This window comes from Oryctolagus cuniculus, chromosome 2, assembly GCF_051225735.1.
Source record: "Oryctolagus cuniculus isolate XC-2025 breed Fujian yellow rabbit chromosome 2, ASM5122573v1, whole genome shotgun sequence".
NCBI lineage: Eukaryota > Metazoa > Chordata > Mammalia > Lagomorpha > Leporidae > Oryctolagus > Oryctolagus cuniculus.
In genome coordinates, this window is record NC_142868.1 from 114,477,510 (window position 1) to 114,763,993 (window position 286,484).

Here is a 286,484-nt window from a genome sequence, read left to right on the forward strand (position 1 = left end):
GCAACCGGGACAGAATCCGGTGCCCCGACCGGGACTAGAACCTGGTGTGCCGGCGCCGCAAGGCAGAGGATTAGCCTAGTGAGCCGCAGCGCCGGCCAAGTTTTCTATCTTTTTAAGTTGTAGTTCCCAGATCCTGGATATAAGCCCACTGTCAATAATATGTGTTGCCAATAACCTTCCATTGTGGCTTGCTTTTCATTACTCATTTAATGTCTTGTAATAAACATGTTAATAATTTTAATATACATTGATTAATAACTGTATTGATCTGTATTTTTAATATGTATTTATTTTGAAAGAGTTACAGAGAGAGAGGGAGAGACAGAGAGACAGGGAGAGATCCTCCATCTGTTGGCTCACTCCCCAGATGGCCACAATGGCCAGGGCTGAGGCAGGTGGAATCCAGGAGCCTGGAGCTTCATCTGGATCTCCTGAATGGGTACAGGGGTCCAAGCACTTGGGCCATCTTCCGATGCTTTTTGCGGGCCATTAGCAGGGAGCTGGATTGGAAATAGAGCAGCCAGGACATGAACTGGTGCCCATATGGGATGCTGGCATTGCAGGCGGCAGCTCTACCTGCTATGCCACAATGCCAGCCCCGGATATGTATTTTTTTCTGTTATAAGAAATATTTCCCAATCTTAAGGTCATAATCATTTTCCATATTATCTTCTATGGACTTTATTGTTTTGCTTGTCAATTTTAAGGCTGCAGTCCATTGAAAATTGATTTTTATGAATGGTATGGGGCCATTTGATAATTTTTAAAATTTTACATACACTTTGTATTAACTCAGCACCAGTTACTGAAAAAACTTTTTCCCACTGTCATGCATTGCCACTTTTATTCTATTCAGTTCCTGATCTTAGGGATCAGTCTGGCTATAGGTTTATCTTAGATGCCCTTTATCAAGTTGAAGCAATTTCCTCTTTATTTCTACTTTATTAAGTGCTTTTTTTTTTTTCAAAAAAAAAAGATTTATTTATTTGTTTGAAAGTCAGAGTTACACAGAGAGAGAAGGAGAGGCAGAGAGAGGGAGAGAGATCTTCCATCTGCTGGTTCACTCCCCAGTTGGCCGTGATAGCCAGAGCTGCACCGATCCGAAGCCAGGAGCTTCTTCCAGGTCTCCACGAAGGTGCAGGGGCCCAAGGACTTGGGCCATCTTCCACTGCTTTCCCAGGCCATAGCAGAGAGCTGGATTGGAAGTGGAGCAGTTGGGACTTGAACTGATGCCCATATGGGATGCCAGCACTGCAGGTGGCAGCCTTATCTGCTATGCCACAGTGCTGGCCCCATTAAGTGTTCTTGTCATGGGAAAATGTTGAGTTTTTGTTAAATGCTTTTTAGAATTTCTGCATCTAATGAGATGTTCATGTGGTATTTGCCTTTTATTCTGTTAATATGCTTTATTGCATTGATTGAATTTGGCTTGCATTTCTGGATAAATTCCACTTGGTAATAATGCATAATAATATCATAATGTAATACATAACCCTTTTTATATGTTTCTCAGTTAATTTTGCTAGTATTTTATTGGGAATTTTTATATTCTTACTCATAAGAAATATTGGTTGGTGGTTTTCTTGTGATGCCTTTCTTTGTTTAGATATAAAAGAAATACTAACCTTACAGCTTGAGCCTGGGAAGTGTCTCTCTAGGAACTTTCCATTTAATGTGGGCATTTGATTTGTTGCCATACAGTTTTCATGGTCTTATACTCTTTTTATTTCTGTGGGTTGATAATGATGCCCCTTTTTTCATTCCTGAATTTGATTATTTGATTTTACTTAGTTACTGTAAACTAGAGTTTTTTCAATTTTGTTGACATTTTGTAAGAAATGCCTTTTGGGTTATAATTCGCATCAAAGCTGCAAATTTTGCATCTATTATTCCTCCAGCTATTTCTCTTTTCTTTTCTTGTTCACTTTTCCCTTTACTCTCAGTCTGGGACTTTAATACCACCATGTTAGAACATTTGCTACGGGCCTGTAGGCCCCTGAAGCTCTAGCCCATTTTCACCTCTAATTTATTTATGCTTTATTTTGGATAAATTCTGTTGTTTTGTCTTCGACTTCACTCATTATTTTTCTTCTACAGTCTTTGTTCTGCTGTTAAGACCATCCAGTGAATTTTTAATTTTATAAATAGTTTTTCCACTTCTAGAAGTTCCAATATACACACATCCCCACATTTAACAAATGAGCAGGTGGGAAAGATAGAAAGCCAAACTTTGCTATGTTCATGTTTTTCTTTAAATGCTCGAGCGAGCTCAGTTACAGCAGTCGCTTTCCTTGCTTGTCTGTCGGTCCTGTAACCTCTGTAAAGTCTGCCTCTGTTTCTGTTGCCCAGGATTTTTCTTCTGGGCGCAGGTGACCGTTTCCTTGGAGTAATTCACCTTCTATTGGATGCTGCAGTGTGCACATGTTGGGTCATGGAGGGTCTTGATTTTGTTTGTCTTCCTTTTAACAGGGTTGCTCTTTGTTTTGAAAAGCAAAAGCAGGCTTTCAAAAGAACATGAGTTTATCTTTTCGTATGCATGGACCTTTTACATTTAGTATCTTCTCATTTAACTGACAAGGGAATGAAAGTTCAGGAAGCTTTTGAAACTTCCACCTAGGTGGGCAAGCCGCTCAGAGCTGAGGCAGCTCCAGGACCAGGGCACTTGTCACTCACATGAATGCCGCTGCTCTGACTGTGCCCCCAACAGTTCTGGCCACTCCTTCTCATGCTCCTTGATTTTGTTTCTTACACTCGTCCTAGGCGGCTGGCATCGCTCCCTGCTTTTGTTCGGGGGAGAGACTTGAACACTTGTTTCTCAGGATGCCCATCATGCCTTGTCACGCCACTGCTAACCGGGTCGGTGGTGGTTTTATTCTTCAGGGGGCATGGAGCTGGTAAAGGATCTCTTCACTGGGTATCACTTTGAGAAGGGAGGGCTCAGCAGGCTGTTTTTAAAGTGAGTCAGAGTATGAAGCATAAAACCGTTTCGCCTCTGAGATTTTTCTTTCCAATGACTTTCCTTTTGTAAAGATATTATGTGTAGGTAAGGACATTGGAAGTTCGAAAAGTTCATGGAAAATGGAGATGCCAGGTAAGTTTATTTTGGTGCAAAAAGTTTTAGAAATCCATGCATGGGCTGGTGCCGTGGCTCACTAGGCTAATCCTCCGCCTGTGGCGCTGGCACCCCAGGTTCTAGTCCTGGTCGGGGCGCCGGATTCTGTCCTGGTTGCCCCTTTTCCATGCCAGCTCTCTGCTGTGGCCCGGGAAGGCAGTGGAGGATGGCCCAGGTCCTTGGGCCCTGCACCTGCATGGGAGACCAGGAGGAAGCACCTGGCTCCTGGCTTGGGATCGGTGCAGCTTCAGCTGTAGCGGCCATTTTGGGGGTGAACCAATGGAAGGAAGACCTTCCTCTCTGTCTCTGTCTCTCACTGTCTAACTCTGCCTGCCAAAAAAAAAAAAAAAAAAAAAAATGAAGAAGAAGAAGGAGGAAGAAAGGGAAGAAAGAAATCCATTCATTGTTTTCCACAATGCATATTTTCCATGCGCTTTTTGAAGACTCATATATGCACAGATTAGGAAAGATAAGAGTGATCGTGTGAGGAGAGAACCAGCCAGAAATTCAGAACAACTCATTAGACATTAAAAATTAAAACTTTGGGATGGGATGGGATGGAAGATAATAAGTTCTTTTCACACAGCTGTTCCATACAGTGCAACTGTCTGCAAAAATAGGAATAGATCACACAGCAATTCAACTACAAGCTAAAGCCATAGTCTTGCTTGGGTTTATAACTTTTGAAGTCTTTAAAACTGGACTAATCATCAAAGACCTTTTCGTGAATAGGCCAAGGAAGAAAAGCCTAATTTGTTTTTAAGTGCTTTAAACTACTGTCTGGCCCGCAGGTGGCAGATAGGCTGTGTGGGAGTACACCCAGTTGTTTGCAGTCCATCTTAACAGGTGAGCCCACTGGAGAGAGAAGACACTAGATTTGCCTTGGTTTCCTGTTGCTCACATAGATTCCCAGGTCACTTAGTTTAACTGCTGGGTAAAGATGTGGTTAAAGCACCATTCCCGAAGGAGAAAGCATGGGAAGTTTGTCTGCAAGTCCCCTTTGAGACTTACAAAAAAGTTCAGCCTCTCCTCTGCCGCTCTTTCACAGGGGTCTCGTTCAGAGAGACCTGCTCTCCTAAAGTTTCTATTTTGCTCAAATTCTCAAGTGGGTATTTACATTCAGAGTCTAGTTGAGGCAGTGCAGGTACAACTGGTCTGGCCAGGCACAGCCTGTGGAGGCTTGCAGAGTGTCCCACCCCCTGCCTCCCCCACTGACCACACCCGCCCCGCCTCCTTCTGAGTCTTGTGTATTCATTTTCTAAGGATGTCATAACGAAGTACGACCACAAGCAAGTGTTTTCAAACCACAGAAACGTGCCGTCTCACGGTTCTGGAGGCTGCAGGTCCAAGGTCAAGGTGTTGGTAGGTCTGGCAGCTTCTGAGGGCCGTGAGGGGGATGTGTGGGTTTGCTGGCAATCTTCAGCATCCCCCGCCTCCTAGATCCATCACCCAGACCTCTGCCTTCACGCTCACAATGCATTCTCCCTCTGGGTGGGACTGTTCAAATATCCCCTTTTTACAAAGACACCAGTCACATGGGATTAGGGGCCTACTCTACTCCAGTATGACCTAATCCTAACTAATTGTATCTGCAGTAATCCCTCTTCAAATAAGGTCAACTTGGAGGAATTGGGGGTTAGGGCTTCCGCAAACAAACCTTGTAGGGGAGGGGGACAAATTCAACCGTGGCTACGGTGGGTGTAGAGGATGCGTAATCCAGGAAAAGCTTAGGCCCGCTGTGAAGGTGTGACCCTTCGTGGATCTTCCCTGAGCGAGCTGTGTGACCCCCACAAAACTCTCCCTTGGCCCAGAGCTTGAGTGGCCCCTATCAGGATGAGACCTGGGGTGGTTCAGCGTCCACGTCCTTGGTCATCCGTTGTTCGGCCTTGTGGACGGTCTTCCTGGGCGCGGCAGCCTCACACTCAGCAGAGCCTAGATTCCTGGAGTTCTTTCCCCCAGGACTCTCTCCTTTCCAGAACTCTGCCCTGCACATTCCAGCCCTTCAGCCTCCCTGAATTCCCATCTCCATTTCCTTAACTCAGCGAGACTCCAGACTCTGGATTCCTTCTGCCTGCCCACGCAGTCTAGAAATCACCCTCAGGCAGGAAGCCAAGGTGAGCTTGGGATCCAGCTTCAGCTGTTTCTTGTTTTCCTCAGGGCTCGCTGCCGGTAGCCCAAGGTCCCTAGTCATTGCATATCGTTTTCTCCAGTGTTCTAATTGTTCAGCCCTTCTTATACCATTGTACCCAGAGGCAGAAGTTCGGAAGACAGTATTAAAAATCTCTTCTGTTTTACTTAATTGACTTGAAAGGCAGGCCTACAGAGATACGATTTCGATATATCCATTTGTTCATTCTTCAAATGCCTACAATAGTCAGGGCTGGGCCAGATTAAAGCCAGGAGCTGAAACTCAAGCCCGGTCTCCCATGTGGGTAGCAGGGACCCATCACCTGCTGCCACCCAGGTGTGCATTGGCAGGAAGCTGGAATCTAAAGCAGAGGCAGGCTGGAGCCCAGGCACTCCAACATGTGATGCTGGCATCCCTAATGGCGACATAACCACTGCGCCAAATGCCCACCCTCTTCTATTTTTAAAACAGCTACACAGTCACCTGAGTTGGTATAAATTCTGCAGCTTTAACTGTCTTCAGCATGTCGAACGCTGAGTTGTGCTATGGGTGCACCAAGGCTTAGCTAAAAGGACTGCAGAGCCCTCTTCCCCACAGGCTCACAAGGGCTCCCTAATGACATTGATCACGGGCCTCATCCAGACAGCGCATTTGCGTACCAGCAAGCAGGAATACACTAGTTGGCTAAATCTGTTCTCAGGTCACATGGGGAATATAAGCTACAGGAGACAAGTGTGTGGCATCCCGAAGCTTCAGGCCATCCTAGAAAAAATGTGGGAGTTGGCTCTGCCGTTTGTAGCGCACGTTGCTCACTGGTTTTGCTGTTATGCCCCACAGGCTAAAAAGAAATATATTCCCATTTCTACCATACCTTTGAGTTCAGAACTATCAAACTATCTTACTTAACTCAAGGATCAGAGGAGAGGCAACTTCTGAGTGGCTGCGGGTGAGGCTTCCCAGGCGGGTCTCAGTCCTGGCTTCGCCGCTCAGCCCCTTGACCTTTGGCAAGTATGCTCTGAGGTTCCTAATTCCTGGAATGGAGATAATATTTATCTCATAGGTGCCTGTGGGTGTTACCCAGGAGCACATGTCTGCTTGCAGCTGGCTCATGCAAAGGCAGCTGGGCTTGCTTCAATAAGCAGTGTCAGGGAAACGCTAACAGCCCACCCGACAGCTCCTCCTCCAGTGCCCTGTCCTAGGCTTTTTCCCAACAGGCATGCATTATCAAGGGCCTTTTTTAAAAGGATTTTACAAGGTTTTACATATCTATCGAAGATAGAGTCTGGAGAACATCAAGCGGGAATATGCCATTTACCCTTTAGAAAAGGATTGGTTTACAAACATGGTGGCTGACTAGTGGATGGGCATATTTGAATGAAGACTAGGGCGCGGGCAAAAAATGGGGTCTTGCTTCCAAAAAGAGGGCCTAGCACATCTGCAATACCATCTTTGAGCTGCAAGTGCATTCAAGACAAACTTCACCCCCATCATAGTCACCACCCCCCGTGCAATTGAGCGTAGAATCAACACTAATCGGACCATAAGCAACCAGGGACAGATACACAGGTGTTGAACACTTCCACGCATACGGGAAGTAGGCCAAGACTCCTAGGCATTTAGAATGGGAGGCGATAACAGTGGCGAAATGATCACCAGTTGTCTTGAGGTCTGTCAGCGATGCCATCCCATTTCTTTTCAGCAAGTCTCCGAGTCTGCCTAAGGCCTCATAGGCACAGGCAGACAGCGCCTATGACATTGCTCCTATTTTTCCATGGAAACAATGAAGAAATTATTCCACATCCTACTTTCACTCCAAACCCTATTTTTAGTGCTACCATTTGCTATAGAAACATTTTCTGCCTTCTTTCACCTTCATGTCCTAGCATTTCACTGCCAGCGACGAGGAGCTGCTCCAGTGAGAGTGTGTGCGCTTTGGGTACACAAAACAACTGCTTTCTGTACCTGTTCATAACTCAGCCACAAATAAGGAGCTGCCCAAATATTGACCATTACAAAATCTTTGTGATAAAAAAAAAAGAATCCCTACATTTCTCTTTTAAATTTACAATCTGCTTCCCCTGCCAATGAATAAGACTGTCACTAGTGTGTCCTCCCAAGAAGATAAGTTGTCTGGCAAAATGTCGCTGGGGCTGCCAAGGCTCAGGGAGCTGTCCAGTCAGACTGAGGTGGGCGGCTGCGTGTGGGGGACTAGCGCCCCCTCCCCTGGGTGCAGCTGTAAGGTGCAGCTCGGCCATGGACCCGTAACCCTGGGCCAGTCGCTCTCCCGCCCTGAACATGAGACTGAAGAACAAGATCTCTTAGATCCTGGGCAGCTTCCAAGTCTGCATTCCAGTCACGTAGCACATCCTGCTGAGGAGGGCCCCATCTAAATGAAAATGAACGGCACTGGGTACCCCGGATCTCAGCGGAGCGCTCATTGGCAGAGATGATCACTCTTGTTCACTGCCTTACATTTCTACTCCCACATTTGTTCTCCTTGCTTCTAAATTAGTCAGTGTAAAGACTTTTACAAGATTAGCTGGTTTAAAGCCACATTTGCAAAAGGAGCTATGTGGGCCAGCACATAAATCAGATAACAGGCTGCTTCTCTCTCCCTGCCCGAAAGAAAAGCAGTGGTTTAGACTTTTTCTTTATAGCATAATTAAAGTCCTCATTCCTCTTATTTAAAATATTATGCCATATAAACTCAAAGTAGGCCCCTTAGGGCACTGTTCCAAAATAATCTTTCAGATTCATCCACAGTCCATGGTACTGACTACATCCTTGGACGAGCAAGTCACAAGTAGCATCAGAGGAAATGAAGGGTTATGCATGAAAGTGCAGAACGTTCTGGCAAATGATATTATTACTGTTAAAGACCAACAGAACTCTGATTTTTAGGTCACCTAACTTTTCTAACGTTTTTGTTTCTTTGTTTAATTGAAAGGCAAAGTGACAGAGAGAGAGATCTTGTATCTGTTAGTTTGCTCCCCAAATGGCTATTATAGCCCAGTCTGGGCCATTCTGAAGCCAAGAGCCAGAAACTCCATATGGGTCTCCTACCTGAGTGATGTGAACCCAAGTACTTGAATCATCACTGTTGCTACCCAGGTGCAGCAGCAAGAAGGTGGATCTGAAGCAGAGGTGGCAGGCTGGCGCCGTGGTTAATCCTCTGCCTGCGGCGCCCGCATCCCATATGGGCGCCAGGTTCTAGTCTCGGTTGCTCCCCTTCCAGTCCAGCTCTCTGTTGTGGCTAGGGAAGGCAGTGGAGGATGGCCCAAATGTTTGGGCTCCTGCACCCGCATGGGAGACCAGGAAGAAGCACCTGGCTCCTGGCTTTGGATCGGCATATCACCGGCCATAGCGGCCATTTGAGGAGTGAACCAGCAGAAGGAAGACCTTTCTCTCTCTCTCTCTCACTAACTCTGTCAAATAAAAAAAAAAAAAAAGAGAGAGAGAGAGAGAAGCAGAGGTGGGACTGGATCCTAGGCACTCCCATATGGGATGCAGGCATCCGAAGTGGCGGCTTAACCTGCTGCACCATATTGCCTATCCCAGAACACATTTTTTTAAAAATCAGGGAAAAATTAACTTAAAAAATCTTATAAAATATGGGCATGTTGAGACCGAAAATGTTTTTGTTTTAGCAAAGGATGTAATTGATTGACGTTATTGAAGGTTTTATAAACTGTGGGAAGATATTTAAATGACTGAACAAGGCCCCAAAGTCTCAGACTGTCAGTGTTTTCTTTTTATTAATAAAGGGCGATATCTCTATGAGCCTTAGGTGAGAGTCTGAACCCCTTTAGAGCAGTTTGAATTATAACCTCCATTTATTGGTGTGTGTGTGAATTTATTTTATTTGAGAGACAGAGACAGACCGAATCCCTGATTCAGTGATTCATCCACTGATTTGCTTTCCAAATGCCTGGAATAGCCAGGGTTGGGCCAGGCCGAAACCAGGAGCCCAGAATTCAATAGGGTCGCTCAGGTGGATTGGCATGGATCCAAGTACCTGACCATCACTGCTGCCTCCCAGGATGCACACGAGGACCAAGCTGGATCGAGAGTGGAGCAGGGACGTGTCGCCAGGCCCTCTGATACGGAACGCAGGCATCCCAATCAGCGTCTTCGTTGTTAAGCCAAATACCCACCCTGACGACCTCCATGGAAGACAGGAAGTTTTTTCATCCAGGCGTTGGCCACCCTGTGTCTGCTGGGCCTCTGCTTAGACTGTGCCCGTGCATAGCGCTGGGAAGTGGGTTTTCCAGCAATAGGATCAGGCTCACCTTTTAGAAATCTGCAAATGTTTCCTATCGCTGTGGTGACACACTACCACCAACAAACCACCACAAGCTTTGTCACCAGGTGACACAAATCCATCATCTCATGATTTTGTCCGTCAAAATCCTGGTCTGGGGCCCACAGGGTGGAAACAGAGGAGCCTGCAGGACTGCCGGGGAGGAGTCACTTCCTTGCGTCTCTGCGTTGTAGGGGCTGCCCCTTCCTTGGCTGTGCGCCCTCCTCCACCCCCAGTCGGCGGTACGGGGCAGACCCTTCTCTCACCCTCGGCTGGCTGGTCCTGCCACTCTCCCTCCCCCACTGGAAACACCTTGTGACCATTGGGGCATCACCGAGATCGTTCCAGAAACTCCCTGCCCCCAGTTGCCGGCAGCTGATTGGCGGGCTTATTTCTGCGCTGGTAACCTTAACTTTCTCTGCAGCAGGAAGTGAAGCCACGTGTTCAGAGAACGTCGTGGCCACCGGGAGTACACGCGAGACAGCGGTGAGGGCCGGTTCTGCTGGGAGGAATGGGAAAAGGAGCTGCCGGTGACAAGCGGAAGTGCGTGGAGTTGTGGCATTTGGGATCTAGAACCTTAGAAACCTTCATACTCTGTGTCTCAGAGCCTTAAACTCAGGAATTCCTCCCTGGGCTTTCCTAAGGAAATAAATACTGGCAAATAAATGCAGACAGATTGCGTACACAGATATTTGCAAAAGAACATGTATTGTAGGGCCGGCGCTGTGGCATAACAGGTAAAGCCACCGCTTGCAGTGCCGGTATCCCATATAGGTGCCGGTTCTAGTCCTGGCTGCTCCGCTTCCGATCCAGTTCTCTGCTATGGCCTGGGAAAGCAGTGGAAGATGGCCCAAGTCCTTGGGCCCCTGCATCCCAGGGAGTGAACCAGCGTAACTCTGCCTTTCAAATAAACTAAGTACATCTTAAAAAAAAATTATGCATTACCTTCAAATTGGAAACAGCACAGAAGGGTGAAAATACAAATCATGATATGCTCACATAATGGAATATTTGCCCATTATTAAAAATTTATGCCTATGAAGTCATTAATACAAGTATCACATGGGATGGTACTTGTATTAAAAAGTGGATGAAAAGTCAGGATACAAAATTATACATTTGGCTTAATTTCAACTATGTAGAAGACACTTGAACTTGTAGGCAAGCTCAAATGCCTCTTTATTTATTTATTTATTTATTTTTTGACAGGCAGAGTGGACAGTGAGAGAGAGAGAGACAGAGAGAAAGGTCTTCCTTTGCCGTTGGTTCACCCTCCAATGGCCGCTGCGGCCAGTGCACTGCGCTGATCCGATGGCAGGAGCCAGGTACTTCTCCTGGTCTCCCATGGGGTGCAGGGCCCAAGCACTTGGGCCATCCTCCACTGCACTCCCTGGCCACAGCAGAGAGCTGGCCTGGAAGAGGGGCAACCAGGACAGAATCCGGTGCCCTGACCGGGACTAGAACCTGGTGTGCCAGCGCCGCGAGGCAGAGGATTAGCCTAGTGAGCCGCGGCACCGGCCTCAAATGCCTCTTTTATAAAAAAGGAAAACTGGGAAAAACCAAAGTGGCAGTGGAGATTCCATTGGGGTTGGAATCATGCATGTTCTCTCTTATTTTATGTACCATCCTATTTGCCTTTTCAGAGCAGGGTTAAAAGTAGTAAGGCTCAAGTGAGGTTGAAGACTACATTTTCGTGGTTTTACTCTGCATGGTTTTGTGAGTTTTCCTGGCGGCATGAAAAGGCCTGGCTGTAGGGATGGAGGAGGCTGGGGCTGAAAAGGCGAGTCACAGACAGGGAGAAGTTTGTGCATTCTCTCTCTCTCTCTCCTTTCCTCCTCTCCATATGTATGTATGTGTATATGTATGCATGCACACACAGACCTAAATACATATATGCAAAAACATATTTCTGGCAAAGGAATCAGACCTAGAAGATATAAGAGCTCCTATCAATATATAAGAAAAAGTCCAGCACCTGTTGTGGTACAGCAGGTTAAACCATTGCTGGCAAAGCCAGCCTCCCCTACCAGAGTGCTGATTTGAGTTCCAGCTGCTCTGCTTCCGATTCAGCTCCCTGCTAGTGTTCCTGGGAAGGCAGCAGAAGATGACCCAAGTGCTTGGGTTCTTGTAGCCACATAAGAGACCCACATGGAGTTCCTGACTCCTGGCTTTAGCCTGGTCCAGATGTAGCTGTTGTGGCCATTTGGGGAATAAACCGGTGGATGGAAGATATCCCTCTGTCTCTCCCTTTCTCTCTGTTGCTCTTCCTTTCAAATCCATAAATAATTAAAATTTTTAATGTAAAATATCCAGTAAAAGAGGATATCACAGTAGCTAACGAAAAGATGCTCAGTAGTTATGAGATAAATGAAAAGTAAAACCATAGTCAGATACCGCTACAACACCTACTGGAAGCACTAAAAAACAGCAGTACATTTAAAAGTAAAACTTCTACATGAATGGTGGCAATTTAAATTAGTTCAACCACTCCAGGAAGATGTCAGTACTAAAGCTACACACACCTATGCACCGTGTCCCAGAATTCTGCTCTTGGGAATACTAGCAAAACTGAGGGCTTAGGCCTACCAGAAAAAATTCATGGGGAACAGTCATAGCAGATTTATCATAATTACCCAAACCTGGAACCAATGCAAACACTAAAGAAAACTAGCAGGGGTAAATTGTGGTACATCCATATGAGGGAATACTATACAGCATTGTGAGGGAATGAACTGCTACACACAACATGGATGAATCTCACAAGCATAATATTGAAGAACAGAAGTCAGATACAAAAGAAAACATACTGTATCAGTCCGTGTATGTCTATCTATTTACTGAACACCAAGCAAATTTAATCTGTGGTGATAGAGATTGGAAGAGTGGTTAGCCTGGGACTGTCAGTGACTGCAGAAGGCCACAGGAAAGCATCCTGTGTTGTGAGAAATGTCCTCGATGTTGATGTGGACAATAGTTGTCTGGGAATGATCATATGTAAAAATTGACACTAAGCATTTCAGCTGTGTGTTCTTTAGGTCAGGTATACCTCAGAAAACAAAAACCAAACCAACCCTTCCATTCAAACAGACCACAACAAATGCTGCCAAGATTTACCCAACCCTGAAATGGTAAGATTTTATGAAACTTATCATCCCTGATAAATTTCTAACAAAACTACAGCCTCCCAGCCAACATTAGGCCAGAACTACTGAGTATTCTTACCTCACTATGTTTTGGGGTGGCTAGGTCAAGATGTCATCAGCTGTTTGGGTCCAGGTTCTTGTCTCCAATGCAAGAAGGAATTCAAGAATGAGATATAGGTAAAGCAAGGGAAGATGTATTTGCAGGCAAAATGAAAGTACACACCCAGGAGCTACACCCAGTAAGGTTCAAGGCCATCCCTTCACATGATTTGCAGGCATGCAGGGTGGAGTTTGGGTAGCAAAGCTTTCCTTGCTCTCTTATGGAGATCCCGGAAGTGTCATGATGTCAGGTGCATTATGGGAGCAGGAGTGTCAGCCATGGTAATTTTATTGTAATGGCATTATAATTAGCTAAAAGTCATCATGGAGAAGTGGTTGGCATCCAGTTGGTTACTTTGGGCCAGTGCCAGCTATGAGCGGCAATTCCTTGGAAGCTGTGGTTTCCCACTGCACGGGAAGGTTTGGGTGGTGCTGGTGGGGCTGTAGGGCAGGAGGGACTGCGGAGCGGAGCTGGTGACCTCAACTCCTCCTTGCTAGCTGCCTCTTGCCTACATCAAGGAAGCCTGCAACTCTTTGCTAAATATCAGCAAACTGGCCATAGAATTTCCTAAACACCAGTAAACATAAAAATATACTGTTTAGGTTAAAAAATATAGAATGCTTTGAACTTGTTCTGACATAAAACCTACTTAGTTTTTAATCTGCCATCTGCCTTACAGAAATGTCATAGAGGTTTATGAGAAAACATTCAGGACCTCTGAAATAAAGATGTGATATAGACGCGAGGCCTCAGGGCTGTTACCGTTACCTTGAAAATAGTTCATCACTAGGTAGAGCCAACATGCATACTGCAACTTATTTGTGGGGGCAAAAAGGTACCTGCTTGGATTTCATGGTGACAGATGATGCCGTGTACATAACAGGCAAGCAAGTAGGAAACATAAAAGAAATAGGTGCGGAATGCCTAAGTGATAATAGAATTTCTTAGTCTCCGAACAAAGCATCGACATCAAATGATGAGGATAAAACTCAGGTGAAAAAATGAGATTATGATGTACCCCCTTTCAAATCTGGAACAATTAAGCCTAACATGCAGAAAATACTTAGAAATCCTACATGGAAGTTGAGAGCTTGAAGTCATAGGTGGGGTGTGACAGCCTCAGTGTGAGTGAGGAAACATTCCACCAATTCCTGAATTTCAGGGAGTTCCCTCCCAAAAGTTCAAACGGGAATCTCTGGAAGCAACTGCCATAATATCTTATGTACAGCAGTTCCTCAATGACTGGTAATTGATCCTAATTCTATCTGAGTATTAGAAAGACTCGCATCGTGGGTTGTAACCTTGGAGGAAGTGGGTGCAAGTCAGCCTTGTCTGAAATGTCAGAGGTGAGGAAATACCATCTCACATGAAGCGTCAGGAATCCTGTTGCAGGACTGGAGTGGGTGAGGGGTTTTGAGAGTCCATGGTTGGGAATGTTGGTTTTCTCTGCAGAATGAAGCAAATCCATGTGTTCGGAAGAGGATACAGTGGCCACCGGAGCACAGGAGCACGGTAGCAGGGAGGGTTGGTTTTGCTGTGGGGAACCGGAGGAAGAGCTACCTAGGGACGGATGAGAGTGTGTCCAGCTGTGTCATTCAGTCTTTGGAAGCTTCAATGCTTCGTACTCTGTGTCTTGGAGCCGGAGGTTCCTCCACACCCACCCCACTCATCAAATCTCCCCTAAAGAAACTCATGAAGGCAGACAAATTATGTGATAGACATTGTCAAAGAATTTTGTATAATATCCTCAAATGGGAGACAAGGCTGTGAAGAATTTTTTTTTAAATCCAAAGAACAGAATAGTAGCTATGTATCAAAAATGTTTACCTGTGAAAACTTTACTATCACATGGGAAGGTATTTGTGTTATAAAGTAGTTGTGGGGCAAAAGGGGGAACCAGGATTCAAAATTGTGATTTGGCTCAATCTCAACTCGAGAGAAGACATTTGAACGGGCTTACCAGATCAATCACCTGGAAGGAAAAACAATCCAATGGCATCGATTGCCTGTGATGAGATTCTGAGCGGTCTTGCGTCTTTCTTATGGCATGTGCCACCCCATTGTTTACCTGAGCATGATTAAAGCTAATAAGACCTGAGGAAGGTTGCAGACTACACTTTGTGGTTTCCATCTGCGGGCCTCTATGAGCTTCCTTGGCAGCATGGAAAGACCTGGTGGTAGGAACAGAGGAGGCCCATGTTGGGTGGAGTTTCCAGCAGGATTATGGCAGGAGACCAAGAATGGAGGGCACCAGGGGTACCGGTAAGAGAGCCCTGCGGTGATGACCATGAGGGTCAGTGCTAGGAAGAGCAAGGCTGAGGAAGGATGACTTCTGAGACAAGAGGAGATCCCTACAAGAGCAAATGGAACTTGTGGGGCCAGCATTTAGGTAGCAGATTAAGCTCTGCTTATGCTACTGGTATCCCATATGAGAGCACTGGTTCGTGTCCCTGCTGCTCTTCTTCTTTCTGCTAATGCATCTGGCAAGGCAGTGGAAGATGACCCAAGTGCTTGGGCCCCTGCCATTCATGTCGGAAGCTCTAAGATGCAATTCCTGGCTGCTGGCTTTGGTTTAGCCCAGCTCTCTGGGTTGCAGCTATTTGGAGAGTGAATCAGTAGATGGAAGTGCTCTCTCTCTCTCTCTCTCTGCCTTTCAAGTAACTAAATAAATAAACTCTTAAAACAGACACTGCTGTTTCACACATTGGAGGCAGAACAGCTCAGCATCGTGACAGGTCATGGTAGAAACTTATTGATTCATAGATATTTATCAAGCAGCTGCCATGCACCAGCACCGTGCTGGAGGCTGGATATACCACAGTAATGCAGGAAACCGATGCAGTCTGCTGGAGGCTGTGCCCTGGTGGAAGAATCCAGGAGAAATCCCAAAGATAGTATGTGTCCTAAGGAAAAGTAAAAGTGCTATGGGGAAATACAGGTCAGGACAAAAGATCAAAGGAAGTGACACGTGAGCTAAGACCTGAGAGATGAGAAGGCACTAGCTAGGGGCAAGGCAGTTTCAGATGAAGGGTGGTGGGAAAGCACTCCAGGGGAGGAGGCAAAGACCCCCCAAGGCCAGACAGGGCTCTAGGTGTTCCCGGAACAGGAAGCAGGCTAGTGGGGTAGGAGTGCGGTGAGCAGAGAGCATAGTGAGAGGGGGCCGAGAAAGGGGCAGGGAACAGAGGAATCTCTCAAAGGATCTGGCTTGTGTCCTCCTGCATGGTCCCCAGGGAAGGGTTTTCAAAGAGGGAGATGAGGGGATCCAATCCATATTGCTGGTGTAGGATCCAGGGAGGGAGGGATCCTATAGCACTGAGATCTGGGTACTGCTGGGTGGTCGGCACCTGGAGGGTCCCTCACAGGTAGGAGCCAGGTGACCATGGCAATGAGGCAGCTGAAGCCAACATGTGGGCAAAGGCCTGTCGTCATGGGAGGAGGGTATCTTTTCTTCCTGGTTGGTTCCTGGCAGGCCTGTAGCTCCAATCCTTTACCTCGGTAAGGATGCCTGGGCCTGTAGGGTTTGGATTTTCTGAACCCAAGTGAAGACAAGCAGGTTGAGTGCTATGAGGACCCCGGCTGAGTTCTGGGACGAACAGCATTCTGAGGAAGCCTGTTCTCACTGCCAGCCGGGTTAGGGAGCCTGGTGCCTTCATTCATGCGGAGCCTCTGGTGGGAGTTAATGAGGCGTCAGGAGGAGAGAGACGGATGTCTAGTTAGGTCTTGTGATGATGATGGTGGTGGTGCTGGGAATAATTGAGTGACGAAGGAAACATAAATATTTTAATGGGTTGTAAATATTGAAAGAGTAAGTAGCCCTGCTTTCTGGTGTCCCAGAGGGTACATCACCCTGAGTGCTGGAAGCGCTAATTCTTTTTCTTCTTTTTTTTTTTTTTTTTTCCCCCTAAGCTGAAAGCCAGCCTCATTTTTTTCAGAGGACTTCAATTTTCAGAAAGGCAGCCCTGCTCAGGATTAAGAGTGGAGATTGTGGGTTCAAACCCTGGCTCTGCCTCTTGTTACCTACACGACCTTAGGCATGGTCCTTGTTCTTTCTGTGCAGTCTCTTCGCCCACAGCATGGAGACAACATCAAGGTCTCACCTGTACACTGTGGTAATGGCAACTCTTCTCTCAGGGTTTACATGAGTGACCATTAAGTGGCTTAGAACACATGCCTGGTATTGATAAAAATGTGATCCCAGGTGAGATGTAGTATATTCAGATGTAGCATAGCCTTCTTCTGTTTGGCTTGTCACTGAGGTCCCCCTTCCATGGATGTAGGTTTTATTGAGGGCTAGCTGAGGGAGGCTTCCTGGAATCCCAGGGAAGCAGCCAGCCCTACGCTCCCAGCTTTGCGGTGGTCTGCGTCAGATGCCTTTGACCTCGCAGCAGAACCTTGCTTGAACAGCTTAGCCTTTTCTCAATGCAGCTTAGAGGATTGCTCCAAGAGGCTTTAGGAGAGAATAAGCTTCCTTGATTGCCACTTGGTAGAACCCTGGGAACCAGAATTCTTGGAAGGTGAGCGTCCCGGGGGTGGGGTGGGGGGGCATTTTTTTTCCTTTCCAGAGAGACTCAGAGACAGACAGCTCTCATCTGCTGGTTCATGGCCAGGGCCGGGAACCAGGTAGCCAATCCAGGTCTCCCAGTTGGGTGGCAGGGACCCAACTACTAGGATCACCACTACCGCCTCCCAGGTCTGCCTTAGCAGAAAGCTGGAATAAGGAGCTACAGCCGGGCATGCAAGCCAGACACCCCAATACGAGAGTCGGGCATCCTAGCTGGCATCTTACCCGCTGGCCCCAAACACCCACCCCCTTTCCCACATTTGAAAAGTGCGAAGGTGTTTGCTCTGCAGGCTCCAGATAACTTTCCATTTTCCTAACCTGTGCACAAAGTTCCCTGCCACTTTCTATTTTGGGTGTTGACACCATGTTCCCAGCCTTAGCTAATCATCAAGAACCTTGGTTTTTGTCCTCTGAAAACCTGCAGGAACTTCAAAGCCACCCACAGTACACACAAATAAAGCCAGGGGCTTAAGACATTCTGGAAACAAGGTTCTTTAGGTAGAAAGGCAATCCATGGAATCAATAAATATTCAGCAGTTACAACAACAACAAAAATACATGTGATTTTGAATAGCAGGGGACAGAGGCTCAAGGTGGGATATAAATTTGCCTGCAGTTGTTCAGTTTGGTTTGAAAATTTTGAAGCAAAGCACACACACACACACCCCTGACAAATTCATTGTCTCTGCTTGTCATGAGTCACTTGTCCATTGTGAATGCGGGTCGTTAATTTGGGGGCTGCCGAGACCCACAATTTATTTTTGTTCCGTTCATACAGGAAAAGGGGGCTACGGGTGTGGAGGCGGTGGGGGCTGAACAGTTTACACCAAAGGGTATCACAGCTCTACAAAGGAAACTTCCTTTTCTATGTCGCAAAGTGGGCTCTGCGTGCAACCTCTCCTCCGACTCCGCCGCGGAGGGCTGCGGGGACGCCGGGCTTTCCGGCTCGTGCCAGCCGTCAGACCCACCGCGCCACGGGGCGTGGGGTGCGAGCCCCCACGTCGCGGCGCTTGCTGGCCCGGCGGCTCCTTCCAGGGGCCCCGAGGTATCCCCGTCGGAGGTCCGCACCCTTGCAGCGGGGCGCCGGGGCTTGCGCGGGGGGGTTTCCCGCCGCGGCCGTGGTCCCCAGGGCTCCCTTGCAGCGGGGGCGGCGGGGCTGTGGGATCTGCAGACCACAGCTGCAGGGCAAGACCTGTACTGGTTTGCCCGCGACACCCACGTGTGCTAAGACGGTCTCCCGCCGCGGCCCGGCCCCGTGTTGAAGAAGGGAAGCTACAAAGCGGAGCGGGCGAGGCTGGGGAGCCATCGGCAGCCTTTCTTCCCACACTTGCCCGTGTCACAACAATGATTCACCTCACGACGGGGCGGCAGCTTCCCTAATTAGCCCGGAGACGTTGAGGACCCACACGGTTATAAAAAAAAAAGTATATATATAAAAAAACTTTTTTATTCAAATGCACCTTCCCCTCCCACGCGCCGGCCCCGGGGCCCGCGAGCCGCCAGCTCTGCGAGGCGGATCCCGAGCGCCTCAGGCCCCACTGGTGACCCGGAAGGTGGAAGCTGGAGCCGGCGTCCCAGCCTCCGTCCCCGAAGGTGCGTGCACAGGTGTCCCCCGAGCGCGGGTCCCCTCACCGCCCGCCCGTGGCGGGGCGGGGGTTCTCCCGGCTCAGGTAACGGCGGCCAGGCCCCGAGCCCCGACAGCGCCGCCGAGTGGGCGGCCCGCGCCGCCGCGGCCGTGTCCCCCGCGGGGCCGCCCAGGCCGCGAACGCCGTCCCTCACGCGGCCGCGGCCCGAGTCGGCCCGGCGGCGGCAGCGCGCCGCGGGGGAGGTGCGCGCGGCGTCCGGCGAGCGGAGCGGCGTCCGCCCCCGCCGAGCTGAGCGGAGCCGAGCGGAGCCGAGCGGAGCCGGCGCGCCGGGCTTGGAAGAGCTGCGAGCGCGCGCGCCGAGCGCAGAGCTGAGCGGAGCCGAGCCGGCCGCGGGAGGGTCGTGTCCACGCCGGCGTCCCGGACCCGCGCTGGGTGGAGGCCAAGCGGCCACCTGCTGCGTCGCGTCGCCGAGCGCTGGGGCTGCGGGCAGGGGTGGGTCAGACTCGCACCAAGGCCTGAGCAGCCCCCGGCCCGCCGCACCCCGCGGACGGCGCCCTTCCCTGCGAGTCCGGATCCCGCTCCTGTGCCAGGTACCCCCGGATGGCTGGAAATCGCGTGGCCCCAAGGCGTGAGTGGGTGAAAGACCGGGGCGGCGAGGGCAGAGCCCACGAGGCCAGGAGCCCTTGGTCCTCGAAGCGGCGCCACCCTCGCGGCCGTCGCCTCGGGCAGTCCGGGGCCGTGGGGCGGACGGGAGGCAGACGCGCGCGTGCAAGCGCCCAAAGTTTCCCTTTGCTCACTTTGCTGGACTTAACTTAGCGTTGCGAGGCGAAGCCCAGCCTTTTACGCGCTGATGAAACCGATCGGGGCCGGCGGTCTTGCTGGGCTTCGATGGTGAGCGTTTGTCCCTAAGAGCCATTGCAGGGGGAGATAGTGGACTGATTCGCTAAGTGCTTCGCTTATGCGTCAGGGAATGGTTTGTTGAACAGGTTTTTTTAGGCTTGGATGACAACCCACCATCGGAGATCCTGACTTGGATCTAAGAAATGGTCAAATTCCTATTCAACAAATATTTGTGGAATCTCCGCTTTCTAACAGGCTGGGCTCTAACAGTAACGCGTGATCAGAGCCTAAAGGAGTTACTCAAATGAGTGAGCTTTTGGCTTTGGGAATGCAAGTGAAAAAGGAATCCCACGGTATGGATGGGTCTCGCACCTGAGCACAGGCCGGCAGCTGGCACCCTGGCACTGCTGAACACTAAAGAAAAAAAAAAAATTTTTGTTTTTGAACGCTAAATTTTGAGCCAGAAAAAAATCCGAGCGGGAAGACAAGCAGATCCCTTCTTAGAGCCTGCACACCTCCTTGGGGTTACAGAAACACAGGACCACGTATGGGGTCAAGTCTGGCCCTGGGTGTTCTTCCTGGCGTTCGGCTGGGCAGGTGCGGGGTGATGAAGCGTTGTGGTCACCTTAGGAGCCACTGGAGACAGAGCCAAAGACAGCACCCTGGGGTGCCATTGGGGTCCCTGTGTCCTGGTGGACAGAGCTGAGCTGGGCTGGTTTCCAGGCCCTGCCCAGGTGCTGTGCTGAGCCACCTTGGAGCCTGAAGCCGGAGGGAGCATCAGGAATAGCAATTCTGTCTTCATTTCAGATCGTGGCATTTTGCACCACTCATGGAATTTTGTGTTAATTTTAACGTTTTAAAATGCTGCATGAAAACCTGTCCCTTAGTGAGTTTTTGAAATCCCCTTAAACCATGTGCCCTGGGCAAAGTGCCTCACTTGCCTTTCTCTAAGTCTGGATTTGCTCTGCGAGTTGAGTCTCTCAACCTCTGCAAGCATCCGTGTCCTTGTCTTTGAAATGAAGTGTGCCAGCCAGGGGATGTTGCCCGGCTTGCACACCGCCGTGGGCTGCTGCACGGGGCAGGCTCATGGGGCATGCTCGAGGCGGCTCCCCACTTGTATTGCTACTCAGCTTGGTCGTTCTGGGGGAGTTTCCAGATCTTGCTAAGCCTCAGTTTGCCGTGGTGCTATGGTCTCAGTGTTTGTGTCCTCTCATAGTTCATGTGTGGAAACGCTCCAGGTGACCGGATTTGGAGGTCGGGGCTTGGAGAATGGAATTAGTGCCCTATAAAAGAGGCCCAAGGGAGGTGGGTTGCCCCTCTCACTATGCAGGACAAAGGCACCACCAGCGTGGGTGATCTTCGTAACCTCCGGAGCCGTGGAAACAAGTTTGTATTGCTTAGCAACCACCTAGTCTGGGGCATTTTGTTATAGCAGCTTGCATGGGCAAAGACAGGTGTTCTCAGGCTTAAATGAGAGAGAGAATGTGTGTGAAGGTGGCTGGAGGGCAAATTGTCCACCATGGCCCAGTGGGCCTGGGTTGGCGTGGTGGTTGTAGCCCCAGGCTTTTCCTCTGTGCCACGTGGTGCCCACGTCTATACGTACTGCTCATGTTGCAAGTGGAGCCTGCAGAAGTGTTTCAGACAGGCTAGAGATGTTTTCTGACCAGGGTTGATTGTGGAGGGGTGCGAGGGCTGTGTAAGTGACCCTAATTTTGCCACCTCAAGCTGCTTCGGTTCCCTTTTTGGTGTAGCTCCGGTCCAGGCTCATGGGTGGCTCCTCTTGAGCCAGCCTTACATTACCGTTTTTCAGTCACTGCCTACTTAAAGCAGCTTGGCCCCGAGAATGGCTCTCAGCCCCTCCAGGGCACCCCCAGAGGCTCCTTCTCTCGTGGGTGGTCTGTGGGCACCAGGAGAAGGCTGCAGTTGCCTCCAGGCATGCATGGGTGGCGTCTTATTGATCCTCTGGTCTTCTCGCTGTCCTACAGTGATCCCTGGCTCACAACACACACACACACGCACACGCACACGCACACTGAGCTTCCTTCTCATGTGTCTGCTGCATAGTGTCCAGCTGGGTGTCCCTGGAGTGAGTCAGAGCTGGCAGCCTGTGGCCCTGCATTGGCCCCGAGGCATGTCCCATGGTTCTGAAGTTTCTGCCGGGCCGGGTCCCTGCTGGGCACCCGAGAACCTGTCCAGCTGGTGCTGAGTGAGCCGCGCTGGCCACCGTTTCTGCTCTGCTGAGCATCTCTCCCAGGCGTGGCCCACAGGAAGCAGGACAAGAACGCCCTCAGCCTCCCAGGGCCTTTTATTCTCTTATTGCTCCGCCTCCTCCAGGCAAGGGGCAAGAGGGGGATGGGGTCGATGGAGTTCCTCCAGGCTCGCTGCCTTGGGGGGGGGGGAGGCGAGCGGGAGTGGCCTCAGGTTGTAATTCTGCCCTCTGTGTTCAGTGTGGCTCAGGGTGGTGCTCCAGGCTCACACCCCAGGCTTTGCTGTCAGTGTGTGGACAAAACCTAAAAATGCTTTCATGTGAGAGGAACAAGTTCTGCAGCATAGTAGGTGGCTACAGTTAATACTAATTTATTGTTTTATTCGCTCACTTATTTTATATAGTTGAAAGGGCAACAGAGTGGGAGAGAGAGAGAGAGAGAGATCTTCCATCCCCCAGTTCACTCTCCAAATGCCCACCACAGGTGGGGCTGGGCCATGCTGAAGCCAGCAACCTGGAGCTCTATCTGGATCTCCCCTGTGGGTGACAGGGACCCAAGCACCTGAGCCATCAGCTGCTGCTTCCCACAGTTCACGTCGGCAGGAAGCTGGAAAGGAAGCAGAGAGCTAGAGCTCTAACCAGACACTACCGTATGTGACCAAGTGCACCGTGACCACTGCACCACACCCCACCCCAGGAATTTATTCAATAGCTCAAAATAGTTAGAAGATTTTAAGTGTTTCCAACACAAAGAAATGATAATTGTCTGATGTGATGGGTGTGGGAATTACCCTGATTGGATTCTGACACTCTGTATACATATATTGAGGCATCACATTGTACCCCTTAAATGTGTATGGTTATTATGTCAATTTAAAAAAGTGTATTAACCTCTCCCCTCCGCCAGCCCTGGAGAAACCACGTGAGGTGGAAGGAGGCAGGGAGGAACAAGCTGGTAAAATGGACAGGGGGCTCCCTCCTTTTCCTGGTCTGGCAGGCGGACCCCGATCTTGTGTGCTGGGCTTTTCATTCCCTGACAAAGGCTGGGAAGCTGTGGGGTCTGAGGGAGATGTCCACCAGGGGCTGGGGGAGGCAAGGGTGAGAGCAGCCCCCACGCCTCCAGGCTGGTGGTGAAGGGGGATAGAGCACTTTCCGCCTACACGTTACTGAGCCCGGCCCAGTAAGCCAGTTTATTCACTCATTATTATTTCCTATTTATTTGAGAGCCAGAGAGACAGACAAAGGCAGAGAGACCGCTCCTAATCCCTGATTCACTCCCCAGAGGTCCACAATGGCTGGGGCTGAGCCAGGAGCCAGGAGCTCAATCCAGGTCTCCCATGTGAATGGCAGGGACTCAGCCGCTGGAGTCATCTCTTTTGCCTCTGGGGTCTGCATTAGCAGGAAGCTGGAATGGGAAGCCAGAGCTGGGAGCTGAGCTCCCACACTCCGATGTGGGACACAGATATCCCAAGCAGTGTTCTGACTGCTGGGCCAAGTGCCTGCCCCCAGCCAGGGTTCTTAGTCCTTCTGTTTTCCCCAGACTGAATGGAAATCGGGTGAATTCTCTTGTAATCCTGTTATTCTCAGATCTCTGCACCTGGAAAATAATGTCAAACCTTTAGATCAGGTACAGGATCTCTGGGACGCATTTGTGATTCTGAGAAGCGAGCTGCAAGTGCTTTGTGTTGCTTTGAACGTTACCACCTGCACTTCTGAGCTCAGCGAGTCCTGACCATGAGATGCTGCGTGTGTGCTCTGTGCAGGTAGCCGCGAGCCGACGGGAAATGCGGCGGCAGGTGTGTGCCCCTCTCTCCGTGTCAGCCGCCAGCTTCCTGCAGACTCAGACACTGCTCCTGAGGAAGTTCCTGGTAGGAAGGGTTCTCAAATATTTTTCTTGTGATTACGGTATCTGTGAAAAGAAATTGCGAAAGATCCTTTTGGAAGCGAGGAGTTGAAGGTGATTTGTTTGTTCAGGCCTCCTCCTAGCTGTGGTGTGCAGAACTGGTTTTTAAATGTATGCAGTTGAAGAACTTCCAGAAGTAGTTGCTCTCACCTCCAAGGTCTGAACACCAGTCTCTCCATGGCTTCTGCCTTCACGTTCTCATGTCTGTGGGAGGCACCGGGACCGTGAGCTGTGGTGCAGGTGGTTCCTGTCTCAGAAAGACGTGCCCCCAATGTGGGATATGAAAATGTCAGAGGGGCTTCGCGTTCTTGGAGCAGGTGGTCCAGCTGATGGAGGAGCTGGGCTCTGGTCTCTGCTCTGTCACTTGGGGGCCCTGTAAACAAGGCGCCGTATATACTAGGAGTGGTTGTGTGTGCATACACTCACATGCACACACACACACACGCATTCAGTGAGGTGCAGGCATAGGAAAATGCCTCCTATGTGACTTGGGGATATGTCTTTCTTATAAGAAGGTCAAAGGGCTTTCATCATACTTCCCAATTAGGTCCCATGGTAGAGCACAGTGCTCTAGGGCAAAAAGGGTCCTTCCACAGCCAAGATCTGATGACCTTATTTAAGGAAATCCATTTCTAGATTGGGCATCTCCTGTACCCGATGTCCCTGAGCAGAGCCAGTGGTGGGAGATGCCCTGTTGGAAATGACCTGGATGCAATGTAAAATGTACAGTGAGGAGCTAGGCCAGAGTGCTGTGATAGGTGGCGCAGGGGGGAGAGGGTGCTGTGATCGGGAGGCCCACTACCCTTGCAGCCTGGGGTACAAAGCACGCATGTGGCCCATCTCTCTGCAGCACCAGCCTCCCCCACTAACAAGTGGTTACAGGCCTGGGCTTACAATGTCAGCAGTGGGGCCGCAGGTGAGAGGGGCCCTGGGCCAAGGACATGCACACTTGTGCTGTGGGAGGGACGCCGGGGCACTTCTGCTCTGTCACATCTGATGACAGTCTGGGGTTCAGAAGACCAGAGCAGATGGCACCAGTGAGTGACTGATGACTGAATATTGGACTCCCCTTGTATATTTATTTTTATTTTTTTTTTATTTTTTATTTTTGACAGGCAGAGTGGACAGTGAGAGAGACAGAGAGAAAGGTCTTCCTTTGCCGTTGGTTCACCCTCCAATGGCCGCCGCGGCCGGCACGCTGCGGCCGGCGCACCGCGCTGATCCGATGGCAGGAGCCAGGAGCCAGGTGCTTTTCCTGGTCTCCCATGGGGTACAGGGCCCAAGCACCTGGGCCATCCTCCACTGCACTCCCTGGCCACAGCAGAGAGCTGGCCTGGAAGAGGGGCAACCGGGACAGAATCCGGCGCCCCGACCGGGACTAGAACCCGGTGTGCCGGCGCCGCAAGGCAGAGGATTAGCCTAGTGAGTGCGGCGCCGGCCTCCCCTTGTATATTTAGTCTCATACATCTGCATGCATTATCATGAATATTGAGAACCTTTTCTGTATTTGATGCATCATGAATAGTTTTGCCCAGCTGCCTTGGGTACGTCTGGTGCCCAAGACGGGTTCCTGTTGGTCCTTCCAATTCTTCCCAGCGTTACAGTACATGTGTGCTGTACTCCCTGAGACTGTGCCCATACTTAGCATTTCTTATGTGATTCATCCATTGCACCGGTCGTATTTTCATCAGAATTGAATGTTCCCAAACAATGCAACAAGTGCACAGGAGAGGCCATTCGTCTCCTAAAGCTGATTTCCAGGTCGGGTGTGCTTCCTGTGTGGAGGGGAGCCCAAGGTGCTTGGGGACCCCCAGCTCCAGCGAGGGTCTGTGGGGGTTTGTGAAGCTTGCTCACGCCCCCTCCGGTTCACCCACAGTGCTGAAGTACGTGCTCAGGGCTGAAGTCTACCCTTGGCTCCTCAGTAAGGACAAGTGCCCCTGGGAGAACGCACGGATCCCTTGGTCCATGCCGCTTTCTGTCTTGTGCACCGTGGTCGGTCTCCGCTCCCAGCAGTTCTCGTCTGCTTGCAGCACCTGACAGGTGTTGGGCCAGTAGACATCAGGGCTACAGTTTGTCCCAGGGCTTACCCTGTGCCCGGAACTCTTGAATTCCTTTCATTTCTATGCAGCCGACGTCGTTGGGAACATGATGAGTAGCCCGGAAGCACCGTGTCTGGTCACTCCAGTACTCCAACCTGGCTTGGTACCCAGCCCCTAGTCCTGAGGGTCTCTGGTCTGGCTTTAATACCTGAATTATTCACCTTCCCCTCCCACCCCAAGAACTTGCTTGTGGGTCGTTTTGCACGGAAGTTTTGTGACTTCGATGCTGCAGCGCTGGCTGTGCCCGTGGAGACAAGGCGGGAGAGGAATGGGGTCTGTTGGAGGGTCAGACCCGGCTGCCGAGGTCTGAATCACAGGGCGTCCCTCCCCGTGGGGCTCGGTGATTCATTCTGAACTCTGATCGTTTCCACAGGAACCGGATTCCTCATATTTTAGGGTGGTTTCTGGGTGTCAGAGCCTTAAGTCATCACGTATTAGTGCTTCCAGGATGCTCTCTGGGTGAAAATAGGATCCTAATGTACAAGCACGAGCTTTGTGCAGCTTCGAGTCGCCCATTCTCCCAGGCTCGGCCCGAGTGACCGAGTTTTCTTTGTGGTCTTTGAGTGGAGGTGCCCTGGTAAGTGCAGCCCCTCTGGTACCACACTCTGGGACAGAATGACTAAGTGTGTTTCATGGTCCTGGGACATCCCCCGGGGCCACTTCTAGCAAGGCTAGCAAGCAGGGGAGGTCCCCTGTCTGCCTCAGGGACTGCACTCAGAATAGTGATCATCTGACCCTCCTCGGGGTGCTGGTGTGACAGACACGGTCTTCCCAGGCAAAGCCAGGAGCAGAACAGGTGCAGAGGTCTCCGTAACATCTGGGACAGGTCCTTCCACATGTGTGTCTGCGCTGTATTAAATACGCATCCACAAAAGTACGTACAGTCATCCTTCCAAGTCCCCGCATGCCACCTGTGACTTAGCCTTCTGTGGATGGAAAATATTGGGGGAAAAAATCGCATCTGTGCCGAACACGTCCAGACTTTTCTTCGTGTCATCATTCCTTAAACCGCACATGAGAATAACCACTCATGTGGCGTCTACAAGTAATCCAGAGGTGATTTACGGTGTGCCCGAGGGTGTGTGCAGGCTATGTGCAAATCATCGTTTTTACCTGGGAGACTTGGGCATCCGTGGATTTTCGTATCTGATGGGGGTCCTAGAACCAATTCCCCACGGACGCCGAGGGATGAGAACTGTATTTACTAGGAAGGTACTATCTGTGTGGGTGCTGTCTACATTGTTTAGTGGGCTACCTTTTCAAAATGGATTGTATGTGTTGAGTCTGTTCCTCCACGTTGTTAGATTCTTAGACACTCTTCCTACGTGTCAGTTCCTGTGGCTGTGAGGAATACCACTGCGGGCTAAGGCCCGGTTTCCTCGCCCGGGCCCTCTCTCAGATGGGTGTTTAATTAGGTCATTTTCAGCCTCTCACTACTTAGTAACAGCACGCTGTCTGTGCACATTTGTCTGACTGGTTCCTTCATACCATAATTTGCTAAGTAGATTTCGGGGTCTATAAGAGACTCCCCCTTGGATAAGTCCTGCCTGAAACGTGTCCCACCCGCCACACCAGGGCATTCTCCCATGACATGAAGTCTTACTAGGATTTCAGGCCTCTTGTTTGTAGCATCTGTGTTATTCGGGAGTCCCTCTAGTTAGTCTAAGCAGAAGAGGATTTAACGTAGGAAGTTCTGGGCTACCAGAACGGTTGGAAGCTTGGCTGTCTGGGAGGCATCCAGAGACGACCCCAGAGTGATACTGCAGAGCTGGCCTGCAAGGAGCCACTGCCACCTCTGTCACAGCCGGGGGATTGGTGGTGACTCCAGCCCACAGGCCTCCTGCCACCCACACCTGTCTCACGGAGGTTCCACCTGCTGCTAAGCATCCTTGGGGCTGTGGACAAGGCTCTGGGACACCCCCCCCCCGCCCCCAAGAAAGCCAGATGCTAAGGTGGTCTGTTGCTGCGAGCCCTGAAGCCCCCTCCCTGCTGTCTCACAGCAGTCAGACTGGAAGCTTCCGCAGCCCGACTTTTAAGATGAAGCCACACACGGGCACTTCCTGCAGACGCGCCTGGCGTACGACCCGAGTGTCCAGAGATCAGAGCCCCAGGGGCCTGCAGGCTCAGAGGGCGTGTGTGTTGCAGCGGCCTCTCCGGTTATTTTGTCGATGCCTGAGAACACTTGGATCCCTTGGCCCCTTTCTTGTCAGTGCTGCTCATATGGAGCCGCTCTCTGCTATCAGGCGTGGGTGGGAGGCAGGAGTTAACCTACTGCTAGGTTAATAGCCGATTTTTTTTTCATGAGTCATAATTGATCAGCAGTCCGTTTGTGAACAGTGTTTCTCTTGGCCTCTTCAAACAGGCTTTTGTGGATAATTACTGTGAACTCAGGTGTTTCTGTAGTTCTTAGCTACCCCTGTGAGTGGGTTATTGCATTTTCTGTTCAAGGAAAAGTACAACTGAGCAAAGAATTCAGGAAAGACAATGTCTTCAGCAGCCCGAGCACAGCCAGGGGCTGGGGGAGTGTTGCAAAAGGTGGGGGGCTGGGGAGGAACCACTGGGTGCACACTCTTGTGACCCCCAACAGTGAGTGTCAGTCCTTCAGGGGTGCATTGTTTAGAACGACCTGGTGCTCCCCACCCGCTGTGCGCCTAGGGGGGTCAGCCAGAGGAAGAAGGAGCCCAGGCCAGGCCTCCTGCTCCGAAGGTGGGGGGGTGGGGCGAGGGGGGTGTGGGAGGGTGGTCTGCTCCTGGAGGGGAAAGCAGGTTGGCAGGGTTCGTCCGGGAACCCATCATTTTGTAGGAGAGAAGGTGACAGCAATTGGACACAGAGCAAATGATTCCCCAGAGGTTTCTATGGCACCTTCTCTTTATGAAGGTGGAATAGGGCTTGACTTACATGCAGTAGCTGCTTTTCTGTGGGGAGGGGGTGCACTGGTCGTGTATTGTGAAGCTGTAATAATGATTTTACCAGCAATAGCTACTTTTCCCTTTCAGTTCTGTTCGCCATTATAGCATGAGGTTCTTAGGGGGCGTTTGGTGGCGTGCAAATGCTTTGGTAATTCTGGACGCCTGGGGTGCAGCCCCTACCCCCAACCTCTTATCTTGTGCTTTCAAATAATGAGTAAGGTGGGAGGGTGCGCACAGTCCAGAGAGAGCCTCGCGCCAGCTCCGAGGCTGACCTGGGGGAGTGCTGCCGCTCAGTCTGGGTATCCCCGTGCACTTTTCAAAGGTGGAGAACCACGGTCAGGAGATGGGAAGGAGCTGGGCTGGGGCTGCCTGGCTGGCAAGTGACAGAGCCCTGAGCCGCCCCGGGCCCTGACTTCCCTTCCAGCTCGGCCTGCGTTTGTCCTCACATGTGTGCAGGGTGCTTGTTTGTTGTCCTGGCGTGGTGATTCCTTACCCCTCACTGCTAAGTCCCCAGAGGGGCACCCTGAGCCGCTGAGCCGGCTCTGGCCTTGCCTAGGTGACCAGCACACTGTGGAGCAGGGATTTGAACCAGGTTCCTTTCCTGCACCCTGTTTTTCATCTGTTTGAACTGTGACCTTGGAAACGGCCGTCTGGGGCGTGTCCTCCTAATCCTCCCAGGGTTTCGCTTCCTGCGGGTGAGGTTAAGCCCCAGGGTGTGCAGAGCCCCGGGAGCTGGGCCTGGGGTGTGTGTGCTGGGGGTGGGGAGGGCTCTGTACTCCCCAGGCAGTTCCTCTCTCCTCCTGGGTCCAAGCCCAGACCCTCCCCTTCTCCTCCCACGACTCTGGGAGAGGATGATGCCTGCCGGAAGTGGCAGATAGGCTGGTGTCCACAAGTGAGTTGGAAGCATTTTTATTATAATTAGATCTCCTTAATCCCTCCCCTTCCTCCCATTAAAAGAGACTAAGCCTAGGTGAGGTGGAGGTGCTGGGCAGGGCCCCTGGGCCTGGTGTGGGGGGGGGGAGTAGAGATGAGGTGGCGGCAGGACTCTGCTGCTGTCCTTGCCCTGTGATGGAGGTGTCACCTCCTTGAGCCCAGCTCCCAGTACAGCTCTGGGTGCAAAGCCCGAGCCTCCCCGTGTGCAGGAGCGCTTCAGGAGCCCGTCCTCGGGGAGGGACAGTCACACGCTGGCTGCCGTCTGATCTGATGATAAAAGCCGAAGGGCGCGGATGGGAACGGAGTCACAGTTGGCTGAGCGGGTGCTGTGCTCCCAGCACCACTAGGCAGTGAAGGAACGTAGCATCCCCTCGTCCCTTGTCACTGTTCTGTGATTCAGCGTGCAAACGGTGCTCCTGTTTCGAGGTTAGGAAACTGAAGCCGAGGGAGATGAAAGAGGCTTGCCTGTCCCTAGCCTGGGAGGGGGATGGTCCCCTGCGGCGAGGGCTGGGGTCCGCAGCTGGGATGCAAGCCCAGGCGGGAGAAGGTGGCTGTGTCCCTAGACTCAGTAGCTCCTCAGGCCGCCCGGCTCCAGGATGAACTGCTCACCAGCGCCAGCATGAGTGACAGGAGAAGCAGATACTTCCCAAACGTCAGCTGTTCTTGTTTCTGCCCTAGAGAAACGCTTCCGCCGTGAGAGCACGTTGGCATCACAGCGGTTCTTTGCTCTTCTGACGGACGTGCAGTCCTCAGTGAAAAGTTGTGATGTAAGCTCCACGCCAGCAACCAAACTGGACGCCACGCGGAGTTCCCTTCCAGGGTCGGGATCCAGGGTGGCCTGCTGCGGCATCGGCTTTGGCGTTGGCTTTCTTAAAGGCTGTTTGCTCTCCCACAGAAGCCAAGCTCCCAGGTTTTTCTGGGCGCAAGGACCCCTTTGTAACATTGAGCAATTGGGGAAGCCCTTCACGTGGCAGTCACTGTATTTCTGCAGCCTCTCAACAGGAAGAATAGACATCCGCAAAAAGATGCTGAGCGTTTTGAGATCTGTTTCAGGGACTGACCCCATCAACATCCAACACATTGTTGAAAAGTAGTAACCTGTGTGTGTGTGTGTGTGTGTGCGTGTGAGGGAGGGAGAGAGAGAGAGAGAGAGAGAGAGAGAGAGAGAGAGTAGTGTTGATTCTGTTTCTAGATGCCACTTGTACACCAGGAAATCACCTGTGAAAAGCTAAGGATCCCTGTTTGGAGATCTCATGTATATAACCTTCCAAAGAGGGCAAACTGGCTGCCTTTTGGCAATTTGCATTTTTTTTTGCTTGCAATTCCAGTCGCTGCCATCAGGGGCTGCCTGGGATCATGGTGTGCCTGTGCTTGTGTGGGTTTTCTACTCCTCAATGTTTTCTTTTAGGACAAAAAATATTTTCTTCAAAAAACAAATAAACAAACCACACTAGGGGCTGGTGTTTGGCTTAGTGGGTAGAGCCACCTACAATGCCACCATCCTATTTGGGTGCCAGTTCGAGTCCCAGCTGTTCCACTTCCAATTGAACTCCTTGCTAATGGCCTGGGAAAAGCAGTGGAACATGGCCTAGGTACTTGGGCTGCTGCACCCACATGAAAGACCTGGAAGAAGCTCCTGGCTTCAGTCTGGCCCAGCCTGGCCGTTGCAGCCATATGGGGAGTGAACCAGCAGATGGAAGAACTCACTTTCTGTTTCTCCCCCCCCCCCCAACAACTGTGCCTTTCAAATAAATAAAAATAAATCCTAAAAAAAAATCATATGAATGAGCAGAATATAGTCTAACAGAAGTAACCAAACATGAACACTAATAACAGCAGGCTCAGATACCAACTAAAAGCCAGTGATTAGTTACTGCTCAGTTTTATCGCATTCTGTGTTTTCTTTCTTCTTAGCTTCCAGACAGTAAAAGAAATCCCAGGCATTGGCCTCTGGGTCAGTTCCAAAGGGATTGAAGTGCCATAGCCCAATACAGCTTTAGTGTTGGAAGTCTGCAGGCCAGGGTGGGCATTTGGCCTAGTGGTTAAGACACCAGTTGGGATGCATGCATCCCATATCATGATGTCTGGATTCAGGCCCCAGCTCTGCTCCTGATTCCAGCTTCCTGCTGATGCATACCCTAGGCTGCAGCAGGTGATGACTCAAGTAGTTGGGTTCCTGCCACCTCCATGGAAATCCTGGATTGAATTCCCTGTTCTCAGCTTTGGCTGCAGCTGGGACCATTGCAGGCAATTGGCGAGTGAACCAGCAGATGGGAGATCTCTCTGCCATCTCTCTACCTCTTAAATGAATAACTAAACATTTGAAAGTAAGAAACCTGCAGGTTGGCTTGGCCACTCAGGGAGTGGTGATGCCCTCAGGGTCCCTCCTTCTCTGGAACTCTTGCAAGTGTGTCCTTTTCTCTGTAGCCTGGTCCCACAGGGAACCTTGGCCTGCACTCATCTCTGTGTGTGTGTAAGAGAGAGCTGGGTTCAGTACTTATTTCAGGATGAAATACATAGTCACAAGGGAACTGGGTAGGTTTCCCAAGAAGACCTCTTGATTCCTCCAGCAGGCCCATAGGTGAAAGCCCACATTCTATTCGGTGTTCTAGCAGGACACATTTAAGAGGCCCTGGTGGGTGCACACGCTCTAGCTGTGTCCACTGAAGTGCAGCAAGGGCAGTGGGGAGGGCGGGGAGTCCCTGAGCAGGTGTGCCTGGGGCCCAGGTATAGAAGTAGTGCAAGCTTGTGTTGGGCCTTCCGTGGGAAGTGTCCAGGGGACCCTGAGGGGCTCATGGTGGGGTGCTAGGCCAGAGAGGCACAGTATTGAGGGCCTATTGTAGTTTTCAGGGCCCATAAAAGGGTTTTAATTTGGGTGATGAGAAGGAAGAGGTAGAGAGACAAAGACAGAAGCAGAGAAAGCTTCCATCCGTTAGTTCACTCCCCAAGTGCCTATATTAGTCAAGGCTGGACCAAGGCCTAAGCGAGGAGCCAGGAGCCAGGAGCCAGGAGCCAGGAACCAGGCAGGAATCCAATCACTTGAGCCATCACCTGCTGCCTCCTTGGGTGTGCATTGGGAGCTGAAGCCAGGACTCGAACCCAGGCCCTGCAGTATGGGATGTAAGCATCTCAGCTGGCATCTTAATGGCTAGGCTGAACGCTTGTCCCAGCTTAGCTCATTTAATACTGAAAACAGTCCTGCACACTGGGTTTTGCATATTAGCACCTTGGTCAAATGTCTGCCCATGCAGTCCTTCAAAATCAGAAGTAAACGTGAACTTCAGGTCAATGAAAATGTTTCAACATATGCATTTGTATGTCATCTTTATACCAATGCTATGGAAAATACACTTTTCTAAATTTTTTTTAACTGTGCATGAGAACAAAAGTGCACAGGGCCCAAGGAAGTCATCATGTGACCTTGCCTGGGAGCGAGACAGAGGGCCCTTGGTGACCTGGGTAGCAATGGCCCAGCTCATGGGCTGGCTCAGCGATTTGGCTTAGCGATGCAGAGTGTAGAATGGGGCGGGAGAGGCCTCAGGGACTTGGAGGGACCCCACTTCAGTCAGAGCTCGTTCCTTGTTTCTGCAGGTGCAGGACCCACTGCCTGCATGACTTAGGCTTGGGGTTCCCGAGAGCTGGATACCTGGGAGTTTCAGGACTTTGAGAGAATTTTAGCTAAAGCAGAAAAAGGACAGACTTCTCAGTTGGAGTCTTTCCTGGTGCGTGTCTCGGCCTGCTCCCTTGGGGATGAGACTGCCGTCTCTGACAGCATCTCCTCACCTGGACACGGGGGCAGCTATGCCGAGAGAACTCACAAGACCTGGCACCTGTCTTTCCGAGCCCAGGGTCTGGCTCTGGGCCACCCTGGAAGGTTGGTTTCCTTCTCCATTGCCTGTTGGCTCCATGGTGGTGCCACTTGCGGCTGCCGCAGCCTCACCCTGCAGGGCTGACTCAGGAGGGCTGGCTGGACTGTCCGGGTCTGACAAGCTTTGCAGGTGACTGTGCTGTGCAGCGGGGCTGAGGAGCCCAGCCTTTGCCCCAGCGTGTCTGGGCCCCGAGTAGACGGACTTGATTTCCAAGAACAGGACTCTCTCCTTCCCCGGGGGAAAGAGGAGCCTGAGACCTGGGGCTGGACTTGCACACACCCCTGTCAGCTCTGGGAGGCACAAACATGCTTTTGTCCTTAGCTCCTCTGGTGCGGTTCTTCCTTTTGGCTCAGGAGTGAGCAGGGAGGAGGGGCTTCTGCACGCCACGGTGCCCAGTGCAAGCCTCCTTGATGCCGTTAGTGAACAGGCGCTTGGTGCCACCGAGTGCGTGGCACCGTGATTTAAGGCAGGGTGGCTGAGGGGCAGGCCTGCCTGCACAGCCCCTCTGAAAGGGGCTGATTCTTACCGTACAATAGATGGAAGCGAGGGCTACTGCACAAGACGAAGACCCAGCAGGGATCTGTGGATCTGGAAGAAGATCAGTACCTTAAACATTTCAGTTGTTCCAAAATTAGTTTGTGAATTTAATGTAATTCCTGGCCAGAATCTGAGTGGATAACTACCAGATATTGCCCATTTATGAGAATTCAAGCATGTTGTTATTGGGATGAAAAAGCATGTCCATGGAACAGACTGAGAAGTCTGGACAATGGAAGTTAATAGATAATATTTATCCACTTGGGAAAACATCAGACACCTCACTCATATCAAATCCAATTTGGTCCATGTGGATGAAACATTTTCATGTGAAAATGGAATTATTAAAGCGCTAGAAGAAAGTTTAGGAAAGAAAGCAATTGCCAGCTATGGAACATCTTTCTACACGTGATACGAGACACAGAGCCATGAGCGCAGAATTGTGGCTGTTCATTGGAGTGAATTAAACCTTTCGTGTACAAAACCGAAATTCAGATGATAATCTGAGAAAAAACGCCTACAATGTATAAGACAAATACCCCATTACATGAGCAACAATTATTAGCATTGATCTGAATTAGTTCACAGGAGGAGAAATATAAGTGACAATAAACGTAAGAAAGAAAGGTTAATCAAGTCAGTGCACACTGGAATGAGATAGTGTTTCTTGGCATCAGATTCGCAAATGTTGGGTGTGTTTTGTTGGTGCTTGTTTTTGTGAATGCGGGTATGCAGTGCAGGTGAAAGGGTGTGGCGGGGACGCTCAGGTGCCTGTAAGAGTGGGAGCTACCAGCTTTTTGCCAAGCGCTTTTTCAGGAGCTCCCAAAACCTCTAGAAGAATTCCTCCCTTTGTCCTGGTGATTCCGTTTCTAGGAACGGCTCCCAAGGAGCCAATTCAGTCCACAGTCAGAGATTCCTCTGCAAGGGTGTTCGCCACTGCCTTATTTATAAAGGTGGAAATGTGGAAGGCATCCAGATATCTAGCGAGGGGCTCTTCATATGCTGAGTACAGTCGAGCCCTCAGGAACATTTCTGAAGGAGGCTTAGTCACAAGGGAGCTTCGTGATCTGAGGCTAAATGAGGAAGGCAGGGTGGATGATGGGCTGGCGCTGCAGGGAGCAGGAGCACCCGTGGGAAAGCGGCGGGTGGCGCCGTGCAGACCGGAGGCAGGAGGCGCAGCGTGTGCTGGAGCAGGGGCCTCCCGTCAGACTCTGCAGAGGATGCTAATCCGATAGGTGCTGGCAGCAAGGCGCTGTCATTTTGTCTCCATGGAGTGCTGGAGTGACAGGGAAGCGTGCTAATAGGGCGGGCTCAGCACTAGGGACTGATGCTCCCGCACTGTGTCCACGCCCGCACCCTAGCAGGCTTTGCCAGGGGACTCCGCCCCTCTCCTGGCCGCTTAGGCTCTCTCTCCCAGGGCGTGCATATGGGATTGGACTCCAAGACCAGGCCCAACAAAAACTCAGGATCTGTAACTTTTTAAATTAAATAAAAATTCAGGGTATGGAATTTCTTAAAAGAAAGACTACATTTTACTTAAAACCAAATTGATGCATTGTTTGTATGTGTGTGTAGGACAAAGACATACCAAATGTTATGTTTGGGTTAGCTTTGGTAGAATTGTGGGAGACTGCTTATTTTTCTTTCTTCAGCATGGATTACTTTGGGGGAAAAAAAGCTTTATTGAGTATAATTGACCTAAAGTACACAGTTCGATAAGTTTGCTGTTGCTGTCCACCCAGGTTTAGTCCATGGTTTTGGTGCAAAAGTGGCCTGTGTTGGCGAGCCCTTCATGAGTTGTGACTTAGGAAACCAGTGTTACAGCCAGGATACTAAACACACATACCTATCTGCAACTACTCCTCTCCCCCAACCAGGGAGTTCCCCAGGTCCCCATAGCCACTCCTTCCATCTTGAGACCCTCCAGAGGATGACCAGTGGTCACCTGTCACTATAATTTGCATTTTCTGGAATTTTCTATAAGTGAAATTGTACAGCGTGCACTCTTGGGGCAGCTTTCAGTCCATAGCTACTTTGTGATTCACCTGTGTAGTTGTATGTGTAGGTTGTTTGTCCCTTTTTTAATACCTTTTTTAATAGTTAGAAAAATCCCTACTTTCCTACAAGTACCCTGAGACTGCCCACGGTCCGGAGAGTTCGAGTCTGGGCTGTCCGCATGCGTGTGGAAGTTTGGGGCAGTTCTCCAGGCCCGGCTGCTGTGACCTTAAGGGCCAAGGACCCACGGGTTCTGCCAAACAGAAGGCTCAGCCTAGCCCAGGAACACTTGAGCCACGGGCAGAGTACATCTCCGTGGTCAGAGTTTGGAGTTGGGTACCCAGGAGGTTTCATGCTGGCCAGAGTTTTACGAAATGGTCCTTCTGCTTTACAACAGTGAGAGGCTTGGAGAAAGCTTTGTTGAAAGAGCTTGACCTCTTGTCACCAATTGGCATTGACTGTAACCTTGTCATATCACCCATGCTCTTTCCTGGAATCCACACATGGCAGCAGCTCTTCCCGCACCCCCACCCTCAGTGCAGAGGGGTTCTCGTCCACACTGCTCAGGGAGCTCTGCCCAGGTCACGCTGTAGCTTTCGGTAGAGCTGATGGCCCTCCGCCTTCTACTGCGCTTGGTGGTTTTGGTGAGGTCTCCTGGATTCACGGGTCTTTGGGACTCCAGACAGAGTCATATTTTCACCAATTCCCGGGCATCCCTTATGCTGTGGTCCCCATGATGTGCTCCGTGCCCCCTGCGTTGCCCCATGCATCTCTGGGGGGCTTCCAGGTGCTGCCACCTGCATGCTGAGGAGCAGGTCCACCGTGATACCATGCTCGGCCGCCTCTGGACCTAAAGGGAGGACTTAGCCATTGCTGGGTCTCTGCAGAATGTAGGGATGCAGAGGCCAGCAGCAGCCCCTGTCCAGGGCTCCATGCCTGCTGGCCCCTGTGCCAGAGGCTCCTGAGCTCTGGCACGTGACACCCTTCTCTGCCTTTCCTTATCACTCCAAGTACAGGTTAACCCAGTGAGGGCCAGGCCAGGAAGTGGATGTACTCACCTTGGCTGGCCTCCCTCCCGTGTTCTTTCTCTACCTGAACACTCCCTACCACCCCTTTGCCAAAACCACTCATGTTGGCTGAGACGTGTGACCCTGAACAGGGTGCTGATGCAGGGGTCTCCGTCTGCTGCCCCAGACTGCACCCTCGCCACTGGGCACCTGCAGACCGACGATACAGCCCCTCAGGGAGCTGCCTTCCCTCTCCTCTCTCTCTGAGGTCCCAGATTCCCGGGGTGATGTTGTGTCAGCGGGCACAGGAGGAAGGACCCTCTCCTTGGAGGGGCTGATGGCCCCTGTACCCAGCCCCTCTTGGGCCACCCTGCTTGGAACAGAAGCACTGAGGAAGAGGCCGGTGGCTGCCTGGGTCCTGGGCATGGGTGACAGCAAGCAGAGGAGGCTCTGTGAACTTGTGAACTGGCTCCACAGGAGGCAGGTGAGGGCTTGAGGGGGTGGGAAAGGGGGGAACTAGCACAGCGCTCTTCTCTGTTGGTGGGGCTCCTGTGTTTTGTAAAGTCTCCCTCGAAGAAGATGGAAACAAACAGTAAGCCGGCCTGGCCAGCATCCAGCTGTGTAACCTTAGAGCCGCCATGCGCAGCCACAGGCCCCAGCTTATGTAACCTGAGGTCCTGGTGGGGGTGAGCTGGGGAGCCTCCAGGACTGCAGACTGCCTGTGTAGGGCTCAGCTTGCATGGTCCCCACATGGCGGTGCCACCACCCAGCCTGCCCCCTTCCTGGCTGAGATCAGTGCAGGAAGTGGGCCCCGGGGGGATGGGTTCTGCTCCTTACCCTGCTGGGGACAGGAGAGGGGCTGGGGGCAGCAGGACCCTGCTCAGTTTTCCCATGGGGCCTGGCCTGTGTCTGAAGCTACCCAGGTATGCGATTACATGTTTATCCAGAGTGACGTCCACAGTACACATAGGTGTGCCATCCCCTTCCCCCTGGAAACCTGCTCCACGATGCTTCAGACCGGGGTGGGGGTGCAGAGGCTGCCTGGAGTGCATGTCCACGCTGCTGTGGGAAGAGGCAGGGCTGCTGCCTGGGGCTCGAGGGGGTGGAGGAGGAGACTGACTTCTGAGTGAGACATGGCCCCAGCGCCGTTACCTGGGGCTTCCGGCTCTGGGCTCGGATTCCCAGCTCCTGACAGCGAGCGGGGCACACAGAGGTGCAGAGATGGCTTCCGAGCCGTGAGCAGGCACATGGGATGCCCATTCCTGGTGGGAAGCAGGCCACAGCTCTGCAGCATCAAGCCCCCTGCCCAGGGCCGACTGCGGCTTCTAAAACGTGCAGTTGGGGTTTGATGCCAACCTCTTTTCTCCCCATCACCTCCTACTCTGTCAGATGGTCACGGTGAGCGAAAGGCACAGGAGACTCCACAGACCAAGGGCTTCCACATAGCTTATTATTTTTTATTTTATCTTATTAAAAGATTCTTTTTTTTTTATTTTTTTTTTTTGACAGGCAGAGTGGACAGTGAGAGAGAGAGACAGAGAGAAAGGTCTTCCTTTGCCGTTGGTTCACCCTCCAATGGCCGCCGCAGCCGGTGCACTGCGGCCGGCGCACCGCGCTGATCCGATGGCGGGAGCCAGGAGCCAGGTGCTTTTCCTGGTCTCCCATGGGGTGCAGGGCCCAAGCACCTGGGCCATCCTCCACTGCACTCCCTGGCCACAGCAGAGGGCTGGCCTGGAAGAGGGGCAACCGGGACAGAATCCGGCGCCCCAACCGGGACTAGAACCCGGTGTGCCGGCGCCACTATGTGGAGGATTAGCCTAGTGAGCCGCGGCGCCGGCCTTATTAAAAGATTCTTTTTAAGAATTTCTTTCTGTTTATTCTAGGGGAGTGCAGGGTTGGGAGACATACACAGAGTTCCCATCTTCTGGTTCACTCCCCAAATGCCTACAGCAGCCAGGACTGTGCCAGGCCAAAGCTGGGAGCCAGGAACTCAATCTGGGTGTCCCACATGGGTGACAGGGACCCAAGAACTTGAGTTGTGACCTGTTGCGTCTGAAGATGTACATTCGTAGGAAACTGGAATTGGGCACGGAGCTGGGACTCAAAGCCAGGCACTCCAACAGGGGATGTGGGTGTTCCTGCCAGTGTCCTAACCACTGTGTCACATGCCTGCCCAGCTTAGCTCGTTTGGTCCTGAAAACGGCCCTGCAAGGTAGCCACGGCCTGATTGTTTATTCTGATGATATGGAGGCTCAGGGTGCGAGTAACCAGCCTAACCACACACCTTTGTTACGGCTTTCTACTCCCAAGGTCCCTACTTCCCACCGCTCCTCAGACGCCCTGAGCCGCCCTTGAATGAGAGGCGTGGTCCTGGTGACTAAGGGACCATGTTTATCCAGGCTGGTCTCTCCGCCTTGCCACGTGACCTTCCATCTTCACCTTCCAGTCCTGTCTCCTCAACACTGCCCCCCCCCCCGCCCCTCCGCCAGGTTCCTTCACAGCCTGTGCACGCGCTGTGGGACACAGGTGTTTCTGTGTCCAGCCCCTGCTAGTACTGGCCCTCCCCGAACCCCACAGGGCCTGGCCTTGATTCTTCCTGTTCTGCAGACATCCGCATGCACCACAGGCCCCCACACCTGTGTCTTCTCAGCCCCAGCACCTGCCCACCTGACCCCCTGCCTACAGTCTCCTGGAGGCTGCCTTGCTGGGCTCTCCCCCCCACCCCCCCGGCCAGAAGGGATTGTCCTTGTCACTTTCCCTCTAATGCGCCCTACCTGTCACAGGTGGGCTACAGAAATGCTGTGTGCTTAGGCTTCTCGAGGGTGGGTACTGCACTTTAGGTTTTGGGGACCTATGAAAGACCACATTAATGGGGGTTCAGTCAATTTTGAATCCAGTTGGAATGGATTTTTAGATGCCCACCATCTCCCTTCTTGCCTGAACGAATGCTTTTATATGTTTGAGAACTTCAGCAAATTGTAAGACATTTCCACGAGCTGAGTCGGGTCGTGGTGATAAAGAGTGATACGGGTTTAATGTTTAACTCCCAATTCCGTCCTTGGGTACCATGAATATGTGGCTGGGGGAGGGAGGTGCCCACAAGAAATTCGTGGGAAGTAACATTTGGGTTCATCTGCCACTGTGTCCTTGCAAAGGCGGGCAGAGGCCTCAGGTCCACCTGAGGACTACACTGTCAGCCTGGGGATGGGGCCCCGGCTGCTGCCGGACGCCCAGCCAGGGCCTTGCAGCCCTCCTGCCGGGCCAGGCTTTGGGTGCCTTAGCATGAGTCAGAGCATGTGCAGCGTGGGCTTGTGCGGGAGGTGGGGAGCCCAGAATTAGCTCAGCTGCCTGTCAGCGAGGCTGTTGCGGGGAGGGGAGGTGGTGCCAGGCGGGGGCCTAGAGGCTCTGTAGCTTGAAGCTGCAGCTCTCAGGAACCATCATAGGCCTCAGGGCATGTTGGGAAAGCCTGCTTCTAGCCTGGTACATGCCCCATTGTAGGTGAGCAGTGGGTCAGGGGAGCAGACCGTGGCATGGCCCTGCACACCTGAAACAAATACGCATGCTAGATGGCCAGGTCACTCCCAGGGGTGAGTGGCAGACAGCTGTGGGCATCCCCAGTCTCACTGTCCCCATTATAGCAGGGACAGCTGGCTTCGTGCCTTTTCCTGCCTGTACACACCCACGTAGGCAGAGCCGAACCAAACCTAAGCCCACCTGACACCAGAACGTGTAGCCTGCTCCTCTGTCTGGCTGTTTACCTCTTTGCAAACTGCTTTTTTGCTAAACTGCAGAGAATTGTTAGCCATCGGTACCTAAATCAGTTGCAAAATATTTTGTTCTCCTTTCCACCTTCTCCTGCTTGCTCTGCTCTCTGGCACAGATGTGTTGCCCAGGACACCAGTGGTTGTCATCAGAGGAAACAGGGACTCAACTTGGCTTGTCACTGCGCCCAAACATAAGGGCCAGCTTCAGACCTCGCTGGGGTGGGAGAGCTGGGTACTTGTGTCAACACCAAATGAGTTGGCTAAATGGGACAGTGAAATTTTTCCTCTCTAGGCCAGCGCCACAGCTCACTAGGCTAATCCTCCGCCTAGCGGCGCCGGCACACCAGGTTCTAGTCCCGGTTGGGGTGCTGGATTCTGTCCCGGTTGCCCCTCTTCCAGGCCAGCTCTCTGCTGTGGCCAGGGAGTGCAGTGGAGGATGGCCCAGGTGCTTGGGCCTTGCACCACATGGGAGACCAGGAAAAGCACCTGGCTCCTGGCTCCTGCCATCGGATCAGCGCGGTGCGCCGGCCGCAGCACGCCGGCCGCGGCGGCCATTGGAGGGTGAGCCAACAGCAAAGGAAGACCTTTCTCTCTGTCTCTTTCTCTCACTGTCCACTCTGCCTGTAAAAAAAAAAAATTTTCCTCTCTAATGTGTCAGCATTGTTCTAGAATAAAAAAAAAAACCCACATTGATACAGGATTTGGTGCGCTGTCTGGGCACACAATGTTATTTTTGTGGTTTTCCCGTTGCCATGTGAGATGCACACAGGACAGAGCGATTGGTGTGTTTGGGGTTTCCATGGGGAATAGAACAGTATGGGGAAGGAAGCAAAACAGCTGACAGTCCTCAGGGTGGCCCAGCTTGGAGGCTCAGCTGGGTCATTCCCATCTTCCAGCCCCAGCCTGGCCTTGGCCACCAGTGTGTGGGATCAGGAGGCCACAGGGGATTGGCTCAGTTGTTGCCCGTGGGTCATCCACAGGGCACCTCCCCAGCAGAGCACCTAGCCAGGACCCTTCTGCAGGTGCCTTCTCCCTCTTGCCCTGGCACTGGCACCCCCAGTGCTGATCTAGTCCCCATTGCTCCATGGACACAGAAGGTTTCCAGAGGGGTGTGCTGGGCAGCACCTGGCCGCGGCATGTGCTACCGTGCACTTGCCCTTTGTGCCTGATGGATGATGCCTCACTGGGCATATCTGTGCCCAGGGCGCACAAGTCTGGAGAAACGGCCCCCTCCCTGCAGTCATCCGTTCTCCAGGCTCAGCGTGCATCCCGCTGTCTTCCGTGAGCTCCACCTGTGCGGCAGGGCAGGCGGGGCCCGAGTTCCCAGGCCCTTTTGGAAGCCCAGGTGCCTGAGGCCCAGGTGCAGAAGGGCTGTGCCTGCACTGGGAGCAGACTGAGTGTGGTGGGCCTCCAGTGTCTCAGCGCAGCAGCCTGCCCAGGTGCCTGCTGCTCGGCCGCTGTCCGGCGTCATCCCACCGCCTGCAACATTTCAGAAAATAAAAGGTTTCTTAGATCCTTCTGATTCTCTGTGCCCAGCAAGCTTGTTGGAGCCTGAGGTGGGTCCTGAACTGCCCCTCAGTGATTTAGGGGTGATTGCACACGACCTTGAGCTCAAAGCTGGACCCCAGCACCTCACTGAGTTCTCCTGCCACCTGGGAGAGCAGGGACAGTTACTGGCTCCCCATTACCGAAAGTGGGCGGGGCCTGCCCATTTGAGGCAGACCTTGGCTGAGCTCATCCACCAGGCCTGGCAGACTCCGAAATCCATGCTCTGGCAGCTGCGGGGCACGAAGGGAGGGGTCCCCTCAAGTCTGACTTTCATCAGCTTTGAGGCTGCTCCGTGTGTGTGTGTGTGTGTGTGTGTGTGCGCGCACGTGCATATGTGTGTGTGTAACGGTTGTAAACTGTGAGCAGAGCAGACACTGGTCCTCAGAACGGCCATTTGGGATGCAGGGAACCTCTCTGGATGCATGGGCAGAGCTGATGCTACAGTTTGCCTTTCTCTCTCTCTCTCTCTTTTGAAAGATTTTATTTATTTATTGAGAGGTAGAGTTACAGACAGTGAGAGGGAGAAACAGAGAGAAAGGTCTTCTGTCCGTTGGTTCACTCCCCAGATGGCCGCAATGGCGAGAGCTGCACCGATCCGAAGCCAGGAGTCAGGTGCCTCTTCCCAATCTCCCATGCAGGTGCAGGCGCCCAAGCACTTGGGCCATCCTCTACTGCTATCCCAGGCTACAGCAGAGAGCTGGATTAGAAGAGGAGCAGCTGGGACTAGAACCGGTGCCCATATGGGATGCCAGTGCCGCAGGCAGAGGATTAACCTGTGCCACGGCGCTGGCCCCCTTTCTCAAAGGGCACATGAGGTGTCCTGCCTGAGGGTGAGCATAGCCCACAGCCCCCTTGGCCAGCAGTGTCTCTGAAGGCTGCCTCCCACAAGTAGGAGCCACGGGAGGAGGGGTCAGAGCCCTAGTGGGGTGAGGGGAGACAGTGACCTGTGTTCCTGACGGCTCTGAGGTCCCCCAGTTAGAGACCCGAGGACCTGAGCGATAACGCACTGGCTTCCTCCTTCACAGGTAAATTACTCCTTTCCGGAAGCCCCTGCCCACACTTTCTGTGGCTGGCCCTTGTAGCCATGGGGCTGGCCCCTGGTCACACCAGCTGCCACGCTCTGTACCTCCAGACAGGCTCTGTGAGTTTACAGGAGCGACAGGTGGCCAGGTGGCCTGGGGTAGCTGGCAGAGGCAGCCTGTGGTGCCAGGGCTCCCCCCCAGGGAGGCATCGGGTTTCAGGGGGACTTGGAGCCTCTGGCAGGCAGGTTGCCAGCAGGAACGTGCTGGCGGGAGGAAGCGCCACTCACCACCCAGTGTTTGCTCAAGTCCAGGAGGCTGACCGCTCCATTTATTTGTCCCATGAACAGTGAAAAGGTTTGAAGACAGGTGTCTGGGGACAGTGCGCGGAAATCTATAACCTTCCCTGGGTTCCTGTATCTCCTCATCACGGCTGCTGTCGTACACACGGTGCAGGGGTTTTCTTACCTGCCCACGTCTCCTTACACGTTACAGCTGTTTGATCACACGGCTGTCACGTGCAAATTGGGAGAACATGGAACAAACATAAAGCAAGTAATCTTGTGAACAGATTAGCACCCCACCTTGAGAAGCGCAGGAAATGGGGTACAAACAGCGTAGGGGAAGCTTAGGAACCTGCCGTTGCCTCCTGGGGCTTGTGAACCTCACGGGGTGCGCAGCGTGGAGTTTACGCAGAAATTACCTGGCGGTTTTCTGCCGGTCTCTTCTGGTTCTTCACCAGGGGTTCCTCCCAGGAGTCTCGGAGGCAGCAGAGCCGCCTGCTGACTCTGCAGGAGGCTGATCGCCAGCAGCCACTCCCACTTCCTGGACGCTCAGTGTTTGCACTAAGCTGTTGAACAGGGGAGCAGACAGGCCAGGTGTCTGTAGCAGCCTTCGCCTGTGTGCAGACCTCCCAACCTGTCGGATTATTCTGGCTACCGATTATTCTAGAGAATGGATATGGGGGCTCGGTCCAGGCTGATAAATGAAATCCCTTTCCATTTGCGTGGACTTTTAATGGACATTGTGAGGCTCTGCCTACTTCTTAGGTGTGGCTCTGGCCTCTCCTAGATCCTGAGTGTCGTGGTACCACTGCTGGCGGCGACACCAGAGAAGGGGAGGTCACTGGACTATGACTTGGAAACCCGAGCCTGGTCGGTCTGTTGTGCAGGGCAAGGGGAGGCTTGTGTGCTTACCAGGGAAGGGAGGAGGAGGCCCCTTCAGGTCTTTATCTGCCTGGTAGGCGTTCCCAGCAATAGGTGAGTGTGGCTTTGGGTTTTTATTTGAGCTGATAAAATCTTTCCGTTCACTTACAAGCTGTTAGGTTGACAGGCCATGCACAGGCTGTGGGACAGGAGAAGCTGTAGAGTCATTTAACTAGGCAGCGAGGCAAAACTACTGGCTTCTCCCCAACCTGGCCTCCTCCTTGCAGTGCCAGAGGCATAAGTTTGCTGGAAAATGACTTGTGTTGACAGGTTGATTGGGGCTGCACCTGCGAGGGAGGCGGCGCACGGCCCACTCCCTCCCACAGCTGAAGAATGCCACTGTTTCAGAGGCCAGCTCCTGCCGCTGCTGAAGCCGGGCCTGGCCAGAACACCATGAGAGGGGGTCCTGCCACTCCAGCCTTCATCCCCGCGTGTTCCCCACTGGCGTCGGAGGAGAGCTGGCCTCACGTTCCCATGAGTTTATCTGAAGGTGCACATCTTATTCCCCGTGCCTTGCGTACATTTGCACAGGTGTCTACCAGGTGGCAAGGCATTAGCGTTTTCTGCTTCAAGCAGAACACACTCGTCAGGGTTGTTCATGTGGCCCGAGGGTGTGCCCTCACAGTTTGTCTTCCCATATTTTCTCTGCAGCAGCCAGAATCACCTGTTACAATGTAATCAGACTCCAATCCCAGATATGATAGTGATAGATACTGGATTTTCTCTCCTTTTCTATCTATGATACTAGACAAAAAAATACTTGAAGCAACTGTTTTTAAGAGTGGAACGGGCTGGTGTTGTGGCACAGTGGGTTAAGCTGCCACCTGCGATGCCAGCATCTCACATGAAGCTGGTTCAAGTCCTGGCTGCTCCGGTTTCCATCTAGCTCCCTGCTAATGTACCTGGGTCCCTGTACTTGGGCCCTTGCCACTTCCAGGGGAGACCCAGAGGGAGTTCCAGGCTCCTAACTTCGGCCTGGCCCAGCCCTGGCTGTTGCAGCCATGTGGGAAGTGAACCAGCAGATGGAGGATTCATGGCTCTCTCTCTCTCTCTCTCTCTCTCTCTCTCTCTCTCACACACACACACACACTCACACACAGTGACACACAGTTTCTCTCTCTCTTTGTAACTGTATTTTTCTGTAACTTTGCCTTTCAAATAAACAAATAAATGTTTAACAAAGTATTTTTAAAAAAATTTTTTTAAAGATTTACTTATTTGTGTGAAAGGCAGAGTTACAGAGAGAGAGAGAGAGAGAGAGAGAGAGAAAGAGAGATTTCCATCTGCTGGTTCATTCCCAAAATAGCCACAATGACCAGGGCTGGACCAGGCTGAAACTAGGAGCCCGGAGCTTCTTCCAGGTCTACCACGTGGGTGCAGGGGCTTAAGCACTTGGGCCATCCTCCACTGCTTTCCCAGGCACATTAGCAGGGAGCTGAATTGAAAGTGGAGTGGCCAGTACTTGAACCAGTGCCCAGATGACATGCTGGTGCTACAGGCCATGGTTTAAACCATTGACCAGTGCCCAGATGACATGCTGGTGCCACAGGCCATGGTTTAAACCATTGTGCCACAGCGTCGGCCCCTGAGCTGCATTTACACAGAGTCAGACTCCTTGAGGATCATCAGAAAACAGCTACCTTTCAATAAATAAATAAATCTTTAAAAAAATTCCAGTATCAGAAATGAAAGAGGCTTATTTGTAAATATTTATACGTATTAAATGGATAACAAAGGGATAGTAATAACTAATTTACATTGATAAATTTAGTGAATTAGATGAAAAAGGTAAATTCACTGAACAACAAATAATCAAAATTGACACAAGAAGAATGCTGAAAATTGAGTCAAATTCTTACTTAAAATTCTTTCCTACAAAGAAAACTCTAGGCCCAAATGACTTCACTAGGAAATTTTAGAGAACATTTAAGAAGGAGATAGCACCATTTTTTTAAACATTTATTTATTTATTTGAAAGGCTGAGTTACACAAAGAGAGGCACAGAGAGAGAGAGAGAATGAGATCTTCCATCCTCTGGTTCACTCCCCAAATGGCTGCTACGGCTGGAGCTGGGTCAGTACGAAGCCAAGAGCCAGGAGCTTCTTCTTGGTCTTCCACATGGGTGCAGAGGCCCAGGGACTTGGGCCATCTTCTACTGCTTTCCCAAGCCATTAGTGGGGAGCTGGAATGCAAGTGGAGCAGCCAGGTCTTGCTGCAGCCCCCATATGGGAGGCTGACATCGCAAACAGCTGCTTTACCTGCTAGGCCACAGCACTGGCCCTGATAGCACTATTCCTATGCAAAATCTTTCATGGAAGAGGAGGCGATATGTCCCAGATAATTTTATGAGGGCATGATTTTTAAAAAAGAGAGAAAGAAGTTATAGACCAGTATTTTTTATGAATGTAGAGATAACTAAAAAACAAGAAAATAATTGTACGTTGAATACAGCAATATATCCAAAGAACAGTGCCTCATGACCACATGGGGTTTATCTCAAGAATGCAATGTTTGTTTAACATGTGAAGTTAGTGAATTTAATTCACCATATTAAGTGAATAGAAAATTATATTAGCTATTCAGTAGATGCAGAAAAAGATTTGACAAAATGTACAGTTTGTTGTTGGTTAAAAACTTAGCATTGTAGGAAAAGGAGAAAAATCCTCCTCCCTGTTAAAGTTCTCGCAGAAACCCACAGCAAAAAAATCATTCCCAACAAAAAGAAGTCAAAAATATAAAGGATGAAAAGAAGAAAAGTTGTCTTCATTTTCAGAAAACATAATTCTACACACAGTAATTCCTCCTTATCCGGGAAGAGTATGTTCCAGAACTGCCAGTGGATGCTTGAAGTCACAGATAGTACTGAATCCTGCCCACCTGCCTACCTATCCACCTGCCTACCTACCTGCCTGCCTACCTACCTACCTACCTGTCTAGAGCTATATGACATATGGTGTATCTGTAGATTATATATGGCATATCTATATGTAATGCTTTTTTCCTTTGCATGCGTACCTGTGATAAAGTTTAATTTACAGATCAGACATAGAAAGAGATGACTAGCATAGAATGTTTTTCTTCCCTTAAGTTGAGAACTGTCACCTTTTTGCGTCAACGAGGCACTGTGTGGCTTTCTTTGACATACTTGAACTGCCAGCGTTGCTACTCTTAGACTTTAAGTCCATTGTTAAGTGAAACAAGGGTTACTTGAACACAGCACTGAAACATGGCGGCAGACAGCCTGATAACGGAGGTGGCTCTTGTTGGACAGGTGGGTAGTGTATGTGGCATGAACACGCTGGACAAGGGGGTAATTCACGTCCTGGGTGGGATGGCTTGAGGTCTCCCCCAGCACTCACAATAGCACACAATTTAAAATGTAGGCATTCCTTGCTTTTGGAACTTTCCATTTCCTGTTTCCAGACCGCGGTGGACAACAGGTAACTGAAACCGTGGAGGTTGGGGGCCTGCAGGAATCCACGGAAATGTTAAAAGAATCAACAGTGAATTTAGAAAGGGTCCCGGGTATGTGGTCAATGTGAAAAGTAATTGTACTTCTGTGTACTAACACAAGTAAGTGGAAAATGAAATCAAAATATAAATCATTCTGTGCCAGCCCTCAGCTCAGATGACCTGAGGGCATCTGACTTGACTCAGGATAAAATCTAAGCTCTTGTCCGTGTGCTGTCCACCCTGTGTCTCCAAGCCTGTAGCGTGTCTCAGAGCAACTTGTTTCCCCTTTGCTCTGCTGTTCTGCATCGTGGCGTTTGCTCTCCCCTGTGCCTGCACGATCCTCTGCCCTGTAGCCCCCCCAGCTTAGCCCTCAATTCATTCTCGCTCTGTTGAAGGGCCACCTTCTCAGAGAAGGCCTTGCATAGCCCCCCTGTGTAAACTGGCACCTCCCCTTCCCCAGCCTCAGTTCTAGAGCGCTCCCCACCACCTGGCACAGTGAACATCTGTTTGTTTATGGTCCTTCTCCACCCTGAGAACAGCACAAGGAGGACTTTGTCTTTTGTTGCGGATGGCTGCTGAATCGGCAGTGCCTGGAACTCAGTGGTCGTCCAAAAATATTTGTTTCGTGAAAATCTGGGGACAAAATGTACTGCCAATAGGGGCAGAATCTGGGGCAGATATCCTGAAGTGGAAGTCCTTGATGTGGTACACATACACAACGGAATATTATTCATCCATTAAAAAAGAGAAATCCTGTAGCTTCCAGCAGCGCCGATGGAACTGGAGGACCTCATGGGAAGTGAATGAAATAAGCGGGGCACAGAAGGTCTCATTTGTACAGGGAAGGTAACGATGTTGCCCTCTCAGATATGGAGTAGAACAGTGGTTCCCGGAGCCTGGGGAGAGTGTGGGGGAGGGGGCAGGAAGGGGACGGTCCAGGAGTGCAGGTGGAAGGAGGATAACTTGTGATATTCTATAGCTCAGTAGGGGAACTATGGGTGACAGCAGTTAATTGAATATTTCAAAGTAGTGGGAGGGTTTTGAATGTTCCCAACACAAAGAAATCAATGTTTGAGGTAAGGATGCATGGTTACCCTGATCCAACTGTTACACATTGTACACATGTATTGAAATATCACGTGATGTCCCATGTATATGTAAAATTGTGTCACTTAAGTTTTTTTTTTTTTTTTTTAAGAATTGCTTAAAAAGAAAGTACTTGGTATGATAGGCTCTTTTGTCTTGTAAAAAACTCTATTGAATTTTGTTGTGAAAGGAAATTTTCCATTAGAAGTCCCAAGGCAGCAGGGGGCGTGTCTGCAGGAGTGGCTGTGGAGGCACCCGTCCTTAGTGTGGTGCGCTGTCGTTTGCAAAGTGCTTTCCTAGATGGTGGCACACTGGCTCCGCACAGGGTCCGGTGACGTAAGGGGGTAGGATAGTGAGTCAGAGACATCCAATTGCCTGCCCAGCGCTGCACGGACAAGCTAAGGCCAGGAGTCCTGGCTTTCAGCCCTAGGTTCTTTGCCAGTGCACCCCACAATGGGTATTGGATCCTGTGATGGAGTTATTGCATGGGCTGTATGGGCAAGGGCCCCTCTGGTCTGATCTTTGTGAGGTCAAATATTCTGCTGTCTCTCTTTTGTGCACAAGAGCTGAGAGTGAAGTGGCAGGTGGAGGAAGAAGAATTTTCCAGGTCTTCTAGGTCTCTGGGAGTTAGAAGCTCTAAGAATGGATGTTGGCCCAGGTCAGCAACACTTCACAGGGGTGGGTGTTGTGCATTGGGTTAAGTCATTGCTATGGGAAAGCCAGTTCAAGTCCCACCTCCTCTGCTTCTGATCCAGCTCCTTGCTAATGCACCTGGGAGGCAGTGGATAATGATTCAGGTACCAGGGTTCCTGCCACCCATGTAGGAGACCTGGATGTAGTTTCTAGGCCCTGGCTTCAGCCAGGCCCAGCCCTGCTGGTGGTCATTTGTGGAGTGAACCAGTGAATGGAAGATCTCTCTCTCCCTCCTCCTTCCCCTGTTCCTCATTCCTTCCTTTCCCCCTCTGCCTCTCATTGTGCCTTTAAAATAAATAAGTCATTTTTTTTTTAAATCATGCTTTTGGGGCCAGCACCGTGGTTCACTTGGTTAATCCTCTGCCTGTGCCAGCATCCCATATGGGTGCCGGGTTCTAGTCCCGGTTGCTCTTCTTCCAGTCCAGCTCTCTGCTGTGGCCCAGGAAGGCAGTGGAGCATGGCCCAAGTGCTTGGGCCCCTGCACCCACGTGGGAGACCAGGAAGAAGCACCTGGCTCCTGGCTTCGGATTGGCACAGCGCCGGCCATAGCAGCCATTTGGGAGGTGAACCAGCGGAAGGAAGACCTTTCTCTCTGTGTCTGTCTCTCACTGTCTATATATCTACCTGTCAAATAATAAAAACCATGTTTTTTATGTTTTCATGTGGGAAAAGGCTCAGGAAGGGCCAGCTGGTCCTGGGGCTGAGTGAGGACTCTAGGGTGTGAGCTGAGTTCAGCAAGGAGGCCCAGTAGGGCCTGTGGCCTGTGGGTGGCCCAGCTCTTGTCACCTATGCCATCTGGAACTATGTGAGGGGAAGTAAAGGTGGCTTTTCTCTTCTCTGATTGACCTTTGTGTCAGCAGATCGGCATCTGCAGGGGCTCTGTTGCAGATGAAGAGGTGCACATTTGCGTGCAGTATCTCGTTGGGGCCTCCAAATGGACAAGAAAAAAAAAATGCCTCCTCCATCTGCTTAGACAAAGAAACAGGCAAAGGATGGTCATGTGGATTTCCCAAAGTTATTCCCGTATTTGGTGGCACATCTGGGACAAGAATCCAGAGCTGAAAATTCCGAAGCCAGGGGGTGGTGTCGTGGCAAAGCCGGTTAAGCCGCTGCCTGTGACACCAGCATCTCACTGGAGCACTGGTTTGAGTTCCGGCTGCTGCACTTCCTACCCAGCTCCTTGCTAATGCACCTGGGAACGCAGCAGAAGACAGCCCAGATCCTTGTGGGAGACCTGGGTGGAGTTCCACGTTCCTTGGCTTTGGTCTGGCCCAAACCTGGCTGTTGCAGCCATCTGGGGAGTGAGCCAGTGGATGGTAGACCAATCTCTTCTCCCCTAACCCTTCTTGTAACTCTGCATTTCAAATAAATAAATAAATAAATCTTTAATAGAAAAAAAAAAAAACACCAAATTCCCAGGCAGATGTTCCCTTGGAGGGCTCCAGCTCAGACTTCATGTGTGAGCGGGTCCTGGGGAATGACTGGGACAGAGAGAGGTGTGTGGGTGCTGTGGTTCCACAGGGGGGCTTCCTGGAGGTGTGTCCCTGGGGGAAGGAGTGAGGGTGGCCTTTGTGAGAGGAGAGGGGTTAAATGAGCTCCTTTGAGGGTGCAAGACAAGAAGTGGGCCCTTTGATTCCTACTCCTTTGCAGTCAGCGTCTGTTATGTCAGGGGTCCCTGTGTTTTTACAGCTCTCCCTGGGGGTCATTTCACCTTGTCCTCACAGGGGCCAGGGCCAACAGTGTTGCTGACACCTGAAGTGAGAGTGCAGCAGGACTCTCTGCTGGGTTGCAGGTGCCCCTGGACATCAGGTAGCTGGGGACACACCAGAGATCAGACAAAGGAGCGTCACCAGACCACCATCCAGGAGAGCAGGACTTCCTACTGCGGCAGCCTGGACTCAAAACCGGCGCCTGTATGGGATGCCAGCACTGCAGGTGGCTGCTTTACCCGCTATGTCACAGCGCCGACCAAGTTAGCAAATTCTTATAAGTGATATGTCTTGAGGGCAGGAGGTTGGCTGGTTTAGGACAGCTGGGCTCTCAGCCCACCTGATTGTGGCCCCTGAGCGCCCACTGATGACAATCGTGGCCCTGCTCCGTGTGACCCTTGCATTAAGTGAGCAGCAGCAAGGGAAGCTGAGGCCAGGTGTGAGCTGCTCATATGGACCCCCAGGGCTGCACAGGATAGGAGCCAGCCCCTCCCAGGCCTCTGCAGCATTGAGTTTGGGGCTCCTCATGGGGAGAGAGGCTAGGCTGGCTCCATCCCCATGGCCAATGGCAGTGAGCCCTTGACTGCACGAGTGCAGGTGCTCCTCACTCCACTCTGTGGTCACGCAGTGCAGTTCCTGCAAGACTCTGCATCCCAAAGGCCAGAGCTTTGTCATCCCAGGGCTGCAGGCTTCTAGGCGAAAGGGTGGTCTCGCTGGCTGTAGACCCCAGCCCATGCTGGTGCCTGTTCCTGAGTAGTCGGCTTGGGGGCACGTGCTGTGGGTTTCTTTGCTTGCCTTGGAGAGATGACTTGCGGGCCCAGATGTGTCCTCTGAGTGAAGGGGTGGCTGTTGAGCCTGGAAAGCTGGGCCCATGGGGGAGAGGTACCTGGCCGTCTCATTTCAGGGAGAAGGGGCAGTGGTCTTCTCAGGAGACCCCCAGCTGGTGCAGGACTCGTGGTCCTCTAGACCCTTCCATCCGACTCTGGGAGTGGGTAGGCCCTGGCAATGACCAGCGACCCCTCCCAAGCTCATTCAGAACTACTCTGGAAGCCTGAAACCTGGTGTGTGAATTTTGAACAGGGGGATATGTCTGTTCCAAAGACCAGAACGCCCCTTCGTGGCGCCCACATACTTGGGGAGCCCACTCAGCTGCATCTGTCCTCTGTGCTGTATGGATTGATGTGCACATCTCATTTGCAATAGTTTCCCTTCATGTTTCAGAATCGCGGAGCCTCCAGGCAGCCAACCCTGCTTCCATTTATTTGCAGGCCTCTAGAACTTTCCACGTTCCAAAGTGGCCGTCTTGGCACCTCCCGGCATCGGAGGCTCCGACTCTGTGGTCCCCCTTCTCTGTGGCTGTCCAGTTGTACGCTGTTGCTCCCAGCCTCCCTGGGGTTCACAGATACCACTGTTGGACCTGACCTCTGAACTCCTGGTGGGGAGGGGCCATGTATGATCCTGACTTCCACACTGGATGCAGCACGTTCCCAGCGTCTCGCTCGGTCCCGTGATGCACATGCAGATTTGGTCATTCTGGCCCCAGAAAGTGGTCTCTTTATAAGAGGCCCTACCCCTTGACTACATGTCAGAGCCTTTAGACTCGACCTCCTTTGTGACTCAGGACTTTGAGAAGAAGAGAAGGGTTTCCTACAAACTGCAGGCTCCACAGAGCCTGCCCTGATACCTTCCTGTGAGGTTCCCCGTACGTAGGTGAGCATCCCAGACAAGACGCTCCTGGGGGATGTGATACATCTGCTTGTGGCCCCCTGCACTGAGACGCTGCTGCTTTGCAGTGAGGGGGAGCCTGCCAGGGGATCAGGACCCTCAGGCCACACACACTGGCTGCCCACGTCACCCACTCCACCCTGCAGAGCCCTGAGTTCTGAACCAAGGGAGCCCATGTGCCTTTGCCTGTGCCCTGTGTGTCTCACTGTACAATACCGACCACCTCCCTACTGGGGCAGAGGCTCCACGGCCTTGTCACGGTCAAAAGGGACACTGTGTTTTCAGGCCACCCTACGGCCAGGCCCTGTGCCACACTAACATCGTTCAATTCCCAACAACCTTGCCCAGAGGGGTGAGTCTACGCAGCAGAACCAAGGTGCAGACTTAGGCCAGCCACACTGCATGCTCGCCTCCCCCACCCCCATTGCTTGCTGGATCATGGTCCCCGGGGGGGAAAGGGGCTCAGTGCCTCTTTCTCCAGATGAGATCCCTCACCTGCTGACTACCCATGATGGATGGCAGAGACCGTGACCTTCTGCATGCCCAGGGCCCTGTCCCTGCAGCCACATGCATCTCTAATTGTTTCCTGTGCTCTGCTCAGCAAGGCTTCTCCAGGAAGGCTCACTCTCTCTCTGGCTGGGCTCTGGCCTGCACATCATTTTGGGGTGCCCAGTTGGGATGGGAGGAGTGTACTTGGTTCTTCCAGGAGTCCTGCTTCTCTCTGTCTCTTTTGACCAAAGGAGCTGACAGGTAGCAGTAAGACTTTGTCAGAAACCCCACCACCTGCCACGCTCACACACAGCACCCAGGCTTGGCAGCCAGGCCCAAGTCCCATTTCTGCTCTTTTTCTCACCTGTTGCCTCTGCTCCTTGGAAAAGCTGGGGGCAGTGTGTATCCGTGGGACACTACTGGGAAGGTTTGACAGCCTGGCTGTGGCCATGGGGGAGACCAGGGCACCCCTCTTGCTGAGCCTGCAGTTCACCCCTGCATTTCTGCTGGGCTGAGATCTTCCAAATGCGCTTCCCCTGCCTCACTCCCAAACCCTCCAGCGGGAGGTCTGCCCTCTCCCTGGCCTTCTCCAGTCCCCCTTGGGTGCTGTTTTCCTTCCAGTATGATGGGGCCACTCCATCTGCTGACCACGCCTTGCCCTTTGCCTCCCTGCCCCTCCTCAGTTCTTTCCCACCTGTTCTTGCACCTGGCTGTACCCTGCCTGTCTGTCAGAGCTCGGCTCGGGTCCCAGGTGTTCCAAAGCCACAGTGATCTCAACCTCGGGAACGTCCCTTGGCACCTGCTCCTGTTCTTCCTTAAGGACACTTTGCTTTCCTGTATAGACTTCTTTTCACTTATGTCTTCCTCTGCCACCCACCTGGAGGGCCCATGACCTATTTTGGTCATTTTTAGGGACTTACAAGTATTTGGATTTTCTTACAAAGCATTGATGTCTTGAGGTTAAGAAACCTTGTCCCACACCTCTGCTGGCCCTCAGCTACTTCCTGTCAATGGAACCATTGCTGGGCCAGGGGAGAGGGACAGAGAATTGTGCTGGGACTGGAATCTGGGCTGAATGGAGGCAGGTGGATATGTTCTCTGCCACTGTTCTGCTGTGGGTTGGGGGCTGGGGGTTGGGGTTGGTCCCAGACACCATAGCTCTTCTATGTTAGGTCCGGGGAGATGGAGGGTGTATTTCTGACATCCTGACTCAGCCATGGACTGTCACTGGATTTTATTTCCTGTCGCCGTGATGGAGGCCTTTAATTGTGACACCTGTCTGGATCTCAGTGTATCTTCCTCATTTTTGGAAGGAAGTTACCTTCTGGAAGAAGTGAGTGCATTGTTCTGTTTTGAAAAATATGAAAAGTTGTCCTCTTTGAAGTAGGCCTTTGCCACGCCAGGCACCAGGTCAGGCCTGCCTTGTGTTCCTTGAGTATCTGTCTTGCACCGCCCTCTATGGCCTGTGCTGTCTTCTTTTGTATGTTCCGAGGGTTCCCTCAGGGCTCCAGGCTGTGCTGCTGGGGCAGAGGAAGGCAGCCATGCCCAGGCTGGTTAGGAAGAAGTCCAGCCAGCCTGTGGACACCGTGGGAGTGGTAGGTGGGCGCTGGGCAGCTCAGCAGATGAAGATGAGTGTACAGGGGCAGACTCAGCTCCCTGGAGCCCGTCTGAGCCATGGGCATATGCTCTGGGCCCAGAGGGTGCTCACTGTGGCTGGATAAGGGGGCCTTAGATGTGCTGATTGAGACGCAGAGAGCTCGTGGGCCACTCCATGATGTTATCTGAGACTCACGCCGTGCTTTGATGTCTGTGTTGGGGACACGAATTCCCCCAAGGAACTCAGGGAAGCAAGCACTGTGCTCTCTTTGAGGCCTCTGCTTTGTCAGCCAAGTTGGCTTGCCCATGGCTCCCCACCCCCCTTTTTGCTAAGATTTATTTGAAAGGCGCGCGGGGGGGGGGTATCTTCCATCCACTGGTTCACTTACCAAATGGCTGCAGTGCCCTGGGCTGGGCTGGACCAGTCGGAAGCCAGGAGCTTCATTCCATCACCATCTTGTGCTGCGTTCTCAGGAGCGTTCTCAGGGAGCTGGAGCAGAAGTGGAGCGGGCAGGACTCCAGCCAGCACTCCTGTGGGATGCTGGCACCACTGCAGGCAGGGGCTTAAACCTTTTGCACCACAATGCCAGCCCCCTCCTGTGGCTCTTGAAATGAGTATTGACCTTGACTTTCTTCTCTGACACCAGCAGTCAAGCCCCACCTTACAGGCCCCCGCTGAGAATTCCCTCCAGCTGACTCCACAGTCCTGGTATCTTTAGCTAACAGTGTAACATAACCCGCCCTTGATGCGTTGGTGTGACAAACTGCACATCCCATGTCAGCTTCCTCACCTGCACTGACTCGGGCCCCCTGAGCCACCCCATGAGTGCTGGTGGAAGCCCAAGGAGCGTTGTGATTTTAACAGTCTCAGCAAGGTGCCATAGGGAGCCAGCTGCAGGGAACCTCCCAGTGGACTCTGTGGCCTGGGGACCATGAGGACACACCTCCCTCCAGGGCAGGAGCGTGTGCCACCTGCCCCTCTTCTCAGGACTCTGTATCGAGGGCACATGCAGCCACTCAATAAATATTTGCTGAATAAACTGTGAAACAAGGGTGCCATCCCCAGTTGCTGCGTAGCCCAGACTTCTGTGCACAGCTAGGCCCCTGTATTCTTATGATAATGGTAAGCAAATATGGAAGGTATTACTTGACTTCCTCTCCCAAGTTAGGTCTGTAAACAACGAAAATAAATGTGATTTTCCCCCCTTTTCCATTGGATTATGTTCAACATCCCTGCTATAGGCATTAGAACTGACCAGAAGGGGCAGGCATTTGGCACAGGGGTTAAATCTCCACTCGGGATACCTGCATCCCATATCTGAGTGCCTGCTTTGATTCCTGGCTACTCTGCTTCCTGTCCAGGTTGCTGCTAATGTGCGACCTGGGAGGCAGCGGATGATGAGGTGAGGACTTGCGTCCCTGCCACCCACATGGGAATGGGAGACCTAGATTGAGTTCTGGACTCCTGGCTTAGGCCCGGCCCAGTCCTTGCTGTTGTGGTAGCATTTGGGAAATGAACTAGCAGGTAGACAGTCTCTCTCTGCCCTTTAGAATAAAAGGAAAAAAATAGATTTTTTTTTTTTTGGTAAGGTAAAGTGACCTGAAAAATGTTAGCACACACAAGCTTCAGGGCCTCATTGTTTTACTGATCTATTCCAGCAGAAGTCACTGGTTTTTCTGCACACTCAGTGTTAGGAATTTGGTTTGTGCCAATCAGGACACCTGTGACAGAGACAATTTCTTTGGCATCTGTGCAAGAGAAAACGTAGGTGCTAAAAGGAGCAAATTATATCTTTAGCAATGCTGTCAGTGCACCTGTGTTTAATACCAGGAGGGTGCAGGGAGCAAACGCCTGGCCCCTGCAGCAGCTTGCGTGACTCTCCGAAGCCCCGCGCTCAGTGAAAGAAGCCAGTCTGTAAATGTTCCACACTGTACGATTCCATTTCTGTGACATTCTGACAAGACAGACCGGGCGCCGCAGAGATGTGGGAGCCGGGAGTCTGTGCCTGTGGAGGCGGAGCCTGCGGGGGGCGGGGGAGGGGTTTCTGGGGATGGAGGCGGGGTATTGGGACAGCTCTGAATCCAGGGGGTGGCCTCAGGACGCCGAGCCTGTGTCCAGAGCCACGGAACTGCACGCCCAGAACCGCGCGTGCCTGTTTATTGCAGAGTCGCCGACGGCAGGCTCGGGCAGTGCCCCGGTGCCCAGGGCTCACCTGCGCCTTCTGCTGCTGTTGTTGATGGTCACTCAGCCTTGCAGCCGCGCCTCCTCTGTGTAGAAAGAGAGATCGTGACGTTGGCACATCTGCTGCAGACTGGCCCCTTGAGGTGTATGTAGGGTGGATTGTTTTTTGGGCACTCAGGGGTCATTTTCTTTTTGATGAATGGGAGTGCTTGTTTATATGAAGTCTCTCAGTTTAGGACCCTTGCTCCCGTCCAGCTCTCGATTTATCCCTTGGAAATTTTGTCTGCAATGAAGACACGCTTATGACAGAAGCTGTGAGCGCCTCTTCTCTCCCCTGCCCAGCCTCTGCTCGCCCGGCCGTGACTCCAGCACGGGGACCGTCCTCCTTGTCTCTGGGCCTCCGTTCCCAGCCCTACCTCAGGCACCGTGACCTCTATGTCCTGTTTCCTGCAGAGCCCTCGCACTGGCCTGTTCCTCTCTCTGCCACCGTGCAGCCCTCCTGGGTCTGCCCGTGACTTGGTCTGTCAGAGCAGTTGTAACAAACAACCGTAGCCCAGGTGGCTTGTGAATTACAGAAGGGTGCTTCTCACAGCTCTGAAAGCAGGCAGTCTCCTAAGATCGGGGCTCCAGCCGATTTGGTTTCTGGTGCATAGAGGGCGCCTTCTCACTGTGCCACATGCGGCTGAAGGCGAGGTCTCTTTTATAAGGGCATTGCTTCCCATCCATGAGGTCTCCACCCCGATGACCTAGACAGCCCCCAAAGGCCCCACCTCCCGACCCCATCACCTTAGGGGTTAGGATTTCTACATAGGAATTCCAGGGCGGGGGGACGGGGAACATAAACTCCCAGGCCATCCCCTCTAACCGAATAGATCTTCCTGATGCTCAAGTATGATGTCACTCTGCTATTGAAAATCTTGTTCTCATTATTGATAGAGTGCAGACGCCTCATCCTGTAGCTTAATCCCCTGCCCGCCTCAGTCCAACACTCAAAGCTTCAGGCCTTCTGAACTCCTACAGTGCCGCCACCAGCTTGTGTCCTCTCTCGCCTGCTGGCCTTTGCCTGTGCCATTCGTCATACTCGGAACCTCGGCCTGGGCCCTCGCCCCACCACGCTGTTTGTCACCTGGCCACCCTTGGCCCAGGTCCCACTTTGATCTGTGTGGAGCATCCTTCCCTCCTGCTCTGTCCTGGCACCTGGCACACTGCGTCATAATTGGCCCTGGAATCTAGGCTGTAAGACCTTTTTTTTTTTTTTTTTTTTTTGACAGGCAGAGTGGACAGTGAGAGAGAGAGACAGAGAGAAAGGTCTTCCTTTACCGTTGGTTCACCCTCCAATGGCCGCTGCGGCTGGTGCGCTGCGGCCGGCGCACCGCGCTGATCCAAAGCCGGGAGCCAGATGCTTCTCCTGGTCTCCCATATGGGTTCAGGGCCCAAGGACTTGGGCCATCCTCCACTGCACTCCCGGGCCATAGCAGAGAACCAGATCAGAAGTAGAGCAGCTGGACTCGAACCAGCGCCCGTATGGGATGCATGCACTGCTTTACCCGCTGCGCCACAGCGCCGGCCCCTACCTGCCCATTTCAAGAACTCTTTGAAGTGTTCTCACAGGTAGATCTACCTCTTCTCTTAACACTCCTTAGTAGTTAACCATTCCTTTAGCAGGGGTGTTTATGATACGTTACATTTTTTTAAATATAAACCTGACTGCAGGAAACATACATATTTGTTAATTTATCTGTATATGCCTCTTTGAATATTTATATAGAATAAATTTCCAGAACCAGGATTGCTAGGTTAAAGCATATACACTTGGTGTGCTTAAGATTTTGTTAGAGGGCCAGGTGTTTGCCTTAGCAGTTAAGACAAGGGTTAAGTTGCCTGTGTCCCATAATTGCAGTGCCTGGGTTCAATGCTAGGACCCCATTCTTGACTCCTGCTCCCCACCAGGGCAGACCCTGGGAAGCAGCAGTGATGGCTCAAGTAGTTGGGTCCCTGTCACCTGTGTGGGAGACCTGGGTTGAGTTCCTGGCTCCGAACCTTGGACTGGTACCGTACTGGCCATTGTGGACATTTTGGGAGTGAACCAGTGAATAGGCACTCTCTTTGATGCATACACACACACATTCCTCTCTCTCTTTCTCTGCCTCTTGAACAAATTAAAAATAAATTTTTGTAAGAAATTTTTGTTAGAAATTCCCAACTGTTTATCCAAGAAATGTGTATTATTTCAAAACTCCTAGCAGCAGCACATGGGAGTGCCCGTTTCTCATACTCTGCCAACCATGAATAGTCTCTGTCTTTTCAGATTTCCAGAAATCTGGTTGTTATGTACAGTTTTTAGTAGGGCTGCCCGTTTTTTATATGTTTACTGACCATTTTGTCATGCATATTATTTTCACATAACCTATGCCTACTTTTCAATTGAATTATTCACATTTTTTTTATATTGCTTTATAGGAACTTTATAAATCAAGAATGGAAATCGTATGAAAGTACTTCCAAAAAACTCCTGGAAAAATCGAAGTAAAAGATAAATTTGTCTTACTGCAAAAAAATTTGAAATCCACACATACAAAAGAGTCTTCAAAGAGTTTATGGAAAATGCTTATTAGGAAAAAAACTATGCATGAGTTTAAACTTCTTTTTTTAGCCAAAGTGTACCATATGTATTGTCTCCCATAATGCGCATTTCCCCATGAATCTTCTGAAGACCCTTCACAGGCCGTTCTACTCCAGGAATTTACACACATGCACCTTGACATTTTCATAGCAAATTGACTTAAAGGATGTCGAGTTTGGTCCAAAAATTTTGGAAAATCTCACATAGTTTTTTTTATAGTGTACATTTCCATGAACCTTCTGAAGATTCCTTGTGTGTGTGTGTGTGTGTGTGTGTGTGTGTCTATCTCCAGCATGCACCTTTTGTTGCATATCTGTGCGTACTTTCTCTATCTCTTGCCTTTTATTTTTATCGAAATCCTTCACAGGTAGAAAAGGCTTGGAATAGATAGAAATAGAAAATCATGTACTTTCAGGATTACAAAGGAAAGGCTTGTGATCTTCATACAATGTTCTAAATTATCTTGAACTTTACTAAGAAGAAAAGTTTCAGGAATTGCATTTTATGACTGTACTGGATTGCTTTTATCTCCCTTCACCTTTTTAATAATTTTTTTGACAGGTAGAGTTAGACAGTGAGAGAGATAGAGAGAAAGGTCTTTCTTCTGTTGGTTCACCCCCCAGATGGCCGCTACGGCCATTGCGCTGCACCGATCCGAAGCCAGGAGCCAGGGGCTTCCTCCTGGTCTCCTATGCGGGTGCAGGGCCCAAGGACTTGGGCCATCCTCCACTGCACTCTCGGGCCACAGCAGAGACATGGACTGGAAGAGAAGCAACCAGGACAGAATCCGGCGCCCCAACTGAGACTAGAACCCAGGGTGCCGGCACCACAGGTGGAGGATTAGTCTAGTGAGCTGCGGCGCTGGCCCACCTTTTTAATAATTAAGATAGAATTCATATCCCAAAAGAAAATTGTGAATTATCTTCACTATTTATTTCTAGAACATTTTTATCACCTTGAAAAGAAACCATATACCCCATAGTAGTCTTTAAATATTTGATAGAATTCACCTGTGAAGCCATCTGGGACAAAACTTTTCCCTGTGGAAAGTTTTAAAATTTCAAATTCAATCTCTTTAGTTGTTACATAGTTTCCATTTCGTCATTAGCCTCCTTTGGTAGTTTGTGTCTTTGTAGAAAGTTGTCCATTTCCTCTAACTTATCTAGTTTGTTGGCATACAGCTGTTTATGGTATTACCTTATAAACAAATTGATTTCTGTATGGTCAGTAGTGATGGCCCTTCTTTCATTCTTTTTTTTTTTTTTTTTTTTTTTTTTTTTTTTTTTTTTTTACAGGCAGAGTGGACAGTGAGAGAGAGAGAAAGAGAAAAAGGTCTTCCTTTGCCATTGGTTCACCCTCCATTGGCCACTGCGGCCGGCGTGCTGTGGCCAGTGCACTGCACTGATCCGAAGCCAAGAGCCAGGTGCTTCTCCTGGTCTCCCATGGGGTGCAGGGCCCAAGCACTTGGGCCATCCTCCACTGCACTCCCTGGCCACAGCAGAGAGCTGGCCTGGAAGAGGGGCAACCGGGACAGAATCTGGTGCCCCGACCGGGACTAGCACCCAGTGTGCCGGCGCCGCAAGGCAGAGGATGAGCTTCGGCGCTGGCCCTTTCATTTTTTAATTTTCGTAATTTAAGTCCTTTTTTTGGTCAGTCTAGCTAAAGCTTTATCAGTTTGTTGATCTTTTCAAAGAGCCAGCCATCTATTTTTGTAGTCCCAATTTCATCAATATTTTCTCAGACCTATGTGTATATATATGCATTTGAAACACAGAGAGGGAGAGACAGAGAGTGAGCTCCCACCTACTGATCATTGCAGAAATGCCTACAACAGCTGGGACTGGGAACTCAGTCTAGGTGGCAGGAGCACAGCTAGTTGCATTCCAGGGTCTGCATAGGCAGGAAGCTGGAGTCAGGAGGCACAGCCAGGCGTTGAGCCCTGGCACTCCGACTCGGGAGGCAGTTGTCTCAACCTCTGAGCTGATCACTCACCGCTGTGCACTAGTCTTTATTATTCTTTCCCTTCTGCTTGTTTTGGGTTTAGCTTTATTAAAATATTTTATTAAAGATTTTATTTAATTATTTGACAGGTAGAGTTACAGACAGTGAGAGGGAGAGACAGAGAGAGAGGTCTTCCTTCTGTTGGTTCACTCCCCAAATGGCCACAAGGGCCGGAGCTGTTCCAATCTGAAGCCAGGAGGCAGGAGCTTCTTCCGGGTCTCCCACGGGTGCAGGGGTCCAAGGACTTGCACCATCTTCTACTGCTATCCCAGGCCACAGCAGAGAGCTGGATCAGAAAAGGAGCGGCCAGGACTAGAACTGGCGCCCATATGGGAGGCCGGTGCCACAGGTAGAGAATTAACCTACTGCGCCATGGCGCTGGCCCCTATTTCTTCATTTTTTAATGTGGCCATAAGTTTTGGAATGTTTTATTTTTGTTTATTAATCTCAAAGTAGTTTCTAATTTCTCTTGTGATTTCCTCTTGAACCCACTGGTTATTTGAGGGTATGTTGCTTAATTGTTACATAATTGTGAATTTTCCAAATTTTATTCTGTTATTGATTTTTAATTAATTCTACTGGGGTAGGAGAACATATGAGTGAATATACTTTAAAATGTGGGAAAATGGAATTAAAAGATAACTCTGTTTTGGTGCAAAAAAATTGAAATTCATGCATAATTTTTTCATAATACATGTGTTTCATGAACTTTTAGAAGATGCTTTATAAACTTTGTGATTTTTTTGAACCAAAATAAGGCTATCCTTTAACTGCATTTTCTACAACCTTCCAAAGTACCCTCATACTTAGAATGATTTTAATCTTGTAAATATATTGCCATTTAATGGACTAACTGAAGAACGTTCCATGTACCCTGTGTTTTCTGCTGTTAGTGGGTGAGTTTTCTATAAACATTGGTTCTGTCTAGTTGACTTATCATGTGTTCAAGTCTTTTGTTCCCTTATCAATCGTATGTCTGATTTTTCTATGAGTTATTGAAACAAAGCATTGAAAATGCCAAATTCTGTATTTTTCCCATCAGTTCTGTCATTTCTGGAGCCTCTATTACTAGATGTGTTTTTAAGTATAATTGTTAAATCTTGACTGATGGGCCTTTTTATAATTATAGTTTCCTGCTTTATCACTAATTTTTGTCTTAAACATACAATATTTTGTCTGGCATTAGTATAGCCACTCTACCTCTGTTTTGATTACTATTTCCATGGTAACCAATGGAAGGAAGACCTTTCTCTCCGTTTCTTCCTCTCACTGTCTGTAACTACCTCTCAAATAAATAAATAAAAAATCTTTAAAAAAGATTTATTTTATTTATTTAAAAGACAGAGTTACAGAGAGAGAGGTAGAGAGAGAGAGAAGTCTTCCATCTGCTGGTTTACTCCTCAGATGGCCGCAACGGCCAGAGTTGCACCGATCTGAAACCAGGAGCCAGGAGGTTCTTCTGGGTCTCCCATGTGGGTGCAGGGGCCCAAGGACCTGGGCCATCTTCTACTGCTTTCCCAGGCCATAGCAGAGAGCTGGATCGGAGGAGGAGCAGTCGGGACTAGAACTGGCGCCCATATGGGATGCCAGCGCTTCAGGCCAGGCCTTTAACCTGCTGTGCCACAGTGCCAGCCCTCATCCTTTTACTTTTAACCTAATAGTATCTTTGAATTTAAAGTATTATTAAATTAGATCATTTCTATTCATTTTGTCAATCTCTGCCTTCTAATTGGAATATTTAATCCATTATATACTTATATTTAATATACTTATTAAAGAAGGTAGAATGCCATACTGTTCTTTGGTTTCTGTACATCTTGTGCTTTTTTATTTCCTCTGTTCCTCCATTGCTGCCTCCTTTTATATTAAATGGGTATCTTTCTAGTGTAAAATTTTAATTTCTTTTTTATTCATTCTACCTTTTTTTTTGACAGAGTTAGATAGTGAGAGAGAGAGAGACAGAGAGAAAGGTCTTCCTTCCGTTGGTTCACCTCCCAAATGGCTGCTACAGCCAGCACTGTGCCAATCCGAAGCCAGGATCCAGGTGCTTCCTCTTTGTCTCCCATGTGGGTGCAGGGCCCAAGCACTTGGGCCATCCTCCACTGCCTTCCAGGGCCACAGCAGAGAGCTGGACTGGAAGAGGAGCAACCGGGACAGAATCTGGTGCCCATATGGGATGCTGGCACTGCAGGCGGAGGATTAACCCAGTGAGCCACGGCGCCGGCCCCTATTCTGCCATTTTTAAGATTAGTTTCTTACAAGTCACCCTGAGGATTGCAATTTGTGTCTTAATTTATAACAATCTAGTTTTCATCAATTTCAGTTTGATTTTTTTGGTGTACAGACACTTAGCTCTTTTTTTTTTTTTGGACAGGCAGAGTGGACAGTGAGAGAAAGAGGCAGAGAGAAAGGTCTTCCTTTGCCATTGGTTCACCCTCCAATGGCCGCCGCGGCCGGCGCACCGCGCTGATCCGATGGCAGGAGCCAGGTGCTTCTCCTGGTCTCCCATGGGGTGCAGGGCCCAAGCACTTGGCCATCCTCCACTGCACTCCCTGGCCACAGCAGAGAGCTGGCTTGGAAGAGGGGCAACCGGGACAGAATCCGGTGCCCTGACCGGGACTAGAACCCGGTGTGCCGGCACCGCTAGGTGGAGGATTAGCCTAGTGAGCTGCGGCGCCGGCCAAAATTATATCTTTAAATAGTATGTGCTCAGCAACATGCTTCCTTGTTTCTTTTATGTGTTATCATCTTTGTTGAAAAATTTCAAAACATCACGTGGAAACTTGAGATACTGGGTTCTCCCTCCTTCCCTAGGGTTTGTCGCTCTTGCTGTTTGTGGCGGTGGTGTGTTTGGTGACTTCTCTTAACTAATTCTGTAAATCCTGTGTTTTTGTTTTATGTGGCCGCTGGAGTCTTCCTGGTTTGTTTAGTAATAAAGTAGTAATTGGATAGAGATTTTTTTTTTGACAGGCAGAGTGGACAGTGAGAGAGAGACAGAGAAAAAGGTCTTCCTTTGCCATTGGTTCACCCTCCAATGGCCGCCACGGCCGGCGCACCGCACTGATCTGAAGGCAGGAACCAAGTGCTTCTCCTGGTCTCCCGTGGGGTGCAGGGCCCAAGCACTCGGGCCATCCTCCACTGCACTCCCTGGCCACAGCAGAGAGCTGGCCTGGAAGAGGGGCAACTGGGACAGAATCCAGCGTCCCAACTGGGACTAGAACCCGGTGTGCCGGCACTGCAAGGTGGAGGATTAGCCTAGTGAGCCGTGGCGCCTGCCTGGATAGGGATTTTCTAAAGCATTTAGAAGCAGTAAGGCTTTGCTGGCAGACCACGTGTGCTTGTTGGGACACTCTCAACACTCCAGCATGCAGTCCCCAGCTCTGTCTAACCCTCGCTTCCTACTGCGGCAGCGCTTCAGCCAACCAGGGGTGACAGTGTAGGGGTTTCTCAGATTCTGTTTCCTGAGTATGTGCGTGGCCTTCAAGGAGGCGTATTCTCCTAGGGATATGCTGGGCTTTCCTGTAAGCTTTTTAGTCTGTTATTTGCCCGGACTGTCGTCCACTGCCTCCAGCAGCTGCGAAGTGCAGTGTTTGTCTACAATTGTCTTCAAAAAACACCTCAGTGGGAAGGAAAGGACTTCTCACAGTGGGTGAGCTCTGACTCAGGTCAGAGTGCCTTTGCTTTTTTGCAAGGGAGTTTCTCCTAGGCGCTACCAGGCAGGTTAAATAATGACAGTTCTCTGGGAATGGAGCTTTGAAGAAACTTTAATCTCATTTTTTTGCCCTGCAATGGCTGCCACACTGCCAGTTCACACGGTAATTGTGAAGCTGCTTGGTCTTCAAAAATTATCATGGAGCTAGAGAGCAGGGGATCGGATACTGCAAGTTAAATGCCACGAAACTCACTGTTCCTGCCGAGAGTCAGCTGTTTCTCTTGTATCAATGCTCCCTGGAATCGGCTGTTGCAGTTGATTATTCGGCAGCTATAAGGGGTGCATGAGACATATTGCCTGGATAATATGCCACAATACTTTTCAGAGTTCTGGAAAAGTTATTTCTGAATGGGGATGCGATTTTCTCCTTGCCTTTATAAAAGAGAGAATTTTGGAGGTCCTTGTTCTGCTGTTTTCGCAGGTCCACCTGCTTTTGTTCTTTATTATGAAATGTGTTTTGGGTCATGTTGAATTTCTGCATCATCATATGTGATTAGCAAAGAGAACTCAGCTTTGCCACTAATGCACTCTGTGTCCTGGGGCAAGTTACAGAACCTGTCAGCCTCAGTTCCATGGCTGGAAAAATTTTTTGGTTGATTGCCAGGTTGAGAGCTCCAGTTTTTACCACCTCCGAGTTCTGAGCTTCTAAAGCCATTATTTCATCTGCATTTTCTATTCCTCCGTATGCAGTTTTACTGAGTTCATTTTGTTAAGTTCTTATCACAGCCTGTTAATCATATTTTTGCAATAATTATTTCATTCTCAACTGTAAACATGCTTCCAATAGCAGAATTATGGCTCTTGGCTATTATGCATTCCTGCTGAGAAAACGCTGTTGCTAAAAAAGAAAAATGGTAGAAAGTACAGTTACTCTGCCTACCAACATCCTCTCCCTTGGCTTAGTACCTCCGAAGTGTGCAGTCCAAGGAGAGATCTTGGGGCTAGCATTGTGGTGCAGCAGATTAAGTTGCTGTCTGCAATGCTGGCATCCCATTGGGCACCACTTTGAGTCCTGGATACGCCACTTTCCACTTTCTTTTCCCTCTTTTTTTTTTTTTTTTTTTTTGATAGGCAGAGTGGAGAGAGAGAGACAGAGAGAAAGGTTTTCCTTTACCCTTGGTTCACCCTCCAGTGGCTGCTGTGCTCAGTGCACCACGCTGATCCGAAGCCCGGAGCCAGGTGCTTCTCCTGGTCTCCCATGGGGTGCAGGGCCCAAGCACTTGGGCCATCCTCCACTGCACTCCCGGGCCACAGCAGAGAGCTGGCCTGGAAGAGGGGCAACCGGGACAGAATCCGGCGCCCTTACTGGGACTAGAACCTGGTGTGCCAGCGCCGCAGGCGGAGGATTAGCCTAGTGAGCCGTGGCGCCGGCCCTGGCTACTCCACTTTCAATCCAGCTCCCTGCTAATGTACCTGGGAAAGCAGTGGAAGATGGCCCAAATTCTTGGGCCTTTGCACCCATGTGGGAAAACTGGATGAAGCTCCTGGCTCCCGGCTTTCGCTTGATCCAGCCCTGGTCACTGCAGCAATTTGAGAAATGAACTAATGGATGGACGATCTCCCTGTCTCTCACCCTCTCTCTGTAACTCTGCTTTTCAAATAAATAAAATAAATCTTAAAAAAAAAAAAAAGGAGGGTCACAGTCGTAGGATATTGCTGTCAGTTCAGGAGTTCAAATGCCATAGTATCGGAGCCACATGTCTCATGCATCCTTTGGGGTTGCTGGAGAACTGACCCCAACATCAGGTTCCCGTCACTGTCTTGACTGGGTCATCGCTATAACCACAGGAGCTTTGGCTTCCTGCTGCTGACCCTGCAGTACAGCTGCCGATGGTCACAGACACTGCCCGATGGTCACGGGCACTGCCCTCCCCACACCCTCATGCCCTTCTGTTCCAGGCACTCTCTCTGCTTGCTCGTGAGCTTCTGAAGCTGACCCAGCGCTACTTGTTCCAGGGTTTGAGAAGGAGTCACAGGATCGATGCCATCTCTGCATGGCTCAGGTGTGTCCTTGCGGTTTTCAGTGGCCTGCCAGGGGCAGTGGAGGCTGGGGGCAGGTGGTCTGTCTAGGTCCGCTTGGCTGTTGTAACAGAATACCGTAGGTCAGGCACAGGAACACATCCCCCACAGTTCTGCACTACAGGAAGTCTAAGACCTAAGCATGTGCAGACTCAGAGACCGGTGAGGGCCCCACTGCCTGCCTCACAGACGCACCTGCTCTGCGCAGCCTCACCTGCTGGGAGGAGTGAGGGCAGCTCCCGGGGCCTCTTCTATGAAGGCACTAATCCCTGACAAATCCCTGGCAAAAGCGCTGCAAACTCATGATTTCACCACCTCTGAAGGCAAGGGGAGGGGTTCCCCTCCCAATTCCATCCCCTTGGGGGTTCGGATTTCAGTCTGTGAACTTTCTGTCTGTGGCGGGATCCTGGCAGCATCCTTGCTTCTCTCTCTGTGGGATTTGAGTCACATGGCGATGATGGGCAGGGCTGTCAGGGTGGTGTGGTCAGGTGTACTGGCTGTCCATCACTGTGGGAGAAGGTGGAGGTCAAGTCCGGCCCAACCATCTTAACTCTCTCTGTCCCTGCTTCTAACCCTGAATGCTTTTGTTCCCTGGAAGTCTGAGCAGAAGGCTGTAGGAGGCCGCTGGCAACATGTGGCCACCTCTGTACCTGTCCATCAGTGTGGAGCCCCGTCCTGGCTCTGCAGGTGCGCAGGCCTCTGAACCGCTGGCCAGAACAGAGAATTGGTTGCTACTCCAGGCTCTCTTTGGACTTGGTGCCATTCATTCACGGCACAAAAGCTTCCAGGGCCTCCTTAGCACCAGGTTTAACCTGCACAGTCTCCCTCTGGCCCTCTGCTGGCCTGTGCCTCCGTGGACGAGGGCCCCTGCAGGTCTGCTGCTGCCGGCCTCCCCAGCCACAGCCCCTCTCCCGGGGGCGGCACTATTTCTGAATCCCAGTGCGGTAGGACAGGACAGCCAGAGCAGGCCTGTGTGGAGGCGGTGTGGGTGGGTGCCCATGTGCTGCATTTTGAGAGATGCCAAAAATAACAGTGAGCAACGATCCCTTCTATTAGCTCCATCCCTCCTTTGTACGTTACATCATCTCATCCAGCACAAGACAGCAGCCTGCGCCGCAGGCCTCCTTGTCCTCTTTTGATAGCCAAGAAACTTCCCAGCCCCAAGGAAGCGCCAGCAGGACGACAGTGTTGACAGCCAGGTGGACTCTCTCGGCGTGCTCAGGCCCAGGTTTAGGCCTTCATAGGAAAGCAGAGTTTTATCGTCTCTGGTCCATCACACTGGTTGTGCCTCGTGCCACCTCTGTACAAACCTGCTCTCTCCAAGGTGGTACAGAACCAGTGGTGACAGCATGCTGCTGCCTTCATTGAGCACTTGCTGTGTACAGAGCCTCCAGGGAGGGCATCCAAGGCTTCCAGTGCAGATGTGGGAAAAGCAGAGCTTTCACTCCATGTCTCCTCTAAGCCCCCTGGGGCTGCCTGCCCATCTTGATCTCAGCTACCTTGGTGTTTCTCCCAGCTGTCTGCACCCACAGGTGACCCTAAGCTCTGGGTTCAGCGCCATGGAACCTGGGTGTCTGGATGGGGCCATTTGTCCAGTCCTTCAAGATCTCCACCCCCCCGCCCCTGTGCTGGTCGCTCTGGGTTCTCACTGAGTCTTCCTTTGCCGTGGCCCCTTTGTGTTTGGTGACCTGTCCCACTCCCAGGCCACCCCTGCAACACAGGATTTCTGCCACTCTGCTCCTTTTGGGCTCACGGTGCCATGGAAGACATCCAAAGCTTGCTTTCCTAATACTTCTTACAGCTCTCTCTATCCAGGGATCTTGTGTGGGCCTGGGTGGTCTTACTCCAAGGCCCTTCATTCTTTGCCAGATTCTTTTCCACCCAGTGGAAGAAGCTCTCAGGATGCAGCGGGCACATGGCAGAGCAGGGGCCCGAGCGTGGAGTCCTGCTGGTGACTGAGCTGTTCCCAAGTAATGCTGATGCAAAAGGCATCGTACCTCCGCCCGGTGTAAACTACATCAGACCCCGCCTTTGCTGATACTGCCTGGCTGTGTGCCTCTGCCTGTCCTGGTGCAGCAGTCCTGAAAGCGCTTGTGTGCAATAGATCTGCAAGCTGAACCAGGCAAAGCATGCCCGGGCGGCCTCACACAGTTCAGACGGCTGCCTGTCACTCAGCCAGCCCCTGCTTGGGACTCTTTCTTTTGCATGGAAGGCTTGCAAAGGCTTGTTTGGCTTTTTTTAAAAAATGAGAGATAGATCTGTGGCTCGTGTAACTAGAAAGTCACCAATGGCTGGTGTCAGGAATAGCTGGATCCAGGACTCCAGGTTTCCCAGGTCCACTTGCTCTTGTCATTTCTTGGTGTTTCCCTCTTCTATAGATTCACATCCTCTCAAACCCAACAGGAAAGAATATTATCTTTCACCAGTTCCAAAAAGCGATGAGCTTTTTAAAATCCATGCATTTTTTAATAATAACATTTTTCATGAACATTTTGAAGACCCCTTATATGCATGATTTCAAAAAAAATTTGCACCAAAATAAAGTTACCTTTTCTATTTTCCATGATTTTTTGGAAATACTCTTGTACCTGGGGAGTGGTCTCCAAGTTTCCCCAGCTGCAGGCTTACTTTGAGGGCAGCATTCAAAGGTCTCAACACACTTGTAGGACAGTACTTCTCTACCTTGACTGCATTTTGAATGTGTCTGGGGAGCCGTGCCCCGCTGCCCGCAATTGGACTGGGCCATAACCTGAGCATCAGGAGTGCTCACAGTTCCCAGGTGATTCTGTTGTGCTGCCAGTGTTGAGAACAACTGATCTCAGTCTGTGGTTCTCAGCCTCAACGGTGTAGAGAAATCACCTGGGAAATCTGTGAAATACAGATTCTGATTCTGCAGGTCACGGTGAAGCCTTAGAGTGTGCATCTCTAACCAGCTCCCCGTGGGGCTGAGGCTTCTGAGCCTGGCCTGCCCTTTGAGTGACAGGGGCCACTCAACACTAGCATTCCTTCCGTGAGCCTCTGAACTCCCTGGCAGGTGGGCACATCAGCCTGTGACAGTGCTTGCTGCGTGCCCAGACACAGAACTGGCCACGGGGCTTCAGACAGATGCTGAGTCCAGCCCACTCCACGTGAGCCCCCTGGGACTGCCTGCCCATCTTGATCTCAGCTACCTTGGTGTTTCTCCCAGCTGTCTGCACCCACGGGTGATCCACTAGGATCCCTGACGTAGGACTGGCGGCCATCCTGAGGGTGGGCTTAGGGACTAGGTGAGACGCAGCTCTGCAGGTTGGTCTACCCGTGAGCGCCTTGAGTTATTAGAAGGATGCTTGGCAAGTATCCTTCAGTCTTAGCAACCCTAGGGGCAGAGCAGACGGGCTGTGCGGCCCCCCCATGCGGGGAGGTAGATGGATCAGACTTGCAGGAGAACACTTGGGGACTGGAGTGTCCCAGCCTGCCACCCAAGTGTCTCCCAGGCCCTCAATGCTGCCCTTCGGGGAGTTTCACGGCAGCCCTCTGGCCCTTGGAGAGAAATTGGCCCAGAGAAGGGTATGGAGAGAAGACATGGTTGGCTCCTGTTCTGTGTGGCTGCCTGAGCTTGCTCCCAGAGCACGGGAAATCCAGTTACTGCCTTAGGACACGCATCTAGCAGACACACTCAGAAACAGGAGGGACATTATTTAGGGACATTGTCAGGATGCCCAGAGGCCACTGCCCTCCCCCCTTCCCCCATGCCTGCCCTCCTGCTTCCTGACTGCCACCTGGTGAGCAGTGCGGTCCCTGGCTTGGAGGACATGCTCATATCATTCAACTGAGCTACCACTGAGGGCTTGAACGTAATAGTTGGCCGGCGCCACGGCTCAATAAGCTAATCCTCTGCCTTGCGGCGCTGGCGCACCAGGTTCTAGTCCCAGTCGGGGCGCTGGATTCTGTCCCAGTTACCCCTCTTCCAGGCCAGCTCTCTGCTGTGGCCAGGGAGTGCAGTGGAGGATGGCCCAAGTGCTTGGACCCTGCACCTGCATGGGAGACCAGGAGAAGCACCTGGCTCCTGGGTTCGAATCAGCACGATGTGCTGGCCGCAGCATGCCAGCTGCGGTGGCCATTGGAGGGTGAACCAACAGCAAAAGGAAGACCTTTCTCTCTGTCTCTCTCACTGTCCACTCTGCCTGTAAAAAACAAACAAAAAACATGTGAGAGCACTTCCCAAAGTGTGTGAAAAGTGAAGTGAAAAGATAAGTTTAGGGTCTTATAGATAAGTTTGGCCTGGTGGTTTAGATACCGTTGAGACTCCCATTTTTGTATCACACTGCCTTGGATCCAGTCCTGGCTCTACTCCTGCTAATGTGCACCCTGGGGGCCCAGATGGTGGCCCAAGTAGTTGGGTCCCTGCCATTCATGCGAGAGACCTGGACTGACTTCTGGCTCCCAGTTTTGGCCTGGCCCAGCCCCAGCTGCTGCAGGCATTTGAGAAGTGAACCAGTGGAGGGATGTCTCTATCTCTGCCTCTCTACCTTTCAAGCAAATAAAATAACTTTAAAACTAAATTTATTTGAGTGCCACATATTTCTGAAATCCATGGGCAGCTTTTTTTTTTTTGTAATACACCTTATCCAAGAACTTTTTGAAGATGCTGTCTTACACGTTATTTTTTTTTTTTTTGTACTAAAACACTCTTATCTTTTCATTGCACTTGCCGTGAACATTTTGCAGTACCCTCGTAGGTCAGCTGGTTAGAATGGTTCCTGGCATGTGGCAAGCTGCCACTGTTGTCAGGTGCTGGCTTTACTACAAGAGCAAAGTTTGAGACATCCCCAGCGTCCTCATTTGTCCACGAGATCTTACCTGGTCCCCACAGCCTTCCCTCCCCGGGTCACTTTCTTGTGCAAATGCTCCCCTAACAAGTATGGTACCAGGCCTACTGCTGTCACTGCAGGTGACCCTGCCAATAGGAGAATTGCGTAGTTCACATGTGACACTGTGTTCATAACTCTGCATTTCTTAAGCACCCACTGTGTGCGCAGCACCATGGGACATAACAGATTATCAAGATTTTGGTACTGGGCCGGCGCTGCGGCTCACTAGGCTATTCTTCCACCTTGCGGCGCCGGCACACCAGGTTCTAGTCCTGGTTGGGGTGCCGGATTCTGTCCCGGTTGCCCCTCTTCCAGGCCAGCTCTCTGCTGTGGCCCGGGAGTGCAGTGGAGGATGGCCCAGGTGCTTGGGCCCTGCACCCCATAGGAGACCAGGAGAAGTACCTGGCTCCTGCCATCGGATCAGCGTGGTGTGCCAGCCGCAGCGTGCTGGCCGCGGCGGCCATTGGAGGGTGAACCAACGACAAAAGGAAGACCTTTCTCTCTGTCTGTCTCTCTCTCACTGTCCACTCTGCCTGTCAAAAAAAAAAAAAAAAAAAAAAAGATCTTGGTACTGTCCTCCAAGACTTTACACAGTTTCACTGAGGAAGCCAGCTAGGACCCAGGAGACAATGCAGCAGTCGTTCAGGGTGAGACATCTGTAAACACCACCCATCCCCTGGGACATGCTCAAGAAAATGAAGACTTCGATGCTTCTTTTGTAGGCTCCTAAAATACAGGGGCTAGAATGATTTGGAAAATAAGGTGTCTTCACGTAATGAGCCAAATGTATTTCCATATTGCTCCATGTCCTCACCCTGCAAATGAGATGTCTCAGAATTTCAAAATAGGAACATATTTATGTCAAACCAGGCCAGCCCCCGCATCTGAATCACACAGGGGCCCTTTGTCACAGTCTTTATTTGGTACAAATAAAAATCAATTATTTGAGTATATATATGTATTTATATATAACTTAGGAGACCGCTAACACAGTGACAGCCTTATGAAAAGGTTGTTGCCTGGTGGATGTTCTCCATAGGTTCTACAAGCCTAGGTGGTGAGGCTTACACATTCATAAAATATTTATGGAGCCCCTACTGTGGGTAGGTAGTAGGACTACACAGATGAAAAGATCTGGTCTCTGCTTTCAAGAAGTTCCAAGTCCAGAGGACAGAAGTGCAAAAATTAAATGTGCTGAGTGGACAGGGGCTCCAGGAAGGAGGCAACTTCCCCGGGGCGTGGTTAAGGTTGCTCATGTGTGAGAATGAGACAAAGGGTGGGCCTTTCCAGCAGCAGTGGCTGCCTGTGGCCCTGAGCTGGGGATGGCAGGAGAATGAGTGGGCCAGGAAGGGCTTCCTGGGATAATATCGTCACGACTTCATTGTTCTGGGTCACAAACAAGCAGTATATCGATCGCTAGTTTTGAAAATGCAGTCCGTCTTCCGTATCTGTACCCATGGGTTCTGGTTCTCTGAAGTCTACAGCTATAAATCCGAAATATTTGAGGAGGGACTGGCATTGTGATGCAGCAGGTTAAGCCACAGCCTGTGATCCCATATTGGAGCAAGGGTTCAAGTCTCAGCTCTCCCACTTCTGATCCAGCTCCTGCTAATGCACCTGGGAGAGTAGAGGAAGATGGCCCAAATGCTTGGACTCCTGCCATCCACATGGGAGACCCGGATGGAGTTCAGGCTCTTGGTTTTGGTCTGGCCCAGCCCAGGCTGTTGCAGCCATTTGGTGGGGTGAAGCAGCAGGTGGAAGATCTCTCTCTCTCTCTCTCTCTCTATCTCTATCTCTATCTCTATCTCTATCTCTATCTCTTCATCTCTTCCAGTCACTCTGCTTTTCAGATAAATAGTCTTTTTAAGAAATATTTTTGGAAAACATTGGTTCTGTAGTGAACATGTAGAGATCATCTTCCTTGTCACCATTCCCTAGACAATATAATGTATCAACTATCTACACAGCATTTACATTGTATTAGGTATTATGAGTCATCTAGGCATGATTCAGAGTATACAGGAGGATTGTGCAGGTTATCTGCAAATACTGTGCTATTTTATATAAGGGACTTGAACACCCTCAGATTTTGGGGTCCTTGGGGGCTCCTGGAACCGTCTCCCATGAATATTAACATGTGACTACACAAGGGTGCTTCAGAATGTTCATGGAAAAAAGGAACTGACAGATAAATTTATTTTGGTGCAAAAATGTTGCAATCCTTGCATAGTTTCCTGATAAGATACATTTTCCATATGTTTTATATGTTGGCCAACTGAAATATCTGCACATAAAAGGAAGTTTGTGCCAATTCTACAGACCTGTGTTTTCCAAAAGTGGTCCAATAGGATGTTAGATGTCAGAGTCCAGACCAGTTCCATCACAGCTCAGGCAGGCCTAGGCAAGGCAGTGATTTGTCTTAAGTCACTCAGCTTAACAAGATAGCTTGTTAGTGGCAGAACCAAGGCTAGAATGGAGTTCTGCCGAGTTGTTGCTATTTCTGCTGATGGTAGCAGCATGCTTCTAGCCAAGTATCATGCTGAACTGCTGGCAGTGGCTGCCTAGAGTACTGTGCCGTGAACAATCCTGAGACTAATGCTGTAATTGATTGTTGATGTCTGCCAGGGACAAGCGAGTAGCAACCAGAGTGCCAGGTATTACCATTCTTCCTCATCTTTCCTTGTGGTGATGAAAAGGAAGCGTCTTCAAAAGAACTGTTAAAATTAGCTTTAGAATACACTCATGTAAGTTTATAATAATTTATTAGGATCTGAACACAAAGCTGAATTCCACATAGCCTGGCCCTTTCTAAGGTCACAGTCTTAGGGTAAAAGCCCCGTGGGGTAAGGAACCTTCCTCAAACAGCAGCAGCTTGCAGAATAGAAAAATGAGGAAATAATTTAACAGCAGATTTAAACTCTGTAGTGCATTTATACTGGTTGTCTAAACTATTTTAATGTTAAGACAAAAACCAAATATCCCTTTAGATAAAACTAAATATCCTTTTAGTTATGAAAATCAGCAAGGTGATTTTGGACCCATAAAGGCATTAAACTATTACCTGCAGTTTTACTGTCAATCTCAAAACATATAGGCAAACAAATTTTTCTTAAAGATTTATTTATTTATTTGAAAGGCAGGGTTATAGAGAGGCAGAAAGAGAGAGGTCTTCCATCCTTTGGTTCGCTCCCCAAATGGCTGCAACAGCCAGAGCTGGGACAATCTGAAGCCAGGAGCTTCTTCCGGGTCTCCCATGCGGGTGCAGGGGCCCAAGGACTTGGGCCATCTTCCACTGCTTCCCCAGGCCATAGCAGAGAGCTGGATCGGAAGTGGAGCTGCCGGGACTCGAACGGTAGCCCATATGGGATGCCAGCACTGCAGAAGGCGGCTTTACTCACTATGCCATCGCACCAGCCCCTTGTTTTCAATAATCTTGTAATTCCTCAAATCTTTGCATCCAACTCCAAGCCTTGTAGGTCAAGGAGATGGTTGGAGCAAGCTGGCTTTTGCTCCCAAGTCTCAGGAACCAGTTTGCAGGTTCATGGCTTAACCTGGGGTCAGGCTGGGTGGTGGGGAATATGAGGGTTGGTCATGAGGCAAGTGAATGGGCAGGCCGGCCATGCTGAAGTGTGGACAGATGGTGCTCACCAAGCCCTCGAGGGCCAGTCGTCGGCTACCGCAGCCTCTGTGTCATCAGGTCTGCACGGTGCCAGCCCACCGGGGCAGATGTGGAATTTCATGCGCCTGCTGGTTCCTGTCACGTCCTTTTTTCCCAGTAAGTGCAGAAACCTGCTGTGTGTGGCACGTCTTTATTTCTGTCCTCAGTGTTGAATCCCATTTTCCCAGTCTACTGCAGCACATCCTCTCCTGTGAGTCTTGATGCCTCCGCATTGAGTCACAGACGCGTGGCTTCCTCATTAGGCCGTGAGCTTCCCGAGCCTTGTTCTGCACGGAGCCACCAGCTGCCAGGAGTTGGAGAACAGTCGGCCGGCCCCAGCTCACTCTGTTCTCTCCTGCTCCCCCTCTGTCAGCCGTGTGCCTCCTCACACCCATACCGAGTGACTGAGAAACAGGACAGATGTCACCGGGGAGCGCAGTGTCTGAAACGATAAGGCTGGGAGCTGTCGACTTGGAGGCAGGCCCGGGAGGGCCACGTCTTGTGGGAAGGGGAGCAGGGAATGTGGTGTTAGGAGGCCAGGTGTCCTCATGGTGCCCTTGCACTAAGCAGCCATGAACCTGAGTAAGCAGCTGAGTATTTGCAGCAGTGTCTGCACTACTGATTTTTTTTATTTTTTTAAAGATATTTTATTTATTTGAAAGACAGAGTTACAGAGAGAGGTTGAGACAGAGAGGTCTTCCATCTGCTGGTTCACTCCCCAGATGGCCGCAATGGCTGGAGCTGCACTGATCTGGAGCCAGGAGCCAGGAGCTGCTTCTGGGTCTTCCATGCGGGTGCAGGGGCCCAAGCACTTGGGCCATCCTCCACCGCCTTCCCGGGCCACAGCAGAGAGCTAGATCGGAAGAGGAGCAGCCGGGACTAGAAGCAGCATCCATGTGGGATGCTGGCACTTCAAACCAGGGCTTTAACCCACTGTGCCACAGAGCTGTCCCTGCCCACCACGCTGTCTCTTGAGTGGCTTGTGTACATCAGCTGGGGACCAGGCCAGGCCCTGACAGCGAGTGCAGTGCTTGGGCAGCTGTGTTGAGTGCCAGCGCTCTGGGAAATGGCATTTGCATGGCCTTGCCATAGATGTGATGTGATCTTATAAGTATGCCAGCTGCGTTTGTCCCACACTGCATGGGCTCCAGGTGGGAAGTGAAATGAACAACCAGTCCCACGGCCAGGCCTGGGAGGGCTGTCCTGGACTGTTTCAGGGAAGGCACCTAGATGGTCTGAGGAACTCGCTGGGGTGAGTGTGGGTTGCCATGGTGAGCAGAGGACCTGAGTCTGTGACCCTGGGTGGAGGCAGCACTGCAGTGAGCCGTAGAAAGGACAAACCTTTCTTGTAGAGAGCATCTTTGTCACCTGTGCTTGGCCTACCTCTGAGGGTGGAGTGATGGTGTGACAGCTGGTTGACAATGGTGGAGTGACCCTAGATCAGAAGCACACCACCAGCTGGAGTGACCCTAGATCAGAAGCACACCACCAGCTGGGCCAGCCGTTGCCTGTTTTTTTTCTGGGGAGGGGGGGATCAGCCTCTCAGGTCTGCAGTGTGGGTTTCTGGAGGGCCTTGGAAGAGACTACATGGTCCTGTCTTTAAGAACAAGTCTGGGCCGGCGCCATGGCTCAATAGGCTAATCCTCCACCTTGCGGCGCCGGCACACCGGGTTCTAGTCCCGGTTGGGGCGCCGGATTCTGTCCCGGTTGCCCCTCTTCCAGGCCAGCTCTCTGCTATGGCCAGGGAGTGCAGTGGAGGATGGCCCAGGTGCTTGGGCCCTGCACCCCATGGGAGACCAGGAAAAGCACCTGGATCCTGGCTCCTGCCATCGGATCAGCGCGGTGCGCCGGCTGCAGCGGCGGCCATTGGAGGGTGAACCAATGGCAAAGGAAGACCTTTCTCTCTGTCTCTCTCTCTCACTGTCCACTCTGCCTGTCAAAAAAAAAAAAAAAAAAAAAAAAAAAAAAAAAAAAAAAGAACAAGTCCGTAAGTGACTTTTCATTGCATCTTGGGCATGGGAGGGGGTTCCAGAGCACACTGAGGGTGTCCGGGCCCTGTGGCCTGAGTCCAGTCAGAGTGACTTGGGCCCAGCTGTGTGTGCAGGGCCACCTCCTGACCCCGAGGGGGCTGTTGCCCTGGGGCTTTATGCTAGTACTCTGACACAGTGAGGCACGACTGGAAAGCACAGTGTTAAAGCTGTGGGCACAGCATTGTGGTCTGTGAGTGTTGCTTCTGCATCCTGGGTTTGGTTAGGTGGCAGTAACCCACAATGGCTGTTGGGTTCTGTGTAATGTCATTCTGGGATATTAAACAAGAAGAGGAAGTAGATGAGGCAGGTCCATGTGTGCAAGCTATCCCAGCAGAGGGGAGCATTCCACGTTATCTAACGCATTTGCCACCATGGTAGACAGCCAGTCTGAGCCATTTCGGAGCCCAGGTGGGCTTTGGAGCTGTAGCTGTTGAATTGCCTTTGCGGCTGGAAGGAGCTTGCTGACAGCACACCTGTCTCTGGGCTTGGAGTTATTTCTGCAGCCTCAAGGTTCAAAACATCGCAGGAGGAAAAGCACATCGTGATGTCTCGAAAGTCCCACAAGTGAGCAAGGGTTACCCTTGAGAGGCATGGATGGGCTAAGGGACCCAAGTGTGAGGGCTCCCCAGGCCCCTCTTCTGCATCTGTCCCAGGCTAGTACAGCTCGGGGCCCTGGTCCTGCCGTGGATCACAGAGCAGCCACTGTAGTCCGTGTGTGTGTGTGTGTGTGTGTGTGTGTGTGTGTGGTGCATGAGAGGGGCATTAGCAGGCGAAGGGGAGCTGCATTCTGTGAATGGAAGCTCTGGGCCTGGCCCCACGCTGGCACCTCACAACCCTGGGCCAGCTGGTTACCCTCCTTACAATACCGCGCACCAAAACTCTACCATGTTCGTTCTTCCTTGAGCCCCGTCACAGGGATGGTGTGGGGACCAAGGAGAAAACCACTGCAAAAGTGTTTTGGGAAAACCACAGGAGTAGAACTGCTTCTCCTAGACACAGCTCCTTGCTTCCAACAGCAGAGGCGGCAGGACCTGCCATGGGGGATTCCCCTCGGGTGCCAGGCACTGGGTAGAAAACGTACACGTTGGCTGTGCTTTAATCCTTGTGACGGTCTGTTAGGTTTTCCAAGTTAGGAAACCGAGTCTCAGAGAGCGAAAGGAATTTTGGTCCAAATCCTGAGCCCCAAATCCCAGGCTGTTTACTTCACACTGCCTGTCTTTCAGAGCAGCGTTCGCAGCTTCTTCCTAATTATCAACAGAATATGTGTTCACTCAGGAAACTCACAAAGCACAGAAAAGCACAGTGAGAAAGTTTCACAGGTGTGCAACTCCAGGTCCCAGGAATAACTTCACTTCTCATCTTTCTGTGGTCCTCTTTTGTCCCTTCTGTATATGAAGAGATTTAAAATCTAGGCTCTTCCTGACACATCATTTTGTGGGATGCTGCTTACCAAAGGGGGTTCTGTGGGCAGCACCGTCGGCATCACCAGGATCTTGCTGGAAATGCAAGAAGCCTCTCGGGTCCCAGGCCATACTTCCTGCAGCACTTCTGTGCTGAGTAACCACTTCAGACATATTATTAAAGAAATCTATTATTTTTGTCTTATTTGGTTGAAAGGTAGAAAGACAGGTGGACAGGCAGACAGAAAACTGCCATCCTGTAGTTCACTCTCCAAATGCCTGCAGTGCCCAGGGCTGTACAAGGCCAAAGTCTGTAGACAAGAACTCCAGGTCTCCCTGCAGGTGGGTGGCAGGAATTCAAGTGCTTGAGCCATCGCCTGCCGCCTCCCACGGTGTGTATTGGCAGGTAGATGGAACCAGGAGCAGAGCCAGAGCTTGACCCCAGTCACTTCATTATGGGGTATTATGGGCTACAGGATACTGGAGCCTTAACCACTGGTCCAGACACCTGCCAGCCCCTACACTCACTTGCATAAACCCCATCATAACCCGTTTCCTTGCGGTGTACTGTGGGCGTTCTCACAAGCCAGCCAGTGCCTTGCCATCATGGTTTTTAGTGGCTGTGCTGTGTCCGCCAGCCAGACTCCGGTTTATGCTTCCTCCTGATGAGCCTGCGGGGTGTTTCCAGGACACTGTGATAAGGGAGTGCTTGATTAGCTCTTTAGAATAGATTCCCCAGACCTGGAGTTACTGGAGCAGCAGCAATGAGGATTTTGAAGGCTTTTGATCGATGCTGCCAGGCAGGCGGCCCAGAAAGGATGGACCGCGATGTGTCCCTCGGGCTCTCAGCTTGGGATTCTTCGTGGGGAAGGCATGCGTGTCAGTGGTGTGGGCATCAGGTTCCCTGCTTCTGGGCCCAGTCCTCTTGGACAGGTCGCTTAACCTCTCAGACCCTCTTTGCTACAGAAAGGAGATGAACCCTTTAACTCACAGGTGGTTGTGAGCATTGGATGAGAGCAAATATAACCCACCTGGGACTTGGTGTGTGCTTGGGAAACATTTGCTCCCTTTCTCAGAAAAAATGAGCCCAGGGACTAAGGAGGCCTTAGATTCCCTTGCCTAGGAGACTCCCACTCACACGTTAATCATTGCATTTTAATAGACGCACATGGGTGTTGGCCTCTGGGTCTGGCTCTCTAGTGTTCTAGGGTTCTTAGGCCCCACAAAGGAGAGCAAAGAAAATAAAGAAAATTTCTGAACATATGGGTTAAAATTGAGCCACGATGTAAAATGTGAGAGCTGGGTGGTGGTAGAGGGGGCAGTGAGACATACATGTATGTGGGCGTGCATGTGTGTATGGTGTGTGTGCACACGTGCGTGGCCTGGGTCAAGCCTGCGTCCCATCTTGCTCACCTGGCTCTGGGCATTCAGCAGTGTGACCCCAGGGTGGGACACCGCGTCATCTCTTACGGTGCTTGTGTCAGTCTAGAGTGGCATCTTGGGGCACTGGGCACCATACTGGGTACCATGCTGGATGCAGGGCCACCCCTGTGACAAAGCGCTGATGAGGCTGCCACAAGCCGAGAGCAGGCGACAGCAGTGACAGGCGAGCGCACGCTCTGTCTGGCTGACTTTGAGCGGGGTACAATTGCCCCTGTGGCTCTTGTCTTGTAGGGTTTGGCCTGCTTGTGCCACTGGATAGAGGGTGCTGCCGGCTGAGCTCAGTCCTTAGAAATGTCAGCCCTGCAGCCCTGTCCCTGTCCCTTCAACAATCTGCGCTTGCTACATGGTTCCCTGCACTGCCTCCCAGGAGACAGGGGCTCCCCGGCAGCCTGTGTGTCTCCTTGGGAGAAGGCTCACTTGTTAGCAGTGGTGTCTTCCCACAGGGGCACCTGCAGAGTGTCACTCCAGGGCTTCTCGCCAAGTTCTATGAACTCACTATTTTGTCACCACCAAATCTATTTGTTAGGCGTTCTCCTTTACATTGTAAACCAGTGGACTAGAACTCTCTACACAATTGCATTTTGAAAAACAGAAGAACAAGATAAGGATTTTTTTTTTGATAGGCAGAGTTAGAGAGAGAGACAGAGAGAAAGGTCCTCTTTCCGTTGGTTCACCCCCCAAATGGCTGCTACGGCTGGTGTTGCATCGATCCGAAGCCAGGAGCCAGGAGCTTCAACTTGGTCTCCCATGCGGGTGCAGAGTCCAAGCACCTGGGCCATCCTCCACTGCCTTCCCGGGCCACAGCAGAGAGCTGTACTGGAAGAGAAGCAACCGGGACAGAACCGACACCCCAACTGGGACTAGAACCCGGTGTGCTGGCGTCGCAGGGGGAGGATCAGCCTAGTGAGCCACGGCGCTGGCCTGGATAAGGATTTTTTAGAACCATCTTCCAAAGTTGCCATAGCTGCCTGCCTACTCCTGGGTTTTAGTAATGCATACTCTTGCCCTTTGGTTGCCTAGAGCTGCTGTCAACACTCTAGACGTGGCCTGAAAACTGCTGACTGTAACCAGTTAGCAGCTCAGCAGCTTTAGACTTGGGACGAACTTGAGTCAGTTGGAATCTCGATGCCGGTTGCCAGAGTCTATTATTTTGAAGTGGCACCTGCAGATAATCAGAGAGGACGTCACCAGGGCAGGTGGCTTTGTCACGTGGAGAGGGTGAGGAGGCTGACCGGGCAGGCGCTCTCTCTGTGATTTATCTTGGGTGGGCGTGGCCTGTGCACCTGCCAGGTGTGATCTCCAGTGGGAAGGGTGGAAATCCTATCAGTGCCACAATGAGTGGGGTACACAGGTCCCCGAGTATAAGGAGCATTTGGAAGGTCCCAGGAAAGCAGTTCACAAAACTTATTTAGGGTACGAGCTAACAGGATGGACTTTTAAGAAAAAATACAGCAAGCTACAACTGGAGAGCTAGTGTGCAGGCAGAGAGCTGTGCACGCCCCCATCTGGCCCCTGGCTCAGCAGAGAGCAAGGTGCATCCAGGGGGCCTGGGGTGAGGGAGGGGCGCCTTGGGCGCTGGTGTGTTTGGCTCAGAATTTGTCCCAGATCTTCGCAGCTGTGGATCTTAACTTCTTCCGCAGGATCTGCCCTCCCTGGGTGGGGCTTGCAGCCTCATCCTCCTGTTGCCCTTTGCCTGCTTCCATGGTGAGTGCCATAAAACAAAGTCTGAGTCTGTTGTTTTTCGTTCTCGCAATTCAGCAGCAACTCCAATCACAGGGCTGCAGACCAACTCCCTGGGGAGTCAGGCCCTCGGGGCTGGGCTGGGGTGGAAGAAGGAAGTGTGCCTGCAGCTCAGGCACCTGTGCTGCTGTGGGCCCGCCAGGCAGCTTGCGGAGCTCTGAGCCGGCCGGCTGGCAGGAGCCTCGCTCCTTGGTGGCCCGTGGGTGCCACCACGCCCAGTGGTGCTGCCAGTGGAGATAGGCTTGAGGCTCTTGCTAAGCGCCCAGAGCTGCAGGCCACTCGCCAGAGGACGGGAGCCAGCGCGTCTCCCTGCTTGCCGGTTTCCACAGGAGGATGAAGGAGGCCGAGGTTGCAGCCACGGTCAGGAAGATGGCTGTCTTCTCCCAGTGCGTCAGGCCTCTCCCCAGGTGCGCCCTGCGAGCAAGGAGGTCGGGGTGGGCGACGAGATGCAGGGAGGGTGGACCATGCTGCCCCTACCAGGGCATGAGTGGCCCCCTATCATGGGGGCCTAAGGATAGATCTTCAGGATCTGTTTAATGTTCTAGAATGTTTATGACCTGCTTCTGTCAAATCCTGATTGTATCCCCTTGAATTGAGTGAACTCTGGAGCAAACTAAACATTCTCTTGTTTGTTTTCCTTGTGACACACACACACACACACACACACACACAAACATACCCAGAGGCAGGCTGGGTAGACAGCCTTTCACTCTTACTTGCAACTTGGATCCACATGGCACGGGTGATTTCCCCGTAAGTGGCAGCAGAGGTCAAAGGACCCTGGAATTATTCTTATACCTAAAGCTGAATACTAAAGGCTTGTGCTCAGCTGCCAGCCACAGGCATGGGAGGTGCCCTGCCCTGCTCCTGAACACAGAGCCCAGTAGCCCTGTACACAGCCACCTGGCCCTGCTTTAGGGGACAGTATCCTGGAAAGATTTTGGTTCTCAACACACTTTGATTCTATGCATAGTGGCGTGGAAGGAAGTAGAGCTAATTCTTTTGCTTAGCATAAGTAACCAAATTGTCTGTCTTGTAACCTCAGATGGAAAATTTCCAGGGTGACGCCTCTGTCAACTCAGGCCTTTGTCCCATCTGCACGACACTTGAGCTGCGTGGACAGTCCTGGGACATCCGTGTTGCATCTTGGCAAGGACCCGCCTGCATCTTGGCAGAGGGGGTGCAGATTCTCAGGGACCTGGGGCAGACAGTCCAATCCCGAAACCTTACTTTCTTCTTTTGTCATGTAGGAGTAGTAACCCAACAACTCCGGGACTCCTTGTGAGCACAGGGCCTGGTACTGGATAAAGCATGTGAGTCCTCCTCATTGTTACTGTTCCATAAACATCTTACTAATTGTTCGGCCCCAGCATTTGATGCTGCCTGTTTCAAGTGGGCCAGGATAAGTTGGTGGAATTAGGTCTTCTTATTACTAATTCCTGAAGCCTGAATTCCTTCTAAGAAAAACAAACAAACAAACAAAAAAACAAACCCTCAGCTCTGCATCTGCCATGGTGCAGAAATGCCGATCACATAGGTGGCATTCTAGATGAATTAGGCAAAAAGTGAGTGTACTCCTTTAGTAAACTCATGAAGTTAAAAATAAGCCAGACCTGTGAAACTGCTCCCAGTGTCCTGGTCTTCCGTGTGCCATTCATATGCTCGTGTGTGTATGTGTGTGTGTGTGTGTGTGTGTAGCAGACAGCACAGGACACGGCTCTGACTCCAAGACTGAAAGTCTCCAAGTTAGATGGCATCTTTGCAGCATACTTCCCAGCATACGAATTGACTTATATTGTCTTCCTCCAAGAATTGTGCAAATACAGTTTCAAAAATAAGGTTATAAACTTATTTGAAGCTCTGTTGCTTATCTAATTTTGATATAATACTATTATAATACTTTTGTAAAGTCTTTGTTTTTTTTTTTTTGTTTGTTAGAAATATCTAAACTAATGTTTTTCAAATCTGATAAGAAAGCGTTCAACTCTAGCTGAGTGAGAACAGGTTGCTCTTGGCAAAGCCATCCTGCTTCACTGAGAAATGAATTGTATTCAGGTGCATTTACATGGGCTTAGGCTGCCTGTGTGAATTTAGATCCATGCAAGAGGGTACTCGGAAAAGTTCATGGAGAAATGGGATTTTGTGGCCGGCGCCGCGGCTCAACAGGCTAATCCTCCGCCTTGCGGCGCCGGCACACCGGGTTCTAGTCCTGGTCGGGGCGCTGGATTCTGTCCCGGTTGCCCCTCTTCCAGGCCAGCCCTCTGCTGTGGCCTGGGAGTGCAGTGGAGGATGGCCCAAGTGCTTGGGCCCTGCACCCCATGGGAGACCAGGAGAAGCACCTGGCTCCTGCCTTTGGATCAGCGCGGTGCCCCGGCCGCGGCGGCCATTGGAGGGTGAACCAATGGCAAAGGAAGACCTTTCTCTCTGTCTCTCTCTCTCTCTCTCTCTCTCTCTCTCACTGTCCACTCTGCCTGTCCAAAAAAAAAAAAGAAATGTGATTTTGTGTATTTCATGACATATGAGTACAGGAATACACAACTGTACTAAACAGCTGTATGCATTCCTTGCTAAGAGCGTAATTTGCTCATTTGTAAGGATTCTGAATCCCACTGAATCAACTGATGCATGATTTTCAGAAAATAGTGGAGTCTATCATATTCACATAAGGTATAAATTAAAAATATTTGTAAACTAGGTTGTTCATCCAGCAATGGCTGAGCTTGTTGGAACAAAGCAGTGTGTTTCTTTGCAAAGAAATACCCCCGGGGAGTTGTGGCCCACTGCCTCATCCTCTGGAGATGCCCTCACGGTCTCCCTGCTCATGGCCAACGGGGATTCTGGAAGGGACCGGGCCTCCAAGCGGGGGCCCCCCTCTGCATGCCTACTCCTTCCCTCCTAAACTGAGGGACCCGCACAGCCCCTCACACAGCAGCTTTGCGTGGCTGCATGGCCAGATGGAAGTCTGGCGGACGATGATGGGCAAGAAGAACGCAGGCTGCAGAAATGTGGTGTGGCCTAGCTCTGTCGCAGACAAGGACCAAGGGCAGGGTGGCGTAGAGGACAGTGCCCGAGGAGTCCCATTTTTAACAGGAAGCGATTCTTTGATCTAGCGAGCAAGCGTTCCAGATAAGTGACTCACATTCACTCATTCATTCATTCAACAGCACTTGGCAAGCACCTACTATGGGGCAGTGCCATGCTGGCCTGTGTGCCCTCGTCCTCATGGAGCTAGGCTTCAGGTGTTATCTACTGAGTAAAAAGGGGGTGACTCACGTCTCTAGGCCAAACCTTATTTTCCGTTTATGAAGCAAGATAAACATTACACTTGGAGGCCTCAAAGCTGGTGCGTTCCTCTGCTCTCTTCTTGCTGTCACTGAGCACCGGGGTGGGGGTCTCCTCTGTTCCTGGGTGTCACAGTGAGGCTGTCCTTGCCTCCATCCTGTCATTTCTGGGCAGAGGAGGTTGGGGTGCTGCGGGGAGCACCAGAGCCTTCATCTGCTAGCTCCAGGGCAAAGTGGCTGGCTGTGGGGAGGTCCCATGTCCTTGGCCCTGCACTTCCAGTGTGGGGACAGTAGCCAGGTTCTCCTGCTCCTGAGGGTAACAATATCCCCCAGCAGCAAGCTGCAATGTTCGCACAGATTTCTCACAGAAACTCTGTGAGCATCCCACTGTATTTGTTTCAGTGATGTGAATCTGATTTTTCTAAAAAAAAAAATATCCCATCCAATCCTGGTGTGACTCACCAGAGAACAATAGTTAGTCATAATTTATTTTCATCTTTTTCCTCAAGAAAAGGAAAAATTGGTTACATGTACAGAGAATGTCTGCAGAGGGGATCTGGACCTCTCAAACCTCAAACTAGAAGTTCCTGGAAATGTCTATTGTGATAAACCTGGACATGGATTTCCCTTTTCTTTTCTTTTCTTTTTCTTTTTCTTTCTTTTTTTTTTTTTTCACCAGAACAAACTTTCTATAAACTCTGCGAAGTCCTCTCTCATACACAATGGGTGTGTTTTGATGTTTTGTGAGGCTCAGGCGCAGGGGCTCCTGCAGTCTGACGTGTGAGGTCTTACGCATCCTGCAGGGGTAGACTGGGCTTCCTGGGGAAGTGGAATGGAAGCTGAATGCTGAAGGCAAGCAGGCGATGGTTGGACCAAGGTGGGCATGGGGCACATCCAGCAGAGGGGACAGCACCTGCGAGGCCCTGGGCTGACAGTAGATGGGACATTGTGGGGAGAGGAGAGCAGGCGCCAGGTGCACTTCTGCTGGTTGCGCACAGAACCTCTGGTGGGACTGGCAACATTTAGATTTCCCCACATCAACGTTGCTCCCCTACCTGCCCACCTCTCCAGGCTTCCAGCCCACGTCATATCCTTCTGTGCGAGTGTGCTGGAAACACAGGGCATCGAGTCTCCCTTTCTGAAGCTGCTTTCACTTTACCTTTTATTTCCTGGTAACACTTTGTTTTTTTCTTCCAACGGCTTTGTTGACAAATAATTCACATACCATAGCGCTCATGGATTTCAAGAATCACACACCCATGAACACAGTCTAATTTTAGGAGGTTTTCATCTCCTCAACAAGAAATAAATCGCGTGCTCATTAGCGGCCACCTCCCACTCCCTCTCACCTTCCCCTCGACAGCTGTGGGTGATCATTCATCCACTGTGTCTAGGATTTGCCCCTTCCGGACATTTCAGATAAATGGAATCATACAGAGTATGATCTTCTGTGACCGGCCCCCTGACTTCACGCGATGTGTTCAAAGTCCACCCATAGTGTGGCCGGCATTGGTACCTCACTCCTTCTTATTGTTGAATAACATTCCACTGTATGCGAACACATTTTTAACCCACCCATCAGTAGGTGGGCATTTGGGTAATTTCTGCTTTTGATTCTTATATAATCAGTGCAGCTATGAATATTGATGCACACGTTTTCTGTCACTTTTTTTCCTTATTTTTTTAAATGGTGACATACACACAGAATTTGCCATCTTAACCATTTTTAAGAATCCGGTACAGTGGTGTTTATATTTAGATTGTTGTGCAACCATCACCACCCATCCATCTCCAGAATTCTTTTGCTCTTGTAAAATGGGAACTCTACACACATTTTTAAAAGTCCCTCCCCAGCCCCTCTTCCTCTAGTCCCTGGAAGCCACTATTACACTTTGTGACTCTCCGACCTATGACTGCTCTGAGTACTTCATGTAGCTGTAGGTGAAATCATACAGTTTTTGCTTTTTGGTAACTGACTTAGTTCAATTAGCATAGTGTTCTCAAGGTTCATCCATTTAGTTACAGTGTAAATCACAAATTTCATAAAATTTTTAATGCTGACTGATAACAAGGGACTTATGTCATTTTGATACTGGTTTGCCATGTGCCTTATAATATTTTTATCTCTTTTTCATTTTATGCATTATCATCCTTGTGCGTGTATTTAGCTGCTTTTCTTATAGTGAAACACTTAAGTTCCTTTCTCACTTCCTTTTATGCATATTGTATGGCTATTTTCTTTGTTACCATGGAAATTTCATTTGACATCCCAAAGTTCTAACACTCTAATTTGGATTTATACTACCTTACCTTCAGTAACATACAACATCTATGCTCTTTTACATCCCTTTCCTCATGTTTTTCACTTATTAATATCACTAAATCATGTTTATACATTGTACATCCAAAAACATAAACTAATATTTTTAAAAATGCATTAGTTTGCCGGCGCCGTGGCTCAATAGGCTAATCCTCCACCTTGCGGCGCCGGCACACCGGGTTCTAGTCCCGGTTGGGGCGCCGGATTCTGTCCCGGTTGCCCCTCTTCCAGGCCAGCTCTCTGCTATGGCCAGGGAGTGCAGTGGAGGATGGCCCAGGTGCTTGGGCCCTGCACCCCATGGGAGACCAGGAAAAGCACCTGGATCCTGGCTCCTGCCAGGATCAGCGCGGTGCGCCGGCTGCAGCGGCGGCCATTGGAGGGTGAACCAACGGCAAAGGAAGACCTTTCTCTCTGTCTCTCTCTCTCACTGTCCACTCTGCCTGTCAAAAAAAAAAAAAATGCATTAGTTTCTTAGGTGTAGAAAGCAAAATGTGAAGTTATAAACCAAAGTTAAGTACTAGTTTTAAGGGTTGGTGCTGTGGCGTAGTAGGTTAAGCCTCCACCTACATCCCATATAGATGCCGGTTCGAGTTCTAGCTACTCCACTGCCAATCCAGCTCCTGCTAATAGCCTGAGAAAGCAGTGGAAGATGGCCCACATCCTTGGGCCCCTGCACCCAGGTAGGAGACTAGGAAGAAGCTCCTGGCTCCTGGCTTCAGACTGGCCCAGCTCCACCACTGAAGCCATTTGGGAAGTGGACCAGCACATGGAAGACCTCTCTCTGTAACTCTGCCTCACAAAGAAATAAATCTAGCTTTAGACTGTAGGTTAAAAAACGTATTAGTGGAGCAGGTATTGTGGTGCAGTGGGCTAAGCTGCTTCTTTGGAATGCTGCATCCCATGTAAGAGTGCGTGGTTTGAGACCTGGCTACTCCATGCTTCTGATCCAGCTTCCTGCAAGTGTGCCTAGGAGGCATCAATTGATGACCGAGTACTTGGGTTTCTGTCACCTACTTGGGAGATCTGGATGAAGTTGTTGCCTCCTGGGTTCGGCCTGCCTAGCCCTGGTGGCTGTGGGCATTTGGGATGTGAACCAGCCAAGGCATCTCTCTGTGTCTTTCAAATAAATATATCCTATAAAAATTAAAAATAAATACATGCAAAAGATAGTATTATTGTAACAACAGTTTGTTACTCTACTTTTTATTTTCCACATGATTTAAGAGCCTAATACATCTAAATTGTTATTTATGTATTAATTTGAGAGGCAGAGAAACACACTGAGTGGGAGACAGAGAATGAGACGCATGGTGAGAGAGCATTTTACTAATGCCTGCAGTAACTGATGCTGGACTAGGACTCAAGCTGACAGCTGCAAATGCCATCCAAGTCTTTCACATTGGTGACAGGAACATGAGCCATTGCTGATGCCTCCCAGGGTCTACACTGGCAGGAAATTGGAGTCAGAAGCTGGAGTTGAAGATCACACCATGGCCGGGACCTCGGCTCAGTAGACTAATCCTCCGCCTTGCAGCGCCAGCACACCAGGTTCTAGTCCCGGTCGGGGCACCGGATTCTGTCCCGGTTGCCTCTCTTCCAGGCCAGCTCTCTGCTGTGGCCAGGGAGTTCAGTGGAGGATGGCCCGAGTGCTTGGGCCCTGCACCCCATGGGAGACCAGGAGAAGCACCTGGCTCCTGCCTTTGGATCAGCGCGGTGCGCTGGCCGCAGCGGCCATTGGAGGGTGAACCAACGGCAAAGGAAGACCTTTCTCTCTGTCTCTCTCTCTCACTGTCCACTCTGCCTGTCAAAAAAAATAATAATAAAAAAAATGAGAATCACACCCAGATATTCCAATGTGAGATGTGGACCTCTCTCCTGGACTCCCACATTGGTGGCCCTAGCACTTGGGTCATCTTCCACTGCCTTCTCAGGCACATTAGCTGGAAGCTGGATCAGAAGTGGAGTAGCCAGGACTGAAACCAGCACTATGACATGGGATGCCACATCACAAGTGGCAGCTTAACTCATTGCACCCCAATGATTATTGAGAATCTTATTTCTTCCTGTGACTTCAGGTTGACACCTGATGTCTTTCCATTCCAACCTGCAGTACCCTTGAGTATTTCTGGCAGGACAGTTCTAGTGCTAATGAGCTCACTCACCTCCTTCTCTATTGAAGGACAGTTCTGCCAGATACAGGATTCTTGGTTGACTTCTGTTTGTTTTAGCACTGTGAATATCTCAGCTGGCAGTTTTCCGAGGTCTCTGATGAGGACGAGGCTGCTAATCTTATTGAGCACCACTTGTGTGTCGCGTATTGCTTCTCTTGTGCTACTTACAAGAATCGCCTTGTGTTTGTCTTTCAATGGTTTGATCACAGGGTGTCTCATTGTGGGTCTGAGTTCATCCTTGGATTTCATTGAGCTTCTTGGATGTTTATTGTATGTATTTCATCACATTTTAATGTATGGTGTGAGGTAGGAGTGCAAGTTGTTTTTTGCATGTCTATGTCTCAGAATTTGTTGAAAAGACATTCTTTCCCTCACTGAATTATCTTGGCAGCCTCGTTGCGACTCAGTTGACTCTAAAAATGTATGTTTATTTCTGGACTCTGAATCCTGTCGTGTTGACCTGTATGTTTACCCATATTTCAGTAAGATGCCGCCTCGATTACTGTATCTTCATAGTGTGTTTTGAAAATGGAAAGCAGTCCATCTTTGTTCATATTTTTCAAGATTGTTTTGACCATTCTGGGTACCTTGCATTTCCACATGAATTTTCTGACCAGCTTGTCAATTTTCTATAAAAAAAAAAATCAGCTGACATCGCGATAGGGATTGCATTGGCTCTCTCTCAACTTAGGGAACATTGCCATTTAAATAAAAATTAAGTCATCTGATCCATGAACACAGGCTGTCTTTCCACTTATTTATGTCTTCTTTATTTTCTATCAGCCATGTTTTATAATTTTCAATATGTTAAGTGTCCCACTTTGTTGGCTAAATTTATTCATATTTCATTCTTTTTAAAAAATGCTATTGTAAGTGGAATTGTCTTCTCAATTCCATTTTTGAATTATTTATTGCTACTAATATATAGAAATACAATAGGATTTTGTGTACTGAAACTTTGAAATCTTGAAACCTTACAAATTTTAGCTTTAATAGTGTTATGCTGAATTACTTAAGTTTTTCTGTATGCATGATTGTGTCATCTCTGATAGACATGGTTTTACTTCTTCCTTTCCAGCCTCAGTGCTTTGTATTTCTTACCCACTTGCCTTGTCCAGGATCTCCTGTAAACAGCTTGTATGAAGTAGATATCCTTGTACTTTACTCGTCTTATGGGAAAGCATTCCATCTTTACCACTGGCTGTGATGCTCGCTGTAGGTTTTTGATAGATGCCCTTTATCATGTGGAGGAAGTTTCCTTCTATTTCAGGTTTGTTGACTGTTTCATCATGAACAGATGTTGGATTTTGCCAAATGCTTCTTCTGCAATATTTGTTCTTTTTCTTGTAATTCAGTTTATTACACCAGCTTTTCCTGTGTTGACCACTTTCATTCCTCAATAGATACCATTTGGTTGTGATATATAATCCCTCTTACACGTTTCTGTGTTAATTTTGCCAGTTTTCTGTTGATGAGCTTTGCATCATGTGGTTTTGTCCTTTCTTTTAGAAGTATAAGTTTTACATTGATTTTCATACATGAAGTCAATATGTATTCTTGAAACAAATCCCACTTTTGCATCTTGATGGATTTGGCTTGCTAATATTTTGTTGATGAGAACTTTTGTGTTTATATTAATAAGAGATATTGTTTTGTAGCTTTTTTAAATTGTGATGTCCTTGTATGGTTGTGGTGTTAGGGTAATACTAGCCTCATAGAAGGAGCTAGAGTTCCCTTTCCTTTTTTGAGAAGACTTGTGCAGGGGGACTTTGCTATTAATTCTTCTTTAAGCATTTGATAAAATTCACCAGTGAAGACTTTTGGGCCTTAGTTCTTTCTTGTGGAAACTTTTTAAAGTAATAATTCAGTCTGTTATTTGAGTCTATTCAGATTTTCTATTCATTATTGATTCAAATTCAGTAGTTTGTGTCTTTCTAGAAATTTGTCTACTTCATCTGTGTTATCTATTTTTTGGCATACAATTATTCATAATATTCCCTTAAAATGCATTTTTATAGGAATGTTATTTCATCTCTGGTTTTAGTAAATTTCAGTGTTTGCTCTTTTTTGTTGTCAGTTGACCTAAAGGTCTGTCCGTTACGTTAATCTTTTCAAAGAACTTTTAGTTTCATTGATTTTCCAAATGGTTTTCTAGTCTCTTATTATATTAATTGTTGCTCTAATATTTACTCTACCCTTTCTTCTGTTCCTTTTAAGTTTAGTTTTTTTTCTCATTTCATACATTAGAAAGTTATAATACTGATTAGAGATCTCTCTTCTTTTTTATATAGGTGTTTATAAGCACAGATTTTCCTCTACATAGCGTTTTATCTGCATCTTGTATGTTTTATTAATTCTAACGTACTTTATACTTTCTCCTATGATTTATTGCTTGGTACATTTGTTGTTTAGGAGTCCACTGCATAATTTGCACATATTTGTGAATTTTCCCAAATCCTTCCTGTTGTTGATTTCTAATTTGATTCTGTGTGATTGGAAAACATACGCTATATGAAATGTATTATTTTAAATATATTGACTCTTGTTTTATGATAGATCATATGGTATCATGGATAATGTTCCATAGGTAGGTAAAAAGACTTACATATTTTGTCACTGTAGGATTTGTATTTTAGATCTAGTTTGTCTACAGGGTTGCTCAAATTTTTCATATCATATCATTGTCTGCTTATTTGTTCTACCTGTTGAAAGTAAGATCCCCAATTATTGAAATTTGACTATTATTGTTGAATTGTCTTTTTATCAGTTTTTGCTTTATATATGTTTGTGAATATATATGGGGGGTTCTGTTTTTAGTTGCAGACGTGTTTATAACAATTATATTTTTCCCTGATGGTTTAGCCTTTTATCATTATAAAACAACTCTAGCAGCTATTTTTTCTTTATATTTTCCAGCATTGCCATTGCTTATTTAAGAATGTATTCTTTAATTCCCACCTATTTGATGACTTTCCCAAGTTTCTTTTTCTTATTTCTGGTTTCATTCAGTTATTATCAGAAAGCATAGTCTCTCTGACTTCAGTCCTTTTAAATCTGTGTAGGTTTATCTCGTGGCCCAGTCACGGTCCATCTAAAGAGAAGCTTCTATGTGAGCCTAGAAGCCTGTGTTTTGTTATTCAGTGAGGTGTTCTGTGGACTTCTGTTAAGTCTAAGTATTTTATATGATTCTTCAAGTCTTTTATATCCTGATTGACCTTCTATTTATCTGTTTTATCAAGTATTGAAAGTAGGGTATTAAAGTCTATTGTTTAATTTTCAGTTTCTCACTTCATTTCCATCAGTCTTTGCATTATGTAGTGTAGGTCTCTGTTGTTAGGTGTGTATATGAGGGTACTTCAAAAAGTTCATGGAAATGGAATGAAGAACTAAGCTTACTGGCCGGCGCTGTGCTTGGGCCCTGCACCCCATGGGAGACCAGGAGAAGCACCTGGCTCCTGCCTTCAGATCAGCACAGTGCGCCGGCCGCGGTGGCCATTGGAGGGTGAACCAACGGCAAAGGAAGACCTTTCTCTCTCTCTCTCTCTCTCACTGTCCACTCTGCCTGTCAAAAAAAAAAAAAAAAAAAAAAAAAAAAAACTAAGCTTACTATAATGAAATTTTGTGGAAAATTTGTATTAACAAAAAGGTGTTGACCATTTCATCACTATAAATTTTCCCTCTTTATTTTTAAAAAGATCTCTTATTTTAAAGCATGTTTTGTCTGCTGTTGGTATAGCTACTCCATTTCTTGTGGTTGCTATTTGTATAATTTAATGTTTCCATTCCTTTACTTTTAACCTGTTTGTACTTGTGAGACCAGTGTGTCTGTTATAGATAGCATATACTTGCATCTTAATTATTTTTTTTTTTTTTTTTTTTTTTTTTTTTTTTTTTGACAGGCAGAGTGGACAGTGAGAGAGAGAGACAGAGAGAGAAAGGTCTTCCTTTGCCGTTGGTTCACCCTCCAATGGCCGCCGCTGCAGCCGGCGCACCGCGCTGATCCTGGCAGGAGCCAGGAGCCAGGTGCTTTTCCTGGTCTCCCATGGGGTGCAGGGCCCAAGCACCTGGGCCATCCTCCACTGCACTCCCTGGCCATAGCAGAGAGCTGGCCTGGAAGAGGGGCAACCGGGACAGAATCCGGCACCCCAACCGGGACTAGAACCCGGTGTGCCGGCGCCGCAAGGTGGAGGATTAGCCTATTGAGCCACGGCGCCGGCTGCATCTTAATTATTTTTATTTAGTCTGATAATCTGTTTGTTTTGAGTGATTGCTTCATTAGCCTACATTTACCCTTACTATTGATGTGGTTGGACTTATATAAGCCATTTTGTGTTTTGTTTTCTTCTGTTTATTTCATGAGTGCTTTATTCCTCTGTTACTCCTTGACTATGTCTGTCTTAAGTGACTATTATTTAGCATATGTTTTAATTTCTTATTGATTTTTATCTATATTCAGTCTTTTTTTTCCAGTGGTTGATGTAGACTTTACAATTCCTATCAGAGTCAGAATCAACTTAAGATTTATAATAATTCAATTCTGTAAGGTACAAAAAGATAAATTATTCCTTTATAATTCTGCCTCCCCTTCATTGTGCTGTTGTTGCATATATTATTACATCTGTGTTTGTTACAAACCCAACATAGAAGGGAAAAAAAGAACAAAATACAGAGTTTGTAAAGGTATATTAAACTTCTTCATTCAACATTGTTTGACTTTCTTTTTCCCATGGGTCAAGTTGCCAGCCAAAGTCATTTTGTTACTCCAGGGCAGCTTTGTTAGAAAGCTGCAAAGGGACAAAATAGGACAGGAAGGTGCTTTTGTGGGGTCTTTAGGGACAATTCCAACATATTTATAGGAATTGCACTTTGAGAAACATTACTTTAAATAATATGCTATGCTAATAGGTGCCAGAAAAGGTGGCATGGGGTGCCACGCCGTGTGTGGGCTCATATGAGAGGAACTCCTAGGAAGGAGGCTCAGCCAAGTGGGGTGGAAGATGAGAGCGAGTGTAGACTCTTGGGCAGGTACCATTACTGGGGGCCAGAGTAGGATTCACTAGCGAAAGGCATGAGGGGATTTTGCTGATTCATCTGGATGTCACAGCCACAGTCACAAGCAGGGGACAAGAAAAGGAGAACTTGTTGCAGGAACCAGGCTTTTTACACTGACACACTGGGTCATCCCGGGTTGGGATTTTTCAGAGGCTGTTTGTGGGGATGTTGAAACATCAAGAAAATACAAGGCTTTAAAACTTTATAGTACAACAGCTTCATTTCTACAATCCTACTTCTCATTCTAATTGTCAAATATATTACATTTCTGTACTGTTATAATCCCAGCAATGCAATTATTGAATATTTTATGCAATTGTGTTTTAAATTGGTTACTAGAAGAAAGGGGAAGAGGGAAGAAGTAGTCAACAATACTGTGTTTTATAATTTTCTATAAAGTTGCCTTTATGTAAGCTCTATGATTTTTTTTTTAAGATTTTATTTATTTATTTAAGAGGTAGAGGTACAAAGAGAGGGAGAGACAGAGAGAAAGGTCTTCCATCTGCTGGTTAACTTCCCCAATTGGCTGCAATGGCCAGAGCTGAGCTGATCCAAAGCCAGGAGTGCAGGGGCCCAAGGACTTAGGCCATCTTCTGCTGTTTTCCCAGGCCATAGCAGACAGCTGGATCGGAAGTGGAGCAATCAGGAAATAAACCAGCACCCATATGGGATGCCGGCACCGCAGGCAGAGGCTTAGCCTACTGCACCACAACGGCAGCCCCTCTATGATTTTTCTGATGTGAATTCAAGTTACTGTCTGGTGTTGCTTCCATCCTAAAGAGCTTAATTTAGTATTTATTGTAAGGCAGATCTGCTAGAAAGATATCATTTGAATTTGTTTGTCCTACCTATCTTTAGCTCTCCTTTATTTCAAGACAGCTTTGTCAGATACAGGATTCTTGGTTGACAGCTTCCTCTGTTGGCACTGCAGTATGGCATCCTATTGCCGCATGGCCTTCATTGTTTCTGATGAGAAATTCGCTGTTCATTTTAGACTCATCCTATAGGATAAGTCTTTTTCTCTTGATGCTTTCAAGGTTTCTCCTTGTCTTTGGTTTTCACACTTTGACCATAATGTGTCTGGTGCAGATTTCTTTGCATTTATGTTACACGGAATTTGTTGAGCTTCTTGGATGTGTAGATTCTTTTTTGTCAAATTTGGGAAGTTTTCAGCCTATAGTTTCAGTTTTCCCTGTAGTTTTCTCTCCTCCATCTGGACTCCATTCCGAATATTGATATTGCTAATGATGCCCAGAATTTCTCTGGGATTCTGTTTCTTTTTCAAAATAATGTTTGTTTGTTTCTTTGTTTGAGAACAGGAGTGAGGGTGCACTCCTGTGCACTGGTTCACTCCCCCAAATGCTTTCAAAGGTCAAGGCTGAAGCTGGGAGCCAGGAATTTAATCCAGGTCTCAATGGGTGGGTAACAGGAACCAATCACTTATGCCATCCCACTACCTTACAGAGTCTGTGTTAATTGGAAGCTGGAGGCCGGTGCTGCGGCTCACTAGGCTAATCCTCCACCTGCAGCGCTGGCACGCTGGGTTCTAGTCCCGGTTGCTCCTCTCCCAGTCCAGCTCTCTGCTGTGGCCCGGGAGGGCAGCAGAAGATGGCCCAAGTGCTTGGGCCTTGCACCCGCATGAGAGACTGGGAGGAAGCACTCAGCTCCTGGCTTCGGATCAGTGCAGCGCCAGCCGTAGCGGCCTTTAGGGTAGTGAATCAATGGAAGGAAGACCTTTCTCTGTCTCTCTCTCGCTGTTTAATACTCTCTGCCTGTCTCTTTCTCTCACTGTCTAACTCTGCCTGTTAAAAAAAAAAAATTGGAAGCTGGAGTCAGGAGCCAGAGCTGGGCATCAAACCCAGATACTCTAATGTGGGGTGTGGGCATTCTAACCCACATTTTAACTACTAGGCCAAATGCCCACTCCTCTGTTCATTGGTTTTCTTCCAATTGCATACTCCATTTTGATCTATTTTCACATTTGCTGATTCTTTTATTTTTTAAAGATTTATATATTCATTTGAAAGTCAGAGTTACAGAGGTAGAGGCAGAGAGACAGGTCTTCCATCCGCTGTTTCACCCCACAAATGGCTGCAGTGGCTGGAGCCGGGCTGATCCAAAGCCAGGAGCCAGGAGCTTCCATGTCTGCCACGTGGGCGCAGGGGCCCAAGGACTTGGGCCATCTTCTACTGTTTTCCCAGGCCATAGCAGAGAGCTGGATCGGAAGTGGAGCAGCTGGGACTCAAACCGGTGCCGATATGGGATGCCGGCACTGCAGATGGTGGCTTTACCCACTATGCCACAGTGCCAGTTCCGAATTTGCTGATTCTTTAGAGCATCATAGAGCATGGAGATGCTAATCATAGAGCATCAATAATGATTATTTTGTAGGAGATCATGAAAGACAGTAGTATTGAATATTTCTTCCTCTTTCTTCTAGTAACTGATATAAAGTTGCATAAAATACTCCAAAATTGCATTATGGAACCATAACATAGACAATATAATATATTTGACAATTATAATGCAAAGGAGGAGGTAGGAATGAAGCTGTTGTATTGTGAATTTTTTACATTTTTATATTATTACTCTACAGTTTTTTAGCATTTCGTCACATTCACTTCAAATGCATACATTATATACAAAAATACCATTTTTCTTGATGACAGATATTAATGTCACAGGAAGATTCGTGACAGTGATCATAATGGGGGAAAGAAGAGTGTATTGTCATTTACATAGTATGACTCAGTGAAGCAGTATTTATAACTGAATACCAGAAGAGATGACATAGACAACTTTTGTACTCTCTCTGTATATTAACTTCCACAAATAAGAGGAAATGTGATATTTGTCTTTCTGGGTCTGGCTTATTTCACTTAGGATAATCATCTCAAGTTGCATCCATTTTGTTGGGCATGTCAGGATTTCATTCTTTTTATGGCTGAATGATATTACATTGTGTATATATACCACATTTTCCTTTTTTTAAAGTCAGATTTATTTATTTGAGAGGTAGAGTTGCAGACAGAGAGAGGGAGAGACAGAGATAAAGGTCTTCCATTCACTGGTTCACTCCCCAAATGGGTGCAACTGCTGGAGCTGAGCTGATCCGAAGCCAGGAGCCAGGAGCTTCCTCCAAGTCTCCCACACGGGTGCAGGAGCCCAAGGACTTAGGCCATCTTCTACTGCTTTCCCAGGCCGTAGCAGGGAACTGGATCAGAAGAGGAGTAGTCAGGACATGAACTAGCACCCATGTGGGATGCCAGTGCCACAGGCAGAGGCTTAGCCCACTATACCTGGCCCCACCACATTTACTTTATCCAGTCATCAGTTGACAGACATCTAGGTTGATGCCATATCTTTGCTATTGTTACTTGAGCTTCTATAAACAGGAGAGCACAGGTGAATCTTCCATATGCTGATTTCATTTCCTGGGGGTACATTTCCTGGAGTGGGATATCTGGGTCATATGGTAGATCTATCTTTAGTTTTAAACTTAATTTTTTTCTTCATATTTTTGCTAACTCAAGTCTCATGTTGAGCCCCTCCAATGAATTTTTCATTTTACTTATTATATTTTCCAACTCCAGTATTTTCAGTTTGTTCATTTTCATAATTTCTACTACTCCTTTTTAAAAATATTGTCTGTTTGATGAGTCATTATGATCATGTTTTCTTTTAATGCTTTAAATATGATTTCCCTTGTTTATTTGAGTATATTTACAGTAGCTGTTTTGGAGGCTTTGTCTGCTGAGTTGCACCTGTGCTCTCTCTCTCTCTTTTTTTTTTTTTATCTTTGACAGGCAGAGTGGACAGTGAGAGAGAGAGACAGAGAGAAAGGTCTTCCTTTGCCGTTGGTTCACCCTCCAATGGCCGCCGTGGCCGGCGCGTTGCGGCCAGCGCATTGCGCTGATCCAAAGCCAGGAGCCAGGTGCTTCTCCTGGTCTTCCATGAGGGTGCAGGGCCCAAGTATTTGGGCCATCCTCCACTGCACTCCCTGGCCACAGCAGAGGGCTGGCCTGGAAGAGGGGCAACCGGGACAGAATCCGGCGCCCCGACCGGGACTAGAACCCGGTGTGCTGGCGCCGCTAGGTGGAGGATTAGCCTAGTGAGCCGAGGCGCCGGCCAGCACCTGTGCTCTCTTAATGACAGCTTCTGTGACCTGCTTTTCCCCTAAGTGTGAGTCGGGCTTTTCTGCTTCTTTGGAGTTGTTTCACCAAGCTCTTCACACTGTACCTCTGGAATTCCTGCCTCTCCCCTTTTTCAATAATTTTTAGAAAACTTTATATATAATCACCAAACCTACAGCAAAGTTCCATAACGCAAAGAATCTCCGATACCATTTTTATGAAGGCTCACCAGTCTTTCACATTTTGTCTCATTGTTCTGTATCCTTGTTTCTCTGTGTGTTTATCTGTATGTTCCTATCTGTTTTTGATGATCTGAGAGTGAACTAGAGAATGTACAAGTGTATTTTGTAAGAACAATAACAGTCCTCTAAATAATTGTAGTTCCAACGATCCAAGTTAGGAAATTGTACATTGACATGTTCTTATCCAACCTGCAGTCCATGTTCACTTTCGTCAGTTTTCTGGACGGTGTCCAGTCCTGGAACCTGAAGTGCCTCTGTGCTGGAATACTTCCTTGGTCCTGTGCCCTCTTTTTTAATAGCACAGCATGGTCATTTTACAGGATGTCTCTCATTTGGGTTTTTCTTGTGTTTCCTTGTGATTAGAATCTTTTTCATGTACCGTTTCTTTATTGGCCATTGGCATATCTTCTTCCTTGACATGTCGTTTCACATTATTTGCCCAATTTTGGAGGAGGGAGATTATCCTATTTATTTTCTCCCAGTCTCTGGCTTATCTATTCCTTTTTTGTAATACTGTCTTTTTGACGAGCAAAAATACTTCATTTTTTTATGAAGAGCAAAATATACCTTTTAATGGAGATTTATGGCATGTCTAAAAGGTTTTTGCTTCTCCCAAGGTCAAGAAAGTAAGTGCCTATGTTTTCTTTTAGAAGCTTTATATATTTTTCTTTTGCATTTACACACACACACACACACACAATTTTGCCAGTTTTTTCTATGTGTCCCACCTGGTTTTTTGATGTTATTCCTCTTGGTTTCTTCCTGTTCTGCCTTCTTTGGGATTAATTGAATACTTTAGTGTTCCATTATTAATTCTCTTTTGCCTTTTTAGCTAAACCCACTTACATTAAATTTGTTAGTGTTTGCTCTAGAGATCACAAAATTCATTCTACTTAGAGCTGAACAAATATCACTGGCTATTTAGAGTTAATATTTTACCACTTCATGTAAAATGCAAGAACTTTGTAATAATCTATTTACTACTCCCACATTTATGATGGAGTATCTTAGATAGATATATTGTATCTGTGTATGTTGTAGACTTATATATTCAATTTTTCCTTCAACTTGTCTTACGCCTTTAAATAAATTCAGAGAAGGAAAGAATACTTTTTAATTTAAAAAAAATTTTTTTAACAATTTATTATTTACTTGAAAGTCAGAATTAGAGAGAGGGAGAGAGAGATCTTCCATTCTCTGGTTCACTCCCCAAAAAGCACCAGAGCTGGACCAACCAGGAGCCATGAGCTTCATCTGGTTCTCCCTTGGTTCTCCTTTGTGGGTGCAGGGGCCCAAGCACTTGGGCCATCTTCCACTGCCTTTCCCAGGGACATTAATAGGGAACTGTATTGAAAGTGGAGCAGCTGGGACTCGAACTGGTGGCCATATGGGATGCTGGCACTGCAGACAGTGGTTTAACCCACTGTGCCACATCACTGACCCCCTTTTTAGTGTTTACCCACATATTTACTATATCTAGTGTCCTTCATTCTTCCTGTAGCCTTAAATTTCACTCTAGGGATCTGGGGTCATTTTCATTCATCCTAAAGAACTTCTATTTGCATTTCGTGTAGTGCATGTCTGCTGGGGAAAAAAAAATCTTACTCTTCCCTTATCCAAAAATATCTGTACTTTGCCTTCATTATTGAAAGATGATTTTGCTGGATATAGAAACTGAGTTGCTGTTTTTTCTGTCAAGACTTTAAAGATGTTCTTGCATTGCTTTGTCTTACCCATTGTTGCTCATTCTTGTTGTCTGCCGTAGGTGATGTGCTGTTTCACTCTTGCTATCGTCAATATTTTCTCTTCATGTCTGACTTTGTGTACGAGGTTGTGTCCCGCGTTTCCTATGTGATCTCTAATGTGCATAGGTGTGGTTTTCTTGGAGTTTACTAAAATTTCTCGATCTATCCCTTGTACCATCTTTTGGAAATTTTTATTCATAAATTCTCTGAATCTTTACTTGCCTCTCCCCTTTCCACACCACCTTTCTCCTGCTCCTGGGTCTGAATTGCATGTGTGTTAGACTAATCACTGTTGTATCACTTACAATTTTTTCTCCAGTCTTTTTTTCTCTCTGCTCTTCAGATTGTATCATTTCTATTGATCTGTCTTTGATCCAGTTCACCCTGTCTTGATGTCTCCAATCTGCTGTTACACTCATTCAATGAATATTTTATTTCAGAAATTATTATTTTCATGTTTAAACTTTCAACTGCTTCATTTTGTATAGACTCTTTGTGCCTCTTTTTACTGCCTTCTGAGGGTAGAGGACCTGATATTCAAAAACTTCACAGGGTGTGTTGGGTTTCAGTCTTTACTCCAGACACGCATAAGAGAACTGTGAGTATTACAGGCATGAAGCTCTGGCCACAGAGTGCTTGGTGGGCAGTTTTCAGCAACCCCTCCCCAACAAGTTCTTGATGACAGTATTGTTCGGTGTTGTGAAAGAAAGGTGTTGGGGGTGGGGTGGGCTATGAAAGAACCCAACAGGGGTCTGAACACAGCCTGGAGGGTGGCGTGGGATTGGCTGATCTGTAGGGGTGAACACTAAGGCTTTCATGTGTAATTTGGGGTGATTGGATGTACATAACCAGAGTATAGATATGTTCCTTTGCATTGTGTAAATAAATGTAGCCAGCTGGGACGTGTGAAATGAAAGTGTGTTTTCATTCTTCACGTAAACAAACATTTGCAGTTTTGTTTTTTTTTTTTTTTTCAGTAGAAGCTGCAACTAATGATGGGCTTGTGCTGTCAACTAGGAATGTGCCTGTGGCGACAGTTAGGGTGGAGAGAGGAGGAACTGGGCACCCCCACACAGCGAGTGTAGGACCCCCTGGACTCTGTAGGCACCCAGATACACACTGATAAGCACCGCAGAGTAGATTAGGAGCCCAGATTTAGCCTAAAGAATACGTTTTGCTTGATTGGATGTAGAACAGGGGTGGGAGGGTATTGGGGAAGACGCTGGTTGGAGGGGATGCTGATTTAAACTCAGACTTCCAGCGAGAAGCACTGTCCTCAAGTGAGATACCCTCACCATGCTGGGAGGTCTGGGGGAGGCGCCACGTTGCCTTTCTTTCTTTTTTTATTTGACAGGCAGAGTTAGACAGGGAGAGAGAGAGACAGAGAGAAAGGTCTTCCTTCCGTTGGTTCACCCCCCAAATGGCTGCTGGGGCCGGCGCTCTGCACTGATCCGAAGCCAGGAGCCAGGTGCCTCCCCCGGTCTCCCATGTGGGTACAGGGGTCCAAGCACCTGGGCCATCCTCCACTGCACTCCCGGGCCACAGCAGAGAGTTGGACCGGAAGAGGAGCAACCAGGACTAGAACCGGCGCCCATATGGGATGCTGGCGCCGCAGGCGGAGGATTAACCAAGTGAGCCATGGCACCAGCTCCCATGTTGCCTTTCTAACTACGGTTTTTCTTCTGGGTTTTGCTGAGATTTTACTGGGGGTGAGGAGATTTACTGGGGTGAGTGACTTGGCCCAGTAGTAGGGGGCTATGCCACTGACACAGCCACGGGGTGTTCCCCCTTAGAATATGCGTGTGAAGGGGACATTTGTGCAGCTGTGCACTCCGCAGTCCCACTGGGCAGACGTGCCTCATTGACCTTGAATGTGTTTTTGCTGGTTACCTGGCAGCGGTTTGACTCTGTCAGGCTGCAGGAATTAGGAAGCTCCCGGGGCAGCTAGGAATACTGACGTCTCATCTTAAAAGTGATAACAGGGAGCCATTTGTTTGCACAGGGAGGCTTCCTCTTCATGAGGTGACACGTCCAGGGCGGGTCCACCCTTGTGCGCCTTGGGTGCCATTTGTGCATAGACAGGAACAGCCAGTGGGAAATGAACCACCCTAATTGACAGCTGTTCCCACGCAGCGCCAGCTGGAGCCTGCGCTCTGGGCCCATTGAATTACAGTGTCACTGTCCCCCTTTTGTGGCTGAGACACCCCAAGTCTTTGTTTCCCTGCACTGTGTTATACTCTTGCTCGAGTGGGCACTTGGCATGTCTATTTGCTATCCCTAAATCTGTGGGTGACGTTTGCCCCCTTGGGTGAATCACTGGTTCCCTTGGCATCTGGCAGTCTTCCCTGCATCTGCTTGCAGGGCGGATGGTGGAAGGACCCCTAGGAGAGACTGGGCCTCTCCTACTGCTCCTGCCCTCTGCCCACTCCTGAACCCTTGGCCCTGAGGGGCTTTATCACAGCCACATCATTCACCCAGGGAGAAGCAAGTCTGAGCTTCTGGACTGCAGTGGAAACAGGGGCCCTTCCCCACCACTCACACGCACAGACGCAGGGGCTTCTTTGCTGTCTCATGGCCCTGCACACCCAGCACTTCCGGATGGGAGCTGAAGGTGCTTATATCATCCAGAGCCTGGTCCTTTCCCAGGTGACACAGCTGGGCACCCTCAAACCCCCTCCCCCAGACTAAGATACCCTCGCATGCCCAGTGGGTGGGTTCCTGGGGCTCCTGGGCAGGGAGCCATCTCAGTGGGAGATTCTTCCCTGGAGCCCCTTTGGGACAGCCCAGGACCCTCCCCTTCACTGGGTCAGCCCCTGCAGGAGGCAGGGACCACAGTGGTCTCATGTGTCCCTGTATCCTCATGTTCCCAAAGCAACTTCCCATGCTGGGTGTACGATTAACATGAATGTCAAGACTGGTGTCTGCTTTGCTACCTTGGGTAAATTAATAATAAGCCACCTGGTATGTGTTCTCATCTCCGAAATGGGAAAACTAACAATCCTTGGAGAAGAAATGCAATAATTCAGATGCTAATACGTGGCATGATTGGTAGGCAATGTGGAGTTGGTGCAGGTAACTCCAAACTCAAGCAGTGGGAGGCTCTTGGGTGTCTGCTTTCCAGCTCAGTGGCAACCTTAGGAGAAGGTACCAACCAGGTAACAGCTGTGACTCTTGACCAACCCTCACCACTCTCACTCTCCCTCTTGCTGCTTGTGTGTTTCTTCTCTGTTGTCTCTTCCTTTAAATGCCCTGGTAGCTTTCCTCCCAGTGTCAGTGAACACAGGACACGTAGGGACCAGAAGGTTGCGGATGACCCCTAACATCTTGGGTGTTGAGAACACTTGGGCCTTTGGATCGGGCCACCTGCTAGAACCATTGTAATCATTGTCCTCGTTGACAGCAGTGTGTCTGTTACTCTGGTGGTGAACACAGATAATGCAAGCAAAGATGTTCTTAGAAGCCTGAAACAGTGGTCAGGATTTGAAAAATACTATTTCTGTCCAACCCTCATTTTATATATAAGGATTGCATGATCATGAGTCCGATTTGGTGAGATTCCAACAAGGAGAGTGTTCAGCAGAGCTGACACAAGACAGGCGTGTTCCCAAAGCCGACTCAGGAAAACTGAGAGCTGACGATGGTGATGCTTTTCTCAGGAGTTGGCTTAGGGATAGGGAGAATGGGCGTTTTGACATTGACATTAAAGGAGAGCTAAACGTTAAAGCAAGGACTGGCACGAACTCATAACTCCTTGCCTCTGTTAGGTATTTTCTTTGTATTTCTCCCATCATTCTTCATTATGTGCTATGTACAAGTGGTAAATATGAATTACTTAATTAAATATTTGAGCTCCCATTTGAGAATTCACAGTGCCTACTAGTGAGAAATCTTTCTAAATAAATAGTTTGTTAATACATGTTTGTACATATAGTGCGTGATCTGAAGGTCAGATATGGTAGGCAAGAACATAGCTCAATATTCTCTAGCAGGAATATTGAGCAGTTATCATTTCTTTTACTTTAATGAAGAGTCAGATTTTTTTTTAGGAAGAAACCAAACACCTGTGGCTGAAATGAGAATAGTGTTTGGAATTTTTCATAATAAATTCAAACAAGAAACTTGATGATAGCTTAATGAAGTTCAGTACTTAATGACACAGCTGTACTCATATGTGAAAAAATTATGTAGCCATTAAGATAATAATTATGAAGAATATTAATGACATGGTGTAAATCACTATAGAAAATCGAAGTTCCTAATTTATGTGCAGGTACACAAAATATTTGAGTAGCAAAAATATTGGAAGTAGACTTAAACGTTAGCTGTGGTTTCTAGATTGGTGGGATTATGGGTGATTTTCATTCACTAAATTTTCCAAACTTTCTACAGTAAGTAAGAGAAAAACATTATTTCCCATCATTTGAGGAAAGCTTTTTTGAAAGCTTTTTTGAAAGCTGTGTGATTGGTGAGGCCTTTGTCCCAGTTATCTGTTTCCAGTAACTTGCTCCGTGAGTGATTAGATAAACACTTGTGTCCTGCTGCTGTTGTGCCTGTGGGCATTTTGGGCCCGTCCTGTCCTGCATGATGCCTTGGACTCTGTCTCTGCTGGGGTGTGTGCAGGCGAGGTCATGGGCACAAGCAGTCCCTACCACCATGTCTCTCATTGGTGACGTCTGCTACACGTGTTCCTTTAACACGAATCTCCATCTGATTTTAGCGATCCGGACATGATTTCCACAAGAGTGATGGACATTAAGCTTCGGGAAGCCGCCGAAGGCCTTGGGGACGACAGCACAGGTAAGGTATGGCTCCCCCTGCTCTGGGCGGATCCTTTGTTTGGCTGCGGTGCAGAGAGAGGGGCTGGCAGTGCAGAGACTGACACCTCCAGGCTGCCCACCCTGGGAGTGAGAGAACGCCTGTGCTATTCAAGGCCACTCTCAGGTACCAATGATCCTTTGCTTCTGTCAAACACAGGGCCTCTGCACACGTTTCCCTCCTTCGTCCTGCAGGCAGACATGTGGCCATGTCTGGTTGACTGGAAAGTGAGGGGAGGAACGCATTTGTCGTCAGAGGGGGGTATCCAGAGGGGTCAGTGGGAGGCCCAGGCAAAGCACCAGCCGTCCAGGAAACGATGATTTCACCAAGACAGCCTCAGCCCTTCTCTATGGTGACTTCTGTTCCCACTAGGGAGGTGTCTGTTACAGCCTCCCCTGAGCTGCGTTGCAAGCCCGTGAATCATCACCTCATAGCACAGTCCAGGATGTCGTTGACTGTCACCTGCATACTGCTGTGCGTGGTGAGGGAGCTGTGCAGTTGACGTTGTAACCCTGGTCTCCTGCAGTGCGCCTTTTCCCTATGTTAGACATTGTGGTTTGTTTTTGTTTGTTTGTTTGTTTTGCTTGATTTTGGGAGCAAAGTTCTCCACATCTCTCTTGATTGATGTGGAAAGGCCAGTAGTGATTTTCTTTGACTTAGTTCAGGAGGAATAGCTTCCAGTGATATTAAATCCTGGCTCTTGGCCACTAGCTTCAGGTAATAATTTCAGTAAAGACTCTATTCAGATAGATTTTATTTTTTTTCCAGTTATTCCATATTATAGCCACTTTTCCCCACACCATTTCAGTAGACACCAAAAAAACCCAAATATAAGGTAAGGCTTTTAAAAAAGATTAACCCTGACAAAAAAAAATGGATTTTCAACTTTTCTTATGAGACACTGAATTATTGCTTATTTTAACAAGAAAATACTGTTTGAACAACTACTTCATACTGGAAACAACCTCAGTAGATGCTAGTTTTGGTTACATACTGAGGTCATCATGAAGCATCAATTTTAAAAAAGAGAGAAAGTAAATATTCCTTTTTTCAAACAGCAGTGAGCTTAAATTATTCAGACCAACCTTTTCCCTGCTCACAAATTTCAAATTCTAGATAAGAACATTCTCTAAGATATTTTCATAGAGCAAGAAAAAAATGAGACCAGGATTGAAAGAAAAATGGTAACTTGGAGAGATTAGTGAGCATAAATGCCACTTTTGCCTTCAAATTGTTTGGCAGTCTTGGAAATTTTGAATTTCATTTTCATGTCTTCATGAGCTGGAAGGTCAAGTAGAGGGTCAGAAAATAAATAGACCTATAGACAATTAGCCTTGCAAAAGGCTGGGGGCCCAAGGAGCTATGAAATCAGTACAAACCACATGTAAACCAACCATGTGCAGATTTGTAGCTTGAGCTTGCATCACTTGAGTACTTGAGAGAACATCAACCCTTAAACTTGGTTAATATACTCCTAGGCTAGACACAAGGTTCTTTCTATGTAACTTCAAGTTCTTACAGAAAGTAGTATTTCCAGTACTCTGGCAAGCATGGATCAGTAGTCACTAAGCAGCCAAGGCAGCAAGGCGCCATGGGCTCCATGAAATGAAGATCAACACACTCGCAATTGAATCGCATCCCCACTATCTCAGAATGGGACTTTCTGTGGAAACTGAGTCATCGTGAGTGTAGGGCGTTAAGATGAGATCATGCAGGAGTCAGGTGGGCTCCTCCGCACGCACTATGACTGATGCCCTGTGAAAGGGGGGAATTTGGAAGTAGGCAAGGAGAACGTTGTGTGAAAGTGAGGGAAGAGATCAGGGTGATGCACCTGCAAGGTGAGGAACAGCAAAGATGGCTGGCAGACTTGCAGAGGGGCAGACTTGAAACAGAGTTCTGTCACAGCCAGGACTTTGAGGGGGACCTTCCAGCCTCCAGAGCTGTGAGGCAATGCATTTCTGTTGCTTCAGCCCCCGACTTTGTCGTCCTCCGTTACAGCAACCCTAGCAAATGAATACATAGCAGAAATGAGAGACACGGATACATGGAGGCAATAGAATCAGAATTACCAAGCACACCCGATAAAACAGCGATGCACACTATGTTTGAATATTGTAGGAAAGTTTGAAAACAGCTGGAAGTTCCAGGATCCTATAAAAAGGGGCACAGGATCCAGCCAGTGCAATAAAGCAAAATAAATAAATAATAAAATGAAAGGCATAGAGATGTTTTCAGATGCTATGATTATATAAAATATGCCCCCCAAAAGACAGAACTCTTAAACAGGTTTGACAAGCTGTAACATCATTATATAAAAATTGGTTGTGTTTCTACATGCTAGCAATGAAAAATCAAAAATTGACATTTTTTTAAAAGTGCCATTTACAGCAGCACCCAGAAAAATTGAAATTCTTTCATTTAACAAAATATATACAGGATATGTATACCGAAGAATACAAATAATCTCTTATAGAAATTAACACGTGGCCAGCGCCGTGGCTCACTAGGCTAATCCTCTGCCTGCGGTGCTGGCACCCCAGGGTTCTAGTCCCGGTCAGGGCGCCGGATTCTGTCTCAGTTGCTCCTCTTCCAGGCCAGCTCTCTGCTGTGGCCTGGGAGTGCAGTGGAGGATGGCCCAGGTGCTTGGGCCCTGTACCCCATGGGAGACCAGGAGAAGCACCTGGCTCCTGGCTTTGGATTGGCGAAGCACACCAGCTGTAGCGGCCATTGGGGGGTGAACCAACGGAAGGAAGACCTTTCTCTCTCTGTCTCTCTCTCTCACTGTCTAACTCTGCCTGTCAAAAAGAAGAAGAAGGAGGAGGAGGAGAAGGAGAAGGAGAAGAAGAAGAAATTAAGACATAAATATATGGAGAGAGGGACCATGTTTATGGATTAGAAGACTGTTGCTAAGATGTTCATTTGCCCCAAATTAAGCTGCAAAATGCTGTTAGTACATATAGAGATAGTGCATTATTTAAAAGTCAGCTGCAGGCTGGCGCTGCGGCTCACTAGGCTAATCCTCTGCCTTGCGGCGCCGGCACACCGGGTTCTAGTCCTGGTCGGGGCACCGGATTCTGTCCCGGTTGCCCCTCTTCCAGGCCAGCTCTCTGCTGTGGCCAGGGAGTGCAGTGGAGGATGGCCCAAGTGCTTGGGCCCTGCACCCCATGGGAGACCAGGAGAAGTACCTGGCTCCTGCCATCGGATCAGTGCGGTGCACCAGCCGCGGCAGCCATTGGAGGGTGAACCAACGGCAAAGGAAGACCTTTCTCTCTGTCTCTCTCTCTCACTGTCCACTCTGCCTGTAAAAAAAAAAAAAAAAAAAAAAAAAAAAAAAAAAAAAAGTCAGCTGCAGAAGGCAGCGATACCGTTAACTTAGCATTCTGTAGCAGGAATGTTGACCAGTTAGCATTTATTTGATTTCCGTGGAGAGTCAGAGGGTTGTTGTTTCTGTTTTAATTTACAAAGAAGTCAAATTTCTAGGAATGAAATGATGACAGTGTCTAGGATGATTTGCTTTGAAATAACCTGGTGGAAGTGGGGAGGGGGAGGAAGGATGGGGATGAAGCAGTCAACATCCACGCAGGATTTTCAGCAGGTATTAGCAAGCTGGCTCTAAAATTTGTTTGAAATAACAAGAACTGGAATTGGTAACCAATTTTGAAGAAGAACAAATTTGAAAGACTCACCTTACCTCATTTCAAGACTTACTATAAAGCTATAATAAGCAAGACAGCAAAAGGATAGACACATAGAGACAGAACAAATGTCTAAAAATAAACCTTTGCAAATGCAGTCAACTGATTTTTTTACAGAGTTGCAAAAGTGATTTATTGAAGAAAGGAGTCTTTTCCATAAATGGTTCTAGAACAGTTGGACATTCATATATACCAAAAGAACATCCATCCAAGCATCACAGATTATACAAAAATTAACACAAAATATATAGTAGATATAAATGTAAAATTCTGAATTCCTTAAAAGAAGGCATAAGAGAAAAATGTCTGTGATCTAGGATGAGGTAAGAGTTCTTGGATCCGACACCTCAACCCATAAGAGAAAACATTTACATGTTGGACTTCATTAAACTTTATAAGTTGTTTTTGTTTCTGTGAGAGATACTATTAAGAAAATCAAGCTAAGTCACAGACTGGAAGAAGATACTTGAAATCACATTGATAAAGGACTTATACCCGTTATATATTTACAACTGTTAAAGCTGAAAAAGAAGGAAGCAAAAATGGGTAACAAAATGGGCAGAAGATTTTGAAAGATGCTTCATCTAACAAGGTGCACAAATGGCAAATAGGGGCATGAAGGACTGCCCACCATTTATAATCAATCATACAGTAATGCAAATTAAAGCAACAGTGAACCACTACTTCTCACCTATTAGAATGTCTAAAAATAATCCTGACAACGTGTGGGTGGGGATGTGTTGCTGGTGAGACACAAACTGGTACAGCCACTTGGAAATAATTTCAGCAGTTTCTTCTAAGGTGTTTGTCAAAGGGAATGAAGACTTAGATATGCACAAAAGGCCTAGAGCAACGTCACTCATAATTGCTAAAAACAAGAAAGAACCCAAATGCCCTTCCCTGGGTCAGTGGCTCCACAGACTAGTATATGTGTGCCCTGGAATCCCAATCAGCAATAAAAAGAAACAGAAGATCAATGGATAGAACAATACAAATGAGACTCTTACGTATTCTGCTAAATGAAGAAAGTTGCAGTCAAAAGACTACATTTGGGGCCGGCACTGTGGCTTACTTGGGTAATCCTCCACTTGTGGCGCCCGCATCCCATGTGGGCACCGGATTCTGTCCCGGGTGCCCCTCTTCCAGACCAGCTCTCTGCTGTGGCCCAGGAGTGAAGTGGAGGATGGCCCAAGTGCTTGGGCCCTGCACCCCATGGGAGACCAGGAGAAGCACCTGGCTCCTGGCTTCGGATCGGCGCGGTGTGCCGGCTGCAGCGGCCATTTGAGGAGTGAACCAACGGAAGGAAGACCTTTCTCTCTATCTCTGTCTCTGTCCCTCTCTCTACCTCTGCCTGTCAAAAAGTAAATAAATAAATTTTTAAAAAGAGACTACATTTTCTTCCAGGCCAGCTCTCTGCTGTGGCCAGGGAGTGCAATGGAGGATGGCCCAAGTGCTTGGGCCCTGCACCCCATGGGAGACCATGATAAGTACCTGGCTCCTGCCATCAGATCAGCGCTGTGCGCCGGCCGCAGCGCGCGGGCCGTGGCAGCCATTGGAGGGTGAACCAACGGCAAAGGAAGACCTTTCTCTCTGTCTCTCTCTCTCACTGTCCACTCTGCCTGTCAAAAAAAAAAAAAAGAGAGACTACATTTTATATGACTCAATCCACATGACATTTGGGAAGAGGCAGAGCTGTGGGAACAGAGCAGATGCCAAGGGTTAAAAGAAGGGAGAGGTCTTGATGACAAAAGAACGGCCTTAGGAAATCTTGGGGCGGTGGATCTCTCTGTATCTTGATTGTGGTGATAACTATGCAACTCCGTGTACAGCAGAAATAGTGAATTTTACTGTATTTACTTTGTAAAATCAAGTCTAAAAGATGATATAGCAGATTTAAACTATTGCCAAATGAATTCCTAGGAGGAAATATAATTGTTAAAAATTTCTGTGGATGGGTTTGACCACAGATTATGTCACCTCGAGACAGATCACAAGAAATGAAGCAGAGAGCAGCCTGGAGTGGGGGGAAGATGGAAAATCCTGAAGAGGTGACAGGAAGCGCAGAGAGCAGGGGAAGGGCGTGGAGTCTCAGAGGAGGGAGTGGCCCAGGAGCTCATGGAATTGATTAAAGGGGAACCCAGCGCACAGGGTTCAGAAATGAATCCCGGCCGGCGCCGCGGCTCACTAGGCTAATCCTCCGCCTAGCAGCGCCAGCACACCGGGTTCTAGTCCCGGTCGGGGCGCTGGATTCTGTCCCGGTTGCCCCTCTTCCAGGCCAGCTCTCTACTGTGGCCAGGGAGTGCAGTGGAGGATGGCCCAAGTGCTTGGGCCCTGCACCCCATGGGAGACCAGGAGAAGCACCTGGCTCCTGCCGGATCAGCGCGGTACGCCGGCCACGGCGGCCATTGGAGGGTGAACCAACGGCAAAGGAAGACCTTTCTCTCTGTCTCTCTCTCTCACTGTCCACTCTGCCTGTCAAGAAAAAAAAAAAAAAAATCCCAAGGAAGAGAAACAAAAGGAAAACCAGAAAGTGTGAAACTGCAGAAAACCAAAGGCAAAGTGAAAGATCTTAAAATTAATCTGAGAGAAACAGATTACCTTCCCAGGAGCAAAATATCGACGACAGATCTCAGTACTGAAGTCAGTGCTTCAGTGTATCATTAGACAACACAGGGGCCGGCGCTGTGGCGTGGCAGGTAAAGCCACTGCCTGCAGCGCCAGCATCCCAAATGGGCACCGTTTCAAGTCCCAGCTACTCCACTTCCAGCTCTCTGCTGTGGCCTGGGAAAGCAGTGGAAGATGGTCCAAGTCCTTGGGCCCCTGCACGCACGTGGGAGACCCGAAGGAAGCTCCTGGCTCCTGGCTTTGGATCGATGTAGCTCCAACCATTGTGGCCCCCTTTGATCCTCCTTGGTGCTATGTCCATGCCAGATGGAGTGTTTCAAAATCATTTAAAATATAATAATTTGGGTGGAGCCAGCACTGTGGTGTAGCAGGTAAAGCTGCTGCCTGCAGTGCTGGCATCCCATATGGGTGCTGGTTTGAGTCCTGGCTGTTCCACTTCTGATCCAGCTCTCTGCTATGGCCTGGGAAAGCAGTAGAAGATGGCTTAAGTCCTTGATTTCCTGCACCCACATGGGAGACCTGGAAGAAGCTCCTGGCTCCTGGCTTTGGATCGGAGCAGCTGCGGCCACTGTAGCCAATTGGGGAGTGAACCATTGGATGGAAGAACTCTCTCTCTCTCTCTCTCTCTCTCTCTCTCTCTCTCTCTCTCTCTCTCTTTCTCTCTTTCTCTCTCTGCCTTGCTTCTTTCTCTGTGTAATTCTGACTTTCAAGTAAAATAAATAAATCTTTTTTAAAAAAATAACTTGTGTTATCACACAGCCTTTGCTTCATTGGAACTTTTATTGTTGCCTGTATGTATTTTAGAGATTAAGGTTTTATTTCATGTGAGACGAAAGTTGCTTGTATTTTGATTCTGTGACCACGTTCCAGAGCATTCTTGGCTTGTTTACTTAAATACCGTCTGTTTGTAGAAATCTAGATTTGTTTTCAGGTGTACAAAACTGGTAAGTGATGTAGTTCCATGCACCGCACTGTACTGGCATTGATAACTACCGCGGGGACAGAGATCCTGGCTTGCTCTGTCTCTCGTGTGCACATCTCACATCTGCACACACACACACATGCACTGTTCCTTATTTTGTTGTTTTATTTAGGAAAGAAAAAATCCAAATTCAAGACTTTTAAGAAGTTCTTTGGGAAGAAGAAAAGAAAAGAATCTCCTTCGTCCACGGGAAGTAGCACCTGGAAGCAAAGTCAGGCCAAGAGCGAGGTCATTGCCGTCGAGTCCGGCCCAGTGGGCTACGAGTCGGAGGATGAGCTTGAGTAAGTTGCTTTTCCTTCTGTAGACTGTGAGTTGCATCAGGAGGAGAGCACCCTGGGTACAGGGGGCCCAGAGCCTTCACTGCATTATCTCAGTAACTGAGTCTCCTTTCCCCCTAGTAAGTCCTCTGGTCCAGAGGGTCTTCCACACGAGTTGTGTTTTCTGCCTTTTCAAACGGAAAAGAAAGTCAGGGGACAACACAGTTTGGTAGGTGCTGTGTGCCAGGTGCCTTTTCAGAAAGCTCACAGTGACTGCGGGAGAAGCAGTACTGCATATGCAGGGGCTTCAGAAGGCTCATGGAGAGTGTACGCTATGGAAAACCAAGCTTGGGGCCGGCGCTGTGGCGGAGCGGGTAGAGCCACCGCCTTCGTCGATGGCATCCCGTACGGTGCCGGTTCATGTCCCGGCTGCTCCAGTTCCGAACCAGCTCCCTGCTGATGGCCTGGGGAAAGCAGCAGAAGATGGCCCAAGTGCTTGGGTTCTTGCACCCATGAGGGAGACCAGGTGAAGCTTCTGGCTCCTGGCTTTGGCCTGGCCCAGCACTGGCCATTGGGGCCATCTGGGGAGTGAACCATTAGATGGAAGATGGATCAATCCTTCTCTGCCCCCCTCCCCATAACTCTTTCCAAAAAAAAATATTTTTCTTAAAAAAATAACAAACTATGCATGAATTTCAAAACTTTCTGACCAAAATAAATTTATCTTTTAATTCCTTTTGCCACTAATTTATGAAGTATAAATGAGCAAAAAATAAATATTAGCAAAAATCTGAAACTTGCCCGACATCCTTTCACTGAGAGTAAAAGGGTTAAAATATAGGCCCTGGCGTAATTTGCATCCAGACTCATGAGGAACTGCATGCTATGCTAGAAGAACACATTTCCCTAAAACTGAAATAAGTTGAGTGATCTCATACGACCATTTTCAGAGAGAGAGATAGGAGGGAAGAGAAAAAAAGACTGCTTGCCGTTTAGTCCTAGAAGAATCATCCAAAAATAGCGTGAGGAAGATGGGTCCCAACAAGCATGATGAGAATTTGGGGAGGTTGAGTGAAGAAATCCTTATTTTTATAACTTGTATTTTATAACTTGTATTTATTTTTATAACTTGTATTTCAACATAGTTACGATACACATGCAGTTATTTCTGTGACTAACAGAGGAGACAGATTTCTTTATATGCCAGCATTCATGTTTGAAAATGCGTGGTCCCTTTAACATGAGGGTGAAACTCTTCACAGGGCATAGCATTGCTGGGAATTGGGGGACTGACCACAGGGAGAAGGGGGTGGGAGCGGCTCGGGCTGGAGCACCCCAGCTTTGGTGTCCTGTCCCCTCCTCTGCTCCCTCCCCTCACCAGCCTCCCAGCCTATTTGTCAAGGAGTAGAAATTACACTGACCGCTTGGTGGCACCAAATGACTGAGCAGGAAAGACTGGATTTCTATTCTCTGTTTTCTCCAGTGCTAGTGGGGAGCTGCGTGCACATTTTCATAGGCAGCCTGTTCCAGCCGCTTAGGGAGCAACACGTTGTGAGAATGCTAATTACTCAGTGTCATCAGCAGGCCAGCCCCAGGGAGACTACCCACACCCCTCCAGACACGCACACGCACATGTACCGTCTCAGGGAGATTGTCAGGGGAGGTTAGGAGTGGGGTATGGGAAGGCACATGGCATTTTTCCAGAGCAGCGAGGAAGGAAGGAAGGAAGGAAGAGAGCAGAATGCAAAGGCCTCTGACCTCTGCAGCAACGTCTCACCCATGGCTGTGGGCGGAACAGTTCCATTTGCCGAGGCTCACTAGTGCTGGCGAACCACTCTGTGGGTTTTAAAAGTCAATGTCCATTTATCGTACTGCTATCCGTGTGGTCACACGTCGGCAGTCTGTTAATCCACAGCAAATTCTCCACTTTGTTTCATGTCACTGGCCTACGTAGGAGGAGCAGAGAACACCTTGCCTTGGGAGTATCCCACTTCCTGTTTTGCTTTGTCTTAACGCATTTGAACTCTAGCCTGTATTCTCTCTATTTCCTGTAAACATTTGGCTGGGTCTAGATTTAGGTTTACAGACGGTGCTTGGCGTGCCCTGTGACATCACAGCAGGAGGCATACGCTCTTCGGTCATCCCCCTTCTAGTAAGGCTGAGACCAAGCCCTTAGATTGGGTGCCTGTGTTCAAGTCCCAGCTCTGCTTCTGATTCCTACTGTGCACTCCAGGAAGCAGCAGGTGATAGCTTAAATATTTGTGTGTCTGCCACTCATGTGGGAAACCCAGATTGAGCTGTGGGCTCCTGGCTTCAACCTGGCCCAATTCTGGCTCTTGCAGGCATTGGGAGAGTGAACCAGTAGGTGGAGGATCTCTCTGTTTCCATCTCTGTCTCTCTGTGTAAGTGTGTATTTCTCTCCCTTTCAAATAAATAGCAACTTTTTTAAAAAGAAGACTGACATCTTGGGGGTTTGGGAGGTGTCACTGTGATCTCCCACTGATTTTAACATCTGCTAATGATCAATTATTTTTTTACAAAATGAGGATTTTTCCAATTCTGCCATTATCTTACATTTGCTAGCTAGATTTGTTCTATGACAGAGAACTTTCCTTCATCACCACTCTGGTGGCACTGAAATACAATCGGTACAGGACAAACAGAACAGTGTGCGGTTCTCCTTTTATTGATCTAGCCTGAGTAATGACCTGGTACCACAGCAACTCCGGTGGTGATCAATGAGTTTTGGAGGTTTTTTTTTTTTCACCCTTTCTTTGTTTTTCTCCTCATGTATCATTGTGGACTTAATGGTTTTTATATATTTGGTTTGCTTTGACCCATGGCTGTCATTATGCATTTTAATGCTCAGATTGTCCTGTCTCCGGCTGTTGGGGGTCACTTCATATTAGCTCCTGGATTCCTTTCACATGAGCGCCATTGCTTGCTCTCTTGCCTCGTGGGAGATCCCAGGCTCCGTTTGTGTATTTCCCACCCCAGGTGCATCAACGCTCTGTTCACAGGCCCAGTTCGTTCCTGTTAGTGTGGAATGGTGCTTAGAGACCACACTCTGGCTGCCAGGGGTGAACATTGCTAGTGGGCTATCATTGCTTCTAGACCTTCTCAGTACATATAGCTAAAAATATGTTTTTTAAAGGGAATAATACGTGGATTCATTTCCAATCCAGGTTTAATAAGAGAAAATGTTTACTTCTTTGAGTCTTTGTACTCTATTTTTTCTTGTACTGAAAAACTTAATGATATTACCAAAATTATCTATTTTTTTGTCCTCTAATGATTTCATTATCTTCTTTCTCTCACAGAAACTATGTACTCTAAAGATTATTCTATATTGTTTTTTAAATTTTATTTAAGATTTATTTATTTTATTGGAAAGTCAGAGTTACAGACAGCGAGGGAGAGACAGTGAGGGAGAGGTCTTCCATCCTCTGATTCACTTCCCAGATGGCCACAAAGGCCAGGACTGGGCCGGACCCAAGCTAGGCGCCAACCTAATAGAACCTGTACCAAGTACAGGTTGTTTTCTTGCTGTTTTGTCAGTATTAGTCCAAAGAAGACTGCCAGGTGCAGTTTGACATCTTGTATTTATTGTTGTTCTTAGAACCTATCTTCTTCTGGGTGTAGAGTCAAAAGTCATTTAGGGGGTAGGCACTTATCCTAGCAGTAAGATACCCACATCCTACATGGAGTACCTGGCTTTGAGTCTTGGTTCCACTCTCAATTCCAACTTACTGCTAGTGCAGACTCTGGGAGGCAGCAGCCAGTCTCAAGTAGCCAGTCCCAGTGACTCGACTGGAAGACCCAGACTGAGTTGCTAGCTCCTGGCTTCAGCCTGGCCTGTGGGCCTGACCCTTGTGGATGTTTGGGGAGTAAACCAGTGGATGGGAGCACTCTCGTCCTCGCTCACTTGCTCTTTCTTTACCTCTCAATTTTTTTTAAGATTTTATTTATTTATTTGAGAGGAAGAGTTACAGAGAGAGAGAGAGAAGACAGCGAGAGATCTTCCATCCACTGGTTCACTCCCCAAATGGCCGCAATGGCCAGAATTGAGCCAATCCAAAGCCAGGATCCAGGAGCTTCTTCCAGGTCTCCCATGCAAGTGCAGGGGACCAAACATGTGGGCCATTTCTGCTGCTTTCCCAGGCCATAGCAGAGAACTGGATCAGAAGAGGAGCAGCCAGGACATGAACTGGTGCCCATATGGGATACCAGTGCCGCAAGTGGAGGCTTAGCCTACTATGCCACAGTGCCAGTCCCTACCTTTCAAATTTTTAAACATTCTAAAGCTTTTGTGGACATAAAGTTACTAGAAGTCATACCTTTCTCTGTGTAGTTATGTGAGCAATCTGATATAAAATTAGTTTGGTTTATTTATACTAGTTTTCTAGTTTTAGAGCTGGTTTTATTCCCCCTCATCTTTTTTTTTTATTCTATCTTATGTTTATGTTTTCAAAGACAAAATTGTAAATGTAGGAACTTTTGTGCCCCATTTCCCCATCTAGTTATATCCCCTAGAAGAAGTATTTTTTTTCAAGATACTGTTACCTATCCTTCTATTTTTATGTTTTTTTCATATAGACAACACACATATGTTCATGCATGTTCGTATGTACAAGGGTACTTCAAAAATTTCGTGGGGAAATGGAATTAAAAATAGGAGTTTATTTGGGAGCAAAAACAATTTTGAAATCCGCGCATCATTTTTTATAATACACAGTTGCCACCTAGGATGGGGGAAAAATTTTGCACCAAAATAAGCTCATACTTTTGATTGCATTTTCCATGAACTTTTTGAAGTGTGCTCATATGTTCATAGTGCCAGCATCCTGTGAGCTTTGCTCTGCTTGTTGTCATTCACACCTGCTCTCACCTGGTGTCGCCTGGGCTCGGTGTGCAAATTCAGCCTCGACCCCTGGGTCAGCGGCAGGGTTCCCCGCCTGGCCACACTCCACGGTTCATTCCTTTAGGCGCTTCCTGGAGGACACTGGGTTGCTTCCCATCCTTTGATTTGACAGGTGTCACTGAAGTGAGTGGCCCGGCACATATCACTTCTCGTGTGGTTGCCAGTGTGTCTTTGTAGAGGCCTCCTGTGGCTGTATGAGTCCCCAGCGTGCCCTGAATGAGGGATGCGGGCCGGGTTCCTGAATCTCAAGGTGTGGGGTGGGAGCCGGTGGGAGTTGGTGGGGGAGGTAACTCCACGTGCCTGTGTGACCTTTGTGCTGACAGCTGCTGTGGCAGGGAGGGCCCAGCCCCTTTGCTTGGCTGGATTCCCTCTCAGGAATGTGGGGACACACCCTCTGAGGGCTGCGGGCCCCCTCTGGCACACGTACTGTTACAGGCTAAAATTCGTTGAAAAGGAAGCAGCACTGGCCAGCACTTTGATCCGCAGCAGGGAAGGTCTACGCCTCAGCATCCCCAGAGCCGCACCGAGGCCAGGATGCCCCGGGAGAGGATGAGGAGGGCTTGGTGCCCAGCCACTGTCCAGCGTGGGCAGAGGCCGGCTTTCCTTCCTTGACCAGGACTCGGTCATCTCCTTCCCCCTATTGTTCTGGCCGCCGAGGCTGCTCGGAAAGTCTGACAGTTCATTCCCACGTCCCCTTAGGGTCTTTTATGACTGTCCTGTGGATAAGATCCTTGGGGCTGAGCATGGCGCTTGGATGGTGGGGACACAAGGGCTCCATGCTCTAGGACCTAGGTACAGAGGTGGGCTTGCACGGATCAAGCCAGGCAAGACAAAGAGAGTGCTGCTTTGCAGGTCAGCAGTTCTTGGTTCTGGAGCCGTCTTGGGCCCAGCAAGGTCTGTTGCCCTCACCCTCACGGAACCCGGCCTGTGTCCACTATTCCTTTCTGCAGGCCCCCAGTCTTGGACCTCACACCTCGTCAACCCTTGGTGTTGCTGGTAACAGAAAGAAAACACAACCGTTCGCCCTCTTAGGGAGTTCCTGTCTCTGCGGTGCTCCTGGTAGTGGCCTGTAGTATTCAACAGTGTAGAGGGCACGCTGTCGGATTTCATTTTTTAAAAACTGTTTATTCAGTTTTATTTATTTGAAAGGCAGAGCAACAGAAAGAGACAGAAAAAGATCTTCCATGCACTCGTTTGTTCCCCACATACACACAACAACCAGGGCAGGCTCAAGCTGAAACCAGGAACCAGGAACTTCATCCTGGCCTCCATGCAGGCAGCAGGAACCCAAGTGCTTGAGCCATAACCAACTGCCTCCAGGCACATTACCAGGAAGCTGGATCAAAATCAAAGGACTCAACTCCAGGGACTCCGTTATGGGATGTGGGGTGTCCCAAGCGGTGACGTAACCCACCAGCCTCCTCCGTTTTAAAATTCGAGTTTCACTTTATATGGATACGCAGTAAGGGTGCAGTGTAACATTTTAGTACAAGTATACAATATGTAAGAATCAGGTTAACTGGCTTATTAGTCACCTCAGACACTTAAGATTTCTTTGTGTTGGGTACATTCAAAATCCCCTCTACTAGCTAGTTTGAAATATACAATGAACTGTTGTCATCCGTAGTTTTTCTACTGTGCAATAGGATATTAGAAGTGATTTCCCCCCACCCCCACCCCCAGCTTCCTTTGTCATCCTGAGAGCCCCAAGCGTCAGAGAGGGGAGACAGGCAGCGTCTCACACTGGCCCCTCTCTCCTAGGGAGTCAAGGGGCACCCTGGGCAGCCGGGCCCTCTCGCACGACAGCATCTTCATCCCCGAGTCGGGACAGGACCCTGCTCGGCCTGTGCGGGTGTTCTCCCAAGAAAACGTGTGCGATCGGATTAAAGCTTTGCAGGTAAACGCCCCCTCGGCAGCCTCACTCGGCTGCACGTCAGGAAGTGGTGGAGAGATTTCTCGTTGGTTCCAGCCTAGTTTGTCTGGCACATGGTAGAGTGGAGTCGCACCCATGTCTCAGCTGTCTCGGGACACCGCCAGGTCACCCCTGGATCTCAGCTCTTGAGTTTCGGCTCGGCAAAATGACAGTGCCTGCCGGTGGCATGGACTCTTCTGGTTCCGTCCCTTGCAGTGTGCAAGCGTGTTGAAAATATCCCCCAAACAAATGAATCAGAGCAGGAAGATTTGTGGATAGATGCTGTTGATGAAATTACTAAGGGCAAATGTTCTTTGTTCCAATCTTAGTTAAAAATCCAGTGCAATGTGAAACTGGGGCCGCCACCTCCTCCAGGGGGGCTGCCTGCCAAGCGGGCAGAGGATGCCGGCATGAGCTCTGAAGACGACGGGCTGCCCCGGAGCCCCCCTGAGATGTCTCTGCTGCACGACGCAGGTCCTAGCACAACCATAAAGGCAAGTGCGGTCTGTGGCACCACATGTGTCCCTCAGTGTCGACTACAGAGTTCAGCCATCTGGAGCTCTGTGTGTTCCCCCAGGGTTTCCTGGGTGGAAGACCAGGATGCTGGAACCTACGCTGGGCCCTTGGGCTGTGTTTATTTTCTTTCTTTCTTCCTTCTTGCTTTTTTCTTTCTTTCTTTTTTTCTTGTTTTTTTTTTTTTGTTTTTTTTTGTTTTTTTTTTGTTTTTTTTTTTTTTTTTAGCAGAAATTCAGGTCTGGTTAGGAAGTGTGGTTTGGGTGACATTATTTTTGCGTGATGGTCATTGGTGGAATACAATCCACCCAATACCTCATCTTTCCTGTCTGGGTAGATGACACAGAACCCCATTCCAAAGAAAGGAAACATCTTAGAGTCTATTTTCTGTTGTCTTGACATTTGGCCTGCAGGAGAAGGAAGCAGTCAATACTGCTGCAGACTCCGGTCTGAAACCTAGGGCCAGGGGAACATGTTGGTTTAGCAGTACGAGGTACGTTGCAGCAGGGACAAGACAAGGAGGCCAGAGTTTGCGACCTCAGCAGGGTGCAGGAGCTGACCCCAAACACCATCTTCCCCATTAGAACAGGAGAGGAGGAACCTGTGAGCTCATTCTAGGCCTAACCAGCGAGCGTGTGATGCTGCCGTTTTTTAGAAATGTTACTTTATTGCGGTAAGAGCATCAGTTGCCAAATGTCTACGAATGAAAAAACAGATGGTCATTTGCCCTGTGGAGACAAGCCTTGCTGTGGAGTGGACAGAGTTGCACTTACCCAGGTGAACGCCCACACCTGAAAGACGAAGCCCAGGGTTCCTGCTTTATAGCCACGCACCTGCCCCAGGGCCTGCTCAGGATGCTGCCCCCTCTGGCCCGGCCCAGGGGCTGTTCATGGCACAGTCATGGGCTCCCACTGTGGCCCCGTCTCGCAGCCACTCTGCCTTGGACACCCAGAAAGCCTCTTGAACCTCATCAGCATGTGTACTTAGGGGTTCCCGGAGCCACACGGACGAAGGACTGTGGTGGGGCTCAATTTGAGTCAGCCCTGGGCTTGAGATTCACTTGGACCTGGCCAGAGAAGTATTGCCTCCCCAGCCTGCTCCGGCCCCGCCCTGAGTTCTGCTCTCGGGGAGCCTGTCCCTGTCCCCTCCCCCAAGAGTGGGCTCCTAGGACAGTGGGCTGCATACAGTGGCTCTCCAGCCCAAGAGAAGGAAGAGCAGGTGGCGAGGCTGGTGTGGCCTGTTTCCTGGACTCTGCCAGGCTAACCCTGCACCCCTTAACACCTTAAAATTCTGCGAGCAGCTGCATCGCCCACCGCCGCCGCCTCTGGGGAGCAGGTGTGGCGCTGTGTATTCTGGGCCGCAGGATGGAAAGCAGCCACACTGAGCCATCTGCTTCCTGTGCCACCTCCCGTCCCACAGAGCTGCGGCTCTGCCTGCGCCGAGACAGGTGGGAAGGCAGCACAGGTGGTTTCCGTCCACTGCACAGCAGGCCCAGCTGCAAACCCGCACAGCATCATGAGGCACGAATGCTGCACTGAGCTGAGGGCGAGCCATTCCCGGCAGCCTGGGGCCTGCCTCGTCCTTCTCAGAGTCTCTCCCAGGGTCGTTGTAAACTCTATTATTTTTTTAAATTGCTTTCAGATCGTCTTAGTTACTGGGTAACACAAACAATCTCCCCAGCTTGTAGGGAACCACAGCCCAGGCCTTTAAGACAGAGCAAGGTCCTCCCTGGGGCGGGGAAGAGCCGGTGATTACACTCTGCTCCTGGACCGCGGTGTGTACCCATCAGCCAACCGAAGGAGGAAACAGTGCAGCCTCTTCAAACATGCTTGTGTGCCATGGGATTTGATGTATGGCTCCTTAAATCCCAAAAGGGTGGCATTGTGGGCAGCTTCCGTGTTTTCTGAGCGACACCTGCCCCTGGCCCATATGCTTGACTGAAGATTATTGTGGAGGAAAAAAAAAGTCTTTAGTAACAAATATTTGAGGACGTGGTCAAACTGGTATTTCCTCGTAGAATAAATTTCTCAGGAAGTATGTGCAATTATTATTTAAATTTTGTTACCACCTGAGTTGACCAATGACACTTGATGGTGGCTAAGGTAAAATTCGGTCAAACCAGTCATAGTCTAGGCCTCCTGCCATTCAGGTCTTGGGCAGGTTCGTTGCCTCCTGGGGCCTGTGTCCTCAGAGGATTTTGGGGAGGATAAATGAGCTCCGGTAGCTCGGGGCTTCCTCCCCGCCGCAGAGCTGGAGGGCTTCTCACCACCCCCATGGCACAGCCCCAGCCTGGGGGTCGTTCCCACGTGTGCCATCCTCAATCCACTCTACAGTGCCACAGGCCCTCTGTGTGAGGTCAGATGTCAGGAAGCAGCCATCGCCCAGTGTCACTGGGGAGAAAGCTCTCCCAGGGGCCCTTGGAGCCACGTCCCCTGCCGCAAAGGGCCACACGTGAGACTTTCAAGTCCTCTGCTTCCAGTATCACCAGAAGCACAGGTTCCAGGGGAAATCGGGTGCCTGGGGCCCAGCAGGGCCAGAGTGAAGGCTGTGGCTGCTGCCAATCACCCACTGGCACACAAGCCCCTCCCCGACCCTTCCCCAGGACCCCGCCTCAACGTGCTTAAGTCATTGCTAAAAGGCAGCAACTCATGATACTCCCTGGTCCCGAGGGTGTTGATCTATGCGGGACCCGAGAACTCTCAGAATGGCAGAGGGACTGAGTTCCTGGGGACAGGACAACAACAGTAAAGGGTCTGCGTGTAGGTCAGGGGCCAGGAAGACCAGCTCCGTGCCAAGGTCCCCAGCACAGAGGCCGGCGTGGGCCTGGGGCCCAGCCCTGGCTGCCCGGACAGCACAAACCAGCTCACCCCCATGGAAGAGGAGTGGGATGTTTAACCCTTGAGGTTACAGGAGGGTGACAGAAGGCCCGTGGTGTTGTCACAAAGCGTCATCTTGTGCAGTCACCACATTTGCCAAGGGCTTCATCTTTGTTCCATTAGTCCCAAGCAGTAAGCAGAAAAATTTTACCCACCGTTTATCTGCTGTTTGTCCAGACAGTGGTAAAAATTAAGGACTTAGTTTGATTTCAAAACATACACATCCTGTCTGTGGCCCTTAAGAACAATAATCCGGGAGAGGCATAACTTGCAGGTCAAAGGTGAGTCCTTGGCTACAACAGTAAAAGAAGCCAGAGCTGCACGCACGGCTCTTGTAGCGGCCAGGAGCCCTGCAGTTTAATTTTTAAAATAATTTTTCCTGCTGTGTTCCTGTAAGTACCTGAGTAGTTAAGAGAACTAAAATAGATGATGACCACTTAGACTCCTGTCGCCCTCATTTTGGTAATTACCTCCTGCCCAGTTATTGGGCTCAACTTGCATCAAACAATGTCAAGGGCCTTTATGTGAGAGGGGAGAGTAAGTTCTCTGAGGTTGTTGCTTTGCAGGGATAGTCCCCGTGGTGGGGCCCAGCCCTCTGACAGCCTCATGCAGTGCCACAAACACTCTTGGGCACCTGCTCCATGTGGGGTTCCAGGGCTGTGGACAAAATCCAGGGAGCTCCAGGGATGGGAAGGGGGTGGACAATGTTGATGTCTTACTCTCTGCCCGTTTCCTGAAAAGACTATTTTCATCAGGACTTGCTAAGTCATTGTGTGGTGAATCAAACTACGTTCCTATGTTTGAAATGTAAACGTGACCCTAATAGTGAGCACCATGCTTGTATAGAAAGTTTGGTTGGGTGGACGCTTTGTTGCTTTGGTCATACCCAAAGCCCAGTGCCTCTCGGCTTGTCCTCTGCCCCTGGGCCACTCCCCTGGGCTGCACGTTCTCATGGACGCTCAGGGCTGTATTCTGCGAGCCCTCCTGACCTCACTCGCTGAAACACGTGTCCTAGCGCATCGCCCACACCCGTCCACACGGCTGCCAGCGTCCCCTCCCTCCCTAGCGAATGCTTGCTCTTTGCCGACTGTCAGTTCCTCCCTGCTGAGGTCTAAACTAGAAACATCCAACAGATGGAGACTGAACGCCAGATTTCTCCCAGAGGATGTGTGAGGATGCAGAGACCTTCTGGAATGAACAAAACTCTCATGATAGGACGCCCGGTGGTGGGCTCCGGCTCCCGGAACTCCACCCCAGGCTGCCCTCTTGGTTTCCAGAGACAGGGACGCGTGGCTCTGCCCTTGCAGAGTTGGGGCTGGTCTCTCTCATCAAAGGAAGTCGTTCTTTGATCACAAGTGCCTGTGCCATCTGCTGTGAGGAGGGTGAGGGCAGAAGCATCCTGCCACAGGAGGCTGGACCCAAGTTCCCTGCATGGCCTTGGAGAGGAGTGCCAGGGTCCCTAAGGGAGGATGTGTCCTGTACCCTGCCCCGTGGAGAGACAGGTGCGCAGGCTCAGAGATAGCGCAACATTAAAGGAGAGAGTACATAGGTTGGCTCTGTGGCAGGAGGTTCATGCTTGCTTTGTTTCCTTGCTTTTTGTCCCACGAAGGTCTCTTTAGTATCCTCGTCCCGGCCGCAGTCTCCAGACCAGGCGAGCGATGTCACTGTCACGTCCCGGACCTCGGACAGCAGCCTGGCCCCCGTGGCTGACTTCAGTTATCCTCCCGAATCCTCCTCCTGCCTGGACAACTCTGCAGCCAAGCACAAGCTCCTGGTGAAACCCCGCAACCAACGGTCCAGTAAAATGAGGCGGCTGTCTTCGGTAATTGCATGGCAGGCTCGGCACCCCCGGCCCCAGCCCTACCCCGCCTCTCGTGCCGCCCTGAGCACCCCCATGGCCGATGGGACCGTGCTGCTGGGGTTACTAGTCTTTCCAACATAAATCAGACATCTCTCCCTTGCATAAACACTCCATTCATTCATTGCACACAGGCTTGTCAGGAGCCCACTGTGCAGTGTGTGAGCTACCTTCCCAGTGCACCCGGCTTAAAGCCATACTCCAACCTTGGTGCCACCAGGCCCTAGACTCCTTACCTGTTTGTCATGCAACACTCAGGCCTGGTCCTTGGTCCTGCTGATCGCCCTGCCTGTCTCCTTTCCAGCACTGGGCTCTCAGCTTGGAGCTCCACTCCCTGTGGAGGCTCACCCTGACTGGGCCTCTTCTTTGGAGGACCTGCCCCCCACAGAGTCACCTTTGTGAACGCATGTGCTCCCTCGCTTATTCCCAGTCTTCCTTGAGAGCCTGGCCCCCCTGTACTCCCAGCCCCTAAAAGCAATGCTAGTCACAGAGCTGACACTCGGTGGCAATGTGCTGCATGGATGAATGAGTGAACAGATGAATGGAGGTGAGTGGCAGAAGCAGCTGAGACACAAGAGTGGGTGCCTAAGAACCCACCCTCCTTTGGGCATGCTGTCCTGGGGGGATGGTCATCTTGTAGTTCCGGCAGCCCAGAACCTGGATCGTGGAGCACTCTGGCTTGGTGGTACCTGTGGCATGGTGGTCCATGTGGGATCACCGCCTCCTCCCCTGCCTGATGGGGCCTACGAAGCCTCAGCCATAGACAAGGTGAGGAATGGGTACAGGCCCAGCTTGGCCACCAGGAATGAAGGGCTCCCAGGCTGACAGCCTTTCTCCCTTCAATGTGATGCCAGGGTATTGATGAAGCACCCAGGACAGGCATCCACTAGAGATGCTGGCCGTGGCCACTTAGGATTTCAGGGACTCCAGAGAGGGAGCATTCCCTTGGGCACTTGGAAGGGGCTTGTCAAACCCCTGGCAACTGGGTTGGCTGGAGGAAGAAGGGGGTGTGGTTACCTTCATGTAACGTACCAGCTGGTGATTGGTTAGACCAGTGTGCAGAGGGGTGTGACAAGGCCCTGTCACTCCGGACCTGCACATGCTTGTGCTGGGCCAGGGCCACGTCCAGCCTCTTCTGGTGCTCCAGTCTGTGTTTTGCCCTCATGTGAGGTCTTCTGCTGTGGTAGGGGCTTGTGGGACTAGCCACAGCTTGGCCAGGAGCACCATTCTCCTCTGGCCCTCCTGGGCAAAGCCACAGCCCTCCTTCTTGTTTTGAACTTGACTTCATTCTTGACTCTCATTTTGTAGAATAACAGGACATCTGATATAGTCAGTATGGGTAAACACACACATAGAGTCATTCCTTGATTTAAACGCTGCCATTTCCATGCCTTCCTTGCCCTTTTCGCCTTCCCTGTTTGGTAGGGAGCTGGCTTGGACACAGTAAGTCCTCAGAGGCGTCTGTGTGTCCCTGACTGGGCACTGGGCACCGCCATCCCTCCGTTCTCTGTTGAACTGTAAGTTGGAGGCCTCTGTCCATCAGTGTCCACAGCTCCCTCTGCCCCTTGGTCATCAGATACCTCTTCCCCCTGGGCCCTCTCAGAGTTCAGGGGGCTCCCCAATGCTCCCTTACCGCTCCAAGAGTGGGAAGGAGCCACACGCCACCCCCCTTCCTCTGCCATCTGACCCTGGGGCCTCAAAGCCCACTGTCCCTCTGGCCATAACTGAACAGTGAGTCCTGTTTCTCTCACCTGGCATGGAAGCTTCTTTCTCCTTCACCTGCACCCTCGCCCCTCGGGCCTCCGGCATCCTCAGGGTCTCTGTGCGTTCCTCTGTCCGGGTGCAACAGCTGTCCTTGCCTGGGCAAGCGATCGCTGGCCGCGTCACCAGTGGCGTGAACTCTGCGTCACATCATCTAGGCTCGGAATCTTGGGGAGACCTAAGGGGGAAAGAGACTCTTCACATCCTAAAAACATCATCGTGCCCAGCAGGAGCCTTGACTCTCAAGACCGAGACACTGTGAACACAGGTGCGCTTAGCTCAACCTCTCTGCCCCTACCAAAGCAGAGATTGAGAAAGACAAACCCTGGATGTTAGGTCGGCGTGTCACCTGGTGCTCAGAACCGTGTGCCGTGTGGTTCCATACTCCGTGGTGGTGGGTCACCCAGGAACACTTCCATTCACATCTCACCACGCCAGGCGGTCCTGGCACCAGCCTGGGCAGTGCCAGGAGCAGGGATTATGGTGAGCTCCAGTTTAATAGGAGCAGCACAAGGAGATGACTAGTCCTGGGTCTCGTGGTTGGCAGGGCTGCCGCGTGCAAGACCTGGGGCTCAGACAGGACTGACACCTTCCCTCTGTGCCCTCTGCCCTGCTGCTCACGGGCAGCCCCCTCTGGCCAGAGGCGACGGGGTGTTGCTCCAAGGAACTTTATCATCCTGGCAGGAGAAGGTGGAAGAACAGGTAGCCTGGACCTCAGCTCCATCCTGGTGCAGCCTGAGCTGTGAGCCACCCGTTTGCTATTTCCTTGGATGGCGAAGCCACTCTGAGGGCCCCCAGAAGGTGACAGGGAGGCTGTGGGGATGGAGCCAGCACAGTGAACCTGGTGACTTGGGGCCCCGTGCTGCTGGTGGCTGCGCCTGGCCAGAGCCTGGACTGAGGCAGAAGCAGTCTTCCCCTCCTCAAGGTCCATGTCCGTGCGCCGGGCCAACCTTCCTCCAGCCCGACCACCGTAGCTACCTCCTATGCTGCCTGTGCCTCAGATGGGATGTGCCCGAGCCAGACCCAGTCCCCAGCTTCCCACTGACGTATCTGGAATCTCAGATCAAGAGTTGTAAACCATGACCCGCACCCAGAGCGCTCTCAGCACCAACAGTCCCCGGTAGTAGCAAACAGCCGGGGTCGTGGCAATGTTGAGAAGCCACAGCTCTGGTAAAGTCTATTGATTTCTCGACGCACCTTCCTCTTTCAACACCCATAGAGTACAGCTGTGCGTGTGGGCAAGAGTTAGCTTAGGTGTTGTTGTCACAGTCCTTCTGTGTTCTGTGAGCAAGCAGATGCCAGCCGGGAAATGTTAGAATCACACAACAGCAGCAAAAACCCATTGCAGACGCACCGCTCAATGGCTCGTTTCCTGCTTTCAAAAAAAGAAAAGCGGGAGAGGTGGTTATGCAACAGCCTGGATGACTCTTTAGGTTTAAGGGCATGAACTTTTTAAAAAGTTCAGCCTGAATCCCCTCCACATCCTTTGGGTCATTTTCACGTGTCACTGTTGGATCCTGTGTGATTACCTTGGCGTCCTGTTTGTTTCTGCGAGAGCAGGAGCTGACTTTGTGACAGTGAGGAGGAAGCTGGACCAGAATCCAGAGGCTGCCCAGAAGAATGCCACAAGGCCAGCAGGGCTCCGGGAGGCCAGGGAAGGGAGACTGTAAGCTTGCAGGGGCAGGCCGGCCTACCTATAGAGGCAGAATCCGGAGCAGCCCTTGAGGGTGCCAGTAGAGCATCCTGGAGGTGTGTGGTGTCGGGAGGCAGTGGAGAGGGTGTGAGAGGCGGGCAGGCACCCAGGCCCAGCCTCTGGAGCCCGACTGGGGACTCTGTTTGATCTCAGTAATGCAGTCAAAGCGCTGAGAACACATGACTTCATCAGCCAAAGATTTTGGATCGAGTTCCGTAGGCCACGGTGAGCTATGGGCCCCGTTTGGCATAACGTGCGTTGTCTTTTAGCAAGACTAGCCCTGCGTAGCCATGAGGGCTCACCCCTGGGGAGAGGGGCAGCACAGGCGCGTGGAGCACAGCTGTTCAGCTGGGCCGTCTGTCAGCTCAGCCATGACCAAGGTTCCGACGCCGTCTCTGAGCCCCCGGCTCCCCAAGTGCAAAAAGGGAAGTGGTAACCCCTTTCTCCCCCGGCGGAGTGAAACCCCAAGCACGGAGCACAAGGCCCGGCAGACTTTTGGCCGATGTCTGTCCCCTTCCCTTCACTGCACCCCGCAGCGCGGTGTCTGCCGGTGCTGTGACTCAGCCCCTGAGCGGAGGTGACATGTATTTGGAGGACATAGCTGCCATTGTGCTGCTGGCTTTGTGAGCCAGTGTTCCAAGTAGACCGGTAAGGAGGGATCAAGGAAAGACACTGGCGTGTGAACCTGTACTGAGCTGCCCCCTGTAGCTGTCCCGAACCTCTGTGAAGGCTGGAGGAAAACAGGGGGGTCGGCGACTTCCTCTATTCACTGCAGCACAGCGACTGTGTCTTTTATCTCTGTTTCTCTTAGCGGGCACAGTCGGAGTCCCTGAGCGACCTGACCTGCACGCCAGAGGAGGAGGAATATGACGAGAAGCCATTGCCCGAAGCCAGCACAGAGGGGAGCCCCGGGGCCGGGCTGCAGGACTGGGTCCTGGACAGAGGCGCTGAGCCCAGGGCACTGGCCACCTTGCTGCATCCCGGAGGGCCCCGGGCCAGACGTGGGCGCCTGCAGCACTCTCCAGCGCTCAGTGCCAGCGTGGAGGAGGGGAGCTCCCCTGGGGATGACCCTGTAAGCCTCCCAGTGACCCCAGAGGTCACGGAGCCTGTGTTAGACCCAGCTCCCTCCTTGGAGTCCCCATCCCTGCCGGAAGACCCCGCACATGCAAGCCCAAGGAGCGGAAATCAGGCAGAGGGGCTGCCAGCGACAGAGCCAGGGCCCCCAGCCACAGCCACAGCGGAGGCAGTGGTGTGTGTGGAGCAGGTGCCGTATGTGGAGCAGGTGCCATGTGCAAAGCAGGTGCCGTGTGCAGAGCAGGTGCCGTGTGCAGAGCAGGTGCCGTGTGCAGATGTGGAAAGCCCAGCAGCCGCCCACTTGGCTGAGGGGGACACAAAACCTCCTGAGACTGTCGCCACCTCCACCCTGGAAACGTCATCTGGGCCGGATGAGCCAGACCCAAGTACGCAGAAGGAAGCGGAGCCAATGCTGAAGGTGCCCGGGCCTGAACAGGCAGGGCAGGAAGCCCCCGTGGCGCCCTCCCCGAGCCCCCCGATGCCCAAGAGCTGCCTAAAGCACAAGGCCTCGGCGGCGAGCGCGGGCCTCAGCGGGCCCCCTGTGCCTGCCTCTGTGGAGTCACCTCCCCAGGAGCCCCGTCTCTGCGTCCCCCACAGAGAGGCCGTCCCCCCGGAGTATCCCAAGACTGAGCAGGCCGAACCGCTACAGGAGGGCCCCGAAAAGGCAGCGCCGGAGCGGAAGCCCGAGAAAGCTGGCGGCGAGTCGCGGAGCGTGAAGAAGTTCTCCGTGTCCTCGTGCAGGGCTCGGCCGCGGCCCGGTGGCTCCCGGCTGCTGGAACATTCTGAGCTCGCCGGCCCCTCCTCCAGCGTGCGCCTGCCCCTGCTGAAGAGCGGCCTGGCCTGGAGGAGCGAGGCGGCTCTGGATGACCTCCAGTCACTTCCTGAGCCCCCGATCAGGAAACTGGACCCTCAGAAGCCAGCGGACTGCCACCCTCAGGATTCAGGGGACAGAGGGGCCAGCCAGGCTGGGCAGGGTGGAAGCGCCCAGGAGGCTGTGCCCACGCCCAGCCCGAGAGAGCCCTGCCCGGCTGCTCAGGAGCCAGCCCCGGGCGAGGACAGAAACCCCTTCCCCGTTAAGCTCCGGTCCACCTCCCTGTCTTTCAAATACAGAGATAGCTCTTTGCAGGAAGCAAAGGGGATAAAGAGATACAGCGCCGAGATGAGGCTAGAAAGAGGAGGACTGACTTTGCTCCCCAAAGATGAGAAAGGCCCCCCGGGGACAGCCCCTGCGCCTCGAGGTGCCAGGTCCCCCAACAACCAAGGCAAGGGGAAGGCCCGGTCCCCGGAGCTGCTGAGCTCCAAGCCGCCCCTGCCCAGGAAGCCGCTCCTGCAGAGCCTCACCCTCCCGCACCCACCCGCGCCTCTGGAAGCCAGCCCTGGAGAACCGGAGAGAGCCCTCCCACCTCCGGACCCCAGGAAAGAGGGCAGGATGGTGGAGAAGAACAGGGCAGCTGGTAAGAGCCTTGCGGGCGGGTGTTGGGGGAGGGGCCGCGCAGGGGCTGGGAAATCTTGGTGGACGGCCACAGGGATGTGGCGATGTGGGCACGCGCCTCCTTGCAGGGGGGTTGGGAGAAAGAGTCGCCATTCCTCTCTGTGCCACCGACGTGAGGCTCAGCCAGTCAGGCAGTAGGCCTGGGGAAATGGATACCAGGGTTTTGTAAGAAGGCTGACGATAACAAGGGAGTGTCAGAGCTGACGGGACTCGGCGCGGGTCTCCCAGGTGCTTCTCCCACTTCGTGTGTCAGGAGCCTCCTCAGCACGGCTGCAAATCCCAGGACGTGTGTACTCGCTCTGATGTGGCTTTGCCTGGGGGCCTACGTGCGACGTAGCTCAAGGCCTGGGCAAAGCTGGCGATACGTGAGCAGCTGACTACCTATCAGTGACAATGACGGTCCTGACTGCCTTCCCCCAGGAGGAATTCCTGGCCGCTTCACAAGCAGGCTCACGTGGGCCTGCCTCCTGTGGAGAGCAGCCCGTCCCAAGTCTTGGTCAAATGTAAGCCCCCTCGGGGTGGAGCCCCAGTGTTCACTTCCTGTTGTAAAAAAGAGATAGTGTAAAGATGGGAATAGCGCATCAGACTCACTGTGAGCAGCTGTCTTAGGATGGGCAGAGACAGAATGCTTGACCCTTGTCTCTCTTTGGCCCTTGTCCCTTCTGGTTTCCAGCGATTCCAATGAGATGAGAAATCTGTTGGGAATGAGCATTTGAAGTGGGACTAAAGAGTCTTTCCTTGCTGGTTTGTTTTATTCACGGACATCAGCATGTCAGGAAACACAACTACGCAATTGAGGAGTGTGCGTGTGTTTGCTGAGGGGCCTAGGGAACTTTCCAAGGCAAAATTATTTTTTTAAAAAAATATTTCTGGCTACTTCAAGTGTTTGCTAGGATTCCAGGAACCCAGTTTAGTAAGCACAGCAGTGTTAGAGAGAGAGAGGAAGTAGAACTTGGTGGCCATTAGGGAACCCTGTACCCCAAAAAGAAATTGCACACACAGGAGGAAAAGTTAACTCCAACAAAGCAATGTACAGACAGGTCCCAAGACATTCTGCCTCCTGCTTGGGAAGTTAGCAAAGTGCAATGGATAAGGTGCTTTGAGTTCCTGCAGTGGCAGCCAAGGATCCAGGCAGTAGCCAAGAGCCCATACGTGTGGTCCTGATCCCTGGGCCCCTTGGCTCTGATGGGATTTTTTTTTTTTTTTTTTTTTTTTTTTTGCTTGTGCCACACATTATGGTACTCGGTGATGGAGCCCTGGGGCAGGTTCAGGGCATAGCTGATGATCCACCCTGTGGATTTCCAGCGAGGTGTTGAAGCTGCTGTTCAAAAAGCCACTAAAATGGCCAGGGGACATGCTGTGTGCAGATGAATCCCTCGCATCAGCACCATCCACCTGCATGACCTAGAATTGAAAATGCATCTCAAGGGCTTACTGGACGAGTGGCACAAAAAATCGGATGCTCAAGTTCATAGTCAAAGCTGGGAAGGAGGCTGCAGGGGGTAGTGCCTGGCCCTTTAGTGACATGGTGCTTCCTCCTTCTAAGCCTAAGGAGGCTTCCTTCCCTATGAAGTGCTGGCGTGGTCTGCAGGGACCATGTGTGTTTTGCTCTGTAGTGGATTGCGTGCAATGCAGTATTTATTTGTGAGATAGCTTTGCTTATATAAATTTGTCCTGGCCAGTGGTGACTATTAACTTTCTCTAAGTCACAGAAAGAACAGAGCCGGTAAATTCTAAAGTGGAAGAATCTAGGCTACTTTACCAGCAGGGGTAATGATGTGGGTTTTGCTTCAGAGAGAGGGCGGGAATGAGCCAGATTCTCTTGGGGAGCTGCCCTCTCAGGGCAGGTGTATTTGAGGGACAGGTAACAGGACAGACTGTGGCTGCTGCCTAGAGCCACCCTGGACCCCTGCCTCATGCCGACCCGAGCAGAATCTCAGGATCTGTGCTGTGGGAGCCCACGCTTGCCCCTGACGCTGGATCTCTTGTGGTTTAATTCATTATTATTACTGCTACTGTCTGTACCGCTCCCAAGTTAGAGCAGCTAGAGGCAGTTTCATTCATATAGAGCATACAGATAATAAAAGTTTTAATAACAGTACTATTCCATTTTCCAGGAAGACCTAATCATTGCTGCTTATTATCTTGTGGTGGCAGGAACTTTGCCCAGAGCTCCCAGATGGGCTGCCCCCCCCCCACAGTCCTCCTTCCAGGACTTGCAGCATAAAATCAGATTATTAAAGTGTCCAGGCTTGCGCCGCGGCTCACTAGGCTAATCCTCCGCCTTGCGGCGCCGGCACACCGGGTTCTAGTTCTGGTCGGGGCGCCGGATTCTGTCCCAGTTGCCCCTCTTCCAGGCCAGCTCTCTGCTGTGGCCCGGGAAGGCAGTGGAGGATGGCCCAAGTGCTTGGGCCCTGCACCCCATGGGAGACCAGGAGGAAGCACCTGGCTCCTGGCTTCAGATCAGCGCGGTGCGCCGGCCTCGGCGGCCATTGGAGGGTGAACCAATGGCAAAGGAAGACCTTTCTCTCTTTCTCTCTCTCTCTCACTGTCCACTCTGCCTGTCAAAAATAAAAAAAAAATAAATAAAATAAAGTGTCCCGGATGGATGCACAGTTCTGCTGTGGGGACGCGAGTACCTTCGTCCCAGCACTCAGGCCTCCTGCTCCCCTCTTCCACACCTGTGTTCCCTTCTTTGTAGGGATGGACAAGCCCTTCAGCAGGGAGGGCAGCAGGAAGCATGCAGCGTTTGCTGTCATAAACACAGGAACACAGCTTCCCAGGGCCAGCTAACAGGGTTGACAGGGCTACTGCAAGCCCAGTGGGGCATCTGGGCCCAGAGGGGTCCTGTGTGCAGATCTGGGCTGTGATTTGCTCATGTGCCTTGGGAGAGAAAAGACACAGGATCATCTGCCGTATTCATTTGTGCAGGAAACCATAGGTCATGTCTGCATTGGGCTGACCCATCCCAGAGTCTAAATTACAGACTAGGAAGCGGCTTTCTGCACATGGGATTAGAATGAGAACAGAGAAGTTTGGGAGTCTTGCATGGAAAAATGATCAAGTACAGAAAGTGCATAGAAAAAAAAAAAAACTCATGGCTCCTATGCCCACTCCCCCAGATGTCACCAGCTGACCTTTCGTTCCAGTCTGTCTTCTTACCGTGCTGGGGGCATAGGCCTGTGAGATTCGTCTCTCCCATGGTTGCTGTCACATATTGTTGTTGGGAGGGTAGACCAACAAAATGCCATTCTCACCCACTGGTTCACTCCCCAAATGGCCACAGTGGTTGGAGCTGGGCCAATCCAAAGCTGGGAGCCAGGAGCCTAAGCATTTGAGCCATCTTCCACTGCTTTCCCAGGGCATTAGCAGGGAGCTGAATCAGAGGAGGAGCAGCCAGGAGCAGGCAGAGGCTTAGCCTACCACTACCCCACAGCGCCAGCCCCCATACATTAAGTCTTTCACCAACTGTTTATTGTCCTCCTGCTATATGCAAGTGCAGTTCTGGCCCCAGAAGATAGTGGAAGTTAGGGGCCTCACCCTCAGGAGCTCCTTGTAGGGAAGGGACGGCGGGGTGCCTTGAGACAGGCAAAGATGCCCATCCTGTACTTGGATGTCAGAGAGCTCTTCTGGAGGAAGGTAACTCGAAATTGTCACCTTTCTGTAATGGCATAGTTATTTCGGCTAGATGTAAGTTTATTGGGTAATACAAGTTGCGGATTTTAGTTTGGTTTTGCATCATGCTAAAAATGCATTTGTACCTTTTGAATTTCTTATTTCATTGTGGTAAGAACACTTAGAGTATCATACAATGTTGTTGACTATATGAGTGTTGTACAGCAAATCTCTAGAACTTACGGAGCAGAAATTTTATACACATTTGATAAGTAACTCTTATTTCCTCCACACCCTACCCCCAGCACCTAACATTCCACTCTTTGATTCTATAATGTCACTATTTTAGATTCCATATGTGAGTGGGAACATACGGTATCTGTCCTTTTGTCACTGTCCTGTTTCACTTCGTAGCCTACTCCAGGTGAATGCCCGTAGAGCTCCCCCAGAAGTAGCCCCTGTGGGTCAGGGGCCCTCATCAGCACAGGCAGCAGGGCCAGGTGTGGAGGGGTAGTCCTGCAGGCTCCTCTCTGCCAACACTGCCCCACAGTGGTTCCAGTCACAGGAGTGCCAGGGGGTGACCATGGCGTTCTAGCCATGGAAATCACAGAAAGGAGATGCCCAAGTCAGGGTTCCTTTAAGTTTGTGTACATCCATGAGACTGACTAGCAAAATAGTCAAAACATGTAGGATACAAACCAAAATGATCCAATACATGAAGAATCAGGAAAACCTAAACATTCTCGGGGGGGGGGGGGACTATACCAACCCTGAGATGATCCAGGGTTTGAAATTCTTAGGCAAAATTTTTAAAGCAACACATCCCAAAAATGAGCACCATTGAATGAAAAGATAGAAATTCTCTGCAAAGAAATAGAAATTTATTTTTTTTATTTTTTTTATTTTTTGACAGGCAGAGTGGACAGTGAGAGAGAGAGACAGAGGGAAAGGTCTTCCTTTTGCCGTTGGTTCACCCTCCAATGGCCGCCGCGGCCAGCGCGCTGCGGCCGGCGCACCGCGCTGATCCGATGGCAGGAGCCAGGAGCCAGGTGCTTTTCCTGGTCTCCCATGGGGTGCAGGGCCCAAGCACCTGGGCCATCCTCCACTGCACTCCCTGGCCACAGCAGAGGGCTGGCCTGGAAGAGGGGCAACCGGGACAGAATCCGGCGCCCCGACCGGGACTAGAACCCGGTGTGCCGGCGCCGCTAGGCGGAGGATTAGCCTAGTGAGCCGCGGTGCCGGCCAGAAATAGAAATTTTTTAAAAATAGATATTTTACAACTGGAAAAGCTGGAGTGATCATATTACTATCACATGAAGAAGACTTCAGAAAAATAATTACTAGAAATAAAATGGTACACAACACAATAATTTTAGTACTGTTGGTAAATTGATAATGGCCTATTTGCCAAGTACATATCACTGTTAAACATGAATGCTACTAACAACATAGCTTCAAAATACATAAAACCAGAACTGAAAGGAGAAATAGACAAATCTGTAGGCTTTAGCATTCCTCTTTCTGTAGTCAGAAAAGTAGCAGTCCAGAGGCTATGTAAGCCCTGAACAACAGGTCAACAAACATGACCTAGCTGGTATTTATAGAATACTTCACCAACCATAGCAGAATACATGTTCAAGTGCACATGGAACATTTGCAAAGATATATATTGTGTCACTAAACATATTTTGGATCACTAAACAGCCCTTGTTAAAGAGTTGAAATTATCCAGAGTTGGTTTTCTGCTCATAACAGACAAGAACTCAATAACATATCTGGGGGTGGGTGTTTAGCCAAGTGTTTAAGGCACCAGTTGAGATGCCCATCCCATATTGGAATATCTGGACTTGATTTCTGGCCTCCAGCTCCTGACCCCAGCTTCCTGCTAACGTGTCCTCTGGGAGGCAGTGGTGACAGTTCAAGTAATTGGCTTCCTTCCACCCATGTGGGAGACCTGGGAGAACTGCTTTTAGTCAAGCTTCTCCACGAACTGCGTGCCCTGAGGCTTGCCAGGGTCTCCAGTGTGAGAAGTGGGTGTCGGGCTGGGCCACTGTGGGATCAGGCCAGCCTTGGGCACTGGGCAGCTGTGCCTGAAGTCAGAGAAACGGCCTGGCAGAGCTTCTGAGCACCCGCAGGCTGCACGGCGGGCAGTGACCTCCCCTACCACATCCCAGGCCCGGTGTGATTCTGCTCTGGCTTTTCTTTATGAGTGCCATCTCCCAGATTTTACCCACAAGCAGCAGAGCTAGGGCAGCGAGCAGAGTAGGATTCAGACTCCCACAGACTCTACTGTGCAGACCTGGGCAAACTTCTGTCCAATGACATGTGCTGACCACTCCCGCATGGTGGACCCACTGCTGCCTTATCAGGCCTGTGTCAATGCTGCCATTGGGAAACCTGGCTCCACTGGCCTTTTCACCCAGACCGGGTTAGTTATAAACCATGACGCGCTGCTGATAGTCGCTGGGGTTCCCTGAGCACGCACTGTGTGGATGAGTGAGCATTAGACGTGTCACAGTGACTGTCCACAGCACCAGGGGAGAGGACGCCTCTCAGTCCTCACTGGCTCTCACCTCCGATGATGGAAACACCTGCCGGGGGCATGGAGAGGGTCCGTGGCTTGTGTTGCTGCCATGGGGGATTTGAAGATTGCGAGAGAGGAGAACTGGGGTCAGGGGAAAGTGGATTTCTGAGTACAGCTGATGTGAAAACCACAGAAAGCCTGAGCCGGTGGAGCAGGACTGGTGAGGAGCCTCTGGCAGCAGGGAGAGGTGGAGAGGTGGACGGGCGCCGGTGGCCTCGTGCTGCGGACCGGAAGGAGGCTGCAGACACAGGTGTTGGGCTTCTGAGAGCGCCTCGCCATCTGGCCTGACAGCTGTTGGTGGAGTAGTCTCTGCCCCTGCAGATGTGGGGGGTCTTATTTTGGAGAGAAAGTGGAGGCAGCTGGAAACCTTTGGGAGGGGGAGAGGGAAGAGAGCGACTGGCTGGGTGAAGGGGAGGCAGCCATTGGGAAAGGCAAGGAGCCTTGTGTGTGGCTGAGGCCGAGGGGGCGCGAGGAGGGTGGCAGAGGCTTCCCTTGGCCCCTTGCCGCATGGCAGTGTGGGAACAGCTCCGTGGTGCATGCTTGCCGCTTGTCTCTGGGTGCACTTGGAGCTGACTCTCCTTCCTAGTACTCTCAAGCATCCAGAGAATTGTTTTGTTGTTTCTTTGTTTTAATTAGATTTTTCTTTCTTTTTTGCTTACTCATTTGGGAGGCAGAGAGAGAAAGAAAGCAAGAGATAAAGAACACGCTGGTCCCATCTGCTGCTTCATTTCCCAAATAGCTGCAATGCCAGAACTGGGCTGGGCTGAAAGCAGGAGCCAGCAACCCTGATCCAAGTCTCCCCTGTAGGTGGCAGGGACTCAGCTACTTGAGCCATCGCGGCTGCCTCCCAGGGCCTGCGCTGGTAGGAAGCTGGAATCAGGAGCCAGAACTGGGTATGGAACCCAAATGCACCCATGTGGAATGTGGGCGTCTTAATCACTAGGCTACATAAATACCTGCCCGTTTTAACCTTTTATTGAGGAATGCTATACATGCAGAGAGGTGCATAGATCACATGCATGAAGCTCAGGGAATTCCTCCAGACTGGACACACCTTAAGAAAACTGCATGAGAGACTTGCACCCCAGAGACCCCTCCCTGCCTGCTTCCTGCAGACTTGGGGACTCCTTCCTGGGCTGTGGACCTTGCGTGGGCTGTAGAAGGCTCCTGTGGCCTCCAAGGCTCCTGCAGGAGAGCCTGTGTGCAAATACTGGAGTGTCTGTAGACTCAGAACCATCACAGGCACTCACAGGAGCAGTGCTCTCTCAATGCCCGAGACATTCAGGCCCTGAAAACTGCCGCCAGCACTGGCTTAGCAAGGACCGAACTAGCGCGCCCAAGAAGTACAAGGTTGGGTTCCCGTGAGGCTCTGGTCCCAAGATCAGCCTGTCACTCCACAACCTTGATTGATGCGTGTTTCTCTCCAAAGCCACCTCACTTAATAGGTTTCGTAAATTCATTAACATCAGACTCACGGCCAACAGCACTGCCACTCGTGCCTGATTGAAATTCGTCTAACACCTGTCTTCTCTGTTGGGCACATACCTCGCAGATGTCTTACACATAGGAACACTAGACAGCAGTCCGGTGCTAATGCTTGGGGGACGTTTTAAACAGCACAGTCACCAAGCAGAGGCCCCAGAGCAAGGCACTCCAGTGGTCTGCAAGAAAGGAGACGTCTGTGTATACCGTGGACAAGCTGCAGGTTGTCTGTGTATACCGTGGACAAGCTGCAGGTTGTCTGTGTATACAGTGGACAAGCTGCAGGTTCTACTTCAGCTGGGAACATGCACACTGGACAGCCGTCTACCTGTCACCCCGTGCATGTCTGCAGATGACCTTGAAAGCAGCATGAGTGTTGATGGAGGAGTGGTTCCAAATATACTTCAGCAAGTAGGCAAATTCCCAGATACGGAATTGTCGAATGAGGATGGACCGTGTGTGTTGAAAGAGTGGTGATAAGTTTAACTTGGCGGTAGAGCCAGGACACAGCCCCATCTCCTATTGTTTTACAAACCGGAGCTCCGGGTGGGGGTTTAGCCTTGCAGCGAAGATGCTGGGTAAGACACCCTGCACCCCACATCGGAGTAGCTAGGTTCAGTTCCCAGCTGCAGCTCCTGACTCCAGCTTCCTGCTCACTCAGACCCTGGGGTGCAGCAAGTGACGACTCAAATAATTGGGTCTCTGCTACATAACTGGGGGCTCCGGATCCAGTTCCCAGCTCCCATCTCTGTGCCCGGCCCAGCCTCAGCCATTAGAGCACTTGAGGAGCGAACCAATGGATGGGAATGAACCCTCCCTGCTCTCTCTCCTCTCCCTCAGCCCCTCCCCCATCTCTCTCCCTCTCCATCCTCCTCTTCTTCCCACCTGCCCTCCCTCCCTTCTCTCTCTCCCTCTCAAATAATGCTTTTGTTTAAATGAGAGCTTGCTGTGTGAAAAGCCCTTACTCGATGCTCATCACAGCTTTTTAAAAATTTTTTTAAGGTGAGCAAATTTCATGTATTTTATTCATACAGATTTAGGAGCATAGTGATACTTACCAGCCCACCCATGCTCCCACGCTCCCACCCTCCCCCTCCCTTCGGCACAGTTTTGAGCTAACGCCTGGGGCGGTACTCAAGCCCATCTTCCTGCTCCTGCACTGTGTGCGGGAAGAACCCCCCTAGGGCTCTGTGTGTAGCAGCCAGGAGCAGCAGCAGATCCACAGACACTGTGCAACACACGGAGAAGCTCACGTCCTACCTACAGGACGCCTGACCCGAACCCTGCAGCAGGGGTGAGCCCCGTGTGTCCCCAGGAGCCGGGGCCCACCTCTGCCCCAGCAAGTGGCCTGTGCAGAGAGACCACCAAGGGCACCACTACAGCAGAGGCGGGCCCTGTGTCACAGAGCCCTAGCAGGGCTGTCACTCTGTTCCAGCCCTGAGGCACTTTCGGCTGTTCTGGCTTCAGGAAGTTGTGCAAAAATAATGATGTATCCACTTTCTTTTTCTTTTTTTTATTTTTTGACAGGCAGAGTGGACAGTGAGAGAGAGAGACAGAGAGAGAAAGGTCTTCCTTTTGCCGTTGGTTCACCCTCCAATGGCCGCCGCGGCCGGCGCACCGCGCTGATCCAAAGCCAGGAGCCAGGTGCTTCCTCCTGGTCTCCCATGGGGTGCAGGGCCCAAGCACCTGGGCCATCCTCCACTGCACTCCCTGGCCACAGCAGAGAGCTGGCCTGGAAGAGGGGCAACCGGGAAAGAATCCAGCGCCCCGAGCGGGACTAGAACCCGGTGTGCTGGCACCGCAAGGCAGAGGATTAGCCTAGTGAGCCACGGCGCCGGCCAATGTATCCACTTTAAAAAAAAAAATTTATTTTTTTTTTGAGAGACCAAACACCGATCCCCTGATCCACTCCCTGGATGATCTCAATGGACAGGCTTGGGCCAGGGCCAAAGACGGGAGCCAGGAACTCAACCTGAATCTCCCACCCTGGTGGCAGGGCTGCAGCCGCCCGAGTTGTCATCTGCTCCCTCCCAGGGTCTGCACTGGGGGGAGTTGGAATCAGGGCCGTGAGCCGGGAATTGAACCCAGGCGGTGTAATACCAGTGCAGGCGTCCTCACCAGCCACCTGACTGCTGGGTCCGCTGCCCATCCTGGAGCACCCACTGTAGTCAGAAGTCTTAGTGAGCCGATGCAGGACTTTTCTTCCACAGAGAATCTGAGGAATCTTGGAAAAGTTCATGGAAGATGCATAGTGTGAAAAAACTATGCATTTTCCAGGTTTTTTTTTTTTTTGCACCCATATAAACTTGTCTGTTAATTCCATCTTTCTTCACAGTTTTCGGAGCCCCCTCATCTCTCAAGACCTGGGAATGAGCTGTGGGTGTGAATTTTTTTTTTTTTTTTGACAGGCAAAGTTAGTGAGAGAGAGACAGAGAGAAAGGTCTTCCTGGTGAGCTGTGCCAATCCAAAGCCAGGAGCCAGGTGCTTCTCCTGGTCTCCCATGGGGTGCAGGGCCCAAGCACTTGAGCCATCCTCCACTGCCTTCCCGGGGCACAGCAGAGAGCTGGCCTGGAAGAGGGGCAACTGGGACAGAACTGGCGCCCCAACTGGGACTAGAACCCGGTGTGCCGGCGCCGCAGGCGGAGGATTAGCCTAGTGAGCCATGGCGCCGGCTGTGGGTGTGCATTTTTAAGATGACAACATAGCCCAGAAGGAGTGGAAGGAGGTTGCCTGAGTGCTAACACAGCTGCCTTGGGCTAAGGATTTATGGGAAACATACTCTTCCTTCTCTGTACTTTAATCTGCTTTCTCAGTTTGTGCCACACATGTGTGTACTTTGATAAACGAGCAAGGAGTTTTATGAAAGGAAAGAGATTCTTTTTTTTTAAAGCACATTCTTTTTTAACAAAAAAGATTTATTTATTTGAAAGAGTTACACAGAGAGGAGAGGCAGAGAGAGAAAGAGAGAGGACTTCCATCTGCTGGTTCACTCCCCAGTTGGCCACAATGGCTGGAGCTGTGCCGATCTGAAGCCAGGAGCCAGGAGCTTCTTCCGGGTCTCCCACATGGATGCAGGGACCCAAGGACTTGGGCCATCTTCTACTGCTTTCCCAGGCCATAGCAGAGAGCTGGATGGGAAGTGGAGCAGCCGGGTCTCAAACCGGTGCCCATATGGGATGCCGGCACTCCAGGCCAGGGCGTTAACCCACTGCGTCACAGCACCGGCCCCAGGAAAACGATTCTTAAAAATCACTGCTTCAAAGGGGACAGCACGTGGGGCAGGTGTTGGCCGAGCGGCTGAGCATGGCAGTGAAGACACCTGCGGCCCACGTTGGAGCACCTGGGTTTGATACCTGACTCCAGCTTTCTGGGAGGCAGCACTGACTCGCGTAATTGGGTCCTTGCCACCCTGTGGGAGCTCTGGATCGACTTCCCAGATCCCAGCTTCTGCCCTGCCCTGTCCCTGCCGTGGCAGGTGTTTGGAGAACGAAGCAGCAAAAACAAGAGCTCTCTCTCCCTCTCCTGGTCTCTGTCCTTCTCCTTCCTTTCTCTCCCTCTGCTTCTCAAATAAACAAACACACGTGTATTTCTGCACGGCCAGAGTGTAGTAGATTCCTAAGGGCGAGGGATCCTGCCTCACTGCCATGCGCCACCTTGCAGCAAAGCAGCTGCCTGGCTTTCTCAGCCCGGCGAGGAGTGGCAGGGCTTCACACAGGACCATGGCTCATCTCCTTTTGCTCATACAATGAGTTCTGGACAACTCCCAACAACCCCGCTCACAGCTGTGGCCCGCAGGCCACCCTTGGTGTCCCTTAGGCTGGTTGTTAGAGAAGTCTTTCTGAATGCAAGAAACCAGACCTTAAGGCTGAATTTTAATAGACTGCCCGAATGGGAAAAGGAAAGAGCCCTTCGCGTTCAGTAAGTCAGTGACTGACAGCGGGACACACCTGGCCCACAAGGGGGTGGCTGGGCACCGAGGATGTGCGGGATGGTTTGGCCAAGGCCGTCCTGAACCCAGGCAGCTCAGGCAGAATGCCGAGTGTGGGTCCCACCGCTGCGGTTCTCTTCCCGGGGAGAACTGAGGGTTCTGTGTGTCTTCAGAAGAATAGCTGGGGCGTGGCTCTGGGAATGTGGCCAGAGAACTGGGCCGCAGCCTTGAGCAATGTGTCGCAGCATCAGGGCCGGCCAGCTGGGCTCTCAGCAGCACCCAGCACTCGCAGGAGGAGGAGCAGGCACCACTGTGGGGACAGGACCCCTGCATGCGCTGCTGTGATCCAGACCAGGCAGGCCTGGGGTGTTGGTCAGACCCATGCTGGGCATGGTGGGTCCAGCAAAGCCAGGCAGGACGAGGCTCCTGTCCTGCAGGGCTGGCAGGCAGCGTCAGGCTGCAGTTGGCTAGATGATTCGGGCAGTATCCTCAGGGGTCCTGCCTAGAGTCAGGTGCCGCTGGGCCCAGGGGTACAACCCAGCAACACCTGGGAGGGAGTTCCTTGTCACAGCACAGGACAAGGGTTCGTTTTTCAGGGCTGAAGGCTGAGATCCTGGGTAGGCGTGGATCAAAGTCTAAATTGGAGCAGTCAGAAACAGCAGCGGCTGGGACCACAGCAGCGCTCTTGGGCGCATGGTGTGTGCCAAGTGCCTTTCCTGGCCTGTTTCACTGACCCTTCCCAGCCTCCCTGGGCAACACGGACGCAGAACTGTGTCAGGGAGCGCCGCGGCTCACCCGCCACCCACGCTGCCCCAGGAGGCATAGATAAGGCTTGTTTTCTGCTTTTGCGCAAAGTTGACTCTCACACAGGTTCTGGCCTTTTCCCAAGAGCATGTCTCTAGCCTCAGGCCTAACTCCTAACCCTGCTGGCCCAGGGCAGCGCCGTGAGCTCATCTTCTCCCCAGTCCATTGAACCTGAGCTCTGGGGAGTGAACAGGATCTCCTGGAAGTTGGGCCTTCCCCCACTGACTTCTAAGAAATCCTTGTGTGTGTTCCCGAGAGAGAAGGGATCGGGAGAGAGAGCAAATCTGCCGCCTGCTCCTTGGAAGCAGTCTTGTGCTTCAGTAATCAAAAGGCGTGGGCTCTGATCAAAAGTTGTCTTCCTGCGACAGGAAGCTGGGGTGAGAGCTGGACAGCCCAGTGTCCCGCCCCTGCCACGTTCGCTTCGGGAAGCGCCACTGTGGTTCAGGCACCGGCACTGCAGGCCAGCTCCCCGCCGGCCCTTCCCCGGGGGGCTGTGACTAGGAAGCCTGGCCCAGCCGGCCTGGCAGCAGGGGCATCCCACAGAAAGACACGTGGCACCGCTGATCTCTGATTCAGGAGAAACGCTCCCGGGCTGTTGGCCGCAGACCCGGGCACGGTTGGCATGAAGCCTGCTGTCATTTGGGGAGCAGAAATGGAGATGCGGAGCCCTGCAGCCAAATCCCCCGGGAGATCCAGGCTCTCTGCGTATTGAGTCAGGGAGAGGTAAACAAAGGAGTGCTTTCAACTGAGTTGGTTTGCGCTGACGCCGCATCCACATTATCCTGGGATTAATGGCTTTTTGAAAGTGTGCAATCTCAGAAGCCGTGTTACAGCGCAGCCTTAACCCTGAGTGGGTGTCTGTGCTTTGGACCCGTCGGGCAGTGTGATCTCTGGCCCCGAAGTCTGCCTTATCTGGAACATTGCCCCCATCTTAGCTCCCTGCCCTTGCTCTCCCCAGGTGGAGTTGGCACGGATCCCAGGGTCCCTGGCCTCCGTGTGGGTGCCAAGTGCATGGAGGGGGCCGGGGATACATCAGAGAGCTCCCCTCATCCTTCTTCCACACCTGGAGAAACTGCAGCTTCTCTGAGGCCTGACTTTTTGGAAAGGATTTTGCAGCCCCCAAGCTCTTTTCTCACCTTCCTGTGGGGCTCAGGACCCCCGACCCACAGCCGGGAGCCCCAATGGTTTTCCTTCCTCCCTCCTGCTGTCTGCACCTGCAACACCCACACTCCTGTTCCCCTCCCGCTGCGAGGCTGGCCCTGGACAGTCCCTATGATAGAGGCTGGCGGGTACCAGGGTCCCTGGAGCCCATATCCGGTCCCAACAAGGAGCAGATGGGAAAGGAGAGAACACAGAGAACAAGAAAGTACCAGCTTCAAAAAGGAGAGAAACGCGTGCTGACAGATCTTGGCCGCACGCCTGGCCCAGCGCGTGGTGGCACAGCCTGGCCCAGCGTGGGACTCACTCCATTCTGCGGGTCTGCACATGGCCACAGGCACACAAGAACACACGGCACAGCCAGAAATGTTGCTACCCCCAAGCCAGGCAATGCGGCAAGTGGCTCTGCACTCGGGCTGGAGTTCCGCCAGCACTCTCTCACTGCGAAGACGGACAGATGACCCCTGGACAAGCTCAGCCTGGTTGTGTGGTGTGTGAGACTGCAGTACTCCTGAGAAAACCAAGAGGAAGATTCTGGTGCACCTCGGGGCCCCCCACCCCCACCCCCACTCCCACCCCCACTCCCGAGATGTTGGCCCTAGGCATGGTCCTTGGGTGTTCCTGGGGGCCCTTGGCTTCACTCTGGGGTCCTCTGTTCCCCCACACTTCTCTGCTGACTCCTCACATCTCTCTTCGGGCTTACATGGAGTGATCTCAGCATTTGAGTTTGCTAGAAGCCTGGCCTGGACCCTCATGGTGCGGGGTGACAGGAGTGTCAGGTGCCACGTACAAGGTGCCGGAAGCCTGTGTACGCCAGGCACATGGGCTGCCTTGGCATTTAACAGCCGCCGTTCTGTGTCTGATTTTAAACCCAGGATGGAAATTCTCTCTCTTCCCGTACACTTCATCTTGACAGAATCGCTCCCAGTATGTTGCAGACCGAGGAAAGCAGTTTCACCCCAGAGTGAGTGAAATCCCTGGCTCCGGCACACAAATGCAGAGCAGCGAAGGGGAACTGAGAGAGAGAGCGGACGATAGCCCAGTCCCTGGGTGAGAGGGAAAGATGGAGGGATAGCAGAGAGGAACCTTGCAAGAAAAAAATGTAAAGCCCCAGAAAGACTACGGGGATTCCGCAGAAGTCTTGCTGAGAATGAAGGGTGAGAAATGGACTTTATACAAGACCGCATTCGCCTAGCGCCTTCCACGTGCAAGGCAGTTACAGGGCTCTGTGGACAAGGGATAAACAGGTCATGGTGTCGCACATGAACCCGTGTTGCCAAGTACCTGGCCCATGCTGCGTGTTTATTACACAAATAAGTTGTAATGACCAAGGCCGGAATCAGCGGGGTGCGTGATCAGCTAGCAAACATGTGTACCCCGGTACTCAGTGTGGTGGGACGAGGGTCTCGAGAGGGTTCTGGAAGAATTGGCACAGGGAGAGCGGGTCTGGTCAGGGTGACCAGCACGGGCTTCCCGGAGGAGGTGGCGTCCCAGTGGGCCCTGGTGGAGCAGCAGGGATGGTTCAGTAGCCGGATGTCTTAGCTCTGGCCACCCCTCCTGAACCATGCCTGCAGCCTCGCTCGCAGCTTCCCAGTCACATTTCTCTCCACCAGGCCCTGGTTATGGACAGGAAAAAGGGGAGGGGGAGCGGGGCAGGGAAGACCCTTCTGCCCTCCGCCCCTCCAGGCCGGCCTGCACTTGGCTGCTCTTTCCACCCACCCCCAGGCCCGCAGGATTGGTGCTCCAGCTCCAGCTCCCAAGCCCAGATGGCACCCCTGCCTCTGCCCGCCAGGCTTTGGCCAGGGCTCTGCCTGGTGTGGTTAAGGGTGTTTGCATCTCATCTTCCCCACCAGACTTGGAGCTTTTTGAAGGACCCGTTTATTTTCTGCTTCAAAAGTTAGCAGAGCCCTTGACCACAGCAAACACAGAGGAAGAAAGGGGAGAGGGAGGAGGGGAGGAGAAAGGAGGGCTGGATGGCGCTTTAGGAAGTAATGGAGAGAGAGAGGGCACATCGGGGAGGCTGAGATGAAGGCTGAGGATGAGGAACAAGGGGGAATTCCCAGGTCCGGGAGCAGAAGTCAGGAGAAGGCCTCCCGGGCTGCCGGGACGGCTCAAGGGGACAGGCCCAGGAGAGGACACACTCGGCAGAGCCCAGGGCCTGAAGCAGGTTGAGGGTGGGGTGAGCCGTGGGGGGTTACGGGTGTGCGGTGGGGCTGGAACCAGCTGATGAGACACAGGCAGAGGCCGTGTGAGTTAACCACGGAGGAGAGCCGGAAACCACGAGGTTTGGTTTCCTTCGAGCTGTGGGAGACCCAAGCATTTTGCAAAGCTGTAGGGAAGGAGTCAGTGGCCAGGGAGAGAGTGAAGAGGCAGGAAGGGGAGAAGGGATGAGACAAGAGAGGGAGCCAGGCTCCCAGGAGGGATGTGTGTGTGAGGCCTGAGCCCCCGCAGCCCCGGAAGGAGACTGCAGCACTGAAGCGGAGGGCTCCTGGTGTGCTCCCCTCCTTGGTGGTCACAGCCCTGAGAGAAAAGAACCCCAGGGTGATCTGGAGGCAGAAAAGGGTGCAGTAGTAACCATGTGCCCACTAGAGCAAGGCGAGGAGGGCGTTGGGCCCCAGACAGCGGCGACCTTGCCCCGGGCTGGCCCGCCTGCGGCTCCTGGCTGACCCAGGCACACTGTGTGGAAGGGAGACAGGCACAGGGACCAGGTGGGCAGGAGATGAATTTCTCCCTTGTTTCGTCTGGAGGCTGGCGGCACTCAGAGGCAGGCTCCTGGGGACTCGGAGTCTGTACTCCTGATGAACCTATAGGAAGGCACTTACTTAAACCGTGGATAAACCGTGCAGATAAAATGAGCTCACTTCTTTTCTGTTGATAAAGGCAATACATTCACATCATAGAAAAACATGAAAAGGGGGCTGGTGCTGTGGTGCAGTAGGTTAATCCTCCACCTGTGGCACTGGCATCCCATATTGGCGCCGGTTCGAGTCCTGGCTGCTCCACTTCCCATCCAGCTCTCTGCTATGGCCTGGGAAAGCAGTGGAGGATGGCCCAAGTCCTTGGGCCCCTGCACCCACGTGGGAGACCAGGAAGAAGCTCCTGGCTCCTGGCTTCAGATCGGCGCACCTCCAGCTGCTGTGGCCATCTGGGGAGTGAACCAGAGGATGGAAGACTTCTCTGTCTCTCCCTCTCACTGTCTATAACTCTACCTTTCAAATAAATAAATTAAAAAAAATTTTTTTAAATAAAAGAAAAACATGAAAAGATAGAGAATTAGGAAGTGAACAAGGGAGAGTGACTCCAGTTTGGGCGACCCAAAGTTAAGTTTGAGAGGCTGACATTTAGCCCAATACCTAAGATACTTATTAAAATGTTTAAGGTGCAGGCCCTGAGACCGTGTCCTATACTGCAGTGCCTGGGTTCGAGTACTGGCTCCACTCCCGACTCCAACTTGCTATGAATGCACAGCCTGGGAGGCAGCCGTGATGGGTCAGTTGGTGGGTCCCTGCCACCCATGTAGGAGATTCGGATTGAATCAGGCTCCTGCCTCTCATCTGGCCCGGTCCCAGCTGTTGCAGGCACTGATGGGGAAGGAGCCAGCAGTTGAGGGCTCCCTCGCTTGCTCTTCCCACCTCCTTCCTCCCCCTCCCCCACCTTTTCAAATACATAAATTCAGTTTAAAACTTTTCAGAAGATAAGCATGGTTAACATGGAAAGAAAATTCACCAAAATGTTACAATTATAAAGGCACTGTTTTTCTTCTTTCTGGAACATTAAGGAAAACAACTATGGCTAGGGAAGCTCATGTTTACAGTTTTTGAAAGATGCCTACAACGTCCAGGCAAATCGGGAATCCTGTAGTAGGCACTGGTCCAAAATGGCAGGATTCTATTACAGGCGTCTTATGGGGTCACAGACTTATTTTGATCTCTTCCAGGAAGGATGCCCTGGGAGGAGGAGGGCTTTAAAATGCACACTGCGGGTGGGAGGTTAGCCTGGCGCTTGAGATGTCTGAGCCCCACACTGGATGGCCCGAGTGACTCCCAGCTCCAGCTCCTGGCTCCAGCTTCCTGCCACTGCAGACCCTGGGAGGCAGCGGTGGTGGCTGGAGTCGTTGGAAGCCTGCCTCTCAGGGGCAGACCCGGATTGAGTTCCTGGCTCCTGGCTTTGGCTCTGACCCAGCCCCAGCCATTGTAGGCATTTGAGGGAGTGAACCTACAGATGGAAGCTAAACTCTCTCTCTCTGCCATGCAAAAAAAAAAAAAAAAAGATGTAAACGCATGTTGCCTCTCCAAGAGCAGTTAAATGCAGGAAAGTAGTCTGTTCTTCTTTGAAAAGAAGGCAAATTCCCTCAAAGAAAAGTAATCCTCTCACGGCACAGCTCCCAGACCTCCCTCCTCCGCTCCCTGCCGCCCTGAGCCCGAGCAGGACAGCTGCACCTGTGCAGAAGAAGCGGAAGTGAAACTGAGGAGGGGGAGGGCTGCCTCGCCTAACCTTGTACCTTTGCCCACAGAAAAGAGTCTGCCTCCCACAGCAGCCGGTCAGGGAGCTGATGCGCAGCCCGCGCCACCTTGGATCACCATGGCTCGGCAGAAGCGGCGAGGGGCTCCGGACCAGCCCCCCAACCGGGAAGACAAGCCCGGGCTGCAGACCTCCAAGTCGGAAATGGGGAAGCAAGCCAAGGCACCTGAGAGAGCCCAGGTGCCTACAGCAAGTGCTGTGTCTGTGGGTGCAGGAGGGGCCGGTCCAGGGCTGGGGCTGGGAACCCCGTGATGACCAGACGTCTTACTTGGGCACCGCCACTATGGTCATCTGTGGTGATGGCTGACATGTGGGTGAGGGGCAGGGAAGCACAGTCAATCGTTTGTCATATCGTAGCCCCTGTGGTGGAGCAGCCCGCCTGCCTCGCGTGCGTGCTGGGCCGCCGGGAACACAGGAAAACGTGTGAGTCACTTAGGCAGTGGAGCGGGAGCTCCGCTCCCTGCCTCCTAGGCAACGCAGCTCAGCATCTGGAAAAACGGAAGGAGGTTAAAATAACTTGTCCGTTAGACACACGGCAGAGATGTCAACAGCTCCGCGTCGGCCCACCCTGCCGAGCTGAGCGAGCTGGCGGAGCCCTGCTAGTCCTGCCTGGCCGGCCTCCTGCTGGGGCTGCCTGTGCCTCACCTCAGACCGCAGGGCTGCAACCTGGGGCCCCATTTTGTTCCCTGGACTGAAAACAACCTGGACCAAGCCAAAGAGCTGTGCTTAGAAGCCGGCCAGGCCCCCCAGCCTCTGGTTATCCCCGTGTTGGGTCACAGGTGGCTGGACAGCAGGTGTCTTTCTTGTGTCTCAGCAGGAGCCCACAAAGCAAGCCGACTTTGTCCGCAGCAAGTCCTTCCTGATCACTCCTGCTAAGCCCACTCTGGACGCGAGGCAGGGGCCCAAGCTGAACCTCAAGGAGGGGCTGCAAAGAGGAATCTCACTGTCCCATCAGAACTTGGGTACGGCACCTGCAACCATTAGCCAGCTCTTGGAATTGTTCCCTGCGCGTGCGGGTTTGCCCTCCCGAATTCTTGCACAGTGCATTTTGGACACAGCTTTAATGGAGACAGAATTGACATGGCATCAAATTTCACCTTTTTTTTTTTTCCCTCTGATCCATCTGAAAATTTGTTTTGACAGACATTTAACACGTGCACCTACTTTGGAGGTGTGTGGTGTGTTGATGTACGGATGCCGTGTGCACCAGTCACATCAGCCCCTGACCCGTTGGAAGCGTGCAGTTCAGGGAGTGTAGCATTAAAGTGAGCGTGTGTTTCTTCACGCAGCTGCACCATCAGGTCAGCCTGATTTGAGAACTTTTCCTCCCTCCCACTCTGGTGCAACCCGTGCCCACCCAGTCATTCCCCATCCCCGCCCCGGGCTCTAGGCAACCTACACACCACGCCTACTTTCTAGCAGGACAGGTTTGCCTTTATTTATTTATTTATTTTTGATGTTTCTTATAAATGGAATCATAAAACGTGTCCCCTTGTCCGTGGCGTCTTTCACTGAGCATAGTGTTTTGGAAATTCTCCTCGGCTGGCTGCCTGTATCCGTGTTTGGAAAATATGATTTGTTTTTGCTGTAGCCGAAGACATCTGACAGTTTACCATCGTAACCATGTCTCGGTGTCCGGTTGAGTTGTTGTCACCCCCTGTTCTGCAGCCGGCGTCCAGAGCTCTTGCGGTTGTCTTCCAGAAGTTTCTCTCACCTCGCTGCCGTTGCCAGCGCCGAGGGAGCCCCCCCCCCAGTCTTTTCATCATGCAGATGGCACACTGTGCGTCTCAGTCGTCTTTACCTGCTTACGTGTTAATGATGAATTTTGCCTTTGAGAACACAATGGAGACCTTGACATGTTTCAAGAAGTGCAGGAGGCTTAAGTGAAAATCTAAACTCATTTCTCGTGTTTCTGTTTACTTTGTCCCCTTTCCAGCGGCTCAGGCGGCAGCGATGACCGAGAAGGAGTTGCATCAGCTCAAGAGAGCCAGTTACGCCAGTGCGGAGCAGCCATCCTGGATGGAACTTGCCAGAAAGAAATCTCAAGCTTGGAGCGACATGCCCCAAATAATAAAATAGATTGCGCTCTGATAACGAATGTCCACTCCCTCGCCCGGCCACTTCGTTAAAAACTGCCAATAAACCATGGCAAACAAGCGGGGAAACCTAAGATTGATTCTTATCGTCAAGCTGGGGAAGAGGAAGGAACCAGACAGAACAAAGGGGACACACACGTGGCCATCACCCAGGGCCCGAAACAAGAACAACATTGACATCGTCCGGGGGCGAGCGCGTTTCTGTGCCCAAGGCGATGAACGTGAGAGGCTCAGAATCCCCTCTGGAACGGGGCCTCCCACCAGGAAGGAACGGGGATGCGTAAACAGGACGCAGCCCAGGAGCCGGAGAGAAGCCTCCCACCGGAGACTGGCCCGCGGCTCTGGCCACCGTGTCTCGCCCGTGGAGCCTGGCTTCCCCTTTCGTGTTTACTACTAGGCGTGACAGTTAAGGTAAAACAGGGATGCCGTTTCTAAGAGCAGCTATAAAACAATCCGTTTCCCTGAAGACAGCCACGCAAAGGAGAGGCAGGAACATAGCAGGGCTCATCAACTCCCAGACTGTTTCCAGTAATAATTTTTAAACTTTTCCACTAGGTGTCTGTGCCCTTAACCGTTGCACAATGCATTGCCTGTTTAATAAAAAGTTTCAAACTCGCCTCTGTTGGATGAGCACATGTTGTTTCTGCCCCCACTCGGAGGACTCGCTCCTGCGCTGAGTTGAATGCCACGTGTGTAGGGTTTCATGTACTTCTCATTGAAAATCTCAGTGGTTTTGGAGTTTGAGTTTGGTTTTATGTTTTTCGAGAGGCAGAAAAAAAAAGAGCTATCATATATAATGTATTTATTTAAAAGAGAGAGAAGGACAAAGAAAGAGACAGAGAGAGAGAGGGAGACAGAGTATCTTCCATCTGTTGGTTCACTCCCCAAATGGCTGTAATGGCCAGGGCTGGGCCAGGCCAAAACTAGGAGCTTCTTCCAGGGCTCCCACATGGGTGCAGGGGCGCAAGCACTCAGGCCATCTTTTGCTGCTTTCCCAGGCGCATTAGCAGGGAGCTGGATCAGAAGTGGAGGAGCTGGGACACAAACTGGTGCCAATACGGGATGGTGGCACTGCTAAGCTAAGCTGTTGTCCCACAGCACTGGCCACAAGAGCTATCGTCTATTGGCTCACCACCCAAATGCCTACAAAGGTGGGGATTGGGCTGGAGCTGAGAATCAGGAAATTTAATCCAGGTCTCCCACGTGGGTGGCAGGAACCCAGTTGCTTGAGCCATCACCGCTGTGTCCCAGGGTCTGCTGCATTTGTAAGAAGCTGGAGTTGGGGCCGGTACTGTGGCTCACTTGGCTAATCCTCTGTCTGCAGCGCCGGCATCCCATATGGGCGCTGGGTTCTAGTCCCGGTTGCTCCTCTTCCAGTCCAGCTCTCTGCTGTGGCCCAAGTGCTTGGGCCCTGCACCCGCATGGGAGACCAGGAGGAAGCACCTGGCTCCTGGCTTCAAATCAGTGCAGTGCCAGCCATAGCGGCCATTTTGGGGGGTGAACCAACGGAAGGAAGACCTTTCTCTCTGTCTCTCTCTCACTGTCTAACTCTGCCTGTCAAAAAAAAAGAAAAAAAAAAAAGCTGGAGTCAAAGGCACTAGATGGGAATCAAACCCAGTCACCCCAGCGTGGCTGAGTGGCACCTCTAGGCCAAATGCCTGCTCTCTTTCAGATTTTGGGGGGGGGGCAGGGGAATGGGGAAGTATGAATTTTTTGAGATTTTTTTTCCCCCAGTAAAAATTTTGGTGTTCACTTTTAGAAGACAGAAGATAGCATAGGGTTTGTTGTCTTTTCATGTTTTTGATATAATACATTAAAATGTAAAATTTCCTTAAAATGTAGAATTCTTCGGCCTCTAATTAATTAACCTACACGTTTCTGTTGAAAACTGGATTGTCAGTGCATTAGCCAGTGTGACCCACAAATGCAGCGTGCAAGGAAGCCAGGCCAAGGGAGAACATTTTGGAATTTCAGAACTGTGTCTCTGTGTATGTGACTGATTTATTTTTTAAATACAGTTCCCATATGTTCCTTTGAATAAGCCAGTGTATATAGCTGGAACCAAATCAGTATGATCTCATGAACTATTATAATTTGATTTTATGTACCCGAAGAGCTGCTACATTTATTGCATTTTCCACTTCAGGAACATTTTTTTCTAGCTGTTAGTACTACACAGCTTGATCAAGTCTACCTTTAATGAAAAAGTCCTGAGACAGTTCTCTTTCCCAAATTGATTTATTAATTGCATTCTCTTAGAGAACATCAATACCAAATTCCATGGTGACTGTGCTGTAAGTAAGAACTCCATCCATCTAGCTCTGCCTCAACAATTTAGACATGAAAAGTCTCAACTGGGAAAAACCGTATTGGCCATTCTTACCCCCAAAACAATCATTTCTCCTATTAGCAGAACATTTCAGATGAACGTTTCCAGGTAGGAGGTTTCACTCTAAGATCAAAAGCGTTCTGTTAGGTTTTTGTTCAGACAGATGTTGCTATTTCCTGTGTGTTTCAGGCCTGGGTTTGGTTTGTCTGGCACCTGGTGAGTTAGAAGGCTGCAGATTTTTAAAACATTGCAGGGTAAGGGGGGGTGGGGAGGGACAGGTTCTACAGGTGCACCTTGTGCACAGAGGTGATGACCCTCACTGCATACATAACCAGGGAAGCTGAGGCAAGTGGCCAGAACTTGGGGATGCCTGGAGGGGCCTGGAGTGGCAGTGGGGGTGGTAGGAGCCTCCAGGGAACCAGCAGCCTTAGTTTTCCTAGGAGGCAAGGTGGTGAGCAACTACTCTGAGTGCGCCACACGGGTGATGGAGAATCCTTTCCACAGTCTTCTGGGGGCAGGTGCTCACCTCCGTTGAGATTAACTTGTTCACTTGTTCGAGATCCCACAGCAGTTTTGCCGCCAGGAAGTGACGCCGTTGTCCACACTTGTTTATTACCCATTCCCATTTTCAGAAAGCTTTGGTGGGGCAAGCATTTGACCTAATGGTTAAGACACTGGCTAAGAAGCCCACATCTCATATCAGAACACCTGAATTGAGTCCTGGCTCCTCCCCTAATTCCAGCTTCCTGCTAATGCAGATTCTGGAAGGCAGTAAGTGATAGCTTAAGTAGTTGGATCCCTGTCACCCATGTGCAAGACCCAGATTGAGTTCCAAGCTCCCAATTTTGGCCTGGCCCAACTCTAGCCTTTGCAGGTGTTTAAAGAGGGAAGCAGTAGATGGTAATACTTTCACTCTCTGTCTCTGATAAATAAATAGCAGGTGTTTTAAAAAGCCTCGGTGCAGAGGTGAATATGTGTCCTCCAAGATAGCACAGACATGAGAGCACTGAACTTGGCCTTCAAAGTCCCTGAATCTTGGGGAAAGCATGTGCCTCAATTCCTTCTAAGAAATGGAGAAAGTCTGAGGTCTTCTGTTTTGTATTTTTTCATCACGAGTACCTGCCTGAATGACATGGCGTTTCCAGTCATTCAGTGGAAGCTTTCGGGTGGACACTCTACAAGGGCCTGGGGACACCCCGACGAGCAAGTCAGTACAGGTTGAACACAATAAATAGGAAACATGAAGAACAGAACCGTGCACTTACAAGACTGAAACGGAGGCACTTGGTCATGGTGGAAAGGCTACTTGAGATCAGGAGGTTAAGGGAGGGGTTTGCCAAGCAGGTGACGTATTTATGAAACTCACGGTAGCCTGCTCCAAGGTAACAGTGGAGATGGGGAGAAGTGGATAGAGTCAAAATTACATTTTGAAATGGTATAGAATTCAACCTGCAGGTGGTCTCGATGTGGAATGAGAAGAGTGGAAGGAGAAATGATATGTAGATTGGGGACAGGAATTCCAGGGTGAGTTGTGATATTATTTACAGAAATGAGGATAGACAGTGGAATCCAAAGAAGAGTTCAGTTTTGGACCTTGGAAGATGATCTTCCCATTAAATATCTGCTATGGTTTAACTGTAGTTGGTCTCCTGGGGGTCCATGTGTCGGCTTCCTGTATTGAGACGTGACCCTTTGTTCCCACCACTGCCATCCACCACTCTGTGACACAGCCAAGAGGACCCTTACCACAGATGAGCCAATGCCAAGGTCGTGCCCTTGAACCTCCAGAACCAGGAGCATAAGTCGCTTACATCAAGCGCGTTGTGAGTCACAAACAGCTGACGAATACAGCATTGAACAGGAATACCAAGCGGACAGATCAGATTGTCAGAGTGATAGTTCTCGATGCTTAGATGGGGTAGGAATTCGGGGTTCTGGAAGAGAAGGGTACCAGGATAGGTCCTAGGACATTCCAACACCAGCAGTCTAGGGAAAGAGGATGTAGGAGCGGCTGTGCAGAGAAAGAGAAAGACAAGGGCAAGGCAAGAAGAAAGTGTTAGAAGGAGAAGAGAGTGAGCAGCCATATAGCTTGGGGTCTGCTGAGATGAGATCAGCCGGAGAAGAGTGGCTGTTGGCGCGGAGCACACGGGAGTTGTAGATGACCTTGACCAAAGCCCGTTTAGTGCAATGCGGTGAGCAGACGCCCCCGTGCAGTAGGTTAGAGCTGAGTGGCCTGTGTCTAAATCAGCTACAACCAGCCTTTCAAGAAATTTTACATGAATGAGAGCAGAAGAAATGGCAGTAGTTGGAAACGGGGCGTGGCCAACAGAGGTTTTAGTTTATTTTCTGTTTGGTCGAAGGGATATACAAGAGTGGGCGTATGTATGGATGGCAGTAGAATTGTAGGACAGAAAAAGATAGCCGAGACAGGTGTCTCTGAAGCACGCCTCTCTTCCAGAGATCCATGCAGAGAGACTGCTCTCGATCCTGCAAATGGGAACCCTACATTTCATCCGGCTGGCAAGAAGACAACCTGTCGTGACACCTGGACGTGTCCTTCTCCGGCTTCTCTTGGTTAAACGTGCACACTGCCGGTTTTGCTTCCCTTGGACTTGGTCGGTGCTGAGCTGTCATATTCCGGGAGGACGGTGCAGGGTGTTCCCCGGGAGCACAGAGCTCTGCTAGTTGTGCATATATGCTCTGGACCCCAGGATTCCCCTTTTGTCTCAAAGAGCTAGGTAAACTCTCTTTAGATGCCAGTCAGTTCTATGCTTGGGGTTTCCAAAGGTTTCCCCATGATTCCGGGTTCATTTATTCCCACAGCCCCTTTTGCAGCTGGGACTCCTGCATTCCTGGTGGTGGTTGGTGGCTTTCCCCAGAACTTGGCCCCTTCAGCAGTGTGCAGAATGCCACACATACCCAGCCTTTTTTGTCTTAGTCAAATCCATTAAATATTTGGAGTCAAGGTCACGTGGTGGGGACACATCCCAGGGGACAGGCCAGTTCAGCTCCCTGGTCCTGTAGCTTCACCAACCCCCAGTAGGACAAGTTTCCCTTGGTTATCTCAAGCAAGTCAGGTCTGCCTTGTGCTCTCCCATTCACACACCACTCCATGCTGTTTTATAGAGAATTCTTGATAACAAATGGAGGGTAGTTGGGAAGAATATGGTCTTCTTCACCTCATTCAAAACTATTCGTTCATTAAAACTTAAAACCAGGGCCGGTGCTGTGGCACAGCGGGTTAAAGCCCCAGCCTGCCGCACTGCCATCCCATATGGGTGCCATTCTAGTCCTGGCTGCTCTTTTTCCAATCCAGCTCTCTGCTATGGCCTGGGAAAGCAGTAGAAGATGGCCCAAGTCCTTGGTCCTCTGCACCCATGTGGGAGACCTGGAGGAGGCTCCTGGCTCCTGGCTTCGGATCGATGCAAGTCCGGCCATTGCGGCCATTTGGGGAGTGAAACAGCAGAATGGAAGACCTCTCTCTCTGGCTCTACTTCTAACTCCTCTGTCTTTCAAATAAATAAAATAATTATTTAAAAAAAAAGTTTAAACTCCCAGCCACAGGATCTGTGGATCCCAGCAAGTTCTTGTGACCCAATTCATCCTGTGTTGTCACAGCCATTTTCTAGGACTGATGAGATGTGGACACCCCTGCAGACAGTCCCTCCCCCTATTCCATCTAGGTTTCTTTTTAAAGATTTATTTTATTTATTTGAAAGAGTTACAGAGAGGCAGAGACAGAGAGAGTGACAGAGAGAGAGGTCTTTCATCCACTGGTTCACTCCCCAGATGGCTGCAACGGCCGGAGCTGTGCTGATCCAAAGCCAGGAGCCAGGAGCTTTTTCCAGGTCTCCCACATAGGTGCAGGGGCCCAAGGACTTGGGCCATCTTCTACTGCTTTCCCAGGCCATAGCAGAGAGCTGGATCAGAAGTGGAGCAGCCGGGACTTGAACCAGCATATGGGATGCCGGCACTGCAGGCAGTGGCTTTACCCGTTACGCCAATGCGCCGGCCCCTCCATCCAGATTTGAATGGTCCTCTCCCTAGGACCGTGGTCACTATCTCTAGCTAGGGGCAAGGCTGCCAACCTGAAGATAACAGAGACTTCCTCATGCATTCCTAGGAGTGGCTACTCATCTCTCATAGGCAAGAAGCCATCAACAGGAAGAAATAGCATGGTGCAAATAGACTTATATGTGCTCCTGGGATTTTAAGAAAAATGCAAATAGTGAGATGGACTCTAGATTTGCATCCATTTTAAATGGAAAACTGAAGATGGGAAAATTCAAAGACATCTTCCCATTGGATCCTAGGAAAAATATTTTTCAGGTGGTGGGTTTAAATGTAAATATTTTAGGCAATGTTTTTAGAATGTGTCCACAAATTTTTTGACAAGCTTCTGTTCCTAATGTGGAGCCCAGTTCCCCTTCCCGAGTGGGGGACAGGCTCAATGCTCACTTCTATATACTGGGAATGTGATTCAAGACCCCTAGTGTATGCCTGAAAGTGTGGATGCCACTAAGCCCCATATACACCTGCCCGTGATAAACCTTCACCTTTCCACATAAAGCAAGCATGTTGTGGCTTCTCTGTGGCGTAGATGAATTGCCAGCATCACTACTCTTGTGCTTTGGGGCCATTAGTAAATAAAATGAGAGTTACTTGAACACAGGCACCGTAATACCCAACAGTCATTCAGACAAACCAAGAAAATAGCTAGGTGACTAATGGGTGGGTGGTGTACACAGCATGGATTCACTGAACAGAGATGACATGTTCTGAGTGGCACAGAGCTGGAAAGTGCAAGATTTCATTGTACCACTTAGAACCTCTTGCCATTTAAAACGAAGAAACTGTTCATTTTATTTTTTATTTTTTGACAGGCAGAGTGGACAATGAGAGAGAGAGACAGAGAAAGGTCTTCCTTTACCGTTGGTTCACCCCCCAATGGCCGCTGCGGCCAGCGCACTGCGATGATCCAAAGCCAGGAGCCAGGTGCTTCTCCTGGTCTCCCATGGGGTGCAGGGCCCAAGGACCTGGGCCATCCTCCACTGCACTCCCGGGTCACAGCAGAGAGCTGGCCTGGAAGAAGAGCCACCAGGACACAACCAGCGTCCCGACCCAGACTAGAACCGGGGGTGCCAGCAGGCAGAGGATTAGCCTAGTGAGCCATGGCGCCGACCATGAAGGAACTGTTTATTTCAGAAAGTTTCTATTTAATATTTTTGGACCATGTCCTGTGTTGCAGTGCCTGGGTTCGAGTACTGGCCCCACTCCCGATTCCAACTTGCTATGAATGCACAGCCTGGGAGGCAGCCGTGATGGGTCAGTGGCTGGGTCCCTGCCACCCATGTAGGAGATTCGGATTGAATCAGGCTCCTGCCTTTCATCTGGCCCGGTCCCAGCTGTTGCAGGCACCGATGGGGAAGGAGCCAGCAGATGGAAGCTAGCTCATTCACTCTCTCTTTCTCTCTCCTTTTCAGATACATAAATTTTCAGAAGATAAGCATGGTTAACATGGAAAGAAAATTCATCAAAATGTTACAATTATAAAGGCACTGTTTCTCTTTTTGGAACATTAAAGAAAAAACTATGGCTAGGGAAGCTCATGTTTACAGTTTTTGAAAGATGCCTACAACGTCCAGGCAAATCGGGAATCCTGTAGTAGGCACTGGTCCAAAATGGCAGGATTCTATTACAGGCGTCTTATGGGGTCACAGACTTATTTTGATCTCTTCCAGGAAGGATGCCCTGGGAGGAGGAGGGCTTTAAAATGCACAGTGGGGGTGGGAGGTTAGCCTGGCGCTTGAGATGTTTGAGCCCCACACTGGATGGCCCGAGTGACTCCCAGCTCCAGCTCCTGGCTCCAGCTTCCTGCCACTGCAGACCCTGGGAGGCAGCGGTGGTGGCTGGAGTCGTTGGAAGCCTGCCTCTCAGGGGCAGACCCGGATTGAGTTCCTGGCTCCTGGCTTTGGCTCTGACCCAGCCCCAGCCATTGTAGGCATTTGAGGGAGTAAACCAGTTGGTGGAATCTTCTCTCTCTCTTTCTCCTAGGAAAAAAAAAAAAAAGTGATGTAAGTGCCCGTTGCCCTTCCAAGAGCAGTTACACTTAATTTTTGTGCCTCAGACTACAGGAGCATATTCATCTTTAAAAAGAAGGCAAATCCCTGGCCGGCGCCGCAGCTCAATAGGCTAATCCTCCGCCCACAGCGCCAGCACCCCAGGTTCTAGTCCCGGTCGGGGCGCCGGATTCTCTCCCAGTTTCCCCTCTTCCAGGCCAGCTCTCTGCTGTGGCCCGGGAGTGCAGTAGAGGATGGCCTAAGTGCTTGGGCCCTGCACCCCATGGGAGACCAGGAGAAGCACCTGGCTCCTGGCTTCAGATCAGCGCGGTGCGCCAGCCGCAGAGCGCCGGCTACAGTGGCCATTGCGGAGTGAACCAACGGAAAAGGAAGACCTTTCTCTCTCTCTCTCTCTCTCTCTCTCACTGTCCACTCTGCCTGTAAAAAAAAAAAAAAAATGCAAATCCCCCAAAGAAAAAAAAGAATCCTCTCACTGCACAGTTCCCAGACCTCTCTCCTCCGCTCCCTGTCACCCTGAGCCAAAGCAGGACACACACTGTTGCCTTTTGGACTGTTTGAGAGACGTCAGTGACCTTCTCTTAAAGACATTCAAGCTGTCTGCAGAGATGCCCAGGTGAGAAGAAGGAGCCCCATGCAGCTCACTGAATGTGTCGCTGGCAGCTGAGCCCCCCCCCCAACCACTGAGACCCCCCCCCCCAACCATCAACCACCGTCCCTACCTACCAGCCCCAGTCAAGCTTTCGGGGACGATGTAGGATGGCCACTGAGATGGTCTCCTCTGGAGGAGGCTCAGAGAAGGCGGCGAGCTCTTTGGCTCAGAGTAACCGAGGGAAGGTGGGAGAAGTGTCCTCAGATGGGTGAGAAAAGAGGGGAGAGAACTCACCTGCTCTGTGCACAGGGGACGAGCCAGGGCCATCTTCAAAGTTCAAGAGCAGGACAGTGGAAGGAATGTTTGAAGCACCAGAGGTGTCCAGTGGGGGACAGATTGCCCGACCAGGAGTGAGGTCTTGTGTATAAAATATTTTATTTATTTATTTGAGAGGTAGAGTTACAGATAGACGGAGAGATAGAGAGAAAGGGCTTCCATTCTCTGGTTTGCTCTCCAAATGGCCACAATGGCCAGAGCTGGGCTGATCCGAAGCCAGGAGCCAGGAGCTTCTTCTGAGTCTCCCACGTGGGTGCAGGGGTCCAAGGACTTGGTCCGTCTTCTACTGCTTTCCCAGGCCACAGCAGAGAGCTGGATCGGAAGAAGAGCAGCCAGGACGAGAACCAGCACCCATATGGGATGCTGGTGCTGTAGGCTTAGGCGTAGCCCACTGTGCCACAACACCAACCCCCAGGAGTGAGATCTTTGAAAGCTGAGGTGCACAAGCTAAGGATGGGCATTGTGCCATGCCGCTGAGCACGTGTCCGACTCTTGCAAGAAGTCCAGACAACATGGCCTCCCCTCCCTGGAGCCAGCTGGCGCACTTACAGTGCACAGTATTCTATGACCTGGGCATACTACTCATAACCAGGAAAGAGTCATCTGGACAGGAAGCCGCTCCAGAGGCTGGGAGAGGTGGGGGAGGGGCAGCGGGAGGTTGGAGAATGGGTGTGAAAGCAGTCCGAGGTAAGGGGTTCAGCGCAGCACAGTGGGGCGAGTGGGGGACACGGTCCTGGTTGTGTACCGGGTGAGGGACTGTGAGAGAGGAGCCGGCAGGCTCCAAACACCAAGAGGTGGAAAGGCGCATGCCTGGCTTGGTTTACACAGCGTGTGTACATTGGACTACTGCACCGTACCCCATCAGGCCGTACACGGATTCCACAGTCATCAAGAATTTCAAGAAACAAAACAATTTAAGAGAAAATGTAAAACAGCAATAGGCTTTTATGTGGCACGCAGCTGTCCAGTGTGCTTTGAAAGCTTTCTGTCGCCAGAGGGAAGCCCCCCAGAACCAGCCAGACGGAACAGGGCCCTTCCAAGGCGCCTCTCCACAGACACACCTGGTAGGAAGAGGGAGACAGATCTGTTTCCCCAACCCCACCAGACCCCTCCAGTCGGCTCCACGCAGCTCCCAGGTGGAGGGAAGCATTTGTCAGTCCCTCGGCAGGTGAAGGCCGTCTGTAATGAGGAGTCGTTTTAGGAGCCACCCGTGGCAATGATGCAGGTGGAGCGTGTGCGGTTGGGGCAGCCGTGCAGGTGTTCCATGGCTGCTGGCATTTGCTTCCCACACGTGGTCTAGCTTCCTTCCAGTCTTCCCCATTGGGACATTGTCCTCATTAGCATGAAAACAAAGACGAGCTGAGTCTATGAGCCCAGAAGATTTTTATAACCAACCAGAGCCAGGCTTGTTGTTGGGGTGTGTGCTCCAGGGCTGGCTAATTAACCTCTCCTGGGAGCACCGGGCCACATTCATACACAAGGAGGCCCGAGGCCGGGGGCCTTGTAGCCCCGGACGGGGGGCTCTCTGCCGACCATGCGGTTTGCAGAAGACACAGGGAGGCCCGAACAGCATTTAGTCCACTATGCCATGAAGAACCAGCTGCCCCTGAGAAATTCCCCACGGGGATGAGAATTCTGGGATGAAATTTAGGAAAATGCAAAACTGTCCTGAGACCAAGAAAACTAGAAACAAAACGCCAGGGAGTCCCTTAGACAAAATAAACCAGATCTTTCAGAAGCAGACGCCTCTAGATTTAGATTCCCCATCCTCCTCCCCAGGGAGGCGACTGGAGTGTGATCAGATTGTTTTTGTTACTACACCACCACCACCACCCCGCCTCCCTGTCTACCAGCACAACTGTGAGGAGCAGGTGCTCCCACCAGGTGGGCCGCCTGGGCTCCCAGGGGCCAGAGCATGAGGCAGGCGGCTGCCCGCAGCCACGCTGAGTGGACTTCCCTACTTCTGCTTCTGTCCAGCCCAATCCCAGCTGTTGCAGGCATTTAGGGAGTGAACCAGCTAATAGACGATTCTCTCTCTCTCTCTCTCTCTCTCTCTCTCTCTCTCTCTCTTTCTCTCTCTCTCTCTCTCTCTCTCCCTCCACCCTCAGTTTCTTTTTCAAATAAAGTGAAAATAAAATGGAGAGGAGAAAAAACGATGGCCATCTACAAGCCAAGGAAAGAGGCCTCAGATGACATGTTAAATTTAGAGACCTTGGGGCTGGCGCTGTGGCGCAGTGGGTTAATGCCCTGGCCTGAAGCGCCAGCATCCCATATAAGTGCTGGTTCGAGACCCGGCTGCACCCCTTCCGATCCAGCTCTCTGCTGTGGCCTGGGAAAGCAGTAGATATGGCCCAAGTCCTTGGGCCCCTGCACCCACGTGGGAGACCCGGAGGAAGCTCCTGGCTCCTAGTTTCGGATCTGCGCAGCTCCAGCCATTGCGGCCAGTTGGGGAGTGAACCATCGGATGGAAGACCTCTCCCTCTCTCTCTCTCTCGCTGCCTCTCCTCTCTCTGTGTAACTCTTTCAAATAAATAAATAAATCTTTGAAAAAAAAAATAAATTTAGAGACCTTAATTTCTGACTTCTGGCCTCCAAAATTACAGGAAAATAAATTTTGTTGCTTGAACTGACCAGTGGTTCTTTTTTATGGTAACAGACCAATACAAGGGGTTAGCACAGTGAACACTGCCAAGGGTTGGGGTTGCCTCTCTGAGTCTGGGCTGGGAGAGGTGACCGCCAGGGCCCCACCAGCTCACAGCCTTTGCAGTGAGTCACAAAGGCCAGTTCATCTGATGGAGCAAAAGCTTTGATACTGCTGGCAGGTGGTCATTTATTTTTTATTTGACAGGTGGAGTTAGAGAGAGAGACAGAGAGGTCTTCCTTCAGTTGGTTCACCCCCCCCTCCCCCCGCCAAATGGCCGCTACGGCCGGAGCTGCGCCGATCCAAAGCCAGGAGCCAGGAGCCAGGAGCCTCCTCCTGGTCTCCCATGGGGTGCAGGGCCCAAGCACTTGGGCCATCCTCCACTGCACTCCTGGGCCACAGCAGAGAGCTGGACTGGAAGAGGGGCAACCAGGACTAGAACCCAGTACCCATATGGGATGCCGGTGCCGCACGCGGAGGATTAACCAAGTGAGCTATGGCGCCAGCCCAGGTGGTCATTTTTTAAGAAAATTAGAATAATTCCTTGTTTTTCATTTTCTTCTCTCTCCCCAGTTTCCAGCAGCTCCCATCTGTAGCCTGCCCTAGTTCTCAGGACATCACTTTGGTTCAGTCTGTGGAAGGCAGGCTCCATTCGAGAGGCACCTGTTGGCCCTGGCAGGGCCAACATTTACCTTGTGCCCCAATCAGCAGTCAGCATAGAGATGTACCTGGTGCAGAGCAGATGCTTAGTTAATCTCTGTTGATCCGGTGAATAAACAAAGTATTGAGTCAGATGGGCGGGACAGGCTATAAGAAAACATTATCCGGTCACTCACGCCCCACCCTGATCATTCCCTGTTTGTTAAAGTCCAGCGGGGATGGAGGGACGGGGAGATGAAAAAGGGTAGGTAGGAAAAAGAATCAGGGGGCCAGTGCTGTGGTGCAGTGGGTTAATCCTCCGCCTGCAGCGCCAGCATCCCATATGGGCGCCGGTTCTAGTCCTGGCTGCTCCTCTTCCAGTCCAGCTCTCTGTTGTGGCCTGGGAAAGTGGTGGAGGATGGCCCAAGTGTTTGGGCCCCTGCACCCACGTAGGGGACCCAGAGGAAGCTCCAGGCTTAGGATCGGCATAGCTCCAGCTATTGCGGCCAATTGGGGAGTGAACCAACGGAAGGAAGACCTCTCACTCCCCCTCTCACTGTAACTCTACCTCTCAAATAAAAAAGTACATTCTTAAAAAAAAAAAAAAGAAAAAAAATCAGAATTTCCTGAAGAGTTTTTTTTTGTTTTGTTTTGTTTTGCTTTCAATTCAAACTACTCATTCCTGTCCTTCTCTGGTATTTAGAATTTTGTCTTTGATGGGCATTTTTGACCTAGAATATGGTGCACATCTTTGGCAAACATTTCACATGTTCTCAGGATGCGTGGTTGCTGGGTGGAATGTCCTGTGTGTCAGTGAGCTCAAACTCGTGGTGCTTGGGTCATTTATACCCTCATTGATTTTCTACCTCCTGAGGCTTTTTTTTTTTTAACAGGCAGAGTGGACAGTGAGAGAGAGAGAGAGAGAGAGAGAGAGAGAGAAAGGTCTTCCTTTTCTGTTGGTTCACCCTCCAATGGCCACCGCGGCCGGCGTGCTGTGGCTGGCGCACCGCACTGATCCGATGGCAGGAGCCAGGTGCTTCTCCTGGTCTCCCATGGGGTGCAGGGCCCAAGCACTTGGGCCATCCTCCACTGCACTCCCGGGCCACAGCAGAGAGCTGGCCTGGAAGAGGGGCAACCAAGAGAGAACCGGCGCCCCGACCGGGACTAGAACCCGGTGTGCCGGCGCCGCACGGCGGAGGATTAGCCTAGTGAGCCGCGGCGCCGGCCCCTCCTGAGGCTCTTATTTGCTGAAAGACAAGTAGTGGGCTCTCCTACTCTAATAATGGATCTATTTCTGGTTTAAACCTACCAGGTTTTTCTTATGTGTTTTGAAGCCAGTGTTGTTAGGTGTTGTGTCTTCTTGAAGAATTACCACTTCATCACCATTAATACCCCTCCTTATGCCTGATAATCGTCATTTGTTTTGAAATTTACTTTAAAATGTCCACAGTGACCAGGACTGGGGCCAAACCAGGAGCCAGGGACTCAACCCAAGTCTCCTATGTGGGTGGCAGGAATCTGACTTCTTGAGTCATCACTGCTCCTCCTAGGACCTGTAGTAGCAGGAACCTGGAATCAGGAGCCAAAGCCCAGGTGTTAAGGCCAGGCACTCTGATGTGGGACATGAATGTCCCAAGCAGGATCATAGCTGCTAGGCCAAACACCTGCTCCAAGTTCACTGACTCTTTATTAAGTTCTGTAGGTTATACTGCTCAGTCATCAAAGCATATTTTCTCTTTTACCGTGTTTTGTTTTGTTTCTAACATTTCCACTGATTCTTTCCGTTTCTCTACTGAAATTATCTGCTCTGGCATGATAGCTACCTTTTTCTTTAGATCCTTTAACATATTAGTCCTGGTTCATGTCTGATAGTTCTGACATCTCTGTCCTATGTGAGTCTGGTTCCAATGATGGCTTCATGTCTTCATTCTCTTTTTCCTGCCTTTTGTTATGTCACATAACTCTTTTTGGTGGTTGGAAGCTGGAAATACTGAGTGGAACAGTATCTTTTACGATAATTTTTGTGGGGAGGGGGATGAACCTGTTTTCTTTCTCCTAGGCTTTTAGTGTGCGGAGTTGTGGTAATCTAGTTAGCAGTTGGGCTGATGTGAAAATTCTTATGTGTGAGGGGCTGGTGCTGTGGCATAGTGGGTAAAGACGCAGTTGGCAGCTCCAGCACCCCATACGGGCGCTGGTTCAAGACCTGGCTGCTCCACTTCCGATCCAGCTCTCTGCTACAGCCTGGGGAAGCAGTGGAAGATGGCCCAAGTGCTTGGGCCCCTGCATCCAGTGGAAGACCCAGAAGAACCTCCTGGCTCCTGGCTTCAGATCGGCACAGCTCTGGCCATGGCGGCCAACTGGGGAGTGAACCAGCGGATGGAAGACCTCTCTCTCTCTTTCTCTCTCTCTCCTCTCTCTCTCTCTCTCTGCCTCTCCTCTCTCTGTGTAACTCTGACTTTCAAATAAATAAGTAAATCTTTAAAAAAAAATTCTTATGTGGACAGCTACCATCAGAGCACCAGGAGCTTCACATGTCCTTGATATCTCTTGATTTACGGTGTGGGCTAGTTTTCTGGAGAGTTTTCCTGACGACGCGCTCTGCATTTGGCTTTGGGTTTTCCTGGAGAAGCTGTCTTGGTGGCTGCCCTGTTTGTATCCCACCACCATGCTTCCTGGCTGCTGGCTGGTTTGAGTGGAGGGAGGGCGTGGGTACAGCATCCTCTGACGTTTGGAGGAGTCTCGGTCTCGGGCAGGCACCGCGCCCCTCGCTCTCAGAGGTGACCGCAAACATTTCTCTTCCTCTTCCTGCGGTACAGTCCTACCGGCCACCTGAGGCTGCAGTTTGACCTTTCCTTTGCAGATTGACCTTTGACCTTTCCTCTGCAGATTGACCTTTGACCTTTCCTCTGCAGATTAAGGCTTCTGTCCCACAGGAAGGCTACAGGATGCAGGTCTGGCCAAACTGGGCGTTGGCTGCTGCTCCCTCTCCAGGCCATAGCAAAGGGGAAGCCTTCCCAGGAGGCTTTGAGCACCTGGGAGAAAATCCTGCAAGGGGAGACTTCACACTGTCTTGTTAGCCCACCTTCAGCTGTTGGTAATTTGTTCAACATTTTCCAACAGAGCCATCTTTTACAACTTGTGTGGTGTCCAGTAGCTCTCATCCCTTGTAAGCAAATGCTCAGGTCCTGTTTGTCTTGCAACCTCAGTTCCCTGATGGATGCAAGATTAGTCACTAATTGATAGTTTGTCTTGCTATTTGCCTTATTGCAACAGCCCTCTCTCAAGCTCTCCAGATCCCTTAAGAAAAAAAAGTCTGGACTGGCCTTTGAATGAGCACAATGTCCCAGGTAAATGCTGAAGAAATGTGTGTCCAATGTCCAGATTTTCCTGTGCACGTGTCAAAATCTAGGAACTGGGAAAATGTTGCAGTCAGAAAAGACATCTCCACATAGCAAGAATGCCCTCCAGACTATAGCGTTCGCGTTTGTATCGTCATAGCAACTTCACCTCCTGGTGTAGCCAAGTGTTTCCTCGGAGCAAAGGAGCATCGTTCAGTAAGTTGTTGATGCCGTGGGCCCCAATCAGGCACGTGTAGAAGCAGACCTGTGCTCACCTCCTTCGTCCGATGTGTCCTAACGTTATTTACGTGGTCCTTAGGCAAAAGCATCTTACTTACAGTCCCTGTTTTCTTAGGTTTCTCTGACTTGCACTTCTTTTTTATTTAAAAAGACTTTTTATAAGACTGTCATAAGGAATAAACCAAAAACTGTCTAAAGAGCTTCTGGAAAACTAGGTTCTTTCTGGTGGAGAAAACTTAAGTGGATGGTAACCTCCTCTGTTTCCGCATCTTCTCATGGCTTCCAGGGTGAATCATCCATTCCAGAATTGAATACATTAAAGTTAGAGGCAATATAAGAATGAAAAGAAGTTATATGGAGCTTTTATTACCTAGAGTTCAAGTTCACAGTGATTGGAAATAGGTTTTCAGGCCGGCGCCACAGCTCACTAGGCTAATCCTCCGCCTTGCGGCACTGGCACACCGGGTTCTAGTCTCGGTCGGGGCGCCGGATTCTTTCCCGGTTGCCCCTCTTCCAGGCCAGCTCTCTGCTGTGGCCCGGGAGTGCAGTGGAGGATGGCCCAAGTGCTTGGGCCCTGCACCCCATGGGAGACCAGGAGAAGCACCTGGCTCCTGCCATCAGATCAGCGCGGTGTGCCGGCCGCGGCGGCCATTGGAGGGTGAACCAAAGGCAAAGGAAGACCTTTCTCTCTGTCTCTGTCTCTCTCTCTCTCTCTTTCACTGTCCACTCTTCCTATCCAAAAAAAAAAAAAAAAAAGGTTTTCTAAGTGGAGAGTTCAGACTTTTCCCTCACTTTGATTTTCTTCTCTAACAAGTTAATATAAAACATACACAGTTTTGTCTTGTTTTTAATCATTGTTGATAGCAGACACCAGTGAACTTTGTTTCTGGAAAAGACCAGGGAGTGGATATTTTGGGCTTGTGGGCCAGGCAGCCTCTGTCACAACTACTCAGTACTGGCATTGTTAATACAAAATCAGCCATAAAACACATGACTGTGGGCCAGCACCGTGGCTCAATAAGCTAATCATCCGCCTGCAGCGCCGGCACCCCGGGTTCTAGTCCCGGTTGGGGTGCCAGATTCTGTCCCGGTTGCTCCTCTTCCAGTCCAGCTCTCTGCTGTGGCCTGGGAGTGCAGTGGAGGATGGCCCAAGTGCTTGGGCCCTGCACCCACATGGGAGACCAGGAGGAAGCACCTGGCTCCTGACTTCTGATCAGTGCGGTGCGCCGGCCGCAACAGCCATTGGAGGGTGAACCAACGGTAAAAGGAAGACCTTTCTCTCTGTCTCTCTCTCACTATCCACTCTGCCTGTCAAAAAAAAAAAAAAAAAAAAAAAATGGCCATGACTGTGTTCCAATGAAGCCTTATTTACAAAAACAAATGACTGCGATGCTGTTCCAGTAAACTTTATTTCCAAAAACAGGCAGGCAATCTAAGAGCCACACTGCTGATTCCCGAGATAGAGAATACTTTTCAAGGAAGAATTAAAGCCTTGCATTCCCAGACGCCGTCCCACTGTCCACAGCAACCAACGGTAACTTGGGGGGAGGGTTACACCCATAATTCTGGATGAGATGCTTGTAACTGTGTTTCTGGCTTTACTAATCTCACATGGTATTTACTGATTCCCCCCCACCGAAGTGGGAGAAAACTGACTCAGAGTATTTTTTCCTCCACAGCTCCCGGAGATTCATCTTTCACAAACATTTGCGGTTCTGTTGTTCCTGTTCGTTAACCTTTACAAGTTTCCACTGACAAGAAATCGTTCCTCTTGATCTTCTCCCAGCGATGGGTTGATCTTGTCACCCTTCATCGCCCCCACTCCTCCATCTGGCCCAGCTTCGGCCGGCTCCACTGTTACTTTTTTTTTTTTTTTTAATTTGACAGGTAGAGTTATAGACAGTGAGAGAGAGAGACAGAGAGAAAGGTCTTCCTTCCGTTGGTTCACCCCCCAAATGGCTGCCATGGCCGGGGTTGTGCCAATCCGAAGCCAGGAGCCAGCTGCTTCTTCCCGGTATCCCACATGGGTGCAGGGACCCAAGGACTTGGGCCATCCTCCACTGCTTTCCCAGGCCACAGCAGAGAGCTGGATTGGAAGAGGAGCAGCCAGGACTAGAACTGGCACCCATATGGGATGCTGGTGCCGCAGGCGGAGGATTAACCTAATGCACCATGGCGCCGGCCCTCCACTGTTACTTTTACAATCTCTATGTTGTAATGTTTGCATTTGGTTTTTCTAAATTAACTAAGTCTCTTTGGTTTTCTAACAGAAGTTGGTTCTAAAAATTCAAAACCAAGAGACAGAATTCATCATATTTTAATAATGCTCAATATTATTATCTTATTTACAGTCTCTCAAAAACCAAGTTGTGTGATTGGAGAAATAAATATATCCCACTGGCACTAAATCTGTCTCTCCACAGGGAATGTTCCAAGCACCAAAGCCATGTGAGCATATTTTTTCTTATACTCCAGAGAATACTCAAAATCATGTCTCCTCTAAATTTTCAGCGGATCCTGGTGAAACTCTCAGTAATATTCGTAGTTAGTATTTTGAGCCGACACCTGAAATTGTCCATGTTTATGAGGTTCCATGTGATGTGTGAATACATGTGTACATGGTGCAACGTTCCAGTCACGGGAAGCAGATCTGTCTCCTCTACATGCATCGTTTCTTTGTGCTGCCTGTCACCTGTCAATCATTGGCAGGAAGTCGTGTCCTTTGCTCCTTTTCCAGGTCAACGTCCTGTTTCGTTGAAGCAGAGCCTCTGCGTGGTGCTCTAAGACAGCTCCCCCCCCCCCTTGGAGTCCCGTCTCCTTCACCTGTGAATACATCTCGGGTTGTTGGTCTCGGTTCTTCTCCCGAAAGCTTGTGCATTTTCTCAAGGCCGTTGCGATTGGCTGATTATATTTATGGATGCAAACCAGACTGACTTATCTGGGGCGTGTGTTGTGGTGTAGCCCCTTCTCGCCCCAGATTCCCCTTCCAGAGAAGGAAGTCCCAGCCCATGGACAGAAAGGATCTGGGCAATTGGAAGAATGAATTTCAGGGTGGAAGCAAGTACTCCCTCCCATTCCCACAAGTCTCAGATAAAGCAGATGTTCCTCGGAGCTAGGGCTGCCCCTACTGCCCACCCCCACCAATGCCATTACTCAGAGGGCAAGGCAGCCTGGGCAATATGTGAGCTAACTACAGTTCTTCAGAGGCCTGCATTGAACCAGTCTAGTCTTAGCCCCTCTCTACTGTTTTGTGACTGCAAATTCTGAACCTGGAGGTTTCAGGAGCTGAGACATAGGCTCCGTCTCCAGGCAGTCTTGTCCTCTACATCCTCTACTCTGTAGCTGGATCTGCTAGGGGAAACAGCAATGTGCGCACACCTACTTCCCACCTTCCAGAACTACATTAAAATCAGTCTGCTACTGGTACCCTCTTCCCGTCTCAGCTCTCTTGTGGAATTACCCTACTTTATACCCTGCTCTGTGGTATTCTCTGTAGAATTATGGGAAGCAGGCAAGGTCAATACATGTGTCAGTTCTTTATCTTAGCTTGTTTCTGTTTTAAATCACCAGTGGCAGCCTAAAGAAGCTGAAGCTAAAGTGTACATTTGCCTACTGGTTAGGTCATCTTACCTTTGATAAGAACCAAAGAATCCATACAAATATATGATATGAATCATCTTAGTTTCACTAAAAAATTGCTTATATTTTTCCATTAATTAAAAATAAGAAATTGTACTGTAAAGATGTTGCTAGCTTGTAAAATCTCCCAGACAATATTTTAATTGCTTTCTCCTTCTTCTCCAAAGAGTCAATTATTGGCCATGATTCCCCATGTTCTAGAGGTATTAGAAAGAATCTGATTAACCCATTAGGCAGGACTGCTTTCTCCTTTCTCCCTGTGTATTGATATCATTGACCATTTTATTGATTGATTGATTGATATCATTGACCAGCCTGGAAAGTTATGAGTGACATCAATAGTCCAAGCTACACGGCATCAGAAGTGAGGTACCACATACCTGTAGGAGTTTCCAGCTCTAGCCCACCGGCTCAAAATTTTGGGCTTGGAGTTCCCAACAAAGGCTCTGGGAATTCTCTTTAAGACTCAATCAACATTTGGTGAGCAAGTCAGTGTTTTCCAAGCCAGGCCTGTCAGCTTGCAAGGTTTTCCTTTGGGGAAAAAGTTCTTGTGGCACCTCAATCCGGGTGATGCATCGCATTTAAAATGCCAAAGTGCGAATAGGGATTTGACCCAGCAGTTAAAATGCCAGTTAGGAGGCCCACATCCCATATCAGAGTGCCTGGGTTTGATTCCCACCTCAGATCTTAACTCCAGCTTCCTTCTTGTTAGGGAACTCCTGTGATGACTCAACTGGTTGGGTCCCTGCCACCCATGTAGGATACCTGAATTGAATTCCCAGCTCCTGGCTTCAGTCCTGGCCCAGCCCAGGCCACTGCGGGCATTTGGGAAATGAACCAGCAGATGGGAGCTCACAGACTACGTCTATGTCTGTCTATGTCTGTCTATGTCTGTTTATGTCTATGTCTATGTCTATGATATGTCTGTGTCTGTGTCTATGTCTTTCTCTCTGTCAAATGAATAAATGAATAATTTAAAAAATAAAATGCTGAAGGAGTTAATCCTTTGGCTTCCTGAGATGAAGAAAGCTTGGTCCAGGGGGTTGAGCACGATGCACAGAAATAAAAGCCGTGAGTCACTGGTTCCGGGAACTTAATATTCTCCATAAAGAACCATCCAGAGCAGCAAGCGCCAATGAAAGCATCTTCAAATTAATTGTATCCATTTATAAATCCAAAGGATGAATTAAATAAATGAATTGTCCAAGGCCAATTGATTTGTAGTTCGCATTTCCTCTGAAAAGACTCAACGGCAGATTTATTATTGCGTTTCTGAAGCCACATGAACAAGTGCTGAGACCTTTCTTGGCCATGATTATTAAGGTCTTGGAAGCTACACATATGTGTTTTCCACAATATTTACTTGTATCCTCTGTACAAAATGGATAAGCATGTTACCAAGAATGCTACTTGAAATAGAGAAGAAGCGAAGAGCATTTTCTACCCCCCCCATAGAGTACCACTTAAACATCACCTGCAAATTGTAATTGTTCAGCTTGCACGTCTATGATGGACTTGGGGAATGAAAAACTGCTCCTGGCGCTGACTCAGGGACACATCAGATAGGGAACTTTGTTTTCAGAATGCCAAAAAGCATAGCGGTTCATTAGTTCATTCCATAATAATGTAAAATGGGTACTGTATGATTTTTAGATCCACTATGTTGAAGGGGAAAAAACCTACCATGACCACTTATGATAGTTCATATTTTATGTGTTAATTTGACTGGGTCATGGGATGCCCAGATAGCTGGTTAGACATTATCTCTGGATGTGTCTATGAGGGTGTTTCTGGGAGAGATTTATATTTGGATTGTTAGGCCAAGAAAAGACACTTACACTCATCGGTGTAGGTTGGCATCATCCAATCTACTGAGGACCTAAATAGAACAAGAAATGCAACAGGGAATGGATGTGTGGCCTGGCGGATAAGATGCCCACATCTCACAGCAGAGTGCCTGGGTTTCAGTCCTGGCTCTAGCTCCTGACTCCAGTTTCCTGCTAGGGCAGACCCTGGGAGGCAGTAGGCGATGGCTCAAGTACTCGGTTCCCTGCTACCCACATGGGAGGCCTGGGTTGAGTTCTCAGCCCTCAGCTTTTGTCCAGGGTCAGTCATTGCAGCCTTTTGGGGAGTGAACCAATGGATGAAAGATATCTTTCTCTCTTTTCCTCTCTCTCTCTTTCTCCCTCTCTCTCTCTTCCCTTTCGCCCTGCCCCAAATAATACTTTAAAAGAAGAATGGAGAATAGGAGGGAGGATTTGCCTTCTCAGCCTGATTGCTTGATCTGAGGCTCAGTCTACTCCTGTCCCTAGTGCTCCTGGTATTTAGACCTCTGGACATGGACTGGAATCTACACCACTGTCTCTCCAGTTCTGAGGTTTCAGAACTACATCACCAGCCTTCCTGGGTCTCCATCCTGCACACCACAGATCATGGGTCTTCTCAGCCTCCGCAGGGATATGAACCAAGCCCTTGCAGTCAACCTCTTGAGATAGACAGACAGACAGTCTGTCATAGTCCCAGCCTACTGCATTGGTTTGCCTTACAGTTGTTCAGCTTTATAATGATGAGAAGGCAATATCCATTTAGTGGAACTCATACACCCAGTTTTGAATGCTGGTCTTTCCCCAGGCTGGTGATGTGCAGTATGATAATCTCACAATGCTGGGCGGAAGCAGCTCCCAGTCAGAAAGCAATGACCCTGGTGCTACAGCGTCATCATCGTCCAGCAGTTAATTTCTAGTTCAGCGCTCAACATTCCGCAGGCCCCATGTGCTTTCAGCTGTGAACATTAATGCTGAGTCCCCACACAACCCTTCTCTTTCCCACAATCAGTACAGTACTCGGTAAATTGCGTGAGATATTCAACAACTTATTAGGAAACAGACTTTGTTTTAGATGATGTTGCTCAACGGTAGACTAATAGAAGTGTTCTGAGTATGTCTGAGCAGCCTAGGCTAAGCTATGAGCTTTGGTAGGTTAGATGCAATCAATGTATTTTCAGTTTGATGTATTTTCAACTTTCGATGGGTTTATTGGGACCTAACCCTGTCATTGTAAGTTGAGAAAATTATATATTGCCTGTTGGTTCTGTTTTTCTGTGGAACCCACGAATATACCACTTAACAGTGATTTCTGATGTATTGCAAGGGCAAGAGCCATCTTGTCTGTCCTCACACATTTTGTTCTGGAACGACACTGTGGGTTGTCCAGACTGAGAATTCAACAGCTACAATTTTCCCTCACTTCAGAAACAGGTGAGTGAATCACACTGCCAGGAAAGTGTGTTCCCTGGGAGGTGCAGCAGCCCACTGTTCAGACGCCAGAGTGGAGCTGCGAAGTAGGAAGGTGTCTGGGGAATGTTAACCATGACCTTAGCTCTAAAACTAAAGGTAAGAACATGACTGTGTGTTTAATCTGACTTGGGAATTGCTAAGAAAGGTAAAAATGTCACCCATTTCAAGGTTGGCCTCTGGCCCAGCAGGCAGAGCTTAGAAGGGGGAGGGGTCAGGACACCTGCAACCCCAACGCGTACACAAGTACATGTGTGCATCTCCAGGAAGAGATTAAAAAAAAAGATTTATTTATTTGAGAGGCAGAGTTACAGGGAGTGAGAGGGAGAGACAGAGAGAGAGGTCTTCCATCCGGGAGGGCATCTGATGGCCTCAGAAGTCACCCACGTCCACCACCAGAGAACGCAGGTGGTGGTGGGCCTTCTCATGACAAGGGTTTAGAGTACTTCGCTTCCTTAACACCACTCTGCGGCCCTGCGAGGTTCTTCCAAGAGTCTGCTCCAGGGGGAGGTCAGTCCATAACTGCTTCCTCCTTTTCCAGTGAGCAGCCTGCAGGGGACGGTCCAGTGTGGGCCACAGGGTTGGGCAAGGGGGCAGGTGAGGTACCTGGAGCTGTCCTCCTAGTCCCAAGGTCATTCTCTTCCCCAGGGCACTCTGCAGGCACTTAGATGTTGAGCAAGGGATCCAGCTTAATGAAGAACAGGTTTAGGCATTCCCCACTCGATTTGAGTAGCTAATGCCTGGTTCCAGGAGCTTCGCAAGCTTTGCTGTGCTTGGCACCTTGCATGCTCCCAGATGGTAAATTTGGAACAAAGGGACGTTCTTTCCTGTCGCCACTGTTGTAGCTCCCCTGAGGGGTCCTGGAGTTACTCCAGGAGGCCTCTTCCCAAAGGCTAAATCGCAAAGTCCCTTCCTGATCTTCTTGCCAGAGTGCTTCACAGTCCAGGGGCCAGGCCACTTTGTGGAAGAGCAGATCAGTACCTTGGCATCCTCTGAAAGTCCCGGTGCCTTCCTTGAACACAGTGTACAGCAGCCATGGGAGACCAGCCAGCACTCAGGGGCCAGACACTTCCAAGCCAGCAACAGTTGGATCTGCATTCTCTGGGGCTAGCCTGCAAACCTCCTAAAGTTCTATCACGGCATCTTCTTAGGACACACGCGTGCTGAACAGCCACCATGAGCCACACGCCGTGTCTGCTCTGCCCTCAGTGGGCTTGGATCTCACGAGGCAGAAGAGCTGAGCGAGGCCCGAGGTAGGGGCAGAGTAGCCCTTCTGTGCCGTGGCAAAGTGTAACCACAGCTGTGAGAGACCCCCAGTTGACCCCAGGAGCAGGCAAGACAGGCCCTTGCTGTGTGATCTGAATGTCTGTTTGCCTCCAAGCTCAGACCTAACTCCCCCACTGCATGGCCTTTGGAGAGGATGGGGACATGAGGTTGGAGCCGTCAAGAATGGAGTTAGTGTCCTGGGACAACGAGGCCGGAGGGAGGTCTCTTGTGCTTCCCACCATGTGAAGACACAATGAGATGGGGCCACCCGTGCTAGAGAAAGGGCCCTGAGCCGACACTGTAACCTACTAGGGCCTTGACTTTGGATTTCCCAGCCTCCCGCCACTCAGCTTATAGTACTTACGGCATTTTGTAAGAGCAGCCCCGATGGACTGAGGCATGCATCTGCCTTGAGGACCCAGGGAAGGCGGGAAGCTACACTGGCCTTGAAACCCAAACCATTAGTAAGAGTGAACGTAGGGTAGGGTGGGGGTGGGGAGGAGTCCCCATGGGACAAAAAGTTCAGGAGTTTCTTATTTATCCTAGAAACAGAGAAAAACCACTGAGAGTGTTTGTTTTAGTCTATCATCCCTGCCCATCTCTCAGTACCCATCTCGGTTATCAGATTGGCTGTCGGGGCGTCACATGCTCGGGTTCAGGTAACACTCTACTCAATCGTGACCCCCAAAGTGCAAGAGTCATGTCTTTGGCAATTTGGATATGCCAAAGAGAAGCTGTGAAAGCATTCCTTTAAGCAAAAAGGTGGAAATTCTCGGCTTTGTGAGGAAAGGAAAAAAATTTTAAAACCACCATATGCTTGATGTTGCTAAGATCTGCAGTAAGAACGAATCTATCCGTGAAATTGTGAAGAAGGAGAAAGAAATCTGTGCTACTTCTGCTGTAGCATCTTAAATTGCAGCAGGGAGAGGTACCATGCAAGATAAGTGCTGAGTAAAAACAGGAAAGACTTGAAATTACAGGGTTTCATGATATCTGTGGGTTCGCCACCCACTGGAGGCCTCGGGACAGATCTTCCATGAAAAGGGGACAACTGTGGAGGGCTATTCCGGCAAATTCTCAAATCATCGTCATGGGAACTACCGATCGATCACCGGCTGGTCAGAAATACAGGCTTCTAACTGGCCTCTGGAGTTGGAGTAGTCTTGTAGGACTGAGCCCCTAATTTGTAGGGTCCAATGCTAACCCCTCCAGATAGACTGTGCCTAGAACCAACCGCCTTGAGTCTGGGAAGTTGGAGGATTGGTTGGGGTAAGGGAAACAACACAGGTGCAGTCGGAAGTGTGAGAAGAGTGGTTCAACGGCCCGGTGCACGGGAGCCAGAGGAGAAGGCAGCGCGGAACCCTAGATCCAGGCAAGGAAGGCTTGAAGACGAGAGCTGGGACATGAAGAGCCCAGCGGTCTGCAGACCCAAGACCCCCAGGAGGTGTGACTAGGGAGAGTGGAAAGCCGGGCACGCAGAGCACATGGAGGGGTCGTGAGTGTGGGGTTTCGTAGAAGCCTCTGAGTGCTTCCTGTGGATGGGTGCCGACAAGGAGACAAGAACACCCTGTGGGCAGCACACACCTGGTGCTCATCTTCCTGCATCCTGAGGGCAGAGACAAGCGGTCAGCGAAGGCACAGCCGTGGGTGGATTTTAGTGAGCACCCTAAGGGACCAACAGGACGTGGTGACACCCAGTGAGGGTGCTGGCTACAAACAAGCTGGAAGGTTGAAGCAGAGAGAAAGCTGTTACCACGGGCTCTGGGTTTGTTTAAAGGTAAACACGCTTGTGTTTAAAAAGTTTGGGGAAAATGCATGCTGTCTTTCAGTTCCATTTTCTACAAAGTTTTCAAAATACCCCCACTACATAAATGAAAGCAGCTCTCCCTCCCGTCCCAGAAGGTAGACCCCAAGTTTCTCTTCCCAGAGGCAGCCAGCATGCATCGTGTCCCTTTCCAGAAATGCAGGAAGAAGCCATTTGAAGAGCCAGGCTCCCCGGTTCATGATGATTAGACTGAAGATTTTTCAACTTTGAGATGGCACAAAAGTGATACACGTTCAGCAGACATATACTTGGGACACTGAATTTGGATCTTTTTCCAGGCTAGTGATACGAGGCAGAAGCATGAAGGTAAACAACCAGCGCTAGGTGTTTATAAGCATTTTCCATTTGTAATATTTTCAACTTAACAAGGACTTTGTTGGGCTGTAACCCAACTGTAAGTGGAGAGTATCTGTACGTGCAAAAGCCCTGGGGTGGAGCAGGCCTGCTATGTCCAAACCTGGAGCAGTTCTTCTAGAACTTTAATTTGTATACGGATCACCTGGTGACCTTGTTGGACTCCTGATTCTCCTTGCATAGGTCTGGAGTGGAGCTTGAGTTGTTAACCACTTCCAGGCAGTGGTGAGGCTGCTGACCCAGAATCTCACTTAGAATGGCCAGAGAGTCCTAAGAGAGGAGGGAGTGGGTGGGATGAGGCTGGAGAGGTAGGTGGGGCATGTTTAGTCAGGGCCTCTGGGATACAATATGATTTGAAGTGCCTCAGGCACCTGCTGACTGGGGGGTGGAGGGAGTGGCATTACACTGTTTTCTTTCTAATCACTCTGGCTGCTGGCTGGGTAGGTAGAATGACAATGGGCAGACCCACTGGGAGGCTGTCATACAGATGTCAGCCACAGATGATGGGGGCTGGACCAGTATGGTGACCGAGAAGATGGATGGAGATTCTGAATATATTTGGAAGGCAGAACTGAAAGAACAAACTAAGGACTGGATGCGGGGAGTGAGGCGGGGGCAGAATCAGGGAAGGCTTTGTGGATTCTGTCTTGAATGAGTGAGTGGCACCTGTGGTCTTTCACTGTGACGGAAGGAGGAGCAGGTGCAGGGCGGGGCTGTAGAGATGAGAGGGCTGAGCGCCCTGAACAGGGATGTTCAGGGCTCAGGTGTGTGTCTGTGGCTCAGGGGAGGGTCTCCGCTTGGGAGACAACATGGGAGTTGTCCTCATGGGCATTTTTAAGGTCATGAGAGCAGCGTATAGATGGAGAAGAGCTTTGAGAGATTTTGTGTGTTTAATTTAGGGACTAGGTGGAAAGAACAAGCAACCGGAGGTGAGAGGTGGGAGACCCTCGTGGTCTGAAATAGCAAAGTCCTGGCAGGACAGACGATGCAGAGGTTTGGCATTTTCCTTCTCGTTCTTGTGGATTCACTTTAAAAGAGCAGAGGAGGTGAGGCAGGAACACCAGCCCAGCACCTGTTGTATCATCACTGCTTTCCCCTGGAAGGAAGCAGGGAAAAGCTGCTGGCACCAGGTCACATGTCAACGCAAATGACAGAGCAGGAGGCGGGTGCCGGACTCTTTGTGTTAACCTGTTACTCTAATAATTTATTCATTGGGTACCAAATGATCGCTTTCCTGTAATTTGTTCATTACTATTTTTATTTGCATTATTACATTAGATGTTTACACATGGGAGCCCCTGGGGGACATCTTTGCTTATTGGTTTATAACTTAAAATGAATATTTGATACAGAACATTTTAAACAGAGGCAGAGAAATTCTCAACTCAGTTTTATCTCAGGCTAAAATTTTATTATCACTAATTCTTGGGCCTCCAAGCACTGAGCAAACAATCCTTGAGGAATGGGCATTATCAATTATTAATGACTGTTAAATTAGCATGGAGTTTGATTCTCCCTTAAGTACTTTTTATAACTGTGGAACATGAAAGAGACTGCTCCTTTCTGGGTCCGCTGCTCAGACACGGCTGAACCAGGACAGGGACCTGGGCATCCTGCAGGGCCTGGGTTCAAGTCTCAGCTCTGCTCTGGATTCCAGCTTCCTGTTAAATCGTACCCTGGAAGACATCAGTGATGGCTTGAGTACTTGAGTCTCTGCCACTCACGTGGGAGACCCTGACCGAGTTCCTGGCTCCTTGCTTCACTAGAGAATAAACCAGCTGATAGAAGAGCTCTGTTTCTCTTTCTCTCCTTCTCTCTCTGCCTTTCAAATTCGCAAATAAAACAGCTTGCAATTTTAAAAACATTAAAATATGACTAATGTATTCAGGAGCAGGGCCTTTTGAAAGATGATTGAGTGAAGTGCTTGCCCTTATGGAGAGCTTCTACTTTCTCGCTTTGGAAACATGAGCGGTGTAGCTGTGCTTTGGAGATTCCTGATCGTAAGAAATGGCTTCCTGTGACCTGGCCCCAGCCGAGAAGCACCTGGCACCACAGCAGGTGCCTTTGCCCAGAGGGCAGATTGCCTGTCCCCACCCACCCCAGGCTCCCAGGATGTGTCCATCGGTCATCCTTTACCAGGGCATCAGTCTTCCCTGGCTGCCCTTGGAATTCTGGCCTTATGATTAAGGAGTCAAATATTAACTACCACCTGGGGCCCTGCTCAGGCCACATCCCACTATTTCCAGAGCCTAAGCCACGCCACCCTGACTAAAGAGTTTGAGATCTCTCCTTGCTAAAGAGATTGAGGTCTCTTCTTGCAGTCTTTGAGGGCAGGAAGGGTGTGGACACACACACACACCCCGCCATGGAGGATGGGAGAGAGGCTTAGCAGAGCCAGCCAGCCAGCCCCCTGGCATTGGCTGGGGTCCTCTCTTTCCAGGGGAAAGTATTACAGTCTTCTCCTCCTAAATATTACACATTCGTGGCTGGAAAAGAAGGGAGAGAAGCTGTAACCTTGATATGCCTTGTGGGAAAATGCACATCACAGGACAGACTCTGGTTAGAGTTTCGTTCATCTAGTTCTGTCAGCCATGAACAAAAGCGGTTTTAGACAGATATGAGACCTCTCTGGAATGCCCGAGGCCTTCGCTAGCTCCCTCTAATCTCTACTACCAAAACTGTGCTGTTAGGGTCCGTTGCCTGGGGGTTGCCAGATACCCAGTGGTTATTTACTTATGACAGGTAGAAGAGACGGTGGGAAGGCAAAGATCCCCCTAAGGAACTGTCTCCCCAAGAAGCGATTTGACAGTGCTTTGATGGCAAGGGTTAGGGGAGTGTCCAAGCCGTACCAAAGAAGCTGGGCAGAGGGGGAAGGGAGGGCCCCTCCTGCAGAAGCACTTAGGTCTTCACACGTTCCCTGTCCAAAGCTCTGACGCGAGGGCAGGTGTTTGGCGCCACCGTTAAGACATTGCTTGGGACGCCCACATCCCAGATCGGAATGCCTGGGTTGGAGTCCCAGCTCCTCTTCTGATTCCAGCCTCCTGCTAATGTGCCCCTGGGAGGCAGCAGGGATGGCGTGAGTGCTTGGGTCCCTGCCGCCCACGTGAGAGGCCCAGCTGCAGTTCCTGGATCCCGGCTTTGTTGCAAACTCTAGACTCTGGAATTCGCCCCATTAGCCAGGGTGGCCAGCTTAGGCTGGACAGGCCGCTGCTGCCTTCAGGGCCCTCTCCCTGCTCCATAGGGAACCCAAAGCCCAGCAGCAGGTCTCAGCTTCTTGTGCGCCTTGTGAAACCGCCTTGTGATTCTGACTGGTTGCTCTACTTGGGTGCCTCTTAAAACTGCTTTGAGCTGGCGCCGTGGCTCACTAGGCTAATCCTCCGCCTTATGGCGCCGGCACACCGGGTTCTAGTCCCGGTCAGGGCGCCGGATTCTGTCCCGGTTGCCCCTCTTCCAGGCCAGCTCTCTGCTGTGGCCAGGGAGTGCAGTGGAGGATGGCCCAAGTGCTTGGGCCCTGCACCCACATGGGAGACCAGGATAAGTACCTGGCTCCTGCCATCGGATCAGCGTGGTGCGCCGGCCGCGGCGGCCATTGGAGGGTGAACCAACGGCAAAGGAAGACCTTTTTCTCTGTCTCTCTCTCTCACTGTCCACTCTGCCTGTCAAAAATTTAAAAAAAAAAAAAATGCTTTGTAGCCATGACTCCCTGGATTAAGGGATAAAAGTAGAGAAAGAGCAGGGATCGGGGCCTGATGCTTGAGGACACAAGTCCAGTGAAGTTCACATGTGTGCCTTTCCCAAAAGTCTCCAGTACTGTTTGGATTCTTAGGTCTCCTGTCTGTAACAGCCTCAGCTTGGCCCAGCCCTGGCCGACCAGTGGATGCAAGATCTCTTTCTGTCTTTCAAGTATGTTTTAAAAAATGTTTCTTTTATATTAAAAAAAAAAATCTGTTTCTGGAGCTGGTGTTGTGACATAGCAGGTAAAGCCCCAGCCTGCAGTGCCGGCATCCCATATGGGTGCCAGTCAAATTCTGGCTGCTCCACTTCCTATCCAGCTCCCTGCTAATGCACCTGGGAAAGCAGTAGAAGATGGCCCAAGTGCTTGGGTCCCTGCACCCACATGGAAGACTTGGAATAAATTCCAGGCTCTTGGCTTCAGATCAGCACAGCTCTGGTCGTTGCAGCCATTTGGGGAGTGAACCAGCAGTTGGAAGACCTTTTTCTCTGTCTCTTTGTCTCTGTCTCTCTATAACTCTGCCTTTCAAATAAATAAATAAAATTTAAAAAAATAAGTTCAGGTTCATTTAGAAAAGATCTGCCTCTCACTGGTTTCTTGGAGCTTTCAGGTTCCTTGTTTGTGGAGTACAGGGCTGCAGGGAAAGCTACCCTGTAACATCCCCTGGAAAACCCAGCTCAGGAGAGCAGTGCTGACAAGCTATTTTAGATTCTCTGCCCTGTTCCAGTGTCCCCCTTTTTTTGCCCAAATCCTACACCCTTGGTTACAGTGTGAGGAAGAAAAATACTCAGGAAAACTGGAAATTCAGCCACCTGCAGCCTTGCAATGGCTAACAGCTATTAAGAGCCATTTGACAGGGGCCAGCGCTGTGGCATAGCGGGTTAAAGCCCTGGCCTAAAGCGCCAGCATCCCATATGGGTGCCAGTTCTAGTCCCGGCTGCTCCTCTTCCAACCCAGCTCTCTGCTATGGCCTGGGAAAGCAGTACAGGATGGCCCGAGTCCTTGGGCCCCTGCACCCATGTGGGAGACCCTGAAGAAGCTCTTGGCTCCTGGCTTGATAGGCACAGCTCTAGCTGTTGTGGCCATCTGGAGAGTGAACCAGTGGATGGAAGACCTCTCTCTCTGTCTCTTTCAAATAAATAAAAAATAAATCTTTAAAAAAAAAAAAAGGAGCCATTTGACAAACCCCAATCACAAAACAGCCTTAAGCCAGGTAACAGGATTTGAAGTCCGTGTTCTGGGGTAGAAAGGCGTAGGACAACAGGTAAAAACCTCCCCAGTGCCTCTCATGCCATCCCAAAGGAGCCAACTGCCTGAGTGAATTCTAATTCACCCAGCAGCCCTTAGACTGCACCTTCTGTAGCCCATCTGCTCATTCAGTACAGTACGGGACCACAAGACCCTCCACTGTGTTCTCAGTGGACAGCTGAAAAAAAAAACAGTGGAAGATGGCCCAATACTTGGGCCCCTGCACCCACGTGGGAGACCTAGAAGAAGCTCCTGCCTCCTAGCTTTGCCCTGGCCCAGCCCTAGCTGGTCGTGGTCATTTGGGGAGTAAACCAGCAGATGGAAGAATCTCTCTCTCTCTTCCTCTCTCTCTCTCTCTCTCTGTAACTCTTTCAAATAAATAAATAAATCTTTTTTAAAATACCAATTTTATACAATTAGTGTAAGGGTTAAATGAGATACTGAATGTCAAGCATGTGGCACACAATAGGTACTCACCTAATATTTGTTAATTTCTCCTTTCTACTGTTTTAGGGAAAACTGACCATTCAGTAGCATCTCATCTGGTGGGTGCACCCACTGGTACCTATGCCTTTAACATCTAAACACGGCTGAGTGGCTAAAGTAAGTATCATATGGAAGTGGAAGTACTGTGCAGAATCATAAAATGTATATTGCGACTCACTTCTTTCACGTGTTCCCAAGAACCAGTTTTAAAGTAAATGAGAAAAGATTAAATGTCAACATATAGTACTTGGCACAGAGGAGGGAGGTTCAGTGAGTGCTTATCGAGTTGAAATGCAACCTTGATTATAAATGATTGCCCTGAGTCATCAACAAGTGGGCACATTCTATTTGTCTTGTTCTTTAAGATAGCAGAGACGTGAATGATGTATTTCTGAAACTTTCCCATTCAGAAGAGGTGAAACCCAAGAGTAGTGCCTCAAGGTAACTCTGGAACTGGACTTAACTTTCAGAGTGACCTGCTCTTGGGGGCCCTAGACTGTGCATGTTTTACGGCCTATGGGTTCACTCCATCTTTTGTTTGCTTGACTTGTTCATGATAGTTAAGAGTACTGATGTTATCACACTATCAATCTTCATATAGAATGTTCCATCATACTAACATTGGGACTATATTTTTCTGGTTTGTTGAGTGGCTTATGTAGGACTAGTTTTAAATCCCTCATGGAAGTTAAAATCTATCTTGTCAGTGACAGCCTGTCATTTACCAAACCTAGAACTAATGTTTTAACAACTCATAGCCTTATTGAAGACTGCTCTATGCTTATTTTCGGGAAGGGTTAACCGAAATATCCCACTGACCAGGATCAGGTATTTGCCTTTGTGAAGATTGGAGAATTTACTTTTTAGTTACCTTGTTATTTTTTTTTTTTACAGGCAGAGTGGACAGTGAGAGAGAGAGACAAAGAGAAAGGTCTTCCTTTTGCCGTTGGTTCACCCTCCAATGGCCGCCGCGGCCAGCGCACTGCGCTGATCCGATGGCAGGAGCCAGGTGCTTCTCCTGGTCTCCCATGGGGTGCAGGGCCCAAGCACTTGGGCCATCATCCACTGCACTCCCGGGCCATAGCAGAGAGCTGGCCTGGAAGAGGGGCAACCGGGACAGAATCCGGCTCCCCGACAGGGACTAGAACCCGGTGTGCCAGCGCCGCTAGGTGGAGGATTAGCCTATTGAGTCGCGGCGCCGGCCAACCTTGTTATTTTTCCTAAAGTTACTAAAACAATGGTAGTTGTTTAGTTACTCTAAATCTTCACAGTTGTGGTCTGTGCATAGCTGTCATATAAATGAATATAAATGAATGATTGTTCTGTTTCCATATCATCTTCTCTAACTTCCTCATTCTAACCTTCATCTTCCCAAACTCTGGAGCCTGCCTCTGGCAGTACCAGCTGCTGGCCCAGGTCAAACTTAGGGTGTGGAGCTGTCTTCTAGGTGCACCCCACAGGGTCCTGACTTCATCCCAACACCCCAGAAAGCTACAAGGACCGCAGGTCACAGGTCTCCAGCAGGCTGGGTTCTTGGCCTCAGAGGGGGTATTTAACTGGTCTAGATCCAGCCTGTTCTCAGAGGTTTTTCTAACCACCTGCTCCACGTGGGCCTTGGTTTCCCGCCATCACCTTGCTCCAGGTTTCTGTCCCTCCCATGGTGCTCTGATTCTAGCTGATAGACCTGGCAAGCAGGCAGAAGCCTCATCTGCAAAGGGCGGAAGTTGAGTCTGGACCACATTTCCCTCTTAAGGCTGTTGCTGACCCAGCATCTCGTCACTCTGTGTGGGACTTCCTCATTCTTAGTACTCGATTGTGTTTGACCCCCAGCGCTGGCGAATGTTTCCTGGCCTCACGCATTTCCCTTCTCGGAAAACTCTCTGGCCCACTCCCAGTGTTCTGTAGTCCTGCATCCTAATTACAAAAATTGGAAAATCGTGTCTAGAGTTCTATGGAAAGATAAATAGAAACCCCATGTGCACCTCCAGTCTGTCCATTCTCAACCCATTCTTTTTAGAATGCAGTTGATTATTTGGTTCTGAGGCCAGATGTCATAAAAATGATCACTTACTTATAGTAAGATCATCAACTATTACAATCTTTCAGAAGGGCTATTTTGTAATATGTGTGGTGATGACCATGGAATTGCAAACCTAGGAATTCATCCTAAATGCATCAACAGATGTGCACTAAAATGTGTGTGTAAGAATATCATGCTGAATATCTGAATTAAGAAAATATGGAAACAGTCTAACTGCCCAAAAACAGGAATAAGTTAAACAGTGCATGCCATGTGGTGAAATGTTATATAGCCATTAGGTTACGTTTCTGAGCACTATTTTTAAAATTAGCAGTATTCCAAAATCCTTCAAGACTCTTTTAGAAATCAGAGTGCATGGGGCTGGTGCTGTGGCATAGTAGGTTACATCTCTGCCTGCAGTGCCAACATCCCAGGTAGGCGCTGGTTCGTGTTTTGGCTGCTCCTCTTCCGATCCAGCTCGCTGCTAGTGGCCTGTGAGAGCAGTGGAAGATGGCCTGAGTGCTTGGGAGGAAGCTCCTGGCTCCTGGCTTTGGATCAGCTCAGCTCTGGCCATTGCAGCCATTTGGGTAGTGATGTAGCAGATAGAGGAACTTTCTCTCTGTCTCTCCCTCTCTCCATCTGTGACTCTACCTCTCAAATAAATAAATAAAATTCTGAAAAAAAATTACCCCAATTTTATTTTTAAAAAATGTTTGCATGTAAGCATGCTTGGGGCAAACAGAAAACATGAGTAGTGTTTATCTCCGGGTGCTAGAATAAATGATGGGAAACTTTTTTATATAATTTCTAAGTAATCTACAATACATGTGTTATTTTCCTAATCAGAAAAACAATCATCATTATTTGTTTAAAAAATAAAGTCGCTTTTTTAAAAAATGGCAAGTATTCCCTTTTTTAAGAAAAAGATTATTTATTTATTTATTTATTTATTTATTTATATGAGAAGTAGAGTTCCAGACAGAGAGAGGGAGAGGCACAGAGAAAGGTCTTTCATCTGCTGATTTACTCCCCAAGTGGCAACAATGGCTGGAGCTGGGCTGATCTGAAGCCAGGAGCCAGGAGCTTCTTCCAGGTCACCCATGTGGGTGCAGGGATCCAAGCATTTGGGTCATCTTCCACTGTTTTCCCAGGCCATTAGCAGAGAGCTGGATCTGAAGAGGAGCAGCCGGGACTAGAATTGGCACCCATATGGGATATCAGCGCTGCAAATGGAGGCTTAGCCCACTAGGCCACAGCGCCAGCCCCTAAAACTTTAGGACACACACACATACACACACACACAAACCACCTAGAACCTTGGCCTGTATTTTGCTTAACTGTTTCACCTCATCCTCTTTTACTATGTAGCTAAAAGAGGAAGTAGCATTTGTTGTGCTGAGCATTTTAAATCCATTCTGTAGCTCTAGTAGGTATATGCCTTTCCCATGTTAAAGATAAGGAGACAAGTCACAAAGAAAAGCATGGTCAAAACAAGACGTGGGAGCAGGGCCATGGGTTCCAAAAGCATGAGTTGTTTTGCTTTTTTCTTTTTTAAGTTGCATCTTATTATGTGCCTGAGATTTCTCATTTTATCAAAACAAACTTCCCTTTGCTAACAAAGAGGTTCTGTAACATTTCCATTCTAGCTATCTTTTATTAGCCAATAGTTTGCTAAATAGTATCAATTCTTCAAAAAATTAGATGTAATATACAGCCTACTTAGTCTGAATACAGTTGAACACAACTGAAGTTGTTCAAACAAGCTGTATGTAGCATTTTTGCATATGGCCTGTTATTTTGGTACAGTGATGAATGTATATGGGTGTCTGACATACAAACCTCAGAAAAGCTGTGGGTTGGTCTGTTAAGGTTGAAAAACCCCTGTGTGTCCTCAGACCCTCAGAGTACATGCTCTTGACTGGTGGCATCAGAATTCTGCTCCGGGCCGGAGCTGTGGCGCAGCGGGTTAATGCCCTGGCCTGAAGTGTCGGCATCCCACACAGGCACTGGTTTTAGTCCCGGCTGCTCCTCTTCTGATCCAGCTCTCTGCTATGGCCTGGGAAAGCAGTAGAAGATGGCCCAAGTGCTTGGGCTCCTGAACCCACGTGGGAGACCTGGGAGAAGCTTTGGCTCCTGGCTTTGGATCAGCCCAGCTCCAGCCATTGCTGCCATTTGGGGAGTGAACCAGCAGATGGAAGACCTCTCTCTCTGCAGGAAGCCTAGGGTTGGAGATGGCCAGGCCTGTCATACTCCTTCCATGTCACCCCAAAGTGGATATGGCTGTAAAAGCAATCCTTTATAATCCATGGCCACTGGGACTGAGAGACAACTCCTAAGTATGTCACCATGTAATCTTGCCATTCGTCTGTACCTGCAGATACCCCGCCATTGTGTAACAACAACCTTTGTGTTGTGCTTATCTCTTGAACTCACATACCTGGGTTGGGTATTATTATATTATGATAAGGAAATGGGGAACCAGAGAAGTCAGCAATGTGCCCAAGGCCATGTGAATTTGAGTGCATGTGTCTTCGAGCTACTGCTGGATGTGTGGTGTTAGTGACCTGAAGCAGAGCACTTATGAAGAAGAGAAATGTATTGAGCTCATGGTTTTGGAGTTCCAAGCGCATGGTACCGACATCGGCTCAGCTCTGCGGAGGGCCCTGCTGGCCAAGTTCCATCATGGCAGATGGCAATGGTGGGAAAACCTGTGGAAGAAAATGATTACATCCTGATCCAGGAACCCAGAGAGCTGGGTGGGGCCAGGCTCAGGCTTTTATAACAACCCTCTTACAAGAGCTATCCAGGGCTCTGGGAGAAATACCTCAGTCTCTTTCAAGGGCATGGCCCCAGCTGACCCCCTACAGCTTTGGATTCCCATCTCTGAACATCACCGCACTGAGGACCAAGTTCCCAACACTTGGACCCTTGAGGGAACAAACCACTCCCAGCCATAGCACAAGGGTATTGAGCACCCGAGATGGGGCTAGTCTAAACTGACATGTGCTCCAAGTGCAAACGTTGCCCTGCACTTCAAAGACTTGGTCTGAAAAAACAGTGTCAAATATCTCAGTGAGTTTTATATCAAACACACATTTAGATGTTTATTTTTGGATAAACAAAATAATCATTAAACTTAATTCCAGACTTTTTTAAAAATTTTTATCTTTTTGAAATGTGGCTACTAGAAAATCTTAAATTGCAAAAATGTGGCTCACATCGCATTTCTATTGGAGAGGGATGTCTCAGAACTCTTCGTTTTATGAAAGCAGCAGTGAGAATACAAATAAACTTCCCGAGACAGTCTTGTTCCCTGGTTCAGGGTCCTCCTAGCACTCTGAGTTCTTCTCGTCAGAACACCCAAGCCTCCGACTTGCATTTGTATGGTCCAGATATGCTAAAAGCTAATGTTCTATTTCCACGCAAATTCCTCTTTACCAGGGGCACTTGTTTCCTAAGTCATGTGTTATTTGAAATCTTGTTTTCTACAGTTGATAAACAGCAAGTTAGAAGTGGTGCACGAAAGCCAAGATCCTGAAACTGGCTTGCCTAAAGCAGAGCCTCAGAGAATGCACCTATTCATAAAACTTGGAGAAAAGACGCAATGACATTTAGGCAGGAAATGTACACAAGGTAATTTATTCCCATTGAAGCTCATTGGGCATCAGTCTGGTTGTGATGTGAATTATTCATGGGTTTCATGCCATGAAGGGCTGATGTTAGGCAAGGTTCCATAGCTTCCTCCTCTGATGCCGGAGCTAAGGAACTGTGACAGGGTCAACAGCCACTCCTAGAACCTGCTCTCTTCTCTGTCCTGAGGGCCCATGAGGGCCCCGAGAAGTGATTGGCACCTCACTGGCCGCTACAATTAGGTTTCCTTGTCCAACTGTGGAACGAATGCATCCGATGGCTATCCCAATACTGTCGAGTAAAGAAGTCAGGATGATTTGTGGAATTGATTTATGCTGCTCCTCTGGTGGCCGTGTGGCCTTTTAATTGAATTTACAAATTTATCCTCTGATTTCATGTTGCAGATGTCTCAGTCAGAAGTGACAAATTCATGTGCTTTGGGCCCGAACAGTTATGCTTGGAGAGTGAAGGTCACGGGGACCGTGTCCCACTGAAGAGCGTGTACCCCATCTGCAGGGGCAGCCACGGCCTGAGCCAAGCAGGTTGCTGTTCTTTGAGGATGCACCTGGCATTACAAATCCTGCAACTGTCATGAAAGCCAGATTCCCACATTCTTTAAAAAAAAAAATTATTTATTTATTTGAGAAGCAGAGTTATAGATAGTGAAAGAGAGAGACAGAGAGAGAAGTCTTCCTTCTGTTGGTTCACTCCCAGATGGCCACAATGGCCAGAGCTATGCAGATCCAAAGCCAGGAGCCTTTAAAAAAAATGTATTTATTTATTTGAGAAGCAGAGTTACAGATAGTGAAAGGGAGAGACAGAGAGAGAGGTCTTCCTTCTGTTGGTTCACTCCCAGATGGCCACAATGGCCAGAGCTACGCAGATCCAAAGCCAGGAGCCAGGAGCTTCTTTTGGGTCTCCCATGTGGGTGCAGGGGCCCAAGCACTTGGACCATCTTCCACTGCTTTCCCAAGCCACAGCAGAGAGCTGGACTGGAAGAGGAGCAACCGGAACTAGAACCCAGCGCCCATAAGGGATGCCGGCGCCGCAGGCGGAGGATTAACCTACTGAGCCACAGCACTGGCCCCCAGATGCCCACATTCTATTGTGGAAATCATCTGATTTTTGGAATCGTGGGCTGAAAGAATCCATCTATTGGGCTGAAAGAATCCATCTATTGGTCTGATTTGCCCAGCCTATAAACACTTCTATTTCTTCCATATTCTTTTTTTGTTCCTTTTATCTCTCATCTCACCTTACACAGCCCAGAGCTGGGCACCAATTGTGGTTTACACAACTAGTCAGCGATTTGCCCCTTTGATAATTCTCTCCATGTTCTTCTTAAGCATTCCTTTCTGTGTCCTACTCTTTCTCAGAGTGCTCCAGACTCCGCGAGAGGAGCAGAAGTGCAGAATGGCTCTCCTGAGCACATACCCACATCTGTAAGAAAATGTGCATGAACGTCCCTTTCTACATTTTGTCTTCCATGTTGCCAGGGCTTTGCTGGTGTGTCAGGGGCTCAGGAGGGGAGGGATTCTAGCTTGGGGTTTCTCTTTTGTCTTAAAGCAGCACTATGGGGTCATTGTGTTATGCAGGTTAAGCTGCCGCCTGCAGCACCAGCAGGTACTCTGTCTCTGTCTCTACCTCTCTCTGTAACTCTGTCAGAGTTACACACAGAGAGAAGGAGAGGCAGAATAAGAGAGGGTTTTCATCCACTGGTTCACTCCCCAGTTGGCCGCAATGGCCGGAGCTGCACCCATCTGAAGCCAGGAGCCAGGAGCTTCTTCCGGGTCTCCCACATGGGTGCAGGGGCTCAAGCACTTGGGCCATCTTCTGCTGCTTTCCCAGGCCGTAGCAGAGAGCTGGATCAGAAGTGGAGCAGCTGGGACTTGAACCGGCACCCATATGGGAGGCTGGCACTGCAGGTGGCAGCTTTACCAGCTACACCACAGTGCTGGCCCCACACACTTCCTTTTCTGGGGCTTGCTGTGTGAGGAGTCCCTCTGTGTCCTAATGCTCACCCCATCCAGCCAGTTGCTTTGTCTTTGATGACAGCCTGGGGTCCCAAAGACGCTGGTGTTGGTTCTGCACACTTAACCAAATTCTTTATGTTGAATTCAGTTAGGCAATCTAGTATTTGGAACTTAACAGGCAACTTATTTGGTTCCTTTTGTTTGTTTTCCTGTAGAATTGATAGAGAAACAAACTGACTTTTGTCGACAGGAGGTAGATCCAGACTACCTGTTTTTCAAAAAATTGACAAAAATTGTGTATTTTGGGTGTACCACATATTTTAATGAACACATGCAAGCTTGTATCTTGGCAATTTTCAACTATTCAATGCATTCATTCTATTGAACTATAGTGCAATAGATCTCTTCAACTCACTCCATTTGTCTACTTGAAATTTCATAGCCTTTGGCCAGTATCTCCCTATTCTCTGGACATCCCATCCCCACCCCCTGGTAGCCACCATTCCACTTTGCTGCTATGAGTTCGACGTTTTTAGATTCCACATATGGGTGAGATCATGTGTCATTTATCTCTCTATGCCTGGCTCGTTTCATTTGGCATAATGTCCTCCAGGTTCACCCATGGTGCCACATGTGACAGTATTTCCTTCTTTTCTGAAGATGAACAGTATTTCATTGTGTGATGCACCACTTTAAAAAAAAAAGTCTATTAACACACTGATGGACAGTTATATTGATCTCATATGGTGGCTTTTGTGAATAATGCCCCCATAAACATGCAATGCAGATAGCTCTCCAACATACTGATTTCATTTCCTTGGCTCTATATCCACAGTCATGGCATTGCTGGATGCTATGATAATTCTATTTTTAATGTTTTTAGGAACTTTCATGCTGTTTACCATATGAATGGACTGATTTATAATCCCACCAACAGTGTAATAGGGTTTCCTTTTCTCCACATAGATGACTCCATTGATACCTGGGAGACCAAATTTGGGGAATTTACTCTATTACTGTAAAAACATTTAAAGCACTTTTTGGGGAGGTCAAAGAGGACAGCTGCACTTTCAGGAAATGGGCTGAGAAGCACTCATTGAAGTTCAATTGCTTCCACCTGTGCACAACCCCAGCCATGCAGCAGGAAGTCCACCATGTTTGTCTGCTCATCTATCTATTTTACTAGTAAATATATGAGAACAACTTCCGGTAAAATACTTTGCTGTTCTGAGAGTCCCAGCCACACTCACAGACTTTGTTCTCTAAGGAGACGGCCCGCTCAGTCTTGAAGCTTGTAGGGCTTCCTTAGATATCTGTGACTAGTGACCCCAATAAGATATTTTCAGATTTCTCTCTAGGGAACAGCCTACTCCCTGGTTTGGGAGATCTGGTATATTCAGAGGTTATGTTTTATACTTGAGAGCTTGCATTTTTGCTTCTGTGTTTTATTATAGGCCACACACGTACTTTTGTGTTTGGGCTTTCCTAAGTTAACTGTCTTTAGAGATCGTAGTCCATGCTGTGGGCATGCTGAATTCTTGCCGGGATCCAGCAGGTTGAAGAGTAATTTTGTTATCCCACACTTTGTAACTGGGCTTCAGCCGATAGCCCTTACATTCCATTTCAGGGCCACATTTTTTGCTGCTTCACATTGTGTATTCTGGGTAGATGTTGCTTCCCAGTCTTGTGACTTGGGTTGCATGTTGCGACTCACAGAGTGTGGTGCGCATCCATCGTTTTAGGCACCCCAGGCTCTCTGTGGGTGCCTCTCAAAGTGTTCAGCGATTAGGGGCTCTGGCTGATTTTCTTCCACCGCTACTCCTCTGAGAGGTTATACTGGAGAATGGGTCATACGGAAAAACCTAGTCTCCTACCTTGGTGTTTGTTGGTAAAATCCAAATTTTCCGAGGTATGCATGTCACCTCCCTTGGTTTTGTCATCTGGTGCTACACGTTTCCTGGCACTGTGTCCCCTCAAGCCTAGCTTGTCTTCATGCTCTCCCTGGAGCAAGGCATTTTGAAAATCTGCCTCCTACCCACAGTCAACTGCTGTAGGGTTGGGCACCTGGTGGAAGCTGGCCATGCACAAGGTCTTTTCCTTTGCCAGGGCTCACCCCATGCTACACTTGAGTGATCCAAGGATGGGCTCTTGATTCACACTGGGCTAATCAGCTTCCTTCTCTGGGATTTTAAAAACTGAGAATGAAAGAGAACTTGTATTGACCCAGTGGATGGAATCGTAACTTGGGACTTCATAGATAGAGGCAGGTCTGCAATTAGCAAGAATGAGGCCATACATGGGTAGATGTAGAGTGGAGGGAGGGAGGGCAATCTAGGGGGCCGTGGGTCTAGCTGCTTCTACATCTCATTATCAAACCCACTCTCCCACGGCTTCTAACCTAGTATCCTTCCATAAAATCCCCCTTTTTGCTAAATTTTGTTCTAATTGGCTTCTGCCCCTTGCAACCAAAGTTGCCCTAATTATTACAGTGAAGTTAGGCCATGTGCTGCCAAAATAAACAAGGGTACAGCAATTGCATTTCATGCCAGGGGTGTGCTCTCAAAGACCTTTTATAATTTATACTGCATGGGTATTTCTGTTCCTGTGCCAACATGGCACTGCCATGTGTCATTACTGAAAACACAGCATGTCATTTACTCGGTTCTCCAGCTTTGACTACGTTAAACGTTGCAGGGCTGTTTCTCTTTCTTTTTTAAACAGTATTTTAAATGTGGGGATAGGAGAAGAATTTTTGGTGGTACAGAAGATTTCTAAAAATTCCTTCTACATGCCTCCTTTCAGAAGATACAAGATTTAACTTTGATGGATTCTGCCAAAGAGTTTCTCAGAGTGGTTGTATTCATTGCTGGCAGTGTAGGAGATGACCAGCCACTCCATGTTGTCAGCTACATTTGGTAATGCAGTCTTTTTTTATTGTAGCCATTGTATGTTACCAGGCAGTGTAGTGGTACCAACTATAGTTTTAATTTGCATCTTTCTAGTGACTAAGGAGACAGTACCTTCTCATATGTTTATGGCCATTTGGATATTGTATTTCATGAATACAAACTTGGTCAAGCCTTTTGCTCAGTTCCCTGGTGGGTTGACTCCCTCTCATTGATTGAGGTTCATAATATATTCTGATATAAGTCCTTCTTTGGAAATATGGATTGCAAATGTCTTCTTCCGTGCCCGGCTTTCTGTTTGATTCTCTTGTCAGTATCTTTTGGTGAACAGAAGTGTTTGATTTTAATCTAAAATATTTTCCATTTTCTCTTTTATGGTTAGGGTTTTTTATTTTTATTTATTTATTTTTTTTTACAAAAGCTTTGCTCTAAGGCCAGGGTGTTGTTCTCTATTTGCTGCTAAAAGTGTTATTGTTTGGTGTTGCTTAGGCCATCCATTCAGCCCTCTGGTCCCACATAACTAGTTCTCTATGAGGTCTGTGTGCCTCACGACTGCACCTCCCAATTATCATTCTAGTAAGAAACATGCCCAATGGCTAGGGGTAGACTGTTCCTCAGTGAAAGACAGGGGTATCTATGAGACATTGCATTTGGCTGAAAGTAACAAAAAACTGGAGACAGCCTCAACTTTTTTCAAAAATTAAAATGTATTTGTTTATTTGAAAGACAGAATGATAGAGAGGGACAGAGAGACAGAGAATCTTCCATCCACTGGTTCACTTCCCACAGGGTCACAACAGCCAGAGCTGGGCCAGTCCAAAGCCAGGAGCCAGGAATTCCATGTGGGTCACCCATAAGGGTGGCAGAGACCCAAGTACTCGAACTATCTTTTGCTGCTTTCCCAGGCCTATTAGCAAGGAGCTGGATCTGAAGCAGAGAAACTGGGACTGTAACTGGCGCTCCGATCTGGAATGCTGGCATTTAACCTGCTGTGCCATAACGCCAGCCCTCATCCTGAGCCTTTGAGGCATGTAAGAATCATCTGGGAGCTCTTGAAAACTGTTATGTCTGGCCGGCGCCGCGGCTCACTAGGCTAATCCTCCACCTTGCGGCGCTGGCACACCAGATTCTAGTCCCGGTTGGGGCGCCGGATTCTGTCCCGGTTGCCCCTCTTCCAGGCCAGCCCTCTGCTGTGGCCCGGGAGTGCAGTGGATGATGGCCCAAGTGCTTGGGCCCTGCACCCCATGGGAGACCAGGAAAAGCACCTGGCTCCTGACTTCGGATCAGCGCAGTGCACCGGCCGCAGCGGCCATTGGAGGGTGAACCAACGGCAAAGGAAGACCTTTCTCTCTCTCTCTCTCTCTCTCGCTGTCCACTCTGTCCAAAACAAACAAAACAAAACTGTTATGTCCAGGCTATACCCCATTTCAATTACATTAGAATTTGCTGAGGAGAGATTCACACAGCAGTAATTTATAAAGCTCCTCTATGAGTCTAAAAGAGGCAGCCAACCTTGGGGAGCACCAATTAGGGGCTTTACTTTTCTTTCATGTAACAAGAAATTGGAAGGTGTACAGCTTGGGACTGGTAGCATCACGGATCCAAGCTCCTCCAAGCTCTTGGCTGTTGTTCCTAGGGGGTGAGAACTTTGTGCTCCTAGTCATAAAAGAACTGCCAAGGCTCCAGACATCTGGTCCACATTCCATGCAAGAAGAAAAAGATCCAGGGATAAAATCTCACCTAACACCTTCTGTTCGGTTATCAACGAGAGGAACCTCATCTACTGTCATTGATATCTGCAAGAGAGACTGCAAAATGTATTTGTTTAGTTGGGTGCATTGCCATTCCCAATAAAACCAGGATCCGATTAGTAAAGGAAGTTGTAAAATTGATAATAGGCAAATATTTACTTCTGCCACCAAGGTGCTTGCTAAACTAAAACAACAGATGCCCATCAGAGTTCCTTTCTGTCTTAGTCCATTTGGGCTGCTCTAATAAAGTAATCATGAACCAGATGGCTTAGGAGCAAGCGTTTAGCCTGGTGCTTAAGATATCACACCGGGGCCGGCACTGTGGTGCAGCGGGTTAATGCCCTAGCCTGAAGCGCCGGCATCCCATATGGGTACCGGTTCTAGTCCCAGCTGCTGCTCTTCCATCCAGCTCTCTGCTATGGCCTGGGAAAGCAATAGAGGATGTGGGAAAGCAATAGAGGATAGCCCAAGTCCTTGGGCCCTGCACCCGCATAGGAGACCCGGAGGAAGCTCCTGGCTCCTGGCTTCGGATCAGCCCAGCTCCAGCTGTTGTAGCCATTTGGGGAGTGAACCAGTGGATGGAAGACCTCTCACTCTCTCTCTCTCTCTCTCTGCTTCTGTCTCTGTAATTCTGCCTTTCAAATAAATAAATAAATCTTCAAAAAATTAAAAAAAAAAGATATCACACCACAGTGCCTAGGTTTGATTCCCAGCTCCTTGGCTTGCTGACTTCAGCTACTGGTTAAGGCTGGGAGACAATGGTGGTGGCTTAATTAACTGGGCTCCTAATACTCACATGAGAGACCTGGATTGTGTTGCCTGCTCTTGGCTCCTGCCCTAGGTGAGTTCCAGCCATCGTAGGCATTTAGGTAGTGAACTGGCATATGGATGGAAGTTTCTCTCTCTCTCTCTCTCCCTCTCTACTCTTTGCCTCTCAAAACAAAACAAACTGAGTAGCTTATAAACAACAGAAATTTATTTCTAGGTCCAAGATCAAGGTGCCGGCACATTTGGTATTGGTGAGGCCTGGCCTCCTGTCTTTTCACTCTGTCCTCATGTGGTGGAGGGGCTGAGGGAGCTCTCTGGAGCCTCTCATTTATATAACAACACTGATTCCATTCATGAGGGTCCCACTCCTATGACCTGATCACCATCCAAAGCCCCCGTCCTAAAATCATCACCTTGAGGGTTAGATGTCAACATAGGAATGTTTTGTGTATGTGCGTGGGGGTGAGGGTGGTGAGGGTGGTACAATCAGACCAAAGCACCTTCGTGTGTGTGGAAACCTTCAGCATATAGGGAAAGAAATTTCTATGCTGTGCCATTTAATTAGAAGTGGAATAAAGCATCTGTTCTAGAAAGATCAGGGCATCATCAGTCTCATCTTTACATGTGTCTTACGGAAAATGAGGTCTTCGTGTTAAAGAGACCTATTTCTTTTCTTAAGCATTTTTATTTCATAAGGCCCCGTACGATTTAAAACCCTATCATTCTGACTGGCAGGGGGAAAGAGAAACAAGAGTGTGTGTGGTGCTTCTGGGCCTGGGGATGTGCATGGGGAGGGTACTGTCGGGAAGGTGGGAGGGAGCATCTCTGTGGCAGGCTTTGAGTGTTAAGAGGAGTGTGTGGCTCCTCCTTAGAGCAGATGGAGTGCTCCCCCACCCCCTCCCCCGTCCTCCTTTCCAGTGAGCCTAGAAGCCCAGCTCCCTATTCCTACATGCTCCTCAGTGTACAGTTCCAGGCCTTAGGGTTAGTACCTCAACGAAGCCCAGATGTGTTGCCCTTCTGTGTGGAGGTGGGACCGCAAGGGCTTCTTTCCTGCTCAGCCAGAAGGCTGGAGTTACAAGGGTCTGTCTGCAAGGAGGCAGGAGAAATGGGACGAGATTCATGTACCCACGGCAGTTTTAAAAAGGCAGACAGATGGGAGCTGGCAGCTCCCCAGAAGGGAGAGAAGCAGAGGCTGAGGCTGAGCTACGAGCTGTAGTCACTGTGGGCACAGGGATCTCTTACCCCAGAGTGGGGAGCTGGGGGTTGTTCTAGGGAACTTGGAAAACTTCGTGGAAAATGGAATGATTATGTTTATTTTCATGCAAAAAATGTTTTAAGATCCATGCATATGAGGAGACGTCAAAAAGTTCATGGAAAATGTATATTATGAAAAAAAATGCCTGGATTTCACAAAAATTTTTGCACCAAAATAACCTTATCTTTTGCTTCCTTTTTCCATGAACTTTTGGAAGTATACTTGTGTTTTGGTGAAGGATGGCGAGTTTGGCTTCAGAAGGGAAAGTGGACAGGAGCTGGGCCTTCACACCGACTAGGAGAAGGCCACTCCAGGCGGGCTCCAGGTGAGACACTCTATGGTGGGCGATAGCCGGGTGAAGATGTGGTGAGGACGCCTCCTTGGAGCCAGGCAAGTGTGCACAGACAAAGAAAGAGGGCTTTGTGGGGGTCAGGGGGACCTGACCTAGAGGCCATGACCACAGCAGGGCAGAGGAAGGCAGATCGTCCTAGAGGAAGGAAGAAACCAGGAGGTCCCACCACATCAAGGGGCCACACGTGGCACAACTGGAGGGAGACTCTCAAGGGCCTAGCAGAGCTCAGGGCTGCTAAGTGGGGTGGGAAATCCTGACTGATAAGAACATCAGATCTGGAGGTCCTTGGGTCCTGGGGAAAGCTACCCACTGGACAAGCATAAAGACACAATGGACCCCCCCCCCAACCCTCCCGCCAACACTTTGGTGTACTCCACGTGGCAGGTCTCCCATACTTGCACTCATGGACTGTCCTAGTCACCAAGTTAAAGTTGCATTTTACATTTTTTTTTAATTTTTTTATTTGACAGGTAGAGTTACACACAGTGAGAGAGAGAGACAGAGAGAAAGGTCTTCCTTCCGTTGGTTCACTCCCCAAATGGCTGCTATGCCGGTGCTGTGCCGATCCGAAGCCAGGAGCCAGGTGCTTCCTCCTGGTCTCCCATGTGGGTGCAGGGCACAAGCACTTGGACCATCCTCCACTGCCCACCCGGGCCACAGCAGAGAGCTGGACTGGAAGAGGAGCAACCGGGACTAGAACCCGGTGCCCATATGGGATGCCAGCGCCACAGGTGGAGGATTAACCAAGTGAGACAGGGCGCTGGCCCCCGTTTTACATATTGACTATAGCCTTTTATTAAACAGAACATCTTGGGATCACCACAGAGATTGCCCAGGTCTGGACTAGGGCAGACCTTAGGGATCCAAAGGCTGCAGAGCCGGATGCTGCACCGGGGTAGGGGAAGAGAGCCAAACGGGGCTGCCCCAGCCCCGCCCTGCTGCCCAGCATGCTCTCTGTCAGCGTTTTGCACCATCTTAAAGGGCAAACGCTCCTGGAAAGGACATGCCTCACCCCAAGCCGCACAGAAACAAGAGAGAAGCGCTGCGGATAAGAAGACGTGTCGAGCCGTCAGCATTCCCTTCCGTGCCTGCTCCACATCTTCCCCATGTTCGTCAGTCCCCCACCCCATTTCCCCAGGCCCATTCCCCTCTGCCTCACTCTGGCTTTCAGCAAAGCTTTTGCACAAAATAGCAAACCTGGTAGTCCCTGAGTTTCAAGCAGCTTCCCCAGAGCGTTTGGTCAGGATGGAAAAGAATGTCTGCAATAAGCCCAAGGCCCCTACAAGGTGGCTGATGTCAGAGTTATTTTATAGATGCGTAAAGTAGGCCTCTAACAGTCAAATAATTAGGCCTATATATACACATGATACATAAGTACATGGTTACTACAATACAGCATATAACATTATGTTAGTGTGTAATATAACTAATATGATAGACTAATATGCTGTACTAATATACACACATATTCATACAGAGAGGGGATATATAAGGTACTTCAGAAAGCTTGTGGAAACTGGAATTAAAAAGATAAATTTATTTTGGTGCCAAAAAAATGGCATTTATATGAGAGATCTTCACAAAGTTTGTGTGAAAATGTGTATTGTGAAAAAAACTACCCATGAATTTAAAAATCTTTTTTGTCCCAAAATACACTTATATTTTCTTTCAAAATATTTATTTATTTTTATTTGAAAGGCAGAGAGAGAGGCAGAGACAGAGACATCATTCCCCTGCTTCAGTCCCCAAACGCCACAGGTAGCTGGGGCTGGGCCAGACAGAAGCCAGGAGCCCAGAGCTCAATCCAGGTCTTCCACGTGGGTGATAGGAACACAAGTGTGTGAGCCATTGCTGCTGCCTCCCAAGGGGTGCGTAAGCAGGAAGCTGAATCAGGAGCAGAGCTGGGAACGAATCCAGGCACTCCCATATGGGATGCAGACATTCTCAGCAGCATCTTAAACCACCACTCCAAATGCCTGCCTCCGAACTTACCTTTTAACTCCATTTTTCTAGAAACTTTTTGACATATCTTTGTATTATGCTATCTTATGTATGTGATGTATTCATATGTTAAGATAATGTAATATATGACGAGAATGTGTAACACATACATTAATAAAGTAAAAGCTATATAGTCAGACATAACACAGATACTAAATGGAAAGTCTGGGATTCAAGCTAGGCCCAAGGATCCCACCCATGAGTTCACACTAGGGCCACGATGGCCAAGAGGCCTTCGCAGAGACTGGAAGCTGAGGCGCACAGGCCAGATGCTGCCACAAAATGTGTTCTGTCTAGTCCTCTTGCTGTTTAAAAATGGAAACATGAACAACACAATCAGAACTTACATTTTTTTCTGAAAAACCAGAAGATGTGGCTACTGTGGGCTTCCATTCCCCGTAGGCAACGACCAGCCAGTGTGGTGGCCGCTGCTTCGCCCATGCCCCAGCCTCCATGGCCCTCTGCTTCCCCCTTAACTTAACTCAGCTGTCACTCAACCTTATGCTCAAGCAGGAAATGCTCTTACCTGGACTCTTGCCACCCTTTAAAGACATTTTTTTAAATCTTCTTTATTTTTAAAATTACTATATGATGATTATATACAGTTAAGGAATGCAGTGTGATTTTCCATACATGTATACAATGTGTATGGATCAAATTGGGATAATTGGTATACTTATCACCTAAAACTGTATAATTTCTTTCTCTTGGGAACATTCAAAATTCTCTCTATTAGCTGTTTTGAAATATAAAGTATTGTTAACTTAGTCACCCTACTGTGCCATAGAACACTAGAATTTATTCCTCTTATCTATCTACAGTGGATTTTGAAACCACTAACCAACTACCTGCTAGTCCCCTGCTGCCACCCCTTCCCAGCCTCTGATGACAACTATCTATTCTTTACTTCTATAAGATCACCTTTTTTAGCTTCCACATATGAGTGAAAACATGCAGTATCTATCTTGATGACCTGTCTGTACCCACAGGTTTTGTCAGCCTTGGTGCAATGCAGTATCCATTCTAGGAATGTCGACTCTTCAATCAATGAGAAATCCTTAAACTGAACAACACAACGAAGTGCTTATAAGTTCAAGTATCAGAGAATCCCCAAGAAAAATATCTCGACTGGGGTTGCCATAGCACGCCCAATCAGACCCACGTTAGTAACTGCCTGTTCTGCCCCTCCTCAAATTTCTGGGAGCTAATCATATTGTACGTATGAAAAGTGATTTTGTATTTTCCTTGCCATTTAATTTAATTATACAAATAGAATGGTCTCAGACCATAATACACCTCCGAGTCGAGTACAAAGATGATCATTGGGTAATAATAACTTCTCCCTCTCCTGCTTATAGGAGTTAACACCATCCAAAAAACTGTAACAGTTTTGGGAGAGGCGGTTATTTTGTAAAATGTGCTTTTTGTTTCTTGGCGCATGTGTAGTGCCATTTAGGGAATAGCCGTGTTTGCACAGTAAATTTTTTTTTCTGTGCAAAGTTGTTTTTGCAAGAGACACACATTCAGTGTTTTCATATTACTGCGTCCCCGTTGGCAGCAAGATGAAATGCCATTAAAAGGTGACAGTTACCAACAGCAGCTCACTCACCGGGAGCGTCAATGTTAAAAAGACCAATAGCAGCACAGCACAGTTCAAGTCACCAGTGCACATGGCGTATTCTTCCTGTTTAGGATTCAGGAGGATTCTGCTGCAGTTACTTTCTGCAGGTAGGTTCAGGGGAGACGCCTGAAGCTACTTTTTCTTTGCTCCTTCGCTCATTCACTCCTGTGTGGATCAACCAACTTGACAACACGAATGAGGCATTTTTTGTGCCAGACCTCATCAACACTTTCATCCAGGTACACATCGTGTAAGATCTGCAGGGGGATTGGGAGGAGGGTGCTAAAAAGAAGTCAGAGTCCTGGCAAATGGTTGAAAGGAACGTGCACACTCAGGGCCACCTCTCAGGAGGGGCCACACAGTGCCACTCAGCCCTCACCCTGCACTGGGTTCTAGAGTACAACCCCACCCCAACTGTCCCCTTCTTCTTTCACCCCATGCCATGTCTCCCCTTTAAGTGCAATGGAAAGACTCAAGACACAGTTTGGTCTGAGCTGGTTCTTAGCCATGGCATGATCTTGGCTGAGACACTCTCTGCAGCTCTGCTTCGTGGTTTCATCTTATATAAAAGAAGATATTTGACCAGAGAGACCTGAAGCTCTCTTTCGGCTCCAAGAGTCCTCAATTCTAAGTTTATTTTGCTGGCAAGGTTTTTAGCTTACCTATGTGGTAAATTACCCCGAAGCAACAATGATATTGAACTCAGTCTATCTCACTCCCCAAAATTGGCTAGAAAATGAATACAATGAATATGTGAAAGTGTCCTATGATTGTGGTTAGCTTCTGCAAGGACTCCTTTGGTGCCATGGAAGTGATTGGCAGTGGCTAGCGTCATAACGAGGAGCAGACTCCAGCGCATGTCCTGGGGTGAATCTCAGCTCAGCTACTTTCAAGTTGTGCGCATTTAGGCAAGTTATTTAACTTATTGGGGCCAGCGTTGTGGCATAGTGGGTAGAGCCCTCATCTGCAGTGCCAGCATCCTATATGGGCGCCGGTTCGAGACCCGGCTGCTGCACTTCCGATCCAGCTCTCTGCTATGGCCTGGGAAAGCAGTAAAAGATGGCCCAAGTCCTCGGGCCTCTGCACCCACGTTGAAGACCTGGAAGAAGCTTCTGGCTCCTGGTTTTGGATCAGCTCAGCTCCAGCCGTTGCAGCCAACTGGGGAGTGAACCAGTAGATGGAGGACCTCTCTCTCTCTCTCTCTCTCTCTCTCTCTGCCTCTCCTTCTCTGTGTAACTCTGAATTTCAAATAAATAAACAACTCTTTTAAAAAAAGTTATTTAACTTCACTTGACTCCATTTTCTCCTCTGTAAAACAAGCGAAATGAGGGTCCTAACCTCTTAGGGCTGCTGTGAAGACCAGATGAATTAACGTGTACACATTCTTAGCATAATGCCTGGCAGAGTGGGAATGCTGTGGGAATGCTAGCTATTTTTATGATCATTTCATCCTTATCTCCAGTTCTAAAAAAAAACTGGAGAAGTATCAGGAATGGTCAGGAATATTAGATTGGCAAGTCCAAAGGGAATGCCCAGTAGGATGGGGCTGGTTATAGAAGAGATTGTGATTCAACCATTAGATTCCCTTTTTTATAATTTTTTAATTTTTTTTTATTTGACAGGCAGAGTTAGACAGTGAGAGAGAGAGACAGAGAGAAAGGTCTTCCTTCCGTTCGTTCACCCCCCAAATGGCCGCTACAGCCGGTGCGCTGCGCCGATCTGAAGCCAGGAGCCAGGTGCTTCCTCCTGGTCTCCCTTGTGGGTGCAGGGCCCAAGGACTTGGGCCATCCTCCACTGCACTCTAGGACTGGAAGAGGAGCGACTGGGAATAGAAACCAGCGCCCATATGGGATGCCAGTGCCGCAGGCGGAGGATTAGCCAAGTGAGCCATGGCGCCAGCTCCTATTTTTTTAATTTTCAAATGTTTCCTACCTTAAAAGCAAAACCAGAAGTTTGGGCGTTTGGCCTAGTGGTTAAGATACCAGTTTAGATGCCCATGTTTTATGACAGTGCCTGGGTTGGAGTCTTGACTCTGGCTCCTGACTCCAGCTTCCTGCTACTGCAGACCCTGAGAGTCAGTGGTGATGACTCAAGTGATCGGGTCCCTGTCACCTACAGAGGAGACCTGGATTGAGCTGCAGGCTCCCTGCTTCAGCCCCAGCCCAGCCTAGCCCATTGCAATTATTTGGGGAGTGAACCAACAAATTCAAGTTTTTTTCTCTCTCTTCCTCCCTCCCTCCTGAATAAATGAGCTTTTAAAAGTTAAGAAACAAAAACCAAAAAAAATCAGAAAGCCTTCACTCCACCCTGGAAAAGGATAGCCCAAGTCTACTATCTCTCCCTTCCCCACCCATCCTTAACATTCTTTAGCCAATACCAGAATGGCTCTTAGGAAGTGTCACTGACCAGGAAGTAAGCCCCGTGGCTTCTACTCACCCCTCCTCATCTCTCTCCATCTTGCAGCTGTCACTGGCTCTTTCTCTGAAGTTCTAGTGCTCACTTCCCCTTTTCTGCCAACGAGCAATAGTGACAACCTCTTAGTAACTCAGTGCCAGTAGAGCCAAGGCTGAGTCATCTTCTCCCAGACAGCTTTGTTGTGCCCTCTGCTTTGGTTTAGAATGCCACCATGAGCCCTGACGCAGGGCTCAAAATCTCACTGCCAGCTTGGCCTTCCTCCTCTCTTCTGTCCTTTCAGCAGCCCCAGGCCCATCGGGACTAGTTAGCTCTCACTCAGAGGAGCCAGCCTCCTTCTCCTCCAACTCACCGTGTGGCTGTCACCAGGAGGGTCTTCTGACCAGCATCTCCAAACAGGTCATTGTCAAAGCTCCCCAGTGGCTTCACATTATATGCTGAATATAGTCCAAATGCTTTCCACAGCCTCCACCCAGAACCCACAGCTCACTCCAATCCCACTCTTTCTGTATGATCTCTGTTCTTGCCATAGTCCTGCCCTTCTACATTCCAGACACAAGGAAGAGCCACAGTCAGCTGTGTGTACCACGCAGTGCCTGGTCCTATTACAAGGAAAACTCTCAGTAAGTCATTGAACAGGAAATATATGAAATATAAGTAAATAACAACTGTGGCAAGCACTAAAGTCCTCTAAAAAGTAGCTTCCTCAATATTTGTTCCTTTCTCCAGAAGCCAAGATGATGGTCTTTCCTTTGATGCTTGGACGCTCAAGAAATTGGTGCATATTCTTCTCTCTCTCTCTCTCTCCCCCCTATTACTTTCTTCTTTCTTTTATTTTCTTCTTTAGTTGTTTCTTTCTTTTTCAAGCAGTAGAAAGTGAGAGAGAGAGAGAGAGAATATTTTTATCTGCTGGTTCACTTTCCAAATGCCTGCAACAGTTGGAGCCAGAGTCAGGAGCAAGGAACTCATCTCTGGTGTTGCACAGTCTTACAAAGATAGCAGGGGCCCAACTACTTGAACCATTGCTGCCTTCCAGCATCTTCATTGATAGGAAGATGGAGCCAGAGCTGGGAATTGAACCCAGGGACTCTGATGTGGGAGACAGGCATCTTAACTGCTGGGCCAAACACCGGCACATGGACTTTGACTGCAAACTTGACACTTTAGTTGAAAAGAGGAATGTTTTCAGGTTGTTGAGTAGAGGGCACTTTTATAATTATTAAACCACTTATTGGGCACTAAAATATAATGCCATTTTATAGAAGAGCAATGATACAACAAGATATAAGGATCATTAGATGGTTGAGGAGAATTCTTTTTTTACTGTTACCAGATTTTTTTCTAATAGAAATCCAGTTGTCTTTGTGTTAAGGTCTTTCTTTTGGATACCTTCCCAATACAATCACAATTATTTTTCCATTAGTGAGAAATAGTTCTGATAGTTTTTCATGACAAGCCCGTGGTGCCAACTGCACATCCTGTTAGAGGTTTCAGAGTGCAGCTTCCCATACATCTGACTCTGTTATTGCTAAATGACAATATAAAGGTGGACCGTGAGATAGGATTCAGGTTAGAAAATTTAGAAAATGATTTTTAAAAAATCATCCAGCTGATTCCAGTGAATGCCAAAATGAAAGAGGATTTATTTGAGTGATCTAATCCTTTTATAGCATTTTGGCTTTCACTGAAATGAATGGAATGGAAAATTATGATCACACTTACTAGAAATAGATCATTTTCATTCTCTACATGACAGTTTTAGAATCTGTATTGATAAGTTGCACATTTATTAGATCCTGGCCTGATTGAATCTCAGGTGCCTTGATGAGACTAGGAATCTTGATCACTCTACCCCTCAGTCCAAGCCCAATTTTCTTAAATTCAACTTTCAAAATGAATATAAAATTGCGTTCTTTTTTTTTTTCAACTAATGGGTGTCAGGAGTATGGAATAACAGAGCACATTGCATAAACCATGAATAATCTAAAAAGTATGTGGGTACCTCTGACTCTAGAATGTCTTGTTACTTGTGCATGTGATGTTGTAAGAACTCAGGGTCCTGCACAGGAAACAGTCAAGCCCTATTACGAAGACCTGGCGCCCTTCCTTAGCTACCCGGCCCCTCTGGACTGCCTTTCACACAGAGTCCTCTGATGGCCCCCTGGAGAAGAGCAGGAATCCAAAAAGGAATGGCCTGCAGCCTCATGGGTAATTTCAAAGCTGTCTGTCCCCATCCTGCTAGTGGCAGACATGCCCGTTGTCCCACAGCAATGGGGGCTCCAGGACAGTTCCAGCAATTGCCTCCTTGTGCTGCAAGTTCTTGCCCTCTGCTTCTTTAATCTGCTGCTGCTTCCCTCTGATGGGCCCCTTTCTTAGCCTCTTTGTCTTTTGACTTCCTTGGGGTTCACTCACGGCTTCTGCCTTACTCCATCCTCTGCTTCTGCCTCAGCTCAGACACTGAACAAAACTGCCTATCTTTGCTGCAAAGGCCATCAGAGAAGAGATTCAATGGTTTCTGTTGGCCTCAGTCCAGTTTAAATCATCCCTACAGAAAAGGATCCAAAAGTTAAGGTCCTGTCTCCTGTACACGGCTGGCCATCTTTGTGTTAGCCATCTCATTGTCCTAAGTTAAATTTCTGAGTATGTGTCTAATTTGATTAACGGTAGAAAAATGATACTCAACAAATTTGCTTATTTGGTATACAAAGGCTTATAATGTGGAGTCCTTAGGAGGAAAACCAACGGGAACAAAAGGTTCTCAGTGATGAAAGGTTGGAGCAACTGTTCAGTTGGTGACACAAGTCAGCTCTGAGTTAAGCAGAGCGGGCAGGGTGGAAGACAACCCGAGGCTATGAAGCTGCCTGAGATGCCAAGGAAGGGGAACCCGCTGACACAAGACTTGGGTTGCTCTGTACTGAGGCCTCTGTGTTGTAACTCAGCTGTGTTCAGGTTTTTTTTTTTTACAGTTCTTTTAAAATTATATGTTTGGGGCAGACCTGTGGCATAGCTGCTGGCTTGTCATTTGAGATGCCCATATCCCATCTTGGAGTGCTGGGTGCCAGTCCTGGCTCTTGTGCTTCTGATCCAGCTTCCCACTAAGGTTCTCCCTGGGAGGTGGCAGACAATGGTTCAAGCACGTGGGTCCCTGCTATCCATGTGGGAGAGCCAGACAGAGTTCCTGGCTCCCGGCTTCAGCTTGACCCAGTCCTGGCTGTTGTGGGCAATGGGAACTGAACCAGTGAATGGAAGAACTCTTTTTGTCTCTCTGCCTTTCAAAGAAAAAAGGTGAAAATAGGTTTTAAAATTGCAAAGAAATGTTTCTTTGCTCCCTAACCTGGGAATGACTTGTTGACACCCTCTTCACCCCCAGGATGGGATGTAAACATCTGTTCCTATACAGAAGCAGATGCAATCCACTCTCATAATGCATATCTCCAGTACACATTTGTTAAGTACACAAAACAAATTGCTGGCAAAAGGTCTTTAAAGTATTTTTAAAAGACTAGGCTTGCCATGCATCCTGCGGAGATTGCCTTGGAGTTTCATTGATACTCCCGTAAACAATGATTTTATTTTCAGAGGGTAATTTGATTTTTTAATGCTGTCTCTATCTTCCCATATTCCTTATATAGATGCTGACTATCAAATGGAATGTGCAGACTTCTGGGAGATTCATTCCTTTGAAGACACACCTTAGTTTTCATTGTAGTTCACTTCCGAGGTGATGTGGCATTTTCCACTGCCTCTGAGACACTAACGTCGGAATGTTCAGTCATGTCCCGAAGGAAGTGCTTGCTTTCTCTCTTTCTCTCTCTCTTCTCTCTCTTTCTCTTATTTATCCTTTCTTCAGCCTTATAATTCTAATCCTAGGCCAATGTAAAATTTACAGCAGAGGGGCCGGCACCATGGCTCACTCGGTTAATCCTCTACCTGTGGCGCCTGCATCCTATATGGGTGCCGGGTTCTAGTCCTGGTTGTTCCTCTTCCAGTCCGGCTCTCTGCTGTGGCCCGGGAGTGCAGTGGAGGATGGCCCAAGTGCTTGGGCACCTGCACCCGCGTGGGAGACCAGGAAGAAGCACCTGGCTCCTGGTGCAGCACCGGCTGTAGCGGCCACTTGGGGGCTGAACCAATGGAAGGAAGACCACTCTCTCTCTCTCTCCCTCTCCCTCTCTCTCTCTCACTGTCTAACTCTGTCAAATAAAAAAAAATTTAAAAAAATTTACTGCAGAGACAAAAGCACAGCCACAGGCAGATATTTACAGAATGCCCATAGTGGAGGTTCGTGGGCTGCACGTACCATGGCGGCAGGAGGGCTCCGGCTGCCTCAGGTCTCTCCTGGCCACTTCAAAGCCTGAGTGGGTCTCAAGCTGGCCTTTCCTCTAACCTATTTGTTCTGGCGGCCACACACACCTACTTACAGGGGTACTCTCAGGTTGGAAGCTCAGGTGGATGGTACAGTGTGATAAACGCTCTGGTAGGAGAGGGGTATAGTATGGTGGGTCCCTCTCCCGGGGCTGGGAATAAGGGAAAGCTTCCTGGGGCAGTGGCCTCAAGCTGAATCTTGAAGGATGGTTTAGCTAAAGCGGGCAGTGGAGTGGGGATGAGGGGTAAGTTTGCCAGAGGCAGCTGTAGGTACCACAGAGAGAGAGCATGGCTCAGGAGGCAGACGGTCAAATGTCTCCCTCGCAATGAGCAGGTGCGAGGTTGGGAGGGTCCCGGACGTTCCTGCAAACATATTGTGAACTCCTTCAGGGCTGACACTGCATTCTACAATTCTGTGTCTTTCAAACCGTGACTACACGAGGAGGGCTCAGCACAGCGGCAATGTCTGACTGAGGTCTCCCTTTACTGTGGCGCTGTGGTGATGGCTCCCGCACGACAAGTGAACAGCATCTTTTAAGAGCCCTGTGAATGAGAGGTGTTTTCTCGAGTTTCTGTAAATCCCACTTGAGCCGAAAGATCTGAGAGGCTTACAGTTCTCCATTCCCGCATGTTTCCAGGAGCAGTTTCTGATTTAGACTAAAAGAATACCTGACGTGTCTTTTTAAAACTTTTTATTTATTTATGCGAAAGGCAAAGAAGCAGACAGCTATCCAGATGGACAGATGGACAGAGATCTTCCACCTGATGGTTTACTACCCAAATGCACCCAATAGCTGGGGCTGAAACAGGCCAAAGTCAGATGCCCAGAACTCCATCTGGGTCTTCCCTGTGGATGGCAGGGACCCAAATACTTGAGCCATTACCTGCTACTTCCCGGGGTGTCCAGTGATAGGAAGCTGGAATCAGGAATAGAGCTGGGACTTGAACTCAGGCATGGATATTCAGCTACTCCAACGTGGGATGTGGGTTTCCCAAGAGGCATCTTAACCACTGTGCTAAATGGGGTTTTTTGTTCTCACTGGGTTGGTTACTTACCCATGGATTCTGGCTTCACATGTGTCCTTTCTGTTGTCCACCCTGAGACGCTGGGGTTAGCTAGTTGCATTTCCTGGGTTCTGGTCTCCAGCTAGCTTTCTGTTAGGTTCTGCCAGGAAAGGGTACTGATGGTGGTGGTGGTGGTGGAGGGTGGCCTTAGAAGAAGGAGGAAGGAGAGAAACTTCCTGTTTCCCCTTCCCTTCAACAATGCATCAGTTGCTACAAGTTGTTGGCAACAGCTGTGCGAATAGTGGAGTTCCGGTCATTCCTGTCACCAGCTGCCCATGCCCAGGCAGCACTTTTTCAAAGTTCTAGAAACAACAGCCAAAGTTCTCTACTAGTGCCTTGGCAGGTGTTAGCCCAGGGTTTCCAACCCACAGCCATTAACAGCTTCTGATACATGGGTATCCATCCTGTGTTCTCTTTGCTCTTCCACCCTTCTGTCCTCATTTGGTTGTTCCAGCTCTTCCAACACCTTCACAACCAACCCACAGTATGGTATTTCTTTTGTCCAAAATATCTCCAGTAGTTTCTTCTTTTTTTTTTTTTTCTTTCCCAACTGGCTGTTACTGACACCTACTTGTGTGGTCAGTTGCTCTGAAAGAGGGGGAAAGAAACATCTGAGGCCATGAAAAGGAGGCGTAGATTTTGTTGTGCAGGTACCCGTAACTCCAACACTGACAATCACGGTCTTTGATATATTATGTGAATAAATGATTAGTTGAAGTCTATTGGTTGGATGGCACAGTTGAACTGCTAGAACTGGCTTTGTGCATACATGATTCCAGATGCAGGGCTGTTGATCCAGCTTCTTTTACAAGCAGCAAATCCACAAAGGAAGAAAAAGAAGAAATCGCCAAAGCTCTATAATTTTCTGACATACAGTTCTTTTCCGATGGGCCCTCTGTTTACATCAAATATATTAAATATATACCAAACATAAGTGAGTCAGTTCAGTGTGTGTCTAAGTCACTCCCAAGGTAAAAGCAACCCTCCAAGTCTGCCTCCTAAAACCATCTTGGCAAGGATTTTGCTCCCACAAGCCACTGCTGATTGTTCGAATGATGTAGGGAAGTGGGTCTGTTCCCACCACAACATTTGGATTCTCTTTTGTTTGGGGTTTTCTTGAAGGATTCTAGCAGTGCCTCACACATTATATAAACAGCCCTGGCCACAACGTTTGAATAGAATAAGGTATTATAATTCCTTCATGTGTAGCCATACGACCCGGCTTTGTTTGAATACCTGATGGATACATCGTCCCCAATGGTGTGAATGCCAAATAGGAAAGACATCCAAGGTGGTCTCGCCTAGAGATGAGCAAAGGTGTAGGAAGGAAGAGCAAAACCAAAAATCATTTAGCTCCCTGTTGTTGTGCATCTGGTTGGACCTTAATGTTCACCTATTCTTGACTATTAACTGAAGTAGGGGATTCCATATGGTTTCTCTATAATTTCTTGGGCCTCATGTACCCGATCTGATTCTATAATATAAAGTTTGTACACCTTGTCTGAAACATTCCACAGCTAACAAAGAGTTAATAGATTGTTCTACTGCCCATCCTGGTCCCAGTCCCAACAGTTTCTCAGCAAAAGTGATAGAGTGCATGTTTATCTATTAAAATGATAGGTCTCTTATTACTGCCACATAAACCACTTTAAAAAGCCAGGGACAGCCTCCTGACATGATTTATCTTGAAGCCTTAGCACTGAAAAAGATCCCACTTGAGCCAGCAGCCAAGAAACCAGAATCAGAGAATTTATAAACACTCATAAATGATGCACGGTTGATTGTTAATGGATGGAGGGGGAGTGGAGTAGAAAAGATGAGACCTAGAGTTCTTGTACTTGATTTCCTGGAAGCTGATTCATGTAGGCACGGCCCCACCAGTAAGCACTCACAATCAAAGAGATAAAAGGAAAAGATTCATTTCCTGTATGTGCTCTGTTTTTAGCTCAAATGTCACTTCCAGGAAGGCTTCCCTTCCCTGAGAATCTGACTGATGGCTGGATCTTATCTGCTGTCCCAGCATTATGGCTTAATTACCCGCCTCGCCTGCTTGTCAGCGAGCGCCACGTGGTTAGGTACCAGCTGCCTCTGGAGTGATGAGCACCCAGAAGAAGCCTGTGGGATCATGAAGATGTTTGTGGAAGGGACAGCCACAACACAGCAGCTTTTTTAGGGATAGACTCTCAAACGGTGAAGTTATACCCATGGAACTTCTCGGTTACAGTTCTACTGAAGGTGTGAAATAAAGGTCCAGGGAGAAGGCAAAAAGCGAAACTGCAAAAGTAGACAAGAAATAAAAGCAAGTGTCAGGGAAGGAGAATCATCATGGAAAAGATTTTAAAGAATGAAAAAGAAGGGTGGGTATCTTTGTTTCCCTCTCGCACAGTCATTCTACCTTTCAAATAAATAGAGAAAAAGAAATACATACTCATAGATGAGACTTGCTGGGACTGGGCTCTACTGTCTTTGACTGTTAAACAGATAACCACGGGTGTAGTTGGAAGATTCAAGATGTTGTACTCTGCAAAATTAAGATGCATCATCAGCCAATTTGGACCGATGCCTTAGAGGCATGTATAAGTATTCCACAGCATTCCAATTTTTAGATCAACTAACTGAAATCCACACTTTCCTAAGCATCAATGCAAATACTTTGAGACAGGTGTAACTCCATCGCCAGATTTCTTCCCAAACCTGCCCTTCTGCTGCCAATTAGAGTTGCAACAAAATAACGAAATGCACCCAAAGGAAAACAGTTGTGTGTGTGTGTGTATGTGTGTGTGTTTTCTATTTGCTTTTTGTCTTGCTGAGAGTTCTATTTGTGACTAGAGTCCAGGGAGGAATTTTTGCTGTCTTCCTGAGTAAACTCAGTGAGTCTGTGACTGAAGATTGTCCTTCCCTGCTTAACTTTCTCACTCTGACATATGTCTCTGCTCATAGAGTATTTGTAAATACATTTCCTTCTTTCACAAACAGAAAAAAAAGTGGACAAGATAAACATCTTTTGAATATTCATCCACTCAACAAAACTTTGTCAATTGCTAAAGATGTGAGCAGTGGGGCCTGTGTTGTGGCACAATAGGTTATGTTCCAGTCCCAGCTGCTCCACTTCTGATCCAGCTCCCTGCTAATGCACCTGGGGAAGTGGCGGAGGATGGCCCAAGTGTTTAGGCTCCTGCACCCATGTAGGAGACCTGGATGCTGCTTCTGGCTCCTAGCTTTGGCTTGGCTAAGTCCTGGCTATTGTGACCATTCTCTGCCTCTTCCTCCTTCTCCTTAACTTTGCCTTGTAAATAAATAACTCTTAAAAAAAAAAAAAAAAAAAAAAAAAAAAAAGATGTGAGCAAATGGTGTAGGGGCTCTGGAATCAAACACACATGGAGTTTAATTCTGATTTGATCCTTTACTAGTTGCCTGAATTTCTATTTGCCAAACTACTTAATCTCTCAAGGCCTCAGTTTGTTCCTCTATAAAAAGTGATAATAGTTATCTGTGCTACTTGGTCTTCTGGCCAATTCTTGGAAATGTCTTCCAGCTATTATTTCTCTCCCTCTCCCTCTCCCTCTCCCTCTCTCCCTCCCTCCCTCTCTCTCTCTCTCTCTCCCTGCCCAACATCCAAATGGCGGTACTTCATCTGCAAGACATAGTCTGCTTGTCTGTCACTAAGAGAACTGTAGGGGCCAGCGCTGTGTTTAGTAGGTTAAGCCTCTGCCAGCTTTGCTGCTTCGAGTGCCTGCTGCTCCATTTCCAATCCAGCTTCCTAATGGCCTGGGAAAGCAGTAGAAGATGGCCCAAGTCCTTGGGCCCCTGCACCCACGTGGGAGACACAGAAGAAGCTCCTGGCTTCCAGCTTTGGATCGGCCCAGCTCTGGCCATTGTGACCCTCTGGGAGAGTGAACCAGCAGATGGAAGATCTGTCTCTCAAATAAATAAAATCTTAAAACAACAAACAAACAAACAAAAATCCAACCAGTACTGTATAGCCAGGCTAGTATCATCCATACCTATGACATACTTTAGGCAAAATCTATCCAACAACATATCAAAATGATATGGAATGATCTGTCTTTATTGCTTACATCTGGTCATGAAATCTGTCACCAGCTAGCTACTTGGCAATGTATTTGTCACAGGCTATAGGAAATCTGGCTCTCAGTCCCTCAAAGGAGGAAGACAAGCTGTGATTAGTCATCAAGGCAGTCATGTCAAGACTTGTCCACGGCACTGGACAGTGGACAAAACCTCTTTTTATCTGCTCCCCCAAAGTGGTGGGGGATCACAGGAGGAATGTGATGTGTCTTTTCCTGGACTTCTAAGATCTTTGGACAGTCAAGGAGGGAAGTCTCACCGTGGGGAAGCTGAAAAACTTGTGCATGTCAGAGCTGATTATTAATTACTGTTATCTCGAAACAAAAGAATGTTGCTGAGAAAACAACCCATTCTGATTGATGTCATCTCTTGGAGTTTTCAATTTTTTTTTTTTTTTTTGACAGGCAGAGTGGACAGTGAGAGAGAGAGACAGAGAGAGAAAGGTCTTCCTTTGCCGTTGGTTCACCCTCCAATGGCCGCCGCTGCAGCCGGCGCACCGTGCTGATCCGATGGCAGGAGCCAGGATCCAGGTGCTTTTCCTGGTCTCCCATGGGGTGCAGGGCCCAAGCACCTGGGCCATCCTCCACTGCACTCCCTGGCCATAGCAGAGAGCTGGCCTGGAAGAGGGGCAACCGGGACAGAATCCGGCGCCCCGACCGGGACTAGAACCCGGTGTGCCGGCGCCGCAAGGTGGAGGATTAGCCTATTGAGCCACGGCGCCGGCTCAATCTTTGAGTTACTGTTTTCTGAAAGGAATCTATTATTTTGGGAACTTGGCAGGAACAAGGCTGTCTGCTTGATCTTTGCCTCCTGAACTCCCTGTAAAAATTATCTTGTCGGATTATTGCAGCAGTAAAGATACCACAGCTCTTGAGTTTGAACCCACTGGTACCACTTACTGGTTGTGACAGCCTGAGAAAGTCCTTTTACATCTGTGAGTTCTTTCCTCATTTGAAAAACGGAGATTCAAGTATGAATGATGCAACGAAAGATTTTAACACAGTGCACAGCCAAGAGATTGTGTATCCAACGGCAGTTACTAGCGGAAGCAATGGAGACTCCACACAGGAGCCTACCCAGGTAAGGTTCGGAAGTTAACCTCAGTCTACGAAACGGTGACAAATTAGGACACTGGGGCTCAGGAAGAGGCAGAACAACGTGATGTAGTGGAAAAGTCAGGGCCATTAGCACCCACAAGATGTGCAGGTGGATCCTAGTTATGTTAATTTTTCCCTAGTTGCTAAATTCATCCCTCCTCCCTGAGTCGCGGGTTCCTCTTGGATACGCTGCAGATAACGATGCCCATGGCTAGGGCCGCCGGCGGGGTGACTGGGGGCCTCAGAAGCTATTGTTGGTTTAGGGCCGGAACCCGTCACCCCGAATGCTGCCTGCGCTGGACGGTCGGGCTACGGAACCCGCCGCTCAGGAAGGCAAGGAGCCGGGGGCGGTCCCCGGGCCGTGCGGTTGGCGCGCCGACGCGGAGGCCGCGGTCTCACCAGGGCCTTTGTTGGCAGCCGGAGCGGCCTCTGCACACGCCAGGGAGGATTAAAGCCAGATGTGGTGGCGGGGAGGCTAGAAGTACGCCGAGCGCGCCGAGCCCGGAACCCCAAACGAGCAACCGCGCCACACCTCGCCGTGACAGTAAATGAAGGGGGGACGGGCGCTCACGAGACTTATATAGGCTGCGCCACGGCACCCCTAAGTGACAGCCCGGCGGGCCACTGGCGGCAGCGCCGGGCCGCGCGGGGCGCCCAGTGGCTGACCGCGCAGCCGCCGGCGGCCAATGGCTGGCGGGGTCGCGGGCGGGGCGGCCGGCGCTCCCAGCGGCGGGGGGGCGGAGTCGCGCCGGAGGGGGCGGGGCGGCCGGCGGCGGCAGAGGCAGAGGCGGCCACAGCAGCTTCGCCGGCGGCCGCGGCTGAGCAGCCGACGCCAGCGGCAGGTGAGGGGGCTCTGGTCCGCGGCGGTGCGCGGCATCCTGGCGATGGGCGCTCAGGGCGGCTGCGCGGAGGGCACGGGACTGAGGGGCGGCGCCGGCTGCCGGGATCTGCGGCGTCCGGGGTGAGGGAGATCCACCTGCTAGTAACGGAGCCGCCCGCGCCGCGGCCCGGCCGGGTGCTCCGTGCGCGGGGAGCTGCGCTCGCCTGTAGCGCTCGGGGCCGGGTGGGGGCGCCGGCAGGGCCGCGGGGGCGGGGCGCTCTCCTGACGCCGCAGCCGCCCCTCAGAGCCGCGCGCTCCCCGGGTGCCGGCCGGACGCCTGGTGCGTGTCTGGCGCTCGGCGGTGTGACAGGGCGCGTCGACTCGGAGCGAAAGTGGGGCAAAGTGTGCGGATTTGAGCGAGGTGGGAAGCGGGAGGGAGAGTTGGTGGCGGGACCCGGCGGCCGGAGAGCCCACGTCCGCCGCCCGCCGGCTAGCAGGCGCCTCAGCGGGGGTCGGGCCAGGTGGGGCGCGGGCGAGGCGATCGGGGCGCGGAGGCCGGCTGCTGGCGCCCAGAGGCGCGGGGCGCGCGTGCCGCCGTGGGGGCGGCCCTCCATCCCAAGTGAAGACCCGGGAGTCCCGTGGGCGGGCGGGGGTGGGGAGCGCACCCCCAGCCCCAGGCCTCGGCCCCCTCCATGCTGGGGAGGCTGCGAGCCGGCCCCCCGGGCTCGGGTCTAGGCGGCTCCGCTAGGTGTTGCCAGGTGTCGCCGGGGAGGAGGCGTGTTTTTGTGAGCTGGCTGGCGGTCGGAGCCCCTGGGCACCACCACGTCGTGTGTGTCTCGGCGGGAGCCCCGTCCCTCGCTTCCTTTGCGGGTTGGACATGGGCACGAGGTGCGCTTGCCCGGGCTTTTGCTGTCAGACGAGTTGTTTGATAAAGGAGGGCTGAGACGTTCGTTTGGCTGGAGAATCCGGCGGGCGCTTTGTGGCTTCTGTTTCTTCTGCATGTTGGGGGGTGGTGGTGGTGGTGGTGGTGGGGAACATAGTTTTACTCACAGGTTATCGCGACCTGGGTTTCTCGGACCCACAAGTGTAAATCCGAAAACGCGCCAGCTGGGGGAAATTATGTAAGCTGCATGAAAGGCGAATATTATCTTGTTAGAAATGGCAAACAAGTGAATAGTGGCGAATAAAGTGAGCCAGGCTTACGTCATGGCTTTTGGGTGCCTTGGATGGTGCCTTTCCGTCTTCAGGCCCCTCTGTTGTGTCTGGAGGACACTGATTAAGTGTCCAACCGAGTGTCCTCCTCGGCCACGGAGCCGGGTGATAATTTCAGAGAACATTTTAAGACAAAATAGAGGGTTTGGTCTCAATAATAGAGCGTAAGACTGGTAAAACATTAGGATTGTTGAATGTGTTGACAAAACAGGCTTTTCACTCTGAGGTCCAGAGTTGAAAGTTCCATTCGTTTTTTGCAGGGATGGAGCAATGGCTAGTAATTGTAGTCTTGTTGTTGTTGTTGTTGTTTGAAGATTCGATTTTGGCAAGTGATCATCTTGGGGATTATGAAGGTGCTGGATTAAAGTGTTTGCAAATGTGGGAAATGATGAAAAATGTGGGTCACCTGGAGCTCACAGGCCAGCGTCTCAGCTGCCTCTCATGATTTAGAGCATGGAGCTCATTAGTTTTGCTCTTGCCTGGAGAGTTTGATCACTTGTGCTGTATGGTTAAACTCCATTAGTTCGGCAACCCTAATTTCAATATATGATTACATTATCTTACTGAGGGAAAACTTGTTCATATTTTTTTCTTGCAAAATTTCAGGTCTTATTAGTAGAATTCCCTTACGTATCTTCTTCAAACCAGAGTTTAATAACTTCCTAGTCCCTATATTTAGTATTCTCTATGTTTTTCATGTGTTGTGAGTAATAAATCTGTGGTTTATTTTGACTTTGAGTTCATCGTATTTGTCTCCATGTATTTATATTAAATTTTATCATTCAGGGTTTATATTTAATCCAGCTGTTTTAAAATAGCCCTTATTTTATGATTTCCTGTTTCTCTGCTTTCCTATTAGTAGTTGAATGTTTATTCTAATAATTTGAATGCTTTTTAGGTCTTTTACTAGAACAAAATCTTTTCTGGAGTAAAATAGGTCCAAGAATATAGCAACAGAAAGTTCTAAGCATTTTATATAATGCCACACCAGTATTAAAATTCCACGTTACATAATTCACTGAGTTATCACCTCTGTTTTTATAATGAGAATTTATTGTTGGCTGCTTGTTAATATATTAAGCACTTTATGGGCTTTAGTTAAAATGATTGGATTTTCTGCCTTGAATATGTAATTCTAAACTGTAGATATAGGCATGTTTGTTGGCTGTAAAAGGTGGATAAATTTAGTCTTAGCAAGCAGTGATAACTTAGAGAATATCTTTGGAGGTCCTTGTGCTTAGGTGGTAGTCTTACTTGTAGTGGGAAGTAGTACCCCCTCTTGTACTGGGGTTCAGTGCCTCTAGAATGTCACATAGAAGTTAACAGGTGTGAATTAGTTGGGATCTGGGGAAGGCATTCACCAAAGGCTACAGGAAGTGAGAAATTTGCTTAAAAGTTGTTTGTTTAAACTTTGGTAATCCTTATGAATTTTGCAACTATCCCATAATTGACCCATGTTTGTTATGGAATATAAACAGATGTTTACATTCACCTTGTCTGTTAAGATTGAATACTTTGGGAAGATTCTCCAGGTCATCCTGAGACCTAGGGTGCCCTTGGCACTTCTTTATACTGCCATGTGCAGCTGACCTAATTTGAGAGGTGGTAGGTAACAGTTTGGACTTTGTTCTCTGTGGGTTCATTTCTTTATGTGTAAAATAGGGTTAAAAAATGCTTGCCTTGTAGGGTTTTGTTAAGTTTTAAACCATATAATGGATTCAGGACATAGGAAACATTCAGTGAGTTATAGTGGCTAGTGGCTCTCATCATCGCTGTTATTTATACTGTCCTGTGGTTTTCCTTAGCTAGTGGAGGTTTCCAGTGATGTTCAGTGTTAAGAAGTAGCTGAGATAGTAGTTTCTGAATTGCCTGCCAATGGCAGCTCTACTCTTCCACTGAGAGAAGTGTCCCGTGGGATTGTTAGGCATTTTTGAAGGTACATTAACTCATCCCCGGCAGAGTGTAATTTAGAATATTGCAAAGTACATCTTGTGGTACCCTTGAGGCCACAAGAAATCAATGCACATCTGAAAGTGCCTGTCATGCCCCCAGGGAATGAGACTGGCTGTGCATAGAGTGGACTGAACCAGGGACTGGGTGCATTTTTGTTGATGTTTGATTTTTTTAATATAGTTAACATTTGTTAAAAACCTGTTACGTGTTGGGCACTATGCTTAAGTCGTAATTCCTTGCCATTTTTTCAACTGGTTTGTTAGATGGGTAATGTTCTCCCAGATTTCCTGAGTGAAAACATTGTAACAAGCTGTATATTTTTTAAGAAGAATTATTTGTTTTTTTGAAAGGCAGAGTTAGAGGTCTTCCATCCTCTGGTTCATTCCCCAAATGGCTACAACAGCCAGAGGTTGGGCAGCTTAATCCACTAGGCCTTGATGCTGGCCCATGGATTGCTATATTTCCTTTCCTTTTCTTTCTTTTTTTTAAGATTTATTTATTAATTATTTGAAAGGCAGAGTTACAGATAAGCAAAGGCGGGACGAGGGAGAGAGGGAGAGAGGGGGAGAGAGAGGGAGAGAGAGAGAGAAATTGGTCTTCTATCTACTGGTTCACTCCCCAGATGGCTGCAAGGGCTGGAGCTGGGCTGATCTGAAGGCAGGAGCTTCTTTCTGGTCTCCTATATGAGTGCAGGGGCCCAGGCACTTGGGCCATCTGCTGCTGCTTTCCCAGGTCATAGCAGAGAGCTGGATAGGAAGTGGAGCAGCCAGGACCGGCACCCATATGGGATGCTGGCACTGCAGGTGGTGGCTTTACCCACTAAGCCACAGCGCTGGCCTTTACATATTCTATATGAAAAAATAGTCCCACTTTGTCAAAGGGGTCACATAAATAAGAACAGTGCCTGCTAATAATAATTGATAGAATTAAAAAAGAGAGAATGGTCCAAATGGGAAGTGGGATACACAGCAGAATCATAGAATGACAAATGCCCTAAACAGCACTCTGGCCTCAAAATCAGCTCTTAGGGCATTCAGATCTGGCTAAAAAGCCCATGAGAGCGTTTCAGGCATGGAAAGCCAAGACACTGCCAAAAAATGACCTAAATGAAAGATCTCTGTGAGTGAGATCCCGGTGGAAAGAAGGGGCCAACAAAGAAGGAGGTACCTTTCTCTGAGGGCAGGAGAGAACTTCCACTTTGATTGTGGCCTTGTCTAAATAAGGTTGGGGTTTGTGAACTCAAGAGGCTTCCAAAGCCTTGATAGCTCATGACAAGAGCCTCAGGTGATTACTGACATAAATAAGAGTGTCAATTGTTAAATCAACAGCAGGAGTCACTGTGCACTAGCTCCCCATGTCAGACCTCTGTCCTTAATGTGTTGTTCTATGAGAATTAATGGTAAAACTAGTCTTCAAACAGTACTTCATACTTTGTGTGTCTGTGTGGGTGCAAACCGTTGAAATCTTTACTTAGTGTAGAGTTGATCTTCTGTATATAAAGATAATTGAAAATTTAATGAAGAATGGGATGGGAGAGGGAGTAGGAGATGGGATGGTTTGTGCATGGGAGGGTAGTTATGGGGGAAGAACCGCTATAATCCAAAGTTGTACTTTTGAAATTTATATTTATTAAAGTTTTCTATAAAAAAATTAATAGTCCCACTTTATACTCTGAGAGTAAGCAGAGCTGGGATTTGATACCAAGCACTCAACTATGGAATGCAGGCTTCCCAAGTAGCAGCTTAACCCGCTGTGCCACAACATGTACTCTGATTTCTTACATTTTTAAAAAACATTACTTGTTATGCAATAGGAAAGTTGGGGAGCATGAAGATTATGTTACTCAGGAGCCATTGCGTGATCATTAGAGTTCTTTCTCATCGTGGAATCTGAGTCCCATAACTTCTCCCTTTAAATAAGTAACCCTAAGTTTTCATGGATAAGACAAAACCAGGGGGAAGGAATATCATTTGAAACTTTTTTTCTCTGCAGGATAAAGACCATATAATTCTAGTAGGAGGATACTTCAAAAAGTTTGTGAAAAATGGAATTAAAATGTAAGTTTAGGGGCCGGCACTGTGGCATAGTGGGTAAAGCCTCTGCCTGCAGTGCCGGCATCCCATATGGACGCCGGTTCACGTCCTGGCTGCTCCAGTTACGATTCAGCTCTCTGCTATGGCCTGGGAAAGCAGTAGAAGACGGCTCTAGTCCTTGGGCCCCTGCACCCGTGTGAGAGATCTAGAAGAAGCTCCTGGCTCCTGGCTCCGGATCTGCGCAGCACAGGCTATTGTGGCCAGTTGGGGAGTGAACCAGTAGATGGAAGACCTCTCTCTCTGCCTCTCCTTCTCTCTCTGTAAAATCTTTCAAACAAAATAAATAAATCTTTAAAAAAAAGTTTATTGCGATAAAAAATTTGAAATCCATGCAGGTTTTCATAATTGTTTTTTCCATGAACTTTTTGAAGACCCATTGTATTTTAAATGAGTAAGTTAGATGTAGGGATAATCTTTATAGGTACAGTTTAGCCCTGCCAAAATCTGTTTATAGTTCTGAATAATGAATGAAGAAACCTTTATTTTGAATTATTGAATAAGTTTGTCTTTCTCCCCTCACTCCCCACAGGAAGAAAGCAAGCCTGAGACAGCAGTGTGTAAAGACCGTGACAGTCCTGAGTAGCAGTTGTGAGTGGTATTACTGCTAGATACCTTCTGCGGAGCATCTGAAATAAACTTCTCTATTGATTTTTATTGGCCTAGAGCCAGGAGTACTGAATACAGTTGATTTTGGGATAAAAGGAAAACAGTCCTCGTCATCATAAACATATGAACCAGTGTGATGGTGAAATGAGATGAGGCTCCGAAATGGAATTGTAACCACTGCTTTAGCATTTATTACTTCGTTCCTTACCTTATCTTGGTATACTACGTGGCAAAATGGGAAAGGTAAGGAAAATGTCTGAAAATTTGAATGAAGTGTAGTGGGCTTTTTGCTTTGTAAATGGTGCATAGATGCTTAGGTTAAATATCACAGCAACCTGCATGCTGTCTGCCGGCAGTTTCTTTCTGACACAGATATGAAACGGTATTCTTGGACAAAGGAAACAGAATTTCTAATTCCAGTGGTGTTTGTTTTGTTTTCAGTTTCTTAAAATTGCAGTTGAAGAAACAAATAGTGATCAGTGGTTTATGTTACACATGACAACAAGTTGAATAACAAAGACTTTATTTTGGCATTTTATTTATCTTTTTTTATTAAAGCATCATAAATGTTTAATAAAGTTTCTTGTGCTGAATGTTGTCTGAAACACTTAAAAGAGTGCACAGCTTTCGTGAAATTTACATGCTAATTATGCTAAAGATTTGGGGCTATGTAGTTAATGATTTAAGCTGCATGTCTTGACAGATTGTTCCTTAGGCAAAAAGAACTTAAGGGTCTGAGAAGAAAATCTGATTAGAATATTAAAAAAGTGTTTTAAATAGATTTAGTCTATTGAACTGTATCTTAAAGGAAAATTGTCAGTTGATTGGAATTATGTTCAGAATAGTGCATTTTCTTTTTTTTTTGGCGGGGAAGAGAAAATATTTGGAGTAGATTTCTTATACTTTTCACTTGTCTCCTTTATTAACTTGAGGAATGTTGGTTGTGAGAGAAAGGCTGGAGGCTTTGAGATGCATATTTAGTTTGTGAGAGTCAAGTTAGAGTGGTCATCATCACCTGTGCTAGTGCTGATGCCGTTTTATTGAAGTCCACTGAAAAGATTGTTTCGTGACCTGATTTTTCTGATGTGTGTGTGTGTACACACGTAACTGCATATTTAGCTATAAAATAAACAGATGTAAATAAAAAGTGTATGTTCTGGGCTTTGAACAAGCATATTTTTACTCTTTCTCTGAGTTGGGCTCTAACTTTGGGGATAACTTTTGGGAAAATGAAGATCTTTCTGAAGACCTTTGAGTACAAGTATATATGTTGTATATTTCATTTTTCATTATACCAAATGAGAAGACTTAATCAGGAAGAACTCTGAATAATTAACTCAGGCAGACTGTTGATTGTCCCACAGTGAACAATAACAAAAAATACTTTAAAAAAAAGTCTATTTATGAAGTAAGAGAATTGACAATAAGAAAAGTATATGGATGGATTTTTTTTTTCTTAACGGGAGACACTATTGAAGAAACTTGACCCTTCTCACTGTGTCTCAAGGGATTTAAAGTTTTGGAATTTTCATTACATTTAGTTCTTTTTTTTTTTTTTAAAGGGAAGCTTTTTTTTTTTTTTTTTTTTTTTTTTTAAAGATTATTTATTTGACAGAGTGGCATTGAGAAAGAAGATGAGATATATGGAGCAAAAGAGAGAAAGAAAGAAAGGTCTTCAATTCACTGGTTCACTTCCCAAATACCTGTAATGGCTGGGGCTGGTCCAGACTGAAGCCAAGAACCCAGAACTTCATCAAGGTCTCCCACGTGGGTGGCAGGTGCCCAAGTATTCAGGTCATTTTCTCTTGCCTTTCCAAACACACATTACCAGGGAGTTGGATTAGAAGCAGTACAGTCAGGCCTTGAATTGGCATTCCGATATGGGATGCCAGTGTCACAAGCAGTGACTTAATCCACTGCGCAACAATGCTGGCCCCATTCCATTTATTTTGTTTCTTATGTAAAGGCATTAGAGGCATCATATATATCTTAAGCTGTATTTAGATTCAAAATTAATTTAAATGTAAAGACTTTCAGCATATAGTATTAGGTACACACAAAGTCTCTTCTCTTTGATCACTGCTCTTTAAACAGCCCTGTGATCCTCTGTACATTCTCTTCTGCTGTTTTTCTGCCTAGTATTTTGTCCAGACTCTCTCAGGTATCAGCGTAGGACTCCTGTATGGTTATATAAAGTCCCCTGTGTTGAATTGTTATCATTTATGTAACTACTCTGTTGAGCATTTGGACTCTTTCTAGATAGTTCTGGCAGTCAGCCTGGATTTTGCAGGGCAGCCTGATTCAGATTTTTAGTTCTGATATATTTAAGCCATGTGCTCTGATTTTCATTAATTAATTGATTAATTATTTGAAAGTCAATATTAGAGGGAGGGGAGAGACAAAAAAATCTTCCATCTGTTGGTTCACTCTCCAGATGGCTGCAACAGCTGTGTCTAGGCCAGGCCAAAGATAGGAGCCAGGAACTTTTTCCAGATCTCCCCTATGGGTAGGGGGCCCAAGCACTTGGGCCATCTTCTGCTGCTTTTCCCAGGCAATTAGCAGGGAACTGGATCAGAAGTAAGGTGGCCGCGACCTATGCTGTGGTGTAGTGGGTAAAGCCACCACCTGCAGTGCTGGCATCCCATATGGGCACCAGTTCAAGTCCCGGCTGCTACACTTTCAATCCAATTGGAATCTTCCAATACAATTACAATCTCTGCTATGGCCTGGGAAAGCAGTAGAAGATGGCCCAAGTCCTTGGGCCTCTGTACCCATGTGGGAGACCCAGAAGAAGCTCCTGGCTTCAAATCGGTGTAGCTCCGGCCACTGAAGCCATTTGGGGAGTGACCCAGCAGATAGAAGACCTCTCTCTGTCTCTTTGCCTCTGCCTCTCTGTAACTGTGCCTTTCAAATAAATAAATAAAGCTTAAAAAAAAAAAAGAATAGCCAGGACTCAAACTGGCACCCATGTAGGTGGCAGTTTTACCCACTAAGCCACAATGCTGGTCCCCTCTAATTTTTATTTTAAAAATGTGGCTTCTGTAACCTTTAACATTGCCAGACTAAGTTTATTTTTAATTAAGTTTTTTGGTAATTGCATGTACCTATTTTGTGTCTAGCACTGTATTGCATGCTGTGAATATGAAAAGAAATAAGAAACTTCTTGCCTTTGAGCAGTTCAGGGACTGATAGGGAAAGATGCATGTAAAAAAGTATGCCGTTAGGTAGAATGAGATACAATAACACAATGCTTGTTCAGTTATAAGCATATTGCATGTATTATTCCTTATAACATTCCTGAGAATATTATTGTCTCCTTTCTCTAGGTGGAATAACCAGGCAGGGTGGTTGAAAAACTTACCAAAGTCACAGATTAAGTATTAGAGTTGAAGTTTGGATTTAGACAGGCTGATTCTAACGCTTACTCTTGGCTGTTGATCTGCTGCCCAAGAAAGCAGAGACAGAGGCTGCTGATTCTTCAGACACTCACAGAGGAGGTAGAATGTAAGGGATGAATTTGAAAGTAATGCAGAATAGGGAATAATGGGCATACTAGGAGCTGCATGTGCTGTTACAAGTTCTGAAAGAGATCAGAGATTTAGGCTTTGAAAGTGTGAGATGCTTGTTATAACTGGTACAGGGGATTCCTAGACTTTTTTTTTTATGATTGATTTATTTGAAAGTCAGAGGGAGAGACAGATCTTTCATCCTCTGGTTCACATCTCAGATGGCTGCAAGGGACAACACTGGGCCAAGCTGAAGCTAGGAGCTTCATCCAGGTCTCCCTTGTGGGTGGCAGGAGCCCAAACGCTTGGGCCATCTTTTGCTTTTCCCAGGCCATTAGCTTGGAGCTGGATCAGAAGCAGAGCAGCTGAGACCTGAACTGGCATCTGTTTGGGATGGTGGCATCTCAGGCAATGGCTTTACCCATTATGCCACAACTCCTGCCCTGAATAAGTGGTTTCTGATGTCAGTGGTTGATGTTTGTCTTTGGAGGGTTCCTTCTGGCTTCCACTTTTCCCAGTTCTTTCCTGCAAACTAGCCCACATGATCCGTGATTCCTTTCACGACAGCCTCCATGGTTTTGGAGAGGACTCCAAGACCTAAGTTTCTTGTGCTCAGTTGCAAATGAAGTCAGTTCCTTTGGGAAGAGAATAGGATCTGTTTTATGTCTCCAGGCAAAATACTTGAGCCAGGGCTCTGGAAGTGGGAATGAGAACATAACAGGGTTCTCTCTGAATAATGTCCCTCCTCTTTCTGGGAGCTGAGCACTAGATCAGAGGGCAGGAATTCAACATTCTCTTGATTCTACTGCTGTGGAGCCACTACCACACGAGTTCTGGAAAGGGCTTTAGGGCTCTGATACTCTGAGCACACTGCAGCCACTGTTCTGTCTGTGTGGGCTGGTTGGGATAAAGGAGTCCCCACCTCTTAAGAGTACTTGTCTGGAATTTAGCACCAGGGACTAGGGACAGAATGGGAAAAACTGAAGTCCTGCTTCTCTCAGGTTAAATCTCCATGTTGTAGCTGGGAGGCAAGAGAGTCCTGTGTTTTTCATTATAGCAATTTGGAGTGGGGTCTCTACCTTGCTGCTTTGGGTGGAGCATGGAAGGGAGTTCTCTTAGTTCATATAATATACTCTCACCTTTCTTAATTTTCATGGGTAGATGTTTCTTCACTTGATCTGATGATGGTTTCCAAATGCTTTAAGTGATTCTTTAAAAAATAATTTTTGCAAGTTTCACTGGATAGTGGATCAGCAGAGCACATGTTGTCATGGTGGAAGCTGAGCTCCAAAAATATATTCTAAAAAATATTTTATTTATTTGAAAGGCAAAAAGGACAGAGAGAGAGAGGCCATCTACCTACAGGTTCACTCACCAAATGTTCACAACAGCTAGGACTAGGCCAAGCTGAAGCTAGGAACTCCATCTGGATCTCCCACATGGGTGGCAGGAACCCAGGGCCATCATCTGCTGCATCCCAGAGTCTACAATAGCAGGAAGCTGGATTTAGGCTCTGAAGCTGGGATTTAACTCGCAGGAACTCGCATAGAGCATATGGGCATTTCTACTCCTTTTTTTTTTTTTTTTTTTTTTTTTTTTACAGCTACATAATACTCCATTTTGTGAATGTACAATAATCTATTCAACCACTCTTCTCTCTAGGAGCATTTTAGATTTTAATTCATATATCCACTCATTCAACATTTTAAAAATTTCCTGTTTCTTTTTCTAAGCATTGTGTTGGGTCTTGGATAATGAAAATCTAGTTTTTAAAAAATTTGATTTTAGCCTTAATTTCATTTTTTTAAAATTTTCTTGACAGGCAGAGTGGACAGTGAGAGAGAGAGACAGAGAGAAAGGTCTTCCTTTGCTGTTGGTTCACCCTCCAATGGCCGCCGTGGCCGGCGTGTTGTGGCCGGCGTACCGCGCTGATCCGATGGCAGGAGCCAGGTACTTATCCTGGTCTCCCATGCAGGTGCATGGCCCAAGTACTTGGGCCATCCTCCACTGCACTCCCTGGCCACAGCAGAGAGCTGGCCTGGAAGAGGGGTAACTGGGACAGAATCCGGCGCCCCGACCAGGACTAGAACCCGGTGTGCCAGCGCCGCTAGGTGGAGGATTAGCCTAGTGAGCCGTGGCGCCGGCTGCCTTAATTTCTTATTCAAACTGTGGGAAATCAAGAACTTAATTTTTGGGAGAAAATTGTTACTACTACTTATATTATAAACATGAATGCTAGGGATAGAGTTGATTTGATTAACATTTAAATTTAACTTATTCAGGAAAAGTAGGTTCTATCATTTTCTGCTAAAGTGTATTTTGTTTGCCTATTAAACTTGCTATTTGGTTTTCAAGATAAAAGACCAATTTTTCAGCCACTCTATTCTTTACCTTTCCAACAGGACGCTAGAAGGTAACTTGGAATACATTGCAGTCAGTATTTATTTTTTTTCCAATTTATTTTTTCAGTTTAAAAATAGTAAATGTTCATTTGTTGGATTTTTTTCCCCATCCATGGTTGAGATATGTTGTGATTTCCTAGCAAGGAGGATGGAGAGTTGGCATGTGACTCTGTCTCACTTCTGCAGGTTTAGATGTTTATTGCCTCCAGAGCTGTTTCTTTTCTTTAAATGTTCTAATTCAAGTATCACATACACATAAGAAGTACATAGATTATGTGGTATAGCTATGCACTTTCACAAAGTAGGCACATCTCTGTAACAAAGCCCAGAAAGTAGAACATTTCAGCACTTCTTGTCTTGTGGTGTAGATTGGTATACAATTCATTGAACATTTTATCTAGGAGTTTCTGGGTCAGCCACTTTTTATTTTATTTGAAAGGTAGAGAGACACAGAGATCTTCCATAGACTGGTTTACACCCCAAATGCCCACAATAGCCATAGCCTGGGACTCAGTCCAGGTCTCACACATGGGTGGCAGGGATCCAAGTACTTGAGCCAACACTTGATGCCTCCCAGTGTGTTTGTTAGCAGGAAGCTGGATCAGAAGCAGAGGAGCCAGGTCTTAAACCAGGCACTCGTGTGGAATGCAGGCTTCCCAAGTGGTGACTTAGCCACTGAATAAAATGCCTACCACAGCAGCTTCCTTTCTTTCTTATAGTACATCTCTGAAGGAACCTGATCTTGGATTCCATTTCTTTATTGCAGTTTGTGTTTAGCCTTCCTGCTTGCATAGTCCCCTACATTTATAGAATGCTGCCTCCCCTTGTGCTAAGTGACGGGAAGCTGAAGATGATGAAGATACAAAACTTCTCCTTTGAGGTCATTCTGCAAGGTCAAGGCAGTGTACCACTGTCTCATTCACTGTCTCTTTAAATAAATCACCCAGCCTCAAGTCTGTGTTCTGATTGAAGAATTGGAAACTTGTGTGTGATCACAATAAAGGTTATGAAAGATCCAAAGGACTGGGGAGGAGTTTATTCATCTTTTATTACTGTATTGTGTATTTTACTCTCTTTTTTTCCATTTTATTTGAAAGATGGAGACAGATCTTACATTTGCTGGTTCACTGCCCAAACACCTGTAACAGCTGTGCCTGGGCTGAGCCAAAACCAAGCAAGGAACTCTGAGTCTCCTTTGTGGGTAGCATGGACCTAAGTACTTGAGCCATCGTGTACTGTCTCCCAGGTGTATTAGCAGGACGCTTTATAGGAAGCGGAGTACTAGGTACTCCTGTATGGGATGCAGGCATCTGAAGTGGAGAATTAAGCCACTGAGCCAAATGCCTGCCCCTTAAATTTTACTTCTTTAAATATCCTTTATTTATAGACTTGTACATTTATTTTGGTCGATGTTAGTGTAATTATGTATATGTTTGAACATGTCTTTTTTCTCTTAAAATTTACTTAAAAGTACAACTGGTTCTTTTGAATTTCAGACATGTCAATCAGACAAAACAAGTACAAATATTGCAAAGCTTACTATGTATTTATATTTAAACTTACTCTAAACTATCAATACTATGGACTTTGTTTTATTTCTGTATTTCCTCGTGGTTATAATTCTTACTAATTTTTAAAAGATTTTATTTACTTATTTGAGAGATAGAATTATAGACAGAGAGAAGGAGAGACAGAAGAGAAATGTCTTTCATCACTCCCCAAATGGCCACAACGGCTAGAGCTGGGCCAGTACAAAGCGAAGAGCCAGTAGCTTCTTCCGGGTCTCCCATGCAGGTGCGGGCCCAAGCGCTTGGGCTATCTTCTACTGCTTTCCCAGGCCATAGCAGAGAGCTGGATTGGAAGAGGTGCAGCTGGGACATGAATTGGCGCCTATATGGGATACTGGTGCTGTAGGCGGAGGCTTAGCCTGCTATGCCACAGCGCCAGCCCAAGTAATTCTTATTTTTATACCTTTCTGGGATTTGAGAAATTTTACTCGAGTAGGGAGGAAAAAAAGTGATTGTCTTCTGAAACCAGTAATGTCAAAAAGAATCAGAGTTATTGATTGAGAATGTGCTGAATATGATAGGGACTTTGCCTGTCCCAAAGTATTCTGACCTGGGCTACTTGTTATCTGTTTGGGTTCTTTTTTGCAGTTAAAATTGTTAGATTAATTAGGCCTTTTGAGCTTATATTAGTCTTAGAGATTTTAGTTGTTTTCCTTTTGGAATAGGATTTTTTATTGTTCTCTTATTATTAACCTAAACTGGTAGAGATACTGCCAGCTTAAACACTCTCACTTAGAATCTTATGATTAAAAGTCCATCTCCGAAGGGCGGGCACAGTGGGTTAAAGCACCAGCCTGCAGTTCCAGCATCTCACGTGGGTGCTGGTTTGAGTCCCTGCTGCTCTTCTTCCAATCTGGCTCTCTGCTAAGGCCTGGGAAAGCAGTAGAAGATGGCCCAAGTCTTTGGGCCCCTATACCTGTGTGGGAGATTTGGAAGAAGCTCCAGGCTCCAGGCTCCTGGCTTTGGATCAGCTCAGCTCTGGCTGTTGTGGTCAATGGGGAAGTGAACAAGTGGATGGAAGACCTCCCTCTCTCTATCTGGCACTACCTCTCTCTATAACTCTTTCAAACAAAATCTTTTTTTTTTTTTTTTTTTTAAAGTCCACCTTTGAGTTTTCTTCTGAGAGAGCTGGTCTAGGAGCTCGAGCTTTTAGAACACATTATTGGCCGCTGCCGTAGCTCACTTGGCTAATCCTCTGCCTGCGGCACCAGCACCCTGGGTTCTAGTCCCGGTTGGGGTGCCAGCTTCTGTCCTGGTTGCTCTTCTTCCAGTCCAGCTCTCTGCTGTGGCCTGGGAAGGCAGTGGAGGATGGCCCAGGTGCTTGGGCCCTGCATCGGCATGGGAGACCAGGAGGAAGCACTTGGCTCCTGGCTTCGGATCAGCACAGCACGCTGGCCGTAGCGGCCATTTTGGGGGTGAACCAATGGAAAAAGGAAGACCTTTCTCTCTCTCTCTCTCACTCTGCCTGTCAAAAAAAAAAAAAAAAAAACCACATTATTGAATATTCTTTTTTACCCTATTTATGTATATGATCACTGTGCTGATCTCCACCCCTCCCCCTGATACACTTTTTTTTTTTTTTTTTTTTTTTGACAGGCAGAGTGGACAGTGAGCCCCTGATATACTTTTTACTTTGTTCCAAAACTGTGGGCTTGCGCAGAACTTCCTCTTTGTCTGATTTCTTGTTCTCCATAGGTAGATACAAATTTTCTTTTAAGGGTAATTTTTTTAACCCAGATTTCACAAGTGTATGGTGCAAGATTGGTCCCACATCTTTGTCTAGGGTAATAACTGCTTTTTACTGCTTGCTGCCTGCCTGTGAATATTTGAGATAAATGCTACAAAACTAGTCATATCATCTATGCTGTTCTTACTACTTTAACCAGTGCCATAATAGCCACTCACTTACTGGCTCTCCAGGATAGTATAGGTGGCCTGGGCTGCAGACACCCTCATGCCCTGCATCACCTGGCTGTAAGCGCCATTGCTGGCCCCTGTTGTGGAATTCAAGCAGAGTTCTATGTCTCTGTGATGCATATTTGGCCCTATCTTTCAATATAGGACCACAGCTTCTTCTGTGGGTGGCAAACTCCACATCAGCTTTGCCCACCACTTTTCCTTCTGGGCCAGTCTCCATATGAACTTTCACTGGGTTAAGCGGAGAGAAGTTGGAGATGTTGTTCTTGGTCACTTTGTGTGGTGGCCCTTTCCTGTGGACACAGTGGCAGTGGTGCTCTGTACTGTGAACTCGCTGTCTCCGTATCTAGTCCTACAGTAGCTGAGGTCTCTTCCGAACAGATCAGTGGTGAAGCTGTAGCCATCGCCGAGGCCATTGTACTCCTCATAGCCCCATAGCTGGCACCGTAGGCATCAGGCCTCATTCTCTCTAGGCCTGTCTGTTTCACAATGCCAATATATCTTTGGGGTCTGCCGGGCAGGTTGTAGGGCCTGGGACACTGAACAGACATGAACTTCAGTGGAGGATCTGAATATGACGGCACTTCCTGACTTCAGTATATCTGTGTCCTATTCTCTCCTTGTGCTTCCCTAGTGCCTTCTCTGCTGGCTCTCGAGAGGCAAACTGCATGAAGGGCTCCCCTGTAATTTTGCCCTCGGGGTCCACAGGTGATCCTGTTTGGCAGTATTTCCAACCCTGAGAAAACAAGTTTCTTCCTTTGTACATCCAAAGGAGAGTCCTTGAGGCTGCACGGAACTATCATTAGCAGTGTTAGTGTTGTTTGGACTGGTGTGCTTTAACTCCCAATCCATCTTGGTTCTGTGAGACTTAAACATCTCAGTGTACCCATGCTTTCCCTGTGTTTCTCAGGACCATGTTTACATCATCTTCTGATTCAAGTTCAACAAATGCCTCTCCACTCTGCCTGAATTCTCTAGTGCAGATAAAATGGAGGTGTTCGGCCCCGTCGTGAATGGTGCAGTCAGACAGGAAGTTCTGCATGTCCTCAGTAGAGCAGGACCAGGACAGGCCATGGAGCTTGACCACCTCCCTCATGGACACATGACAGGGTAGATATCAGACAAACTTGGGTTCACCTTTTTATGGCTTGAGTTCCATCAAGGATACCTTCAGTGGGAGACATCTCTGGTAGATAACAAACTGTCCACTGAGGAGAGTAGGACTGGTTTCTGTTTTCATCCAGCAAGAGTGCTTATATCCAATGGACCCCAAATTCCACCCAAAGCTTAGAAACACGAGGGCGCCAGGGAAACTACAGGTGCATCCTTTTGTTCTTAACCTCTAGGAGCCAGAGAGCAAGCAGAGATGGCGCTGAGGGCACACCTGCCACCACAAGGAGCAGGTGCAAGTATTTAATCTATACTTGATAAGCAGACATGTATTGGAGGAAAGAAATTCTCAAGTATGTTAACAGAGTTCTACTTATTCAAATTAACCACAATTAAGCATATTCTATTTCCTTTTTTTGCACTTCAACTTTTTTTGGATAATTTTTCTCTTAGTACTATTTATAAAATAAAAATATACCCACTAAATAAAGTTGTCTTTTTTTGTTTTTGTTTTTGGCAGACAGAGTTAGAGTGAAAGGTCTTCCTTCTGTTTGTTCACCCCCCCAAATGGCCTCTACGGCCGGCACGCTGCTCCTTTCCGAAGCCAGGAGCCAGGTGCTTCCTCCTGGTCTCCCATGCGGTTGCAGGGCCTAAGCACTTGGGCCATCCTCCACTGCCTTCCCGGGCCACAGCAGAGAGCTGGACTGGAAGAGGAGCGAGGAGCAACTGGGACTAGAACCCGGAGTACCAGTGCCGCAGGCAGAGGATTAGCCTAGTGAGCCGCGGTGCTGGCTAAAGTTGTCTTCTTTTAATGAAGCATTGTAATAATTTGGCTTCTGGGGGCCCTGTTAGTTTGTTTTCACTGTTGAGCACTTTTTCAGACATCGTTGAAAACATGCCTGCTGGCTTATCATATTTGTGTGCTTCCAGACCCATCCTGATTTTTGTTTTCCTGCTGGACTTTATGTCATTAGCTATGGCTTACATGTCATCATTTCTTTGAGTAGGAATTACATTAGACCAAATTTGTGTGCCCATGAGACCTAGTGATAGAAAGTGTGCTGCTGTTCTTAGGAAATGGTCATTGGTTGTTTTTTTTTTCTAATTCATTCATTCAGAGATCATGTTGCTCTCCCATGCTTTCCATATGTGATTTCATGATCTCTATGTCCTTGTTCTATACTGATGAACTTGTTCTCACCAGTGACTGGATTTTATGGGGAAACCTGGCAGTTTCACATTTGTTCTCTAAAGAAGAATGTGAAAAGTTGAGTGGGATAGGAAAAGTTTGCCAACTAGTGTGTCTGTTTCTTCACACAGTGGCAAATGGCCAGTTGTTACTTGAGTTTACCTTTGTTATTCCTGGCAGGCTTCTGTGGAGAGATGCTTCTGTTGAGAGCCTAGTTGCTATTTCAAAGTACCAAATTTTTTTTTTCTCAAAAAATTTACTCATCCCATGTGTGAATTATGAAAAAAGTAAATAAATTTTCTAGGAAATACAGTAGTCTTCAGCAAAATTTCTCATTTGCTGCCGTTTTTGATGTAAACGACCTACTTTAAGATTATCTCGGCCGGTGCCATGGCTCAATAGGCTAATCCTCTGCCATGCGGCGCCGGCACCCCGGGTTCTAGTCCCGGTCGGGGCACCGGAATCTGTCCTGGTTGCCCCTCTTCCAGCCAGCTCTCTGCTATGGCCCGGGAGTGCAGTGGAGGATGGCCCAAGTGCTTGGGCCCTGCACCCCATGGGAGACCAGGAGAAGCACCTGGCTCCTGGCTTCGGATCAGCGCGGTACGCCAGCCGCAGCGCGCGGCCATTGGAGGGTGACCCAACGGCAAAGGAAGACCTTTCTCTCTGTCTCTCTCTCTCTCACTGTCCACTCTGCCTGTCAAAAAAAAAAAAAAAAAAATTACCTCAATTTTTTTTTTTGCAGTTCTTCAAGAATCCCCCAAATCTTTTTTTCTGTTTGTGTTTTCCCCTTTAATCAGTAATAAAGTCCCATTTGCACATAGGTTTGCAGAGAAATGATAGGACTGATTGTTGTTGTATCTGCTGCCATCACTGCCATTTCAGGAAAAATAAGCCTATAGTCTCAGGACTGACAGTAATCATAGAGGTGGTCACTGGGGGCAGTGAAGAATACCATTTTCGAATATTGAGTTACTTATGTACACATGTATAATTTTGTATATTTAAAAAATTACAGATAGAGTGGTGCATTTTTCTACATCTTGTTTTTTCCCCTGTTATATCACTTTGGTGTTTCTGAGGAGGGATGCACTCCTGAAGTCCCTGTCCCACTGTTTTCACTGATCTTATGGACATTTTTTTTACAACATTATCTTTTCTAGTTCCTATCAAGATTCTCATCCAAATTGTTTTTTAACTGGGGCTTGTATAACATTTTCATGTGTGTTCATTTAAAAGCTTGCCTTTTATGATTTGGATCCTGGACCTACAAGAGTAAAAATGGCTTTTTTTTTTTTTTCCCCCTGCCTCTTTGTGTGTGCTAGGTAATGTTTGGATCACAGGTAAAACTTCTGTATTGTTTTTTATGAGTCTGTTCAACATCCACATTGTGTTCTTCGTTTTCATTGTTTGAGTATACTTAGTTCTTTGTGCCTAGTAAAAGAAATTTTATTGTTAGTTGATTTTCACTGAGCTTAGACTACTCTGTCATCACTTAGTTCTTTGATTCAGATAATTTCTAAGTGGACATTATTTCTTCTATGGTTAGAGTGATCATATTGTCTAAACCAAGACACTTGAGAGTAAAGGCAGTGGTGTTAACTATTATGTTGCCATAAGAATTGTAAATTAGAGCTGTCTTAAGCCAAGGTATGTATGTTGTTACCTTGTTATTGAAGTGAAAGACAATGGTAGAAAATGATTGGCCATGGTCAGGGCAGGAACTCTGGACACTGCTGTTGAATGGGTTCAGTTAATGCTGGTTTGCAAAGCACTGAGTGATATAAAACCATCATTCAAAATCATTGTGAACCTTTTTACTGTGACAGTTCATGGTCCAGTGCACTAAACATGTGGAACCAACACATTAAATATTAAAATTAATGCTTTTAAGCTTCGAATTCATTTTTGTTTATTTGAAATAGAGTGAAAGAGGGAGAGGGGAGGGATAATCAGGGAAAGAAAAAGAGAACTCTCCCATCCACTGTTCATTCCTCAAATTCCCAAAATACACAGGGCTGGGCCAGGTCAAAGCCAGGATCCTGGAATCTGGAATTGGATTGGGGTCTTACTCATGGGTGGCAGGAATTCAGGTACTGGAGCCATTACTGCTGACCCAAATCAATAAAATCAGAGTTGAGAAAGGAGATGTAATGATGGGTACCACAGAAATATAAAGAATCATCAAGAATTACTACAAATAGCTATATGTCAACACATCGAAAAATCCAGAAAAAATGGATCGATTTCTGGACATATACAATCTACCAAAATTGAGTCATGAAGACACAGAAAACATAAATCCACCAAAAACCAGACAAATTCCATCAGTAATAGCCTCCCAACAAAGAAAAGCCCAGACTGGCTGGCTTCACTGCTGAATTCTACCAAACTTTTAAAGAAGAACTAATTTAAATTCTCAAACTATTCAAAGCAATTGGAAGGGAGGGAATCCTCCCAGGCTCCTTCTATGAAGCCAACATCACCTTAATTCCAAAATCAGAAAAGGATACAACAATAAAAGAGAACTATAGACTAATATCCCTGATGAATATAGATGCAAAAATCCTCAACAAAATACTAGCTAATTGAATCCAACATGTCAGAAAGATCATTTACCTGGACCAAGTGGGTTTTATCCCTGGCATGCAGGGTTGGTTCAACATACACCAGTCAATAAATGTAATGTATCACATTAACAAATTGAATAAAAACTTTGATTATCTCAATAGGTGCAGAAAAAGCATTTGATAAAATACAGCATCATTTCATGATAGAAACCTTAAGCAAACTGGGTATAGGGGAACATTCTTCAGTACAATCAAGGCAATATATGACAAACCCGCAATCAGCATCATATTGAATGGGGGAAAGTTGGAAGCATTTCCACTAAGATCTGGAACCAGGCAAAGATGCTCACTCTCACCATTGCTATTCAAGATAGTTTAGGATGTTTTAACCAGAGCCATTAGGCAAGAAAAATCGATACAAATTGGAAAGGATGAAGTCAAATTACCTCTATTTGCAGGTGATATGATTCTATAGATAGGGGAAACCAAAATCAATGCTTTAGGATTAAAGTATGAACAACAGAGAGAAGGCAAATGTTTCCCAAAGAGGTGGCTAGCATTTTGATGAGACAGTAATGAGAGGAAGTTATCTCTTAATCTGCTGCTGTTTAAGATCTAGAAGCTTAATAAAAACCCTCTTATGGGAAATGAGCTTTGCCCCCTTCTGGGCTGATTGAACCCAAGAGTCAGGATGAATTGAGTTTCCATATCAGAAAACTAGGGTTAAGGATAAAGTAGAAATAGGAATCCTGGGACTGGTACTGTGGCTCAGTGGGCTAAGATGTTGTCTGTGGCACCGGTTTCCCATATGGGCACCAGTTCAAGTTTGGGCTGCTTCACTTCCAATCCAGGTCCCTGTTCATGGTGCCTAGGAAAGCAGCAGAGGATGGTCCATGTGATTGTGCCCCTGCATCTACATGGGAGACCAGCATTGTTGCAGTTGATTTCTTCTGAGAGGATTCGTTCCTGAGAGGAGGAGTGTGGTGGGGGCAAGAGGCACAGAGTCACCACAAAGACCCTGGGAGTCAGGTGAAAGCAGGCCTAAGGCGAGCAGCCTGCAGACTCGTTTATTTCAGTTGCTACAGCTGCTTATATAGCCAAGGCAGCCAATCCAGTCAAGGGGTGGTCTATGCCCTAACCAATCAGCTTATTGCCTGGCAGGCTCCAAAGCCATCCGATCACAGCCTGTTGCCAGTCAGGCTCTGTTGTCAGTTAGGCTCTGTTGTCATGTGGTTTCTGAAGCCATCCGATCATGGCCTGTTGCCAGGCAGTTTCTGTTGTCAGTGGCCATCATGACATGACCTTCTCACCTCAGCGGCCATCTTGGCATGACCTTTTCACCTTCTCATTCTACCACACAGGATGAAGCTTCTGGCTCTTTGCTTTGGCTTAGTCCAGCCCCACTATTGTGGCCATTTGTGGAGTGAGCCAGCAGATGGAAGACCTCTCTTTCTGTCTCTCCCTCTCTCTGTAACTCTGCCTTTCAAATAAATAACATAAATCTCAAAAAAAAAAAAAAAAAAAAAAAAAAAAAAAAAAAACCTCTACATTTCCTCTTGTTACCCTCCTTAAGAGAAGTGCCTCCTTCTGTGTGAATTGTGCCCCTGGTGTTCCTTGGTATACTCCATAAAGCATTATGCATAACTGCTCTGGAGTAATGAAACAATGATTTCAGTGCTTAAACTACTACAATAACAGACTTGATCTTGAAGGAAATTTACTAATCCTAGCCTCAGGGCATTCTTGGTTTATTGGCATAGCACACTCTGATTTTTTTTTTTTTTTTTTTTTTTTTTTTTTTTTTTGCGCAGAGTTACACACACAGAGTTATAGGCAGTGAGAGAAGAGAGAAAGGTCTTCCTTCCATTGGTTCTCTCTCCTAATGTCTGCCACAGCTGGCACTGCGCCTATCCGAAGCCAGGAGCCAGGTGCTTTCTCCTGGTCTCCCATGCAGGTGCAGGGACCCAAGCACTTGGGCTATCCTCCACTGCCTTCTCGGGCCACAGCAGAGAGCTGGACTGGAAGAGGAGCAACCAGGACTAGAACCTGGGGTGCTGGCGCCGCAGGCAGAGGATTAGCCAAGTGAGCCATGGCGCCAGCCGCACACTCTGATTTTTAAGTAGCTTTCCTTCACATTTCTTTTTCTCTTTAGCTCGGTTTATTCATTTAGTTTTATTGAGCACTTACAAGGTACTGTTCACTAGACACTAATGGTAGAGTGGTAAAATATGTGACATCCTTGCAATCATAGAGCCTATTTATAAAAATACTAAGGGGGAAAGTGTTGAACAACTAAGTAGACTCAGTTGTTTTAAATACCCATGGGTACTGACTGTAAAATAGGATAATGTGATGGAGAATGACCTTGGTGAGACTTAGGGCTATTGAGCTGTGTTTAGGCAGAGAAGGCCTCTCTGAAGAGGTGGCAGATGAATTTAGGCCTACATGATAAAAAGCCAGAGGAGGAGAGTGAAGAGGGGTCCCAGCAGTAGAATAGCAAATATAAAAGTAGTAAATCAAGAATGACCGTGGCATGATTAAGGAACTTAAAGTCAATGAGGCTAAAGCATGTTAACGATAAGGGAGTATGGAGGAAGATAAAGTTGGAAAAGTAGGTAGAAGTCAGGTCACCTTGGCCTTGGAGATATGATGAGACCTTTGGCCTTTATTCTACAATGAGAAGCTATTGGGTTGTTTTATGCCAAGAGTGTACCATAATCTGATTTGCAATTTTCAGAGACTCCTTCTTTTAAAGAGGCAGAAGTAGAAACAAGGAAGTTCCATTAGAAAACTTTTTTCTTTTAGGTGAGGCATGTTGGTGTGGCTAGAGTGGTAGTGGATGGATTTCACTTGTGTTTTTGAGGCAGTTCTGACTGGATTTGCTGCTGGATCAAATAGAAGGAAAGGGATTAGAAGGATCAAGAATGGTGCTTAGGTTTTGGTCTGAAAATATAGGTGGATGGTAGTATCATTTATTAGGATTAAGGTGGAATAACTTAGAGGTGTGCATCAGGAGTTCTGTGATAAATTTTATATGCTTAGGCTAGAGATACAAATTTTTGTATTATTGGCATTTAACTGGAATTTAAAGCCATGAGAATGGATGGGGTAACTTGAAGAAGTCCTCCTTTACTCCTAGTTTGTGGAAAGCTGTACTTTTTCATATGTTTTTCCTACTATTTTTCTCTTGCCCCTTCTGAGCACTTGATATCCCATACTCCGAGATTGTTCAGTTTTCTTTGTTGTTTTTTCTCTCTGTTCTTCAGATTGGATGATTTCTATTAATCTGACTTCAAGTTCACTGATTCATTCTTCTGTTCTTCTGCAGTCTGAAATCTGCTGTTAAGCCTCTCTAGGGAATTTTTTGTTTTAGTTGCAACTCTAGAATTTCCTTTTTATTTTACGTATTTAGTTACTTTATTTTCTATTGCTTAATAGTTTCATTGCATTGTTGCATTGATTCTTTTTTTAAAAAATTGATTTGAAAGGCAGAGTTATAGAGAGAGAGGGAAAAATAGAGATCTTCCATCCACTGGTTGACTCCCCAAGTGGCTACAGTGGCCAGGACTGAGCCAGAGCAAATCCAGTAGCCAGGAACTTCATCCGGGTCTCCCACATGGATGGCAGGGGCCCAAGCACTTGGGCCATCTTCTGCTGTTTTCCTAGGTTCATTAACAGGGAGCTGGATCAGAAGTGGAACAGCTGGGACTCGAACCATCACCCATATGGAATGCCAGCAGTGCAGGTGGAGGCTTAACCTGCTAAGCCAGAACACCAGTTCTGACATTTTGCATTAATTCTTCAAAAATTGTATTATTGGATCTGGTACTTGGCCCCTGCACCCACATAGGAGACCTGGATGAGGCTCTTGGCTCCTGGCTTTGACGTAGCCCAGCCCTGGTCATTGCAGCCATTTGGGGAGTAAACTAATGGGTGGAGATCTCTCTCCTCTCTCTTGCGGTTTCTCCGTCTCTTTCTGTAACTCTGATTTTCAAATAACTAAATAAATCTTTTCTTAAAAAATTTATTTTACTTAGTTCTTTTAAATATATGTAGTAGCTGTTTTGAAGTCTTCATTTGCTAAATCCAGCATCTGGGAACACTCAAAGCATTAATCTCTAAAATATGTCCCTCTCACTGTATCTGACTACTTTGGTTTCTTTTTTATTTTTATTATTTTATGGATTTTTTTTTAAAGCAAGAGAGCGAGCATATCTTCCATCTGTTGGTTCACTCCCAGGTGGCTGCAACAGCCAGTGCTGGGCTAGGCCGGAGCCAGGAGCCAGGGACTTCTTCGAGGTCTCCTACTTGGGTCATCCTCCACTGCTTTCCCAGGCCATTAGCAGGGAGCTGGATAGGAAGTGGAGCAGCTGGGACTTGAACTAGCACCCATCTGGGATACTGGTGTCACAAGTGGAAGCTTAACCTGCTACACGAGAATGCTGGCCTCTCGTTTTTGTTATCAAGCTTGGTTTTGTTACGAGCTTCATCTGTATATGCATAGCATAGTTTTCAGCCAGAGATTGGTTTTAGATTACAGTAAATGCCTTGAGGCAGGAAGGCTCCATTCTTTGATGTTAGTTGTCTGTGAACTGGGGTTGCTTTTAGGGCTGCCCCAGCTTGGCTTTCTTCTGGCTTCTTCTTTAGCTCTTCTGTATGTTTGTGCCAAGTTCGTGGGCCAGGCAGTGTGGGTAGCCTGGGCCCACTGTTGACTCTGCTGTGCATGTTCTTACCTATGGGCTATGTGGAGAGCTTTCTAAGCCTCATTCAGCTGTCTCACTTCCTGAAGCTCCCTGTTAAGTCTATAGCTGGAATGCCTGTCCCTCGCTTAGCCCAGTTGGAACAACTTCCTCAGGCTAGCAGAGCCACTTGCTGTCCCTGTTCATTAGCCTCTGAGATTGCCACGTGGACTAACAACACTTCAAATCAGATCATTCTTATCTGGCAGTCAATCTGCCGATTTTCAAGGCCTTCCCAATCTTGAACTTCTGAAGTTACAGGGCTGGGAGGGATGAGGACAGCTCCTGGAGACTCTGTGCTGTTCTTCTCTGGAAACTCAGTGGTTTTCACGAATAAATGCTTCTCAGTCTGTTGGATGTCTGTGGTTGATTTCTCAAGTACTGAAGTGGTGGTCTTTAACCCGTCTGACCAGCTTTATAGTTGCTTTTTGGTGGACTATTTCTTGGCCTCTTCCCTGTGTTTTGCCACAAGTTAGTAATTAGTAGTCTTCTGTACATTTTGTGAACATTCCCCTGGATGCTTTTGATATGCGTCCACACTTGAGAATCGTTAACATCTAGAATTCCTCAAGCTCTAAATATGTACATGTTAACATTAAGATATAGTAAACATTTTGCCATATTGATTCTCTAAAAAAGTCTTTAATATCTTAGGTATTATATAAATAGGGACCTAATTTTAAAACAGAAGTGTCTAAAGAGAGACTACATTGTAGACCTAGCCTTTGCCAAATTGGCCAGTAGTCTTTATTATTTATGTGTTTAAGTTGGCAGACTTAGCTGTTGAACTTCTTATGGTATTCTTTTTATGTTCTGCTTCGTTGGCTAGTATCCATTTCCTAAAACATTTCTTAATGTAATTTTTCATTTTTTTAAAAAAGATATATTTATTTATTTGAAAAACAACAGAGAAGGGGGAGACAGAAAGATCCTCTATCTACTTGATCACTCCCCAGATGGCCGCCTCAGCTGTGAGTGGGCCAGCACAAAGCCAGGAGCCTGGAACTCCATTTGGGTCTCCCATATGGGTGGCAGGAGCCCGGGTACTTGGGCCAATCTCTGCTGCTTTCCCAGGCACATTAACAGGGAGCTGGATCAGAAGCAGAGCAGCCAGGATTTGTACCAGTGTTCCCATGGGCTGTTGACATTGCAGGTGGTGCCTTAACCCACTGTGCCACAACACCAGCCCCCCAGTATAATTTTCCAGATTGGTTAGTTTCTTTAGCAGTACATTAGAGGTTGATGGAATCTGTGTTCCTTAAAGGATATTATTCATGGCTGACATATTAGAGGAGACTAAATTGGGAACACTGGCTTGTTACAGAACATCAGCTAATTGATCTTTTTTGTTACTTTGGAAAGACTATCAATTAGATTTCGGGGATATGAGTAATTGTCCAGTTCTAGACCCATTATATGATGAATATATAGACAAAGGTACATTAAACTCTTAGACCAGTTGTGGACAAGCATACCATAAAATAGATAAGTCTTTTTTAATAGAGTGCAAATGCATGGAAATCTTAAATAATGAACTGAATCTAGTACCTAGAGACATTTTTGGTATGTTTAATTTTTCTGGGCTAGTGGTTTTCAACGTGTGATCTAAGAACCCCTGGGGATCTTTAGACTATTTCAAGAAGTTCGTGAAGTCAAGACCACTTTTATAGTAATTTTGAGATGTTATTTGATTAATTGCCTTTTTCACTCTTGCAAGAAATAGCACTGGGGGGCGGCATTGTGGATAGCAGTTGCCTGCAATGCCACATCCCATATGGACATGGGTTCATGTCCTGGCTGCTCCACTTTCTATCTATCTCCCTGCTAATGGCCTGAGAAAGCAGCAGCAGATGACCCAAGTGTTTGGGCTCCTACCACCCATTTGGGAGATCTGGAGGAAGTTCTGACTCCTGGCCAAAGCCTAGCCCAGGCCTGCTTGTTGTGGCCAGGTGGAGAGTGAACCAGTGGATAGGATTCTCCTCCCTCCCTCCCTCTCTCCCTCCCTCCCTCCCTCCCTCTCTCCCTCCCTCCCTCCCTCCCTCCTTCCCTCCTTCCCTCCTTCCCTCCTTCCCTCCTTCCCTCCCTCCCTCCTTCCCTCCCTCCCCTACAGCTCTGACTTTCAAATGAATAAATAAAAAAAAATCTTAAAAACAGTAGCAGATAGGAGAATTCATCTGTATTTTCTTAAGCTGTACACTAAGATAATTGAGAAAATGTTACCCTTCATTAATTTTTTTTTGCTTTAGGAGATAGTCATTTTTTATAAAATGTTATTTATGCTAATATGTAATAGGCTTTTAGATATTTTGTAACTTTATTGGTTTTAATTTCTAATGTGATTAATGTTGGTAGATAAAATTCACAAACATTTTTGGGGATCCTCTAATTTTGATGAGTGTAAAAGGGGCTCTGAGATAATAAAGTGTTGAAGCTACTACATACATATTTCTCCTTTAAAAATGTAATTGACACCCTCCTGTGCATATTAGATTTATTTTATTTATTTGAAAGAGTCACAGAGAGAGGTAGAGACAGAGAGAGAGAGGTCTTCCATCCACTGGTTCACTCCCTAGATGGCCGCAATGGCCGGAGCTGCACCGATCCGGAGCCAGGAGCTTCTTCCGGGTCTCCCACGTAGGTGCAAGGGCCCAAGGACTTGGGCCATCTTCTGCTGTTTTCCCAGGCCATAGCAGAGAGCTGGATCGGAAGAGGAGCAGCCGGGACTAGAACTGGTGCCCATATGGGGTGCTGGTGCCTCAGGCCAGGGCTTTAACCAGCTCTGCTACAGCGCTGGCCCCCTTATTGTGCATATTATATTACTATATCACAGTTGTTTCCTATGTCATGAATTTTAATGAGTCCATAAGAATTCATCATATGATTTACCTTAACCTTGTAAATAATGCTATGACAAATTTGTGAACATTCTTGGTCAGTTTCTTATAATTTTTAAAATTTAAGATGATTTACTTCAGTTGACTGGTATACTACTAATTGCCTGGCGTTCTTCATGACATTGGGGTTGGGGGTTGGGAGTGGGAAAGATGAAGGTAATTCCTGCTGTGCAGAAAAGAGTTACCATAGCAGATCTGAGACTGCTTATCGTTAGGCCTGCTTGCAAGGTTGGCTCTTGGCTGGCATCTGAGGACTTGTCTATATTAACACTGATATGAAACATTCCCTACATGATAAGAGCGACTCTTTGTGCCTAAGCTATTTGTATAAGCCATGTGTTTTATACTGAATGCTTGCTTTCCTTTATGAAGTCTGGAATTTTGGTATGTGGTAGGCAAAGGGTATTTACATGACCAGCCCCTAATGACCAAAAGGCTTGGACACTGAATCTCTAATGAGTTTTTCTGTTAGACAGCACTTTGCATGTGCCTCAAAATTAACTGTCGGAGACACTGTGTCCTATATACCTCCACTGGGAGAAAGCTCTTGGAAGCTAATAGCTTGGTTTCCTTCAAACTTGTGTCTAAGTGATTTTTCTCTTTGCTGATCCAACTAAATGCTGAAACCTGTGAGCTCTTCTAATGAAACACTGAACCAGGAAACAGTCTTGGGAACTTATGCCAGCAAGGTACTTATAGTTGAGTAGGGAAGAAGAGAGAAGTATATAATTATGGTATAGTGCCATAAATAGAAAATAGGAGTGTAATGAACAACATAAAGAGTCAATAAACAGAGGATGGAGGGCAGAGGGCTTCCCAGGGAAAACCACCATCAAGTACTTGGAAGGATGAATAGAATTTTATGAACTGAAGAAAGAGATAAGTGAGTGGTAAGCAGGTAGCATGAACTAATGGGAATAAAGTACACACTGTGTTGGAGCTCCAGACATTTTGGGTAATGTTAAGTGATCATATTGGCAAGGTAAGCAGGGAGTTATTTAAGAGTTTCAAGTTTGGAAAACATTGTGTCCGGAGAGTAATTGAAAGGGGATACCAGGGCCGGTGCTGTGGCTCACTAGGCTAATCCTCCACCTGCGGCGCTGGCACCCCGGGTTCTAGTCCCGGTTGGGGCGCTGGATTCTGTCCCTCTGATATATATAAAAGTAGGACCATCCTCTCTGTACCCTGATGTCACTAAATGGAGAGAAATTAGTGGAGGCTTGTCAGGATAGATGATCTTTTAGGAGGTAGTAAGGTGGATTAAATCAAGAGAGATGTTTGTTGAACTCATTGATCTTTTCTACCTTAGAAATTACGCGGGTCTAGGAGCCTGGGAAAAGCAGCAGCAGATGGCCCAAGTGTTTGGGCACCTCTGCAACGTCTGGGTCTGGGCCAAGCCAAAGCCAGGAGCCAGGAACTTTATCCTGGTCTCCCATGCCAATGGCAAGGCCCAAACACTTGGGTCATCTGCTGCTTTTTCTAGGCCATTAGCAGGGAGATGGTTCTGAAGTGGACCAGCTGGGACACAACCCAGGCTTATATGGGATGTTGCAGTGTTGCAGGTGGCAGCTTAACATGCTATGCCACAGTGCTGGCCCTCATCATTATAGTCTTATCATTTTGGAAAGTTATATAAATGGAGCCATACAATGTGAGAGATTTACCTTATTTACTCAGCATGCTAGCCTTGAGATCCAGCCAAATTGTTGGGTGTTTCAATAGTTTGTTCCTTTTTATTACTAAGTAAGTTTCCATGATATGAATATACCTTGTAGGTGGCACATAATTAGATCACATCTTCAAAATCTGTTCTACTTATCGCTCTTTTAATTAATGTATTGAGACTATTTACATTTAATGTGATTATTTATATGTTAGACTTAATTAAATCTGTCATTTTTCTTTATTGTTAGTTCCCTGATTTTTGGGTTTTCCTTTTCCTGACTTCTTGAGGGGTTACCTGATCAATTTTTAGAATTTTATTTTTGAGTTATCTGTAATATTTTTGATTATATCCTTTGTGTAGATATTTTAATGGTCATATTACTGTTTTAGAGTGTATTATTACATATAGTGTATATGGAAATAGTAATACAGCAACCACTTTTATACTGTATATATAATATATATAGCATCACATTCTACCAGTGTTGACATCTTATCAGCTTGAATGAAATTTAGAAACCTTGCCTTATTTAAAGTCCTTTTTCCTCTCCAGTTCATAATATAATTGTTCCAAATATCTCTCTTACTTGAGAACTGCAATAGACAATGTTATACCTTTTTGCTTTAATGATCAAACATAATTTGAAAAACTCAAAAAGGAATTTGGTCTTCAGGTCTTCTCCCCTTTGTTATTCCTTTTTGTGTTTTAAGATTCCTTCTTTTATTATTCCCTTTCTGTTTTAAGAACTTCCTTTAGTGATTGTTTTTGGGCTAAAAAATCACTAATGAGAAATTCCTGTAGTTTTTATTTATGAGAATGTTTTGATTTTCTTATTACCCCTTAATAATAACTTTTTCAGATATGGGGTTTGAGGTTCATTTTTTTTTAAAATATTTGAAATGTGTTATACCACTTCCTTCTTACTTCCATGGTTTCCAGTGAGAAATCTGCTGTAATTCAATTTGTTTTTTCATAGTATGTAATGTGTCTTTTCTCTCTGATTGCTTTCAAGATGTTTTCTTTGAGTTTCCTAAAGTTCATTTCCAGTATTTCTTGGCATGGGTTTCTTTAGGTTTATCTTGTTTGAGATTTACACAGGTTCTTGAATCTTTTTTTTTTTTTTTAATCTTTTTATTTATTTATTTGACAGATAGAGTTAGACAGTGAGAGAGACAGAGAGGAAGGTCTTCCTTCCATTGGTTCATTTCCCAGATGGCTGCTACGGCTGGTGCTACACTGTTCTGGAGCCAGGAGCCAGGAGCTTCTTTTGTGTCTCCCAAGTGGGTGCAGGCACCCAAGTACTTGGGCCATCTTCCATTGCCTTCTCGGGCCACAGCAGGAAGCTGGATTGGAAGAGGAGCAACCAGGACTAGAACCCAGCACCCATATGGGATGCTGGTGCTGCAGGTGGAGGATTAACCAAGTGAGTCATGGTGCCTGCCCCGAGCTTCTTGAATCTTTATGTAAGGTCATGTCTTTGCTAAGTTTGGGAAATTCTAGCCATTGATCCCTCAGATACTTTTTTTGCCCCATGCTTTTTCTTTGCTTCTGGGATGCTGATGATAGGAATATGAGATCTCTCATATTCTCTTGCTTCAGTAAACCTGAAGAAAGACAACAAGAATACTCCATGTAAGCAAGAGAGAAAACAGACTATAGAGAAAAATTAACAGACCTTCAGGGACCCCTAGAACTATCACCAAAGATCTGAGATCTCATATTCCTATCATCAGCATCCCAGAAGCAAAGAAAAAGGATGGGCAAAAAAAGTATCTGAGCAAAAGTATCAGGAGCTTCTTCTGTGTCTCCCATGCGGGTGCAGGCATCCAAGCACTTGGGCCATCTTCCAGTGCCTTCTTGGGCCACAGCAGAGGAGCAACCGGGACTAGAACCCAGTGCCCATATGGGATGCTGGCACTGCAGGTGGAGGATTAACCAAGTGAGCCATTTTCTTTCTTTCTTTTTTTTTTTTTTTTTTAAGATTTATTTATTTATTTAAAAGCCATAGTTACACAGAGAGGAGAGGCAGAGAGAGAGAGGTCTTCCGTCCAATGGTTCATTCCCCAGTTAGCTGCAATGGCTGGAGCTGTGCCGATCTGAAACCAGGAGCCAGGAGCTTCCTCTGGGTCTCCCACGTGGGTGCAGGGGCCCAAGGACTTGGGCCATCTTCTACTGCTTTCCCAGGCCACAGCAGGGAGCTGGATCGGAAGGGGAGCAGCCGGGTCTCGAATCAGCACCTATATGGGATGCCGGCACTTCAGGCCAGGGCATTCACCCACTGCGCCACAGCGCCGGCCCCAAGGTCTCTAAATTTAACGTGTCATCTGAGGCCTCTTTCAGGCTAGGGTGTTAACCCATTGCACCACAGCTCTGGCCCCTATCCTCCATTTTCTGTTGAGCTCATTCATTAAAGTTTTCTGTTTTAATTGTATCTTTTGTTCTACAATTTTCATTTTAAAAATGTCTTGTATTAAGTATTTCTACCTTTTTTCACTCGTTTATCTTACCCATTGAAGCATTTTATAAAGAATGCTTTCAAATACTTATCAGATAATTTCAAGATTTGAGTCATCTTGGTGTTGGCATCAGTTGCCTGTCCTCATTCAAGTTAAGATTTTCTTTATTTAAGTTCTTAGTGTGAGTGATTTTCAGTTGTATCTAGTGCATTTGGGGTGTCATAAGATTCTTATTTATGTTATGTGTCTTAGGTGGCCTTTTCTGTTTTTGGAGGGTAAAAGTATGTGCAACATCTCATTGCTGCCCTTGAAAGTGGGATGGAAGTCTAGGCATCTTACTCATCCTCTATTGATACTCTCTTCCCCTAATTATAATCTTGAGAATTATGACCCTAAACATTTTAATCAACCCCTTTTGTCTTGGGATCCCTTGTGGACTTATAAGGAAGGAGAAAGAGAAAGAGCTAGGAGAGAACTACATAATTTTCTAGATTGCTAAAGTTTAAGTCTACCCTGAAGACATTATTGGCTTCCTCCAGGCTTCTCAGTGGTGGGCTTTTTACCAGCAGCATCAACATTACCTTGGAGCTTGTTAGAAATTCTCAGGCACTTCCTCAGACCCACTAAAGCAGAATATTTGGAGGTAGAGTCTAGAATTTTCTGTTTTAATACACCCTTCTGATGATTTGTTAAATATTTAAGATAAGTTTGGAAAACAATGTGATACATGGTCTTGTTTATAATTTTTGACTGTCTATTGTATTGGAGTCTGTGTCTCCCTTTAGATCCATTCACATTAGTTTTAAATAGTCAGGCACCCTAGTATGGGGTGTGTATCATTACTACATTTCTTAAAGTCACTTCTTCCTGTTGAATTGATCCCTTAATCATTATATAGTGCCCTTCTTTGTCTCTTTCAACAGTTTTTATGTTAAAGTCCCTTTTGTCTGATAGTAGAATGGCTACTCTTGCTCATTTTGCTTTTCTGTTGGCATGGGACATCTTTTTCCATCCTTTCACTTTTAGTTTTTGTGTCTCTTTGATGGTGAAGTGTGTTTCTTGCAGGAAACAAATAGATCTTGTTTTTAAATAGGTCATTTTTAATCACTCAGCCAGTCTGTATCTTTCAATTGGAGAATTTAGCCCATTTACATTCAAGTTTATTAATAGATAGCAATTGTTCCTGCCATTTTTCCATAAATATTCCTATTGTTTGTTTTTGGGTTTCCTTTATACTTTTACTAGGAGATTTCTGCCTTCACATTCTTTTATGATGACTGTCTTTTCTGTTTCTGTGTGTAGCATATCCTAAGTATCATTTGTAAGGCTGGACAAGTGGTGACAAATTCTTTTAATTACTGTTTGTTTTGGAAGGTCTTTATTTTTCCTTTAAATGTAAGTGAGAGCTTTACTGGGTACAGTATTCTGGGTTGACAGGTTTTCTTTGAGGACTTGGACTGTATTTCCATTCTCTCCTAGCCTGTAGGATTTCTGATGAGAAATCAGCTGTCAGTCCCATTGGAGATCCTTTGAATCTGGTGTTTCATGTACTTTTTAGAATCTTTTCATTATATTTTACTTTTGAAAGTTTGACTATAATGTGTCATGGTGAAGGTTTTTTTCTGGTCACGTCTATTAGGAATTCTGTCATGGTGCCTAGACTTGACTTGCCAAGCCACAGCACTGACCAATCCCTGTTGGTTAGGCAGGTGGCTCTGGGAATGCCACAACTCTGTCTGTGGATGAGGGAGGTTTGTGGGGCTGATGGTGGATCCCCTGCTCCCTGAAACTGTGGAATAGGGTGTGAAGTAGGAATTTGCTGGCTCTTTGGACAGCCACTGTGTCTGGCTTCAGAGGCTCCGGGTTCCACTTTCTGAGGAGAACGCTGATCCTTTGTGCAGTTCATACTCTTGCATGGAGCCTAGGCACCATGGGCTCACTGTGGGTTGTTGGTTCACCTTAGCAGAGAGGAGCCAATGCTGTGATCCTGATGGGCTCATACACTTCCACCTGCTGATGATAGAGGAAATCAACCATGTCCAGCTTGGGTATTACCCTGGACTCTTGCCTCACTCTCCAGCGCTGTTCAGGGCTCCCTGGCCCCACCCAGCATATGTCTCTGGATATCCACTGAAGGAGCAGATACTCTACTAAGCTACAGAGGCATATTTCAAAGATAAAAGCCAATAGAGGAGAAGATCAACAGGTGTTTCCACAAATGCCTAAAAATAAACATGAAATATAAGAACCATGAATAAGAAAGATAATATGACTTCTCAAAGGAATACAACATTTTAGCATTAGAATGTGAGGACAGATTGATGAAATTCCTGAAAAGGAATTCAAAAGAATGATCATAAGTTTACTCAAAAAACAGAGAAGCGAATTCGTTAGAGAAATATATACATGACATGGATGAAAAGTCTTCCTGCAAAACAGAGATATTGAAGGGAAATAAAACTGAAATATTAGTAATGGAAAATAAAACATGCAATGGAAAGCCTTAGCAACAGACTTGGTGAGGCTGGAGAAAAAATATCCGAGCTAGAAGATAAGTCCTTGGAAATAGAAAGAAGAAAAAATTAGAAAAATTGAAAGCAGTGTTCATGATCTGTGGGATACTATCAAACTTCCAAACATATATGTCTTAAGAGTTCGTGAAGGTGTGGAAAGAGAGAATGGATTAGATGACCTGTTCTGTGAATTAATAGCAGAAAACTCTCCTAATTTGGAGAAAGGGACATCTGAGTTCAGGAAGCACATTGTCCATTCTAAATAAGTTCTTTTTTTTTTTTTTTTTTTTTTTTAAGGTTGGTTTGTTTATTTGAAAGACCGAGTTACACAGAGAGAGACAGACAGAGAGATAGCTCTTCCACTGCTGGTTCACTCCCCAAATGGCTGCAACCGCCAGAGCTGAGCTGATCCAAAGCTAGGGGCTTCTTTGGGGCCTCCCACCTGTGTGCAGGGGCCAAGGACTTGGACCATCCTCTGTGCTTTTCCAGGTGCATTAGCAGGGAGCTGGATTGGAAGTGAAGCAGCCAGGACTTGAACCAGCACCCATATGGGATGCCAACGCTGCTGGTTAGGGCTTTAACTGGCTGCTCCATGGTGCTGGCCCGAGTAAGTTCTTTTAGCCTATTTCATTTGGACTCCTGTTTACTGTGTCTTTTGCCTTTCTATGGTTTCATTCTCCTAAACCTTCTTCTGAGTTCTTTTATATTTTATGTTTTAAAAGTTTGTTGGGGCCGGCGCCATGGCTCACTTGGTTAATCCTCCGCCTGCGGTGCCGGCATCCCATATGGGTACTGGGTTCTAGTCCCGGTTGCTCCTCTTCCAGTCCAGCTCTCTGCTGTGGCCAGGAGGGCAGTGTGGATGGCCCAAGTGCTTGAGTCCCTGCTGCTGCATGGGAGACCAGAAGGGGGCACCTGGCTCCTGGCTTCGGATTGGCATAGTTCTGGCCATTGCGGCCATTTGGGGGGTGAGCCAATGGAAGGAGGACCTTTCTGTCTCTCTCACTGTCTGTAACTGTCAAATAAATAAATAAAAAATCTTTAAAAAAAAAAAAAAAGGTTGTTAGGGGGCCAGTGCTGTGGCATAGTGGGCTAAGCATCCGCTTACAGTGCCAACACCCCATATGGGTGCTGATTCATGTCCCAGTTGCTCCTCTTCTGATCCAGCTCTCTGCATATGGCCTGGGAGAGCAGTGAAAGGCGGCCTACTTGCTTGGGCCCCTTACATGCACATGGGAATCCTGGGCGAAGCTCCTAGCTTCAGATCAGCTCAACTCTGCCTGTCAAGGCCATTGGGGAGTGAACCAAACTCTGTCTCTCCCTCTCTCTCTAACTCTGCCTCTCAAAGAAATAAATAAAATCTTTTTTTTTTTAAAGTTAGTAGAAAATTTCCAGAAATTTCATCTAGGCCTTTTTTCTATTTTAAAATGGTTGTTCAAGGAGGATGAGAAGTTTAAAAAAAAAATGAAATGTTCTTCAAAGGCAATGACTTCCTGAAAAGAAAAGCTTGCTAAATTTTGGAATCTCTTATTAAAGTTGTTCCTCACTCTGATTAAAAAAAAAAGTATTATGTGAAAGAATTCAGTGTAGTACTAATGGATAGAGGGATGGGCCAGTTGGTTAATCAACACTCTGCACTACAGAATTTTATTGTTTATAATAAAGAGTAAAATTTTAAAAATTAAAAAATTAAGTTGGTTGTTTTTGGTGCTTCTGATTTCAATGTGAACTTATTTTTAATGTTAGCTTGTAGTATTCAGTAGTTTCCTCCATATCTTGTTAGTAATAAGGTAATGTTTTTTTTATTTATATTTTATTTAATGAACATAAATTTCCAAAGTACAGCTTATGGATTACAATAGCCCCCCCCCCCCATGACTTCACTCCCACCCACAACACTCCCCTCTCCCACTCCCTCTCCCCTTCCATTCACATCAAGATTCATTTTCAATTATCTTTATATACAGAAGATCAGTTTAGCATATATTAAGTAAAGATTTCAACAGTTTGTACCCACACAGAAACACAAAGTGTAAAACACTATTTGAGTACTAGTTATAGCATTAATTAAACACCTAAGAGTAATTGTGTATTAATTACAGAGTTCAACCAATAGTTTTAAGTAGAACATAAAAAATACTAAAAGGGTAAAGTATTAAGTTCTTTTTTTTCTTTTTTCTTTTTCTTTGTTTGTTATATAGTTTTTTTTTATTTAATAAATGTGAATTTACAAAGTGCAACTTTTGTATTGTTGTGGCTTTCCCCCCCCAACCTCCCTCCCTCCCATGGTCCTCCCCTCTCCCACTCCCTCTCCCATCCCACCCTTCATCGAGTTTCATTTTCAATTAAGGTAATGTTATTTTAAAAATGGTTTTTATTCTGTTTCCATATATTATACTTTGGGTGTTACTTATTAGTGCATTTTTTTATCTTAACTGCTCATCTATATTGTTGGCTAATGTTTAAATTATTGAATCTACAACTGTTATTAAAGTTGATGGACCACACAAAAATTGCCAAAAAAGATCAGATAATTAGAAGTTTCATATGGTTCAACCTTAGAAGTTTTTGAGAGTCCAGAGGTTACTGTTTTCACCAGATAATCTGATTGAGTTGAAGGAATTGAGGAATTAAGGTGATTCCTTTGGAAGTTTTATGTGCTTCAGAATCTTAGGTGCAACAAACCACAATTTATATGAAATATAATTTGTGTTGTCTATTCAGCAATATCATTTTTTACAATTAAAAAGAATCGGATTCTGGAACCAGTGTTGTGGCACAGTGGGTAAAAGCTTGTGACACCGGCATTCTGTGTGGGTACTGGGTCATGTCCTGGCCGCTCCAATTCTGATCCAGTTCCCTGCTATTGGCTGGGGAAAAGCAGCAGAGGATGGCCCAAGTGCATGGGCCCCTGCTACCCACATGGGAAACCTGGATGAAGCCCCTGGCTGTGGTCTGGCTCCTCAGCCCTTGGCATTGTGGCTACTTGGGGAGTGACGAGCGGATGGATGGAAGATTCTCTCTCTCTCTCTCTCTGTATTGGTCTCCCTCTCTTTATAACTCTTACTTTCAAATAAATATTTTTAAAAATGATTTTATCTACAATGCAAAGAAAGTAAACAAAACCAGGCACTTCTCAGTGTGATGATAGTTAAGAGTTCCCTCACAATTTCCTGTCACATCCCCCAATAGATACCATTGATTAAAATGATACAAAGAAAAGAAAAAATAAGAACTTTTCTACTAATGTTGAAAATAGGGAATTCCAAACATATCATTAATTTAGAGAAATTTTTTTCTTTTATGTTGAAGTGTGAACGAACTACTAAGAGCTAATACACCATTCTCCTTCTCAAGAGAGCAGGCTAGGTTAATGGGAATTTTAAGTGGAGAAAAGTATAGGAAAATCATAAAAATTCTAGAAAGCTGGGTTGCTTTTTCGAAATGGATTATGAACTTGTCCTAATGCTGTAGAGCACTTTTTAATATAGAAGGGTGGAGTTGGAAACAAAGGACGGATATGAGGGAGATGGGAAATGGCCCATCTGGAGCCTTTTCATAGCTATGGGTTTGGAACTAAGAATAGCATCTGGTCCCAAAAGAAAATACTTGTCACCTTATTCAGTAGTCCATGGGCCCAGTGGATCTTTTCTAATTAATTTTCCAAAAGCTTGGCCAGTTCAAAGCGGGGAAACAGTTTGGAATTAGGGGCGGAGATACTTCTCTACTGGGAGTGGTTATCCTTACTTGGTGAAATTGGTCTCTGGGAGGTAACTTAAAATACCAAGAAAATGCATATGGAGAGAGAGAGAGAGAGGCTGTTTTCAGATCCATATCCCTCTGTACTGCTAAAGAGCTGCTGAAAGTCTAAACCTGTATCTACCTTCTAATTCTTCTGCTTCCTTTTAAAAACCTTTATATTAAGAAGTACTAACGTAAAGAAATGAAGAGTTGCAAGTATAGATGCAAAGATATTTCACCTATTGTGAACATCTTGCCTTATAATCTAAGTGTAAATATTTGCTTCTTTCCAGAACCATGTGAGAGTACATTGCAGAGATCCACGTACCTTTACCCCTAAATAATTTAGTGTTTATTTCCTAAAAAAACAAGGACCATCTCTTGTATTACTGCAGTACAAGTGTCAAATTCTGAAAATTTGATTTTGGCATAGTATTATCAGTTATCTAGTTTATATTTTCTTAATTTTTTCCAGAAATGTTGATAACTTTTTTTGTTTTCTGATCTAAGATCCAATTTTCAACTGTGTCTTCCATTTCATTGTCTAGTTTTCATTAGTCTCTTTACTCTGGGATATTTCCTAAGCCTTTGTCTTTGATGACCTTGACATTGTTTGAAGTGCAAGCCGTGTGTTTTATACATAGCCTCCCAATTTGGATATGTCTGCTGTTTCCTTGAGATTAGATTTAGATTATGCATTTTTGGCAGGAATACCTCAAAGTGAGGTTGTGTCCTCTGTGCTTAACTTCAGGTGGGACATGATCTCTGTCACATGATTGCTGACTTGAACTTCGATTACTTGACTAACACAATTCTCTTAGCTTTTCCACTGTAAAAATTAATGTTTTTCTTGGCACTGCGGCCGGCTCATCGTGCTGATCCGAAGCCAGGAGCCAGGTGCTTCTCCTGGTCTCCCATGGGGTGCAGGGCCCAAGCACTTGGGCCATCCTCCACTGCACTCCCGGGCCACAGCAGAGAGCCCTGGAAGAGGGGCAACTGGGACAGATTCCGGTGCCCCAACCGGGACTAGAACCCGGTGTGCCGGCGCCACAAGGCGGAGGATTAGCCTAGTGAGCCGCGGCGCCGGCCCTTTGTTGATTTTTATCTTTAGTATTTATGTAGACTCACAAATTCTTAGTTTATTCAATAAGTTATACTTATCTGTATTTGTTTTGTTACTTAAATTGTCCCCCTTTGGCCAGTGACAGCCCCTTGATAGCCTCTTGTGCCCTGTTGACATGTTTTGTTGGTTTTTCCTATAATATTTTCTTACTTGAAGACACTGAATGTTTTAGGTTCATCTTAAAGGTATGTTTCCAGGGGCTAGGGTTGTGGCACAGTAGGTTAAGCCACTGCTTGTGAGGCCAGCATTCCATATCAAGAGTGCTGGTTCAAGTCCTGGGTACTCTGTTTCCATTCCAGTTTCCTGCTGTGCATCTGAAAACATAGAAGATGGCCCAAGTTCTTGAGCCCCTTTCATCCCATGGGAGACCAAGATGGAATTGTTGGCTCCTGGCTTTGGTCTGGCCCAGAACTGGTTGTTTTGGCCATTTGTGTAATGAACAAGCAGATGGAAGATTCATATTTATCTCTCTCTCTCCTTTTCTCTCTCTCTCTCTCTCCCTCCCTCCCTCCTCTCTTCTCTGTTGCTCTTTCAAATACATACATACACAAATCTTTTTGAAAATTCTGTATTTCCAGAGTTCCAGTTTGTTTTCCAGCGGCATATGGTATTTAAAAACCAATATGTAGGCACTGCTTAAAATTTGAGGATAAGATTCTGATGTTGCACACATAAAGAGGAAACAACTCAAAGTATAGTTCACTCATACTATTTTTTAAATTTATTTTTTAATTTTATTTGAAAGAGCTCTTCCATCTGCTGGTTTACTCCCCAAATGCCTTTCTCAGCTATGTCTGGGCCTAGTTGAAGCCAGTAGTACAGAACTCAGACTTCTACTTGGCTCATAGGGACTCAGGCACTTGGGCTATCACCTGCTGCCTACCAGGTTGAACATCAGTAGGAAGCTGGATTAAAACGGAGTATCTCAGACTTGTAGCAGGTACTCCCATATGGTATATGAATATACCAGGCTGTGACTTAACTGCTCTACTGCATGCCTGCCCCATGCTATTTTCTGAGCACAGTGTGCTTGAACTGATTTGCCTTGCCTACACTATCTGGAAATGAGAGTCTGTACTCTAAATTTCTATCACCTTATCATGTTCTAATCACAGAACAAGTTTTCCATATTCTTTTCTATATTTTATTTGGCTTTTAAAAAACATTCTTCTTCTAGGTGAATTTTAGAGTGATACAATAAGTGCTGCTAAAATACATTGTTATTTTGGAATGTACCAAATTGAGTTTATTATTTAGCTTAGGATAGAAGTCATTTTTTTACAAGATTGAGTCTTCCCATTTAGGAGTAATAATTTCACTTATTCTTTTATAGGCTTCAGTAAAAGGCTTATAGTTTTCTTCACAGAATCTTTTGTCTATTGTGTTATTATAATATAATTGTTTATAGTTTTGTATTTGTGAATAGTATCTTTTAAACATTTTTTTCATTGAATTTATGTGTACAAAAAAGTGCCTAAACCATAAAACCACTACTCAGGTCAGTCAATTGAGCCCAGCTGTCAGCCTGAAGCTCTCTGTCTGTTCTTTCCCAAGCACAACTCTTCTCCTTTCTTCTTTCCTAAAGCCAGCAAATTATTCAGTGTTGGGAACTGTGGCAGTTAAGCAAGGGAGACATTTTTCCCCACCACAGAAGCCTTAACAGGTATTATTTATTGTGTATAGGCCTATGTTTTAGGGACAAGGGATAGTCTAATTGATCATGTTTTTGAGACCAACTCTAACAAATAAGCAGATAGGTTTTACATAAGCTGTTTCTTACTGCATCTGTCCTTGAATAAAGCAGATTATGATGTTCAAATAAAAATAGCCTTTCTAAGGTTTTTATAGTTTATGTATCAGAAAAGTGCCTTTTAGTTTATCAAGTTTGATATATAATTTGTAAACCATTGTTCTGGTTATTTTTAATGAGGTTGTGGAAACTGCCTTACCACACAGTCTCGGTTACTGTTCAGTACTGTGGATTAAGTACATGGATGATTTCTATCCTCCCACAATCTTAGGTATTTGTGTCCAGTTCTATCCTTAGGCCTCTTCTCACTGTCTACTTTGTCTCTGAGCTGTCTGAGTTATAGTCACACATGTATCTTTATAAAATACACTTTTGTTTCCTGGACTATCTTTTCTTGTGATTTTCTCACATTTCTTAAATAAATGACTTTTATTTAGGGTCATTATACATCTAGTTCATTGTGTTTTTAGGGATGAGGAATTTGACCCAAGTCTGGCCTAGAGAAATCTTTATGGAAGAGGAAAAACAGAGGAAATATTTAGTGAATTATTTAGAAATTAATGATTATGCTATAAAACATGTTATATTCATTATGTGATTACATATAGCCATCTGTTTGTACCTTGTCTTACTGTCTTCTTGAAAACAAATACAATCTTTATAGTTGTTTGTACCTTTTGAGAAATGTTAGTAGTATGTTGAAGTGTCAGTTGTAAAAACTTTTATCCTTCCCTCTTCATCTTTAAATTTTTGAAGTTATAAGTAGAGAGTATGCACATTTTTACAAATAATAAGAGCACTAGGGGTCTTTGTTGTGGTGCAGTGGATAAAGTTGCTGCCTGTGACCCCAGCTGCTCTACTGCCAATCCAGCTCCCTGCTAATGTGCCTGGGAAAGCAATGGGAGATGACCCAAGTTCTTGGGTCCCTGCCACCCGTGTGGGAGACCCGGAAGAAGCTCCTGGCTTCGGATTCACCCAGCTCCAGCTGTTGCGGCCATTTGGGGAGTGAACCATCAGATGGAGGATCTCTTGCACTCTCTCTCTCCATCTCTGTTTCTCTCTGTAAACTCTGCTTTTCAAATACGTGAATAAATCTCTAAGAAAAAAATTAAGAGCATGGGGCTGTTGCTGTGGCACAGTAGGTTAATCCTCTGCCTGCAGCGCTGGCATCTCATGGGCGCCAATTCTAGTCCCAGCTGCTTCTCTTCCAATCCAGCTCTCTGCTGTGGCCTGGGAAAGCAGTGGAAGATGGCCCAAGTGCTTGGGCCCCTGCGCTTGCATGGGAGACCCGGAAGAAGCTCCTGGCTCCTGGCTTTGGATCGGCGCAGCTCCGGCTGTTGTGGCTATCTGGGGAGTGAACCAATGGAAGGAAGACCTTTCTCTCTGCCTCTCCCTCTCACTGTCTATAACTCTTATCTCTCAAATAAATAAGTAAAATCTTTAAAAAAAAATTAAGAGCACAAAGTTATTATATGTTGACTGTCTCTTATCTGAAATGTTTCAGTCCTGAACTGTTTTGGATTTCAATTTTTTAGAGGGGATTTTGTGTATATTGGCATACTGAAATACCGTGGGGGTGGGACCCACTTCTAAACACAAAATTCAATTATATTTCATATGTACCTTCTATATAATTTTGTACATATATGAACATAATTTTATATGGTATTTTTAGTGCACCGATGTTTTGATTGAAATCTGTCATGAGAGATTAAGTGTGGAATTTTCCACTTGGAGCAACTATTGGCAGTCAAAAATTTTTAGATTATGGACCATTTCAGATTTTGAATTATTTTCAGATTAGGGATCTCAATTTAAGTGCTTCATTATAAATAATGTCAGAGCTCTTTTTTGTTTTCAGTTCTGCATCAATAAGTATTTTCTTCTGAAAAGTTCAACAGTTCCTCATCTTATAGTCCTATTTGGATTATTGTATTTTTTGTTGTCTTTTTGTTTGTTTTTTGAAATATTCTAACAACATTTTCGGTTTTGCTTCCAGAAAAATTGATTGCTTACCAACGAGAATTTCTTGCTTTAAAAGAACGTCTTCGAATTGCTGAACATAGAATCTCACAGAGATCTTCTGAATTAAATAGCATTGTACAACAGTTTAGGAATGTAGGAGCAGAAACAAATGGAAGTAAGGATACACTAAATAAGTTTTCAGGTACAATATTTTTTGTAATGTAAAAGCATTTTTAAATGACTAGAGTAAATCTATTTGAAAGTTCTGAAAAGTAGTTTATCAACCATCATGTTATCCCATTTAGAAAGAAAAATCATATAAACCATTCTATTCTGGTACATTATAAAATAATTTTTATTGCTAAATTTGATTTTAAGAGAAAAATAGTGAATTAAGTTTCAGCTCTATAAATTTCATGGACAATAATGAGGAACTGGCATCTTTTGAAAACATTTATAATGAGGTTAAAGTTTATTTTGTGATTCATATATGGACTTCAGCTGTACTCTGGAAAAGTCTTTGAATTATTTCATGCAACTAGTACTCTTGAGTATGATTTATAATAAAAAAAGACACATGGGTATATGATAGATACCTTTGGGAGCAGCTGAACTCTTCTTTCACTGAGAACTTCTGGTCAGAGTTAAGATGAATGCCAGTTATTTTCTATTTCTGTATGCTACTTATTCTGATAATTAAATTAATATGTATTTAATAATTTACTTCCAAATTTGCATGACCATTCTATGTTGATTTTTTTCATCTATTCTAAAAAATATAAATTCTTATCTTGAGATCTGCTGCCTTACCTTGTTTTCAAAGTTTTATGTTTCTTACTTCCTTTCCTGATAAAATTTTTGCTGTGTGAGTAAATATTCTTCAAGATAGTGGTTTTCTTTGTTTTTGTTTTAAAAATTTATTTATTTGTTTGAAAGGCAGAGTTGGTTGGTGCTGTGGCTCAGCAGGTTAAAGCCCCAGTCTGCGGGCGCCAGTTCACATCCTGGCTGCTCTACTTCCGATGCAACTTTCTGCTATGGCCTGGGAAAGCAGTAGAATATGGCCCAAGTCCTTGGGCCCCTGCATCTGTGTGGGAGACCCAGAAGAAGCTCCTGGCTCCTGGCTTCAGATTGGCGCAGCTCTGGCCATTGTGGCCATCTGGGGAATGAACCAGCAGATGAAAGACCTCTCTTTCTCTCTGCCTCTGTCTGTCTGTAACTCTGCCTTTCAAACAAATAAATACAATCTTAAAAAAAAAAAAAAAGAAAAATAGTTACCTATTTTGGTTTTGGTAGGTTGAGATTGGCATGCTGTACTTTATAATAATTTCTTAAGAAATTAAACATTAATGTCTGACAGTAATTTGTATTTCTTTTGTGAATTTGGTTCTTGTATTTTTTTTTTAATGGGATTGAAGCTGCAAGTCTTTGCTGTCATCTTCCTTATTTAAAAGTTGTATTCTAGGTCAGTGCCGCGGCTCACTAGGCTAATCCTCCACCTTGCAGCACCGGCACACCGGGTTCTAGTCCCAGTCGGGGTGCCGGATTCTGTCCCGGTTGCCCCTCTTCCAGGCCAGCTCTCTGCTGTGGCCAGGGAGTGCAGTGGAGGATGGCCCAGGTGCTTGGGCCCTGCACCCCATGGGAGACCAGGAGAAGTACCTGGCTCCTGCCATCGGATCAGCGCAGTGCGCCAGCTGTAGCGCGCCAGCCGTGGCTGCCATTGGAGGGTGAACCAATGGCAAAAGGAAGACCTTTGTCTCTCTCTCTGTCCACTCTGCCTGTCAAAACAAAACAAAACAAAAACAAAAACAAAAACAAAAAACAAAAAAACCCACAAAAGTTGTATTCTAATTTGATAAGAACTTAAAACAACATTTTTATACTACCAAGTGTTTCATACATTAAATTATTCATTGGTTCCTATTTGAAACTATTTGAAAGTTAGGATCTGTACTGTGCTGTTCAAATTATTTCACTTGAAGTTTTTATAAAAAATACATCTTTGCAAAATTTGTATAAAATATAGATGTATGAACAAAGTGAAAGTTATTGGTGGTCAGTGTACTATTATATTTCATCAATGTCTATTTAGGCTTTCTTCACCTTATTTAGCATCATGCCTCTGTGAGACTTGGGTTGCAAACATGTCCTTTTCATTTTAAATGGGGAATCTTCTTTGCCACAGTAAGAATTAGGAAAGAAAATTCTTTAGTTCTTATAGTTTTTTAACTCTTATTTTATAAAATCAGCTTCAGTAGGATAAGGTATTCCTGTGATTGATTGTACTTCTATGTTTCAGATAATACCTTAAAACTATTAAAGGAGTTAACAAGCAAAAAATCTCTTCAAGTGCCAAGTATTTATTATCATCTGCCTCATTTATTGAAAAATGAAGGAAGTCTTCAACCTGCTGTGCAGATTGGTAATGGAAGAACAGGAGGTGCGTCTATTTTGTCCCTTAATGTGATTCTATTGCCTGTCATAGTTGTGTTATGGACGTTATTAACCATTAGAAGTCTAACAGTTTAAATAATACAAATTCTGTCATCTGAATACAGTAACTTCTGGTTCATATATTCCATTTTGAAAGCTGCTAGACATTTTTCTTCATAGACCAAAGTAATATTGCTAAAAAAGGTCATGAAAAATGTAGTTCAGGCAGATAAATGTTTAAACCTTTATAATTTTTCTGTTTTAAAAAAATTGGGGGTGGGGGTGAGCATTCGGCACAGTGGTTAAACTGTTGATTACGATGCCAGCAGCACACGTCAGAGTGTGTAGGTTCTAGTCCTAACTCTGCTTCTAATTCCAACTTCTAGCTAATGCGTACCCTGGACGCAGCAGATGGCAGCTGAAGTACTTGGGTCCTTACCACCCATTTGGGAGACCTGGATTGAGTCCCTGGCTCTTGGCTTTGGCCTGATCCAGGTGTTGTAGACATTTGGGTAGTGGAATATCTTTGTCTGTCTCTCTTTGCTTTTCAAATAAATTTTTTAAAAATTTAAATATTGGCCGGCGCCGCGGCTCACTAGGCTAATCCTCCGCCTAGCGGCGCCGGCACACCAGGTTCTAGTCCCGGTTGGAGCGCCGGATTCTGTCCCGGTTGCCCCTCTTCCAGGCCAGCTCTCTGCTGTGGCCAGGGAGTGCAGTGGAGGATGGCCCAGGTGCTTGGGCCCTGCACCCCATGGGAGACCAGGAAAAGCACCTGGCTCCTGGCTCCTGCCATCGGATCAGCGCGGTGCGCCAGCGGCAGCGCGCCGGCCACGGCGGCCATTGGAGGGTGAACCAACGGCAAAGGAAGACCTTTCTCTCTCTCTCTCTCACTGTCCACTCTGCCTGTCAAAAAAAAAAAAAATTAAATATTTATTTATTTGAGAGGTAGAGTTATAGAAAGAGGGAGAGACAGAGAAAGGTCTTCCTTCCACTGGTTCACTACCCAAATGGCTGCAACAGCTGGAGTTGGGCCAATTTGAAGTCAGGAGCCAGGAGCTTCTTTCAGATCTCCCATGTGAGTACAGGGCCCAAGAACTTGGGCCGTCTTCTACTGCTTTCCCTTGCCGTAGCAGAGAGCTGGATTGGAAGAGGAGCAGATGAGACCTGAACCAGCACCTCTGTGGGATGCCAGTGCCACAAGTGCCAGTTTTACCTGCTGTGCCACAGTGCCAGCCCCTGAAATAAATATTTATAATAAATTAATTGGGTATGACATTCTGTAAAATTCCAGATATTACATACAAAATTATTCTCTGTGTGTGTGTGTGTATCTGTGTGTTTTAAGGAGAGGAGAGGATGCTAGCCTTCCAGCATATTCAAAAGGCTCTGTAACTCTAAAAATATTAAGAAATATTGCTTAAGGATACAGGAAGGAGAATTTTTAAAAAAAGATTTATTTATTTAGTTCGAAAGTCAGAGAGAGAAGATATATTTCTTCAGTGGCTTCATGCCCCAGGCAGCAGCCAGGAGCTTCTTCGGAGTCTCCCACATGGTTGGCAGTGGTTCAAGTACTTGGGCCATCTCATGCTGCTTTTCCCAGGCCATTAGCAGGGAGCTGGATCAGAAGTGGAACATCCAGGATATGAACTGGTGCCCATAGTGGGATGCTGGTGTTGCAGGCAGTAGTGTTACTGGCTACACCACAATACTGGCCCCAGGAAGGGAAAATTTTAATGTACATCTGGGTGCTTTTTGTTTTCTAGCTGTCTGCTTTAGCTACCTTTCAAAAATACTATCAGCTTTATAAAACTCTTAACTATTAAAAAGCTGATTGAATATGACTTAAAAATAAAACATTAGTGTATTTCAGAGGAATGAGACAGGATAGCTCACCCAATAGAACAGTAACTGACTTGTGAAGCTTCACTTTAGTAAAAGACACACACTGGTCAAATAACCAATTGTGCAAATAAGTGTATAATTGCAACTTTAAGATATAGAGGATATTGAGAATCTATAAAAGGGGCATTTGACCTAATTAGGGAGTTGAGGGAAGTCTTAAATATACTTGATCTGACACCAGTAGAAAATGCATGTAGTTTAATGTTGAAGTATAGAGGGATAGTGTAGAGTAAGATTGAAACAAGGGTTGTAAATTGAGGCCAGATAATGTTGACTGTTTTGTTTTGTTTTTAATCCTAAGAACAGTAAGAAGACATTGAAGGGTTTTGAAGAGGGCTGATTAAAGATGACTTCATAAGATTTAAATTTTGTGGGGCCGGAACTGTGACGCAGTGGGTTTAAGCCCTGGCTTGCAGCACCGGAATCCCATATGGCCATCGATTCTAGTCCCGGCTGCTCCTCTTCCAATCCAGCTCTCTGCTGGGAGGGCAGTAATGGATGGCCCAGGTCCTTGGGCCCCTGCACCCACATGGGAGGCCTGGAGGAGGCTCCTGGCTCCTGGCTTCAGATCAGCCCAGCTCTGGCCATTGCAGCCATCTGTGGAGTAAACCAGCGGATGGAAGACCTCTCTGTCTATATCTCTCTCTGTAACTCTTTCAAATGAATAAAATAAATCTTAAAAAAAAAAGATTTAAATTTTGCAAAGATCACATTTGCTATGATGGTAGGGGTGCTTGAGGATGTGGGAAGAAGAGTAGATGAAAGAGATCAGCTTGAGGTCTTCAGTGAGGTTTTAGTGATCCACTTGAGAAAGGATGAATTTGGACTATGTAGTAGTAGGAATATAAGAAAGAAGGTGGATGTAAAGGTTGTTTGCAGTATATGGAAATATAAAAGAAAGGACATCAGGGCCAGGTCTGTGGTGCAGTGGATTAAGCCACAGCTTGCAGCACCAGCATCCTACCTGGGTGCCAATTCAAGTCCCAGCTGCTCAACTTTCCATCCAGCTTCCTGCTAATGTGCCCAGGAAAGCAGTGGAATATGGCCTAAGAACTTGGGCCCCTTCACCCACATGGGAGACCTGGAAGAATCTCTGGGCTCCTGGCTTTGGCATGGCCCAGCCCCAGTCATTGTGGCCATTTGGGGAGTGAATCAGCATATGGAAGATACCTCTCTCTGTCTCTCCTTCTCTTGCTCGGTACTCTGCTTTCAAAAAAGTCATAGTGATGAACTGGATTTGTAGACTCAGGCAGAAGGGTGGTCAAGGATAAGTGCTAGGTTTCTGGATTGAGATACATAGTAAGGACTATTCCCTGAGTTAAGGGGACTCAGTGATAATTCACTGAATTTTGTAACATTGATTTGCAAGAGAAGATCATAAACTTGGATATAAGTTTAGAGGTGATTTTGAGATACTGCAGTGGAGATACCAAATAGGCAGTTGGATATTTAGGTGTAGGATGCAAAGTAGAGATTTGAGCTGGTTTAATTTTCAGTCATTGTTTGCAAATAAGTTGTAAGATGAGATCACTTAGGGCTTAGGACTAAGTTCTTTAAGCATTTAATTTCCAAAGAGAAAAATGGAGCCAGGGAAGAAAGAGAATTGTCACTAGGCAATAGAAGAAAAAATTGTCATGAAATATAAGGGGAAAAGGAATAAATGGCTGAAGTCAAACCGTAAGGAAACTTGGTAGGCTAAAAATATTTGACTAGTGGTGAATATTTAAAAAGGGACATAATTTAGTTACAACTGAAGGTAATTGAAGATTGCCAAATTAAAATTATTCTTAAATTTTTCTTGACTTTAAGTACTACAATTTGAAAACCTCAGGAAAGTGAAAGAAAACTTAAATCAATTTATAAACACCATGAGGAAGGGTTTTACCTATCTTATAACTGTATTTCAGATTGTCTAGTGTGTAATAAATATATATGCACGATTTGATATTTGAATTGAAAATATTGGACATTAATCATTGGAACAAAATATTTAATCTTACCTTTTGGCTCTGTTTCTATTTGGCTCCCTGGTCCACTTTGCTCCTCCAAAAAGGATGATATGAACATATTCTTCACTTTGCTGACACAGTTCTGAACTGCAACTCCTTGGAGTACTTATGTTTCCTAGGTTGTAAGTCATAGAATGTTGTATCAAACAGAACAAGTGGAGTAATGCTATTGCCTAACAACTCCAAAATCTCAGTGAAACAAAGGGTTCTTTATGTTTTTGCTTATGGTACGTGTCCATTAAGGTTTATGGGCTTCCTGCTTCATTGATTGATTAAGGATCCAGGTTGTAGAGCAGTTCCTGTACTGAATATTGCTGGTCTCCAGCCGAAAGAGGAAGAAGAAGTGAAATCTTACCAGGAGCTCAGAAGGCAGGGGAAAACTGCTCTTTTTTTATGGTAATTCTGCCAATTACTGCAGATATAGTTACTCTAATTCTGTAGGTTTGGCTAAATTTAGTACTTTCATTTTTAGTTTTGGAGTTGTTGCATGCCTTGGTTTAAACTAAAGAATTTGAATTTCAGCTCCAAAATAGTATATTTGAATATTTGGGAAATCTGTCTTATTCCCTAAACCTACTGCCTAAACTTAAAACAGAAACAAAACAACAAACCAAGAAGTGGGGAATAGAGGATTTGTATTATTACTTCATAACGTTTTTGTGTACTCTTGAATTAGTATCTGTATTACTTTTTCCATAAATGAAATGTTTTGAACTCCAAATGAGTTAACATTTACTTGAGAATGCTTCACATTCACAAAGTTTAACACTATGTTGTTAGACTTTTAGTCTATATTCTAAACATTTTAAGTTTTTTTTTTTTTTTAATTTAAATCCTAAGGGAGATTGAAGTATATGAAAATTTGCTTCCAGGGTAACTCATCTTGTGTTTTGGCATCTCAAAGTAAAATAGTCAAAATAGAAATTTTGCTTTGGAGCCCTCTCCCCATCAAATGTGTTGTTAGTAAAAGATACCCATTTGCTTACTCAGCTCCTCGTTGGTTCCTCTATTTTGCTTGCTTCTGCAAGTCTGAAGCCCCATTGGTGAAGATCTCTCAAATCTATCCATTCATCTTCATCTCTTCAAACACTCTAATTCAGCGAATTAGTTTCTTCCTAAATTATGTCCTCAAGATGTTTTCACCTTTAAAATGGTATTTTTACTCTCTACAAAATTTGGCAGTCTCTTAAAATTACAATTTGGATAGTGTCATTCCCTTTCTTACAATCTCTCAATGGCTTTCTCTTGCACTCAGAATTAAAACTAAATTAAAAGCCGCCTTCTGTAATGCCAGTACCCCTTATGGGCACCAGTTCATGTCATGTCTGCTCCACTTCCAGTCCAGCTTCCTGCTAATGGCCTGAGGAAAGCAGTGGAAGATGGCCCAAGTGCTTGAGCTCCTCCTATCCATGTGGGAGACCAGGAAGAAGCTCCTGGCTCCTGACTTTGGCCTGGCCCATCCCCAGCCATTGTGGCATTCTGGGGAATGAACCAGCAGATGGAAAAATCTCTCCCTCTTTCTCTTCCACTTTCTCTCTGTAACTCTGACTTTCAAATAAATAAATCAGTCTTTAAAAAAGAAAAAAGCCAAAGTTCTTATCTGTGTGATATAACCCCTGACTCACTTGATTTATTCTTCTTTAGATGCGTTCTGTTCTTTCCATTTCTTGACTATGTGAAAATCATTCTTTCTTCAGGGCCCTGCCATTTCCTTTTCTGAAATTTCCTTCCCTTCTCTTTCTCATCACTAGTTGTAAGCTCAGTTGATACCAGAGGGGCCTTTCATGATTACACTATCTATAGCAGTACTACTCCCTACTTCCAATTCACTACTCTTCCAACATTACATTTTAATTGTTATAGACTCTATGATACTCAAACATTATATTATTTATTTATCATTTACCCTTCCCTCCTTTCTAGAAGGTAAATTCTATAAGTGCAAAGACTTTGTTTATGTTACTGTTATATATCTAACACATAAAATAATGTCTTGCATTTAATAGGCTTTCAATTAAGTATAGCAAATTATTTCTCTTTTTGAGTCCTTGACAACTCTTCATCCCTAAGATGGAAGAGAGGGATATGGGTTGGGACCTAGGGATGGTCCCTTAACCATCTTTGAAACCTTAACTTTGAAACCTGCAGAAGCATGATGGTAGGTTAACTGATCGATGATTTATGTCATTCTCACTTCAATTTTTTTTTTAAAGAAAAGATTTGTTTACCTATTTGTAAGGCAAGTTTACATAAAGAGGGAGAGACAGAGATTTTCCTTCCACTAGTTCACTTCCCAGATGGCTGCAACAGCCAGGCTTGGGCCAAGCCAAGTTGGGGAGCCTGGAACGCCATCTGGATCTCCCACTTGGCTTTCAAGGGCCCAAGCACTTGGGCACTTCTGCTTTCCCAGGCACATTAACAGGAAGCTGGATTGTAAGTGGAACAGATTTGACTCAAACTTGCACTCATGTGGGATTCCAGCATTGCAGGCAGTGACTTAACCCACTGAACCACCACTCTGGCACCTGTTATTTTTTAAAGTTACACTTTAAAAAAATTATTCATTTTACCCATTTGCAAGATAAAAAAGAGAGTACACTATGTATCTCCCATCTACTGGTTTACCCCCTGAATGCCTGCAACAGCCAGGCCTGGGACAAGCTGAGGCTGGGAGCAGGGCACTCAACCGAAGTCTGTCTGTGAGTGGTAGGGACCCTACTTACTTCAGCCATATTTGCTGTCTCCCAGGGTACACATTAGCAGGAAGCTGGAATCTGGAGTGAACTGGGACTTGAACTTACTAGTACAGGATGCTGGCATCCAAACCAGCATCTTAACCACTGTGAAATGCTCTCACCCCCTTTTTTAGCTTTAGAATCCTATGAATTATCAGTACTTTGTATTTTATCTCTAACAAATTGTTAAAAAACATAATTTACTTTTAGGGTTTGCAAAAATACTTTTGATTTATAATGCTCAGAATATTAAGACTTTAAGAAATAATTTTTGAAAATTTAATGGAAATCGTCAGTTTCATAACACAGTGATCCCCAAAAGTCACTGCCATGTGTAGAATTGCACAATGGAAGGAGCAAAATGGGATTAGGATCACAACACTCAAAAACTTTGTTTTATATGTAAAAATGACAAGAACAGGGGTAGATGTTGTGGCATAGCAGGTAAAGCCATGTGCCTGTAATGTTGGCATCTCATATGGGTGCTGGTTTGGTGTCCTGGTTGCTCCACCTCTGATCATGCTTCCTGTTAATGGCCTGGGAAAAGCAGTGGAAGATGGGCCAAGTGTTTGGCCCATGCCACCCACGGGGGAGACCTGGATGAAGCTCTTGGCTCCAGCCTTCAGCCTGGCCCATCCCTGGCCACTGCAACAACTATCTTGGGAATGAGCTGGTAGATGGAAGATCTCTGTCTCTCTGTAACTCGGCTTAAAAAATAATAATAATAAAAATGATTGCTGTTAAATATAAGAGTGGGAATAAGAGAGGGAAGAGATGTGCAATTCGGGACATGCTCAAGATGACTTACCTCAAACGGTAGAGTTAGAAACATACCAGGGGATTCCAGTTCAATCCCATCAAGGTGGCATGTACCAATGCCATCTCAGTAGTCCCAGTGATCAATTTCTGTTCACAATTGATCATAGTGATAGGACTAAGAACCAAAGGGATCACATAAACAAGAATAGTGTCTGCAAATACTAGCTGATAGAATAAAGGGAGAGAATGATCCAACATGGGAAGTGAGATACACAGCAGACCCATAGAATGACAGATGTCCTAAACAGCACTCTGGCCTCAGAATCAGCCCTTAAGGCGTGTGGATCCGGCTGAAAAGCCCATGAGAGTATTTCAGGCATGGAATGCCAAGACACTCTGGAGGGAAAAAAAAAAAAAAACACCTAAATGAAAGATCTCCGCAAGTGAGATCCCAGTGGAAAGAACGGGTCATCAAAGAAGGAGGTACCTTTCTCTGAAGGGAAGAGAGAACTTCCCCTTTGACCATGGCCTTGTCTAAATATGATCAGAGTCGGTGAACTCAGGGGGCTTCCATAGCCTTGACAGCTCATGACAAGAGCCTAGGGTGATTACCGATGCCATAAACAAGAGTGTCAATTTGTTAAGTCAACAACAGGAGTCACTGTGCACTTACTCCTCATGTAGGATCTTTTTCCTTAGTGTGCTGTACATTGAGATTTAATGCTATAACTAGTACTCAAACAGTATTTTTCACTTTATGTTTCTGTGTGGGAGTAAACTGTTGAAATCTTTACTTAATGTATGCTAAATTGATCTTCTGTATATAAAGAGAATCGAAAATGAATCTTGATGTGAATGGAAGGGGAGAGGGCTTGGGAAAGGGGAGGGTTGCAGGTGGGAGGGACGTTATGGGGGGCAAGCCTTTGTAATCCCTAAGCTGTACTTTGGAAATTTATATTCATTAAATAAAAGCTAAAAAAAAAAAAAAAAGAAAATGGTAGCGCAGTTTTACACATTGCATGATTGAAAAATAGGTAAATACAAATAGAGTACTCTGCCTTGAAGTAGACCTAAGGTTTGCTTGTTAAAGTGGCTGTAGACGTGTTGCAGCTCTAAGTTACAGTGAAGTGGCGCATAAGATGAGTTGGCTGAATTCCAACTGAAGTTGTAACACCAAGCGTGGCTGAATGTGGTTGGTAATGTGTGAACTGAGGAGGCTAGAAGATGTTTGAGGTATCTGTTTTATTATTTCTACGTGGTTCTGTGTAACTTTCTGAAAATCGCTGCTGGGTATGGTTTTCAGATGATGACCTAGCAAGTGTCTGTCTCAGAGGACAAGTTGCACTTCAGGAAATGTGAAATTCACATTCCCAAATTGTTTCCTAATATATTAATCATGTAGGAACAAAAATTGGATTCAAAACAGGCAGTGTAAGGGCCGCATTGTAGCGTAGTAGGTAAAGCTGCCTGCAATGCCACATCCCATATGGGCTCCAGTTTGTGTCCCAGAGAGACATGAGAGGTCTTCCATTCTCTGGTTCACTCCCCAGATGGCTGCAACTACTGGAGCTGGGCCAGTCCGAAGTCAGGGGCCAGCAGCTTCCTCTAGGTCTCCAATCCTAGGTCGATCCAGGGAGCTAGATCGGAAGTGGAGCAGCCAGGACCTGAACCATCTCTTATATAAGGTGCCAGTCCCATAGGTGGTGGGTTGACCTTTTACTCCACAGGGCTGACCCCTAACTAAATAAATTATAAAAAAATAAAATAAAACGAAAAACAAGCAGTGTAATAGAATTAACTAAAGTTTTAGACTTGAACAAATAGTGTACAATGTTTCCATATACTCAGTGAACCTAAATGTTCTTATCTATATTAGTGATCAAAACCAGGAAATTAATGTTGATACTGTACTATTAACTGACCTTGCTTCCTATTCAGACTTTGTCATTTTTTAAAAATTATTATTATTTATCTGTTCTAGGATCTAACTCAAAATCTTATATTTCTTTTTTTTTTTAAGATTTATTTTATTTATTTGACAGGCAGAGTTATAGAGAGAGGTAGAGAGAGAGAGAGAGGTCTTCCATCTGCTGATTCACTCCCCAGATGGCCGCAATGGCCAGAGCTGTGCCGATCCAATGCCAGGAGCCAGGAGCTTCTTCCAGGTCTCCCACGTGGGTTCAGGGGCCCAAGGAATTGGGCCATCTTCTACTGCTTTCCCAGGCCGTAGCAGAGAGCTGGACTGGAAGTGGAACAGCTGGGACTTGAACCGGTACCCATATGGGATGCCAGCGCGTTAATCCGCTGAGCCACAACATCGGCCCCCAGATCTTATATATTTTTAATTGTCAAGTCTCAATCCGTAGCAGTCTGGAACAGTTCCTTGTTCTTTGTCTTTCATGACCTTTGAAGAGTATAGCCTGGTTATTTTGTAGTTTCTCCAAATTTGGATTTGTCTGATGTTTCCTCATATTTGGATTGAAATTAGAAATTTTTTATCAAGAAAACTACACAACTGAGTTGTATCTTTCATGATGTGTGATATACTTGAACCTGCTATGTAACAGTCAATTTTTGTTTTTAAAGTTTTATTTATTAAAGAGAGATCCTTTATTTATTTATATATAAATAGAGATACTTTTATTTATTACAGAGAGAGTGAAGCCTGTTGCTTCACTACTCAAAGACTGCAATAGCCAGGAGCAAGGAACTGAATCTAAGTTTCTCACATGAGTGACAGGGTAACCTATCTACTTAACCCATCATCACTGCCTACCAGGGTCTGCGTTAGTAGGAAGCTGGAGTCAGAAACTGGAGCCACTATCAAGCCCAGGTACTCTGATAATGGGACATGGGCATTTTAACTGGCATCTGAATTGCTAAGCTCCTCTAAGTCACTAAGATGTGTTTAATGTTTATGAGTTTTAGTTGTATAGTAAAATTTGCTGTTTGTACTTTATAACTCCTTGTTTTTAGTCTGAAGTTTAATATTTTGCTTTTCTATCATCTTTTATATTAGTTCTTATTGTTAAACCATGTGGGGAAGGCATTAGCTTTTTGCTAATATGGCAGAAGACAGCTGATGATTGCCCAAGTACTTGGGTACAGGAAGGAGACCCATATGGAGTCCTTGGTTTCTGTCTGACTTGGCACAGTCTCTCCTGTTTCAGGCATTTGGTAAATGAACCAGTGGATGGAAGTTGTCTCATTCTCTCTACTTTCTCTCTACCTTTCACAAAGAATTATACGCAGTATCATAGACATGCCTTTGAATCTTTTGATTATTTTTCTTTCTGAAACTCAGTATATTTTGATCTCTCAATTATTCCTATCAATTTGAGCATAATACTTTTATAATAGTGTTTTTTTATATTTTCCTTGTAAAATCTTTTAATATAATTACAATATTATTTTGTTTCAGTTTCAATAGTAATGGGAATTCCCACAGTGAAGAGAGAAGTTAAATCTTACCTCATAGAAACTCTTCATTCCCTTATTGATAATCTGTATCCTGAAGAGAAGCTGGACTGTGTTATAGTAGTCTTCATAGGAGAGGTAATTATTTATTTGTACTCCATACATTTAAACAGGAATTATAATTGAATATATATTTTGAAATTGTGATAAGATTGGATAATATTTGCCATCTGTTAGTTTAATGTGGGTCTTAATTATTGATTGCCTTAACTTTTCTGCTGTACTTGGAAACTGAAATAGTAACCTTCATTGTCAGCAGGACGATAATAAATAGTCCAAAGTGCCCTGCTGTTGAATTGGTTTACCTCTCTTCTAACAGCCAGTGAGACAGCGTGTTTATCTGTTCTTATGGGTAGTATAAGGGTGTTTTCAAAAAGTTCATGAATTGGTGTATTATGAAAAATTATGCCTAGATTTCAGATTTATTTTGCACAAAAGTAAACAACTTTAAATTCCATTTCCCCATGAACGTTCTGAAGTACATTCGTGTTTGTCTTTAGATTATTTTTGCCTATATGACATTTTATTTAACTTTGCTTTTTTTTTTAATTTAGATTTCTTTACTATGTGGGATTAAATATTTTATGTGTTTTATTACCAATTGTATTTATTATTTTTATAATCTTTGCTCATATTTTTAGTTGTAACGATTTTTAAGAATTTCTCATGTTATGGAAATAACTCTTTGAAATACTTTGTCCACTTTATTACTTGTATTTACTTTGTTTATGATGTTTTTTGTCTTTTATAGAAGTTCTACATTATGAGTAATTAAGTTTGTTGATCAGATACTGTATACATGTAGAAATGGATTCAGTCTTCTTGGAAAGCAACTTGGCAATGGCTATTAAGATTTGTAATATACACCATAACTCAACATTTTGCTTCTAAAAAACTGATCCATTTGTACCTTTGCAAACACAGAAATATATTCAAGCACATAAACATTTATGTAGCTCCTACATGTATATTGTAAAATATATAAGGAATATGTAAATTCAGTTGTGACCTGAAAATGTGCATGTGTCAGCATGCACAGGAGGATTAAACAGTTCATTGAATTGCCATCAGGCAATTAAAAATTATCAATCACTGCAACTGACTTTACCCTGACTAGTAATTTTCACCTTTCTTTGCCTTTCTTATTCATCCTTCCAGTCTCAGCTTATACTCTTTTGTGAAAGCGTCACCAGTGTTTCATTTGTAGTTTATCTAAAGTAAATAAGCAAAAATAAATAGAACTTTTTCAAATTATTTTAAAAATTAATCAGGATTTTTTATAAAGGCATAAATAATCTGGTTCATTTTAATATATGGGGAGAAAATTTTAAGAAAGAAAAGGAAATGGAGAAGACTAGACATGGACAGTCAAAGGATATCATTTTTTTTTCCTGTTTGACTGTGTTCTTTGTACTCTTTTTCTCTTGAAAGAGGGAGAAACTCTGTAAGATGTCCCCCTGGCAGGAGAGACTGAAAAGTAATTCTTTGCTGGTATTTTTGCTCGTTTTGGTTTTTGGTTCACTCCTAGGCATGTATGATGAGACCTTTATAGAACATGCAGAATTTTGAACAGTTGACCAAGGATGCATTATTTGGAAGTTCACTGAGTGTATTCTGAATTTCACGGGGGGTTGGTAGGATTGAATCCTAACTGCTCTGAAGGGCCCATGGAATGATCTAAGGGTGGTGTTCAGATTGTAAGATTGTATCTCCCTTATGTTTATTTTCACTTAGGAAGTTTTATTCTAATGATCCTTTTGTTGACTATATGCCTTGTGTTATTTAAATATTTTCTTATACTATTTAAAAATTAGCTTTTAGATTTATTTATTTGAAAGGTGGGTGTGGGGTGGGGGGAGAGAAAGAAAGAGAATGAGAATCTTTCATCTGCTGTTTCACTTCCAAAATGGCCACCAACAGCCAGGTCTGGGCCAGGCCAAAGCTAGAAGGCAGGAGCCAGGAGCTTTCTCCGGGTCTCCCACATGGTTGGCAGGGGCCAAACACTTGGGCCTTCTTCTGTTTTCCCTGGCCACTTGCAGGAAGCTGGATCTAAAGTGGTTCAGCCAAGACACAAACCAGCACCCATATGGGATGCTGGCATCGCAGGCGGTGGCTTTACCAGCAACGCCACAATGCTGGCCCCTAGTGTGATGTTTTTAAGGTTCATGTTATGGCACATATCAATGATATCCTTTAGTTTTAAAATAACTGTTTAATTTTACTTCACTATGAAGTGCTTAACTTGATTCTCTAGGAGGGGAAAATGCTCTTTTCTCCTTTGTTGTGTACACTTGCTTTCCTTCCCACATCTCCCAGCCATAATGTTCACCTATCCCTGGAATGTACTGTTAAGGTCGAGAATGCCTACCGCCGAGGAATGTCTGCAAAAGACTTCTCTCATGCAAATTGCAAAGGGTTTTTTTTTTTTTTTTTTTTTTTTTTTTTAATTTTTCCAGCATGCTGGGGCTCTCTGATCAAACCAGAACAGAGCAGCCCCGAGGAACTACCGCATAGGGTTTATAAAGGCAAAAACTGCAAAATCCGGAGCGGGGGAATGCACGGTTGCTAAGATCAAAAAGAGAGTACATAGTTACTGGGGTCAGCATAACCTAAGACCTAGGTGAAATTAATATCCATCATAATCTTGACAATACCAGTTACAATCGTACAATTATCATTTATGATCTTGACATTAATCCAAATTATATGTAACACATAGACAAATCACATCTTTATGATTAACCCAGGTGCAACCTTTCTACTTCCAAGCTTGAGCAATCATGCTAGGGGTTTTCTGTGCTCTGTCAAGGGTGATGTAGTGCACTGCTATTGTCTGACTATTTGAGATCATAGTTTCAGACCAGAGTCTCAAGGTAGAGGGGGTTACTTTCCCAGAATGCAGTCTCAAGTGCTCCAAAATGGAGTCCCTACTGTCAAGGTGCTACTTCAGTGCTTATCCCAGTTTTAGGTTCACAGATAGGTTCTCAGAAGTGGGTGACAATAATGCCATTTAAAAAAATTTCTGGAAAAGTCTTACCTCAGATTCTCTTAAAACAAGCCCTGAGATCTTAGTAACTGCTTGTCTTCGCTGCTAATGAGTGGAGGAGAGGGCAGGAGGAATAGCAGAAAGGATTGATTGTCTTGGATGAAAGTGATACCAGTTGCAGTTGTGTAATGAATTTTATTCATCAGTGTTATTACAAGGCAACAAAAGGATTATGTTTATTATATTTGGATCACATTGTTTTGTTAACTTAATTACACATTATATAACAAATCTGTGTACACAAAAGCTTATTGTTCTTGGTACCCTCCTTGGACTGCATACTAGGACAGGGAGCTGGTCTCACTCATTTTTATATTCTTGTTTTTTTGACAGATCACCAGCTTATATTAAATGCTGATCAAATTAAATTTTGGATTACTGCTAAATACATTAAAATTTATGTAAACAGTACTCAATTAATAGTATTCACTAAAATTACAGCCTGATGAATAGATATTTGTTGGTCTGACATATAGATGATAATTTATTAAGAGACCACTGATGTTGCCATTTATAATAGGAAAGTGCAGAGTACTTTGATTCATATACCAATTATATCGCCATAATTCTTTTTTTTTTTAAAGATTTATTTATTTGTTTGAAAGTCAAAGTTACACAGAGAAAGAAGGAGGCAGAGAGAGAGAAAGAGAGAGAGAGAGAGAGAGGTCTTACATCCGCTGGTTCATTCCTCAATTGGCCTCAATAGCCAGAGTTGCACTGATTTAAGCCAGGAGCCAGGAGCTTCTTCTGGGTCTCCTACGTGGCTTCAGGGGCCCAAGCACTTGGGCCATCTTCTACTGCTTTCCCAGGCCATAGCAGAGAGCTGGATCTGAAGTGGAGCAGCCAGGACTTGAAGCGGCAACCATATGGGATGCCAGTGCTGCAGGCAGTGGCTTAACCTGCTACGCCATAAGTCTGGCCCCTCTCTGTAATTCTCTGTTAAGAATTTGAAGGATGTGGGGCTGGCATTGTGGCATATTAGGCTAAGCCTTTACCTGCAATGCTGGCATCCTATATGGGTGCTGTTCATGTCCTGGCTGCTCCTCTTCTGATCCAGCTGTCTGCTTATAGCCTAAAAAGCAGAAGATGGCCCAAGTGTTTATGCCCCTGCACCTACGTGGGAGACCCAGAAGAAGCTGCTGGCTTCAAATTGGCACAGTTCTGGCTGTTGCAGCTATTTGGGGAGTGAACCAGCAGATGGAAGAACTTTCTTTATGCCTCTTCCCCTCTCTGTCTGTAACTCTACATCTCAAATAAATAAATAAATAAATAAAATCTTTTTAAAAATTTTAAGGATAAAATCTTTTTTAAAAAGTATTTATTTATGAAAAGCAGAGTGACAGAGAGAAAGAATTTGAGAGAGCGCTTCCATTGCTGGTACACTCCTCAAATGGCTACAATAGCCAGATCTGTTCCAGGCTGAAGCCAGGAACCAGGAACCTCCATCCTGGTCTCCCACATGTTTGGCAGAGGCCCAAGTTCTTGGGCCATCTTTTGCTGCCTTCCCAGGTGCATTAGTAGGAAGTTGGGTTGGAAATGGAACATTAGGACTTGAATTGATACTCCAGCAAGGTATGTTGGTGTTGCAGGCAGTTTAAACCACTGTGCCACAGTGCTGGTGAAGGATGTAAGCTTAAGGATATATCCTGTACCTAGGTTTTTAAACTCAGCAATGAAAATTGGTATTACTCTAAATAAACAGAAATTAATGATAAAATACTTTTCCAGAAAACCTGTCATGAAAAGAGTTTTAAAAATTTGTAGTTGAAAATTGAAAAAAGATCCCAGTTGAAAATAAGAGTGGGAATGAGAGAGGGAGGAGCTGTACAGTTAGCACACATTCCCACGGGCTTATCCCTAAGGGTAAAGCTAAAAACTTGCCATGGGACTCCAAGTCCCATTAAGCTAGGTGGTACTAATCCCATTTTATGTAATAAAGTAATCATATTAAGTGTGGAATTGATCATATAGATAAGGTTAAATGTCAAAGGGATCACATAAATAAGACCAAGTGTCTGGTAATAACAGTAGATAGAATTACAAAGGAAAGAAAGTTCCAACATGGGAAGCAGGCCACACAGCAGACTCACAGAATGACAAACGCCCCAAATAGCACTCTGACCTCAGAATGAGCTCCTAAGGCATTTGGATCTGGCTGAAAATTCCATGAGAGCATTTCAGGTATGGAAAGCCAAGACATAGTGGCAAAAACTGTTCTGCATGAATGATCTCTGTGAATAAGACCCCATTTGAAAGAAGGGGCCATCAAAGAAGGATATACTTTTCACTGAAGGTAGGCGAGAACTTCCACTTTGCATGTGAACCACCTGCATATGGACCTAAATACCTACGGAGTTTGTGGACTGAAAGGCTTCCATAACCTTGGCAGCTCCTGTCAAGAACCTCGGGTGGTCACTGATGTCAAAAATAAAAGAGTGTTAATTGTTAAATCAAGAACAGGAGTCACTATGCACTTACTCCCCATGTTGGACCTCTGTCCTTAATGAGGTATACTATGAGAATTAACGGTAAAACTTGTCTTCAAACTGTACTTTATACTTTGTGTGTCTGTGTGGGTGCAAACTGTTGAAATCTCTACTTAGTATAGAGTTGGTCTTCTGTATATAAAATCAAAATGAATCTTAATGAAGAATAGAATGGGAGAGGGAGTAGGAGGTGGGATGGGAGTGGGGGTGGGAGGGCGGGAATGGGGGGAAGAACCACTATATTACTAAAAGCTGTACCTATGAAATTTGTATTTGTTAAATAAAAACCTTCTAAAAAATATACAAAAAATTTATAGTTTTATAGTTTCTGGGATTAAGTTGTAGCTTTTTGTTTTGTTTTCCTCAAATTTTTTTTGACAGTCTTTATAATATAGATCATATTGTACATATTGCTAGTATCTTTTAATTGATCATTTGAGTAAGTTTTCACTGTATTTTAAATGGGAATATTAGATTTTCACTTGTTCATAATTTAAAAGTACACAGGTCTAATAAACATTTCTAACCTGTTTATTTGGGTTATCAGCATAATGATAAAATAGTATAATATTAAAAGCTATTACATAGTTTTTTCATGTAATTTCATAGTCTCTTAGGTATCATTCCCTTTCACTTTTGTTGTTTAGTTTAATAGAATGGGAAACTGAAGCTCAGAAGAATGCCTTATTTTAGATTAGGTACTAGCAGTTAACAGAATCAAATCTTGAACTGAGGGATTTGTGATTCCAAGTAGAAAAATCTTTGTTAATATTATATCTATCACTGCTACTACTCATTACTTACCTAGTTTGGATATTTTAGAGGAAATAGGAATAGTTTCTATACTCAGTTTTTCCAGAGAATTGAAGGTAGACAACTGAAATTGCAAAACTTAAAATTCTGATACTGTATCAGTAAGTACGCAGTGAGAGTTGTACAATACAATAGAATACAGAAATACAAATCACGTTAAGTTGTTTGAAAATTTAATATTTTAATCATTTGTTTAATTTTAAGTTCAATGTTAAAAGTTGAATAAAAATATAAAGCTATGAATTTAAGTATAATTTTTTTCTTTCCCAGACAGATATTGATTATGTACATGGTGTTGTAGCCAAACTGGAGAAAGAGTAAGTTGGTCTTAATTATTGAAATGAAAATATTTTAATTGCTATTTTTTTTTTGCTAAAAGAAAATACATTCTTTTATAGTTCATTTCCCTATGAATTTCATTGTGTTTTACAGAGTCATAAAGTAGGTATAAATACCCAGCTATCTAATGGGATAAATTGGTATATTTTCTTATAAAAAAGAATGTCATATGTCTGTAACATTGTTAAATAACAGTCTTCAATCTTGAAGCCAGTAAACACGGAGAGAGTAACACAAGGTTGCTTAAATCATTGACTCTCTGTTTATGAAGCAAAAATATTTCTGCTGGCAAGGCAAATATTCAAGAAGTTGTTTCAGACTTTGTATTAGTTAGGGTTCTCTAGGGATACAAAGCCTATAGAGGATGTATATGGTTATATGAAGGGGAATTTATTAGGGTAATTGGCTCACATGATTATGGCAACTGATAAGTCCCTTGATGGATCTTCTGCAGTTTGGAAATCCTGGAATGTGTAAGCCAACTGAGAGGGCTTGACCAGGGCAGTTAGGGTGTAAGTCTCAATTTGAGGCTGAAGTCCGAGTACCAGCAGAGGTTCCACTGGTATAAGTCTGCGAGTCCAAAGGCCAGCAGCGGAAATTTAAGGCAGAAGTCAAGAGTGTCCCAGCTCCGACCATGAAAAACAATTTGCCTTCTTTGTTTCATTTCTTCAGACCTCCCAAGATCCCCTGCCCACATTGAGGTGAAGTCTTTCCACCTAGTGCACTTAGATTCACATGCTAATGTTGTTTGGAAACAACATCATAGATACACCCAAAGTAATGCTTTTCTGGGATTCTAGGTGTTCTGTAATCCTATCAAATTAGAACCTTAAAATTAAGCATCACAGACCTCTGTGTGAAACCATGTCTAAATCTGTTCCACGTAGCAGGTAACAGATGGTGAGCTTAGTAGGTTTTCGGTATTCTTACCTTTTATAATATTGCCTAGTGATTTTAATATGATGTCATAAAAATTAGTCTTGAAAACTGGTTTATGCATTGAATTGTATATTTTGTCCCTAAAAAGTCATACCTTCCATTTAAAAAGGAAAATCAAAAGTTATTTGGTAGCTATAGATTTGAAATAATGTAGTATTGTCTTTGTCTGTCAAAATGCAAAAACTGAATATTTTAAAAATATTATGTGTAATTTAAGATCAACTTGCCATTTAAATTTTTCTCACATCCTAAAATCCTTGGAAGTCTATATAGAAACACAGCTTAGTATAGATTGCTAAATAAAGGAACAGAGCAATATTTTATTGACCTCTCCGTAAATGACATCAGACGGTCTGTAGGGCTTATGCAGTGATTCTGTTGATTTATTACTTTTTCAATGTATAGAAAAGCCAAGCCCAGAAAAAAGTGCATTTAAGCACTAAGAACATTTGTGTAAAGGCTGGTGGTTGCCCAACTATTTTGTGGAGACTTTGTCTAAGTGTGAAAGAAATTACATTTCACTTAGTAAAATTCTTCAAAAAAAAAAAAAAAACACTTTAGAAAAGGGTTTCTCAGTCTCAGGACTGTTGACATTTGGGGCCAGATAATCCTTTATTGTGGGAACTGTCCTATGCATTGTAGGATAAGCGTCCCTGGTGTCTGCCCATTACATGTCAGTAGTGCTTGCTCACAGTTGTGACAATGAAAATGTCTCGAGACATTCTAAATGTCCTTGGAAAGGGAGATAGTCACCACAGTTGAGAAACACTCATTTAGAAGGACATAGAGTCAATAGCCCACGAAAGGGGACCTGAAAATCTAGAGTTTTGCATAAACACACGCGCGCACACACACACATCGTTTTTCTTCAGTTCCTTATTTTCTGTGAGACCTTGATTGATTTATATTTAAATTTCTAATACCTTTTAGGAATATAATGTCTGTAGCTGGGCTAGGTTTTCTGTGCTACAAAAAAAGAAACACCTTGAGCTGTTGGGAAAGCTTGTATTTTCTGGTAAATAAAACCATAGATGAACTACTTAATTTAATACCTTGTAACTGTAACATTATATACTGCTCCAAATAATTATTGAGGTTTTTTGGTTAAATACAGAAAATTGAACATTAAGATAAATAAAATCCCACAGAACTTAAATAACTCAGTTAACCTTTCTCATTATAGATTTTCTAAAGAAATCAGTTCTGGCTTGTTAGAAATAATATCACCTCCTGAAAGTTATTATCCTGACTTGACAAATTTAAAGGAGACATTTGGAGACTCTAAAGAAAGAATAAGGTGAGCCATGGTTTCAGAATCCTCCATCCTTGTAAGTATAATATCTGATAAATTATTGAAGCTTAAAACATTTTAGGGTTGAATTTGGTAAAATATTCTAGATAGATTCAGTTGTCTGAACTTAAGTTCAGGACAACTTGTGTAAAATATTCTGGAGAAGTTTTCTTAGTCTGAATAAAAGCTTAGTTAGTATAAGCTTTTGTTTTATTGTGTTTTTCCTAAACTGGTTTTTGGAACTACTTCTCTTATTCAGTATTAGTATTTCTGTAGGCTACCAGGAATTCACTGAAAGGATTTAGCATTATAAATTTGATATGGGGTTTTTTGCATGTGTATATTCAATAAATATTTATTAATCTCTATCTCTGTGTAAAACATAGTTCTAGGTACCAGAGCAGTGGTCTCCAGAAATAGAATTTTGGAAGCACTAGTTTGAGGATGTTTGAAAAATAGTGGGTTAAAGTTTGTTTTTTCTTTTGTTTTTTAAGAGTTGTATGTACTTAGTTGAAAGGCAGAGCTACAGGAGATGTACAATTTGGGACATGCTCAGTCGGACTTAACCCAAATGGTAGAGTTAGAAACATGCCAGGGGATTCCAATTCAATCCCATCAAGGTGGCATGTACCAATGCCATTCTCAGTAGTCCAAGTGATCAGTTTCAGTTCACAATTGATCATAATGATAGGACTGAGAGTCAAAGGGATCACATAAACAAGACTAGTGTCTGCTAATACTAACTGATAGAATAAAAAAGGGAGAGAACGATCCAACATGGGAAGCAGGATACACAGCAGACTCATAGAATGGCAGATGTCCTAAACAGCACTCTGGCCTCAGAATCAGCCTTTAAGGCATATGGATCCGGCTGAAAAGCCCATGAGAGTATTTCAGGCATGGAAAGCCAAGACACTCTGGCAAAAAACAAACAAACAAAAAACACCTAAATGAAAGGTCTCTGCGAGGGAGGAGAGAACTTCCACTTTGACTATGACCTTGTCTAAATAAGATCAGAGTCGGTGAACTCAAAAGGCTTCCCTAGCCTTGGCAACTCATGACAAGAGCCTAGGGTGATTACTGATGCCATAAACAAGAGTGTCAATTGTTAAATCAACAACAGGAGTCACTGTGCACTTATTCCTCATGTAGGATCTCTGTCCTTAATGTGTTGTTCAATGTGAATTAATGTTATAACTAGTGCTCAAACGGTATTTTACACTTTGTGTTTCTGTGTGGGTGCACTGTTGAAATCTTAATATATTGCTAAATTGATCTTCTATATATAAAGATAATTGAAAATGAATCTTGATGTGACTGGAATGGGAGATGGGATGGTTGCGGGTGGGAGGCAAGTTATGGGGGGGAAAAAGCCCTTGTAATCCATAAGCTGTACTTTGAAAATTTATATTTATTAAATAAAAGTTTTAAAAAAAAGGAGACCCAGAAAGAGATAGTCAATCCATAGGTTAACTCCTTATAGATGACTGTAAGCCCCAGCTGCAGCCAGGAGCCTGGAACCCAATCTTGGTCTCCCATATGGGTGGCAGGGGCCCAAGTACTTGAGTTATCTTAAGCACTAGCAGGGAAATGCATCAGAATTGGAGCAGCTAGGACTGGAACTGGTGCTCTGATACGGAATATCAATTTCGCTGATGGTGGCTTAACCCACTGCACCATGCTGTCAGCCCCTGAAGTTTTGTTTTCAACGTAGGGCTTCACTGCTGGATATTTCGGTGCCTGTAGTATACTAATATTTCCCTAGAAGGGGAACACATGGGCAGTGTTCCTCAAACTTATTTGACTTTGGACTCTTTCCTTCAAGACATTTTGAGGCTTAATTTTCTTGGAAATGTATTTTAATCAAGCTTTATCAGAAAAAAAAGTGACTATTTTTGACTCTATCCCAAGTATAAATACAAACTCACACATATATATAGTATATACACACATATACACATATTGTCATGTGAATGTACTTGTGTGTGTATGATACTCTATATAGACGGTTGAGGTTTATGCATCTAATTTTATTTCACTAAATTTGAATCTGATTCCTATCTTTTTAATTGTTCAATTTGATTTTTCCCAACTTATGTTTATTTCAGATGGAGAACAAAGCAAAACCTAGATTATTGTTTTCTAATGATGTATGCTCAGGAAAAAGGCATATATTACATTCAGGTAAGTGTGGCTTTTCTTTTAGGATTTTTCACAATTCTGAGCACTAGCAAGGGTATATTTTCTAAAATAAGAAGTTTTGAAAACATCAAGTCTCTCAGTTCTGTAAGAACATAATCATACATCAGAGCAGAGAGGTCTCCATGATACTTGAGAGAGTAAGGTCTGAGATTCCAGTTTGAGGGCTTGCAGACACTAGGGCCACTGAGTGGGCTGATCATGTGCTTATCTGCTCCTCCATGTTTTTCTTACATTCCTCTGTCTTTTCTTTCCTTCTTCTCTCCACTGTTATAAAGAACTAAGATTTAATTATCTGCCAGATTTATTTATTTATTTATTTTTGACAGGCAGAGTGGACAGTGAGAGAGAGAGACAGAGAAAGGTCTTCCTTTTTCTGTTGGTTCACCCTCTAATGGCCGCTGCTGGCACCCAGTGCTGATCCGAAGGCAGGAGCCAGTTGCTTCTCCTGGTCTCCCATGCGGGTGCAGGGCCCAAGGACTTGGGCCATCCTCCACTGCACTCCCGGGCCAGAGCAGAGAGCTGGCCTGGAAGAGGAGTAACCGGGACAGAATCTGGCACCCCGACCGTGACTAGAACCCAGTGTGTCGGTGCCACAGGTGGAGGATTAGCCTATTGAGCCTCGGTGCCAGCCATAATTATCTGCCAGATTTAAAAGAAGGATTTCCTCATAATTTTTCCTAGTGATCTTGTGAGAAAATATTTTTATTGTTAAATTTATATTGAAGATAATAAAGTTCACATTTAATTCTAATGGTTTAATTTTTAGCGGTGTCAGCAGAATGCGATCAGGTAGACTAATCTGGTAATGATGTGGTCTTTTTTTCTTTTTATTTTTTTTAAACTTAAATAAAAAGTTATACAAGTTTCATATATTTCATGTACAGATTTAGGAACATAGTGCCATTTCCACTCCTAGCATCCCTCCTACCCATGCTCTGACCCTTCTCCTCCTCCCTCTCACACTCCCACTCTTAATTTACTTTCAGTTTACTTAATGATTGTATGGTTAACTTTATGCTGAATAAAAGAGTTCAACAAACAGTATGAAGAAAAAAAAAAACCACACTGTTCCTCAACAGAAGAGACAAGGGCTATAAACGATCATCAAATCTCAAAATGTCCATTCTACTCCTAGACATTACATTTTAGGTACTCTGTTAGTTACCTCGGATCAGGGAAAACATATGGTATCTGTCTTTTTGAGACTGGCTTATTTCAGTAAGTATAATGGTTTCCAGTTGTGCCCATCCTGTTGCAAAAGACAAGGTTTCTTCTTCTTTTTTTTTTTTTTAACAGCTGGGTAGTACGACATAGTGTATTTATATCATAATTTCTTTATCCAGTCAACAGTTGATGGACATCTGGGTTGATTCTGTATCTTAGCTATTGTGAATTGTGCTGCAGTGAACATAGGAGTACAGATAACTCTTTCAGATGCTAATTTCTTTTGGTTTGGGTAAATTCCCAGGAGTGGGATGGCTGGACCATATGGTAGGTCTGTATTCCGATTTCTGAGATATCTCCATACTGTCTTCCACAGTGGCCGGACAAATTTACATTCCTACCAGTAGTGGATTAGGGTACCTTTTCCCCAACATCCTCGCCAGCATTTGATGTTTGCTGATTTCTGTAAGACAGACATTCTAACTGGAATGAGGTGAATCCTCATTGTGATTTTGATTTGCATTTCTCTGATGGCAAGAGTTCCTGAGCGTTTTTTCAAGTGTCTGTTGGCCATTTGAATTTCCTTTCTTGAAAAATGTCCGTTCAAGTCCTTTGCCCATTTCTTAACTGGATTGTTTTGTTGTTGAATTTCTTGAGCTCTTTTATAGATTCTGGAAGATAACCCTTGATCAGTTGCTTAGTTTGCAAATATTTTCTCCCATTCTGTAGGTTTCCTCTTCACTTTGCTGAGTGATTTTTTTTTTTCCAGTGCAAAAGCTTCTCAGCTTGATGTAATCCCATTTGTCAATTTTTACTTTGATTGCCTGTGCTTCTGGGGTCTTTTCCAAGAAGTCTTTTCTTATGCCAGTGTCTTGCAGAGTTTCCTTAATGTTCTCTAGTAATTTGATGGTATCAAGTCATAGATTTAGGTCTTTGATCCATTTTGAGTGGTTTTTTGTATAAGGTATAAGATATGTGTCTAGTTTCA

At 47.3% G+C, this 286,484-nt stretch overlaps 2 protein-coding genes and 1 pseudogene across 17 annotated transcripts in view; 2 read left to right on the forward strand and 1 right to left on the reverse strand.

The window, feature by feature from the left end:
* The first annotated feature begins 18,827 nt into the window (after positions 1 to 18,827).
* Positions 18,828 to 153,395, forward strand: CRACDL (CRACD like). Of its 9 annotated transcripts, none has more exons than XM_070068741.2 (11): positions 18,911 to 18,937; positions 23,740 to 23,844; positions 106,835 to 106,914; positions 114,347 to 114,515; positions 121,174 to 121,309; positions 121,654 to 121,818; positions 126,323 to 126,535; positions 130,837 to 132,553; positions 150,676 to 150,863; positions 151,498 to 151,645; positions 152,620 to 153,395. In XM_070068741.2, exons 3-11 carry the CDS (start codon positions 106,845 to 106,847, stop codon positions 152,760 to 152,762), a joined length of 2,949 nt encoding a protein of 982 aa, XP_069924842.2. In that variant the 5' UTR covers positions 18,911 to 18,937; positions 23,740 to 23,844; positions 106,835 to 106,844; the 3' UTR covers positions 152,763 to 153,395. The 9 variants fall into 9 exon arrangements, with proteins under 9 accessions (XP_069924844.2, XP_017195229.4, XP_069924842.2 ...); XM_070068740.2 differs by lacking the exon at positions 18,911 to 18,937 and adding an exon at positions 19,382 to 19,520; XM_089326005.1 differs by lacking the exons at positions 18,911 to 18,937; positions 23,740 to 23,844 and adding exons at positions 83,178 to 83,580; positions 84,424 to 84,486.
* A 63,454-nt stretch (positions 153,396 to 216,849) lies between these two features.
* Positions 216,850 to 286,484, forward strand: part of MGAT4A (alpha-1,3-mannosyl-glycoprotein 4-beta-N-acetylglucosaminyltransferase A) — a 117,296-nt gene continuing 47,661 nt past the window's right edge. For 3 of the 8 annotated variants that reach the window (XR_016229174.1, XM_051842664.3, XM_089326022.1), the window contains exons 1-8: positions 216,850 to 216,959; positions 222,725 to 223,044; positions 259,939 to 260,106; positions 262,201 to 262,341; positions 273,161 to 273,294; positions 279,832 to 279,878; positions 282,023 to 282,136; positions 284,239 to 284,314. Coding sequence is in view for 7 of the 8 variants with exons in the window: in XM_051842664.3 (XP_051698624.1) it covers positions 222,951 to 223,044; positions 259,939 to 260,106; positions 262,201 to 262,341; positions 273,161 to 273,294; positions 279,832 to 279,878; positions 282,023 to 282,136; positions 284,239 to 284,314 (774 nt within the window). In the remaining variant the exon portion in view is untranslated. Of the gene's footprint in view, positions 217,079 to 217,153; positions 217,459 to 222,724; positions 223,045 to 259,938; positions 260,107 to 262,200; positions 262,342 to 272,452; positions 272,573 to 273,160; positions 273,295 to 279,831; positions 279,879 to 282,022; positions 282,137 to 284,238; positions 284,315 to 286,484 lie in introns of those variants that run through there. The other 5 variants (XM_089326018.1, XM_070068757.2, XM_008253566.5 and 2 more) reach the window with 5 other exon arrangements.
* Positions 231,937 to 233,409, reverse strand: LOC103347724 (heterogeneous nuclear ribonucleoprotein F-like; annotated as a pseudogene).

What these genes read in the sequence shown, in the direction of transcription:
- CRACDL (XM_070068737.2), top strand. Translation starts at nt 83,507, where the DNA reads ATGAAGGAGGCCGAGGTTGCAGCCACGGTCAGGAAGATGGCTGTCTTC. An exon ending in AAATGAGGCGGCTGTCTTCG is followed by an intron (nt 126,536 to 130,836) that starts GTAATTGCATGG and finishes TGTTTCTCTTAG; the next exon opens with CGGGCACAGTCGGAGTCCCT. An exon ending in ACTGTCCCATCAGAACTTGG is followed by an intron (nt 151,646 to 152,619) that starts GTACGGCACCTG and finishes TCCCCTTTCCAG; the next exon opens with CGGCTCAGGCGGCAGCGATG.